At 47.3% G+C, this 288,358-nt stretch overlaps 2 protein-coding genes across 19 annotated transcripts; one reads left to right on the forward strand and one right to left on the reverse strand.

Annotated features, from left to right (window-relative positions):
- Positions 1–3,638: 3,638 nt before the first annotated feature.
- Positions 3,639–19,622, forward strand: LOC130155054 (cholesterol 7-desaturase nvd-like). The gene is made up of 7 exons (XM_056351982.1): positions 3,639–3,951; positions 8,128–8,316; positions 10,867–11,045; positions 12,520–12,645; positions 12,892–13,011; positions 14,422–14,598; positions 15,993–19,622. The coding sequence occupies exons 1-7, from the start codon at positions 3,639–3,641 to the stop codon at positions 16,152–16,154; spliced, it is 1,266 nt and encodes a 421-aa protein (XP_056207957.1). The 3' UTR covers positions 16,155–19,622.
- An 841-nt stretch (positions 19,623–20,463) lies between these two features.
- On the reverse strand, positions 20,464–182,643 carry ZNF618 (zinc finger protein 618). Of its 18 annotated transcripts, none has more exons than XM_056350957.1 (18): positions 182,148–182,643; positions 115,992–116,035; positions 99,115–99,371; positions 95,228–95,323; positions 92,363–92,440; positions 85,540–85,578; positions 71,006–71,089; positions 65,730–65,819; positions 64,312–64,347; positions 63,471–63,548; positions 62,352–62,441; positions 54,732–54,890; positions 51,111–51,194; positions 49,929–49,985; positions 42,915–42,959; positions 35,580–35,657; positions 30,424–30,525; positions 20,464–29,339 (listed from the first exon to the last, which is right to left on the reverse strand). In XM_056350957.1, the coding sequence occupies exons 1-18, from the start codon at positions 182,205–182,207 to the stop codon at positions 27,826–27,828; spliced, it is 2,991 nt and encodes a 996-aa protein (XP_056206932.1). In that variant the 5' UTR covers positions 182,208–182,643; the 3' UTR covers positions 20,464–27,825. The 18 variants fall into 18 exon arrangements, with proteins under 18 accessions (XP_056206932.1, XP_056206931.1, XP_056206929.1 ...); XM_056350956.1 differs by having other exon boundaries at positions 51,111–51,191; positions 54,732–54,920; positions 182,148–182,642; XM_056350954.1 differs by having other exon boundaries at positions 54,732–54,920; positions 182,148–182,642.
- Positions 182,644–288,358: the final 105,715 nt, after the last annotated feature.

Genomic DNA, 288,358 nt, shown 5'->3' on the forward strand with positions numbered 1-288,358 from the left:
TCCCCCACAGGTCATTGCCCAGTTTTGCCTGAAAAGTTAAGAAGAGAAGGAAATCCCTGCATCGGACTTGATTTTCCCTTCTCGCATGGGGTGTGCTTCACCCCAACACTGCCCATCCCCAGCACCCTGAGCCAGGCACCCCAGCAAACAGGAGGACACAAGGCAGAGCCACGCACCCTGTGTCTCTGCAGAGGTTCTGCATTACTCAACAAGTTCCCAGGTGCTCCTGCCATCACCTGACTCGGAAACTCCCAGCGCCCTGTCCTGGACCCATAACATCCATCTGTAAATGCCTCTTGCACCCAGTCTCTAACACCCAGGGCTTCTGGGCAGCCGTCGTACATCAAGGGCTGTTTCTCTTCTGTTCCCTGCCCCAGCCCATGCCCAGAGAAGCAGAGGTCCCCGCAGTGCCATGCCAGATGTGCCCTGAGTAACCCTTGATGCTTCATCAGTGGTGGTGAACGCTCCATCAGGGGATGCACCCCTGATGCTGGGGGTGTCCTCACCCTGTAGTTTGCACCTGTAAGATGTCTTGGAAGAAAGATGTTTAAGGTAGCAGCAGAAAAAGTGCAGAGCAATGGAGTGAGCATTCATAAAAGCTCTGGCCAACCAGTTCTTGGACTGAGCCCTTCCTCGCCGTTGAGGTAGTTATTGCTGCTGGGTTTATGTAACAAAGCTACATACAAGCTCCCGTTGTCCCCATTTGTCCTTTCATTTTCCCTCCTGCTTGACCGAGCTCTGCCCACCCATAAATTCCTTCAAACTCGGAAAGGGGGTCAAATATGAGCTTAAAAGGAAAGTGCTAGAACAAAGCCCCACCTAGTTCAGTGACTAGTAACAGAGGGGGAAATTCACCTTCTGATTTTTAAGACTTCAAGTCTATTCTGTTCACGCTACTCCCCGCGTCTGATCACTATCCTCCTTTCCCTGTTTCTTCTCCAGGTTTACTCCATGCAAGGTGAGGTGGCCACCATTACATGCACCTTGCAGTAGACCAAACTTGTGCAGATCATTTTTTGCTCTGGTCCCAGTTACATTCCTAATTATTTTCAAAGGAGAGCTATTACGCCTGAAAGCTTGTCAGCTTTTTTTCCAGCTGTATCAGCTCATCTAATAGAAAATATCATTGTCCTCTATGGACCTTGCTTCTTTTATACGCTTAGATCATCATGCCTACAACAGCATTAATACTAATTATTACTAACATTACAATTGTCTTTTTGAGCAGCGTGGACCAGTAAGCAGATGTATTCATGGACCAAGTCGAGGAACGCTCAGATGTCTTTCTGAGTGCCAATTAACAGCTAACAGTCTCCTGCGGGTCTTCGCCACATGCGTTACATTTCAGTGGCAGACACTGCTGTTTGCCTGCCAGTCACTGAGAGATTTGTAAGGATTCTTTTGCAGTAGTTCACAGTCAACTTTACATTTCACCATAGTGAATAATTTAGAATCACGTTAATCAGATGATTTGGACACCTGTTTATTCCATTTCCCAGGTTCTGCAGAAATAAATGCATACTACTCTCTGTTGTAACAGCTGAGCATCTATTGCTTTTCCTTGGCTCAGTTTTCTCCTCAAAGGAGTGAGGTCCCCCCTGTTACTTCAGGATGATTTAAGGACCTTTTGCAACTTACCTTAGAGGAAGTGTCTTGAAAAGCCAAGTGAACAAAGCATGAACTTGTTCACCTGTTTGCTGACTCCTCAGATCTGTTTGCGAGATGTGACTTCTCTGTGCAAACGGGGTGCTGACTTTTCCCCAACAGAGCACTTTCATTCCTGTGCCTCTCAACCCCTTCACTGCAGTGTCTAATGGATTTGCTGTGTGCAGTACTGAGACTTATTGGTCTGCCCGTCCCCGAACCACCCGTCAAGTCTGTGGTTTTGTGTGACGGATGTATTTGTTATGTGCTTTTATGCCCTTAGTAAGTCGCTTTTGAAAATCCCTTTGTCCTGCCTTATTTTGACTTGATACTTCACTTGCCAGAGTTGCTGCTTTCTCCCTTTCCCCCGCTCAGACAGGACTCGCAGCCTGTCCCTCTCTGAGGGATATCTGTTTGTCTCCAACTCTGGTGTTCAGTGTAACTATGCTGGCATTCTTCTCCTAGAACAGGTTTCCAATAGGTCATAGATATATTTACCTGAACCTTTCACATGAGGTCTTCAAGCAATTCCCCCTGAGTTCACCCTTTTAGCTGCTCCATTTGCTACAGCCAGATGCTCCATTTCTGTGTACTTTTCCCTTTCCAGTTCTTCAGTACTGTGGTGGGTATTTGGGGTTGCTGCTTCTCCTAGAAACCCCTGACTGTATCTACCTGACAGGCGGCTTCACTACTGTTACCTCCTCAACCTGGGCAATTCTTCTGACTAAATCAAGTGTTCCCTTTCTGCCTCATGTTCAAATAGCCCAGCGCTGGATTTGTCCTGATTTATCCTCTCTGTGTGGAGGGGATCCAAGTCCCTCATTACGCCTGTTTTCTGTGCTGGCGTCTCTCTGAGCTGCTCTTGAACTTTGAGAGACCTGTCAGGGTCCCAATGTCAAAGCCAGCCCCAGCACAAGGCTCCCCTTTCCAAAGCCCAGGATAGCAGCTCAGGAGGGTGCTGGGGTATTTATGGATCTAAGTAATGTACCTACTGGATTTAAGACTGCTCTTTCACGGAATCATTATTTCTGTCTAGGTGCAAGTGGAGTTCCCTTTGCTGCAGCTTGGGCTCGGTGCCTTTTTGCTGTGCATCTTGGAGAAGCCCCTGGCTCCCTCTGCTCCATAACCCCAAGCAGGCTGCAGTCCACCTCTCCCCAGTTTGCCTCCCTCTCCCCAGACAAAGCAACCCCCCCTCACCCCCTGACCCCCTCTGCTGAGCGTGGGGCTGTGCTGGGTTGCAGCTCCAGGGCCAAGCAGAGGGGACCCGCTGTGCTCTGGGGAGCAGCCAGGGATGCCCAGGGGGTCCCCGGGGTAGGGGTCCCACCCTCCCCAGCCTGTTATCCCAGCTCTGGGTTCGCCAGACAGTGCCCGAGAGCCAAGCCACACACAGAGCCCAGATATTTATTTACTGGGTCCTGCACAGAGGTGGGTGCGAGGTGGTAAATCCACAGAGCCAGCACAGCTTTCAACACATGGCAAAACACTTGATACACCTTGAACATTTGTTTGCAATTAGCATTAGCCGCACTTAATTTTCACTGGTTCTTACAAGCTTCGTCTCCATTTAAAGGCACAGCACCCCTTCTTATCACCTTATCTTATGGTAAAATCATCCTATCTTATAATTTCTTCCTTCTGTATCTATCACAGCATATTCTGTGGGGATGGGCTTTGGTAGCAGGGGCTTTACTTTACTCGAGGGTGGATCTTTTAGTGCGCTAATTAGGACTGTTCACACACAGGTCAAGTAATTTTGTTTGGTCTTATTAAGCATTTGGTTCTCCTTGAGCCTGTCATTTCTTAGCTTGCTGTATTTAATGTGTTTATTCCTTCTCCCAAGGCCATGTCTCGCTTACTGTTTGCAAGTGTTGATTAACACCCTCTGGTTTTCAAGTTCTTTCCTGTTTTAATTGCTGCATCCCTCCCGCCGGCACCTCCCCGGGCGGGGCCGCCGCGCTATAAGGGGCAGCGGCGGGGCCGGGGCCGGGCGCGCTATGGAGGGCGGCTGGTGCGGCGGGGCACTGCTGCTGGGGGGGCCGGGGCATGGGGCGCTGGGGTGTGGGGCGCCGCTCTTCATCTTCTTCCTCCTCGTCCTGCTGCTGCTGCTGGGCTGCTCCCGGCCGCTGGCGCTGCGGCGCGGCCCCGGGCAGGTGGGCTACCTGCCGGCCCCCCGGCTGAGCCGCGGCCGGGCTGCTCGCCCCCCCCGCCGGCCCGGGGCGCTGCCGCCGCCGTACCCCAACGGCTGGTACCGCCTGCTCGACTCCGCGCAGCTGCCCCGCGGCGCCGTCCGCAGCCTCGCACTGCTCGGTGAGTGCCAGCCGCCGCACCCCGACCCCCGCCGGGCATCCCTGCCTCCCCACGGGCATCCCTGCCCGGTCACCCCTGCTGAGGCATCAAGGTGTGCACCGGCACATCGCTGCCCGGGCATCCTTGCTGGGGCACAGGCACATCCCCGCCCAGACATCCCCATTGAGGCACTGGGACATTCACATGGATATCGTTGCCAGGGCGCTGAAGCACCTCAGCCTGGGTACCCTGCTGAGGCACTGGGGCATCCCGGCTGGCGCCCATGGGGGGGCCCAGCAGTATTCCTGTCTGGGCTCCCTGCCAGTGTGCATGGCACCCCTGCCTGGGGGCTCTGCTCCAGCACTGGGAAAACTCTGCCTGGGCATCCCTTTCAGGGCAGCTGAGCCAGCACCCACATAGGGGCACCAAGGGTGTCACAGGCTGGGCTTTTGCACAGGCATTTCTGGGGCACTGGGGACATCACGGCACAGGCTCTCCGGGAGTGGGCAGGGCACCCCTCTCTGGGCTTCTTGCTCGGGCACCGCAGCATCTCCCTGCCTGTGCTCTCCTCCCAGGCATTGCTGCCTGCAGCTCCCCATGCCCTGGGGAGATCGGGATGGGGCCTCACCACCACATCCAGAGGGGTGCTGTGCTTACCCAGGGTCCTTTTGCCTTGAAGATGGCTTTGGACTTGTGCTGGTGCCTTTCTCATCAGAAGTGCTGTTTCTGCATGGAAAACCCTCCGATTTAGTGGTGAAGGTGTGTGAGGGTTTCTGTTTTCCAGAGCCACCCTCTTCTGTTGAGTTGTTTGGGTTTGTTGGGGTTTTTTGGTTAATGGGACCTATGTAATCCAATATAGCTGTCCTGGAGAGTCCGTGTGTCCCCCCCCCCCGTCTGTTACAGCTCCCTTGGTTGCCTGCCTGAAGCCTGGTTCCTGGCACCCAGTCCTCTAGGTCTGGCTGAAATGAGCAGGTAAAATCACTTCTAGTGGCAGACTAACAGTAGTGCATAGGTGCCAAGAAGATTACCAGGAAAGAAGACAGTTAAACAACCTGCAGCCTCCAGGTTTGTGGGTGTCTAGTTTATTTTGGAGTCTGAGCATAGCCTGGAAATACAGCCCTATTCCAGAGGCAGCAAGCCAGAGGAGACGAAAGGATGAAAATTGCTTGGCTCAGTCCCTGCAAGACTCATCCTTTGGGGTAAGACACCTTCCAAAACACGGCACTGAGCACGCAGGAGCGCCACGTTCTGTCCCGCATTGCGGAAGTGGTGTGAGGCTGCTGTGGTCTGTGGGGCACCAGGCGGCACTGCTGTTTGGGTGCTTGCTGCAGGGAAGCCCCAGAGCAGGTCCTGTGAGCTGCTCTCTCCCAGACTCTGTGTTCCCAGACAAGTGCCCAGAATTGCACAGGGGCCTTGGGTCTCATGTCCCATGTGCTATTCTTGCTACAACTGCTGCTTGTTTTCCACAAAAGAAATAGGGTAATTTAATAGGAAAACATCAGTGTGTGGCTGTTAATGCTCCAGTATTCACCTGCAACAGTTTTTCAGCATGTCTTAGGGCAGGGTACTGTCCTCCCAGGTGGAGAGACATCAGATTTGATGTGCAAGCCAGAGCAAAGATCAGCTTTTCCTCTGGTTCTGCAGGCTCCAGAGTGCGAAGTCTGGAAGCAAAAGCAGAACTCACTCAAGAGTCCTCAGTGAGGTTTTTGGACAGTCCAGCAAGGGTCTGGCCATGGGCACTGCTTCAGATCATCAAGGCAGGATTGCTCCAGGCTGCCTGTGTGAAGGAAAACCCTAGTGGTGAGATCTTCTTGGAGTAAAACTCTCTTAAAACTTTGGTGGGCAAAGCACCAGGCTGCAGGGCTGCTCCCGGGGGCATGTGGCTGGGACCTCCTAGGCTCCAGACTCTGGTGTGACCCATCCGAGGTTGCTCCTCTGTGTTGCTACACTGAAGCTGCTCCTGGTGAGCTTGCAACACCTCCAGCAACAGGCAGAAACACTTTCCCTGCCTTCCCCCTTTTGCCCTGAGCCTCGGGTTGGGTAGAGAGGCAGGTTAGAGGCAGAAGAAAATGCTGATGTTTCAGAATGAATCCCTGTTACCTGGGGCAGGGGGAAGGACCTGCAACTCTGGTGCCTCTACTCCCCTGTACCTGCTGCCAGCAGCTGTGTGGGAGCCTTCCAGAAAGACTGCAGGGACAACACAGCCAGGTGTCCTGGGTGAGGAGGGATCTCCAGGTGCTGGAGTACAACTCATCTCTGCCAGACACCAGAAATAATCCTTCCTAGGCTCGAAGGCTGGGCAGGTTTGTAGGATTTTCTTTTCTTTGCTCAGACTGCAAGACTTTGATCAAGGAAAGTGGGTTTGGGTGGGATAACTCACGCTGTGTCACTTGTCATCAGCATGGCTGTCTGGGAAAATACAGACAGAACTTGGCTCTCAGAGTTTAGTTTGGTCTTCTTTCTCACTAGGTGAGCTTTAAGTTACAGCAACTGCATTAATGATCAGATTTCACAGGCTGATGAAATATGAATAGAGATACGCATAGCTGGAAGCACAGTATAGTAGAGAGGACCTGGCCTGTAACTCAGTGGCCACATTGGTGCTAACAGCACTCAAGTGCTTCTGCACTCCCTGACCAGCTGTGGCCCCTTCCAACCAGGACGAGGGGACACTGGAGCAGGTCTGGCTTCACTTCCAGCTCAGGCCAGCCGTGAGCAGCCCCTCTCCTCTGAGGTGCTGGCAGGGATGCAGGTGCTGGCAGGTCTGCAGTGCCACAGCACCCTTGGAGCAGTCTATGCCAGGCCAGGAAAGCACCTGGAACCTATTCAATCCCTCCAGGATGAGCATTTAGTTAAAAGAGCTGTGGCATGCCATCCAGCTGTGGTTGCCTTGCACAGCTGGGTGGAGCAGTGCCATGTGGCTATAGCCCAGATATTGTGCCTCTCTCCATCTTCATAAGTCTTTGCTCACCTAACCTGGTGTCACCCTGGGGGTGGAGAGGGAGAGGGCGATCCTAGAGCTGGGCAGGGACAGATCCCAGCAGGAAAAACCTCACATTGCTTCAGGGAGCACAAGGAATCGGGCCCAGGAGTGGGGGAAAGCAAGCCTGAGTGCCAGGGCAATGCAGCCCCAGCCACCCCAGCAGCGCCTCGGCTCCCTGCATGGAGCAGGGCAGAGTCAGGGGCTTCCCCTCGCTTCTCCAGAAAACTCCCTTTTCCCAAGGAGGTGTCCTGGTACCAGGCCATGCTGCCTGAGGAAGGGATTTGCTGCTGAGCTGCTGCGTGGAGGGTGCTCAGAGTTCAAGAGCAAACAGACAAAGGGCTTCTCCTTCCAGCTATCATTACCAGAGATTCCTGAAATGTTTGAGCCTGTGCGCTCTCCTCTACACCTCTTGGGCAAAGGGATGGAAATGGAGCTCCCCTTAAATGCAGCGGTTGCTGCTCTCTGTGTACCTCTCCCTAAGCAGGGGAAGCATCCTAAATCTTTAAACATTTTTGTGAAGGCACCTTTTATCCTGCGGCTGAAACGGCCTCTGAGAGCTTAAAAACCAGGGCTGAGGGTCAAAGCCATGAGGGTTTAGAGGTGGCCAGGAGAAACTATGCTCCTCCTGCCTGGAGCAAGGCAATGTCCTTCAGCATGGACCTTTCTGTGCTACAGCAGATCCCTTGGGACACTGGGCAGCTGCCCGGCTCTGCAGGGTGCCAACGTGCTGCCTGAAAAACACGAAACGCAGGGTGTGATGGACTGGCTTGCTGCTCTGGGGTGTCTTTTAAACCCGGGCAGCCAGCACACCCTGGACTCTTGCTCCAGCAGCTGCCAGGCCGATTTTGCATGGCCCTTTTGGCAGCCAGCAGATGCCTCCTGCCTGCAGCCTGCCTTGCCCCCCTGCCCGCAGCCTGGGCAGCAGCACCAGCTCTGGCAGCTGCCTGGTGCCATCTCGTGGTTAAACAACCTCTCCAGAGCAACCCTATTCCTGTCCTGCCACTGATACTCTGCTCGAAAGGGAAGAAACCCTCCAGTATTAATTTTTAGCAAGATCTTTTTGCATGTCTTGACACAGGCAGATGCCTGCCACGGTGGGTAAAAGCACCAGTCAGTGTCGCCTGTTTAGAAGGGGCCGAGCACTGTGTGTCTCGCCTGACCCCCATCACCTGGGGATGTTGTTTTTACAGCTCCATGAACTCCTATTTCTGCAGGAGAACATCTCGCTGTGTTTCGCACCCAGGATGGCCAAGCCTACGTGGTCGACACTTACTGCCCTCACCTCGGGGCCAGCCTCGCTGCCGGCGGGCGCGTCGTGGGCAATTGCATCGAATGCCCGTTCCACGGCTGGCGGTTTCAAGGAGAAGATGGAAAATGCATCAGCATCCCATATGCTGGAAAAGGTGAACATCCCCCACACCCGCAGAAAGCAGCTGCCAAAATGGTTGTGCCCCATGTGTCCTTGTTAAAAGCTACTTCGTTAAGGAAAAGTTGTCTTTACAATAACTCACCCTCCATCCTGCTCCCCTATTTCATGCAGCACCCTTATTTTCCTCCTGGGTTGTCAGTGTTGGGGTGTAACGCTGCAGTGCCCTTTCCTATGTGAGATGATAACTGGGATTTCAGCCTAATTAAAGAACCACCCTGTTTGGTTCTGTCAGTCCTACAGCTCCTGCATTCAGCAAGCAGGGTGTAAAAGAAGATACTTTTTTTTTTTTTTTTTAAGTCTGAGTCGTGTGTTGCACCAGCAGGGGTGGATCCTCAGAAGCTCTTGGGTTTCAGAAATGATCCTGTACTCCATAGTGACAGTTTATACCACATCAGTGCTTAAATCTGTCACATTAGCAGGATGAAATAGTCTCTCAATGGCAATTTTTTCTCCTTCTAAGGCTTGAAGGGAACTTTTGGTTGGAATCCAGGAAAGCTCTTCACATAACCTACCTTTTAGATATGGTTTGCGTTGACTGTGTAGGAAGAATATCCTACTTACAGTTCACATGTAACAATTACTTGATCTGGCTGCACTGATTAGTTTAAATCACCAATTCTAGATGTGGCTGAAACCAGCAAACAGACTTACCTCAAGTTTTGCTTTGGCTTGTGCTTCTTAGTTATTTTCCTGAGAAGTTCAGCTTTCTTTGATTGGGATTGATTGGGATAGCAATGAAACAGCTTTTGATTAGCAGCAAAAGTCAGTCTACTGAACAGACTATTCTTCCCAAAGTGACAGAAACATTCAATCTATACAGGTAAGGTAAACAACTTATAGATCTCACCAAAGAACAATGCCTTTTCTGTGTGTGTGCAATTTTCAGAAAAAAAGATTAATACTGGGGTTTTTTTTTCCCCCATGCATACCCAGTCAGGAACTGCATTCAGATGAAAATTTGGTTCCAAGTAATGAGCGATGATGCGTTTCATCACAAAATCAGAACGAATATTCTGGACATAGGCAAATGCTTGCCAAGATGCATTGTTTCATCTGAAATGGCTGTATTCAGAGGCATTGTTATCTGTAGTTACTAAAAAAACCGAAACTGCAGGCAGCTGCCCTGCTCCCATACAGCCCAAATGGGTCAGGTTGATTTAAACAGATTTAAAAGCCATCTGTGCTCGTGCAGGTCACTTTGACAGAGGGGGATTTTGGAGAGCTGGGATGAGCAGCTCCTCCAGCACTGGGCTTGTAGGGGACCAACACGGTGTGGTGCTCGATGCAGCTGGGGAGGGGGCTGGAGCACCAGGCTGATGGGGGGTGGCTGGGGGAACTGGGTGTGTTCAGCCTGGAGGGGAGGGGGCTCAGGGGGGACCTTCTGGCTCTCTGCAGCTCCCTGACAGGGGCTGTAGGCAGGGGGGGTTGGTCTCTTCCCCCAGGTAACAAGCGACAGGACAAGAGGGAACAGCCTCAAGTTGTACCAGGGGAGGTTTAGATCAGATATTAGGAAAAAATTCTGCACTGAAAGGGTTGTCGAGCATTGGAACAGGCTGTCTAGGGAGGTGGTGGAATCACCATCCCTGGAGGTGTTTAAAAGATGTGTAGATGTGGTGCTTAGGGGCATGGTTGAGTGGTGGGCTCGGCCGTCCTGGGTTAACAGTTGGACTCTATGATCTTAAAGGTCTTTTTCAGCCTAAAAGATTCTGTGATTCTCTGTGGGGGGTAGGTGAAACCCTCTTTAGAATTTGATGAGATGCATTCCACCCAAAGCACCAGATTTTTTCAATTGGGAATTGCAGTGATGGTTTCCTCCTGCCCCCTCTGATATTTGTTGACTGAAAGGGAACATAATTCCTCCTGTTATTTCACCTCCCATGTGACTGTGCAAGGCTGAATAATAAGGCAGTGCTATCCTCTGTACTTGTTTGCAAATTAGAAAAAAAGTAATGAAGAGAAAAGCCTTCCAGGCCAGTAGAAGCTATGTTTTCTGACAATTGGGTAAATATAAATGCCAAAATTAGTTTCACTGGAAAGAGTACAGATCTATTCTTAAAGCAACACACGATAGATAGTGCAGTATTGTAACAGACAATGATTTGAACTTGAGATGTAGAGATGGCTTCTACTCTCTGCACATCTGTAACTAAAAGCATCTCCTTTTAGCTCATTGAAACTTGAGGAGGGTCCATGGATACAGCACACGTTCACTTATTTGAGCAGCTTTAAGCCTAGTGAATGAGTCTGTAAAGCATCCAGCCATGTTTTTTTCCCTAAAAACTTCATGCAAAACACTCAAGTGAAATACAACTGATTTAAGAAAACTCTCTTCTGTGATCTTCAGAAGCTGTTGTCCTCCTTCAGCAGCCTGAAAGCTGGAAAAGTGTCACCGGAGAGTCTGTGCTACCAGAATCTCTATCCCATGAAGGCATCTCTGAGCCATGGTTCAGGAGGAGGTAACCCCTGGTGCCAGCGTCATCCTTGGAGGTGCCACTTTTAACAGATTCCTTTCTGCCCTCCGCAGTGCCAGATTTTGCGAGGGTCCGGACCTGGCCGTCCTGCGAGGTGAATGGGATGCTGATGGTCTGGTACCACTGTGAAGGAGTTGGTCCAACGTGGGCAGTGCCCGAGCAGCAGGAGATCACCACCAGAGAGTGGGTGTTCCGTGGGCAGACGGAGCACTTTGTTGATGCGCACATCCAGGTAGGGAGCCCAGTCCCTCCACAGCCACGCCTGGGTCCTCTCCTGTAGTCTAGTTCAGGGACATCCCCTCCCAGTTAACCCACCCAGGGACATCCCTTCCCAATGGACCAGGCCCTGCCTGTGCTCAGTGTCATCGCTGCTGCTGGCAGATCCCAGACCTAGAAATACCCCCCTGCACCATGTATCCAGAATGTGGCATATGTTCCCCAAACACTGATCATGAGCTTCTCCAGTAGAGAACAGATGTTCTGGGTACTTAAAAGGGACCTGTTAATTTGCTTTGACTCATAACTGGTGTAATTTAAAAAAAAAGGATTCTTTAAGAATTGCAGCACTTAGTGTCAGGAGGCTTTTCATCAATCACTGGAAGGGAAACACACAGTTATTTTGCTGTTCATCTTCACAATCACCATCATATGGTGACAGACTTGCCACAGAGAACAAAACGGCTGTTGCCTCCATCGCTTCCCAGTAGAAATGAGCCCAGAAAAGGGGAACAGTTTGTGGCGCTGTACAGAAGGGGCCACAGCCGTGGACCTTGAGGGGTGTGGGGCGGCCGCCGGTGGAGGGTCCTCCGGGAGAGTGATGGGAGGCAGCAGCAGTTTGGAGACTGGGCAGTCCCTGGAGGTCCTTGGGAGATATTTTCTAGGCTTGCCATTGAGCAGAACATTTCTGTTCATAAAAATCAGCGAACAAAAATGACCCTTAATCTAGAGTGCACCTCTCTCAGAAGGCAGCACCCGCCTACTGACAAAACCGCGATGGATGGGGCTAGAAAGGGTTGGAGAATTGGGAGAAGAAATGAAGAAGGTGCATGAGACATGGGAGATACAGCTCAGGGAGTGCGCAGAGGAGTTGTGAGCAGCGGGGAGAATGTGGGAGATTGATGACCTGACGGTAATATTTCATGTCTGCTTTTTAGTGCAAGCCACAGTACACAGGTTTATACTGGGGTCAGCCTGTGCTGCTTGCTGAGCTGGTGGAAAGCTGGTGTATTTGAGTAAGAACACAGTTAAAACTTCTCGAAAAGTGACATATTGTGGGCAAGCTGGTGGTGTTTACAGGTTTAAAGTATGTGAAAACTAGTCTAGGAGCACAAACAGGCTTTATTCCTTGCAATTATTACGGGGTCGAGGGGAATTATGTGGTGTCGCAGCTTGTGCAGCTGCAGGAGTTAACACGCATGGCCTTCTGCGAGCTTAAAATGAACTCTGAATTTTCCGAGCGCCATGTTTAAATTATTCCTGTGCATGAGTTAAGAGCTGGTCCCGGGTCGGTCTGTGCCGAGGCCTCTTCTCCCATGCACTTGGTTGCCTCTTGCTGTGTCAGGCCCCTGCGAGCATCACGGCTGTGCCCTGGCTGTGCTGCCGTCACTGCTGCAGTCACACCGGTGCCGTTGCGATGCTGCTGTTATGTACAGGCAGCTCACACCCCCATTAGCTCCCGCCGACGGCAAATTGTTCCCCCATGGCAGGAGATCCCCGAGAACGCGGCTGACGTGGCTCACCTGTTTTTTCTCCATGGACCAGCTGTTCTGGGTGGATCTGATCTGAGATACATACGGGCCAAGGTGTGGGCTTTTATGAAGCACATCTGGAAGGTAAGAGCCTGACTCCCCTCAGCCACCAGGCAGGGGTCGAAGCCTTTCAACCCAGGCCCCCTTTCTGCCCCAAAGCACCAGTCCCACCTCACCCCCTCTGCTGCATCCCCCCATCCTCAGGTCCGGTCTCTTCTGTATCTGTGAGGGTTTTAGCTGCGTTCCCTCATCTGTGCTCACCTATAGATGGTTGTCACAGCCAGCTCTTGTCACCACCCCAGTGCCACTGATCCTTCTCCACCCCTGCAGGCGGAGTGGCAGGCAGAGCCAGAGCCCAGCGAGCATTGCTCCCGGCTGCTGCTCCAGCACAAGGCAACCATCTTCGGGAAGCACATCTCCTTGCTGGATTTGACGGTTTCAGTCCGGCAGGTATGTCCCATGCTGGTGACCAGCACCCTGAGCTGAAGGGCTTTGCCAGCCAGAAGGCTGAGTCCTTGCCTTTCCTACCAAGGGCGTCAGACACACGGGCCAAAAACCACACAGTGGCACTGGGGCTGCTCCACAGCTGGGCAGCACAGGGGAAACTGGGGGTTCGTAAGGGCTGCTGTGCCCATGGAATAACTAGAAAAAAACAAGCTGGTACCTCAGAAGACACTGGTGACAATCCTGAGGGACCTTCCCACCACATGGTCACAGCTCTTTGCAATAAAGTGTGGACCTTTTCGGTCCACAGTGAAAATGCCTGGGAAAGGCAATTGGAAACAGAGTGTTTAGTAGCCCAAGATTGGTCCTGAATGAGATAATAAAATAGCTGACACAGACTCATAAAGAACTGTAGGAAAACAGAAATAATGCCACGCATCAGTGGGGACTAGATCGTCTCACTTTTATTTTTGGTTGTGGGTTTTTTTCTGATGAAATGCTAAGTTTGCCTGATAAAACTAGTAACCTCGTTCTAGTAGAGTTTTGAAGGCGTTTGACCTACTCCCGTATTACAAACCCAGAACAACAGCAAAAGTTGTTCTTTTCTTTTGACAAAAACAAACAAAACAAGTCCTGATACAAAACTTTCATTAAGGGATAGATCTCAGTGTAATTAGGGAATTATCACAAAGTGCTTGTTGATTGTATCTCTGTTCAGTTTTTAGATCTGTGCTACTTAGCACAGTTATCAATGAACAGGAGAAAAAAGACATTAAAATAACCTTACAAAGAGTTTGTACCCAACCAAATGTTAGAGGAGTAGTAAATAAAGCAGCTGAACAATCCAGCAGTACCTGCACTGCTTCAAAGAACCAAGTGTATGACCATGCATCTGCTTGACTGGATGCAGGTTAAAGGGCACAGAGCAAGTACTTTATGTCATGCAAGATAAAAAGCTGAACCTGATTTCAGCTAAAACCTGATGTGACTGTGGTAGCTGCAAAGGAGAAAGACAGAGCAGGAGTGGGGATGCTGTAGTACCTCCGTATTGTATTGCAATTGCTGCTGCTGAGGTCAGAGCCCTGGACTGGCATCAACAATCCGATAAGACTGTTCATGACCTGAAGGTAATTCAGTGATGAACAAGACCAAGTGCAAATTTGCAGCGTTTCCTACAAGATTAGCTTTTAAACTTTTGGGGAGCAGAAAAGCACTGTAAACCCTCATGAATTCCCATGGGGCCACAGCAAAGAGCCTGTGACTCATGGCCCCCAGGTGCAGCTTGACTTTGTGCCTATGATCTGGTGAAAAGACAGAGCAAAGGGGCGCTTAAGCATGGTCTAGGTGACATCTCAAGCTGTGGGAGTTACTGGACCATCTGGGGCTTTTCCCTGAGGCTGCTCTGTTGCTCTGCAGGTGGGGCCAGGGCTGGTTTTCCTGATCTTTGAACACGCTTTCCTGGGCCGTGGGGTCATCCTGCAGACGGTGACTCCCCTGGAGCCTCTCCTGCAGAATGTTGTTCACAAAATCTACTACCAGAAGAACATACCAGCCATAATCCCCAAGTTCATCCTGAGAGCAGAGTGCATACAGGTAAGGAGTGCGTACTGGTGAGGAGCAGCCCCAGGTCATTCCCTGGAGCCTGGTGGCTCGGAGATGTGAGCAGGAAAGGCAGTTGCCCACGTGGGCTCAGATATATGGGGGAGCAAAGCACTCGTGGGTGAGAGCCTTTCAGTGCTTGCTATGATCTTGCGTTTTCAGTAGCCCAGAGAACTAAACTGGAGGTTTAGTAAAGAGGGTCCCTTCAGTGGGTCATCTGTCGAGGGTAGCAGGGAGGTGCTACCCCTCTCCTGTGGATAGGGCACTAAGGCAGAAGGATTAGGCAGCCTCTCCCAAGCTGCAGGAAGTCTTCGAGGGAACTAATAGCTGCATCCAGATCTCCTGCATCCCAGGCTGGTGCTTTAAGATCATCGTATCTCCTTGGGTGACAACTGTGCCCAAGAAATGCTTCTGTTGTTAAACGATCATGACGTTTGGCAATTCTTACCCCTCCTGACAGAGGGTGTCCAGGCCCTTACCACAGGGATTCATGGAAGTGGTGACAGGTCCCTCTGGAGGTCTCCAGCAACCCAGCTGGGGCAAGCCTATTGCCAAACTTGGGTCAAGCACAGCCTTGAAGGCCTCCCCTGGAGAACACTCCCATCCCTCCAGCTCCTTTGGAGACCGATCCCACTATTGCTCTGCCCATATCAGGTTTTATTTGCAATGTCCATTTTAAACGCCTCAACCTGCCCTCTGTAGCTGTTGCTCCTTGTTACATCAGCTGGCACAGTCAGTCTGATTGTCATCCCTCTAACTCCCTTTCAAGCAGTCAGAAGGGTTCATGCCATTCCCTTCTGTCATGGGTCAAAGCTTGGAAACTGGTCTCGCCAGGGAGAATTTCACTGGTACCAAAGCAGAAATTGCCAAAAGGTGGTTTTCAGATGCCAGAAACCTACCCCAAACCAGCCCGAGCTGTGCTAGCTCACACTCCATAAATGCTGGCTTAGTGTTTTGCTTCTTACTGATGTGAACAAGCAGCACTTATTTCTGCAGAGACTTCTTCACAAAGGGAAACTCCGTCATCTTACTGCATGTGTGTCGGAGCGGAGTTTAAGATGTGGATGCTAAATTTATAAAGCCCTGGCTGGCTGGAGCTACCCAACAGATCAAAAATCTCAGGTGGAGCAGCTCCTACCTCCACAACATGCATTTCTTTTCCAGCATCTCCCGTGACAGGGGCAGACTAAGCTGAAAGTGGCTTCTTGTTTGGGAGCTACGATGGGCTAAACATCTGCCAGCTGTAGCACTACAGATTACGAATAGCACAAGCAGTCCCACAGTGGTCATTTGGGAGAAATGCTGAAAAACAGCTAGTGTGCGGGTAGCTGGCACAAAACTGCTGCCTCGGCTTCCTCACCTGAATGAGACCGTCCTCTTCCCCCTAGTTTGAGCGGGATATAACCATCTGGAATAACAAACAGTACCTCCCCAAGCCACTGCTGGTCAGAGAGGACTCCAGCATCCAGAAGCACCGGCGCTGGTACGCCCAGTTCTACAGCCAGAAGAGCACGAGGCTCCCGGTGCAGAAGGAGGGCCTGGACTGGTGAGGACCTTGCCACCCACTGCAGAAGGTGGTCACGGGGTCTCCAGGGGCTCCTGCCTACGCTGGCTGGTGGGCAGCGGTGCTGGGCAGGCGTGATCAATGTAACAACCATTGGCACTTGGTGGGGGGAGGAGAGCCTGAGCCCTGGTGATGCTCTTCTACCTTCTGTGCTCAGTCAGGGCATCAAAGCTCAAAGGGTGTAACGTGCTTGCTCTTGTACCCGTGCTGCAACATCTGAGCTGAGCATGAACTTCCGATTGCCAGAAGGGCCCTTCAAGTGCCCTTGTCCCTTGCTGTGGATGTTGTTTTGGGTAGTTATATGAAAAGCTTGCCGTGTGGTCTTTTATCGCCTGATGCGTCCTTCCCCAGCCAGGCCTGCTGTTGCTTCTGCACCATCACCTCGGCTGGGGCAGGCTTCAGCTCTCAGGGGAGCCTTGGCCAATGTCCACGTGCCATCAGAGGTGTGATTGCAAAGCCCACAGACATACGCTGTCTTCTTTCTCTCTGGCAGCAGGCAGGGCAGTGTGGGTTTTAGGTGCCCACCATGCCCTTACCATATCTGTGGGCTTCCTCAAGCCTACTGAGCTCTTTCTTGCATGAGTCAATTCCTTATGGAGCTATCGCACCTAGTTGGGAAGAAGAGGGACTATTCTGGTGACCAAATCACGTAGACCGACAACTCTATAGGTCAAAGATGTGGATAAGATCCTGCCTTGGTAGCCCCTGGATTCCAGCGGTACCTTGGGTATGTGGCTGGCTGTAAAAGCTTGCCTCATGGCAAGACCATAGGTATCGCTGTCACGGTGATCAGCAATGAAGCTAACACATGGAGACCAGGCAGAAAATCAGACAAAAACTAGTCTAGATCCTCCTGTGCTTTGTGCCTACGTGCTCTATGCTACAAGGGGCTAAATTCTGCCTTGCTGCACATCCTAGGGAAGCCTGAATCCCCACAGGCAGAGCTGCCTCGTGGTTAGCAGGACTCTGGCAGTTTATCTGTGCCAAGCGCCAGCAGGAGCGAAGGCTCAGCTCAGGGGCTCTCCTGGAAGTCTGGCAGCTCCTGTTCTCCTGCACTGCACACTTGCCTCAGTCTTTTGAATTCTGCACTTTGCTGAGGCTTCTGGTCCCTCCTTCACCATTAACCCAGAGCAGGACTCGGACCAGGAACGTGCCATTGTTGAGTCCATCACCCACCCTGTCAGCATTCCACATAACTGTGCAAACCGCCTCTGCCATTCACACCTGGCTATTGCACTGTCAATATTTCACCATTAAATTTTTTTACAAACTGATCTCATGTTCACAGTTTGGTTTTCATTGTTTTGTGGGGTGTTTTTGCATGGGAGAAGGGATTCTGTAGCTGGCCCATGCCGTCTTGCTTCAGGAGCCACAGGGACTCTCTAGCAAGGAACTTGTGGAGATAGCAGGAGCCTGGACAAGGAGCATTGCCCAACTCAACAGGCTGAGCTTCTCAAGGACCTGAGAACACTGTTCTAGTGGCCCTGACCCACCTCACCTGTGGTGTACATCCACTCCCTGCCCATAGCCCAGGAGCCCCATTTCAGCTCAGCTCTGGACCTTCCCTCCTGGTCCTGAGCTACGCTGTAGCAAGTCTCCAACTCAGCTGCAGACGTGCCATGCCTGGCTGATCTACACTGACCACAGACCAATTCCCACCTTGGCCTCCACCCTGTCCCATCACCATGGGCCAGCCCAGTGACTGCTGGCTGTGCCTGACCCTGGCCACCCTCAGCAGGTCCCAATCCCAAGCTGCAGACTGACTTCCCAGCTTGACCCCTGACCTGCCTCACCACCGTGAGCTTACCTGATGATCTGGACTCTCGGCTGAGCCTGGCCATGACCTCTGGGCCAACCCTGCCCACCCCACTTGGAGGTGGTGGGACCCCCCCTGCTCCCAGCACCCCGTTCCCTAGGGAGCAGCTGCCCTCATGGTGATGCGTGATGGAGCAGCAGCAAGAGGCAGAAACTGCAACTGGCAGGACAGAGACGTTACGTTACATGGCATGGGTCAAGGTGTAGCGTTCTCCCACACATTCAAGGGGGCATGTGGCCACACACCTCCCCCCCCAGAGGTCTTGCCACACTCCTGGGGCTGCTGCTCCCCACCCCTCACTGTGATCCCACATACAGGATCTCAGGATGAACAAAACTCCAAGGCACGCAAGTTGTTGAAGACCAGATTAGAGATGGTGACTTAAAATTAGCTTTGCTAGATTCACCAGTCCTCCTGAAATTAGAGGAAACTATGGGACACCTCCAGCATAGCCCGAATTCTGAGCTACCATTTCCTTTACTACTAAGGCTAAAGTAGTTGTGTCCTGTTAAGGCAGAAATTAGAGAATCGAGAAATAAACCAGGATTAGCTTAAGCTGCTTAAGTTTCCATTTGCAATCTTATTCACCCTTTTAAATGGGTCTAGCAAAAAAAGGACAATTTAGTGCCAGGAGACTTGCCAGCATGCCAAGGTGCATTGTCCTCCAGTCTTCTATGCCTTTTTGATGATACATTATCCACTTTAAATATATAGATTTTCAAATAAATCATAACTCCCATCTGGATAGGATGTGAGGGCATCTATCTGACCATTTACTGAAACCACTTTCACATCAGATCTACTGCAGAGCTACAGCCATTCGATTATATTCTGGTAGTTTATTACCGTGGTTTATCTTTACACTTGACCACTAGACAGGAATTTATTCGACTGCCAGACCTATCATCATCCCGTGTCTTTGGGCGTTGTTTTTTCCCAGCTAACAAATTCACTACAAACACTCCAATTCCCAAACAATTTTGTTTGGGATTTTTTTGTGGGGGTGGGTGCAGGGTTAGAAAACCCCAGAGGGTATCAAGACAGGTCAAAGAAAAGGATACATGAAGGGTGATGGACAATGTACCTTGGATTTTCCGGTGGTAGGTCTGGTCTTCTCCTTTGAACCCTGGTCCATGTATTTGTTCCGCTCGGGACAACTCCCCGGTTGCTCTGGTTCAGCTGGAGGTGGGTCCCGGAGCTCCGGACAGCATCAGCCAGTCTGCGGTCCTGCATGCAAACCCGCCGGTGGTCCTCACTCCCCATCGCATCCTTGCGACCCTGGGAGACACTTTGGATGTAAGTCAAGACTGGCAAAGCCTCCAAGCAAAGATTTCCGTGCCCTTTCATATCCTGGCTATCAACATAAATACAGGACCTGGTCTGGTGGAAAGGACCAAGCCCGCTCAATGCCCAAACGCCTTTCTCCTGTGGTGAAAGCAAGTTGACAGATGGATCTGCTGGTACAAGTGAGAATCTCTGGCCACACCGGGCAGAAACACGGCACCTGTGAGTTAAGACTATCTTGCCCAGCACCAGCTCGCACTGCTCTAGCAGCACAAAAGCCAGCCGAGCTGAACCTGTCCTGGTGGTGTGAATACATGGACCGCGTCACACCACAGCAAACCCCTCCAGCTGGCCCGGCAGTCTCGGTTCACTTTGATACGTACAAAAATCTCCCTGGCGAGAGAGGAGCAGGTTCACTGCACTGCCAACCAAGTGTGAGACAGAAAATGCTCTGGAAAATGCTTTAGGGAGCTCTGGGTGCACAAGGGATGCAGGGAGAAGCCCACTGTAGAGTTTCACGGCTGATGAGGTCCATCAGGGAGACCGCTGCTGAGCTTTAGGTCACTTTAGCGGATGCTTTCCTTCTTCACGAGACACTCGGCACTGGCTGATATCCCATTCATGTGCTTGAAAAATAGAAAACCCCAGACACTATTTTTGTTTTTTTCCTAAAGGTTGTTTTATTGTAAAACCATAAATACAACACTGACATGAAAATCCTCAAGCAACGGATGCTTTCTTACAGTTACAGTTTGTCTTCTGCCTTGGCATCAACTCTGAAAAGAATGTTGCAGAAACATGTCTCTAAGATATCTCCAAATAACCGAGCTCTGGCCTGGAGCGCTCAGCTGGTTTGGAAGCTAAGTGGAACTATTCCTCCTCTCTTGTGGAATATTTCCATTCAGACAGCAACAGACTTGTAAAAACAGCAACATTTAAACACCTTGATTTTTTTTTTTCTTTAATAATCCTTTTCATTTGACGTCAGTCTAAGTTTCAAACAGCACTGAATTTATTTAGCTGTAAAAACCAAACCAAACCAAACCAAACCAAAATCCTAAAAAGAAAAAAAAATCAGAACTTGAGTTGGCCTCAAGCGTTCATATATCACAATGAAAATCAGCAACTCAACCCCGTGCAATATTGCTCTCTATTGAGTCATTCGATCCACACCAACAATACATGAGACTTCAAACAGGTTTTGTTTTGTTTATTAACACAGCAAGTGTGACATTAGATAACCTTTTAAATACAGTACATGGTACAGTGCAGGGCCAGCTGCCCGCACTTTTCCCCATTATGAAGACAAAGCCAGCGGTGGCGGTTTATAAAAATATTGTGTTGCTACAAAAGTATAAATTAATGCTACCGGTATTAAGAAATATTAAACACATAAAACTTATAAGGATTAAGAAAAATATTCATTAATACCTGTAGAAAACTCTGGCCTAAAAAAGATATTTTTTGTATATTTTTTGTATATTTTTTTTTGTATTTTTTAAGATGACATGAGATTCTTGCACTCGCACGTAGAGACACACGCAGGTGCATCTGTGGTATTGCCTAGAACATCTGCATCTACAGAAAGGAAGGAAATGCACACAAGTTACTGAGGGGAGGGAGGGTGAGGAGGGAAAGGAGAACATTAATCATTTGCTTGATGAAACAACAAGAATTCCGCTCCCAGCAGAAGGTTTTGAAAAATGAACATACGAATGAGGAACAGCTTCTCTTTTCAGACTGGCTGCAAACAAGGATTTCCTGACGGTTTGGTTTGTCGGCAGGACACTTTCTAGCTACGGCGTGGACCAGAATCCTCATGGTCTGGATGATGTGCGTTCCTCCTGGACTTACAGCCTTGGCTAGTCACCTATGTTTCAGTTCATCCATTATCAGTTTTCCTTTTAAATAATTTAGAAAAAAAAATATTAAAGTCCCACTAAGTTTAAAGGGACCATGGAAAACAGCTCCTAAGACTGTTACTCCTTCCAGAATACATGCCTCCTTCCTTGAGTGGAAAGGTCCTTCTCCATAGATAGCAAGAAAAAAAAATAAAAAAAAAATCCCTCCTCCCACCCCTCAGCCCACCCAAAAAAACCCCAAACATCCTATCCACACACATTGCAGAGACCGCCACAAGAACCCCCAGAAGACTGAAAACAAGCATTCAAGGCTGATGAGGCTGGAAGTGTCTTTTTAAGGAACTTTGGTTGTAAAAAGCAAGGGTTTGACATGCCTGTACTCATCAACTCCACTGGAAAATATTCCTATTGTTAAGGCTGCGCTGCTCACCCGGGTACCAGGACAGGCTGACCACTGTCACCGACGCTGGAACGATGGGAAGGAAGAAAATCCTTTCAGTCAGTGGTTGATGTTGTGCAACAATGAGCCACTTACAGGACTCATTTCAGAAGCTATTCTAAAAAAATTCAAACTCAGCTGCCTACAGATCATTAAACCCTAAAGGGTCGACTGGATACACCGTTGTCTAACGTGAGCAAAACTCTTCTGTCAAGTTATAAAACAAAGGACTCTAACAGGAGTAGTAAAAAACTCAACTAACCAGCCAAACAAAACCCAAAATTCAACAGAAATCCCGCAAACATTCAATATATCAAATTAAATTTCAGGGCAATACACTCTCATTGGTTTACCATTTCTGGCCTAGCATAAACGAACGATCCCACAGCACTAACGAGGCATTCAACTTGGAGCTGCGCTTGGGTCCCCCCTCTCTGCATTTCCTCCTGTCGTTCAGCGCCATTTCCCGCAGCCCCAGGAAGATGACAACCCGCGGCACAGGGACAGGTCCCATGCACTGTGACAATTCTTATTGCTACGGAGCGACATCTTCAGAAATACCTGACACGGGAACACTGCATCTCAGCCAGCATTTCTGGGCATTCCCAGTGGGCGCCACAGATTCAAGATCGAGGTGTAGCACAGAAGATGCACAGCAGAAGCAGCAAAACGTTTAACGCTCTCCCCACCCTGATTCTTGCACCTCGGCAGTATAAGGGTTGACAAGACATTTGCTCCTCAACCGGTGTTTTCTCCTCTGTCCCTCCCGCAAGTCAGCTACCTCCCTCCTTTATGAAACCCGGTTAATGTACGTACTGGGGTGCTGGGAAGGGTTTGGTGCCAGTGGTGGGTGGGAGGATGCGGAGGAAGATGCCCTGTGAACCCTCCTGGACCCATCAGTTACAGGACTGGCATTTCCCACCCCTACATCCAGTCTCTTTTCTCGGCGAGGTCCAAAGCAGCCCTGTGCCTTACGGAGTGTGCTCCATGTAGCTGTACAGCCTTGTTTTAAACGACAGGGCTCAGAAAACATTCCCTTAACAGGCTCCTCCCAGACTTCTCCCCCTGAAAAAGTTTCCCAGAACCTGCCTTTAGTGTCTTTTTGCTAATTTTCATCCCGTCACTCCTAACTGTTCCATAGGGAACAACTTGTTCCTTGCTGCCTGTGCTCCCTCTGAATGCTCACGGGAATTCCTCTCCACCTCCTTTAGCCAGAGAGATGCAATTAGAGATCCGAGTCTTTCCTCAGTACCAAAGCAGCACCCCCAGCCTTTGAATAACCTTTTGGCTGCTCTTTTACTGTCTTTTTTATTTATCAGTAACTTGGTGCTATCTGGAAATGCACGCAGCATTCTCCCGAGTAGCACAAGGTCTCAGTCACCCTGCTCCTGTGCAAGACTACACCCTGGCTTGCCTACTGCGGGATCCAGAAAGTGGAAATGGTCCCTCAGACCGGGTAAGGCTGAGCAGACGCATCCGCCAGGATAAACATACGTGGTAATTTCTTCTCATGCTAAACCTTCCATGTTATTGCAAGCAGCTGGAAAAAAACAAAGCAACCAACCTGAGACATCTCACTGAATACTGTATTAAATCAAAAACCACAATTTAGAGCTCAAGCAATTTGCAGTCTCTATTTTCAGTCATTCCCGAGCTTTGAGAGTATCTGCCACAACTTCATTTGCAAAATGCACATAAGGGTCATGACTCCCTGAGCTGCTTCTGGACATATTCTCTGATCAGCAGGGGAGAACACCCAGCAAATGCAGTTAAACCAGTGCAGGGGGTTTATATGGGTGCTTTAACCAACTTAACTCAAAGTTAAACCGGTTTAACCAGCAACTAACAAACAACTGAATCTGATAAAACCTGAGCCCACAGTCAGTTTTCACAGAAAGTTTTCCAGATTGCACTAGTTCAAATACAAGCAAACCAGTTTTCTTAGAACAGACATAGCTTTGACAAAAAGGAAAGTTTACTTCTGTCTGAAACCGACCCAGGTGCAAGACACCAGCCCATCTTGCGAGCCAGGACACAACTGCCGTCTGCTGCCAGAGGCATGGGAGGAAGAGACAGACACAGGAGACAAATCTGGGCTCCGTGTCCTGCTCGGGCTCTCTGGCTGCCATACTCACACAGGAACAACCTTCTGTTTTGAAGAGCTCTGCCTTTGTATCCCACTTGCTCGGTTTTCTAGTAACAAGGATCTTCAGACAGCATTGGAAGGCCCTTTTTTCTTTAAAGTTCATCTTCTGTTGGTGCTTGCTCCCCACCTGAAGACCATAATCCTTCCCAAAGCAAATGTGTAGTCAGAAAACGAAGTCTGCAAGGTCAGGCACACAGTAAGCAGCAGAAACAAATGAATGCCTGGACAGCACACACCCCATTTTGGTGTCCCAACACATTTCTCAAGTGTGAGTAAAGGAAACAAACAAGCAGAAGGCAAATTCCCAGCGTGACCTACCAGAGGATGATCCCAATTCTGAGGACTTCTCCTCCCAGCTCAAAGGAGCAGAACCTCATGACTGCTCTGGCCAAACTAAGAGGCCCTCTCCTCTCCGGTCTCCCCCCACAGGACGGACAGTGCTTACAGCCCAAGTGCTGCTCCACACCACTGAGCCAAGCACAGAATAGTTAGCGTTGCGATAACCTGTTAAACTAAGAGCTTCCAAAATTCAGACCTTGGTAAGGTAACTATGCTCCCTCGAATGCAAATCCCAGTCTTGAACATGGAAGGAGAAATAGGAGCAAGAGCTTGGCATTTAGAGCACATCTGTGCACTCCAGATGTGCTTCTCTTTAATGAAGCATACCAGACAAAAATCAGCCTGTGAGCAGACACAGCATGAATAAATAGCTCCTCTGAGCTGAACACCTGTAACCACGCTTAAGACTCATGAAAAGCTGTGGCTTCTTTCACCGAGTCACTGGAGAAGGGGGCTGGCTAACCAGCTCCTCTTCTCACCAACCTTCCAAGCTGCTCCATTTTAGCGCTTTAGGTTTCATCTTGTTTTTTCAGCTGCCGAGTTGAGTTTTTAAGTCTTTGGGAGAATCTCATCTACCAGACATCACTGCATGGCTGCTTAACATCCATCGTTGGAGCAACTACAACCAAAGTTGCCTTGGAGGGGACACTTGCTTGAATGGGGGAGAGGGCCAGTCAGCCCCTCTCTTTGGTCGTCACAGCAAGAAAGCTCCAGATCTGAATGCCAAAATCACACTGTACAAAGGGGAGGGGGAGACGGGCTGGGAGTTAAGGGTGGCTGCGGCTTTTCTGTTTGCATGCCCTGGCCATGCAAACATGGTCCAGCTCACTGCTGAGCACAACCTGGCAGCAAATGGTTGTGCAATCTACTGCAATTTTACCTCATTCTCAATTCCAGGGATTTAAACCTGTGCTCGCTCTGCTTTGTCCACTTCCCCACCCTGAATGCCTTGCAGACAGACAACACAATGAGCCTGAGCTGGCAGATTCCACAGAAGTTATCAGCCTGTCCCTTAGCAAAGGAGTGCTGGGGCTTGGAGCTTTCTTTTCAAAGGAACGCAAGGGTTTTGCACATTCGCCTGAGCACTGAAGAGCCTGTGAGTGGCTCTCAGGGTCTCAGGTGGAGCAAGCACAAAGGTCTAAGTGCCATTAGTAAAAACAACTACAAATCCTGTCCCCAGTTCTGCCCACCAGCTGAGCTGCTGGTACACACTGTAGCCTCAAAAGCTAATCTTGCTTTGGATCCATCCTCCAGCCAAGTCTTCTTGCTGCAGGATACCTTGTGCTTTTCAGTGGGAACAGAGCACAGCACAACCACTTTGAAACTGGCACACATCTCACTTCGGTTTTTTGTTTGAGACTTAGTTCCTGTTTGTTACAGGTTTCTCCTGCATTGCAGTGCGTTACCACGGGCCCAGCTGATGGCTGGGCAGACAGCATTCGACTGGGAGCAAGTAAAACCAGCAAGAAGCAAGTTGGCCCTACAACCAACACCTCCATTTGCAAAAGCCACTGCCAGAAAAATAAGATGTCCAAGTGCCTCTGCCTTGGCAGCTCATTTTCAAGTGCTGCCACCCTTGCAGTTGTCAGCGGGGTCGCACACTGTATCGTTTAAGATAGCCATATGCAAAACTTACATTTAGGAGACAACTAGTTCGCCCTGATGCCAAACAGTGCCAAGCAGTCAACCCAAACGCTAGACTCAAGCTAATAGCACGGCCTGTTTCTAGGCTGAAAAAGGGCAAGACAGCTGGGTGCAAAGAACTATCCTCAGTGACCTTGACCTAGGGGAGGTCTCTAGCACGCCAGCTGTTCCCCTGTCCGAGCCCCACGGCAGTGAAGCTGTCAGGTAGTGCCTGTCAGGTTCAAGGCATCTGCACACAAAGCCTGAGAGACTGGGTTTGCCGTTTCTCACATCTTGGGACTTGCAACTCCTATTGCAACCAGAGACGGGCAGGTGCGATTTTGGCTTAACATCTGTTCAACAGCAGCACTTCAACGAGAGACCCCAGTCTCACCACCGCATTGTCAGCAACCAGAAAATACCAGGGTGCTGATAAAGGGTTTCAGCCTCCAGCCTGCCGGCTCAGAGCTGAGCGAGTCCATCCTCCCGAACCTCTGATGCTGCCCTGCTGCCACTGTGGCTGCAGCTCCAGAGCACGTTACTGGAAGCAGGATAGACTACTTCAAAAATAAGAATTTGCTTCAATTTGCCTCTGGGATACGAGTCCCAGTGATGAAAAATTAACCGTCTGGCACCAGAAGTTGGGAATTGTCCAAGAGGCAGCAAACCTTTCTGAAAGCCTGCAGAGATCCCATCCAGCAGCCCATGAACTGTGTGCCTACAGGCACTGGCCACAGCAGAGCACCGGCCTTGGTGGACAGCAGAGTGACTGAGATGTTTTTGTCTTACGCTGATCTCTAATTGCATTTGGGGTGAGCCAGTAAGTGTGAATGTTTCAGGGCCTGTGGCCTTCCTAGCCAGAACAATTCAGCAACATAACAAGTAGTGTAATGCACTGTAGGTATTAAAAAGACATTCGTGCTACTAGAGGAAACCATTCCAAATAAAATGGGAAGATATTCTTTGCACTCAATTGGGAGCACTTACATTCAGAAGGATCTTTGAGCCCATGCACTTCTCTAAGCTTCCTTCAAACCCCAGTCTGACAAAACTGATGATCTTTGTTCCCCTGAAAAATCATACACCTTGGTTTGTCCTTGGCCTTGCAAAGGTTATTTTGGGTGTGTGTGCCGAGAAACACTTTTACAAAAAGTTTAGGTACAAGGGTTCTCAATGGCAGCTGGCAGACCCCAGCAAGCTTGCCGATGGCCCACAGGCATCTGTGCTGTCGCCACTTGCTTGCTTTTCCTGGTTTCTAGTTTTTCCATAGAAGCAACTGCTGTTGTTCCCATAAGGATATTTAATCGCAAACGGGCTGCGCTAGAACAAGTTTGAGAACGCCTGATGTACAAAATTCACAGAGAAGCTAATTAACACCGGGAATTCAGAAAAGAAGTTATGCTGTAAAAAATAAATTCAAGAAGCGTAACAATTACATTTTCTGCTGTGAACCATTTCTCTTAGTTTTAAATCAAACTTATAATCACTAGCTAACGTGTTAAACTCAAAACTGGGAGAGAGAAGAAGAGTAACTTTTGTGTTTTGGAAAAAAACGTGTATGAAAAAGTTAAAAATAAAATAAAAAGACGCCTTAAAGTATCCCTTCCTGATTTCTAAAGATACTGGTGTTCGAAAAACACAGCTGCCCTGATAACATGCACCGTATGTCAAGAAGGCTGCAGACAAATGCCCTCAAGGTGTACAGTTATTCAAAGGAGCAAAGTCCAGTGCAGAACTGGTCTGTTCAATGTGGTCTGATTATCCATGGCAAGATGGCCCAGGGGACAAGAGGAAAGGTGGGGTGGAGGAGAAACAAAAGAAACTTCAAGTCACTTTAGATCTCAGCTGCCTGAAGACTTTAGAACATCAGCCTCCCATTCGTCTGCCCACTTGAAAACATTAGAAAGTCTGTCAAGTCCACACACTATCTATGGAAAGGAGCACGTTCCTGGCAGAGGGCTGTCTCTCTCACGTGCTCAGCTTTCCTTTCAAACTTAATTTTATATATATTTATATTTTTATATATATATAAAAAAGCACTTGGTTTCCAGGGGCATTCATAATGAGGTCCACAGTGTTTAGAACTTAAAATTCTTTTTCTTTGTTTGGAACAGTGTTTTAAAGTTTTGTTTTAATTAAAAGACAGTCTTAAAGCATGTTGGACTTCAAAAACATGAGTTTGTTCATGTCTTCTGGACTGAGTAGCCGTCTCCTTTTGATTAAGAGAGCCTGCTCACACATATTTACACATTCACTTCTGGCACCAACAGCAGGCACTGCTAAGAGCCAAAAGGCTAGCTTGGCTAGTTTTGTATGCTTTTGGGTAACACACGACCAGTACTGAAAGAGGTCAGGGGTGGCCTGGAAGAGAGGTTCTTGCAAATAATCATAGACTTCATTTTTCCCGAACCAATCTTCTTCCTGAGCTGCTGTGGCTTCCCCTGCTGCCCGAGGCTTCTTGGTTGAAGGTTCAAATTCTGTTTCTTCTGCCCAGGACTCTTTCACCTCATTGATCAACTCACAGACCTTGCCAATGATCTCTTCGTGCTGGTATGGTGGGACGGGCCGCAGCTTCTGCTGAGGGTCTAAGATCATGGCTACCTTGTGTGCCGAATGAACTTTGAAGTTCTCCTTCAGTGCCTCCAAGAAGAGGTGGCAGAGTTTGCTGACCACGCCAGCATCGTTAGCTTTGGAAGTGAACAGTTTCTCCAGTTTGACGTAGGTGGGCAGTACCAGCTGCAAGGTGGGCCGGCTCTCATTGCTCAGCTCAATCACTGCCTGTTTCACCGGAGCCAGAATGGCTGCCAGGTTGCTGAGCAGGTGTTTGTTCAGGTTTTGGATGAGGTTCATCTTCTTAGCCCTGCTGTAGAACTCGCAGATCTGCTCGTAGCGCTCGTGGACGAGCAGGAGGGAGTCGGTGACCGAGTTCCAGCAGGGTGGGGGAGAGGTCTCTTCCAGGGAGCCAAAGGTCTCCTTCGAGAGGCCCGTGGATCCTGCCAGATCTTCACAGACATTCAGGAGCTCGATCACTTCGTGCATATTGCGAGCCTGTAGTGTTCGCTTGTTCAGCACACTCTGCACTACCGAGTTCAAGGCACAGGCTGAACAACGCAAGCACATGCCTGCCTTGGAGAACGCAGAGGAATTGACTTTGCAGTCTGTGACGTACACCGTCCTGATCTCTGACATCACAAACTCCGAGAGCACGTTCTGTACCCAGTGGTGGATAAAATCACCATTATCTCGAATGTCTACGCCCTTAATTCCCAGGACGTAACTCTTGATGTGGTTGCCTTCCACCTGATAAGCTGTCAGGATGTAGCAAGAATCGGGACCAATACTCTGTGAGTGGCAAGTGACACCGATGCCAAGGCACGCGTTGCTGCCCAGGGCACAGGTGACTTTCACCTTCACTTGGTTGTACATCCGAGGCAAATGCTTCAAAGCCAGTGTGTTGAAATTGCCAAGGATTTCGGTGACAGAGAAGGCACCATAGCGAGCTCCGCTATCCACCAGGGTCTGTGCTAGCTTGATGAATTCCTTCCCGCTCACCACACTCAGAGCCCCAAGGTCAGTGCACATCACCCTCAGGAGCCTCTCAGCAATGTTCTGCCGCTCCTTCTCTGGGATCGCGCTGTTCCCTACTGAACCGCTTGCAGATGCTGCAGTGAAATACAAGGAGGGAGAGAAAGCACCGTATGAGCATTGGCCCTCTGCAACAGGAGAGAGGAGGAAGTCGCAAAACAGTTCTCAGAGAGACCCGAAGAGGTGGAACATGCCCAGATGATGGAAGAAACGTCTCCAACCCTGGATTCCTTCCCCCTTCTGGACAGAGGAACCTCCAGGGACAGGCCTTCTTTTGCTTAGAGCAGCAGGGAGCTTATCTGCATGCTTTCCCTCGGGTGGGGGCTGAGACAGAGCACACACTATCTACTCACAGTCCGGTGCCTTAAACCAATGGCCTATCTGTGGTGTTCAGTAATACCTAGTTAAGTTATAATAATCACGTGTGTTGTTTACTATCCATGTCTATGGGCTGGTGGTCATAGCTTAGCCTTTTCGTTTTTGTGATTTGACCTTTTTTTTTTTAAGACAGTTATTTTAAGAGGAGTTGCTCCAGTGAAGCACACAGCTTCCTCCACCATCTCAAACAGTGCCGAAGCCCCAATTTCCATTTCTTCCTCTGAACTCCACCAACCCCACTTTCTGTGGCAGATTTTGGGCAAAAAGTGTCAGTTTTGGCTACACCAGAACACAAAAGCACCACGATTTCGTATCATCCTTCCCCCAGGCTGCTCAGCTCAAGTGCTTTGGAACTGATTTTCTACAGGGCTGAATTTTACCTTTTCCCGTGGTGAAGCAAAAGCTCACAGGACGAGCTGGGGATAAAGCCTGACAGCGGCTGCCTGCCAGCACAGGGAGTGACAGGTTATGCCTATGTGTCACACTGTGACGACTGGATTAGTTTTTTAACTCCAGGCTGGGAACTCTGACCTTTGATTAAAAGTTATTTATTTCCAGGACTTCCCAAATGCATCCTCCTCACAAACCTTTCCAACCGTCTCCCCAGGATTCCCAGCACTTTCTGCATATAAGCACTCCCGTAATGGTAGGGATGAAATGAAATGCAGTCGGGCAAGGACACGGGCCTTGTGCAATGCCCATCGCTGCTGCACCCTCTCTGACAGTCACTTGTTCAAAGTGGACAGGTAAGCCCAGGACAGAAGAGCAAACACTGCTACGTACTATTGTTGGCGTTATTTCTTTGGAGCTGTGGTTTCCACTTTTCTTCAACAACAGCTAGAGGTGATCTGGGCTGGCTAGAGGCAATATTGTTCTCGTTGTCAGCTGTGGGACAAGAGACAGGGAGGTGTTAGAAGCACAAGATAATAATGCTTAAAGCACAAAGAAGGGGAAACAGCACCCATCTGCTTAGCACTTACTTATGGTTCCCTTAACCAAAGCGACAACAATCTACCATTCTCTGTAGCTTTTAAGCATTTTCAGTGAGATGGCACAGTACTGTCAGAAACCTTGGAACTGTCTTTGGACTTGCAACCTATCACCTCCCAAAATGTGGCTGAAATGACAATAGCTTTTCTGTGCACCAGCGACACTGATGCCATCAGCACACCTTGAGAAATGTTTCCCAATCAACTGAAACCACACACCAGGAAGAATAGATGTTCCTTGTGCAATCTGACTTGTGCAATCTACTTGCTTTCTAAATGACAGGAGGTGCAATATTTATCGTTCTTTTGCCTTACTGCATCCTTCTTCCCTGTTCTTCACTGTTAAGCACTTTGTCTTTCAAGCTACGCCCAAGTCCTCTGTATCCAGGGCTCTTATTATAATCTTCACATATGGTTTCCTCCCACCGTAGAGAGAGGGCCAACCTCCTCTCGGGCTGCTCACCGCTGCCTCAGACTGGAAATGAAAAGAGAAAAACCCCAAGTTTCTGGAGTGTGACCAAAAATTGTTCCTCACTCTGGCTGCAAAGACACCAACTGCCCTAGGGGTCTTCGTGTTCATGCTCCTGTTTCTGTGTATATAAGTGGGCTAAACACTTTGGCTGCCAATCTAATGAGATCTTTCAAGGAAATGCAGTCAAGGTCTGTAAATTCTGTATTGTTTCCATGTTCTTTCCTCTCCTGTGCCCCAATAAATTCTCCCCACCCTCTACAGGGAATTTTCTAGTTCCTAATACGCTTCACTGTGAAACTGTGCTTTGAAATAGGCTGTGAAGCATCATTAAAGCACAAAATGAAGAGAGGTGGAAAAGGAAGGAGAAAGATGGAGAGACTGATGATCACACTGAACAGAAGGATGGAATTAAAAACAAAGAAGACAAAACAGGTCCTTTATGCATCACAGCTGGACTCATCTCACCCAATTTTGGACACCCCTGTTAGACACACCTCTCTTCAAATTGGCCCCTTAGGGCTCCTTTTACACTCAGTGGCACAGAACAGGCTTAAGACTGCAATTCGTTCACCCAGGCAGAACTAGATGCCTCTTGTAGTATAAGATCCATGATGCTCTGAACTCACCTGGAGTCATGACTTCTTCTCCACTGATTATAAAGGGAGTCCAAGTTGACCAGTTCAGGTGGCAGTATCTACAGCCTAGGCACACCGGCATGCAGTGACATGAATCCTCCCCCAGCGCTCCAGACAGCAGAGCATGAATTAGATGAACACCTTATTAAGGCACACACAGGCATGCTGCTCTGCAGCCCAGGCTGATCTGGTGCTGTGCAGAGCAGGGGGCTGCCCATCAGAACAAACAGGAGAGGGCAAAGGTGCTCTCCTTCATGAGTGGCAATGACCTGGGAGAGAAGGGAGACCACCACGGATCTAGAGACAAGCAATGAAACTCCAGTGCCCTCTTAATTACAAGCAAGTCCTCTCAAATCTGAGCAGCTCTGCATGTTAACTGCTGGGGCACTCACAAACCTCGCTGATGAACAGCCACAGACTGCACAGGTATTCTTAGGCCTGGGCACTGCACCTAAGTATACCTAAGAGCAATCCAGGGTATGACAGAACCAGGGTAGACTCTGGGACTGCCTTGAGGACCATTCCCAGGGAATTCACTGGTCATGGCTGGCACCTGGGGAGGGCTGCCATGCTCAGAACTGCAGCCAGCGGCCAGTCTTTGCAGGAGTGGAAGAGACGTGAAGAGCAGGAGGTGCTCCAGTGAATGCCAGTGATCCATATGACATATCAATTTTCCCCCAGCATTTGCCTAGACTAACTGCTCTTGAGCTAATGCCACCAGTGTCCTCAACTGCAAACATCTGTGGGTAGGCAAAGGAAAATGCTCGATGTTGCCTACTAACTTTGTTCATGTTTCAGACCTTCCTTGTCTTGGTGAGGGGTGGATGGGGAGAGAAAACCTCTGTATTTCCTCCCCCCAACTCTTTATCTATTTCATAATAATAGAGGATTTATTATGTACAAATATCTGCTGGCATTCAATATGGTATTAATGAGATTTGTGCATTTCAGCCTCATCTTCCTTATCAGGCAGTCTGTGAACTACACAGATCATGGTTCTTTAATTTCTCTTCATGCCTCCAATCCTTTAATCCAGGTTCAGCCTAGTCGTCCTTTTATTTTTTTAGCTCTAGATTGCAGGAAAGGCATTATATGGTAGCACTCGACCTGAACAAAGTACTCTAAAGGGAGTAAAAGCTGTATATTGTACAGTGTAATTACAGAACAAATTCCTTTGCCTGGTGTTCTGCTGTTCTATTTCTGCCTTTCAGCATCCAATTTACATTCTAATTGCTTCTTCTCACTGTGTAGCTGCTTTACGGAGCTATAATCTCTCCTTATTACCTTCTAGCCTCCAGGCTCAGCCCTCTGAATGACTCAAGAGCCAGTATGTCCCTGCTTTTGCTCTTTGAGGCCAGCAGCATGTTGTTCCCTGTCTTCAGTCACTTGCGAGGGGGGCTCAGTGGATGCATCACATTTAGTTGGAAGAGATTAGCCCTTTGCATCAGACACAACAAGCCAAACTGGACTCCTGAACACATTAACTGAGGGAGTATTTGACCCATGTAAGCTTCTTGTATCTCTGCATCCCCATAATGAAACATTCCTTGAGCCAGGCACAGCGAGTGGTACAAACCGCTACTATGCCAGTGTCCCCAGTGTGTGGATCCCATGCCACCAGTGCTGACTACCGCAAGGTCTCTGCACTCCCAGACTTCAGAGATGTTGTGCCAATGGTGTTTCTTGGATATAGAAAACCCTGAGCTCTGACAGGCTGAAAGGCAACAAACTGCGACCAGAGTAACTGCAAGCCCTGTGTAATCGCTACCGTTGCTCTGCTTAAGTACAATACCCCAAACCGGACTTCCACCAAAGCTGTCTGTAGCTTTCACACCTCTTCATTTTGTTTTGCCCTGGTCCCGCAGGAGAAAACCCCGCGCTAATCGCCCCCAGCTGCACAGGTCTGGAGGAAAGGCTGGCGCTCCCTCCAGAGGAAGAGGCATGAGCACAGGACTGGCAAGCACCATGCACAGAGATGCCACAGCAAGGGATGGCTGCTTTCACAGGGGGCAGCCTCCGTGATGCTGGAGAAAGCACTTAAAGAAGACACAGACAAGCTTGCTGTCACTGTGCCACTGAGACATTTGGGAGGAAGCAGCCAAGCAGAAGACAGTGACTTACAAAAAGAGCAGGGAGAGATGAGAAAATACAGTTTCACAGGAGTAATCCTGAGTTGGGGAGAGGGATTTACCCATTAATGTATCTCTGCTGACATTACATGAGTCAGATCACAGGTACCTGCTCCCTCTAGCCCTGTTCTGTGTCCGAAGTAACCCAGGTTGAAAAAGCCCAGCATCCATGACTCATTTGCAAGGAAGAGAGGAGGAAGAAGCTGCAGACAGTATTAGCTTAAAATTTTCAACAGCTCACGCCTTGCCACGAATTGCCATTCTCCCTTTTGACACCTTAGCTTGGGCCCTCCTTTGCAGCTCCTTTACTCAGTGTCACCAAGAGCTGTAACTTAAAATGCTGCATTTCAGTACCAGAGACCAGAACAAGGAAAAGGATGCTCAGGATGCGGCTTGGAGGTAAGCAGAAAGTGCTCTTGACAAACAGCAAGAACAGTCCCCAGCACCGTGGAGGTGGCAGCCACTACCCTGTGCGGAGCTTCGCTGCTCCTCGGTGTAACAGGAAATCCAATCACTCCACATTAACCAGCTTATGTTCTAAACAGAAAGTAATGTCCAAAGAACTCACACCATCTTGTAACAAATCTAAATGTCTCTTCATAACCTTGAAAAGATGATAAATAAAGCAGACACTGAACAACACACAAAGCCTGCACTGAGATTTGCCAATGAGAACTGAACTGGCACCAAGGAACTGCTTGGATGAAGAACCCAAGGGGCACTATTAAAATTAGGACTAAAACTAAAATATAGAACAAGATAAGAACTTTGATTAGAATCATTCTTACAGAATGGAAAATATCTTTTCCTCAAGGCACTTGTCCTTCTGTGCCATTCTACTCAGGTCTTACCTGTAAAGTGAGGGCAAATGCAAGCACTGAATGTGTATCTCAACAGAGCAGCTGTCTGTTGGAAAACACCAGTCTGTCAAAGGTGAATTAATTTCTAAACCTGTGTTAATTCACTTGAATTTTCATTCAAGAGGGGGAAAAAAAGAAAAAATTATGCCAATATGTTAAAAAAATCCTTTGCTACATTTTAGAATATTCTGAACGCTGTCTTTGAAAGTGCTTTGGCTCTGAAATTTTACAATCGCCTCTATTGAGACACAAAACAAAAAAGGTGGCTTAGAAACAAAGTAGTGGAACCACTCCTTAGAATTTTCTTTTGTAGATAGCTGAAAAGGAAATGAACACAACTGCTGAAATGGCAAATTCTTCTGAGAACACATTTCAGTCCTTTGCAGAACTCCAGGAGACACAAGTACAGAAAAGGACTTGTGTGGGCAAAGGCTCTGCTGCCCTGCAAGTGTTTTTGCTTTATCTGCTTCCATGAGAACTACCCTTTTTGCAGGAGGAGGGATTTAATCTGCTGTAGGAGTGACCCATTAACGCTTATGCAATGAGTATTCCCTAGATACCTTTGGATAAAGGGGATGAGTAGTTGGATGTGCTCTGTGCGAGCATGGCAGCACGGCACGGTTCCTCTCTTCCTATGGAAAGGAGTAATATTTATGATATACCCTGAGCCTTGCACTGTTGCAGCCACTGCTACGTGCTCCAGTCTTTGAGTATCTTTTTTGCTGCAGGTGAAATTACTGGGGCTTTGGAAACCGTGAGCACAGAAAGCTCTATTGACACACAACGGGGTCAACATCAGGCATCAGCGCAGAATTTAATTCTCCGCTTTAAGCAAGTCGAAGTGCCCAGCTTACCTGCATGGGACTGCATGTGCTCCAGGAGATTGTTATAAAACTGGAACTGGATTCCACAAGCTCCACAGGTGTAAGGCTCTGTTTGGGAGAAATCAGTTCAGAAGAATTATACAGAGTATGCAGGGAAGCAGCACACGTGCATACTTCAGTTTGTACAGTAGCAGGGCAGTGCCTTAAGGCCCGGTCCTTGTCACCTCAGCCCACGTGAGCATGTCACAGCAGCTCCTTAGAACCGAACCCACAGGGCTCGGGCTGTGATTTGGGAAAGCACATGGGCACGTCACTGCTTCCTGGGCTGGGGTCAGGCGTTTTTCAATGTACTTCACTTTACTGCCACGAGAAGGCCCAGGATGGCAGAGGGACTGCTCGTGCACTAAAGTGATGCACCTGCCAGTGTGTGTGTGTGGGATCTCAGTGAATCTGCACAAAGATTTGAGAGGCTACACACTGACCGGGGTTTACTAGCTCATGCCTGCTGCAGGCTGTTTTAAGCATATCCTTGTTCTTTTTAAGCCTGAAAGCAAAGCATGGTGAATTCATTTTACATCCAATCTGTCAAATTCCAGCCTCTGCTGCCTTTCCTGAGTAAGACAAGGAGCACTGGGTTGTGAAAAATCCTGTTGCTCAGAAGTTGGGGCATGGAGAAGTGCCACAGGGGGACTCAGCTTAGGTTTTTTTGTGGCTGTCAACAAGTGCAGCGAGACTGGGGAATGGTGAGTGCCACTGGGCTCGGTGGCAGCAAGTCGCTGGGGTAAGCAGAGGCGGAGGGGAAGAAGCACAGAAATCAGAGCTGTGCCAGAAGGCTGAGAGCAGAGCAGGAGAGCCATGTTGCCAGAGTAATACGGATGAGCTGGAGTCAGGTAAGAGCTGAGCGCAGAGCTCCCTCATGAGCTGAAAGATACGTTTAGTTCTGTTCTAACAAGTATGTTGAAAGTGCAGTTTTTCCACTGAATTAACCTAACAGCAAATGTTTGCAGTTGCTCGTTTAAACAGTGTTAGTTGAGTGCATTAGTTGACAGACGTAATATCAAACTACAGTGGCTGAAATACATTAACATTGCAGTTTGCTTCTATACCTCCAAATACACCAGCACACTGCCACCACTTAGGCTGTGGCATTTTGTTTCGTAACAGAAGAATGGACAAATGCAAGCATTTGATATATAAACAACTCAGCATATAAACGCCTGGCACACGCACAGAGCAATGCCTATTGCTACAATATACCAGAAATCTGTACCTATGTTCAAAGGGAAAAACACATTCTGTATCAATGAATAAGCAAAAGCACCGGCATCTGGGACGGAAGAACCAAAATACAGGAAAGCACAAGCCTGACTTGGCTACAATCTGTAAGAAGTCTATCTCAGGTAGCAAAACCCAGAATTCATCAGATGGCTACAGGAAGCTGCGAGGGAAAACATAGAAGAGACCATGAGCAGTTCGTATAAGCTATACTTAAATGCCGTTAGGTTAAACACCCTGCTGTGACTTTCCCACAGAACCTACAGCCCTCTGAAACAATGGAGCCAGCTCCACCTGGAGAAGCTGTGCTCAGTGCTTTATTTAACTTACTGTATTTTCTTGTGATGCTACTCCTGTGTTTTGCTGTAGTGAGGAAGTTCATTAATACTGTACTTAAACGTGCTTGTGAAAAAAAGGGAAGACTTTGGCCCCTGGGTGGCACACTTTGGAATTTCAGGACTGGGCAATTAACACGGACTGGCTGTTTCTGCTGGAATCATCAGTAGTGAAATAGCCAGTTGTGGTGAAATGCCACAAGAGGTGCAATGTAATCTAAGTGTTCAGACCTTTTCTGTAATTATAGGAGAGGAGAAGACCCCACATGGGTGCAAACCATCCCTCTCAGATATACATTTCGATGTCGAATGGCCTGTTTGATAGATGCACCTATCTGACCCTGTTGCTTATGAAGCTTATACTGCTCAGATGGAAGTGTCTCAAAGTAAGTGGGTTGATTCCGCCTTCAAGTGTCAAAATTAACATTTGATTAATCTAATGAAAGAAGTCACATTTCAAAAAGCCTGCTGAATGTTGCTGGCAGGTTCCCGACAGGATCAGAAGAGCTGCAGTGCTGACACCACGGCAGCTTACAAGGCCACCACCCCTGTTCTTTGCCCCAGTGCTGTGCTGGAGACCCTTCCGCTACAAGAACTGGGAGAACAGAACATGCTGTACATCTCAGGTGCTTCAGAAACTCTGAAATTTAGAGGTGTCACACCATGGTTCCCTGGGACACTTTCAGGTCTCCATGTGCCATTTATAAACATCAGCAGGCACATGCATTTCCTTCTGTCATCTCTGCCTGTAGTAACCTTGGCCAGAGGAATTGGTGGCGGAGCAATCCATCCTTCACTGCTGCAGTCCAAGGACCCTTCTCTGCTCCCAGACAAGTACACAAACGCCACAATTCCCCTAGAAGCAGGTTTCCAAGTAGCCGCCAGAACAACTCTTCCTCTAAGCTCAGTTACAGGGCACCTCACTGGGAAGCAAATCACAGCCAGCACTCTCCAAGCAGCACGTTTCTCACATTCATTTTTCTCTCCTGTTTCTCTACATCCTCACATTTCCCTCTCATCTTATTTTGCCTGAGCTGCTTTACCTTCCTCCTGGTTACAGTCTCAGCTGTTTTATCACCATAAGTCTGTGCTTTCTTCTAGCCCTCCCTTTGCCTGACTCCTGACCAGTCTTTTCTGGGTTCTCCCCATCCCCATCTATCATGCAGTGACCATCGAGGTCTCCTCAGTTCTTTACCTCAAGCTCCTCCCTCTGTCACTACAACATACTGTGTACTCAGTATATTTGGTGCACTCAGCGCCTCTGAAAGGTCTCTCATTTGTAAATCTTCACAGAAAAATCCTGTTGATTTTCAGCCCATTTCCAAAGCCTCCCCTTCTATTCTACTACAGATGTGTCCACCTCTGTAAACAAAACCCCTGTCTGGTTTCAAAAAATCATTTCTTAATTCTGAAAATGCCAGAACATTTTCTAAATACTTTTGAGACAAAGAGTCTACAGTTTGCCACAAATGAAAATGATGGAAGTTAAAACTAGGGATAAATTTTAAATTCATCCAACAATTCAAAAGTCTTTCCCAGGGAGGAGGGAAGGGATACTTGGGAGGATGTGCAGAATCCCTGTGGAAGTGTATGGACTCGTTTTACTTCCCAGGGCTTTCTCAACACTCACACTTCTGAGATAACAGCTTCTAAGCCCCTTACGCTCCACAATGCAAAGAGCTGGCAATAGTCAGGCTGGCTGAAAGGAGGGTGGGATGTGTCAGTGCTAGAAGAGGGAGAGGGATCTGGAAGGGGGAGAGAAGAAATAGGCAATCTGTCTCTGAAACCAGGCAAAAGCCACTGCTGGAAAAGAACTGCCCACCTGGGCTGGTACACACAGCCAATAAATTCCCCCTCCCTTTGATTTCTGCTTGCAACCTAAAGGTAGAGTTAACTGGAACAGCCGTCAGAACTGCTCTGAACATCCCTGTGAGCCACACTTGTGCCCCATTCTCCTTCCTGGGAGCACAGCCCCCTTCGCACCACTGCAGGACCTGCTTAGCTCTGATCCCTTGGCATGGGTTGGGGAGAATGGTGCTCCGCTTTCTCCAAGCTCCCTCTATTTGCATTCCCCTGGGCAGATGCTAAACTCACGCTGGTGCCAGCTGGTCTCTTGCTGCGTACTTGGCTTGCTCAGGTTGTGAGTTGGGACTCCACACCTATTAACCACAGCTCCTGGAGGCCTGAGCACCCGCAGGCTGGTCCAGGATGTGGGCTACATCATCCCGAAACCCCACCAATTGCCAGTGTGCATGCAGGGTTGCCGCATTCACATAACCTTCCTTCACACAAGGGACTGGAGCATAAATTCACCAGGCTGCATGAGAAGCTCTCCCTTCCTCTCCTTGTTTCCACTACTCACTCCTAGTAACCACTGCTCCACCTAAAGCACCTGGGTGATGAGAGGGGAGGGTGAAAACAGCCCAAACAGCTTTGAAAGGTGGAAGGAGACAGGCAGAGAGCTCACTGAGGCTGCCTTCAGAGTACTCCTCCTTTACAGTCTGAAATCCCGAGCTTTGGTTGCTCTTGCTTTGTCAGCCAGGCTGTGACCTGGGCACAAGGTCCTGCAGTTTGCATGTATCCTCTCTACTACTGACTGCCACTAGTGCATCCTACAAAAACTGCAGAGTAACAAATGAGCCATTAAAAACCTGCAACATTCAACTCTAAACCTGTAGCCCAGCACTCTCACACTTCACTAAACGCCTCAGAAGATGGAATGCCAGGCTGCTATCGCTCCTCTACACACCTCCAGAAAGCAAGCTCTTCACAAAGCAAGCTCTTCACACAGCCAAGACCAGAGCCACGAAGTTGGGGAACCAGTCAGGGATGCTGCATTTTCTGCAAGCCCTGGGATACTTCTCGAGCTCTCCCATGGCTTCATATTCAGCCACAGCTAGGATGCACTTTCCTGCGGTAGTACGAAAAGCTGCAGAGCCTGTGCAGCAACATGGAAATGGCTCTGCCTGACGCCTGACACATGTGGCTGCGCAGGGAGCATGAGCATCTCTGAGCATCGCCTATTCTCCAGGTTCTGCCACCATGGCTGAGCTGCACATAAGAGGCTTTGTTGCAAAAAGGGTGGAAACAGGCTCCAAGTCTTCACAGAAGGGTAAGAAATCATGAACTGGATGCCCAGAGAGTTTACGCTACCACATTAACCCCTCTATCTTTCTGGCTCTGTGTTGTTGCTGCATGTCCAGAAGCCTTCTGCAATCCTGTAGACTTAATTTGGCAGCAGAAAGTCCGTGCATGAAATGGCATGTTGTGTGGGCCAGACCTGTCCGCACAGCATCAGAGAAGAACAGGAGAGGGTACAACGTTGAGTATGTGACAAGCGACTGGCTGCACAGCACCTACACTGCTCCCCTGCTATCTGCCACTCACCATCTTCTCCCATCTCCTCCCTCCTCTGATCCCTCCTTCGTTGCTGCCTGTCCCCTTCCACTCGGCGCCCGTGGCACAGAGCCAGCAGGTTTTCCTCAAGCCATGCTAGCTGTCGCTGTGCCCCCCGCTCCTTCCACCGCCTGCCATGCAAAGCAGCAGTCCCCGGTGCCTGGAGATGGCTGCCTCTGAAGCAGCAGTGCTATCCTCTCCCCAGCAACTTGAGGATCGCACTGGGCTGAGCCAGGATCCTGACTCTGAACAGCTCTTCTGAGGCAAAATATTTGAAAATTTGGGAGGAGGAGGAAATCGCTCTCTGAACATGTCCTGTCTGCCAGCAGAAAAGGGCTGCTCTACAGCCAACTGATCTCAGTAGAGTCTGACTTTCATTCCCAAGTTTTCCCACAACGTAGCAAGGGCTGCACAGTGGAAAGCACAAGAAAATCTGCTACAAGCAAGCAGTGCTGTGCTGTTAGAACTGCAAACACCCATCCCAGGGCGCTTCTAACAGCGTCTTGCAAGCTGTCTGAAACTCAAGCATTTGGCATCCCCAAGCAATGGCATTTCATTCTCCTATCAAGCACCAAAGAGCTTTCCTCCCCAAAAAGAAGAGACATTTGTCTGTGGTGTACTGGGATGTGGGCTGCTGAGCACAAAAAGTACTCCTTCTCCCCCAAAAGCGTCCTTCCCCAGAAAAACTGACCTCTGTTGTGAGCCAGGTCCCTCTCCACTCTGAACAAGACATGCTGTCACATCACCCTTACTGGTTGCCCAGGTACTCTCTGAAAACACCTTTACAGAAACCTGAAGCACCATCAGCTGCTGAAGCCTCTTCAGTCCCTTGAGCCACACAGAACTAACACTCACAGTTGGTTGCACAAGTTAAAACATCTTTCCCCAAGGCTATTATTAGACACTTTTATTAGTGCTTTTTATATATACCCAGTGAACAAGGCTCTAGAGTAAGGCAGCAGGCTATATAAGCCAAGACAGAGAAAAAACATCATTTGTGCTTAGGTTAAATAAATCACTCTAATTCCCATGTTAACTCTCATTGCCACATCTAAGCCAGAGAAAATAGCAGAGCCTGGTTTGAGGCCAGGACTGAACATGAGTCGAGAGCTTTTAACAGAAAATTTCAACACAAACCACCCTGAGCTGCTTGTGCACAAGTGAAACCCAGCAGCCAGCTCAATGACTGATGGCAGCACAGGGAGCAGACCCCCAGGCAGCTCTCTCAACAGAAAGGACCCACATTTCAACACTTCTGTCCACATTTTGACGAAAAACAAATGCAGAAGAACTGTAAGGGAAACTTCGCAGTGTTTTCACCCAATGTTTCCATTGGTTTTAACCTTCACAACAGTGTAACTGCATCTTCCCGTACCTTTGATACAAACTGATTAAACGCCACATGTGAATCAGCAGCAGTCTCCTAGAAAAACGCCATCACACACCAAAATAAGCAGAAGTTTCTTGAAAACAGAACTTCTATCGCTTCCACCCATCTCAGACAACAAACCAGGGGCTACATAAAAAGGTGCAATGACGTGTGCTTTAAAAACTGAAGTCCCGAATGCATCATGGTTGTTAAATTTGTTTGCACTGATTCGATTTCTCTTCCAATGTGAACTCTCATGTTCTAAATAAAACTCTCACTTCTTTAAGTGTCCACCACCACTGTGGCCACGGTCAGGGTGCAGCACACAGGGCTCTCCTGCACTAAGAGACAGCAGTCCCGGATACCAGGCTGGCACAGTATCACCCCTAATATCCAGATGCAAGCCAAGCAGTAACCAAACACACTGTAAGGCAAAGGACGAAGCTCCGCCTGTTGAAAGCATCAAGCACACAGGGCAGAACCTCAAGCAGAGACCACCTGCATCCACCCACCCCAAACCTGCTCTCCTTCCACTCCTGCATGCTCACCACTGCGCCCTGGGCTCCCATTTCTCACCTGTGCTCTCAGGCCAAAGGGAACTGTCTCTGCAAAGGTGTTTACTGAGCAGAGCCACAAAAAGAAGTTTTCCTGTGAGTAAATGTAACTTAAACATGGGTTCATTTTCAGTCTTCAACCCTTGGTCTCTCAGAATACGTATTATTGATGTATTTCACAAAACTTAACTCCCAAAGGTTGTAAATGAGTCTAAATGGTCTAGCAGCCACATACTGCACAGAAACACCTTGAAGGATTTCTGTTGCATTTAAATCTGAAACCAGAGCTACAGAAGTGAGGCATTTTGTTCTTTGACACCTAGACTCACAATAAAAAAACCCCATTTATTCATAAAAAATGCTAAGAGGGCAGGCCAGCATGGCTGCAGGGTGGAAGTCCCCGCCTTTGAGCACCACAGACATCCATTACACTTACTTTGTAAAAGCGGGAAAGGATTTGAAATCAGGGGACTTGCGGTTTCTGCAAAAAAGAAAGAGATTTAAATATTGAGACTGGCAGAGACCTTGCTGCATGCCACACAGGCTCTGCCTATCTGCTCACCGATCCTTATCCTCACTCCGCACTTCAGATTTAAATGTGGCAGGATGGGGGGTCTTAATTTACCGCAAATTACGACATGTCCAGCTGTGAATTTTCTCTCTTGGTGTCTTGCTAAGTTTCTCATGGTTAAGAATCTGTGCCTTTCCTTCCCATTTTGAAATCTCCAGAGATTTTAACATACACCCTATGCTACAGTAATGGAAACAGACAAGTGAGGAGGGGCAGCAGCAGAACAGCTAAGGGAGCAAGAAATCATTTACAAATGCTTTTTTGGGGGCCCCAGATGCAAATTCCCAGATTCACCATGCAGCTTCCTCAGACTGAAGCTGGGAGGAAAAAAAGGCGTTTTGGCCTCACTGGATGGTATGCTAAAGGAAAGAGTTCTAAGCAGTGCACACTACTTCAGGCTGAGAATACCCATTTTCTGCCCAGCACATCTTGCAGATTGCCTCTCTTTAAGGTGTGACTGAAAGAAATGGAAACCCTGGCTGCTCAACGAGCCCTTGGTCAACCAGGGGCTGTCTGCATCCACTCCATGGTGTGCTGGAGCAGAAGCAGTGACTCTCAGCACCTCAGACTCTGTGCAGTTTCCTACAGTTTGCAGGTGAGGTCCTTTAGTGTCAAACCCCTGCAGAGGGGAAGAAACCATTAGTGTTAAATATTCAATCATCCATTCAATGCATTTACAGAATGGTCCCAGGTCCAAAGTTACGAATTGCATCGATGAAGGAGGCTCTCAGGACTGACAGACTTGGACTGGTTTGCTTGGAAGGAAAACTTAACTCATTAACTGCACAGGTCAACAGTGAGCCTTCATGCTAAATATTTCAACATGGTAAGGACCTGGGCTGTTGAAGAGGGCTTCAGCTGGCAGGGCCAGCCAGTAACGAATGAAGATGAAGGCATGGATGATGCTTGGCAAAGACGTGAATAGACAGTGCTATGGGAAGGGTATGTATGGAAGGCACCAGCTAGATACAGAACACTGCTGATCACTCAACACATTTCTGTTACTCCATGTTGCACTAACAGTGCTATTTGCAGCTGATGAGGTCTGTATCTGGAGGAAGATCTTCAACAGAACAGGTTCCAATCCGGTTCAACACAGCAGCTGAACAGGGCAGGCTCCTCTAGGTACCGTTCTTTCACTACTTGTGCTCTCTGCCTCTGCTTTGGGATGTGTTGTATTCAGTGAACACACGGATGCTCGCTGACCGTCCCATGGCTTCAGGCTTTAAAGGGCTCTTTCAGCACCCCAGAGGCAAGTAAAGTTTTTGAGGGCCAAACCCCAACATTTTACCATTCCCCCAGAAGTGAACCTCATCTGGAAGAGGCACCCAGCACACAGCAGTGGCTACACCACGTAATACACTGCAATGAGTTCTCAACATACTCTTTAGCCACTTTCCAGCCAGAAGTGCCAACAGAGGCTCCTCGTTATGCTTGACTTCGTACGCACATGAAACTCGCTGTCAGTCTGCAGCAGGAGTTCCGGCCATTGCCAAGCATTGCTACTACGTATTTTAAGCGAAGAAAGACTGTTGGGATTTTTCTTGTCTTTGTGTTATGGGCCACTTTGTTACCCATGCACTGCAATGTCCCTGCCTCAGCACAGTCAGTTCAACTAAAGCCACCTGCTCAAAGAACAGTCGCAGAAGTATCAGTTTAAATGACTAATGATAATGTGGCTTGGTCTGGGGATATGCTAATATTAGATTCTCCAGGCAAAACTGAAACAGGAGCTCATGTTTTTCTGCCCATACATTGGTCTATCAGTGACTCTTTTTGCCATGTTCTGTCCAGCCCCAGCCCAGCATATCTGTGCTTGAAGACTGCAATCCACAGCTTGTACCACTGGCTGTTTGTTCCAATTTTGCTGACTGCTCACCTCTTGCCTCAATGTCTTTCATACATATTGTCTCAACGTCCCTCCTGGTGTCCCAGGGCTCTTGAGCAATTGGCAGGGTATCACCCACAGAGACTTGCTGCTGAGTGGTTATTTCAACCCAAGCATCCTTCTGCCTGTCTACATGTTGCCTGTTCAACGTAACAAGTCTGGAATAACTTAAATGAACGTGGCACCAGAAATTAACAGTTCGTTCCCAGAAACCTCAATTCCATGCAAAAGCCCAGTGGACACAGAGACTCTCATTTATGTGACTGAGCAAGCGACACTTGCTTAACTGAAGTCTCTCCCTATATTACTCTTTATTCTAATGGTGAGAACTGCACTCAGATAGTAATCCCTCTTCTGGGCACATCATTTTTATGCTGCTTTGAAAAATGCAGCTCTACGCATGTGCAATTGTGTTGCCCCATGATCAGCATCACCTGTGCTCTGCACAGCTTAGTTACAAAAATGTGGGTACTCACATAACTCCCCCCACTTTTCCTCACTCCTCAAACTGGATCATTAGCAGGCTTGGACTTCCCACCTCAATGGAAAGACAGCAGTAGAAGGCTTGTACCATTCGCAAACCAAGCAACAGATGAGAAAGATTTACCAACAGATGAACCACTTGAATGGGATTTGTACTTTGTGCTTCGGTCCAGCTGACACAACCTGTAAGACAGTTGGGTGCATCTCAGGAAGCAGAGGCGCAGGAGGCTGGCTGGGCTGTGCTACACATCAGATTGTAATCAATAATCAAGAATTATTATGCCCCAAGTATTAAAGCTGCACTCACCCACCAAAAATCCTAGTCATTTCTTCCCAGAAGAAATCCAACCAGGTGGGCTGTATGATCACTGGACTGCATAGAAAGAGCAGAGGAGGATGCATGGCCAACAACAGAGAAGGAGGAAGATCCCAGTGTTTGTAACACACCTAGCTGACTCCCCCCATATGTGCACCATGACCACCTGCACTTTCAGTGCAAAACAGCTTGGCAAAACAAAAAGTATGGCAGTAGCCACTGCTCTTAAGTCTGGCCTTCCATTTGGGTGCACATGGGGACCTGGCATTGTCAGGGCAAGAGTAACTCCTGTTACTGCAACAGAAGTTGCACGGGACACTCAAGCAGACATCATGTCTGCTCCCAGCACCACCAAAGCTTCAGAAGAGATTTAAATCATGAGTTTAACACTGATTTGCACTCTGCCTTTTTGCTGCTTTCCATAAAACTAAAGGTTAATTCTGGCTAGTTGCTAAGCAAGAAAGACATACAATCTATTTCTGTTTAAGAGACTACCCTGTTTAACATAAGCTAAAAATACTGGGTTTATGTGGCAAGTGGTGAACGAGACATTTCTAATTATCCTTCTGCTTGAGATAGTTATATTTAGCTAGTGAAAATGTACATAAGCCGCATCCTACAATATACTATGGTTCTTAATTCCCATCCAGTTGTAGCATGGAACTATCTCAAGCGTGCTGCATACATAGGAAAATAAAGTGCATTACTTAAAAATATTTTGCACTTAGAACTGATTCACTAAAAAGAATATAGCATATAAGATCAGGAAATGACAGACTAACAGATTTGTCATTTCTGAAAATCCCACTGAACTCATGTTTAAAGTTTGGTCCTATGCCCTACCGATTTTGAGAACTGGCACTTCTCAGCCTTTTCCAAACATTTTTACTTCTAAATCGAAAGGAGGAAGTTAACTGTTTTTTGGTCTCAGTCTCACCTCAGCTTGGCATGAACTGATTCAGAAAAGAAGATATTTCCCTTGCCCCTCTACGCAGTCTGAAATAAACACTGCTGGAAAGAAAAGCTTCCTTAGGTAAACATGAATGAAAAGCACTGACATTTTAAAAACTGTAAATGCTAAAATTTGTTCCACTGGAACTTACGACAGTAATAGTTACCTAATGCAGCAGATGAAATCGAGACATACTTACACAGCTTAAATCAACTTTGAAAGTTAAAAGTATTTCCCAATTCCCTACATAATTTTAAATGTTCTCTCTTTCGCATTGGTAATGTCTAGCAAGTTTAGACATCAACAAATATTGTCAATTTCAATTAGTTTTCTCCTTTTGACGGCTGTATTTTAAGGTATCTAAAGAGCTTTTTTTTTCCTTTATGTTTTGGGGTTTTTTTCTTCTTGAAGCCTCACAATTTCTTTCATTCCTCTTGGCCTACAGGTGGTGTAACCACAAATTCTTCGTTTTACTAAAGAGTCACCCATAGCGTCCAAAACAATAGATCACAGCTGGATTACGCTGTAAACACCAAGTCAGAGACGGTTGTTGCCCCTAAGGCTTTCTGATGTCTGATGAAAAGTGCAACAACAAAGAGATCCAAAAGCTTGGGAAGTATCAAGTGTAGTTGTGGTTACCACAACTACATCACGCCAGGGCCAAGCCCGCAGACTTCCACTCAAATGCTGCTCTACCCACTCCACCTGCACATGGTGGAAGAGGAAGGCAGCAAGCCTTTACTACTGAACACAATACATGTATTTGCCCCTTTCTGGGCCTTTTTCCTTCCCATGCTCAGGCTGACAATCACTAACTTTTGCAAGAAGAGTATTTCACAAGCTGGCCTTCAAATATTGTTTGGCCTCCTGCAAATTTAGTACAGAAAATCCCTGCATGTGTCAAGACTCAGCAGGATAACCACCACCAAGGAGTGCTTTCTTGAAAGCAGCTTTACAGCACCTTAGATGAGTAACATCTCACGCACTGCAATGAGCAACTCTATCTTTCAGGATCAGGTTATGTCATTGTTTTCTGGACTCTGCTTAGGTCAGCAGTGAATCATCACAAGTTTCACGCGACTTGGGACCACTGCATTGGCTGCCTGTTGCTCCAGAGGAAGAACAAGGAAGCAATCTGCGCATTTTAGCAGATAATATTTTTAAAGCACTGTGAAACTTCCAGGTTTCATCAAAAAGCAAGTTTAAGGGACTGTGGAGACTATCCCATTAATACAAAGGACACTCTCCCACTCACGAGGTGGATGGGCAGCTAAACAATCCTCCATCCACTCTGTGGCTCCATCATGCCCTGCTGGGAGACAGACCTTCTGCTAGTCAGTGAGACTCAAACACACCCACAAAGCAGTTTGTGATGCAGAACAGGAGCTGTTTTATAGGCAAGAAGATGCCAGCTTACTCAGATAAGGATACCAGGTACCTGCATTCACTATGGCAATGACTGGGGCTATGCCTAGGGAAGAGACATCTGAAATTCAACATTTTCCATGCTAGTTGTCTTACTCCCACTTACAGGACTCCTTACGGCAATGCATCCAAATCCATTTCAGGTGGCTTTTGTTGCTGATCTTCCCTCTCTGCTTGTCCTCCCCCTCACTCCAGACAACCAGACAACCACATTATCATCAGCTGCCTTCCTGCCTGTGCAAAATCCGCTGGCTGGAGCTCAAGAGAGGGCAAGCCAACAATGCCAGAATTACTCCCAAGAGTTCACATGACACATGTGAACACTAAGCCACAGAGAGTTTGTCCCACCTACTGAAACACAGCTATGGAAATAAGGAAAACGGGGAGGTAAGGACATGCCAGCTCTTTGAAAAGGAAGTTACTGAGAGCTCTGCTTGGTCACCCAAGCACGCAGATACCTGCAGGGCTCTCCATAGCCTTCTCTAATCACCAGTGCCATTCACAGTGTGACATGGTGATGTTCATCAGGCTGCTATCAATGAGAACGTTTAGACCGACTCCTGAGAACATGAAATAAAAGAGAAGAAATGGCTTGGTGCAGAGGCTGGAAGAGAGCACTGAATGGGACACACAGGAAGCAGCACAAAGATGGGGTCAAGGGGGGAACACAGGGCTGGGGAAGAAAAGAGGATGCAGGATAGACAAAGAAAGGGGGAAAAGGGAAGAAGTTTATACATCTCCATGCACCACTCTGGCTTTGAGGAGTGTGTCAGCTGCTTAATGCAGAAAAGTACTTCCAACCAGAGCCAAACTCCTCTCAAACCAGTCCTGAGCAACTCGCTCAAGTACCTCAGGTTTCCCAGCTCAAATAAAATTTCAGATGAGCACCTTGCAACTCCCCTGCAGCCTGCCAGGCCCTAGACTAAGCCATAAAATAAACTGCCAATACATGTGGTGCAGACAGAAACACTTCTTACAATGAAGTAAGACGAGGCAAATCGTATGAAACTCACTACTCAGTTTGTAAAAATTTCTGACTTTGAGTTTTACTGTGAGATTTTTATTCATGTGATTTAAATGTTGCAGTTCAGACAGAAACAGATTCGGAAGGATGGGTGTGATGTGAGCTGGTACAAGAAGATGGCAGGGAGAATCTGTGAGATGTGTCACAGCAACAACAGGTCAGTATTTAATAGTTCAGACAGAACTGAAGTCTTGGACTATTCAATACAGCCACTCTTTCTCTGTGTCTGCTTTTTGTCAGTGGTTCCTGGACCCCCCTCCCACGCTACAGTTTCATTTCTCCTCCTGCATAACTTAACAAAAGGAGGTTTGCAGCCAGAAGGTTTTACAAAGCAGCTTTCTTCACTTTAGGGACAAGCTGTTTGATATGAAGGAAGATAATTCTATCCTTCCTCTGTAGGCTATACAGGGTTTGACAGGAATAAAAAAGGAACAATCTAAGGCTGCTGCTTTCAAAGGGCCCCAGAGGAGTCAGGAACCCAACGATACATTGGCATGTAAAGCCAAGCACTTAAAGGCTTTGAAACCCTTCAGATAAACCACTCGTACTACCCACAGAAGACAAGATATGAGGAGCAGACCTGCTGAGAGGCAAGTGGCCACTTTCAGAGCAGCAAGTCAGGCTAGTAACTCTTGGCCATCGGTGAACTACGCTGTCGCGTGTCATGTCTACCAGCCTGGTGGGGCTGACTGAAGACAGACTTGGCCAGCCTCTAAGGACTCCTGACTGCTGCTGCTCATGCGGAACGGGACTACAGAGTACAAGGGCCTGAAACACAGAGACAAGCTCACCTGATGGGTTCTGCTTACACCTCTTTTCTTTAGGTTTTTCTGTCCCCGAATGAACAGCTGTAATTGTGGTGAATGCTTGGATTAGTACAGGATTGTTCCCCAACACATAACATGCAGTATTTTAGTAACACACAACTTTTCCCCCATTCACTAATATCCACTCTGCTATCACATGCGGGTTTGCAGCACCACTTCATTCCTTTTTTTCCAACGTGGTTCCAAAAAGCCCCTTATTTGCTTCAGAGGCAGACATAAAGCCCTACAACAGATCCTGTGTAACCTGCTCCAGAGACAAATCCCTCCCCTTACCTGTCCATTCCAGCTAGCAGCGTTGCGAACACCACATGTTTTGGTATTATTGAATGGGGAGAGGAGGGAGGCCAGCCTTTTCTGCTGGATTGTTATTTATCTCTGCACCAAGATGCCAAAATTAACATTTCATCTGGTCTGTCTGTTATGCTCCAATTAAGGAGCATAAAAGAATGGCAGTGTCCCACTTGAACGGAGGGAGGTACATTGGCAGGATAAAACTCTACTTGTAAAGAAAACTCCATAAACAGTGTACCTAAACAAAATTGTCTAGGCCCGTGGTTATGTTTAGTTACTACCACTTGGACTTAAAACTCAAAAGAAACTCCAGAAGTGGAGTAAATTTTAATTCCTTCTAGCACATGTATTTTGGTCCCACATCTACACATCTGGTATGCTGTAACCTTCAGGTAGCGAACTCACAAACACCTGGACTCTGGTTACAGTGATGTGCAAATAAACTGACACATTAGGCATCACTGCAATATGCAAACTGCTGTTCTATTTAGTCTTCAAATTTCTCTTGCTTGCTGCAAATGGCTTTGCTTCACAAGGACTTCACTGATACACAGACAAAGAACAAGTACACTTTATGTCCATCCATATTCCCCTTTCTCTAGATCTTTGCTCCCCACTGAAAAATCTATGCTAAAATATCTGGACCTTGGGAGCAGGATCTCCGCATCACCTTTTTTACAGGCTTGGAGTGCCAGGAACCTGGGAGGAGTGAGAAGAGGGCACTACCCCCGGAATGCTAGCTGCCTGCAAGCTTAAATATATACCCCAAATATATAAACAATCACCGATCACAGCTGAATCCTGCTCTCGAGAGGGACGTGGTAAGCAACAGCAGGAGGGAGTGAACACACTTACCGCTGGAGTTCTGAGAATTGCTGTTTGTTTCTTCAAAGTTGTTTTGCGCTTTGCCTTCCACTCTCCTGCTGAAAGCACTTTCTGCTGGGTGGAGAACAAAGCAGGGATGGTGACTGGTCAATACTGGTTGCAGAACCACACCGACAGGAGGCAAGACAACATGCTCCTGTGCCACATAATCGCATACCCTGAATACATCAGAAAGGTCAAATACCTCGTTTTGGAGGCAAATGGGCCAGATTCATTGAAGGGGTAACAGGTAGGTATTTTTCTTGAATGCCTTCTGGCTGAGGTGGCCTGGATTGGCTCTTAGGGAGCCCATGAACACCAGTCCTGACTGAACCAGAAGGGTCATGGCTTCCTCCCCTGCAAAAAAACCCAACTCTTATCTTACTCCTCCTTAAGGCAATAAGCAGCCCTTAAAGTCTCGGGCACAGGTGACCACCAGGTCTGCAGACTGAACTCCATGTCTTCACCACAACATGCAAGAGAGTCACCTACCAAAGCACTACGCCAGCTCTCCCCATGCTTCCCAGCAATCTGCATTTGCTTCCTAAGCACTCCCTCAGAAACATTCGAATGGAGGACTGACAGGCTGTCTGACAGCCTGCCCACAATGTCTGGAAAAGCTACGGCAGATCCCCTGGCCCTCTACTTTCCCACACTGAACTTGGTGCTTCACCCCTCCCCAAGACCAAGCAAGCAGGCCCTGCTCCTCTGCTGCATGCTGCCAGCCAGTGCTCTTAGCAGTTCACTCGCTTCGCACGCTTCAGCAGCAGTGCAGGGCTGTTTTCCAGGAACTGTAATGGGAGGACTCCTCCAGTGTGCAGAGGTGGTTCCTGACCCTGGCTGCCGTGTCCTGAAACATCACCGTACAGCACAGCTGAGGTGCATCCCATCCTTCTCAAGCTGATGTTCCTTAGCACAAGTTCAACAGTACAAATACTGTGAGGTCTCATCTCACTTCAACTAGGATCGCAATGTCTGGGAAAATGTCTTTACTGTACTGACTCAAAGGATAAACTACAAATAAATACAATAAAAGGTGAACTGGCCAAACTAATGTGTATGGTCTATGCTGTATAGACTCTTCTGTATGTGGACTCACCCATGGAGCTCACTGTCACCCAATGGGTTCATCTGAACATGGCTCTGCAAGGCTCTGCTGGGATCAGCAGCACACAAATTGTATAGGGAGGGAGCTGAGGGACAGAAGTCTCATTCAGGAATGACAGGGACTGTTGACAATTGATATCAGATCATCATTTCGCTACGTATTTCTGTAGATCGCTGGAGTGGTCAGAACTGCTGTTATTACTTCCGTAAAGAGGCCCCAGCTCCCCGCAGCCTCACAGCCTCCCTGTGCTGAAGCTGAAGTGTGGCTCAGACACATGGGCTTTATGTCTGATGCGGCTAGAAAAGACCTGAACTGCATCAAGCTCCCAGCTCATGAATTTTGGTCCAGCCAGTCCTTAGTGGACCCTTTGAGTCCTAAGCAGGCTTCTTAAATTCTCAATCTACTACAATCCTGACTCTTTCTAAAATGTAGAACAAGAAAACTGGGTAATCAAATCAGTTAAAACAGAATCACACAAAACAGGGCTGAAAACGAACTGGAGAGATTATCTAGTCCACCCCCCCGACAGATAAATAACAGGAATGAGAGGCCTGAAATAACTAGAAAATCAGATGGCACAGTGGGAAAAAGAGACCACGACAAAATGGATGAGGCCAACCCACCCCCCAAGAGACCCAGGTTCAAATCCCGGCTTATGTCACAAGTAGAAGTGAGTTGCAGGTCTCCAAAATTGTTCAGAAAAAAATTGCATGGTAGTTTTGTCCTCCTCTCCTTTTTTTTTCTCCAAATCTGGCATTAAGAAAAAGCTGGTTTAGTGCACCTCCTTGATCTTACTGTATCCCTCCCACACAGCAAAGGGCAGCTGACACAAGTTCTCTCTCTCTCCTCAAACTGAACCTTTGGCATGCAAAGCAAAATTATCTGTACAGACAAATTAAGTGCCACTCTACTAAGCGCCTGTGGAGATGCTGTCAGTGGAGTGGTACTCTATCATCTCTGGTATTATCCAGGCCCAGTGTAATGTCTCTAACCGCAGCGCTGGGAAGGCATCCCTTCTGGAGACTGTTTTCCTATAGGTGTTATGGTCAATGCATTCGTACCAGAAATTCAAGAAACTGCTCAGACTGCCTTTGTACAAGACACTGCCTTGAAAGACACCACAGAAATGACGCCACCAGATAAGATAGGGTAGGACCCCCAGACTAGTATTAGTTTCTTGAAGATTGATCTACTAGGCCCAAGCATCATGCGATTCCTTCCTCCATACAGGAAGAGAACAGCTCAAAAGTTTTTACCCAGTGTACTGATACACTTTTAGGTTAGAGAAGTGGGGGGGAAAAAGTGCCTTTACAAAAAACACCTCCCAGCTACTGCTCAGATGAATCTGGCCTCTGCCCCAGGAAGGCTCCCAGTTTTTCCATTTTTGTGAGAGACATGAAACTGGAAGACGTTGTTGCAGGTTTAAATAAATAATGAAAAAGGTTTCTCAGCTTTAACTCTGACATGGGTTGGATTGGATGGACATCAAATTAGTAATAAAATCATACAAATGTTTAAGAGGTGCAGTAACAATATGAAATCTCAGGACCCACAAGCTGTAAGAAGACAGGTCACTCACTGCAACATCTGGTACCTGTGGGAGTGTGTGCTATCTAACAAGCACCCGTGTTGAACATCCTGTGGTCTCTCCCACCACAGCCACCTCTGCTACTCAGCATCTGTCCATGCCAGACATTTCAGGGGCATTTAAACACCAGCTGATTAACCAGCCCTTCTTTTGTACCAAGATGGAATATGTATCTACCAACCTGACAGATTTAAGAGAGTGTTTCCCTGCTGCCTGGACATGTGAATGCTGTGTCTCACATCCTATTTATTAATAGTTATCTTTCTGTGCTCTTTGCTTTCTATTTTTTTTATCCCTTTTTTTTTTTTAAGTTTTGATATTGCTTGGAAGGAGGAAACAGGGACTATGGAAGGACCAATCTTAACTTGAGTGTCCTAACATCTCTGTAATGGTTCTGTACCATTAATTTTATTGCCAGAGCCCACCTTATTTCTTGGTGGTTCCTGTGGGGAGTGAAGCACTGTGAAAACACCTGTACTCCATTTCATTTCCTCAGGCACAGGCCTATCCCTGAAAATATCGCCTTGAGGGAAACAAACACTAAATGCCAAACAAAGCTGAAAACCAAACAAAAATCCCCACACCTGACAAGGCATTATGCCAGTCCCTTGTCAGGAAGCTCTCCTCAGTTTGTGACACCAGGATTTGAAACAGGGTCTTTTGTACCTTGTGGTTAGCATGATGCTTCAAAAACCCCACCTTGTCTCTGGGAAGAAGTTATAAAGACCTATGGCTCATGTAAATTTTTATATATAATGTGCCAAAGGATCTGATCCCCTCAACTGCTTCTGGGAGTAGCTTATCTGGGACAGTCATGGATGGATCAGACTGAGTCCAGGAAGGGTCAAAAGTCAACCCAGGGCTGGACTGGACACTAAGCAGTTAAGAAAGTTGATGGTAGAAAGGCAATTGGTACCTGTGATGGCCTTGCTTCCTGGGGATCCAGAATTTGGAGCGCGGAACATCTGGGATTGGGATGCCGGTGGGACACCGGAGGGGGTGCGGTGCAGGAGGGTAGAACATCGGTTTATTGAAGCCGGTGTTTTTTTGCTGGATTGGCTCGCCTGTGTCTTCACTGCCACGAAGAGTGGAGATCGAGAGAACTCTGGATATGAACACTCAGAACTAGTGCCTGGACAGTCAGTCAGCTCCCAGACCGTGTGCCTTCTGGGAGGGTTGCTTTCTAACAGCAATGCTCACAAAACCCTTGCGTGGGGACCTGCAGCAACTGTGGATCCACCGATCCCATGTAACAAAACTTTTCCCCGCTCACCCGAGGGGACAGATTATTGAAGCTTGTTAGTTCCCTTCCACACCTTTAACTGCCACGTGACCAACCCATTCCTCCTCCAGCAGGAATCACCCCATCCATCCAGGAGCACTATTTGATTGCCATGGCCTGGCTGGGTGTACCTGCATCATTGTCCTTCATCTCTATGTAAGTAAGAGTTTGATTTTTGAGAGCAGGTTTCTAATCTAATACCCAGAGCTCTGAATAGGGAGAAGTTTACAACTTTGTTAGCTGAGCTTTGCATAAATCCTAGAGATCTCCAGCTATTCCTTGTCTCATTAACCAAAAACAAAGGAAAGGGGGCTGCTGGTAATCGAATGCAATTAGGAGGCAGAGTTCTCATCCTGCAAGTCAGGAAAGGCCTTTTGGCCCTTATCTTCAGAAGAGTACTGGTGACATGTGGAGAAATTCTCAGTGTTACTGGGATATGCTCTTTGTATGTATCTATAGTTTGGTCTCTGCAATGCACAGTGAGGATCACCAGGAATTTTCAATGCCAAAAGTCATACGAAAAATCTTCAGGAGGACAGCCCTTTGTCTAGGCCATATGGACTAAAAAAAAATAATTACAAAAATAGAGAAGAAACCTAACCTTCTTTCATTCCTCAGTGGCTTCTTCCATGGAAATTTGGTGCAGTTCCTGAAGCCCAAGTCTCACTACAACCATCTGCCCTGAAGAATCACTAAGAAACAAGGTTCACATAACCCACATCCCAAGCTCACTGCCAGTAATTTTTATAGAGTGATATTTCAGGATGCCTAAAGCTGGGTGGGCAACACTAGGACTTGTTCATCTTATATGGAAATAGTTATCCATATTGAGCAGTTCTCTCATGGACTGCCATGGCAGCTCAACAGCCTGACTCTGAAACAGGTGAGGAGAAAAGTCACTTAGACTGGGACTAGATCCTTATTTCCCAAATCCCATGAGATGCAGACCTCAAATGCGAACTGTTCTTATCTTCCCTGTCAGCAGTCAGCAGCACTGGAGAGGGAGGATGTGTACATTCAAAGCGGCTTGCAAAAAGATACTCAAAGTAAACAGGTTTTTGTTTCAACTGATCTGATACACAGATCCAAAATGACACTTATTGTTAATGTTAGTGAACTTCTGCAGGAGATTATGTACTAGGTTTCCTCATAGTTTAGGTCAAGATACTTCTCTGCTTGGTCTCTGGCCAGCTGAATAGGCAGGAGGCTTGCTTTCGCTTCCTATACTTCCTTTCAATCTCCATGGACAATCCTCCTCCAGTTGCTGCCAAACCGCCAGCAAAAACGTAGTCAGATACGACAGTTTCCTGCTTATGTGTCATCTAGTTTCCCACCAGGCATATTCCCACCAACTGCGGCTTTATTCCCCCTCCATACCAAGAGAAGTTGCAACCAGCCAACTTGGTGTCAGAAACAAAGAGCATCATTGCAAATTCTCTGCAGTCCAGGCACTGCTCTCTTGAGAGCCAAATAAAAAAGCCCCAGTGCTATGAAGGCCTCCAAAATTATTTCTTTTCTCTTCCAACTTAAACAAGTATGTCTTCACACTCAGACCGCAGAGCGAAGGCTGCTCCATCTGACACTAGGCAGAGACAGAGTTTGGGCCAGCAATGCAAGACAGACAAAAGAGTATTCTAACAGTATGAAGGATGCTAATAATTCATTGGTAAAAAAAGTTTTAGTCTTTAGTTCATCAGATGACAAATTCCCTCTGAAGACTAAGCAACACAGGTAGAGACATTAATGTAGCTCCTCTGTTCTGCTCTTAAAAAGTCACCTTCACTGTGCAACTCACTGCCTCAGGCTGATGAAAAGGCAAGGTATTTCCAAAGTTCAAGGTATTTCCAAAAGTGAAAATACTGAGTTGCTGAATGTTTACAAAAACCTCCTGCCTCAAAATCTGCAGCTAGACAGCAAGACTGAAGACAGCACTGTGAACAGATGATCCCATAATTGCTGCTATGAAGTTTTTTAAACTTTCTCCGAAAGCATCTGAGAGATGTCCCAGTTGAAGCTGACATAGTGAGGAAGGGAGGGCAGGAGAGGAGTAGTGTGGAGAGTAACTCTCACTGAATGCCCCCTAGTCACTCGGTAAACTGTGTGCCCTGTGCTACAGCTGCACAGACTGGCACACAGTGTGCTAAAGAACACAGACAATACAGGTGATATGTGAAAGATGGGGGACTCTGCCTGGGCAGCAGGAAAAAGAACTTGCTCATCGCCGTGCTCAGTCATGATGGCTGCAGAGTTGCTCCCAGGGCAATGATGTAGCTAAAAAGTCTGAGGTACTCTTTGGGTATGCAATCAGGGCACTTTTAAAGGGGATCAGGAAGACTTGTTAGCTCTCAGTTCCCTCACTAGACCCAGTGCTGGTGCCTGCCCTTCATGAAGGTGGTTAACAGACTTGAGAATATTCAGATGAGAAGGCAAGAGAATAAACGAAGGACAAGAACAGCACACCTTACAATGGAAACACAAAGTCACTCCTTTAGCTTAACCGGGAGGTTAGTTACTACAAAGTGACCTGACAGCAGGCTATACAAAGGTCTAGAAAGGACAGAAACTTCGTAACTCAGTCCTCCTTCATCTAGCAGACAAAATTATAAATAGGATCCAGTGTCTGAAAGCTACAGCTCGATATTTTTAGTCTTAATTTGGTGAGGGTAATAATTCATCAAAATAATTACCTTAAGAGGTTGCTGTATTTTCTGTCGCTCTTAACAGCAAGATTAGATGTCTCTCTAAAACATATACATGACCAATTAAATCAAGGCAATCCTGTAGCATGTGTCATTCCGGTCAGTCCAGAGATCACAGTGGTGCTTCCTGGCTTGCCTGTCTTTGGTAAGACCTTCAAGCCCTAGAAAGCTGTAGCACTAAGTAGAAAATGTGGCAGGCATTTCAACAGGTCTCCTTGAAAAAAACATAAATCCACACACTACCACAATGCACCACCACAACAGAACAGAGATCAGATTATCCCAGTAACTTCGCTTTTTCCAGCTAAAAATTCTGGCTATTGATTTGTGTACCACATTTTGTCAGAAAGATAATTTTTTTCAGAAATTTTTGTCAGGATGGGTAAGGAACCATTTGGATGGTTCAGATGGAATTATGCCATCACCTCTGGAGAAAAACCTATCTTTAGTGAGTATGATGGGAACAGATTCCTTAACAATGGCCTGAAATTCAATAAGCTCAGCAGAAACCTCTGCTATTGGGAACAGGAAAAACCCTGTGCTCAAACATATCAAATTCTTAATGTGCTTCTTTATACATACAAAGAAATACTGCCAGGGGAACCTGTTGCTAAGGCACTGTGGGATCAGAGAGTAGGAAAAACATCTGAACTCACAGATTTCACTCACTGAGATGGAGAAAGCAAAGACACACCATCCAACTGAAATCTGGATCTGTTTTTTTCTTGGTTAGGCTGGACCTGTGTGGAAACTAGATGGGCTACCAAAAAGGATCCCTCTCCCTAAAAGAAAAAGCCACAGTGGCAGCTGCCTTTAAGAAACACTGCATTTAAGCATTTTTGATGAACAAATTGTATCCAGTGCCCTTCACAGTAAGAAGAGTAATTGAGCAGAGAGGCTTGATGAACTTCCTTGAGCATCTCAGGTGACAGGGTGGATGTAGGTCTGTCTGTCCCCTACGGAGCCAAGTATGACCATGGGGCTGGCAGGGCAGGGTCTTCAGCAGCTGGGACCCATCCTACAGCCCCTGAGAGAGGTGAGAGAAGTGAGCAAGGCAGGACCAGAGATGACAGCCAGGTTCAACCAAGAGTCCAGATCATCACGATTCAAGCTGAGAAGTTAATCCACAGGTCAGCAGCAGGATCAGCCCTGATGAAAACAACCAGGGCCAGACACATACCAGTTATCACGGAGATCCAGAGTGATGAGACATGGTTGACATCAAGTTGGGAAGTCAGTCTACAGGTTGGGGTACTGAGCAATGGGATCCATGGCATGGGCATGTCTACAACTGAGCTGGAGACCAACAGCCAACAGTGTGGCTCAGGCAGGGACTGGTGGCCCAAAGCTGGGCTGAAATAGGGATCTGAATGTGGGCAGAGGCCCTGTGTGAGGCTGGACAGGCTGAGTAAGAACTACTAGTGCACTCAGGGCCCTGCCATCACTTTAGATTTTCATCCTGGAAGGAACAAACATGGTTAGCTGTGCCGATTTGAGTGCTCTCACCACACACCTCCATGACCAGCAAATCTGTTGCTTTATCTGCAGTTACCAGAAAAGGATGTGGTGAGGGCACAGTCCTGAACCTGTATTTACCAAGCTAAAACCCACTCCTGATGACTTTTCTAGCCAGTCCACATCCCAATCAGACTAGGTTTTCTCTGTGCTGTAAATACATGATCTATAAGCAATCACAATATGCCAGCCACCTGCAAATACAGTTACATCAGTTCCATCTTACAGAGCAGACAGAGCCTGGAGGAGGACAGAGAAAAATCTCTGAACCCTCCCTCTGTGCACCTCCATTCAGAAACAATTCTAAAATGGGGACAACGAATGTGCCTACAATCCACTTTTTTTGGGAAGAGCCTCTGACACCCTTCTGAAAGAGCGAACAGGCTGACAGAAACAGTATAAAAATATGTATTTAAAAAGAGTAATAGCCCAGTTCTAAGCACATGAAAAAGCCCCTACTCCTCACCAACAAAAGGGAAAATTAAAAGGAGACATTTGGCATTAACAATTCCAGGGAACCCCACAGCAGAGCTCTTTTCCAGACAGCAGGTATCCAGCAGCGCTGACCAAAAATTATCCTGCAAGGTCCTATTGACCCTGCAGGGTATGAGTCCTTGTTTTAGCCCATTTTCGATGATTTTTATCCATTATCAAAGAAAACCAGAAAGACAGGCTCCGGAAGGGAAGCTTGCACTCAAGCAGAGAGACCCAGAAAGTTTGAACTGGTAATGCTGAAGTGTTTTCCTTACCCGGTCCCACTAAGGCTAGTTTCTCAGCATTTGCCTTATATAAAAAGATCAAGACCAGGGTAAAGACACAGTCTCAGCTTTACTTCTTCTGATTGCTAGGGCCCAAGAAAAGCTAGCTGTGCTTTTCAAAAGTCATGGGTTTACAGCTGCCTCACAGGACCTTGGTTTATAGAAAAAGCAGAGTCTGAGCAGTAGAAAGGTGGAAGGATGTACTGGCCAGCCCGCTTTGGGAGCTAATCATGCCCTCTCCAGTAAAGCTCATCAGGGTTAATATTTTGTCACTGAAAATTATAAACCTTGCTGGTCATGGGAACTAGGAAAGCAAAAAAAAAAAAAGGTTAAAAAAAAAAAAGGAAAAAGAAAAGTTTATGGGGAGGGTGTTAAACCTTGTGAAAACACCATCCTGATCTGATCTTAAGTGTCCTCACAGTTAAAAGATATTTGCTGAAAAGACTGGAAACCCATCTGCACACCTCTGTGACTGCTGGCCTAGTCTGCAGCAAGGGCAGCTTCTTTGGCTTTCACAAAGGTTACTGCAGAAACCATGGTGCAAGGATGGCTTCAACCCCAGCATTCAAATGAATGTGCCTCCTCCTCTGAAACTGGCTTCCAGGAGTCAAAACGCGAGCATCAGGACCCTGCAGCTGCACTCTGCACAGGGAAAAGGGCCGTGGGGACCATCTGTGTGGACCATTCCTATCTGCAGTCAGACCTGCAGGGCCCACTTCAAGCAAATACCTCTCAGAAAACCAGCTGTGTTTTTCTTTTATGCTGGAGAGCCTGGACTGGAACCAGCAGCTGCATCCTATTACTACAGATAGTTGGGAGGACGGAGAGATATCCATAGTGATAAAGCCCCTTGACATGGGAAGTACTGGGAAAATAAGAATCTGCTACTGTTGAGCAGAGACTCAGTGCACAGTCCTTACAGCACACTGCTCCTGAGCTATCTGTACAGGGGTGGACTAGAGACACCAAACCCTTGGTGTCTGAGGGCCCATTTATACTAGGAGATTGACCTACTGCTGATCACCACCAATGGCTTTTCTGAGGACCTAAAACTACCTCAATTAAGAGGTGGAGTTTGGGGATGCAGGGATGTTTAGGAATAACTGCTACATGTGCAATCATAAGCACCGCGTTAGTTTCTTCAGGCAGATGGGAGATAAAAAGACTAACTTTGTGATGATGGCAGCAGAGGTATTTTATGCCCTACACCTTCTACCACAATCTTGGTCCATCTCCGTGCCTCAGAGAACCTGCACGAGAGCTGTCAAGAGCCACCAAGCCTTGATCCACTTTAGAAGTCCTGGTCTGGTGGACTATGTTCCACATTTATTTTCTGTATGTCTAAAACCAAAGCTGCCTCATTATAATAACTTTAAACCCTAAGCTGAAGCTGAACTTGGTGAGGAAGGCATGTGCACTCCCTCTGCTGGCTGCACATCACAGCTGAAGAAATCCACTACACCCATCCTCATCATCAGCCAAAACACTGGCAGTGCACAGACATGGGCGAAGGGCAACCGTGCTGGCTCACAGCATTAAAATCGCAATAAAGCCCAGGGCAATGCTATGAAAGAAGCATGAAGTTCAGGTGTAAAGAACTTCTCTGCATACTTTTAAAGCATCCCAAACCAGCATGTATCAGGAATTTCTTTCAACTGTTAGACTAAAATTTTGCACTGAATTACACTTAATTGCTCATTAAAACCTCCCCTTTGTCTGGGGAGTGCAGACCGTAGTGTCCCTCCAGAGTGCAGATCGTAGTGTCGTGTAGTATGCTGAGAACTGCCTTTTCCCGAGCTCCCTGAAATAAATATTTTATTGCCTGTGATTTAGTAGCAAGCTGCCAAGGTAATTTACATGATTTTGAAAACCAGCTTTAACTCACTGTCTGAAATAATTTCTCAGAAGCTCGTAAGAAAGATGCTTCTTCCCTAGCATGTATGTCCAGTTATTATTTAGGGGAGTCTAGAAATTTTGTGCATCACTTCAGTTAAACAACAAAATAAAATATCAACCCCCCAAGGAACATACATAGATTTGCATGACTTTAGTAAAAGTTCAGTGACATTACAGACCTAACAGCAACAGTGTCCCTCTGAGAGGAGATTCCAGCTCAGCTTTACAGTGCCCTGGTCAGCACATGATCTATGTCCTGCCAGCTGCAATCCCACAGGCCCAGTGGAAGGATCCACAAGAATTATACTCTCTCCTGCAACCCTCGTGTTTACCACCAACCACTGTAAGTCACAGTCTGTAATGAAACAGATCTCCAGGATACTCACTAATAGGTGCATGCAGCGCCACATGTTCTTGGTAGGGAGTGTAGTATTTGTACTGCTTGCCGCAGAATTCACAGGTGTAATTGCCAGTTTCTGTGAAGATGAAACAAACACAAAGATCAGAAAGGAGTGCAGAACCCTCTCACACAATCACCAAGCTCCTGACTTTTTTACATAGAAACTAGCCAGGAGACAAAAACTAGAGCATAACCCTCATGCACGTGGAACTTATCTGCCCTGTAATTCACACATCCTTTTCCCCAGCAAAGGAAACATTTAAAGCCAGTGTCCAGTGATGGACCGTGCATAAAAAGTCCAGTAGAACTGAAAAAGCTGCAGAAGACTATCCCAAAATTACAGCAAGTAAGCTTGCAAAACAAAGGAGAGAATCCATTTCTAAAGTCTGTATTACAGTTGACACAGTTTTGTCTTCTGTTTACAGACTGTGATGTGTGGACAACAGGAACGGTCAAACTAAGAAACAAACTGTCAAGTTTAAGAAAGAACTTTCATATTGGGATTGTAGATTTCTCTTGCAGGAGGAGGGTTTTTTCTGTGATAACTGCTAATTCCTGCTTTGGAGGTACTTGAAATAATGAGGAAGTGTAACCACACACTGACACCTCCCGCTCTTGTCAGTGCCAGGAAGTACAGAACTGACAGCAAGCTGCAAGCCAAAGGAAAATCCAGGGTTAATCAACTTTTTCCAAAATGGAGAATTCAGAGAAATGCTTCAGCAAAGTCTGGTCCTCTGCTTGTTTAACTCTCATTTGTTTGATGAACCCATCACAAAGGCAGTAGGAATGTGATCACCTGCCAACTCTGTCAATACACCTTAAGATCTTCTGTAATCGCTACCAGCTTGCTTTTCTCCTCAACCTTTTTCCTCTTTTCTTTGCAGAACTCTTGAGCAGAAAACACCACAAAGCTGCATTTCATAGGGCCAGGGCTGTTGGTGTTCAATGTTTGTTTGAACCTAAATACATCTTTCAGCACCCCTAAGGTCCCAACACCTCTGTGTAATGTAGTGCTTTCTGGTTTTCCTAGAGGTACTCCAGCTAATGCCAGATTGAAGCCCTTGCGCTTTCTCTTTCACATGTGAAGCTGTATAATAACTCATACTTGGACCAATCTTCTGGAACGGTTCCGGCTCCTCCTCCTTCACTTCATCTGCTGCTATGACAGCCTGGTCATAGGGGTCTGCAAGAGAACAGAACCAGCAAGAGAGCTGACAACACCCTCAGGTTTTCCTTCTACAGCTGCATGGGCACCGAATGCTCCTGCATCTGTAATGACATTTTGATCTGTAACAAGATTTCAAGACAGGAATTATAAACCCAATGACCTCTCTGTCTGATTTGTCCCTCCTCCTCCCCCTCCTCAGGTACCCCAGGATCACCCTCACTTCCAGCCCAGTCACATGCCTTGTAGGTACGTAATGTTTAAAAAATACAGAGAAAGACTGAACAAACACACTGCAAAGCCTGATCCATATTTTCTGATTTTCTTCCAGTGCATCTCCTATCTAATGATGTTATACTGTCTGAAAGTGGGCATGATAATGCAGTCTGCAAGCAAGTCAGCTAACGAATATTGACCAGTGACTTTCTACCATCTAAGAGCACAGCTAGAAACAAATCAGAACCCAACCCATTTTATAAAATAATTTAATTTATGCCTTGAACAATTCACTAAATCACCAAAGACATGAAACACCTGCTTCTTTGATTTCCAGAAGCCTGATCAATTGTATGTACAACAAAAGCCTGGTAGCTACTAGGGCTGGGCATCAACCTAAAGGCTGTAGACACTGGGGGAGGGAGAGAGGATGCTCCCTCTCCCGCTGCAATCAGTGACAAAATTCCCTTGACTCTCACAAGTGTAGAATCAGACCTGCTGTGCCTGAACTACTGAATGCTTGAAAAGGTTTGTGAAATAAAGCACACGAAGGATCTCAGCTTACCTGCCCGGTTTTCTGGGGCCCCTTCCACACTAAAAACTAACACAGAATAGAAGAAGGAGGGGAAGAAACAAAACAGAAATTAAATCCTCTTAAATGGCCTTATATTCCTCCTGTATTTCACGCACCACTTCAGCATATTTCAGCCCCACAGAATAAACCAGGCTTTGTGCCCCAGTCCCTCCTCTTCCCAGTAGCATCCACACAGGAACTATTTGAGCATGCCCAGCCCTAATATGATTCTCAAGGCCTTTGTTCTGACACTGACACAGCCCCACCTGAAGTTCAGATGCACAGCTGCCTCACCCTTGTGTTTGCTACAACACAACCAGCCCTTTGGTGGAACTGAGACAAAGTGTCCTTGCAAAACACAAGTGGAAGCGGTTACCACAGCCCTCTTGTAACCCTAGGCAGAGCTCCCTGGTCCATAGCTAAGAAGATACATTTCTGACAGAAGCAGACACATCCGTCTCACAGTGACTTTGGTCCCAGTAATTTAATTTTGGCTCCCCATGGGAGGGAGTTTGCAGTGGTGCACTGCAAGAGAACACTGGCTGTTTGTAGAGCATATTCAGATGGTCACACGTTTCAGTTAAAACCAGAAATTTTTATGGACAGCACATATTGTGGAAAACCACTTGCTTCTCTAGAGACGGTTCAGCCACTTCTTCTTTCCAAGCAGCCTCTTTCAAAAACTCTCAGGGCTCCCTCCTTGGACAAGTGAGGAGCAGTACCGACAGGTTTTAGCATACACAGCGAGGACCTGGAGTATCTGTGGGCTCCGAGTCAAGGGGCTTTAGATGCTCAATAAGCAGGGGTAAGCCAAAGACATTATATTGTTGCTTCTGTTTCCCCCAGTAGAGAAAAAAGAAACACTGCTTCTGGAGAAGGATGTCTGCTTCTGCCTGAGTGTCACCAGCCTAGGCCGCATCTACACTCACAGAGGAGAAATTGGCCTGTGAGGTTCACTGACAACTGCATCAATTCACTACCACAGTGATTACCAAGGACAAAACATTTCTCAACTCTGAAATGTGGTTTCTCACAGCAGAGCATGTTGGGAACAAACCTGGGCAGTCAGAAACCAAAAGGCAACTCACTCTTGCCCAGCAAGTAGCCAGGCCGAAAATTTACCTTGAGGCACTCAGTTCTAGCATATCCATCCTAACCATAAACCTGCAGACAGGACTGCAAGGACCAGAGGTCCCACCAGAGGGTGTTACTCTGATGCACGCAAAAAGAATCAAGCAAAGTTCTTCCTGCAGTGCCTGTGGACTCTGCCTCCACTGACAAAGGCAAGCAAGCCATGCTGTACAATGCCCTGTACGTCATGGGCCACACGGTCCTGCAGAACCACGTTTTGCCTTCCCCAACGACTTCTCCTGCTAGTTTGGGTGTCTGAGTGCCAAAACAGTACTCACCATCCACGGCATGTAGATCTCTGTGCTCTTGGAAGCAGCTATAATATTTATATTTTTTCCCACAAATGTCACACGTGTACCTAAAATTGTCTGTAGGAAGAAGAAAACAGGCCACTTTAGAAACTTTGAGGTAAAAGGCAAACACTCCAGACAACGCTGCTCAATCAGACTCCCCCATGCAGAGACACTCATCCCACATGCTCTGTCAAATCTCTAAGGCACACAGACAGCCACTGCTTCATAATGTCCCCCCTGTGCCCCGTGCTATATGGCTTGGGGCGCACTCTGATCTGTTATTTCCTATTCAGGCAGCTCTGCTCTCCGGAAGATCTCACAGCAATGAAGATGCAGAGCAGCTTCAGCCCTGCTGAAATCTCCTTTGGAAGTTCAGGGCTACGGTAGGTAAGTACTGGTCAGAATGGGGACAAACTGGCAGAGCTAAATGCAGAGTCAACATACGAGCTGTCAGAAGTCAAAGTCTTAATATGCCAACCACAACATGGACTGGACGTGCCTACAAGCTCATGGTTCTCACTGTGGCTGCTAACTGATTACTAACTGCATTCAAGATCCTGTATGGGCACATTACAACAAACAAAACCAAAGAGAACCAACAATCCAAAACACACAGGACAGGAAGGTGCTCAATGAACAGGAGGACTGTTTCATATACATTTGTACCCTAGACCCCCTCCCATCATCCCAGCAACAACAGACCCCCTTCACCACAGCCGTGTGGGGAAGACAGACATGCAAAAAAGCTCAAGATGCGTATAAATTAATTTTGGTCTGACTGGTGACAATGAATGTGTTTGGCTCAGCTATCACATCAGTGTAAGAGGAAAACTTCACTCGTCACCTTGGTGAGGTTTTTCCATCTTCTGATGTCTGACATACCCCTTGGGGTACAGACTGACATCCTTAGTCACCCCACTGCAACTTGCAGCGCTGCTGTACTTGTCAGCCGACCACAGTAGCTGATGGGTTGCATGCTACTAGCCCACTGCAAATGAAGTAAAACACACCAGCTTGTGTAGCCACAAAGGGTCTTGAAACTGATGTGTTTTACTTCACAACAGAACCAAGCTAGGAGTGTACACACCAGCTACTGTGGCTCCACAGATGAGCTGCCACTCAGTAAGCTCCCCTGCGGTAGCTCAGTTGTTTGTTTTCATGAATCCATACAATTAGCAAAGGTAAAGCCTTGTTTTTACCTCTTCCATACAGTGTTCAAACACACCAGAGTATGCATATTAAGTAAGCTGTTCTTTTACTTCTTAATAATTTTATTTTTTAAATAAATATTTTAAGCTAGTATGCATTGGTACAGTCTAATCGCTCACTTGGGTTCACTACTGCAGTCCATCAGCACATGGGGTTTCAACACTAAATGAAGAATCACTTTCCGCCTTTTATTCTGTTTGGCAGAATGAAAGTAGAAGCTATGGTGATCTATAAGAGAAAAATGCCAAATATAAAAGATGTTAAACAGCTGGGCACTGGAAATTTATCCCTGCTACCAAAAAATATTTGTATCTTAATCAGAGCACAGTAATGCTAAGCTAGACCTAAAGGATTTTTAAAAGTCTAGGCTGAAAAAGTGAGACAGAGCTCAGGTATATATACAGAGATGAAAAGGATTCACTGCTTCAAACAGTGCACTGCTTAAGGAAGAGGAGGAGGAGAAGCAAAACAGGACTGCAAGAACATTCAAGTGATAAAAGTACTGGTAGGTCACATTTAGCTATGTCCCATTATATAATCTTATGCAGTCTCCTGTGGTCAGACAACAGCGCTGAGGATCTCAACCTACCCTAGACTCTTTCCAACAACAAAGAGAATCTAATGATTGCTATGAAATATCTCTGTATCTGTTGCAAAAAAAATAAGTCAATTATTGGCAGAAAAAAATCATAACATGTCATCAGTAATCAGTCCCACATTGCTGGAGTCCCCAAGACAAGAAATCAACCTCCTTTTTGAAGTGTAATGAGCCATGCAGTAGATGAACTGAAGACTAATTCTTCAAAGGAGTACCAAATGCCAAGCACTTCCAATACCTCCATTTGGAGGAAGAAAACTATTATGGCCTTAGTTGGGAAGAAAAGTGCAAAATAAGTAAGACTTGTTAGAACAGAATAAAACTAGATGCTAGAGGCACACCATTTCACAGACTCAATCAGCCACAGCTAGTTGTAGTCACTGTAACTTAGGAAAGATTGTGGGGATCTCACTGTCAACAGGAGACCTGAGTAGCACACGCTGGGTATAACCGCTTCCTTCCCTAGGTGGTGGTGGGAAAATAAAAACACGCTAAGAAGTACAACAGCACACCCCAAGAGAATAGGGGTTTGCTTGTTTTGTTAGGGGACTGCTTTCCCTAAGGAAGAATGACCTCCAGAGATTATAGCAAAACAAGCCATTATGAGAAGTAAGAATTTGTTCCAGCTAGTATTGGTACTAATCTCTTCCTCAACTCTTTAAATAACACCCAGCAAATGGTACTAGGTCTCAGAGACAAGGAGGTTTAGAGAGAATTCAGAAAGTTATCAGAAGACCGCCCATGTGCACCTAAGCTTCACCCTCTGTGAACAGCGGTCACTCTTCCACGGCTGCACCCGAGTGCCAGACTTCTTCCTTCTTACCCAATAAAGCTGTCTTTGCTGACAGCCACCAAATACTTGCAGTGCTGTTCCCAGCAGTGAAAGCTTTCTTAGCAAGAAGTTCACTGAGCAAAATTAGCCTGTAGACTACTACTTTTCCTGTTTGGGGTTGTAACTACTATACCAACGTAGACTCCAGCTGGGGCACTGCACCCAATATGCGTAACAGAGCTTTCAATGGGAAGAGCTACAAAAAGACTCCAAGTGCTCAGGTGTGCCTGCAAGCCCATACTGAAACCCCCACACCTAAACCTCTGAAGAGATGGTACCAGACATAGCCAAAGAAACGCTACTTAAGCAAGTTTGCTCAGATTCAAGCTCTCTCCTGTCACCAGGTAGACATCGATGCAGTGCAGCTCCACCAAAAGCAAAATCATACCAACAGGCACTATCAGGACTTTAGGAAAAATACAGGGAAAGATACTAATTAGCCCGCCAGCACAGAGGTACAGTGCTGACCCTTTCTGGTGTTCAGGCAACAGTCCTGCAGAAGGCATCCTTGCTGCAAGCTGAGCAATCACCATATTACACTGCTGCAAACCTAGAGTTTCATAGTTAACAACTGAACTCCAGCAACTATCATGCCTCCTTCATGCTCTTGAGTCTTTCCAAGGCAAGTAGTGATTCCAGAAAGGGGTCTAAGGAGTAATGGCTTTATATACTTTGTCAGCCCACATTTAACCTTGTGAAATACATGTACCACAATACAGCATCACATCTTACTAGAAAAACAGGCAAGCAACAGCCTTGTTACAAGGCAGTTCCTCAGGTATAAAGGACGGATATACTGAGATATGTCAAACAGGCAGGTTTTTCAAGTACCCCAAGCAATAACTCCATGGGACATGAAAGCATTTTTGACCACTCTTCTCGCAAGTGCACCTCTAGTAAAAGACAGGGAACGTGCTGCTCTTTTCTGCCTGTCTCCAGGGGCTGCTGCCAGCTGGCTCCTGTCGTGCGGCCTGTGTTCAGCAATGACTCGTGGCTGCTTAAATACCCTGCCCTAGGGATGATCAGCCAGGTCATCTTTCTTCCCAGATGTTGTATTAAATATGTTGAGAATTTTTTTTTTTGTTGCTTCGTTTCAAATATTCAGCAGAGAATAAATTAGGTATTTCATTTTGGCAGGAAAGAGGGAGGGCAGAGAGCACATGCCCAACAGTGGCAGGCAGAAGAAGAGGCTTCTCTCCTTAGGGCACTTGGCCCAGGGCCTCGGTGGATTTTGCTCTAGGAACACAGGAAGGGAATGACAGCAATCAGAAATTTGTTGAAAGGTCAGAACTTCTGTATCACAAGCTAAAAATACAGATCACTTAACCCACCCTCCTCAGTGCAGGAATCCAAGACCACAAAAACTGTGTGCAAACTCGTTTCCACTGGGCTCTAAGAGCTCTGCACAGCATCACAGAAACCCAAACTGGAAACAGTTACATACAACATCCAGATGACACCCCTGCAATGACGACAGCACATCCTGTTAAGGGTCCAGAATGATGGGGTCTCCACATAGCAGGCTGCAGGAGCTCCTTAAGGACTTCTGCAAGGCGAAGACTGATTTTCACCTGACCCAGAATTCATACTGACCTTTCAAATGGAAGAAGCTACAAAAGCTACTTGATAGAAGAGGAGCTCTCACGGCAACAAGGCACTTTGCAGATACTCTTGAATCCTAAGTGATCCTACTCTTACAGAGTACTGCAGAAACAGCTGTCTAGTAGGGACAGCTTCCATACCTGGAAGGGCAAAACTGCTGAATGTAAATAGATTGCAACAGCCTGAATTATTCTAAAATAAAGCAATGTTCCAGGTCCCAGTCAAGAAAAAAAGCAGCAAAATTAAAAAAGAAGAGAAGGCAGCCTGGACAGCGCTACTTGTCCTGCTCCATGGCAAGGGTGGCACCTTTACACCAGAAGGTTTGAAAATGGCAAAGGAAGCACCAAACTCCAGGAATCCCACATTCCTGGCTTACCTTGGGAAACAAGGTTTCTCAAACAGTTCATAAAGTCCAGCAGCATCTCTGAAAGGGGAGGGGGGCTGGATTTCTTACAGTTAAGCCCTCTGCAATACATTTATCTGTCATTGCACTATTTGAGGTTGTGATGTTTCTCCCCCTAAACAGGCTTTCTGGGTGAGGCTTATGTGACAACATATCAGCATTGTCCTTGCAGTCACAGCCAGTGGATCACAGGAGAGTCCACGAGATGCTCTGATGCTCAGTTTCACATTCCTTAACTGTTTCCTGAGAATCTGCTGGCAGATGCTGGATTCGTTCATTACAAGTCCTGCTGGTGATAAACACAGAGGGCCGGAGCTGGTGAATGGTTGGAAAAAGCATCGGCTTTCCTGGGATGTCTGCCTCACTGAAAGGAACCATGAGCAACTCAAATATTCTTCAGTAAGAGCCAAAGCCACCACGACTAAACCACCTGATGCAAAGAAACAGGAAAGGCTGGCATTTTCTGAGATCTGTGCTGCATGCTTGCCACCGGGAAAAACCTTCCCAGTTTGTGCCCTGAGCGCAGACTACCTGAGCAGCCTCCCCAGAAGAAGACCCAAAGTGCAGCTACTGCTTTTTACAACACAGCAGGGAGAAAAAACATCTGGAACCCTCACTTGTTTCTGTGGATTCCACCCAGGGCAGCACAAAGACAGCTCTGGAGAGAGGCTTCTTCTCCCTTTCCGCAGACAGAGGGGCACCTAGATGGAAAGGAACATATTTATGGCTTCCTAAGCTAGCAGGATATTCCCCGCGCAGGTTCACGGACAATTCCTTTGACCTAACCCTTTGGCATCTTTCAGCGCTTCCTTCTAGATTCTGGACTGACAGTGGGGAGAGGCAGAATGCAAGTTTGCAGACACAGAGCTCAGTGCCTGTAGACCTTCATCTACTCCTCACTCAAACTGTGTTCTTGCACAGAAGTTAGGAGCTTTACAACTGCATTTTACAGCCAAGTATAAAGTTGCCAGTAAAATCAGTTGCAATCTACTTCAGAGCTCAACTTCAAGGTGCCTAATAGCAAAATTCCTTGAAAAGGGAGCAGGACTGAGCCCAAAGTCAGCAGCAACCCCTTAAGAGGATTAAAGTATCCAGAGTTACATTAGCAAGGATTAAATAATAATAAAATCCAGAAATTTGGAAAGGACAGAAACCCTCACACACAAAGGCACAAGCCAGCTCCTAAGGAAAAAACTTTCCCTGTGGGCAAACTATTCCAAGATCACTCATTTCATGATCATTTACTTCCTTCCCACAAACATTTGGCCTTTGTCAGGAACACAGGAGACATCTAGGAACACGCTGGCTTAACCTAGCACGGTGCTTCCCATGCTCCGCAAAGGGGGGTCCCTCAGGCTGCAAACTACCAAGCCAAGAAAAAGGTAATCCAAAACCCTCACGCAGAAGGGCCAAATCCCTTGAAATTCCCCCAAAATGGTGCAAGATGTTAGCTCACCTTCAAGCTGCCAAGGGGCTAAACGACAGGTGAGAGGGCATGGAGCCACAGGCTTGTGTCTGGTTTCTTGCTGAAGCATTTCAAAGCTTAGTTCCAGCTCCTGAGAAGAGCTGTTACAGATGCATTCAGTAGCTACAGGACTGATTTCACCTTACTGCATTTTTTTAAGCTGCTTTCAAAGTAGGCAGCCAGTGAATTCTATGAATTCTGTGATACTTCATCCAAACCATGTGTCAGCTGAATGCATCAGCACAATGGAGATAGAAATGCAGACCATCCAGGGCTGTATGTAATCCCTCCAGGTTCAGAAACCTGATGCCAGACTAGCAGGAACTTCCATACAGAGGGGAATATCCTGAACTAATTTCTGAAAGACAGCCCCCTTGTTCGTAATAGACCGATGGTCTCATACTGTAAGGTTTTTTAAAAACATTTTCACGAAAAGGTGTTTTGGGTACTACTCACTGGATATTGAGAGAGAAAAGACTTCCCAGGCGTTCTCAGGATGTTACACATGAATGGATTTCCTTCTCCCACAGTTAAAAGTATGTCAAAGTTGAATCCAAACAGACAGCAAGTATCAGCAATTCAAAGCAAAAATATTATAGCGTTTTACAATTACCCCCAAAATCAGTATTATGAACCAGTCTATTCAGACTCCATGAGAGAATTCAGACGCACCAGACAATACAATTAACAACAGCAGATCTAGTTTCATACTTCTTCATTCTGGTGTCACTACAGGGCAGTGTTGGGTTTTTTTTTATTCAAATTGTAACTAAGTGTAAGATAGAGAATGTTGAGAAGAGTGTGTTAGGGTGCTACTACCAGCAATTTGCCAATGAACAGTCTTAACACTGCATAATGAAAAAAGCCCAGGTGTACTTGTACATACCTAACTTGCTGATGCAGGAAGATTTATCTATAGAATCAATAAGAATGCTGAATCTCCACCTTAAGTAAAAAATTCAATTCAGCCTACACTGTGGAGTTATGCACAACACACAATAAAGGCCGTTTTATTTTAACCTCCTTTTGGAATCAAAACGGTTTGGCTGGGAACAGACTACTTATCTACTTTACAACTGTTTAGATTAAATGATGTAGCACTAAGAGGTTCATAAAGGAAAAGCAAACCTCATCTTGACTTTTTCCTACTCATTTGTCCATGACTAGAAATTTTGTTCTTACTGTGATTTCCAGATGGGAATTCACATGGAGTATCACTGCCTCATTTCCAAAGTTGAAAGGAAAAGTGATAGTTAAATGGCTGAGCAGCACTGAAGAAGAGATCCTAGCTCCATAAAACGTTGTAAAGAATAAATCAAATTAAAATAAGCTAGGAAGAATGCAGAACCCTCCTCTCTACAGTCACCCAAGATAATCAAGAACTCCAACCTTTTCGCTTAGGTTGAAAGGAAGAGGTCTTAAGAAGGTAATCCTTGCATTGCTCTGCCTTTCCCGGTTATGAATATCCTTAGACGTGAAAATACTGAGAACTTAAATACTTAAAATGTTTTGGGTTTTTGCGTGCTGTTGAGGTTCAACATTGTTGAAATGCCAACAAGCAGCTCAACAGACAACAGTTTGGGCTGAAAGAAGAATTTGGAATAGTTAATGGCATTGCTGTTTGTACACCTTTTCTGTTGATGAATTTCAAACCGTGTTGCAAGATGGAAAGTGTACCCCTTCTTAATGAATGTCGGAGGGATGTATTTCTATCTTCAGTAAAGCTCTCCTGGCATTTTCACAACATACTGACAGATGATCAGAATAGTCTGGGGTTACTAACATTCTTATTCTTTTTTTATTAGAATAAATGTATTTCTCCATCAATTTTGCTGCCTAGGAACTCTGTAAGAGATTTGTTGTGAAGTATTAACATCCAGATTTCTGTAAATAGGGTCTATTTGGTCAGTATCTGGGAAAGGGGCAGAAATTTAATTTTTATGAGTGTATCAGCCATTTTCTGTACAAGGTCATGTGAAGATCATAGATTTCTAGACAACCTGAAAGCCTACTTTTCTAAAACCTTAGATTAAAACTACATACAGAGAAATTGGTTCTCTTCAGAGCTACGAACTGCAGGACTTGCACAAACATCAAAAACTCCAGCATGACTGCATGTGTGTCATGCTCCTGAGTTCATCTTATGTGGTTATAAGGCAAGATACCCAATAGGATACCCAAAGTGAGAACATCCAAAAAGAATCCTTAGTATGACAGTTATGCCAGAAGAGCAACTTCAAATTTACCCTGTTAAGAAACAGATCCAATTGCTACTTGTTTCATCCATCCTCAAAAAAGATGCTGGGTACTGTAATGTGAAGGCACTGGTTCAGAACTAGCAGACAGCAGCAGAGAAAGGCAAAGGGAAGTGAGCCTCCCATGTTACAGAAAACCTGAGAAACTGCAGTGATAAACTCTCTCCCATTTCAGTCCTGCAATGTACTCAGAAAAGGAGGACGTAGGAGCAAGACAGGAGTAACCTGTGCTAAGGTGCAATGGACAGTACTGCACCTTGCTGAAAAACTCTCGTTCCAGGGAGGAATGAATGATCCCAGCCCCAGAGCTGCGAAGAAATACGCTTTTGTGAAAGGCAACAACTACAGGACTGAACGAACACGTCTCAGGCTTTAAGGTCAAAATTTCTTCACACTGTAGATCCCAGAACTAAATTCCTTATTATTTTCTTAATGTCTTCTTCCTGCACTGAAATTTATCATTCTTGGTCTCAGCCCACTGGTCATTTAAATTTGAAGATGAACATATTCATCTCCTTGTTAGGCAAATGGGAATCTAAAGAGACTTTACCTACTTAAAATGCAAGCACATTAGAAAAATAAAATCCATTTTTATAGCTCTCCCCAAGGAGCAGGAGAATTATTAAATAAGAACATTGGAAAAATTAATCACAAAGTTGTAAATGACTAACTGTTCACTTTGGCATGTGTACGTGGGTGTGCACGCATACATGCATCATTTACATGAGGCTTTTAATTGTGCAAGGCATTAATAAGTTTTACCAAGCACAACAGTGGAACTTTCCATTTTTTGCTCTGGTACCCCCCAAGAAGTAAAAGGAAATCAAAAGCTAAAATTTACTTTAAGGAAACATTAAGGTTGCAAATTTGAATATTTAAAGTTAATCAAGAAATGGAGATGCTAACGGTTCTTCCTTAACCTTAAATTAACACCAGCAAACCACTTACGTATCTTCCCATCACTAGTCAGAACATTAAAATCACCATATCCTGTATGCGTAAGGTCTGGGCAAGAAAACCTTAATTTTGAACATATTAATTTCATGGTTTAAATTCACAACCCTCAAAATGTTTTTGCACATGCAAGACATTAGCACTATGCCTCCACAGTCAACGTTTGCAAGGCATATTCCAGCCCACATCCTTGCTTCTAACCTTTCACTGCTTTTTCAAATAAATTCCCTCTTAGGCTGAACTTTCTCATGCTTAGTCAGAGCCCAAAGGGAAATATGTTTTTAAAAGATCAGGCCAATCATTTTTTATTTATGGGGTTGTGAAATATTTACTATGTATTCCATTTTGGAAAAAAAATACTGCAATTTTATTTTTTTCTCCTTGGAACTAAATAATGTCACACAGTGGACACACACGCCTCATGGATGCTGTCCTGTACACAGGTGATGGGCTTGAATGCACGTGGCTAAGAAACTGGAAAAAAAGTAATTCTGTTTGCAGCCTGTAACATCCTCAGACCCAGATGAAAGTTAGTGCCCCCCCTACCACCAACTGTCCTGTCTTAGGCCAGCATGCACACGTAATCTAGCAAACAATAAGCAAGTATGATACTACTATGGATGAGGAAGGAGAAAATAAAGGCTCACAGATGACAGCACAGTTACATTTAATTTTTAAAAGATGTGCCTCTGATGAGAATTTCAAACAGCTACCAGAAGTCAGGGTGTAATCACAAACTAAAACATATCTTGCATTGACACATAAATGCTTTGCTACATTTAGGTACTTAGTAAGACAGACTGAAGATCTGGCAAAGAGAAATGTCTCAGACATCGTAAGGTCCCCACTAAAAAACTATGCCCCAATGTGAAAGCTTCATCATGAGAGAGCTGAACAGGTTGGCAATGTCACAGAATCACAGAAATGTCAGGGCTGGAAGGGACCTCTGGAGGCCACCTAGTCCAACCCCCCGCTGAAGCAGGTTCTCCTCGAGCAGGCTGCACAGAGTCACATCCAGGTGGGGTCTGAATGTCCCCAGAGAAGGAGACCCCACAGCCTCTGGGCAGCCTGTGCCAGTGCTCGGTCACCCTCAATATAAAGAATTTTTTCCTCAGATGGAAATCCCTGTGTTGCAGTTTGTGCCTGTTGCCCCCTGTCCTGTCGCTGGGCACCGCTGAAAAGAGCCTGGTCCCGTCCTCTGGACACTTGCCCTTAAGATGCTTGTAGACATGGATAAGATCCCTCTCAGCCTTCCCTCCTCCAGGCTAAACAGGCCAGCGCTCTCAGCCCTTCCTCGTCAGGGAGATGCTCCAGTCCCCTCATCATCCTCGTAGCCTCCGCTGGACCCCCCCAGTAGCTCCCTGTCTCTCTTGACCTGGGGAGCCCAGAACCGGACCCAGCACTCCAGATGCAGCCCCACCAGGGCTGAGCAGAGGGAGAGATCACCTCCCTCCACCTGCTGGCCGCGCTCCTCCTCATGCACCAGGATCCCACTGGCCTTCTCGGCCACGAGGGCACACTGCTGGCCCACGGGCAACATGCTGCACCGGCGCTCCCGGGTCCTTCCCCGCAGAGCTGCCCCCCAGCAGACCAGCCCCAGGCTGTGCTGGGGTGTGGGGCTGCCCCTCCCCAGGGGCAGGACCCTGCACTTGCCTTCGCTGAACCGCATTAGGTTCCCTGCGCCGACCCTCCAGCCTGTCCGGGTCTGGCTGAACGGCAGCGCAGCCTCGGGGGGACCAGCCGCTCCTCCCAGTTCTGTTTCATCAGCGAACTTGCCGAGGCCGCGCGCTGTCCCTTCACCCAGGTCACTGATGAATGAGCCGAACAGGACAGGACCCAGCACTGACCGCTGGGAACCCCGCGAGCTGCAGGCCTCCAGCCAGGCTCTGCGCCGCCGCTCACAGCCCTCCGAGCTCTGCCCTTCAGCCAGCTCTCAGCCCGCCTCGCTGCCGCTCACCTAACCCACTGCCCGAGCTTACCTGTGAGGGCGTTATGGGACAGAGCACCAAAAGCCTCCCAAGGTCAAGGTAGACAACATCCACTGGCAGCCAGCTCTGCTGTACCAGAGACATGTGCTTCCCCCCTAGGCTATGGCAAAGCCCAAGCCTGGAGTCAAGCTCTGAACCAGGGATGGTGATGACACTCAGCTAGTAACACAGAAGTTGGGACTGCAGCACCTCTTCTGAAGATCATTATGGTAACCCTTGTATTAGAAGAATATCTATCCTTAAAAGCAGATATTTTTAACTCTGTGACACTGCCTTCCTTGGTATTTGCTCCTGTGTGACAAAGCACAAGGAAAACATGCCAGCTGGTTTTTCCTTCCCTACACTGCAATGGTAGAACTGGTAGCCTCAGAGTTGAAACGCTTGTCAGCATTTTATAACTGTAATTTGCAGTATGATTTTTGTCTGTACTACAGCAATCTGTCACTCAAGAGGACAGCACAGTCCATCCATTTCTCAGTCTCTTCCTGAAGGCCAGTTTTGAGCCAGAGAGGATGCTAAAGCCTGGACTGTATTAAAAGAGCTCAAGAACTCTTTGTATCACCAGCTGCGCCCCATCTTTCCTGGAAGACATATCTGTGTAGGATACCAGTATCATAGAACCACAGAATGGTTTGGGTTGGAAGGGGCCTTAAAGATCATCTAGTTCCACCTCCCCTTCCATGGGCAGGGACACCTTCCACTACACCAGGTTAATCCAAGCTCCATCCAACCTGGCCCTGAACACTTCCAGGGATGGGGCATCCCCCTGTGCCAGTGTCTCACCACCTTCATAGTAAAGATTTTCTTCCTTGTATCTAACCTAAATCCGACCTCTTTCAGTTTAAAGCCATTCCCCCTTGTCCTATCACTACAGGCCCTTGTAAGAAGTAGCTATGTAAACCTTCAATGACACAAACTTTGTACACCCAATGCAGTAACACAACTCACTTCAACAAGGGGAAGCAACATATAATACATTAAAAAGTTGATATAAACTGGGAAGGGTGATCAAGCCTGGGCATAGAGGGAAAGAAAGGACTTCAGTTTAATTGCAGCAAAGAGGAATTAAGATTGGCTACAGGCAGAACGTCCCACCTGGGGCTAGCAGGGAAAGCACTAGGAAAGACCTCACGTCTGAGAGGCTGAGGAACAGTCTGCACAGTAAATTCCTGAAGGACGCATTAGAAAAACAACGTTGAGGATGTTCTATCTATGAAGCAATTTAACTTTTTGGAGCCCACATGTACTCTTAAAATTCTTGCAAGCTCACAGCTATCAATGCCAGCCCAAATTTTTGTCAGGGATAATCACCAATTTAATCCAGTAATTTTTACCTTGCCCTTGTGCAAGGGGAAGGAGTTCTCTTGAGATGACTAGAAGGGGAAGTGCATTCAAACCTCAGTTCGAAGTCATGAACTCTAGTTTCAGGGGCAATCTGCAGCTACTCCTTATGAACAGACACTTGCTACCCTCACATACAGTCTGATGAATTCCAGTTAACTCAGGGCAGCACCCCGCAGCAGGCTGTGAGCCACTCTCTTGCACAGTCCTTCCAACACTTCTCACAGCAGGGCCCCTAACTCAGGCAGCTCCTCCAGGAAGACCCACTCCTGACCCCAGCACACACCACATTTACCTGACCACAGGGAAGCAGTTTTTCTTCCCTCACTAAAGCACAGCTGAAAACCACCTCCTCTGTGGGAGACAAGAAGGAGGCTACAGGCTTGCCTTCTGCTGCCACCGCGCAGGGCAGGAGAGTCACTGTCCCTTGGCTCAATTCCACGGCTGCTCCTGCCACAGCTGTGCTCTGCCAGCAGCCGCTGACTCCTGCTCCATGGGGTGCTCCTGACTGGGGGGAGGCAGGGGGCTCCAGCCTGGGTAGGGCTATGATGCTGATGACCACAGCTTGGATGTAGCCTCACTCCCACCTGTACTGCTGCTGGCCTCAGGCACAGCGGGGCTGCTGCTTGTCCTTGGTTCTGCCAGTTCCCATGTACCTTACTCCCCAATGTCCTGTCACAAAACCATTAAGGTCTCTGGAAATCCATTTTTTCCCAGTAAATACTGTCACTAGTCTGTCCCCTTCAAAGGACAACATGGAGAGACTTCTGCCTCCTTCCAGAAGAGATTCAGGTAGGACACACTCTCTTTAGTACCAGAACTTCCCACCCACTCTGGAAAAACTTCACACTATGACAATCTGTGAAGAGCTGCTCATTGGAGTGTGTGTGGGTGACATAGCATTAATCGCACAATATCCAACGACCGCTTTTTGCCCCTCCTGCAACCTGATACACAACAGGGTGGTCTGAAATACCTGGTAAATATCATCACCCATGAGATGGTAATACTAAATTTCAAAAATTATTTGCAAACAGGAAAAACGGGTTGCGACACAACAGAAAGGCCAACAGACACAAAATAAAACCAGGTTGCAATTAATTGGGATCAGTCTTGGGATTTTTTAGGATCTGGCCTAGGAGCTCTCAATCTTTGGGGCTGGCCACAGCAAGCGTGAATGTATTATGAAAGCTGCTCCCATTTATGATAGAATTTAAGGCATGAGTGAAGGACGCTGTCAGGTGCTGCTGGGCAAAGGATGGACTGGGCTTACAAACTGGATTTGTGTGCTGGGCTCCCAAATAGTGGAGTCCGCTGAAGAGTTGTGTAGGAGTAACCTGCTGGTAGCAGGAGCACAGGGATCTGCTTTTGAGAAACAGCACAAAATCCAGCTTTGCCTCTTGAACAGAATTACGTATACCCAAAAGCATGAGATGGAGACAGAAAGAATGGGATCTACCAGAAAACAGCCACTAGTAATCTTCCAACCTCCAGCGAATGTCACTGAATTGCCATAGTAACAAACTGCAACACCGCTAGGAATGAAAGCAAGCGGAGCATTTGAACTGGCTTGTTTTATGGAACTGTTTTTCCATGTTGTCTTCCTGCACATCGCAGAATAACTGGCTGGTGGCAGGCTAACAGTCTAACAGAGTAAACTTCATTCATTCATGGCTAGTACTACCTGTGAGCACTACCTGCCTTTAAACTACAACTTGTTTGCCGTGGTCCTCAAAAAACCTGCTACCAGGGCAAAAGAACAGAGCAAACCACACTATCAGCAAGCTCCTCTGAACTCAGCCAACCTCACTGACACACTGGAGTAGAATTCAAGGCTCCCAAAACATCTTCTTCCTAATTCCTCCCACTTTTAACAGAATTTTATTTAAAGATTCTAGAAATGGTAAGACTCTTCCCCACAATATTTATTAGCACGGCTCCATCAGGCTCACGACTTGCCCCCTGAGAAGAGGAACACCTATTAAGTCTCAAATAGCTAACCAGACATATGTGACATTAACACCAGATATACTTTTAAGAAACCCTCAGCTTTTAGCAGTTCTTCCCTTCCCATTTCTCTGTGCATTTGTTTTCTGCTGTCTTTCACAGGGCACAGAAATGCAATCCAACAGCATTACGGCTGTGCCCTGCAGACAGCGACTGGGCTGCAAGCCCAGAGACTTGCGCTTTCTTCCTTTGCCACTCGCCCGCCGGTTGCCTCTGGCAAGTCACTTTCTTTCTGTCCTGCTGCTTCCCTGCCTGCCTGCAGAATACCAAACTCCCCTGTAAAATGATCCGAGGCTCATCCAGGCAAAAGGCTTACAAGTGCTCTAGACTCGTAGCACTATTGACTGTATTAGTTAACATTTGGTATTTTGAAAACAGGTATTAGAAGGCCACTGGTATGCTGAAATTAGGCAAGTGCCATATTAACAGTTGCCAGAGCAACCTTAATTTTGTCCTAGGTTGGTCCAAAGAGGTAGAGAGACACTGTTAGAAAAAGCAGTAGTGAGCATGTAGACAAAAGCTTAGGTGCTTATGCACTCCCAGATCAATTAAGATTTCATGGGCAACCATAAAACTCACAGTCTGACTTCGAGCTCTTCAAGTCAGTTACGGTTATTTTGGAGATGTTCTTGTACAGAAGATTCCCTTTCCCACAGAAAAGAATAATACTAAAATCCAACAGCCTGAATATTACAAGCCCTGATCTGTAGCAGAATTACAGACCTGGAAACCACAAAGGCTACCACGCTCTGGAGACCAGGGCTATGCTGCTGGAGCCTCATACCCTACCTCCCGGGGCTGAGCCCAGCAACAAGCTGTCAGCACCGAGACCATCCTGGGTTTTCGTCCTAACGCAACCATACCTCCGAAGTATAGGCACTTCCATGTGTAGTGCTGATCCGACACTGGTGCCAGCCTACCTCTTACAACTACTGTCCACAAACTGTGACATGTGCACTGAATGTAACCCACTGAATGCAACCTGCTTCGTGACCCAGCACAATACCTGTTCACATCAGAGGTGATGCTTCCCACAGCCGGGTCTCTGGCATGCTGTCCCTGCTGGTGCAGGGCTTGTGGGCCCCTGCTTGCCAGTGGTTTTATTTAGCTATCTGTCAGGCTGCCAAGAATTTCCTGTGGTATGTGAGCAGCAGGAGGGAGACTGTTTTGCAAAGTATTTAACTCCCCTAAACATGACTGGAATTTCCATGGAGAATGATGGTGCAGATCTAGCCCAAACACCTTCTTCCCGAGGACTTCCAAAAGTCTGGAGCAAACCACAGAGGCATACAAGCACCTCAGAAAAGACTGCCAGACTCTTCTATAGGAACAGTCAGTGACCTAGATGTCAAACTGGCCACCCCTGCCTAGGAAAAAATATCTAACAGAAAGTTTTTTTCAGAACCTCTCTCTCCCCCTTCCTCCTCCCTGCCAGTCAAAGTTGGTAGCAGTTAGACAAGCCTTTTTATTAACACATTAGCACTGTGGGTTGCATTGTTTTCTTCTCTCTACATGTGGGAATTCTGGTCTTGGACCCTGAGCCAAGGCTACGAAAGTAGCTCCCAAAGCCATGCAACTATGTCCCCATGAGTACATCCTCTTCTCAATACCACAGATGTGTCCCTTCAAGAATGGGTAAAAAAAAAAAAAGGGGGGGGGGGGAGTCCCAGGGATACAATCTATAGACTAAAAACCCCAAATGCTGAAAATAACTAAGTACAACAGTTTTTCCTCAAGGGAGTCTTCAAAGTGTCTTCCCAGCTGGAAAGTCTAAACACCACTGTCTCCTCTTTAAGCGGGCAGCAAACTGGCCTCAGCTGCATCCCAGCTTGCCCCATGGCTCCCTTCTTCCCAGGAAAAAAAACGCCAGGCCAGCTCTTCCCGCAGCAGCCTCTTCTTGCCACAGCCCTTCAGCCCCGAAGGCAAGGACACGTTATGACACAGCTTTACGCGCCATGTCAGTAACCCATCCTCCCAACAGGCCAAGCATGACTTGCTCTCAGACCCAGTACGGCAAGATGCAGGCTTTGCCTCCCAAGAATAAACACGACTCACTGCTCTCAGGGCAAGCCTTGGGAGCACAACCCAGCGAACTGCCACCAAAGCTCGATTACTCCTGGGACCGAGCCAAGGCGCCCTCACTGTGCTCTGCAGAGGCAGCACCTGAGATGTTTCCTCACTTGACATACAAGGTTGCTTTCACCAGAACTTCTTAGGTGACCGCTGGGGCCATGAGTAACAGCCGTCTCCAAAAAGTCACCATGGAGAAAACTTGAACAGGTTTTGTAAACCTGCAGTTCTAGTTATTTGAAATAATGCCAAGGACTCACTGCTGGTCAAGGGAGCTCCTCATCCACGTCAGTTTAGCATGGATGCAACCTATGCCCCAGAGGGAACACATGAGAGAAAAAAGATCTTGCTGTATCCCTCAAACACTGAGAAATTTTGGAAGAAGGCAGCAAACCATGCCTGCAGAGACCGCGAATCTAGAGGTTCCCAATGAGATAGAAATAGCAGAGGAAGATCTGAACAATACAGATGTCTGTAATAGAAAGGGTGTAAACAGCCAAATCGGGTCACAGAGGAATAGCAGTGGAGCAGCAAGCAAAACAAAAATAGCAGGAAAGGAAAGATAAATAAAAAATTCCTAAAATATATGAGGAGCAAACAGACTGACAGGGAAACAAGAGAGCCATTGAGTGGAAAAAGGACAAGAGCCACGCAGAGGCAAGCAGGGTAGGCTGGGGATGTAATCCAGCCCCAGAGGGGACGGCATAGGGAGGAAAGAAGACAGCTGAACTATTTCATTGCAGCAGCAAGGAGGAGAAGGGGACGATGACTTTGTGAGGAAATTACAACCATCTGCAATTAGAAACAGCAGCACCAGCCCAGCAGTTTCACATTCACTCTGTAAGACAGGTGACATGCCTGGCTTGTTCTTCCACCGGGGTGGATGGCTGCCGTGGGTCCTTCTTACCCATCCCCTAGCTCACCACTCACTGCTTCACTGCTCCATTGCTTTGGTGATTTGGTCTTGCCTCCAGCTCTTTCAGCTAAATGAGACTATTTCGGTATAGCAATGAGTGTAGCAGGTAAAAAAGGGGTTCCTGCGCTAGGGAGGGGGCCAGATTTGTACAGCCCTGCATGAAGATGGAAGGAGTCCCTGCCTCTCCTGCTGCTCCCTGCTCCATCTCCATTGTCGCCACCACAGCTCCTCTGAAGCCTGGTGCAGAGAGCAGCTGCTTGTTGCTGTTCTCTCCCAGACTTCTTCTGCCTGTGACTTTCCATTCTCCCCCACTCCCCAAGATCCAGCCACCAGAGAAGAGGCAGTTACATCCACAGAAATCCTGTGGCTCAAACCTCATGGGGTTTGCCTACATAGCAGAGGCATGAACCCTCATCCCCTCTTACTCTTCATACCTCACTCTGCCCTGTCCTTCTCAGCCAAAAAACCTCCCATGACAGGTAAGAAGGAGAAGCTGACTTACAGAAAAAAGTATTTTTTTTGCACAAGGTGGTTCCCAAGCTCTGGCAAAGAGGATACTATGTCCAATACCCCAATAACAAGCCCCAATACCCGAATAACAAGCCCAGGATGCTCGCCGCCCAGCCCAGAACCCAGCAGGGTCCAGTGTCAAAATTCAGAGCAAGAGGGCGAGATGAGCCTGGGAAGACTCAGGATAAGTGAAACACCGACGGGCAGCAGAGCCTGGGAAGCAGTCTGCATCCGCTGCATGGAGGTGGTTACCACATGTCACTGGGTCAACGGAATGCGAAAGTGCCCAGCTGCAGAGCCTGTCTCCCCTCTAGTGAGCACCAGGAGTGGGTATACACCGTGTGATGGCTGGTTGCTACTGAGATGTTTTGGCTCAGGGCTGAGGATCTTCATCCCCCACCTGCAGTGAAGTCAGTCCTGCTTCCTTCTACAGACAGAAAGCCAAGGCTCCCCCAGGCTAACCACAACTTTTTACCTATCACAGAATGGCACTGAAGAAACAGCAGTTTCAAAAGGTGGCATGATTGTACTTCATTATTACTTTTCTTTTCTATTTATCTAACATTTTTATACCCATCCAGGCTAAGTTTGGTGCTTCCAAGCTGCCCTCTGTAAACCACCATGGTATGTAACTTACCTTTCCAACAGAAACCGTGGCTCTCACCTAAAATGATCACAGCAAAAACCAGGTTGGCAGAGACCTGAGGAGGTCTCTGGTCTGACCTCCTTCTCAAAGCAGGGTCTGCTCTGAGCTCAGATCTGGTTCCTCAGGACTTTATCCAGGCCGGCGTTGCAAACCTCCAAGGATGCAAAGCCCACCTCTCTGGACAACCTGCTCTACAGCACAGGGAAAGGCTTTTCCTCCAACACAGCCTCAACCTCTCTTGCACTTTGTGCCCTATATCTCTCATTCTCACGCCACTGCCAACTGTCCAGCTCTGTCCTCCCAACCACCCCCTCACAGGGGCCGTTGGTGCCACCAAGTCCCCCTGTGGCCACCTCACCCCCTGTTGCACAGGCCCCGCGCCTTGGCCTCCTTGCCCTGGCAGCCCAGGGGCCTGTGCTGAACCAGCAGGTTACTCAGTGTCCCTGATCAGGGCAGAGCTCCCCCCCCGCCGATTGTATGTTTAAGGTTTAAAAATTTTCCTGAGACTTATCATGCTAGAGAAGCCGCCAGCAGCCAGCGCCTTCCCTGCGGGGCTGAGGCAGCAGGGCGGGCGAGCCCTGCTCATGGCCGCCCTCCGTCTCCTCAGGCCCCCGCGCCCGCCCAGCCCGGGCACCGCGCTCCCCTCCCGGGGGCCGACGGGCGCCTCTCCCCGCCGAGGCCGCGCTGTGCGGCGGCTCCCGCCCGCCACCGCCGCCATCTCCGCGGCTCGGGCCGCCCTCTGCCGGCCGCGCCGCCGCCCGGCCCGCGGGGAAAGGCCCCGGCGGCTCCTCGGCCTCCTGCCCGGCTCGGCAGCCGCCCGCCACCCGCCGCCTCCCCGGCGCTTCGGCCACCCAGCCCCCGCCGGGGGGCGAGGGATGCCGGGGGGCTGCGGTGGGCAAGCTGGCCGTGCCCCCGAGGGGAGCACCCTGCGCCCCGCTGCTCGCACACGCCACAGGCCCCAGGCCCCCCTTACGCCCCCCCAGCGCCATGAGTACTTACTGCCTTGTGAGGCTCCTTCACCTGAGGCAGCTTCAGTGTCTGCAAAGAGAAAGAGCTGCACTTAGATCCGACGGCCGACTCTGCCCCGTGTCCGCTGCGCTTGGCTGTCCCCGGCGCCTCGCTCCCTCGCTCTCCTCCATCCGCAGCTCTTCTCCACCATGGCACCCCACCATCGCCTCCCCGCAGCACCTCGGCTGGACGGCAGCTGCCCGGAGCGGGCTGCGAAAGGCCTGAGGCCCTTGATGGCGGTGGGGCCCAACACGGCACCTCCGAGGCTTGAAGAGCCTCCACAAGCGGGGCTGGTTCCCCAAGCTGTCACAGGGGCCTGGCTCCCAAACAGGCCGGCTGGAAGGGCCGGCCCTGCCCCTGCACACCGGGAGCCCAAGCTGAGGAGCTGCAGGGACCCCCGAGGGCTTCGGAGAGGCACGGGGGGCATGGGTCGGCCCACCAGCGGGGCTGGGAGCAGCCGCCTCCCCGCTGTCCCCCTGCAGCTCTGCCCGGGCCAAGCCCCGGCCTCCAGCCCTCTGGCCTCCAGCTGCCCCGTGTCCCCCCGGCTGCAGGGGCACGGGCTGGGCCGACACGTCCCAGCAGCTGCCACGCCAAGGAGTTCCATGATTTCTACGGAAGGCTGGTTGAAATCCCTCATGTGCTTCATTCTTTGGGCAAGTGCCGCCAAGCCAGGAATGCATGCAGCGAACAGCATGCCCGGCTCTGCCTCCCATGGGAGAGGGCACAGCCTGCCCCGCTGCCGTGCCTCCCCTCCGCAGGGTGAGCAAAGCCTCTCCAAGAGATGGGTCATGAGAATCCCCCCTCCCCAGGGGGCTGTTCTATCCTGGTCTTCCTGAAGGCACACATGAAAAGATGGGAGAAAAAGCTCCCTCCGCTGTGACACGTGGGACCACAAGAAGCACACGGCAAAGATCATGTTCAAGCCCTAAATGACTGCAATGGGCAAAGCTGCAAGCTGGAAAATAAAACCCAGTGTTACAAGTCAAGGATCATAAATGATTAGGATTTCCAAGCCGTTTTGAAGTGTTTCATATTCATCCTAAATTGCATACACTGTATGTCACATTATCTAATAACATAACTACGTTTCAAAATATTCCGTATGTCTCTTGGAATCATGCTTGCATTGCTCTGAAAACCACAGCTGCAGAATGTCACAGCGTTTCTGAATTTAAAATTTGCAACCTTAAGTAATGAACACTGTTTGCATTTAATTTCCTTATTTCTTAAAAATAATAAAAACAAATGATTGTGGGTTTGTGAATTTGTATATTTCTACTTGATTAACCTGCCTGATTAGATCACTTTTCTAGGCAACAATATTAATTTGGCACAACTTCATAAACTGAGGGGCCAGATCAGAAACCCTCAGTATCATATGCAAAAGCTCGACAGTCAAAGCCCTGTATTTTTCCACAGCTGCTACTTGTTTGAATTACCACCTATCACTCAACGAAAAAGCTAGCTATGGCACAATGGAGTTCTGCAGAATGCTGTCCTGGTGTTCACAGACAACGGCATAAATAAACCATAAAAGATACGTACTATGCATGCACCAGGTCCTTTCTGTCATTTAAACAGCTTTAAAAAGTACTTTAGACAAACTTAACAAGAATCAAGCAACACACAAGTGTTTAAGGAGCAGCCATTTTTCCAAATTGTGTTAAGAAATGTTGTTACTCTTAGTCGTAAGACAGACTAAAGTCTTTAGGAATTTAAAATAATTTAAAAAAAGCCACCTAAAAATCCCCTAACAGCCCACTTGAAATCACCTTTGGGCTGAGACCAAGTAATTACAGCTTTAAAACAAAAGACCAATTTCTGAGAAAGTTGCAAAAGTAAGTCAGAGTAGGGAGGTCGGCAGGAAGGCTGGGAAATAGGCAAGTTAACTCCTTGCCTTTCTCAAGTAACTTTCTGCATCTCCTATAAAAATCTGCTGCAGACTGGGAAATGTACACAGTAAAAAAAATGGGTGCTTGGGATGGAGCACAGAGGGCAAAGGACCCCCCCCAAATCTTATGATTTTTCGGTAGCAGATAATCATACAAATGAAACCCAACTTTTTTCAGCTCAGAAACACCATCTCTCCTCAGGAATGGTTATTTTGTGATTAATTTTCAAGTTCTCACCTCAAAATCGTTTCACTCACAGCACTGCTCTGACTCAGACTCCAAAAATGTGCACTTTGGAAAAATGCATTTTTCCATATTCACAATTTGAACAAGTCATCTTCCTTTTCGTATTTTTGGAATCGAGCAGAACCCATTCTTGGAAAGTATTGATCAGAAACTTTAAAAGCTTTGAAATGTTTTTTAACAATTGGTTAAACTAGAAACTTCGCCTGAAGAAAACCCCTCTGCTCTAGTGCCTCCAGCATCTATTCCGATGATGGCAGCTCAGCCCCTTGGCTGGCACACCCCTGCGGGAAGGTAACAGAGAGCTGATCAGTTCAGAGGGAGGCGATGCAGCAACCAAATAATGTAAATAAATAATAAAGAAAAAAACAACTTGAGCAAAATCATCATTCAGCCCAGAAAAGCTTATCTGGAAACAGAGAACTTCCACCAATTATTAGGACAGAGGTGATATATCCTGTGAGGGTTAAACTTGAACCTTGCTATTTTCTTTCATTTGCTTTCTGAAGAATTCTCCTTTGGGTAAAATTCTCCCTTGCTTGGCCTCAGCCCAGAGGTTTTTAAATTTACTGTTTGAAAGTCTAATACAGCAATTTCAGCCATTTTTTTTGAGTTATCTAAAAGTGAAATAATTTTCCTGATGCATCAGCATGCAGATGTTTTGCTGCTCATGTTGCTCAAATACGACCCATCGTACAAAACAAAACTTTCTAGCTGACTAACTCCTGAAGGCAATCCAAACCTTTTAATGACTTGAAAAACCCCACACAGCTAAACAAAAAGCACTGTAAGCAAAACATTTTTAAGGCCTGGGTTGCATGTAGGCGAAGCGGTAACGTTTGTCAGCGCCGATCACTGGGACAGAGCCTTCCATCGCCACCAGGAATGTGCAGCCTTTCTGCTCCAGCTGAACTCCAGCAGCTCTGCAGGAGGAAGGAGCCACGATCCTGCAGGGCTGCACAACAGCTCACAAAAGAGCCTTTCAGCTCAGCAACATAACGTTTTTTGTTGGGTTTCTTTTTTATTTTATTTGTGCCTTTCAGGGAGGCGAAGGGGAAGGAACGCAACCTTTTCATTTCTTCCTTGATAAAACGTAGTGAGTAAATTTCTTACCTACGTTGCTGACTCTTTGCAGAACCCTTTATGTGGGGTTTTCCATGCCTGCCTCTTGGCTTTCAGAGCAAAACAGAGAGGGAGCTTGCCCCTGTGAGCCAGCACGTCTTGAACAAGACCTGCCTCAACCCTTCGCTCTTACAGATCTTTCCAGATCAACCGCTCCTTGAAATTCTCCAGCCAATGCTGAGCACCACAGGGAAAGCTCAAGAAACTAAGAAAATGCCCTGTTTTCCAATAAAAAACCACCCATTCCTGAAGGCACACAAGGAAAGAACACAGGTCACTTCCAACACAGCTTCTCTACCATGGAGATCTAGAGAGGAGGCAGGTGCAGTTATAAAAAGAACCATCTAGGAAATTTCTCCCAGAAATGATCATTATAAAGAAAAACATGACGTCGTCAATACGGAACTGAACACCTCAAAGGGTAAGAAGAAAAATTTAAGTTTTGCACAGGGCAAACCAAGCCGCTGACAAGTAAGGACCGGCTGCAAGAGTGGAGAGGGTGACTGACCTCCTACCCCCGCTGGCCTCAAGCCACAAGCCCCAGGCTCCCCAGCTCTAAACTGGCCACCAAGATGTACAAAAACCAGCTTAGAAATAACCCAGTTCAAAGCAAGGACAGCTCGAGTCCTCCAAACCTCCCACCCTGGGGACTGAGACAGCGTCACTGAATGTAACAGTGGGGCTGGCTGGACACATGGGTTTGTTCAGTTGTTCTGCCCCAAAGGTCCAGACCAGATCAACACAATTACTACCTGCCCTGCCGTGGGCAGAACCTGCTGCATCACCAGCTCTGTCGATCCACAGGACCAACCCATCAGCTAGCCAAGGACCATGAGTGACACAGGAACTGCACAGGAATGCAAAAAACGGGGCTGTTCAAAGGGAAGGAGCACATCCTCCAGCAGATCACAAATAGCAGGTGTTTCTGCTCGAATGCCCCAAAAGCCCTGGAAGAAACACCTGAAGAGAACAAAAAGGGGCCTGAGTTTGCTCTAGCTCTACTCTGACACTGAGCTGTTGAGTTTACCCAGGATCAGCCAGACCTTCAGAGAAAGGCAGATGCAATGTGACTGATGGGTGGCCCAGAGCTTGGCGACACCACGGCTGATGCTCAGGCAAAGAGGGAATGCCAGGTCCTGCCACTGACATACGGCTCCTTCCTCACCCAGCCAAAAAGGAATGGCTTAAAAGATTCAGGATCTGAGTTTCTGGCAGCTGATAATTGTGCGTAATACGCCAAGGGAGCTCAATTTTCAGTACTTTGAGAACAAGCAGACCTAGGAGAGCTGGCCTGCCAGTGCCTTGGGGTTTTATCTGATACACGGACTGAAGATACACAGGGAGAACATACAAGTCCAGGATCACATCCTCGGTGTACGTGTAACCACCAAGTTATCTCACATTTCTTATGACAGTGCAGTACCAGCCACTCCTCTATGAAACCTCAGATACACGTGGCAATAAAAGCATCTTTCACAAAAATGTCTTTCAGTCCTAAGTGCTATTTCCAGCGTTGTTACTGGTACGGTTCCACGTACAGCTCTCACTGGATAACAGCACACAGGGCTTTCCCTCCATATAATCCTTTCTTCTTTTTTCCTGACTGTACATGACATGCACATTCAATGGCACGTTATTTCTCTGCAGAGAGGTACACCTCCTGACTGCTTTAACCCCCAGCTCAGGTTCTGTTTCTGAGGGAATCGCATTTAGAGCTGCATCAAGTTTTCAGTTTGATTTCTTGCTGAAGAGTGTACATGAATAAATATGTCACTTTGATTTTTACTGTCTTAAGGTAATTCAAATGCACTTTAAATATTACTACTACATGCACCTATTTACAGCAACATAAAACATTCTCTGTTTCATGTAGACAAACTGTTCTTCTCCACCACTGATGTGAAAATTACTTAAAAATTTCCACATTCAAAATTTTGAAATTTCCATCTTCTACAGCTACACTAAAAAGGCTTTGGAAGCAAAAGTCATGAGTTCATGACAAAACTACGGATATCAACTGTGCAGGAGTAAGTTGATGCATCCAGACCATTTAATATATAGCTTCATTCCATGATCAAAATGTAAGTAAATGTATAAATGTATAAATACAAATCAACTGGATCACACACAAGGACGTGTCCTCATACTAATATAGCTCTTAAAATTCCAGCTGAATTAAGGATCCCATAGTGCTTGGGGATGAAAAGTAAAATAAAAGCAATCTTTGTCCCAAACCTAAATACTGCAATTATTATTGCAAAATTATTGCAACGCTGTGATGCAACAGTAAAGCATTCTGCATGTCAGCAAATAACTGCTGCTGACTATTATTTTAGGGATTCTTTTTTTTCTTAAACTGGAGGGTGAAACTACTTTGTAATTACATTTAAAGAACTTTTAGGAACTTTGTTGGCATTTAGAAAGGAACACCAGCATTGAAAAACAATTCTGCATGTATCTAAGGATACAGAAGAAGCTCTGTGATGTTCAACAGCACACGGGAAATATGCAACTTTGCAATTAAACAATGTATTATGAGACTGTGAAAAACTCTGACGAGTTAAGGACGCACTTGTTCACTTTTTAGCTCTGCATTTGCTGAATTCTGAGAGTTGACACATTTGAAATTTAATATTGTATTAGCCTTCATTATTCCCGGATTTTCAAACTTTTCCCTGGGAGCTTCCTTTACGTTCCTTTAGACATTCCAGCCAATCGTTCCATTGACGACCATGCATGCAGATACTGCTGGTTGCAACTGACGAGCTAAAGCTGAGGCTCCGACAAGCCCAACGCACAGACTTCAGCACTCAGCTCAGGCGAAAGAAAATAAAACCACTCAAAGGCTCATCAGCTAGTTTCAAGTCCCTGTTGTTCTGTTATTTCAGATATGTATTTCTCCAAATAATACAAGCTATGCTAAGTACAGAACACGGAGCAAAACTTCCACATTTCTCCAATTAAGCAACATCACACCAGCCACTCTTACAGAAAATTCAAATGAAGTCACCCCTCAGCACAAGATATGTCACACAAACTATACATTTAGGAAGTGACCTCAGTTGACAGCAAGGGTAGAGGGGTGAGTTCAAGCATCATTTTGATTTTAACATAAAAATACATCAGTCTAGCAATGCCAGTGTCTGACTTTATATGCTCCCATCCTGACTTAATGGGGATGGACTAAAACACCCAGCTGGGCAGGAGGTAGAGCACCTCAGGGAGATGCCTACCCCTGTGGTGCTGGCATGGGGTATCTGCCGCGAGAAATGGTTTGATTTGCAGCTCTCCCAAGACACAGCGATGCCCCCAGACAGCCCTGTGCAGTAAATACTGCACTGAACGCAAGAGCTGCTCCTGACCTCAGAAGAAATATTGCTGGAGCAGAGCCACAAAGCTCAGGCAGCCCCAAAGTTTACCCCACGAATGGGCCGATCGAAAGAAGCATTACCGATGAAGAGAAAAGCAGCAGAGACTCTTGAAGACCTTCCTGAAAACAGTCCCTGAACCTGAATGTTACCCCAGGATTCCCCAAGATTTGAGCAGGAGTGAGATACCTCTGTGTGCTCGCACATGGGTCTGGAAACAGTTGTAATACTTGTATTTCTTCCCACATATTCCACATTCGTAAGACCCTGAAAAACAAGACAGAAAAGTATACGTCACCATCTTAGATCAGGAAAAACAGCCTTGCCACATACTTATCCATAAACTGGGGACAAAAGAATGCAGTTTGCAGCAAAGTAATTTTTGGAAGGTTCATGGAGATAAATGCAGGAAATCACTATCCCAGACTCAATTCTTTTTTCAGCCTTATTTAAGATTCCTTGGCATATTACCCTGAACTTACGTTTTCAGTATATCTTTTTAACTTTGCTAACATGAAAGGGCCACTCTCAAAATAGCCTGACTTATAACTGTATAATAACGACTAATATTTCCTATGGACAGAAATAACCTTGAATTACTTTTCAGTAAGTTCTTAGTATATGGGAAAAAAAGCTTTTTCAACTGAAAAAAGAAGGCAATCTGTTATCTTGAGGCAAGGAGTTTTCAAAATTTCTCAAGAAATGCACAATGTACAAATTTCTCAAGAAACCCACAGAGATTTGGTAAATATTCACCCAGAGGAAACCAAATAGATACAAATAGAACTTTTGACCTTTTTAAGGAAAAGCACATGACCACAGTAGTCTCTCTTCTCAATTTGCGTCTCTAATTCCAGAAAACACACATCTGCAAACAGTCATTTGAAATGAAACCAGAGAAACAAGAGCTGGGAGAATCATTTGTAATGATGAAATTATGCAATGAATTTAGCCTCTTATGTTTATTGGAGAAGCAGACAGAAATTTCCTTAGATTTGTTACTTAAGTTGATTCAACCTTTTTTCCCCCACTCCAACTTGGTGAACAGGCTATGAACTCACCTTTCAAGCTCTCACTTGTAAAATGCATTGCAGTTCTTAGCTGTTCACCAGCAGCTAAATAACTGCAGTCCTATCTGTGCTCTTCGGTAGGGTGAGAGCAGCACTTACTGGAAGGGGAAGTGGGAGAAAGAAGGGCTGGATATTATTCTGTGTGAACACAGCATTTCACTTCTATTAACGCTTCCTCACGCAACCGTGAAACAATCTCTTCCTGACCATGCAAAGCAGCAGAACTCAGGGATAAGCCACAAACAAGAACACAACATTCATATGCACATCCAAATACATATTCCAAAACATCATTTTACAGTGATACTCACCCAGTGCTACTCCAAGTGTGCTCTTTCCGGGAACAAAACCAACCAATTTTTTGAACACAACATACCCAGGTTATTTTTTTCCCTTTCCCATGCCCTATTGCTTACAGCTTGGGAAGAAAACAGCTCTCCTTCCAGCGCATAACAGTGCTGAATTCCCTGTCTGTCACTGTTAGCATCACTTGGGACTGCCTTTTGAGCTTGGGATGCTACTTTGTCATTGATGCTGAAAGAGGCAATTCGCTACAGTCCAAAACACAGGAGTACACATCTGAAAAAATACTCTAAAATACTGATATTGTAGTCAGTTGACTATGTCTGATCTGCTCCACAGACTTTTAATTATCATAGCTAGCTGTATTTTATATATATATATACACATACATGGGACAGTCATCAGCCGTGGTCACTCCACACAGGCTTTGCTAAGTAAAATCCTGGATATCAGCAAGTCGGCATCATCTGCCAGCCCTCATTTTCCATGCTCAAGGACTAATTATATTCATCACCAACTGCCAAAATTCTTTCCTGAAAACTATTCCAGCTGGAGCACCAAAAGCAGCACCACCAGAAGATGAGCGCACTCACCATCCCACCAGTGAGCACCCTACCAACCAGTAACCCTGTGCAACAGCTGCAGTTCAGCCGTACCAACAGCAAAACGTGACTGATGCCCACTCATCCCCCGAAACAGTGCTGTGCACACATGGAGCACAGGGAAAAACATAAAAAACGTGAGCAGATCTAGGTTGAATTTTCTTCCCCATTTTTCTTACAGTTCCCCCTTCCTCTGGAGACAGTCTATGGCACAAGCGGCACATAAATGCATTTGGTTGTGCAGAAATTCTTCAAGAAGAGTATAACCTGTACAATTAACAGTGTAACGCCTTCCCTCTTCCAATACAAAACGGAACTGGTGCTGCAGCCCTCAGGCAAGGGGCTGTGCCTGGAAAGCAAGGGCAGGAGCTGAAGGCAGGAGAGCGATTGTCACATCCCATGGCCAGTGCTTTCATGTGGATGTCCTGAAGCACGGGATATCTGCCAGGAGAAACTGATGTCCTGAAGCCCCCAAGTCTCAAGTGCAACCTGGGAAAGCCTGGAGTCATCTTCTTCGATGATGGTACCTCTACCCACCTCCTACACACAGACAGTAGAGCACTGCCCCAGGAGGACCGTGAGTTTGTGGAGGGTGTGAGGGGGGTGCATTATAGATCTGAAGTCCTGCACGCACTGAGGGACAACTCAACAGCCACAACTGTGTACTCAGTACACCACAGTTTGGGGGGGCAATGGCACAGATCCTCATATTAGAGAAAGGAGGGATGACTTGCCACAATAAATGTGTTACTAGAGTGGAAGAAAGATGAAGTGGAAAATAAAAAAGACATCGCTATGTGTTAAGACCTTACAAAGAACATGCCTGTGTTGCCTCGAACACTGCCACTGTGGTCATGGTTTATCTTGGGACTTTGTCCACATCTGGATGTGTCATGCAGGTTAAAGCTGTTTGTAGCAGGAGGGGAGATGGGGAAGGTTTTTGGTTAGTTGGTGCATTCAGTTTTGCCAGGCTTTTCCTGAGCCTCATAGCTGGAATTTGGGCAAGACACCCATTGCATCCAGAGCTTTCCCTTGCTCCCTGATCCCTGGTTAGACTTCCACACCCTTCCATCACATACCGGACGTGTATCTCAATGCATGGTCAAAAATCCAGGTCCCTGAATATCGATTTCGTGTATATCCAACGGGAGAGCCACGTTCCACTGCTTTTCCATCTAAATTGTGCAAAAAGAAATCAGAGAAAAGCCCTTAAAGTGGATGCATTTCCAAAGAATAATGATGGCTGAAGCCTATTAAAAATTTCTAAGACCCATCTGTCCCTGTGGCTTGCTAACAAGATGTCAGAGGTCACACAGTTTCTTAAGGCTTCTGCAGCACTATTTTACTTGGTGTAACTAGGGAGAATCCAAAGTGATCTTGAATTACATGTGCTGCTCAGCAACGTTGCAACAGCAGCATCACGGCAAGAATCAAGCATGTGCATGTAAGACTGACAGTCTCAAAGCAGAAGGATTCACTCTTCACTTTGTCTCAGAAACATTTCTGATTTAATGCATTACTTGAAAAATCCTCTGCAAAATGTTTCCTGTAAAGCACGGGCCAGACTGAGAGCTTAAATAGTCTTGTATAAAACTCCTCCTGATCGACTCACAGATAACTCAGTCCTCCAAAACACATATACTGACCTGACAGAATTCCAAACATTAGAAAACGATTCACATCAGCCAAACAGTCTCTCCTCTTTTCTCTTGATTTACAACACAAGTGCCATTCTCTCTTCCTCTCTTTCCTAGAACTTCTCTGCCTTCCTGCCCCCACACCCCTGCCCTGCGAAACGCTGATGTGGTGGAGCTCTTCAAATGCCCCTGGCCCAAGGCCAGCACATGAAACTAGTAAGAAAAAAAAGAAGAAACAAAGAGGAAATATTGCATCTCTAAGCTGTGCAGGGCAAGAAATGCACCACCTGTGAGGCAGGGAGACCCAGCGGTACCGCGGGGAGTACAGGTTGGTGGATGGGGGGGAGAGCCGGATCCGCAGCGGCAGTACCGGTCTGTTGCTGACTGGACCCAGCCTTAGAGCCAACCTCTCCGTTGGCTTTCTTTGCCTGGGATGCTCGAGGGGGTACCCCACGGGGCTTGCAAGACTTCTGTGGAAAAGCAGATGAAAGGGAAATGGTCCAAACCCACAAACACCAGCACCCGCTCTTCAGCTGGGGGACTGCAGCCACTGTCACCACCCATCCCGCCTCACTGCATCCTCTTCCAGCTACCGCAGCGTTTGGGCTGCTCCAAACAGATGGAAACAGAGCGTGGAGTAGTCCAAAGTGCAAGGAGAGAAACATGAACATGCAACCAAACAGGAGGCCTAATTTGATGAAAACACTACAAGTGAATAGCAGCAACTCAGCTGGGAAACCCTGTTATAAATTGCTGCAAGTAACAACTAAAAATATAAATATAGCACACTCCTGCAGGAGATGTGTGACTCAGAAAAGAAACATAAATCTTCTAATGCGTATTTCAGCCAAGTCCCGAAGCTGAGCCCCCTGGAAAGCTGTCTGTCACTTGGAGCCATGTATGCCCTGAAGCCTTCAGCAAGCACTGTGGCCCTGGCTCAAGGCAACACATCCCCCATTTAACTGACCAGCACCTGTGCCCTATGAAACGAGACAATCTCACAGTCTGCATTTCCACACGAAGGAGAAGAATTCTACTCCGGATTCACCATTTCAACCTGCATCATGAATTATTATAACCTTTTTCAACACCTCTGATCTCAGCTTCCTTGATGAAGGCAAATAAAATCCTACCAAAGCCTCGCCTTTCTGCACGGCCAAGGTGATTAAGAGACAGGGCTACCAGATCACATCACGAGAAAGCTTTCAGGAAGGAAAAACTCCAGGAGGTACCGGTGAGCAGCAGCAGAGAGCACAACACCTTTGCTCCAGAGGGAGGAGGCATCAGCATCCTCAGCTGTTCGCAATCTTTGGCTGTTCCAGAGCAGCAGCCGAAATCGCCAGCGAAGCAGCAGGCACGGGATGGTTCTTGTTTAAGTTACACAGATGTCTGCAGTGATGGAAACAGTGCCTGTCCGTGGTTTCTGCAGGGGGGACGGAGGGGACCAGAAGAATTGACTGGCAGCCAGTTCAAGAAACCACAAGGAACTGATATCTGGGCACCACGGTTGGTCCACACGGAGTACAGTATTCGGTTGACAAACAGAACAGTTATTCAGAGGCATCTCCCCAACAAACGCGAGTTATGTGAATGGGGGATAAAAGGGGGCGCTTAGAGGGCTCTTTTCACAAAAGAATCGGCCACCAACTGCCAATCACCTCAGGACCAAGTTGCCTTTAAAGAAACCCAGCGCACATCTATAAAATAACAAATACGATGCACATTTCATTGGAAAAGGCCCTTCCAGATAGAAGCTCTCCAGTTTACTTTTGACGGCTTTCAGCCACCGCTTGCTACCTAGTAAATAACTCTGCCCCTCTCCCCACAGCACCTATATGTTGAACCATGTCCTCCCTCACCCCTGCCTGTCCCCAGTGCTCTCCATAGGTACAACCTGTTGGTACCTGCTAACAATCCAGGTCAGCCGCCAGCAAAAGCCCACTCCCCACTTTGCACAACAACACGGTCAGCTTTAGCTAGAAACCACTGTTTTCAAGGGAGCTCACGCACACAGCAGCTGCTGCTCCCAGCCAGAAGCCCTGGGGAGAAGGGGGCCTTACATGGCAGACACCCAGTCTGCAGATGCTTACATCAAGGGCTGGTGACCATTGGCTGAAGAAGCTCCTACTGCTTCCCATCAGTGGTCAAATCTCCACCTTTCCCTCCCAGGGCATCAGGTACATCTCTGCATATCAGGGTTGCCCACGATCGACCTCTCAAGAAGCGTAGGGGCACAAAAACTCTGAATATACACAGAGTATTTCCTCTAAATTCTAAGATCTTTAAAGTCAGAAACAGTTACAGACTTCTTCGGCTTTCCCTAGATGTTCTGAGCCTGCAGAAACAGCAGTGACCTCCCACCCTGCTGTTCTTAGTGACTGTCCTACTGGGGAAAGAACAGGAAGGACAATGATGCTCTCACCAGCTCATGACACCTCCAGGGTTGCCTTCCAACAGCACGGACAATGATCAAGCAAAAACCAGGAGAAAATCTAACACCAATACCTCTTATCTCTCTCCCTGCAAGACAAACCAACCCCAACAGCAACACTGGGCAGCTCAAATTAGCTTTCTCCTGGGTTCCTTGAAGGAAACACGGTCCAGCTCTTCTTTCTTCTTTTTATCAGCATCTGCCTTTGGCTCTCAGAGTCACTGGCGGGGACCTGCTCCATGTCGGAGCCAACAGAAGAGTCCCTTTAGCCCCCGGAGCAGGAGAAGGCAGTCTGATGCTCACAGAAAAAAAAAAAAGCAAGCTTCATCTCGTCACCACGTGAGTTGGGGTGGGGATAGGAAGTACTGTTTTGGAAGTGGCACACCACAGCCAGCCAAAAGTCAAAATTATGCCCACAATGTTACCAGCGATCAGAAAAACAAACAAACAGCAACCTGTAAAACCTGTTTTTGAGCTAAATCTAATTATTTACAGAAAGCATCCACTTTCCTCAAAGCAACTTACCTCAAAACATCTCCACCGTTTCTCAGGCTTTCCTCCTGATTGCCTCATCTACACCCAACGTACCTACCACCAGCTCTGGGGTCACCATGAATTGTGCACCTGACTGATGGGCAACTCATTCAACACATCAAACGAAGATAACGAGCTTTTTCTGACAGTTACCCTCATCTTGGTTGAGTCTTTAGGGGTAACCAGATGCAAACGGATAGCAAAAGTCAAAGAAAGTCAATAATCCCTAAGACTGCTGTGCACCTTGGCTCTGGTCCCTCCAGCAGAGCTGAGCTTCCAGGAACAGCTCTCCAGAGCCTCCTTCCTCTCCCCACACCACAGACTCAGGGAACCGACTGATGTGGGGTGTTATCCCACAGCTTACCGAGTGTCTGCTGGTTGCGGACCCCACCTATGACCACGCAGATCTCCGCCGGCACATCTCCCGGCCCATCTTTTATGTTCTTCTTGGAATCTTTGGTGTCATCCTGCCAGATCACCTCTTCGATATAGTCATCTGGTACTTCTGTTTTCACTTTCACCTCAGTCATCATTCCAGCCTCTTCACTGGGTGAGGACTGAGATGTCACCGAGTCGGAGCCCTCCGCCTTTGGGCTGCGCGGGCTCCTCTTCACACACTCCCTGAATGGGGGGAGAAGAGGAGAAAACATGAATCTTCATTGTCAAGCGCTCGCTTTCTCATCACTAGGACCTAATTAAAGGTACTTTTGCTTAATGCAGTTTATTTAAAATAAGTATGGGTAGGCACGTGTCTGTCATATATGACAAGTAATTAAAATTTAACCAGACAAAAGTAATAAAGCCATTTGCTAGTACTGAAAATAACCTTCATCATCACAAATAAACAGACTGGATCACTCAACATGAGCACAAAATTTCCCCTGGATCCTAGCAGGCCAGGAGCGTAACTCCAGCAGTCCTGACAACAAGTATTATGCCAAGACTAGTCCATACATTCAAAGGAAAAGCCATACACTCCTGGCATTTTTAATTTGGAGCTATCTCCACCCTTCCGTACTCCTCCACGTGTTAATCTACCATCACATCCTCTACTATAACCCTCCAAGGCAATCTAACATCCCATGGTACTAGTATGGCCTTATTCGACATATATGGTGATGATGGAAAGGGACCATCTGTAGCATAATGGTATTTAGGGAGACTAATACATTATGGACAGATACAAGTATCAAAGATGACAAAGAAAGCACGATGGATGGGGAAAGGCAGAGGGAAGAAAGGAAAGCTCCAGTGTTATTTAGAAACTGATCAAGGAAACAGTAGGTATTTCCATCTTGTAAAGAGAAAGCTGGAAATTCATGGGAGAAATCAATCTAAATTAATAATTATTCAAAACCTCTTAAGAAAAGGAAGGGAACTAGACACCTCAAAGCTGTAAACCAACATCAACACGTGCTATGGTGGCAAAAGGCAGAGTTTGAGCACAACAGATGAGGACCAGGTAATAAGCCACTGTAGCTCCTTTTCCAAACACATCATCCCACCACTCCTTAGGGGCTCCCTGTTTTTAATACTGGTTATTAAGAAATTCCAACATGCAATGCAAAGATAAAATAATTGCTGGTTCAGTCTGTGCAGGAATCAGAAGAACTAAATACATAATAGCTTAAGATGACCCAGAAACAGACATTTTAGAGATTATGACATATTTAGACTCATGTAAATACCGGGAACAGCTAAAGTGTTTGAAAACATTTTAAGCAGAAGTAATAGGCAAAATAAAGTGAAAACCAGGCTGAACTTACGGATAAGCATCATTAGACCATGCAATAGCTAAAGTGAAGAAAATCCCATTGCTTGGAACATCACACAAAGTCAGAACAAAGCATGACTTAAAATGTTAGAAAACTAACACATGCAATGGTTTCTGATACTGGTTATGGAGCTGGTAAAGAAATCAAAATGCAACTGCAGGCAAAAGTGCCCAGTGGGTAATCCTGGGAGGATGGAGATGAGAGGAGCAGACAAACGAAGAGAACAATCTTCTGCAGTAATTACTGCACAGCCTCCTACATGGACACATAGTTGCTGTTTCAAAATGGGTCAGTCACATCGTATCACCAGATATTTTATTATTCATCCCTTCATTCTCATTATGGAATGAAATGTACAATTAATAGTCTCTAAACAGAGAAAATTAGCCTTGACCTGCCTCCCTACTCATTCCCATCCTCCTCACACATACTCCCCCCTGCCATGATCCCAAAACTGTACAAGGCTTTTACAAGTAGGAAAGATGAATTAAGACAGAGAAAATGTGGTTGAAAAGTGAACAATCTTAATGGTAATATTATTGGATGTCCAAAAGATCCATCAATCTCACCCAATAGTGCTGTGGCTCAGCACCCATTCTAAAGCCAAGGGAAAGGCAGTAGCCAGGAGTGCAAGTACAGAACGTCAGCAATCAGGAAAAGGTGGGATTAATAGCAAATCAATCAAACCAAGGTGGTGTGGAATGCAAAACACTGATAAAGGCAGCAAAAGCAATGGGAGTATGGAGGTGGGGGGAACATCTCTCCCTTGGTGGGGACTGTGGAGCAGGATCAAAATCAAAGCAGTACAATTCCCACCGGTAGGCAGAAAGCTGAAAGCAGCTAGCAAAAGCCAGCTTTGAACCTGAAGTGAAGGCAAAATGCCCGTTATAGACAGTACAGCAACCTGTACTTGCCTGGACAAAACAGAAAAATCAATGCAGGAGCCAAGTGATGTGGAATTAAAAGCTAATATAACTATCAGTGAGGCTAAGGATATGGCTTTCTGAGGAGATTTTATAAGACTAAGAATACAAGAGACCTTCTGATGGCACTCAGCTTTGCATCACGTCACCTTCAGACATGAAACAAATCTGCAGTACACGATGCAAAGGGCCACGTGCTACAAGGCAAAACGCTGTCCTTGCTGTGTACTGCTCCTGGGTGGACTTATTTCCACAGGGCTCCTGAAGTGGTTGATGTGGAATAGGTTTATTAATGCTCCGGAATTAAACTTTAACATCACAGTTGACAAAAAGTATGGGTGACCCATGAAGGGGTGGAGAGCAACGACTATGAAAGGGACACCAGCACCAGTGGATCCATCACTTCATACGCTGGCTCTGCCCAAGAGGAGCAGTTGCATATAGTCAGACACATCCAGGAACGTGGATGCACCCACGGCGCTCAGCCATGATGCCAGCAGGCAGGACGCTGCAGCCACACAGAGCCACACTCTGACCCAAAGGACCAATGCAATTTTGGGATACACGTGCCTGAGATCAAACAAGGAGGTAATTTTTTCCCTGTATGAAGCTGTGGTGAAGCCATTCCCAGCATGCTGAAGACAGATTGAGCACCTTCATTTTTAAAAGGTGATTAGAAAAGCTGGAGACTCAAAAAAAAAAAAAGGCTCGAAAAAGAGGCAACAAAATGGTTCAGGACTGGGAAAAACATGCTTTATGACTTTGCAAGACCGAACAACCTCAATCCGTTTCTCATGCCAAAAGGAAGACAGAGATGATTTGATTGCAGCCTATTATCGTCTTCATGGGGAGAAAATACTGTCTTTCCTTAATTTGGCAGGGAAGAGCAGAGTACGAGCTTATCGCTGGAAGCTGGAACCAGTTGAAATGAGGCATAAAATACTAGCACGGATGGTGGTCCACTGGAACATCCATGTTCCAAAGGATGTGCTCAGGGAGAACAAATCCCTCCAAGTCTTCAAACCCAGAGTATCCGTATCTGGCTGGCCCTGGGTTACAGAGCTCAGTACAGATGGGCACTGGCCTGACTGGTGGCCTGAAGCTGCAGGAATATATAAATTATTAGATCAGAGCAATGGACCCTCAAAAACTTTGCTCTTCACACACAATGACTTTCTGGATCCACCTCTGCCAAGAAAGTAACTTACCAGCTGGGCCGTCTGCTCCTGGGTGGCACCTAAACCTGCAAATATTAACTGACAGCAATACTATTCCTCTGATATTGCCCCATATGTTACAAGCCTGAGCAGGTACTTGCTGTACAGAAGGACACCAGCCCCACGTATTTTAGCAACTGTCTTCTGCATGACTTCATAGTACAGAAGCCCTGAAAGAAGCCTCTCAGGAAAAAAAAAAACAAACAGCAAAACTATAAAAAAACACAGCACACCTGGATTATTACAACAACCTTAGAACAATTTTATGACAGACAGAGACTTCTCTGTCTTTGGACGCTTTCTAGGAGAGAGGAAGGCAGCAGCCAGCAGGTATACCCAGGTCACAGAACGGGTACAGACTACCCACCACGTGTGTCAGGGAGGGGAACCCACAACACTCCCCATCGAGCCCCCCGGCATCGCACGCAAGGTCAGCCACCGCGGCAACCCAGCAGGGAGATCTGCACAGACCCGCGTCCCACTCACATCCCAGGGAAAGAGCTCCAAGGTGGGGAAAAAGGAAAAAATTACCAGCATCCAGCTTGTTTTTTCAGATGATACGTACCTATAAAAATACATCTATGTAAACCCGTGTGTTTGTATACCGACACACAGGTATATACACATGTATACATATGAGAAGGGCTGATACTTGCGTCTGAGGCGGCATCCCCTTGTCGCACCAGCTCATGCCCTCCTGCCACGGCAGCCCCAGGACACATTCTCTGCTGACACCCTGAGGTGCCGGCATTTTATTGCATGAGCTAGATCTTGTTTCACAGCACCGAGGGCCCCAGCGTCTGGGCTGTGCAAGCTGAAATGCAAGAATCACCATCCTGGAATGCAAGCTTTGCTGTTGACCTGCACCAGGCTGGAATCAGTCCCATGCCACCTGAGAGCAGTTTTAGCTACCTTCTTCATGGCTGCTGCTGTTTTACCTAAGAAAGAGCTGTGTTCTCACATTGCTCTTATTATTTAGTATCTCACAGAGATTTTCTAGCCACTGGCTGATGTTAAGCTTCAGCCGAACTTCAGCGGGAAACTCCCTCCAGCTCAATGTCCAGAGGAACACTATGGCTTTGCAGAATACCTTAAAATAAACATAATCAGAGCAACACAGTCCCAGCCCTCCGTCTCCTCTGGATGTGCTACACAGGGGACCATAACTCTCTGACTGCTTCACATGATGCACGAGGAGCATCACCAGCTGCTGATAACAGCAGGTGAAGGCAACGGACCCCTTCCACCCTCCCTGCACATGGAGAACATCTTCTTCACCCTCCACCCTTACAGCCTCCAATGGTCTGGTGGACAGACTACACAGAAGAACTTGTCTGAAGACCACAAAACCAGATCCTGACAGGCCATGGGATCGACTCTTATTGGCCTCTTGCTAGCAGTGACCGAGCAGTCCCCAACAGCACAACATCACGGGGATCATCACTCACATGGCAGCTGTCCGCTGTCCAGCTCGTTCTGCTTGGACTGCAATCAAGCTCCCCAAGTGTGAAGATGGGTCCCCTTCCAGGCCAGGAGGTGCAAGGCTGACGAAGAGCTGCTGCTGCAGATGGCCCCAACAGAACAGCACTGAAACCCCTGGGAGCATGTCTGAGCCTTCAAAACGCTCACTCGGTGCCTCTGCTGGGGGCTGCAGAGCTTTGGAGCGAAGAAGGCGGTGGCAATGATGGAAGACAGCTCTCCCAGCAAGAACTAGCATCAGTTTCTTCTGGTCCCACGTGAAACCCACTGAGTGCTCCTGTGGCTAGCACAAAACTAGGATCCATCCAGGCTTCTTGTGTCTGAAGCTCAGTTACACAATTTGCTGAGATGAGGCTGTGCTGACCTAGGTATAACTCTCCCCAGGGTGCCAGGGGAAGGCAGGCTGAAGGAACAATCCTCATGGGACAGGAGGGTTTGAAGCATCCTGGTTTGGCTGGGAAACACTATGAGCATCATGAAGCAGAACGGGAAAGAAATTCCTGACACCAGAGAACTTCAGACAGGGTGGAGAGGGGTACATGCACAGCCACAGCAGAACCAGGTTGCACTTGAAGACAGCACTGACCAGTCTCCATCAAGGATGGCATCAAACCAGGAGGGAACACCTGCTGACCCAAGAGAGATGACCCAGTAAAAAGCGTAATTTCTTTACCAGCTCTTTGGTCCTTGGATGTTGCATCCTTTGCAAGCCCATGAGGCTGCAGTTGTTTGGTGTTGTACCAAATTTTGCCTCCCCTGCTTCCTAGCAGCACAGAGAGCCTCCAATTAAAGATGAGGATAAAACAGCAGCAAATCCAGAATGTATTTCTTCTCCAGAAATTCCCTGAGAGCCCCAGTTACAGAGAACATGCTGCCTGGTGGAGAGAAGAAATCAGGCCCCAGTGCCATCGTATCCAGACCTGGTTCTGCCATTCCTCTCGCAGCACCGCCGGAGCTGATACACAACTGCCAGAAAGGCGTCCAAAAGACGAGTAAGAACAGGAATGAATTTTCAGTTCTGCAGATCCCAAGGCTGGAAGCAAGTCTTACTGGTTTGGGGCAGGGACACACAGAGGGAAGGGGACTACGCAGCTTCTGGGACATCAGCTAAGTCAAATATCAGTACTCGGACCTGGAAAAGCACTCCCCAACACAAACCAGGAGGTGACCACGTCTCCGAGCACTCGAGGCACAGAGCTCACATTGTGCTAACACAGGGATCAGCCAACTCCTGAATTCCTGCGGGGCACTGCTGGGTCACACACTGGTACCGGAGATGTGGTCACAGCCTCCACTTGGTGGAGACAGCAGCGCACATGAACTAAGGGAGAACCTACCACGAGTCAGCTCCCAGTCCCGGGTACCTGCAGCCATCCCTCTCATGGTGGCTCTGAACATGGTCCCCGGCCCATGCCACCGCTTTTCTGCATGAAACAACGCAATTTTACAGTTTTCAAGTGCCCTTCCAGGGATCAGCTGCAGTCCCCTCTGCAGGTCCAACCTGTGTTTAACATCCAACGCGTGATGTTCCATGGGAAGAGGACATTCTCCAATACAGGACAAAAACAACTCAAGAGAAATCAGACCAGAGATTAGCAGAGTGCCCAGGCACATCTGGCTTCAACCCTCCCTCCTTCCACAGAGTGCATCTAACTTCTCCATGCCTTTGAGCTTTCCTGGGGAATACCACCCTTCTTTACTGTTTTGTGTCTTGCCTTTACTAAATTGTGGGGCTTCACAACCCAAGAAGCTCTTCCTTGCCCAGGAGATGAGGCAGAACCCTTGGGATCACACACACCGCTCACACCGCCACTCCATGGTGTGCCTGGATGCTCCTGCAGGTGTGGTACTGTTTCACTTTCCAGAATAAGGCTCTATGGATTTTAAACATTAAAGAGGCAAACAAACATTGCACTTGCATGTATCACTCCTCCGACTAAGTAGGCCACATAGCCAATTACTGTATTACCAGCTCTGCCATCTCACAATGCTCATTTCAACATCGCTGCCCGCTTTGATCATCAGACTTTCATCTTCCGATGACGTTACAGCCACTTTCATGTCAAACACAAGCATGTGAAGGCAGAAGAGATTTAAGGAGGCCTTGATGAAGACTCATCATGGGGAACTGGAAAGGTAAGGGGGAAAAATGGGTTCCTGGGCCCATTTAGGTACAACTCTCCCTTGGTCCTGCACCCACGATAGTTCATCAATTGCCCAAGGCTTGAGCACAGACGGATGATGCAGCAAGATAATATGGACAAATGACCCTGCCAGAAGCACAATTTCGATTATAAAGCGGAGTAGCCCTGACGATGCCTCACCAGCATCAATGCAAGGGCAATGCAAGGAGCTCTTCCAGATGGAAGACAGGAAGGGAACGGCCGAGCGCCCACACCGGGCTCCTCTGCAGAGGAACACGCCACCCATGAAGGCAGTGGCCCCCTTCCAGCTGGTCTCCTGTGCAAGGAGAGGAGGAGAAGGGGGTGCAAACTGGAGAGCTGCAGTAGGGTGCCATTTTCGTCTTTGGAGAACATTTCTTTCTGGCTGTGATAAGCGGAACCGGCAATGACTGAAAGCAAATGGGGCCCGTCAGTTGCTGCAGCCAGAAGAAACTCGCATTTGCAGTTTGCTTTTTCTGATCTGGAGTAGCATTCTCATAAATAATGAAAGTGACTAAAAGCTACTTAAAAAACACACACTCCTCCCTTATGAAAGAATGAGAAAAAAAACCAATTATAAAGGGACATTTCTTCCAGCTAGGAATAATTTGTCATGTAATTCTCTGAAGACAGCAACAGAAACATGCATGCTCTGTGCTCCCTTTTGAGTGATCTGTGATTGCATATGTACTCAGATGGCTTCTAATGAGGCTATTTTTATAGCACACATCCTGCTGAGCTTTTGGGGAGGAGCAAAGTGAGATCAGTGGAGAACGAGTCTTCAACGTCAGCTCCTGTGTATTTTCTCCTCAAAAGGAGAGGAAAAGGAAGCAAACGTGGAGGAGGACATACCGCTCTGAATCAACACCTACAAACAAAACTCTTCTGCCCCGGCAGCAAACGTGGAGCATCTTCAGTTTTTTGCTGGACACCACTCAATCTGGAAGAACCAAAGACACATCACTGATGCCTCGATGATACTAATGATGGTGATACCCAACTCCCCCCTGGCACAGCATGCTGCGTGCCCATTTATGCTGCTGAAGCACTCTTGTACCATCCCTGGTACGCTCCTCTGGTCTGCAGGACCAAAGAGGTTCAGAAGAGCACAGTACCGAGGACTGTGTAGTGGGCACCTGAAGGAACATACTTTGCAGAGCCCACCAGGACAATATCATCAGTACAACGTTACAACTCATCTTCTTGAAACCCATGTGCAGTTGGCTCATCCCACGCCAAATCAAAAGCCCTCAGCTGTCAGAAAGGAAAGGAAGCAAAAAATGGGCAAAGCTGAAACTGGGCCCAATTTACAGATGTCTGCTACGGTTTTAAAAGAACCAGGAAGTTCCTGCCACGACTGGAGCTATGGGAAAGAAGGGACAGACCAGATATGAATGGGCTCCTGTTTTACATGGAGATGATGGAAGCCGAGACAGAAAAAGAAAGCTGTAAATTGAAAATCTGCTTGTCTGGTAACTTAGTTGTGGTGGCCTTCCCATCCCCTCCCCTCCCCACAGCTCTTACTTGCTCCCTGGGGCAGCCCAGCCCTGCCTTACACCAGGAGGAGGGAGGGAAAGCGGGTCAAGAAGCAGAGGAACAGCCTGGTGTCTTAATCAGGGACATCTCTTTTGCAGACATTACTAGGCAAAAAAAAAAAAAAAAAAAAACACTTTCAAATTCAGGGTTAAAAGAGAAAAATCTGGAGCTATTTTTCCCATGTTACAGCTGAGCACTTTACTCATGAAGACTTCATGCCTCCTGCTTCGGCTTTCAGATATTCCCTCGCAGACCTGAAAGCCAAAGAGACCAACCTCCAGATCCAACCCCCACCCCGTGCCACAGCTCGTGGAGCTGCTCCTCCATCAGAGCTGCATCTGCAGCTCCAGCCAGCACCCCTTCTAGAGAGAATGTCTTGATTTTGATGTGTAAAGTGCTGGAGTAACCATCACATTTCTGTATCCCTCCTCGGAGTAATCCTTTTCAAAAACAGGCACTCTACTTCCAGTGTGGATTGCTGCCTCTGGCCATTCTTTGCTGGAAAAGAGATCCTGCTACTGGGAATGCCCCTTCCACAGGAGAGAACAACCTCTTGTGCTGCCTCTTGAACGAAGCAAAGCAAACACACTTTTTCAATGTATACTGTACACACACTAAAATATGCCTTCTAATTCCTTACTCATTCCATGAACATTTGGGAACCTGTCTGCATTTCAAAGCGCGGATACCGGAGCAGGACAAAGTGTGCCACCAGCACTCGTAATAACACACGTGGTGGCAGCACGTGTCTGAAGCCCCAATCTTGGTCACAGAGCTGTACAAGGAGTTCACAGTCACTCATGTTCCACCAGGAGATTTCAGTTCTCTTCACAATCACCACCTTCTAAGATGCCATTGCGTATTCTCAAAGTGTGGGTTTAACCTCTGCGGACAAGTGTTGTAAGAAAAACCTGTTCACTCATCTTCTGAAGTTGTTTTAGGGAATGGGAATGTCTTCCTCCATCAGTGGTAGAGAAGTGAAAACTTGCTAAAGAACAGGAAAAAAGAAAATGCTGGTCGGAGCTTCAGGGCATCTTCCATGTGCAACATGCTCTTGTGAACCTCATGACTTAAGGACTTCAAGGCTACTGCTACATTGCAAGTGTTGCTTCAAACTTCTATACTGCTTTTGTCTGTGGTCCTACAGGCTGGACCCTTGGGTGGTTGGCTGGGTTTCTTCACAAGGCTGGTGCATCCACTCTTTGCCATACATGACTTTCTTGAACACACTGATCACTTACCAACTGACCAGAATAAACTGAAGCTAACCAGGATGAACGTGCAACTCTCAAAGGCCATGAGGCTCATGCTATAAATTAAGCTATCAAGACTTGAGGACATCACACTAATTGGGCATGCAAAAAAAAACCAACCTGAGGCAAGGGAAGCAGCCCAACACCCTGTCCTTATCTGGGACACTTAGGTTTTCTGCTTTCTGCCCCCAAAATAAACTGAAATCAGAGTATGAGACCACATCCTTCTGCAGGCAGAAGTGTAACAGTAACTGCCATTTAGGTTTTCCTGGAAAAAATGTGCTCAATAAATACCAGTATTATTATGGAGTTCATAAATTTAGAAGGGCCTAAATGCTTTTTAGAAGAGAGATGCCTCAAGTAGGATCACTACCTGCCTCTAAGGGCAGCCACCTCCTAAAACCAGAAGCCACAGCTTTCAAAAACCCCAAAATAACTAATGCAATAGTTGGTGGTATAGTGCGGGGTGGTGTCAGTGCTAAAATCCAGGGAAAACAAACAACGTAGCATACTTAATTTTTCCAACTATCTTGGTCTGCTAAAACACACAACCCTTCCCGACAACAAACACTGCTTCAGTAAGCATAAGAAGAATTTAATTGTGTGTTTGTTCCTCAAGGGATGCTCGGCAGCTCCAAATCCTTCAGAAAAGGTAAATTACAGGACCAAATCAGGCTGCCTCTCCTCTAAAAATTAAACATTAAAATACAAACCAGAACAATAGTCAAGAGCCACGAAGAATTCCTAAGATATTAGCAAAACAAATTCCCTCCAGTCCTTATTAGGAATATCTTGAGGATGGTTTGAAGAGGAAAGTCTAACCAAATATAAAAAAAATTTGGCTTATCCAACAAAAAACAAACGCGCACTGTTTGCCAAAAGCAAAAGAATTCAGTCAGATAAAAAACACAACATACAACTGATGCAGGTTAAAAACTAAATTTAAAGCTGATAATAGAATAGCTGCCAGCATCTTTAAAATTTCAAGCGTGGAAATGTCAACAGAGACAAAGAAATTCAGGGAAAAACAAAGAGAATAGATTAAGGGTTTATTTATATCAGTGAAAGCTCTATGTTGCTTGACTGAAAATTGACTGAGGGGGTGACAACTGCCTGCAAATGTCCACAGGCCCCCCAGCACGGCCACAGGCAGCCTGTGCCGGCCCATGCCACCGACGCGCCGGCGGCAGCGTGGCACGGCACCACCACAAGATGAATGGGATCAAATGAGCAAGGGGAAAAAGAGAGACAGAAAAGGGGCCAGGACCTTGGGACTGGGAAAACTCCCCAGCTGGAGAGCGATACAAATGAGGTGGCAGATGTCCTGCTGCTGGAGATAGACATGCATTTAACGTAAACAAGCTGTGAGGCTCTACGCCATTATCAGAACAACCCCAAGCTGCCCAGGAGAGGGGGTGACCCAAGGAAAACAATTTCCTGGTAACTCTGCTTTGCTGAAGACCCGATAGCTACGGCATCTTGGTACTTAGAGCTCCACAAAGGAACGTTTACCCACCTCACACCAACCGAAGCCCTCCGAAGCTCTGGCGTTTGGCAAACTGGTGCGGGTTACACAGAAAATGTACCTGTCCATGGGATGTGTCCGAGTGCCACTGCCTCTCCGTATGGGTACACCCGTCTGACTTTCGTCTTTCAAGGAAACCTGCCTGGTTTCCCACAGCTGCTGCGCTGGTCGCAGTACAGAACTGAACTACCTGCTTCTTTAAATTGGCCAGAGGGGGCTTGGGGGGGGCTTCAGCTGGCTGGTTTGTTTGGTTCTTTTTGAAGATGGCTGGTGAGAACCCTTCAGAGAGCACCAGGGCTTATTAAATACCTCGCCTAATGATTAATAGTTTTCTCTGTCTCTCTGATGCAGGATGAGTCTGAAGCTCTTCACGCTCTGGGACTGAAAATCCCACAGGTGGCCTTTTAAAGAAAAGAGGAAACAATTGAAGTAATTTTGCTTCTTGGAAACGCTCAGCCCATGGAGCCCTCTCCTGAAGTTGGGAGGACCACAGCTTTCAGCTGGGGCACACACAGAGGTTGTCTTCCCCAAACGCGGGGGACCTGGTGAGGATGGACGGCTGGAAAAGGAGCCCGCAGAGCTAGTGCCATCCCAGGGCAGACCCTCCCCTGGGTGACAGGAGTGCTAGGGACAACGTGTCTGCAGGGACAGAGCAAGCAACGTGGCGAGGAGAGGGAAAGATGCCACCAGCGAGGCTGAAGGGCGAACTGAGAAGAAGCAGAGTAGTGCAACCACTTCTCATTACCTTCTGCTCCAGCTGGAAAGTCACATCTCCTAAGACAAGAGACCGAAAGGACCAGACTACCTGAGCAGCACAGCTCGGTCTGGCGTACCGGGGGGAAACTGCACCGTGCCAGAGCTGGCAGAGCTCCACGCGCCAGCCTAGAGCACCCACTGGAAACCCTCCTGCCTGCATAGCACTTGACCTCCCTCCAGGCCAGCACCACGGAGCCCTTCTGCTGCACCTCCAGCCCCAAGAGACCTTCCCACCCCTTTCAGGACCTCTACCACGGTGCTGTTAACGCTGCAATAATGCCGGGAGCCACCCGTGCCCTCACAGTGAGCTCCTAACCCCAGAAGGTCTGGGATTTTCCCTCCGTTCGGAGCACAGCATGCTTTTCTGCACAGCTACATCTGTGCTGTGAGCGGGTTCCCTGGCTGGTGACAGCCCTGGTGCAGACGGGGGCTGAGCTTCCAGCTGGCTCCGTTCCCTCCGCAAACAGATGCAGCTCCTATATCAGGGTCTGATTTATTCAGCAGGAGTCTCGCACATTAAGTGTAGTTAAGTCTGAAAACAAATCTAATGATTTTAAAATAAATAGCCAACAGAGGACTTGAAACTAAAATTCTTCCTTCCTCTGACACCCACCATATAAACAATAATAATTATATAAAACCGTGTCTAACACATGACTACACAAGGCTCTGGTGACCAAGAAAAGCACACGCTGCTTGTCAGACATAATTGCACATTTGGTTTTTCAATTATTCCTTGTCAAGATCCAGAGCCCACCATCTGAATGCTGACATTAATTATTGGTAAGCAGTTAGTTTTACAATAGCGTTATGGAGACTCCCAATGATTCCCCGGAGGTCCGCAGCTCCCAGCGCTGTTCCCGCACCGCCCTCTGGTCCCTCCAAGCCCCCCAGAACTCTCACCCAGACTCACACCGAACCTGGTCCACCACGTGCAGAAGTGGCTCTAGAAGAAGCTTCAACAAACTTTCCAGTAGGCACCAGCAAGATAACTGATCCCCGGGCAACATGCCTCGTCCCCCAGAGCCCACGGCACCTACGGATGCCATCTTTCACCTGAGCCCCCTCTGAGCCCCGCTCGAGCCCCAGCTCTTGGCAACACGCTCCACCAGCTAACTGCCCATCACTGCAAGAAAAAAATCCTGGCTTTTATTGGCTTTTAATTTGCTGCCTTTTAATTTTGTCAACTGCTCTTTTTTCCTTGCAAAAGGAAGAAAGAAGCCTCTGATCTACCTTCTCCGGAGCGTTCAGAAACATGCACAGCTTTGTCACGTTGTCTCTTAGTTGTCATCTTCTCCAAGGCAAACAGCCATCTCTCTTCTAGCTCCCTTAAAGGAAGGGTTTTTTCTATGCTCCTAATAATTCTCTTCACTTTACCCCCCCCCATTAATAAGCATTCAGTGAGGTAGGGGAACCACACACAAGTTAATAAGGGAGGCGAGTAGTAAGCGCTTTCTGCTACCACCAATTCTTAGCTGCAAACAGCTGCACACGCTGAACCGTGTTATTTCAAAAGCAGCAGACAGGCCCAGTCAGAGCTGTGGGGGTGAGAAGATCATAAAAATCCTGCGCCTTCAGAGCTTTAAATGTTTACTTGAAACAGAATAAAGTCAATTCAATACAATAAATAAATAAAAATAGGATCAACCCAAGTCTACAGTCACCATGTTAAGATCAAGCGTGCTATAGTCAAAAAAAAAAAAAAAAGGAAAAAAAAAAGTTGCAGAAAGAGAAAGTTGTCCTGGCAACCTTATTTTGCTTATATTTTTTCTCATATAAATTAATCGTTAAAACTGTCCTCAATAGTTTGCAAGTAGTTAAGAGTTTCAAGCAGCAACAACTTTAAAAAACATCTGCCTTGTACCTCCAGCTGCTAAAGACCCGACGGATTTCATCAAAGCCCCATTTCAACCTTCGTCACTAATAAAGAGCTTTCTTGACATATTCATTTTTTCTTTTATTTTATTTTAAACCAGACTTGGCAATTTTCCTTTTTTTGACCATCTTTTGTTCAGTCAGGTAGATGCTGAAGGGGATTTTGTTTCTACTTCTCTAAAAGAAAAAAGTGACGGCCAGCCTTGCACTCCTTCTCTGTGCATGTAGAAAGTAACGGTGGTAACGGGAGGAAGTTCTGCGGGGCCGGTGGGAGCTCAGGGACCCACCTTTGGGAAGGCCATCGGTCCCCCACAGGAGGATGCTCAGGTGCTGGGCCCCGAGGGCACCTCCCGCACAGCCGGGAAGGGAGGATGCCCATAGGGGACACCCTGAAGGGTCACTTCCCACATGGCAAATGCACCCGCCCACCTGCTCTGCAAAACCCTCGGGCGAGAGCTACAAAACTGAGTGGAAAGTCAACACAAAGAATTTAGGGGAAGGAAGCGATGCCTGGCTCTTTTCCCTCGCTCTTCAGCCTACACCCAGTTTTCCTTCCAGTGCTTCATCCACGCTAATGCCCAGCATCCCAGGAGCGAGCACCGCTGGACCACACTGATGAGCCACCCCAACGCTGGGAGCAGAGCAGCCCTCCTCCACATACGACACCCGATGCTGGTGCTGCTCCCCGCTGCCGAGCCCAATCCAGCAGGCACCCAAGGCGTTCTGTGCCGGGCAGCGTCACCGCACCAAAAAGCTGCTGGTAACGAGGGTGTTTCATCCTGAAATGCCGAGCAGCGGAGCAGCCGGGGCACCAGGCAGGGACCAGGGCTGTCGTGGCAGGGAGCACTCGGTGCGTGTCCAGCAGCGGGAGGTGTGGGGGGGACCCACATCTCAGTGGTTTGGAGATCAGAAGAACAGACATTTTAACATGGAAGGATGATTTCAGCTGAGGGATAAAACTTCAGCAGTGCCTTCAAGTCTCCAGAGGGAACAGGAGGATGCTCTGGCACACAGCTAGTGGAGAGACGGTATCACTGGCAGTGCAGAGGGGAGGCCGTGGAGGGCAGCTCCCGCTGCGGAGCAGGAGGGCAGTGCTGAGGGGAGCGCTGGTGCTCCCTGCTTCGCTGCCAAGGGCTGTGGGTGCCTGCAGAAGAGCCTCGTGTCCCACCGGGGTTGGCTCCACGCAGCACCGGTGACCTGCCCCAGGCAGGGGAACAGTGCTGAGCCCTGCAGAGCGACCAGCAAACCTTGGCTGGGCACACCGATGGTGGCCTTGTTCCGCACCGGTCACGCCGATGCGTGATGCTACTGCCACACCATCACAGCTCCACTGTCTGGGTCACACTGGCATTTGGGGGCTGCCCTCGTTGCTGCGCCCCTTGCTGAGGAAGGGGCAGGTGATGCTGACGGAGATGATGCCAGGACGGGCTGCAGCCCTCCATACCTGTTGGCTTTTTCCCACAGCAGCCAAACTGGCTCTGGTTTTCTGCTGTCCGCCACCACCCATTCGCGCTGACGGAACCCACAAACACACCTCAGGTGCTCGGCAGTTCCCCCAACAAGCTGTGCATTGTCCCACCATGTGATGGCACCTTCCTCACTTTCCCATCATCTTCTCCAGCTGTCATGGATGTCTCCATGCTCTGCTGCAGCCTGTTCCCCTTCCCAGGCCACATACTCCCCTCCCCGGTGCACCTTCAGCATCGCTCCTGTTTCCACTCTGGCATTTCTAATCTCCTACACCTCCACCTATTTTTTCCACAAAACCTTTTAAACCTGGGAGGTGAGTTTGCCACTTTGCTTGTGGATGGCAGACATCCAGGAATCAGCTTCCAGTGTGCACAGGACCAGGTAAACCCTACTGTCACCAAAGCCACGTGTTGCTCTCGGCTCCCACCACCTCCCCAGCGCTGCCTGGCACATCAGAGGACACCCAGCTGGAGAGAACGTGTGTCTGGCCAAGGAAGGAAAGCTGCCCCTTCCCCCATGCTTTCACAGCTCCAGACTGACTCCACTGGACAAGAGATGGAGAGGGACCAAGAAGCACATCCTTGAGTGCATCCCAGCAAGCCCAGCCAGCCTACAGCATCAGCAGGAGGTAGAAAGGCTAAAGTACAGGGCAGCCCCAACCTCAGCACATCCCTCTCCTTTGGGCTGGGCTTGCACGCCTCCGTCCCACACCGCGCAAGGCTGCTGCAACATGCCGGCTGGGGACATGCCACACGCCCGGGCGCCCTGCTCGCCATCACACACACCGGGGTGGCAGCAAACCAGAGTCCCCGAGGTGGGACCTGACAGGTCCTGCACCCACCTGGGTGGGAGCGGCGAAGACATTCCTCAGCAGGATCAGAGGGGGCTTGGGTGGTGGACACCCCTCCTCTCCTCCTGCGTGAGAGCAGCACCCAACCACCACAGCATGGCCCAAGGTCTCCATCCAAGAGCCTCACCCTGGTGTCTGCACCCCAGCATGAGCAGGGGGCTGGGGGGGCTCAGCTGTACCACCCCTTACCACATGCAAACCGTGCCTTCCTGCAGCCCCCAAGCCTGTAACGATCCTTCCCGCATCCCTCCTTTTAGCAAAATCCAAAAGTGGGCGTATGGATGCTGTGCTGTAAGATCTCCCAGCTCACCCCTCTCATGCGGTCACGCTTTGTCACCCATCCCCGAGATGGAGTGCCACATCCCAGCAGAGCCCCATCTGCCCACCACATCCCACCCAGCACAGAAACCATCTACCTACCTGCTGGAAGAGCTCCTCCGCCCACTGCTGTTGCTCTCGTTGGCCTAAGGGGACAAAAGACATCAAAAAAATAAAAGGCTGTTTAGGTTAAGAAAGGCAAGACTGCCCGCCAAACTCTTCCTGCTAGCACACTGCACCCAAAATACCTGGGGTTTTTCCATTCCGAGCTACGCACCCGCCCCGCGCCCAGCACCGGCAGGACACGGCGTGCACCAAACCCAGCTCTGCAGAAGCCCAGGACGGGTTTCGGACACGGTCCCACCACGGAGGCAAGGTCCCCAGTCGGTCCTCCCGGCTGCTCCCATGCAGTTACTTATTGCGCTTTACCCAAGTTTCAAGGAACTATCCCTCCTATGCAAAAATAAGCAATCTGCAGGAGGGAAATAAGGCAGGTATCGCCAAATCCAGTGCTCTGTCCGAGCGGAGATGGCCCCACTCCTGAATTAGAGGGGCAGGTCCGGCGCACCTCCCTTCATTAATGATGAATTTCCTAATTGAGACCCTCTGGGCCCCTAGAAAGGGCTGAGCAAGGAGTAACCAGTGTCTCCTCCTTTTCGCCTCCTTCCCCCGGCTCGCTGATGAGGGGCTTCTTTGGAAAGACAATATTATTCCAAACCCAGAAATTTTATTTCTGAATTTGTGCAAATACAAGTTAAAAGATATTAGCTGCATTTCACATTTTGTGCAAATGGCAGAAACAGGCAATTCATGTGCAGCAGGATGGGGGCTAGCCAACGATTTCGATAAAATAAACCCTTTTTTAATTTAAATGCTAATGCACTGAATTAAAATTTAATAACTGAGGAAATTGAAAAGCTGAGCAGGAATATTGGAAATAAATCCAAGCAGAAACAGCTGAAATTAAAAATTCTAGAGAGTGGGAGGATAGCAGCTAAGCTGTCTTATATGATTACTTTTTTTTTTTTTTTTTTTTTTTTTTCAGAATGAAGGGGGGAAGGAAAAAAATCCTATCTTTGGCTGGCTGTAGGGCAGTAAATCGAGAGTGCTGTGATTTATTGCTCAATTTTCCTGAGGGAAAAAGGCTTTCTTTCATGCTGAAATATTTCATAAATTTCAAGCCAGCATAAATTCTTAATTTAAAAGTTATGGAGGTCACATTTAGTGCACTGGTGCAATTCTGAAATCTTAAAGGAATAGCAACCAAAAATTGCAATTTGATTTTATTTTTTTAATTCTTCATGTGAAATTTTCTTCAAAGGGATTCTCCAAGTTACACAAAGCAGAAACACATCCTGGCTTCTGAAGGTTTAAGAAATCCACTGGAAATGAAGAGATAAAAATCTAACTCAATTACAAAAAGGTATTTTTTAAATTATTATTATTATTATTGTTAGCCACTTGAGGAATTTCTGTTAAAAAATTTCCTCCCTCCATTGCCTGGGAAAAGCCAGAAGGGAGGAGCTGACAATGTAATTGCTTCTGTTAGATCTCCAATCTTTTGTGAGCACTGATATGTTCATTTGTTATACAGCTGTTCAGCTACAGAAAGGATGTCAGAGCACCCATAATTCAAAGCAATCAATCAAAAATTAATGATTTGTCATGCTTACACAATGGGGGAAAAAAAAAAAAAAGGCTTTATGGGTTCCTGCAACTGGTAGATTGCTCAAGCCTTCGGGGCATTTTCTAGAAGATTAGATCTGTATGCGCAACCAAAAAAAAAAATAAAATTAAAAAAAATAGGGAAAAGGGAGGCTTAACATACAGCCAGGGCACAAACCCTGTGGGGTGCTGGGGCATCGGCGCAATCCAAAATCCCCTAGAGATGGAGCACGCTACAATTCCCATCCATTGACAGGGCTTTCTGCACATCCCAACCTCGCCAGCCGCCCTGCAAGCCATGCTCCCCAGAAATTGCCCAGGCTCCTGCAATATAATTCCACATGAAAAACACCCGCTGAGCATAAAGGTCGCCTGGACAAGTGCTCCTGAAAGCCACAAAATACAGACACCAAAGCTAAAGGCACAACCTCGGCTCCACCGTCACATCACCTGCGTCCAGCCGTAACACCAAGTGTTACCGAAATGTTACCAAAATTGAAAATACTTCGGTTTGGGAAGCACGTAGCCAACTGGAAAACTCTCTCAGATTGCAAAGTTATTCATCCTCCATGTAATCAAGAATTTCTTTACGTAAAATTCATTTTGAGAACACGTTGTGCAGGGATCGTGCTCCCAACACAAAGCGTATCAATGTCCCGACGCCGTATTTTATTCCTGGTTATACACAAGTGTTAGCTGGTGCCTCCGGTGTGATTTACCGCCCAACCTAATGCAAGTATTACTCTGTGAAGGATCATGCATGTAATTCATTTTACGTTCCTTTTCGTATCTGTATTTGGAGTTGAGCGAATGAATTCCTGGAAATAACTGACGTGGTGACTGCAGCCGCTGCGATTCCCAACCATCACTGACCAACTGCACGGCACCTTCTGGGGCCAATACGCAATTTTATTATTTAATTCTGGGTTTTCTTACCTTCCTCATTCTCTGTGTGTCTGCCCTGCCTGATTTCCCTTTTCTCTCTCTCTTTTTTTTTTTTCTTAAAAATGTCTTTTTTTGCTTTTTGACCTCTTTCCACGAGCAATTCACGGACTCTCCTCTCTCCGGACACAGCACATACCAGTACAGATGGCAAGACATGCACAAAGAGCACAGACAGGGCGGTGTAATGGTGTGACCCCACCAGTGCTAGGGAGTTTGTTTATTTTAAAAGAAAAAAAGACCAAAAATAAAGGAACCACCAGAGGTGAGAGCTCTCAATCTAGATGGTTTCACGCAGCCAAGATGCTCTTGGAGAGGAGGCATCTCCTTGGCACCTCCCGTGGGGGAACCAAAACCCACGTATGGACACGGGCAGAACTGGCACGGGTATTTCTGGGCTGCCACAAGTCCACAGCTGACTGTTAGCTTGGATCCACTAGACTTAAACAGCAAGTCAAGTCTGAAAAAAATCAGATCTAGCTGATTTCTGGATGCTTAAATAAGCCCACTCTCGCCAAAGGTGCCACCGGGAGACACCTTCACACACTGCTCCAGCTTCCAAACATGCAATTAACTGGAAATTTTTCTGTGCCAGTAATTTGCCCTGCTTACAAACTCTTTCCAGCCCTTGTGCAGCACCAAGCATGCTGACCCCCAGGCCATCCTGGGGCTGCAGGATGATTCAGTCGTCAGTCACCGGCACCTGCGCTGCAGCGTGGCCAGCCAAGGCGCAGGAAAGTAATTTCCTCTAATCACACACAGCATGCGAAGGTGAAAAAGCATAATAAAGCAGTACCACCGTTTTCTCCTCAAACTTGGCCAAATAAACATGATTACAAGCTTAATAAAAAAAGGAGATACACCAGCAAAGTTTATGGAAGTTGGCCTAGGTGCAGCATGGATGCCCCTCAGCAGGGCGATAGGCAGGGCGACGCGGCACAGTGCTCTGAACCCTGGTCGGCAGCTCCAACCCTCAGCAAGCACAGCACAAATCTCAAAAATAACCTCCACGCCACAGACCTACGGGCTCCCATCGGTGGAGGCGCCCCCAGCGCGGGGCTGGGTGGCAGCACCCACTGTGCTGCCCAAAGAACACCCGCAGGTCCACAGGCACATCACCCCTTGGGGGGGCTCCAGCCCACCACCCACCTGAATGGTGACACCCTCCTCTCTGCCTTGCTTGGGGCTCACCTTTGGCACAGGGAAAAAAACGGCAGATTTTTACCTACCTATTTTGAAAATTTGGGAAGACCTATTTTTAAAAATTGGGCTGAAATAAGCTTTTTTTCCTTTTATTTTGCAGTAAGCCCATTTGGAATCAAATGTGAAGGGATGCTGCCTTTTGCAGGCCACGCTATTAATCCATTTAAAATATAACATTTGAATTCTAAAAAACGGTATTTAAAAAGTACAAATATTGTAAGGAAATCAAAGCGGTGAACTGCTGGAAATCACCATTTAACTGCCAGCAACCAGAACGTGCCGAAATGGGTCAGAGCAGCTTTCAACAAAGGAGCGTCTTTGGGAAGGGCAAAGCGAAATCTCCTGCACACCAGTTTACCCAGGTAATTTAATTTGGTGACTTCTTCATTTATGATTGAAAAAGCAGAGGAGCAGAGTTTGCATCTGCCTGCCGGTCGGCGAGCAGGGGAGGACGGACACGGAGCTCTGAAACACAGGTTGGATAATTAGTCATACAATCTCTCACATAAAATAATTTACAATGCAAAATATGATTCCCTAAAGCTGCTTTTCTACGTATCGGGTACGTTTAAGGTAGTTTTGTTTAACTAATGCTAATAAATATCTTTTAAATTAAAATGCATGAAAGCAGAATGTGGTTTCTGGCCATATGTTCCTCAACTCAAGTTGTAAGTGAAAAGTAAATCATGTGATAAATAAGAAATGTATCAGTAAACATCTCCTAACAGGATAAAGTGTCAAAAATTAGAAGTCCAAGCAGATGTATAACTGACCTGAGAAATCCATGTTTATAGAAAGGGCTACACTATATTGAGAAAAAAACCCAACGTTTTAACAATTACTGCAAAACACACACAAAAAACCCTAAAAACCCTAAAAATGTTAAATGAGATTTTCAGAAGAATTAAGCACGGGCTTTCTGCCTGATCACTTAAATTATGATTAAAAACAATTATTCAAATCACTTCGATTTGCATCCACATACACCACGCTCAGATCTGTTCCCATGAGCGTGAGTGACGCCCACTGTGGGACAGGGGTGCCAAGACCCCCCCCATCCGCCACTGCCAGAGCCTTCCCCAGGGGCTAAAAGGTTTTAAATCCATTTATTTACTTGTACACAGCCACTCTCCATGATTTACTGCTGAACTTCACCCTGGCTCTCCCGAGGTGAGATGCCCCTAATTCTGCCCAGGAGGAGCAGAAGCTGCTCACCCCAGCTCCTCTCCCAGGGCAGGACAAGCCAGCTTTCCTCTCCAGATCCCTTATAAAAGGGCAGTTTTTAGTTTTACTTAAGAAAAAAAAAGCAACCCACAACCCAAACCCACCACCTCCTTTCCCCAACGCCTTCCCAAAGACAGCTGAACAATTTTCGGTTAAACACAAAACACACGTACAGTTCAGAAACAAGGCAGCAGCACCCAGCGCAGAGAATTTCACCCCAAACAATTAAAATTTGGCAATGGGAGAAGCAACTGAAAACAGGTCTCACAAAGGAATGCGCCATAAAAATAACTGCAGGCCTGCCTACCTGCACTGTCTGTTATTATTAACTTCAGAGCAACAGAAAATGCAGGAAGTGCCTTTTTTTTTTCCCCTTTTTTTTTTCCCCACAAAGGGCAAGACATTGGCAGTTTCCTATTTAATTTTCATTAAATAGCAAAGGCAACAAAAAAACCCTGCATCACACTGAAACATCTGCAGAGCACAAGGACCCATAAACACACCCATGTCGTCCGTCCCCCCCCCTTTTTTTTTTTGATCTTTGCTTCCTCCTGCCAAAGCAGCGGATGCTAAGGGAACCCCCTGGTTTTGCATGGCACTGCACCTCCTACGTAAACCCCTATGTTGTCCTTCTCACCCCGCCACCCCCAGCTCAGCCACGTCCCCCAAAGTTTATTAAGAACAGGGAGCAATGCTCAGCTGATGCAGGAGCTGAGCAGGTCCCGTGCCCAGGTGCTTCCCAGAGCCTGAGCATCCTCTGCACAAAGGAAAACAATCTGGGCTGCTCCAGGCTGCTCTGCCCCACCCTGTCTGCACCTTTTGCAGATCCGCAAGAGCAGCCTCCAAAAGGGATGGAATTTCCACCAGGGAACGACTAAGTTCCTTGGGCCAGAGGAATGCGCTGCCTATTTCCTCAGCTGCAGGTTCCCCTCAAGAAACAACCAAAATAATAATAATAATAATGATAATAAAAAATATCTGCAAGGAGGAAATCTGAGCTCTACCCAAGGCATCTTCTCTGAGAAGTCCAGAGTCCCTGGAGCGAGGGTCCCCCGTCCTCCCATGCCCATCACAGGGTCTGCAAACATCCCTCGTCCTGACCGTGAGGCAACACTGCCAAGACATGAGTCACAGATGCCAGCAGCAGCTTTAAAAAATAGTAGTGTCAAAATTATTCATGAGCATCCGGGGGAATTTTGCCCTTTTACTCAGCTGTAGCCTGGCCGCGGGGAAAAAACAGCGCGCGGATGGGCTGAGGTCAGTGCTTCTTCCTGCGGTAAGGGGGAAAACCCGACAGCAGAAAAAAAAAATAATATCTGAGATTTTTGAACCCTCGGAGAACAGCGGGAGTGTTTTTGACTTGAGGTCATCAGAAGAAAAAGGCAGCGACTCCCATGCTGGCCGCAGAAGCATGTGCAGCTCCTGCCAAGGCAGGGATGAGCTTTCCAGCAGGCGAGGGGGATGACAGATGCTGACAATGGGTGGAACCCAAACCTGGTGGGGACATGCACTGGTGATGCTCCACACCGCTGGTGATGCTCCACACTGCTGCTGCTGGAGCAGGACATCCGAGATGCAGTAGTACCAAACACCCATGGACCACCCAGGGGTGTGAAGACCGATGAGCCCATTTGGGCTCAAAGGCAGCACGCAGAAACGCCTCCAGCGTGTGCCAGCAGGGTACTCCTCACTCCCGGCCATATGCGTTAGGCAAACCAAGCTTTAGAAAGATGTATTTTAACACCATGATTTCCCAGGCTGGCTCATGGGAAGGTGCCAAGGTGACTGTGACCTGCAGGGACACAACGTGTCCCCAGTGCTCCCATGTTGGGCAGATGGAGCATCCCGATGCTTGAGGCTGGGGGACATCACTCCCCACGCAGCTGCCCCATGTCTGGAGCGTGTTTTAGCGTACCCAAATTGATGAGATTTATTGAGCAACCACCTCACCCACATGAGCACATCTGCTGGAGATGGTTGCTTAGCCTAAGAAGAAATCGGAAGGGATGCCATATGGGAATACAGAATCACCCAAGCTTGGCTGGGCCCCTGGCTACATCCCCTTCTTGGTCGTGGCCAACATCCCAGAAGACACGTCAAGAAGACCTTAAGCCAGCAAACACCATCACTGGGGGCAATGGTACCACAGGATCAGAGTGCTCAGTCAAAAACCCCCAGGACCACCCCCCCGAGAGCATTGCAGTTGCAGAGAGGATGCTCTCCCCCCATCTCAGGTGAAACCAGGGGGCTCCCCCAGTCCCCACGGAGGGGTGCAGTGACCCCCCCCTTTGCTGGTGCCCATCCCCGCAGTACCAGGGACAATTAACAGCTGACGGTATTTCTCACCACTCACCTTCCCACAGGTTCCCAGTCGCCGGGAATTCACTAGGTGCTTCCCAAATACTAATTAGTAACAAACACTAATGACAAAACCAGCTAGGAGGTTGATCAGCACAACACAAAGACCTGGTGTGAGCACAGGTTTTCACTGGAAAAGCCCAGTCGGGAATGATCCCCTCTGCTCACAAGTTTCACTTCTGACTTACCCGGGGGCCCTCTCTACGCTGATTTCAATTCTCTTTGTATTGGCAGGAGAATTATTTTTCTTGTAACTTCTTTTTTTTTTTTTTCCTTGGGTTTGTTGGGGTTTTTTTGCTTAGTCTTGCAAACAGTGGGACTGGGTTTGCTCGAAATTCTGCCCAAACTCTTACCTGGGCAGAAAAAGTTGCAGCAGGGAGGTAAAAACTGTCAGTAGGCAAAAAATAATAATAAAAAATCATGATTGAAGCCTAGAAATTATTCTCACAGTTTCATTGTATTTACCTCTTGCCTACCATTTATTATCTTCCCATGTTGTGATCCTAATGTAGTAACTTGGGTGCGTTGCCTGCATCCACCCAATTTCTGAGTTGCCTCAGTAACTCCTAAGTTCTACAAAAGTTGCAAACCGAAAAGGTCAAATTCCTGCTGGAAAAGGTGCACATGCAGTTTTGCTAACCAGGAGAGCTGTGCAAACACCAAAACCAGCAAGACAATGAAAAACCCCATCACAACCTCACCACCAGCCTGGCCAGGGGCTGAACCACGTCTTGAAATGGAAAAAAAAATTGCCTCTGAGGGACCCCGGGTCTGCGACCCACCGACCACACGCTCCGGCTCCCAATACTTCAGACGGCCGCAGACATGTTTAAGGGCTGTAAGCAGTTGCCTGAGTCAAGGGAATATTCATATGAGTAATTTTATTAACTTGCTGAAAGTACTGGCAGAATCTGTGCTTTGAATTTCAAATTTTTCTCCCGTGACAGTCCAGGGAAATTCAAGAAGCACATGCTAGCAGAAGCAGACCGAAGAAAGGGAACATTAGATAAATTTTAACCTAAAACTGCAAATGTTCAAACAAGTATTAAAAAGCTTCAACCTGACATACCTTTTCTTTTTTTTTTTTTTCCTCAAAGCATCATGAAATTAAAATTATGAATTAAATCAGTGCAGCAAATTGGTCTGGATTTAAAGAGTTACTGGTTGATTATAAGCAACTGAAAAGTAATCAAAATATTTTTTCCATCTCCTGTTGCTCAGTGCTCTCCTTACTCCCCTCTTTAGGAGAAAAATAACCAAATTGAGGGTGAAGAGAAGAAAAGGCATTACTGATTACTTCTGAACTCTCATATTATAAAACCTGGAAAAAAAGAGTGACCGGGCAAAACAACAGAATTATCTGCATCAAGCAGTTGTTTACAGATGGTATGAGTTTCCCAGCAAAAGAAACAGCTGGAAATATTTTTAAAGAATAAATGTATATGGAATGAAACCTTGGGGGAGAGAAGGGATTATTATTTTTTACTTGGGGGGGGGGGTGGGGGTGGGGGGTGAAAGCAGGGAGAAGCAGCCATGCGATAGCATTTCAGAAATCCACCCATCTTTCCAGGTTTCCAGTTTCACAGGAAACTCTCAGGAAATCGATTTTTAAAAAAATCCTATTACAGGCATTTTTCCAAGTTGATAAAACAAACATATCTAACAAGCTATGAGTGCACGCAGGGAAAAAGAATTTACAATAGGACTGATTTATACATGGAATCCCACCCGTTTTACTACAGAAGTGCCGTCAGACACGTTTTGTTTGGGTGTTTGTGAGCCGGCACATCTCCTGGCTGGCGTAGGCAGGCTTGGCTTTGATGGCTGCGTCGGATGCTGGGACGGCATCCCACCACACGGGTCCCCCCCAGCAGGAACCGCCAGGAACCATCCACCTGCAGAGGTCCAGCCCTGCCCGGCTGCTGCAATGTGGTGGGAAAGACCTGAAAGTTGAGTTGAAGCTGAAGCAGGTCCCAAGCGGAGCAGGATGGGAGCGCCTGGGGCTCTCACCGCCACTCCACTGATGGGAGGCAGCCGGAGGAACCGTTCCATCTCCACCACACGTGGAGGAGCTCAGCAGCAGCTGAAGGGGAACAGAGTTTCGTCTACCCCAAAATAAGCCTGTGCGATGACAGTGAGAGGGGGGGTCGCAGTGCCTGGAGCCGCGGCGGGGAGCACAGCCTCCCAGGTGGTCCCGGTCATGGAGCTCGGCACGGTTTGGCCAACACAAAGACCAGCCAGGAGACACTCCAAGGTGTTGGATAGCAGGATGGCCCATCAGCCATGGGCTCACCTCCATCACAAGCTGTTGGAGATGCTCAAATCCTGCTCTCTGAGCATTAAAAAGGATGTTGGGAAAGAGATACCAAGCCTGTATCCAGAGGACAAACCAGGTACTTCCCATCTGCCCATGAAACCACAAAGTCCCGTTGCTGCTTCCCAGCACACAAAGGACGGAGGCTCCCATGGATCACCCTGCTGGTCTCTTACAAGAGTCTGTGACCTTCCAGAAGCCCTGACCCAACACATGAAGAAAAATGAAAGAGAAAACCAAAACTGACTCAGGTCAAGAAAATTCTCAGAGGACCGCTCGCTCTGCTGGGGCACCCACCGGCCACAGCACCATGGGTCGCGGCGCTGAGCAGGAGCCCTGCGATGAAGCACTTCTTGGAAGCAGCTTTTCCTAAGACTGAAACTCTGCCCTTCAAACCTGCCGAGGCTGTGAAGCATGTCCCAGAGGAGCTGCTCCAGCTCATGGTTAAGTCAGCTGTGTTTCAGTGGGAGTAATGCAATATCCCTGGGCAGAACTGTACGTTTTGGAGTTGGTTTTACTTCTTTTTTCTTTTTTTTGTAAATCCTGGAGAATGCTTTGGGTCCCTCCATCATTAACAGCACTGCCCAGATGCAAGGTACTGATAATGTTCAGCTTCAATCTGAGAGATGTAATGAAAAATGAAATGTTTGTCAAATACACAACAACGCAGAAAATTACTATCTAGAATTAAAAAAATGCATAATTGGATAGATATCACAGTGAGATAGTGTTAGGAACACAACCATAGGGCAGTCCAGTGTTGGCCAAGGGTCCCCTGCAAGGCTGGCACCCGAGACCCCTTCCCAGTGCTAGTGGGGAAGGCTGTCCCATTTACAAAATACATATTTTATCCTTATAAACAAAATCCTTTGTAGCATTCAGAGGCTGTGAGGTTGAAACTAAAACATTTACCATTGGAAGGTTAACTACGGGACATCACCTTCTCTCCCAGTTTTGCATGATTGGCTTTTTTTAATAGCATGAAATGGTGGTAATTTTACTTTGGAAAGGGAGGAAAAAAAGTCAAACCACATCCATCTAAAAGTAAGAAGGGGGGAAGGCACACAAAGCTGAGTAATTTTTTCAAACTTAAAAAAGAGCAGTAATTACAGGGGGGAATTCAGAAAGGATTTAGTCTGCCTGGCTCCCTCAAAAATAAAAAAAAAAAAGAAAGAAAAAATAGTGAAAAGAGAAAAAAGTGAAAAGAGGAGGAAGGGGTGGAAATGAAGGAAGCTGGAGAAGAAGCAGGCTTAAAGTAGAAATCTTAGAAATTCTGCTTGCAAAATAACTCCCATTAGCCAACCACAAATCCTATAAATATCATCAGATCGACTCCCCGAGCAGATATAAATCAATAAACAAACAAACAAACCTCCAAGATTAAAAAAAAAAAAAATGGAGAAAAAGAAAAGAAACCAAAATAAAAAAGGACCAAAAAGCAAAACAGCCTAGCTGCTCTCAGCAAGGGTGGGAGGGTTTGCCAGCTTCCCGAGAACGATGGCAATTTGGAAAATAAGGGAAGAGGAAAAACAACTTTTCCTGGGTACATTTAAGCCTGTTAAGGCTGCAGCAGCGATCCTGCTGAGACACTGCTTCTCTCCTCGAGATAACCCAAACATTGCCCAAGGGCAGAGGGAATGGTGACCCCACAACCCTCACCCAGAAGTCCTCAAACCCGGCACAGCGTTGGGAAGAGCAGGACTGTCACCCCGTACCACTGACCTTCACTTCCATCACTCCCACATCGACATCTCCAAGCCGTCGGTTGGGCTAAAGAAACTGTTTTTCAAGTGGTTTACATGGGACAAACATCACCGGGACCTGACCCGTGTGACCTTCAATTCTCTATAGTTCACGCAGCTGAAAAAATGAGGCCATAGAGCTGCAGGGAAATTATTTTCAGCCAAAAGCGTAGCTATAGCAAGACTGGCCACTGCATGGATTAGTGTCATTTTTGCTGAACCATTCATACAGTACAGTATAACACTCATTTTCAAAAAGTGGAAGTGACACAGCCTGACATTTAAAATTTTATGATTAGTACAGGCAAAATATTTTTTAAAGCAAGAACTGGAAGATACGCTCAAAATCTAAACGAAGCACATGGAAGCCCCAGATTCTGCTCAGCTCGAAACCATGCAACCTTAAAAGATAGTCTTTATTTTCTGGTCAACAACAAAAATTAAAATCAATATATTTTTATTCTGGCTCAACCTGAAAAGGAATTTCTCAATCTGTCAGAGCTTCAAGAAAACAACAAAATTTTTTTGCATAGCCCTGCCACCAGACAGATTTGTCAGGGGACAGTGGGAGAACTGCCACCGTCATGTGAAAAAGGTACAAATGTTCTTACAGGATCCATTTTGGGGTGAATTTTGCAGGCAGCATCATTAGTGCTCTGCCCGTCTGCAGGCCAGCAGCTGCTGCAAAGCCTTGTGAAAGGCAAGCCAGCAGGTGTGATCGCCTGCCCCGAATTCAGACACAGCCCCGGGTCGTGTGGAAGAGCTGGAGAGCAATCCCCGAGCCCAAGCATCAAAACCGAATTTCCAAAGGCAGCCTGGGCTTCCCTGCCACACGGGCTGCTGCTGCCAGAGCCAGAGAGGGCTGGTTCTGCCTCCACGTGCAGAAAGGAGCAATGAACCCACTGAAATGAGTCTGTGCTCCTCTGCACGAGAAAAACATTAGGCCAAGGGCTGTCTGCTCCTCCAGATGTGTCACCAGAGATCCTCCGGCCACCAGCCTGCTCCAGTCCCCCGTGAGTAACCACTGCAGAAGATGCTGGGCTCACGTGCACCAGCTTCCCCAAGCTCTTCCTTCAAAATAGAAAAGATTATGCTCACCTACACTTCACGTTAAGGCAGCCCCAGAGACAATTATTTACCTTGGGCGCCTTGTCTTCCACTCAGCTCATATATAATCTCAGCAGCAGCCATGGATATTTTCTATATGAACTGTTCTGTACCCAAGGAACATGGTATACCATGAATTGTGGGATTGTCTTAAAGCATGTCATCACTAATAAGTTATTCTACTCAACATCTGGAAAATTTCTTCAGCCCGAGAATTGTTTACTGCACATAACACTCCAAGTGTGGGATTAAAAGTATGGGCAGCTGTGAGAATTCAGGGCAGCTGTACAAAAGCCCAGTGAATACTGGGGACTGTCCTGGAATCCCCAAACTCCACCCTAGGTGAGGGACCTCTGCCTTGAGGCACTTTGCCTCCACGCTGTCCTAAATACAAAGGAGGACACAGGCAATTCTTGAGTCCAGGAGAAGGTTGGCTGGGGAGAATCGCACACAGGAGATGCATGCCGCTGGGCACAGGCAGGACAGGGTGCAGAGCGCCTTGCAGAGAGCTTCACCATGACAAATATTCATTCCAGCCTTTTCCTGCTTTGTGAAGTTGGCAACTTCATTGGGGGGGTCTCCAATTCTTCAAAAATACCATGCATCTCCTCACCCACTGCAAGGCACCCCGAAGGGCTGAGCAGACCCCCCAGGCCGGAGCTACAGACAATGTTTGCTAAAGCTACAGCAGGTCACAGATCTGTTCTGGGCTGGCAGCCACCTGGCAACCAGCCGTGATAGCGTGTTCTCCGTGAAGAGGAAAGAGACAGATAACCCATGCCCAGGCTCAGAGAAAAACCAAGGTCAGATCGCTCCAGCCTGTTAGGGCACAAGCTCAAGAGCCCAGCATCCCACAGCCAAGCTCCGTCCTGCCCAGGGAAGCTGAACACCTGCCAGGATGGTGGCTGAACTGGGACTGGAGATGACCTAGGAGGTGACACTGAAAACACTCCCTCCTCTCACATCAGCAAGTCATGAGGTAGTTGTTATCAAACCAGAGGAACACCCATCCTTCCATCCAATTCCTCCAAGTCTTTATCCAGCATTTATTTTAAAGACAAAGGGCCAATATCCAGTTAATTAACTGTACTCCTTTGCCAGCCACAACCCCAAAAGAACCCTCTGCCCAAGGGAGACCATCTCCCTCCACCCTGCGGATGATACAGACAGCTTCTAATTCCAGCGTTGGTGGTTTCAAACCAGACCACCTTAGCAAAAATGGAGAATTCTTGTTAACTAATGGTTGTTTGTTGTTGTAAAGAAAAATTAACTATAAGCCGCCTTCCCCTCTAAGCTAACAGAAGCTCCAGTCTGTGAAGCCACAGCTCCAAGAGATGCTCACTTGCATTCCTGGTCGGCAATGGTTGCAGAGAAGCCAGAGAGTGGGCTGTCCAGGGGAATATCTGCTGAAAAACCCCTCAACGTTCCCCAGTGACCAGTGAACATGTGAGCCAGCATATTGTAAGTCTAATCAAAGCTCCCAAATAAGTGATTGTCTGAGCTCCCTGCCCCCAGAAACCCAGGTGCCTACACATCAGGGCCAACATGAGCAGACATGCAACACAACCATGCACACAGCTCTGCTCAAGGATCCCACCTGCTTTAGCTCAGGTTATCCCTAGCTCTTTTTTCTTAAGAAAGATGAGTATTAATTGGCTTATGTCCACCTGAATGATCCAGAAAAGATGATCAAGCTGGTGCCTCTCACCAGATCTAGATGATCACTGCCACTCGCACACTGAGACAGGAACAGCAGCTCTGAGATGCTCGGCCCAGGATGCACAAACACAGGCCAAAGTGCTCGAACGTTGGCACCTCCACCGGGAGTGGGCAAAGGAGAGTGAAGAGGAACACACACTTCTGCAAAGGACAGCAGTACCTACAGTTAACCATGCCTGGACTGCAACGTTGTCTTCCAGAGTCACCAGCTACCTCCGAAAGTCAGGCTCCAGCCAAGCACTTGGGTTCCCCAGCAAGATCTGAGACACCAAAGCAGCCTCTGGCTCTGAGCTCCGACAGCCTTCACAAAACTCTGTGCCTCACCAACAGGGTTTTGCGGACATTGTGTGCTCTGCAGAAAACCACAGAAGTTATTCTGCTTGCTACCCCGAGGGCACGGCTACCCTTCAGGTCTGCCTCTGCACAGGCAAAGGAGCTTCACGACGTCGGCACAGGTCCCCTACAATAATTCTCCATCAGTGTTCCTTTGCAGCGCTCCATTTTCCGCTCATACATATGGTAAGACGGCAGCTTGCACACACAGTGTATTGGTCTCTGGTGACTAATTGCCTAGGTAATAAAAAAAAAATAATAAAAAAAAAAAAGAAAAACCTATCACGCCACAGCTATGCAGCCACTATATTGCAATATGAAGTGGACATACTCTCAAGTCTCCTGGGATTCCCTGAAATTTGCAGCCAGGAGAGGGTTCAGAAAAAGGACATTCAGAAGGTAAAACCCCACAGTGCTCTAAGGCTCTTAAATGTGACTTCCAGGCTTCCCTGCAGCCACTAACGGGCAAACTCTGCACTTCGCACAAATTATCGCGAGTATCAAAAATATCTTTACAACTGAGCTTTTATTTCCATATATTTGAAGCTGCTTTCCCCTTTTGTTTCTTCTCTAAACCGGTTAAAATGAGCATTAAGGGATATAATTATGTTGTTAGCTTAATTGCCTACTTAAAGCAGAATCTACAGGGGTTTAATGCAAGATTTGAAAGGGAGGGGGGGAAGGAAATTGGGATATTAATGGATACAATTTTAAAAATGAACCTCTTCTGGGGAAAAGAGAGTTTAGGGCATGGGACAGAGCGGGCCAGGGGAGGAGGTAGAATCAGCCCCCATCCGTTTCTGTCGCAAGGTTTTTGTCAAAACGCAAATTGTTGGCCCATTCCTTCTCCGGCAGTCTAATTTTGGAGAATTTGACCTAATTAATCGTTAACCACCACACATACACACACAAAAAAAATTTATCCCTCCCACAGTTTGAAACCTTAATGCTATTATTGGCGTGACACACTTAAGCTCAGGATAGGGGCTGGTATCTGGTACGCGCCTGATGCTGCAAGGACCAGTCCGGCTGGGAAAACTCTTGCTCCCAAACCACCCAGTGGACAAACAATCGCAGACAGAGGAGCACAAACAGGACAAGGGGAGAAAAAACTGGCACCCAGCCCTTATTCTCATAGCTGCAGTCCAAAATACAAAAGTCACCTGCGACAATATGCAAAGGGAGAAGGATGTTCATCATCCCTATGAGCCAACCCACCCTCTCCCACACACGCGCACACATCGGCCGGCTTTTGTATTTATTTAGAAACGCCAAACTAAATCGTCAAAGCTTTCCATGTTTACACTGCCTCCTTCAACTAATTTTATGCCAGACCCCAAAATAAGTACAGGGCAAAGCCTGCTGAGGAGCAGAGCAGAGCGTGGTGCTTTGGGAAGCGGGAGCAGCTCACCCCTCGGGAAGCTGCGCCCACCGAGGGTCCCACTCTCCCCAGCATCCCCAACGGCACCGTGCGGCTCCGGATGGGAGAGACTTCGAAAGCAGCAGCAAGAACAGTTGGGTTTTCTCTTTTCATTCATGGTCCTAAGTGCCTCCAATATCTACATTTCTCCTCTCTTCCCATGGAGAGTCACCACGGCTGGTGGTGTCTCCACCGTCTCGGCAACTGAGAAGCTGCTTCTTGAGCACTTCTGGGCTCCTCTAACTCAACCCTACAGATTTAGCTCCTCTGCCACCGGAGAAGAGTCAGACCTAGAATTAAGCTCAGCACTCCTCCGTGCCGCCTCCCCTGCCTCGGCTGGACTACTTTATTTAAAATACGGCTAAATCCCCCGCTCTGCACTTCCAGTTTTGACTCAGAAACTCGGTTTCTGCAGGTTTTGATGACCTTCCCCCTGTCCAGCATTCACCACGGAGCTGGGGCACGCATGGGACACAAAATTTGGGGGAAAACCCCTCCGCCACCTTTACGAGGTTTCACTGCCCGTACGACCCAGCAAGGGAAAACGTTCATGAAAATGCAGTAATACACATGGGAAACACCATTCTACTCTTGCAGAGACAGAGCAAATGCTCATCCACAGCGTTTGCTCAGAAACACACGCTGAGCAAAACCCAGCGCCACCATCTTCTTGTTTTCCCCAAAACAGAAACAAAATGGTGATTGCAAAAGAGATGCTTTCTACCCAAAAAGAGATCCAAAATCCCAGGGTCCACTCCCTCGCCTAGGCTGTCCTTCCTAAAAGCTTATTTAAATACAATTTTGAAAACTTTCAGGAAACATCTTATTTATTATGTTATTCAAATATTAAATACTTAATATGTTATTTCAAATATTATTATATTTGAAACCTTTAAGAAAACAATTTTATGTTATAAGCAGCTGTTTCCCTACAGCCTTTTGCAGGTCCCGCAAAGGCACCGAGGCTGATGGCGTTAGATGTGTTCCGTGCCAGGGAACATCACACTCCTGGATGAATTATCGATGTACTCCAAAAAATTCACAGAATTAATGTATTTCAGTGTCTCCTTGGGAACACAGAGGAAACCTGCATTGTTATAAAGTTTGATATCATTAGCAGGAATATGTATAGCACAAATTAAGGACTTCAGAGAAGAAGCCACCTTGGATCGTTTGATTAATGTGGTAAGTACTTCCTATACCAACACAAGTGGATTTCAAACAACTTGAACTCAACGTAATTAGATAGATTAATAAAGCACCAGAATTAAGACATTAGGTTGAAAGGAAAAATGTGAAAGAATTTGGAAATAGCAGATCAAGTGAACAAAAGTAAATAAGAGGACGCATCAACCAACAGGCTTGTAAATCCAGGGGGGTCCAACGGCAAATCTGACCCACCACAGTCACCAAGCAGCAAACAACGGTACCATCAAAAAAAATCCAGGTTTAAAAGCCCATACTGAAAACTTAACCCCATGCAGGGATTCTATTGAAACCACATTGAAAAACAACACCGTTGCAAAATCGCAAGTCAGAAAATGCCAAAATTTTGGTGGAATCCCCGCTGTGCGATGTGCCGCCAGCCCACCCTGCGCTGACACAGCCCTGAGCTGCGTGAACACATGCTGCTTCTTCCACAGAACCCGCAACTCCTCCAGCGCTCAGTCTGATTTAGAAAAAAATAAAAATAAAGGGAGAAAAATAAAATTTCTAGCAGCCAGACTGACCTGACCAGGGCTGCTGCTGGATGATCAGGTCATTGATTCTACAGCGTTTGTGCAAAGTATTTTTTATTTAATTTTTTTTTTCCTAAAAATAATTAGAATTTTGTTGTTGTTGCTTTTCCCTCCTGTGTTTGTGCTTTCCTCCATGCTCGGGTTTGGGCAACACAGGGACACCAAGGATGCAGCAGGGATGCTCTGCTCAGCCCCGCTGCGTGCCACCCCCACTGCCCCTTCCTCTCAAGGCTTGGCTGAGCATTTGCACCCCGAGTCCTTTCCAAGGTTAATAATCCAGCTGGATCAGGGCATTTTCCACCGTGCCACATCCCTGAAATACCAAAAGTTCTCTCCCCTTTCCACTCAATGCTCAATGGCGGTTTCTGCCTCCTTCCCCAGAGCAAAGAGCTCGGTGACTGCGCCAGCCCCAGCCCAGCAGGTCACTTAACCACATTTAGGAGAGAAGGTCTCAAAAAACCCCAAAATTCCTCAAGATCGGCAAAAAACAGAAGACCCCGCGAGGGGCAAGGACCCGGCCACCGCGACGCGCTCTGCCCCACACCAACAGCAATTTTTTGGGCTCACCGTGGGCAAACCTGTCTCCCTCTGAACCCCATTCATCAGCCAGGGCAGATTTGCTGCAACTTCTCCAAGCAAATTCCCCCTTAGGCAGACACCTGGCTTGGAAAATTTCAGCTCAAACACTTAAAAAGTTTTGGCAGAGTTATAAAGAGTCCAAGGCAGGGGCTCGTCGGAGTTGGGCAATCTTCACCGGCGGCACCGCTGCCAGCCCTGCCTGTAACGCAGCCACCCAAGAGAAGCAAAGGCCAAAATGAAAAATTAAAAAAAAAAAAAAAAAAAAAAAAAAAAGCAAAGCTGAATGAGTCATTGTTCGTTAAAGAAGAGGAGGAATTGGGGGGGTTTTTTTGTTTGTATGGGAGGGGGGTGTGTGTTAGAGATACTGCGGGAAGAAAGGTTGTTTTGTTTTGCTTTGTTTTACAGATATATCACAGGAAAAGTCTTGTTTCGAGATTAAGTAGAGCTATTAATGACGAGCAAAATGGCTGTCAGTCACGACCTATATTCCCCGGGTAACGAACAAAGTAGTATTTTTATTATACACAAAAATAGAGGGGCCTTCCCAGCAGCAGCCCAGGGCTCCGGGCAGCCCACGGTGGCAGCACCCCGCGCTGGGACAGACCCTCCAGCACACCCAGCACACGCCACCCCCTGGCCTTGACTTCAGCCGGGGACATAAAGCTAAAGCCAAAATGGGGCTGCGCACGTCGACGGTTCCTTCAAATCGCTTTAACTATCTGCAGCAGCACGGGCAACACCAGGGTGAGAGGATGAAACTGCTGGTGGCACGGATCCTGCAAACCAAGTCCAAACGGGACATTTCAGGGCTGTTTTGGTTTTGGGTTTTGGGGGTTTTTTTTTCCTTTTTTGATGAAGTCAAGAAGAAATAACACTAATGAATCATGAACACATCACGTGCTCGGTGACCTTGCGGAGTCACCAGTAACTCCCGCTCATTTATTTTTCAAACAGAACTAAGAAATAAATATAAAAGCATCACCAGCCCATGTCCTTCTATATGCTGCTGTGAGAACAAGAAAGAAAAAAAAAAAAAAGAAAAAAAAGAAAAAGAAGGAAGAAAAAAAAGAAAGGAAAAAAAGTAAATAAAAAAAAAAAAAAAAAAGACATTTGGGCGATAAGGAAGTTGGGAAGAATTTAAACCAACAGCCCCAGTGCAAACCCACGCCCTCGTAGGCGCCCGCCCCACCGTGCCGTGCCCAGAGGCACTGGCTCTGCTTGCAGGCAGCCGCCACACAGGTGCTTTGCAAATCCCATCCCACATGCCAGCACATTTGAATTTTGTGAAAGCCTTTAATACCTCAAGCTCATAAAGTCTTGCACTCAAAAAAAAAAAAAAAAAATTTAAAAAAACACTGAGGGTTTTATAGGGGAGTTTTTTTTGTAGTTCCTATGAAATTTGTAGCAAATTTATTAAAAGAAGTGACCGGGAGCTTCACCCCCACGGTACACCCATCTGTGGAGCCAACCCAGATTTTGGTGTACTGGCTGACACCAGAGGTGAAAGTGCTGGGCTCTTTGGGGGAGAAAAGCATGCTCTGCCCGATGGGGAGAGGAGAGGTCCCAGTCCCGGTCAGTTTTGGAGACCCCCAAATGTGCCAAGAGTGAAGCTTTTTAAAACAGCTCTTGCTGGCAGCATGGGAATGCCAATATCATGAATCGTGCCCTTCCTTGTAATGAGAGAAGAATTGAACATAAAACATTAACAGTGAATTTCTTGACCTACACAAGGAGAATTTCCCGTGGCCAACGATGCTGTAAAAAAGGCACTGAAGATAGCACCCAGCAATCAGTGATATTATTTTAAATTTCCTCTTGCAGTGGCACCAATAACCTGAATTTTAAGGTCACCTTACAAACAGCATTTGAAACATCTTGATTCAAAATGGCTTTTTTTTCTTTTTCTTTTTTTTTTTTTTGTAAGAAATGTTTCTGTAGTAGCATCATGGGCTTGCTTTTGGTTTTGGGGTTTTTTTTGGTTTTAAGGGGGAACTAATCTATCAAGTCTTCTTCTGAAGGCAGTAATAGTTAAGCACACATTAATAGAAGTGCAAATCAAGACCAGGCCAAGCGACATAATTACTTTCCAGACGGGTGAACGTGCCGGCAATGGAGTAGCCCATCTGCTGAGAAAACAAGTGGAACAACTGCTCCAATTTATTTTTTTTTTTCAAGCAAAGGTGCAGCAACAAACCCACAAAATAGGTTTCGCTTCCAGCAGTCAGCGCCTCAGAGCCATTTTTATAATCCTTGTTTTTCTTAGATTATCCCAGTGTGGTTTTTCTCCTGTTTCCTTGTTGAGCACTATTTAACCAGCACAAAGTATGCAATCATTAAACCATGCGACACAGAGCCAACTGGTCATCCCAAAATGACCAACGGCAGCAGCCAGTCATTTCTGAAATAACCGGTTTGTTGGTAAATCGATAAAAATAAAACGGCCTTTGGTGACTGTAATTGGAAGGCAGTGCTGGGTGCTCTCGGGTTTGGGTTCAGCCCTGCCATGCGCCGGGTCCCAGCACGGGAGGGGGGCTGAGCTGCACCCGGTCCCCACCGCACGCCTTTGCACCCTCCGAGAGCCTTCAAGACAGATGCAGATACATCAAATGCAATTACAAGCACATCTTTAGCGATAACCATTCTATTTAGAAAATAAAATTTATTTATTTAACCAATTTGGAGGCCTGGCCCTCCAAGCTGGAGTTCCTCCCTCTTGCAAGAAACAAGGCCTGCAACAAGTAAAATCTGTCTTTAAATTAAATATTGCAAGGTAAAACATACATGCACCTTCCTCCATCCGTCTGCCGATGCACCAGGGGCCAGGATGGCATCACGGGTGCCACCACCCGAGACTCAGCTCTGCGAAGTGGGTAACGTTTCCCTAATTCCTTTCACGTTCAGACTCTCTGAATGTGAGCAGAGCACTGGAGCCTGCGACACCAATTTGGGAAGGAAGCCGGCTACAACCCAAACGTGCCAGTCCTGCCCGAGCGGGCTCAGTGCCAGGATGCAGGATGAGCACCAGGACGTGGTCCCCTTGCCCAGGTTCAGCTCTGTGCTCACTCCAGGTTCAGCTCTGTGCTCGCTCCAGGCAGTTACCAAGTCACGGTCTGAGCAGTCACAGGGCAATCATTAACCAGGGAGACCAGCAGCGCCAAGTCCACACACCTGCCTTGCAGTGGAAAATCAGGTGAAATAACACCCTTAAGGGCCAGCACCGCTCGCCATCCCAGGGAGGCTCTGGTTTAGTGATAAAGTGCCCGTTCCCATGGAAAAACACCAATTGGCACATGCAAAACACAAATCCATTGCCTTTTCCTGAACTTGAAAGACACTGGAAGCAAGAAGCGAGAAGTGCCGTGACCAAGACGTCCCTGCCTCAGCAGCCACATCCCCTGTGTCATGTCCTGCCTGTGGGTACTAGAGTTTCCCCCGCTCCCCAGCCGGGCTCACCGCACCAGCTGCATCTCCCCTTCCATTAGGGGTTCAATTCATCAGCTCGCTGCTCCCCCACGCTGGTACTTGCACCCTGCAGCTCCGGGGTGCTCCAAGGCTGGCAAGTCGGAAACCCCAAGTCTTTTACTGGGGAAAAAAAAAAAAAAATCTTAAAAAGTCTGAATGAGGTTTCGGGAGCAGGTGGAGCCCCACTTTCAGCAGCGTCTGCACAGCAGCAGGCAAGCCCGGGGTGAAGCACACAGCCTGTGCAAATACTGCCTGAATTATGCTGGGTGCAAATGCAGGGGTAATGGGGAAGGTCCAGGCCCCCCACCTGGCGTGGGGACCCCCTGCCTCATCCACTGCTAGTGGCACAGGTACATTCATCCTCTCGTTTTCAAGTTTCCCAAATGCCTTGAACCAGTTTTTCCTGTTTTCTTTCAAATTAATGGTCACCACAGAAGGGAAAGCAGCATGCCAGCCACATGGTGTAGCATCTCCTGGGTGCTGGCGCCAGGAATTGCTGCCGGAATAGCCCTTTGGGAGCACTGGATGCCAAATGGCAACACCTGCACCAGCACCTCCACCCCTCTCCACGCAGCGGGCACACTGAACCGGCCACTGGCACCGGCCACCGGCACCAGCCACCGCCACCCCTCAAGTCCCTGCGCCAACGTGGGTGGCTTCCAGGAGCCCCAGTGTCCCACCTCCCTGAGGAAGTGCTTGTGGTCCCCACACACCGGGGTCTGCAGCCCCCCCAGGGTTCCCCTGGACAGGAGGTCGGTGCTGTTCCCTGGCAGTGCTGCAAGTAGCTGCAAGGAGGAGGAGGAAGAGGACAAGGAGGAGGAGGAGGAGGAGGGGGGTGGTGGGTGGTGGTGGTCTGGTCCAGCCCAGTGAGCTGTTATGCCAGGTTTCCATGTGCACAAGTCTGCTCCTGTTCAAGCAGCATCACATTAAACACAATTACAGCAGCACAGACCCCCCCCTTGCTCCTGCTTCAGGAGTCACCACCCAGCAGGTTCAAGGTCTCCGCTAGGAAAGAAACTCTTCCATGGTCATTATTCCTGTTCAGGTACCAGTCATTTCCATGCAAAAATCCAATGTTCCTGCCAAAACGAAGGGAGGAATTCCTGCCCAGCCAATGGCACCATCCTCATCCTCCTCCAAACACATCTCAACAGCCCTGATCCATGCAGGGAGCGAGCCCGGGACATCACAGCTGCGTGGAGAGACGAGCCCTATGCCCTACCTCATGGGTCCTGCGACAGCAGCAATCCTCCAAGCACGCTCAGCAAGATTTTTAAATAATTCCAAGGCAAACAAATGGTGCTGAGCACCTTCAGTTCTAGGGGCTCAGCATGTCAACGGCTACCTAATAACCAGCCCACTGCTTCAACCTGTCACAGGTCAAAACACAAAGGCATCGGATTTTTAACACCCTTCTGTCCCCGTATGCCTACATGAAAACTAGTTTTGAAATGCATTAGAGAACACAACTACCATGAAATCACCGATTTTGTTGCCGTGCTTTCAGTGGAAGAAAGCCCAAAATGGAGGCTTTGTGATTTCTCAAATACAGAATTTCAGTTCCCAAGGGATTATTAATTTTTGTTTTGTTTTTTAAAAAAAGCAACGCAGAAGAGTTATTTTGTAATGAAAATATTGAATGTCCAAACTAAGTCAAAAGTTAAAACATGCCACTGCCAAACTTCTGCAAGGCCCAATTGCTATATTAAGAAAAGAGATCATAAAACAAACAAAACTCCAAACAACCTACGGGCCACGATAACCAACATCCAACAGCAATACTTCTTTTGCTATGTGTAAATTTCTAATTATAACCACACCAAAAAAAAAACCTCTCTCCAAATCCAATCAGAATCTTTCCCACCTTGTCCCCAGGGACCAAATTTACCCAATCAGAGTTTTAAAAATTATTTCCATATGTTAATTATTTCCTGTAAAAGATTAGCTCACTTCTCTTTTGTGTTACAGTAAAATCCATGCAAAGGCCTCGAATTCTCAGCTAAGCACCAAATTACGGGACTTTTCCACATTTCAGACCCAAAATAGATGCTTGCAAAGCAAAACGTGAACCCAAGCAAACTTCTATCCAGCCAGGTCTGTTCTGAACAGCAATTACACGACTGGGCCAATGTCTGCTTAAATGTTCAACTGGGACAAGGAGGAACATGAAAGTACTTACTGATGCCCACCAAGGAGAGCATGTGAGAACCTTCCTATGGAAAGATCTCTTTAATTCAAGTCCAATGGCTCCTCTGCGCTGATGAAGATGAAGACCCGGGCAATCCAGACAGCGTCTGGGGATCCATCTCATCTCATTCTCCAGCTCCTCCTTGTCCTTCAGCCCTTGCAACCTGCTCTCTGCTCTCACAAATCCAAGCACTCCCTCCACGCTGCTGCTGCTCCTGAAACATGTCCTCCAGCAGCCTGACCGAGTTGGTACCCAGGAAGAAAAGCACCCACCCAACAGGAATTTTATTACTTTTTTCATCCTTTTTTTTTTTTTTTTTTGGTGGCCATTCATCTCCGTTTTGAAGAGCCAAAATGATCCCCAACCCTCCTGCCTACTCAGAGACAGCTCAGGACCGGAGATAAGGACTGCTGCTTCCAATGGTGGGGAAGGGCTCAGCCGCCTCCAGTCCCATAAACTTAAACCGATCCATAAGACTGTTTGCTTTGTCAATACGAAAGTACAGCATAAAGCCTTCAGGCACCAGTTAAATCTTGACATCATTGTATTTATAGTTATGAATAATAAGAGCTTTTCCACAGCACTACAGCGGCAAGGCATAATTCAACAGAAATTCAATTTTTAAAGGATGATGAATTGTGATACACTGAGATTTTTATGCTCCTATGACTATTAAGAAGCCCATGATATTCATTTTAGTAAAGTAAAAATTGAATAGGGCAAAGTGTTGTTCGTGACTCAGATAAGAGTACCACTGCTGGCATCCGCACAGATCTCCATCGCGCCTGGGTAGGAGTTGGGACAGTTCAGATGACTCCCGGGCTCTGTCATCACTGATGTCAACTGTAAGTTTGGAAACCACTGAGCATCGGCACCTTCCCAAGCACCTCCCACAAGAGGCCACTGTCCCTCGCCTGTGTCACACCACGCCATGCTGATTTTGCAACTCCCCCTTTCCTAAATTATTTTGCATTTCTCCCTCTGATTCATCGAAAAAATGCTCAAAGACTGGTTTTAAAGCCTTCTCCAGCCTTTCTCCCAGCTTCTCATCGTCTAGAGACGATGTCGTCATCGTCTCTCTGGCAATGCCCCAAGGAGTACCACAATAACTCCTACGCTGACAGTGCGCTGCTCTGCGTGGATCTGCTCTCTGATCTGTTGGTCCTTCTTGAGAATCACACAAAAGTTTTGTCTAATTAGGGTTTTGTATTAGCTCGTTCAGGGTGCCTAGAGCACCTCTTCATAAACCACGCATCGCTTTTGTCTTCGCAGACCCAAACTTCCCTCTTTTGTCATGTCTCTCCAGCCCACGAGGCAATTACCTTCTCCTTTAAAGCATCACCAGAATTCACCTCCCAAGGCTTTGTCCCCTTAGCACAAACCGACCGTTGGGATGAATCGCAGCAGCGGAAGCAATGCCCTGACTGTGGCAGTGCCATCATCAGCTGAAAGGCAGAATGAGGCGAAGAAAAGTGAGCAATTATAGACCATCCCGTGCATGAGGATGCTATGCTTCTGCTTAATTTGATCAGCCGGTGGCTGGCTTTTACCCTAAACTACAGGGGTTTCTCTCTCCAATAAAACCTTTTATAACCCAAGCTGTATTAACCAGAGGCTTTCAGCATCCAAATAAAGATGTTTCAAAATTCTGAAGCTCTCACCATCACTGATTTCTAGCAGTTGGCTCCGTATCTACGGCACTATCTGTCATTTTAAAGGGACTGATTCACCACCAGGCTTCACTTTACCCATAAAGGCAACAAAACATTTCAGCCCAGTGCATGAAAAACAAATGCTTATTCAAAGGCCTTCACACAAACTGGCTTGTGCTTGGGCTTGGCACCCTGCTGCCAAGCTCCTTCTTGCCTTAGGGTCCTACTTAAATCTAGAAATCAGGTCCTAAGGCTGATTCTTGGCACTGTATGGTGTGTTTGCGGTGCAGTCAGGATCAGCTGCTCACTGTGGGACCTACAAGGACACAGACATGTGGCAGGACCCGGACCCCTGGTTCAGCACATGAAACTCACATCTCACTTTGCAAACACCCAGCAGACCAAAGTGCTCCATCCCTTCTACAGTTGCGTACTTGCCAAGGGCAGGAACAAGACAGCACCTGCTCGTAACACCACTGGAGAAACACTTGAAACAGGTTAAATAAGGATCCTGATGCAGAAGAGGCAGTGTAGATATGGTCCTTCCACTCTCCAGCTTCCCATCTTCCTCTCAAGCACATCTGTGGGATCCTCACTGCCCGCCCTTTCCCCCTCTGTGTTCACAGCCCCCTGCCCCAGAGCTCGGGGAAGTCTCTAACTCCTGCACTCCCCAACCCACAAACCCACAGGGACACGCTCAAAAACGCTGACTCCCCCCAAAAAGTCTCATCTCAAGGCTCTTCAGCTTATCAAGTCTTTCATTTGACTTCAATGGCCTTTGGAAGGGTGTGCAGAGCCTTGGAATGATGCTCCACAGCACACGTAGCTCCCACCTAACACCAGTTCTGTGGGCAGCACGCTGGTGTGACAGCAGGGCAGCTCTGCCCAAAGCCTGCTCCGCTGCAGGCTCGCACAGGGGACCCAACACCCTGCCTGCACAGGTCAGGTGTCACCCAACAACACCCACCACGTCCTTCCCCAGGAAGACACCACAAAGTCCGTCTAGAGATGCAACTGAATCCTAAACACCTGCACCAACAGGGGAAAGTTCATTAGAGAGGGAGATTTAATGACTTTCACAGTCATCTAACCAAAGGGTGCTGCCAGCACGGCTGGAGGGAGGTAGCTCATTCCCGGCCAGCGACCACCCCGGTCGCAGCTGGGGGATGCACAGAGCTGACCCCTACGCGATGCTGGCAGCAGTGTTTTGGATGAGTTATAAACAGAGGTCTTTAAACCACGGATCTAGGCAGGAGCTATAAAGACACCTAAAACTTGCCACACCACTTTCAACCCAACCCAAATCAGGAGCTGTAGATGACTGCCCTGGTTGTCCCTGCTGCCATGAGCCCTGGGGACAGCCATGCCACCCCCATGCCCAGGCATTTCATGGGCATGAAACAGCTGGGGCTGATCCACCTGTGAAAGCACAGCCAAGACCATGAGCAGATGGAGGGACATCCATCCCTTCATTCCTCTTGGACTATTCCTAGGTTCAGGTCCTCCTCCTCAGACTCCTCTGAGACCCCCAAGCAAGGAGTGGGTTTTTGATGGACACCCCTACCACGTCCTACCACACTAAATGTCACCAGGGCAGGTCACAAAGGCACAGCAACATGGACTTTTAACACAGATGGAGCTTCCCACACCTCACAGTTCCGTCTGTTTCTATAAGTATCACACAACACCATCCTCCCTAAAAATAAAGGTGGAAAAAATATAATTGTGAATGAATGGTAGTTACTGTGTGATGTTGGCAGGCCAAAGAGAGTCCCATACCCACAGCAGATACAACGAACCACCTCAGACAGAAAAACATAGAGAAATGATTTGAAATAATTTTTCTGCAGGTGTGAACACCCTGTGCCAACCTAGCTAAAAACGTCTTAGCAAGACACTCAGCCTGTATGTCTTCATATGGGAAAGGGGAAAGAAAACCAGCCTTGCCAAACAGACTTGGCATTACTTCCCAATAAGATCTGGTTGAAAAAGACAACTATTTTAGCATAAGAGACTTAAGATTTTTGCAGAGCTTACTACTGCACAAGATGTTGATTAAAGTGAAAAAAAAATCAGCCCTAGAATAGAAATCAATGTAAACACATACTAAGTGGATTAAAAAATAGCTATTTGATAAATTCTGAAAACTAACTGTAATGAGGGAATCCTCATTTCTTCCAAGAGAAAGCAATCCCTGAAAGGATTCAATATCTATCGGTGATTTACAATCAGCCAGAAAATCACTCCCAGTCATGTTTGCAGAGAACATAAAATTAAAAATTAGTTGCACGTAATTAAAGAGGACAGGTCACTAATACAATGCCATCTGGATCGATGGGTGTGCTGGACTCATTTAAACAAGACGCATTTTTAAGCTGCCAAACACAAGATTGTACAAGTAGGAAAAAAACCCCAGCAACCAACAGACCAACATGCAGCAGATGGACGGTGTCCTGGAGGAACGGCTGGAAACCACTTAGTTGTCGTGGCAGAGACCAGAGGGAGCCCTGCTGCCCGCGTCAGGCCGTGGAGAAGGAGGTCAGGGGTGTTCAGAGAGGGTGATGTACAGACACCACCAGCGACACCGTTATTTTGTGCTGCTCCCAATTCCCGTGCAATGATCACAAACGAAATGGGAGAGAAGGAGGTACATCCACCACCCAGCTCCTCCTATCCTACAGCAGGTATCTGAAACGGGCCCATCCCTCCTTCTTGACTAAGGACACGGACATCTAGGAGAGATCAATACCATTTCCAGAGCCTTGAAATGCACGTTACAGACCCTTTTCTAAAGATAAAGCCTCACGCCAAACAAAACCCCTGGGTTTGACCCTGGAGTTGCTGCCCTGGGCAGTGCAGGAGCTTGCGGCTGGATGACCATGAGCCTTTCCAGCCCCGAAAGCCACAAGTCCACAGAAGGTGGAGAGAGGACAGAGCATCGTCTGGCCTCATGCTAGTGCTGTTCAGACGTTAAAGCCAGCCCCGTTTCCCTCAATCTTTCCTGGACTGGGTGACTGCAGTCCAAGAGCCTGTTTATTTTTGCTGAATTAGTCAGATGGGTTCCTGTCAAAAACAAAGCTAATTCTCCAGCAAATTTGATCGCGTCTAACAAAAATCTGCATAGCCTGGACTCAGAGATCCTGACTTGCACTTGCAGAATCCAAGGAAAGAAACAAGGAATGAGGTAGCAATTATTTTCTCCCCACTTTATGTTTTATAAACCCCTTTCCCTCCTTGGCTGTCCAATTTATTTTTTATTACTGCCCTAGACGGCAGCTCCAGAAATGAAACACTTAACCTCTGCAAGTTGCTTCTCTTAATGAATACGCAGCAGTTTGCTATTCATTACGTCCAAAAGGAAAAGCCAAATCTGTTTCTGCTGCATTAGCCAGCACGGCTGTTAAACGCAGCACGGAGAGTAGCCATGGCGACCTTCTCAGAAAGGAAAACCGGACTTTTCCAAAGGCTATTGTCAGCACTGAAAAAAAAAAAAAAAAAAAAAAAGGCCAAAAAAAGCAACTTTATTATTATTATTATTATTGATTGCTACTTTAGAAGAAAATTCAACGCCACTGAAAGACGGCACACTGGCAGCAATAAAGAAGTAGTTTATCCACAGACTCAGCATAATATACTCAAGGTGCTGAGAGTTTATTGTTGGGGTACCTCACCTGTGACCTAGAAATAACCACGTTTATTAGAACACAGAAACTGATCTCCTTGTATACCAAAATCTCCAGCACATCTGCTCAGTCTGACTGATGCTCAACTGGTTGTTTAGCTACAGCCCACAAAAAATTTGGCCAAGTCTACCAGGAAAAAGCCACCTTGAAGCTAGGAGATGGTATTTTTTTTCTACCTCTAAAGAAGACACGGAGAAAGCAAATGAAGATAGCTTCTATGGAAAGAGGGCTCCAGTAAACCTCACTCAATCCCTCTAACCATTCAAAGCTATGAGAAACACCAACTAAAATATCTTTAACAGCCTGATGTCTCCCAACACAAGGTAATATCGACAATTTCGATGTGGGCTGATGAAGTAATTGCTCTTCAGTTGTTGTGCTCTGAAACCTAAGATTACACAGCTTGCTCAGAGCCACAGAAAAAGAACTTGTGAGAACCAGACACTTATCTCTTGAATTTCAGTGCTGCATTTTATTCACAAAATCATTCCTTCGTTTTGGAGAGGTTATCTAAGCACCCAGGGTCATCCTCAGACTTTTTGGGTAGTTAAAACATCAAAAAGCCAACAGACACAACCTGGCCAGTAAAAAGGAAAAATATTAAGAGCACTCCAAACAGCTTGTGGCTACTGCAATTATTATTAAACGAAAACAAGGTCATCTGACTGCTTTCCAAAGCTAAGAAGTGTGTTCCAGGATGGAGGGATCCAGGTGGTGAACTCCATGACGGGGAAACACTCTCCAAAGAGCGTTTATGCAGACTGACACACAAGCAACTGTGATACCTAGCTGGGTACTGCTCTTCAGGGTGTTCATTGCTTTCTCTCAGAAACAAAAAAAAAAAGAAAAAAAAAAAAGGGGGGGGGGGGGGTTCCTGAAGTGTTCCCCTGTGGCAGTAACACAGTCAGAGACTGTGTTCAGCTGCTGAGCAGAAACACAAACTCAGCAAACAGAAACTGGTATCAGAGTTGCCACAGCTTCTTGCTTCTACCAAACATGACATTTGGATGGGGCAAAAATACGTGACTGCCTGAGACCCAAAAGCCTGTCTTGGCCTCCCCTTGTTAACCATCACACAAGAGCCCAGACCTCAGGCTGCCCCCCCAACCCACCCACCGAGCAGTCTCTGGCTCTCCACTGAGCTCCACTCTTCAAACAGCCAGAGCCCGGGCTCCAAGTCAACCCCTGGCACTTTCTTGGGACAGAATGACACCTCCCATCCCATTCTGAAGTCAATCAAGTGGATTTGCTCTTCAGGCAGCTGGAGGTATCCTCAATTCCTGCTGAGCCACACAATGCAGCTGCAGAGCTTTGATGCCCAGCAGTGATGGTCCTCCTACAAGAGCAGCAGGCAGTGACACCTGCAGAGGTGGTTGGGCTTCCAAACGTGTTGGCCAGGCATCAAACAGTGTTGGCCAACACATGTGGCTTGGCACGCAACTGCCAGCTCAACTACTCCTGCTCTTAAGGCTCTAATCCACGCCCTTGCAAAGCCAATGCAACTACTGCCTTCCTCCAGCGACGTGTATGAAAACATAAAATCTGAGCACAGAGCATAAATGTGGAGGAAAAGTGGATTATCGGGAATAGTCATCATGGATTCACCTGCCTGGATGCGACCCTGTGTGACCCACTCTAGGAGAACCTGCTTCAGCAGGGGGCTGGACTGGGGGACCTCCAGAGGTCCCTTCCAACCCCCCACCGCTGGGTGATTCTGTGAAATCCCAACCCACTTGTGTTTGGTGGATACAAGATTTATTTTTCTCTGACCACCTTCCATAGCTTTGAGGTAACCGGCAAACACTGCTGAAGACCATAAACAGTTCCCGCTTTGAGGGCCTACAGCTCTCGGTGTCGCTTCTTCATGTCAGGCTGAACAAGCACTAACTCATTTTTTAATGACCTGTGGAACTTATCAACCAAAGTAAGCTGATGGAAAGGGCAATTACACATGCCACACAGACCTGCACTCTTCAACATCTTACTTATTTTCAGAGCCAAATACTTATTCTATGTTTTATTTCTCTGTATTTAACTTGAAGCACTACACAGCTGCTATCTTTAAAGCTTCTGAATACCAGATGAGAAAATCCTTCTTCTGATGGCACGTTAGCCGTGTAGCTGAGAAACGATCCGTCCCAGCAGACAGATGAAGACTGCCAGGAACTCTACGAGGAGGTTCCCTACAAACACCAACCTAGCCTCTGTAGCCAGAAGGTGTTTTCAGAATTACACACTTCGGTTCAAAGGTCTTTTGCCTTTATTGGCTCTGACATTCAAATGACTATGACCCTGCAGCCACCATCAGGAACCCGGACTGCTGGGCAATGGTGGTCCTTGCTCTCCTGCCAGGAACCCTGCCGCTGCTCAGACATCCCTTGCACGGGCACGCAGGTGAGCTGCACAGCTAACAGAAAGAGCCCTCATCCAGCCAAAGTTCTTTGCCTTCTTGAAAACTGGATGCTGCCTATGTCAGAGCAGTTATGCACAAGTGCTGGAGAGCAAAAGCTTTTAATCATATGAGGAGATACATTTGGAAGCACCAAATAATGGCATTTTACTTTTCTTTCATTTATGGAACAGACAATACAAGTGTGATGTGGGGGCACCTTCACCTTACACAGTGCTTAGAGGAAAGTCCTACTCTCACATGGACCCATGCTTTCCCAGACACGGTCCCTCCTTTGCAGAAAAGGAAAGCCTCCAAGCAAAGCGCAGCACTGTCTGATTGCACCAAGTAATCCCATGGGAAGAGCTTCAGTGCCAGGTCTCCAGGTACCCCTGGAAGGTGCTCCTCATCACTCTCGGGCACAGCTGAGAAGTTCAAGACACACAGGTTGCATCTTACACTAGAGGTGAGGCAGAGGGGAGGGAAGAGAGCTTTTAGCAACTCCAATTCTGCAGAAACAGACTGTAATATAGCAAGGGGGTCCGTCTGGACCGTCCCCACTGAAACCAACAGAGAGCTCCCGATGCACGGGAGAGACCTACACCAACAGAAGTGCCGAAAGAGGCAGGTGCAGAAAGCTGCTGGGTGGCAGGGGAGGAGATGCTGAATCAAGACTGCTTCTTCCCACAGAGCATCTCCCAGAACCACCACGGGCTGCTCTGCTCAACCTCAACGCTTTGCTCCAACTGACCAAGTTTTAACCTTTGGGTTTTTTCAGTCTTCTCAAACATTTTGGAAGTGTGTGCCCTCCTACAAGCTTGCTTTTCCAGCAGCGTTCTTCCAGCCATGTACAGCCCACAGGGGTGCTTACACCCATCCCAGTGACAACCAGTGCTGCCACTACACCTCCTCCCCATCGGATGCAGGTGGACTCAGAGCACAAGTATCACTGTTTAAAGCAGGATGATCCAGGCTGCTGGGCTACAAACTGAGAAACAGCCAAAGGTCCATCCATACCACTGCTGGCTCAGACGGACCAGTTACCCATTAAGACCAGTAAGACTCTTAGGACTTTTTGCCCTTAACTCAGCCCTGGAAGCTGGGAACCAGAGCCCAGAGCTCATCCTGCATTTTCATGCTCATTGCCATGGGCTCAGATGCTTTCAGCGCCTGGTGAAACCTGAGAGCGACATCCCAGAGAGGGTCATGGCTCGGAATAACGTTTCTGTGCAAACCCATGCCGAGCCTGCAGAAGTAGGGGTGGTAACAGAATATTTTCCCTTTGCAAAGTTACGCTATCGGTCTGAAAGCTGCCAGCAACAGCAGCTTCCTGACATGTGCTTCCCAGTGCCCGACAAGGCGCAGGAAAAAGGAAACACAAATTCTGAATCTATGAATAAACGTGACATCCAATACTGAACGAAAAAATAAAGGCAACTTCAAACCATTTTCAAAACTCCTACTTGTGTAGCAGGCAGGATCTCGGGGAAGGGGAATGCCACACTGCATCCCAAACGTGCACGGAGGCCACCGCCTCTGCTCAGAGCTCCATCCACCTGCACAGCACCCACCTCCTCAGCTCTGAGCACATCTCACCCCCTATACCACACCTACACTTCCAGGAAGATACAACCTTCCAGCCAGCCAACACCAAAGTGTTTTGCATATGGATTGAAGCCATAACCAACCTTCATCTCATGACTGCAATGAACAGGGACATCCTGCACCACCAAAATGAAAGCTGCTGGGCACCGCTGAGGCTGTGGACACAACATCAGTCCCACCATTACACTCTCCTGGATACAGATGAAGGCTCAGGCTCTTCACCTTGTTCCACCAATGCTCTCCAAGTGCTGTGAACAGAGCAAGTGAAAGCAACCGGAGCTGCACATCCCAGCACACCTGAATGGAAAACACTCTCAGGCTGTTCTCGCCTTTCTTCGAAGAAAAGAGCCCTTCTCAGAAAGGAAAGCATCATTACGGTGCTTACACCGTGCAGGTAGACACCCTGGTTCAGGGGGTGACTGTGCAAGATGCCTGCAGTCCTGGCCTTGCTCCAGACCTGCCAGTCTTCACGTGCCAAGTGTGAAACCTGCTCTGGCTCCTGTATCCTCTGTTTCTCACTTGGCTTTGCGCAGGATCAAGCTCTTGGAAAAATGTCTGAAAAGCAGCTGAACCACTCTTGTGTCAGAGTCCCTATGTGAGGAAGACTAAGCAGCCTCAGACCATGGGTGCACACAAGACACTATTTCTGTCCCCAGCAGTGGCTGGGTTAGGAAAGCATATAAAATCAGGAGAAGTCTAAACGGGACATCTCCAGAATAACCTGCCATCCTCCAGCGAGCTGCAGCTCAGGGCTTCATAGGCAAGAGGTGTTACTTTTGTGTTTGGCCGCTGTTGGCAGTAATTTCTTTCATTAATTTATCCAGTTGCTGCTTTTTACTATTTTATAAATATAAAACATAACACCAGGCTCTCAGAAACAGGATGGAAGAAGCTTGAAGCATTCCCATAAAAACCATTTAAAACTCCTTGCTTGTTGAAGCGTCAACATATCACATGCATAAAAGAAACAGAGAAGGAGCTACTGAAAGGTGACTTGGAGAGAGCAGAACCATCAAGATCCACTTTTTGACTCAACAAATCCCACTCCAACACATGAACCCTTCACCCCTGGCTGGGAGAATAATTAGACACAATAACTAATTTTTAAGCAGTAGCACAGTGGGTGCAGGGTGAGCAGCCACAGCAGCGAGTCCAGCCGGGTACCAGTGGTGCTGCTCTGCGGGCACACAGAACCGCCTGGCAGTGATGCTGTGGGGTGGATGCTCGACCTGCGCCAGTTACATTCACACTCAGCACCAGAATCAGGCTCCAGCCACATCCTTGTGTGCTTATTTATTCTCCTCCCAAGCCGCAGACTGCGCTGCCAGATCGCTGCATGGGGGGGGGGGGGGGGGGGGGACATGTTTGAGTCTGGGGGTTGGGTTTTGTGGCTGCGTAAGAGGGGCACATATTTTGAAAAACAAAAAGGAAAACTTTGTGGCACGCTTGATTCTTACCAGCCGCTTCCGATGTGTGAGAAGGTGGGCTAAGCAACATTTCTGAACCAAATGTTCAGATCCGAGAGACTATTACAAACTGGCTGGCAGCCCTTAGTGCAAGCGAAGGCGCTGAGCAGTCCCAGTCCCATCCGCATGCTATTAGTACCTGCAATTTCCAAGAGGCTCAAAAAAATTTAAAAAAATTAAAAATCAGGACTTACTTTTGTTATTTTTAATTTTAAAATGAACTATACCAACTTAAGGACATCAAACCTTCTGATCTTTTTTTTTACGATTATTTTTGAAGGCCCATTGTGACAGCATTTCACTGAGCAAAAGATTTTGCTGAACAGCTCATGGCCTTGATTATCTGAGAGAAGGGCTGCAAATGCCAACAGAAGCCCAGGTTTTAAACCGTCATCCAGCATTTGGACACTTCAGAAACAGTGCCAAATAATTTAGCACTTGACATTTATTCTTTTAAAGCTGCTGGCAGTACAATTTACAAAATCTATTTCAAAATCTATTTCTACTAGAAATATTTTCATGATTTAATAAAATTAAAATGAAAACCGGGCATTAAGTTTAAATATTGCTTTCACATCACTGCCTCCAAAATTTTACTGGGCTGTAGTTGTGGAGGAGAACCAGAAAATGAAAAGCAAAAGTGATTTCAGCCTGCTTTCGTCTCTGAAAGCGATACCAGAGTTTTCTAGGATGGATGTGTTGATTCATTCGGTTCTAGGAACTTTTGCCTCTCCCAGCAACGTAAGGAAGGACTTATCCAGAGCACTTTAGCACTGACTTTCTCCCAGACAACATTGGATCCCTGTGTTTTCAGTGCTGAGTGATGCCCCACTGCAACAGCCCCAGCTCCCCACTGCCTGCTGCCCCCCGCATCCCGCGGGAAGGGCTCCGAGCCCCCGGGAAGGGACCAGGACCAGGCAGCACGGCCACGCCAACGCGGTGCCGGGGGGTGATGAAACGCTGCGGCAGGGCTGCCGCCACAGGGACAATGCCAGCGAAGCCAGCCAGCTCCTCCAGCCCCGCATGGCTCAGCGTTTCACAACACGGCTGAGTTTTATGAAACTTCTGCTCTCCGTAGATTAAACTCAGTTGTTTTCTATTGCAAAACACATTTCTGTAGCTAAAGGGAAGCAGTGGGAACAACTACGAAGGCAAAGCACATGTGATTCCTCTTCTACCCATCATCCATAAACCTGACGGGCACCCAGAAGCCAGAAAGTCCAGTAACTAACCTCAACCGGGAGCGCATGCAGGTACCACACACAGGACATACTACAGATGGACACAATTTATCACCCAGCTCCAGGGATGTTTCCTACCTAATGCCCAAAAGGAAAAATCCCTCTGGCAAGAAGCATCCAAATGCACGCTCTCCAGCACACGGTCCTGCTAGTACATGATGTTACCAGCAGATAAATGCGTTTTCCCAACACACAACTCTCTCCAGCAGTTTCTGAGCAAAAGCAGATCTACGGCCACTGGCAGTATCTTGTGGGGAACGCAGATTTATCACTCCTTGTAGACCTCAAAGTCTTGTTACATGAAGCAAGAGAAAACTGAAAGACCCTCCGGCATGGACCCAGCATCACTAAAACCTGCAGTAAGGAGTGGGAGCAGACAGGGAAAACGCAATCATTGTGTCCAGCGCAGGGGTTGACAAATAATCAATTCTTCATGAGGTAGGAGGGGAATCATTTATTTCACAGTTGCTTTGTACCTAGAGAGAAATCTTGGCACCAAGTCTTACCTACGCCTTGAATGCTCCTACGAGGCTCTGAAGGCACTTTGGGGGACCAGTGCAACTATAAATATATTAAGAAAAGAAATGGGGAGCTGCTCCTGCCTGAGCTACAGTAGCATCTTGTGCAGTCCATTACATACTGCTAAGTTTGGGGAAAATCTTGAATTTTCATCAGACACAACGAAAAGGTCAGCCTTTCTTATGGGATTTCAGCCATTTGAGTGCCCTTTTGAGCTACAATCTTGAAATTAGGAATAATTCATTCATTACAGACTGCTGATTACAGGGGGGGGGGGGCGGGGAACAGAAATCTGACATTTCTTTCCAGTTCACCAAAAGGTCAGTCTACTGATTTACAAAATTTATATTAATTTTAACTCTGAGGCTGTCACATTGGGCATGAGGCATCCAATTTGGAGAAATTAAGGTCACTTAAGGTCTCTAGTTGCATTTATCATTTTGAATGCAAAAACTTCTCAAAGGTAATGGCAAAGCTGAGGGAGCCAACAGCCAAAGTCACCGAAATTGGGGACGGCTGCCAATTCTAACACACTAAATGCATTTCTGTTTAAAAGAACTCAGGCTTCAAGTATCTTCTTGTTGCATGTTGCCAGACATCAACTGCTGTTGTTTCACGATACAGAGACAAACTAAAATTTGGGGCTGAACCATCTCCCATGGCAGACCCAACCAAGAGTCCTCAAGTCATGCTGCTACTCATATAGACTCATGCTGACACCGGGCACTAACACCGCCAGCTCCGCCTACCTCCACCAGCCGGCTCAACGCCTGGAAATCCTCCACTCGGAGCTTAAAAACACCGAGAGATGAGGAGGAGGAAGAGGAGGCGGCAGCAGCATGGAAGTCATCCTCTTGAGCAGCTGGAGCAGAGGAAGGCATGTTTTGGAATTGACTCAAAGGCCACCAGCAGGAGGGTGGGATGCATCTCCCACAAACATGGAAAATATTGCAAAGCCGCAAAGCACGAACCAGCCCTCAAAGGCACGGCTGGAGCCCCAATGGCCAGCGCGATGGCCCAGCCACCAAGCTCAGCCGCCTCACCTTGCCACACAGCAGAGGGAACATGAGCAAAGTTCAAGCCATCCCTCCCGAAAAAACACAAAACCCAGTGACCAACTTGATTTACAAGTCCTGTTATTTGCAAGTCAGTCACCTGCGGAGATTTACAGCACTGTAAAGCCCACCTCGTGCAACTGCAGGATCCCTACGTAAAGCTTGAAGCTCCTCCTGTCCCTCCCAAGGAAGCTCTGCTCAGCAGCTCTTCATCAAAACGTATAGAAAAGCATCTTCACGTTTATAAAGAGCAGCAAGCAAGAGGAGCAATCCCAACACCCGCTTTCCTGCCGTCGTCACCAGCCCAGGCCACTTCCCACATGGGGATGGCTCCCAATTCGGGAATAAAGCTACAGCCAAGGCCAAACCCTCAGCTGGTCTAAACCAGACCCATTCACGCCAGCCAGAGCTGCTGCCCTCGATTCTTTTTTTAATGGAAGCATCACTATTTTTATTTTTTTTTTTTTAATAAAGACACACTCATAAAGAGATTGAATGGAGGTCTGTTCAGGCTTACAAGGCAGAAGGCTGCTCCGGCTGTCGCAGCCCATCCTTGCAAACAGGACCCGTGTGCACTCCGTGCTCTGATGCTTTACACTGACTTTTTATGCAGCATGCCTGACATGATTTTCTTCTTCAAACAGGAAAAATTAAGGAAACCATCTTGACATCATGGTAATTTTACGCACCACCTATAACCTCTGCCCATCAAACCTTCACCCAGTCTACCCGTGTTTATGCTGTAAGCAGATTTACATTTTCTAACTTCTTAAATTTAGAAAGATGGATTTTACTACTTTCCCTCTAGAAAACAGTTCAATGCTTAGTTCTGTATTAAAAATTGGCCTTAGTACAACTAAGTTTTAAAATAAATTGCTATTTTTTAAACGATTTGAAAATACTAGTCCCTCTTTGTATTTCATTTCTTCCGGGGGAAAAAAAATACAAACCCAATCCACAATCAGACATTTGCCTTTTTTTCTACTTTTTAATTTAGTAACTTGTGAATTCATGCATTGACCCAGCTGAACAAAGGGCAAAGACTGTTAAATTCCAGAGCCCAGGAGATACTCAGTTACTCATTCAAGGCCTTCTGCAGAGTATAAAAATAAATAAATAATAAAAATGAGCCTTAGTGAGGAAGAGCAGCAGATTTGGAAACTATACTTTTAAATTAACAACCAAAAAGGGGGAAAAGGTAAATGAGGAAGAGATTAGCTGCTTGCTGTGCCACGATGGGAAGATGGAGAGTGGGTTGGAACTCATTAGCCCAATTACATAATAAATTGTTTTGGCCAAATTTGAAGGCAATACAAGCAGCGAGAGAAGCGAACATTAGTTAACAGCAGAGATGGAAGAAGTGGGGGGCAGGAGAAAAAGGAAAGGTTTTTCATGATTTTAAAGCTTCTTCCAAAGGTTTCCCTTCAGCAGGGAAGCACCGAGCAGAGGCAGGAATTCGGCAAAGGACCAAAATTGGGCTACGGGTGCCCATCACCGCGGGAGACGGAGATGACCACAGCGGGCACTGTGGGTCCGTGGGCTGCAGCGATGCCAGGGAGGGAGCGCTGGCACACCAACCAAAGGGAAAAAAAAATATAACTTGAAATTTCCCTGCCTTCCCTTGCTCCCATCCCCGAAAAATCACATTTCATTGAATTCAAAGGCATTCTGAAAATTGTACTAGTTTAGGAAAGATTGAATAAGCATGTAATTAAATTAATTACAGAATCACTGCTCTGCATCCTACTGCAGGAATAGCAGTGTATCAACCAAATGGATTCAAAATCACTTCCTAAATGCTTTCCAGTCATATAAAACTTCAACAGTTTCAAACCACTTGCAGCGCAATCCAGAAAAATCCAACCTTTCAACCAGTTTCCTTCACCCGTACAGGGATGCACTCTGAAAAGGTCTAACCAGATTTGGAGCATTTCCCTTCCTAGATAAGCAGCAGCCACTCGAAGCCAGATGCCTCCTCTCCCTGCCTGCATCCCCTGCACATTCGTTGCTGTTCAGACGCTATCCAAGCCGGTTCCTATGGGCAGCCACCACACAATTCTGATTAATCACCCCTCCATGCAAGGAGGAGATAGGAAAAAGCCCTCCGTGAGCTCACGGCTGAAGGGTGTGTTGCAAAGTCCATGCACAACTGAAGATGGGTGCCTGGTTCCTACCAGGAAAGATGCCAGCATCCCCTTGCCTGCACCGGCACCAGGGCTGAGACTCCGAAGTCTCAGGTGAGGGTTGTGTGTGGTCCCACACGGAGACGGCTGCAGCCAGGTGTCCAGCCCTGGCGAATGGGACAGAGCATCACTCCCTTTAGCTGGGGGATGTCTATGACCAAAGGAGCCTCCTTCTCCATTACAGGAGAGTGCAACCAGAGGTGGATTCAGCTACAAACAGCACAAGCTGCATCCTAGCCTTGGCAAACATGAGACCACAAGCAGCAACACGACCACGGGCAGCACGGGGGAGCGGGCACAGGCATCCGCTCTTCCAAGAAAAGAGAAATAACCTCACGCTGCCTCACCCCTGTAGTTGGGAGCAAGGCTGCCTTTCTGTTAATGAATGCTTAATGTGAAGGCAGTTTTGCATACCACCATGTCCGCCGAGCACGCCTGGACAGCTGCCGGCAGCTCTGGATGCAGTGGGACCATCACGGTGCAAACAAGCCCCTTCTGGGTCGGGGATGCAGCCGGGCTCACTCGCTGCCTCCTCCCGGAGCTCAGCACCCAGCAGAAGCGCCCGGGGAAGAGGACAGGGGGGCTTCTGGGGGAAGCAGTTTGATGACCTGGTGTGAGGTCTCTCTCCTTTGGATGCTCACCCCATTTCACACAGGAGAAGCTGTCAGCTCCTGCTCCGCTGTGCTCTGCCAACACCGATCCTGCCAGCTCAGCCCCACAAGGCTGCAACATGACACAAGCAACATATCCCCCTCCAGCAGTGCCTTCCCAAGGTCCTCAAGGCACGCACAGGCAGGGGGTGACTGTCACACCGAACCCCAAGCATGGCCACAGCAGCACACACAACTGCTCAGACCAGAAAGCAAACATAAATGTGAACCCAGGTGACTTTGCTCAAATCAAGTGAAGGAAGCTCTTCCACCAGCACTGCTGCTTCCAGAAAGCTCTCCATCCACAGCTTCAGTGGCTTCAGCTAGCCATGAAGGCAGCAGACAAAGCCAGCTTTCAGCCCCTGCCTTACGTGAGATGCTGCTTCAAAACCCACTCCAAAGGTGCTGAAGGTGGGAAAAGTCCAACAGGCAACACCTGCAGGACACCCCACCGAGCACCCCCAAGCAGCAGGACACCGACATCACCTCTGGCTTGCTCAAAGAGAAACAATTAAAAAACCCAAGTAAGAACTCCAGGACTCACATCGTTTTCAATAAGCTGATGATCTACACCAATCCCCCAACAGGCATGGAAACCACCATGTCCATGTCCTTACCCGTGACCTTGTCTGCAACCGGAGCAAGGCCAGCACGTTACTGGAGAGCAACCAGCTTTGAAGGCTGCAGCTAGAGCTTGTTGACCCATGCTGGGATGAGCACAAACAGCAACAGAGGGTTTTCTCTAGTCTCCCAGTACTGCAGAAAAGGCCCATCTTGTCCCCCCCAAAAAAGTTTTTCAGCTGATGAAGTAGCTGTCACCATGTGCAGCCATGTGTGCTGCCTGATCAACAAGATCTTGTCACAACCAGCCCAGAAGCCAGCGATGGGACAGGCTCCAACACACCACACAGGTCCCCTGCAGCCCCCACACAGCCGCAGCGAGCAGCAGGACCTCCAGCAGCACCCAGGACACGCACCCAGCTGCTCCTCTCCTGGCTGGCAGTGACAAGGGGCACCCAGTGGGTACTGAGCATCTCCCACGCCACTGCCACTGTGGATGGAGACCAGGTTCATGACGCAGACTTCAACCCCTGAAAGGCATTTCTAATTACTGCATTAAAAGGTGTGAAATGCTTCCTCCCCACACCGGCATGGCCATCTTCACAGTCTGAACACCAAACCTCTCCTTGGCATAACCAAACCAGCCTCCCAACCACCCCATGAAGTGATGGTCTGTGCCTCTTTGGGGCTTATGCTCCCCTGGCTCACTCCTCATCCACCCCCTCAACCCCACATACAATTAACCACATTTGCCCATGAAAATACCAGCAAAGATCTTCACGACATGGCCAAGAAGGTTTCAAGCACAAACTGGAAAAAACAAGCGGTAAGAAATTGCCAAATCCAGATGGACTGAACAAAAGCTCTTGGGAAAAGCGAAGATGAACTAGCTGAAGCAGCCCCTGCACTAACCATGCTCTGACGGGGGGGTGGGAGGTGCAAACCCCACGCAAGGACCTCCTCACCACTCTGCACGTGGAGATGCAGGGGAATGAAGACTGCCAGTGGAAGAACATGCAGAAAGCACTAAAATCAAGCAAACTGCTCCAATCAGAGTAGAATTACAAAAAAACCAATAGATCTGTGCTTTATGTCAGGGAAGTGTCGAACCTGATCTCAGTTGGCCTTTATGTCTTAGATGCGCAGGGAAAACATCAGCTCAGTGCTCGTTAGCAGTCAAAGAGAAGAAGAGAAGGTAAGGAATTGTTAAATAAGGTAAAATAAACAGAAAAGGCACTTGTGCGGACATGTCCCTACCACACCTGCATTTTGAACACAGCCTACAGGTTTGGCCATCCTGTCCCAAAAGAAACTACCTCTGGGGAAGGCAGAGAACAAGACAATCAGCAGCAGAACCAAAATGAACAAAAATCTTTCAGCTGAGAGGCGGCAATGGGGGAAAGGATAAGGGACCCCTCAAATGGGGGAAAGATGCTTGAATGCATCCTCCAGCACTGCAGGTGTGAGCACGGGAGGGTCAGGGTTTGCACTGCTCTCGTGCTCCAGCCTGGACACCAAGATAGCAAAATCTGAACTGGTGTGCACGACGATGCCCACAGCAGCCTCCTGCCAAGGCGGGGAAGAGCAGAGCCCATGGCAGCACCGGCACCGCGGCGCTGGTGCAGACCGCACCACACAGCCGTCCCCTCCCCGTGCAGCACGCAGCCGTTTCACTTGGAGAGAGGTGCAGTATTTTGTACCACTCGGTCCCATTACGGCTCACTGGGGAACGTCTTTTGCATTAGAGGGAAAGGAAGCGGGGAATGAATTATGCGTTGTTTGACCTCAGGAACGGAAATCCATCGAGTTTCACTACTTCATCACTCCGGTGCTGCTGGCCGCGGTGCCAAGATTTCTGCCGGGACTGGTGCAGAGGCAGGGGAGGACACAGCAATGCATTTCAGGCAGAAGCTTTAAGTATTTGTTACTTGGGAAATGGAATAAAGAAGTACAAAACACATTCTCATAAATATTCAAAATACATTTTCTTGAATATTCCTAAATATTCAATGAACTTCTAAAAAAGACAATTCTTTACATACTAGCACTTTAAACCTGTAATACCTATTCTCACATTCTTCAGCTTAGCTCAGAAGAATCCCAATAACAGGGTGGAATCTTAATGTAAATTTAAGCAGCATATGCCTAGATAAACCATCAGACACAATACTTAAGGAACCATATGCTTAGGGTAGTGACATGCAGCTCCGGCCACCCGCATTTTATGGGGAAAAAAACCCATGAAATATAAAAGTAGAGTGTTATTTTAAAATTCAGAAGGCAAAAGGCCCTTTACCTCCATCATCTCTAGCACTTGGGGACCAGCACTCCCCAACCTCACAGCCCAGCCAGAATTACAGGGAAAGGGAAGGCAGATACTGATGCTGCAAGCGAGGCCAAGTACAACACCATAATATATTCTCACCGTAACAGAAAAACCCAGCTGGTTTATTCACGTCCATCCCTGCGGTATCACTAGCAAACAGAGCAGAGTTTGTTCAGAAATGAGTTTGGTCCCTGATGAAATTAGGTGCTGCCCTCCGTTGACACTCTCCTGATAAAGAGGTTTTGCATAAAGAGAAACAGCTTCTCAGGAAAACTGCCAGATTTCCCTGATTCTAGGATTTTATCACATTTTCCTGAGATATGGTGCTGACCAAAAGCAGGCTCCAGCACACCAACTGCCTCCGAAGTCGGGAACAGAAGGTGCTTTTAATCTCATTTCTTGCCATCAATGTTTTATACACCCTGGCGAGCTACAGTTTGGGAAGTCACTGCAAATTTTGGAAGAAAGAGCTGTCCAGAGCACACCTTGTTTCCCAGCCCCTTGGGGGAGGGCACATCAGACCACAGGACATGAAGGTCCCCCTCATCCCACAGGCTCCGAATTAGTGGGTGGCAGCCCTGCAGAAGAAGCACCCACTGCCAGAGGACAAGGGTGCTGGGTTCCTGCTCACAGGGGCGAGCTGCCTGGCCGGAGTCACCACCCTTATCCCCGAACCCAACAGCTCTGCTCTGTGAGCCCAACTGGCTGGTGCATCTGAAGGAACCTGCTCAAGAACCGCTTCTGTGAGCGAGTGCCATTGCTCAAAGCCGAGGTCTGAAGGGTGCAGTAGGGCTGCAAAATTCCTGGAGAGGGCAGAGGGCTGGGAAGGGCGATGGGAAGCGAGCCCAAGGGTTTCCATGTGTCTTCTCAGAGTCTTCTAGTACTGCCCTGGGGCTTCAAAGGAGCTCAGGGCAAGACCTGGCACATCAATGACAGCAGGGAGAAGGAAGATACTGAGACACGTATATTTTTATATAGCACAAGCTAAAACAAAATTCTTCGTTCGACTTCCGCCATCTTCTTGGAAAACAAGGACTCCAACCACCACGGCATGGTTACAGCTGGCTGACTGCAACACAGCAGCTTACCAGACTCTGCAGTGAAGCCTGCGGGCATAAAATACAGTGAATGCAGTAAAATTCCAGTGGAAGCCTAGCAGCAGCTGGAAGGGTGACTGTGTTGCTTGGAGGTGTTTTTGCCCCTGGACCCTGTGGCGTGACGGGAACTTGCACGGAGCCTGGTCCAAGCCCCGTGGAGGCGGGGTCCAGCAGGGTGGCACCGCGACCCAGGGATGTGGCACTGCTCCAGGGCTCATAAACCAGGTCCTGCTCCTGCCCGTCGCTCTGGCAACCTTGGGAATGGCTTATTTTTCAACCATTTGTAACCAGACTAGACACTGTGTGACTCTACAGCGCTCGGCTCCAGGAGACCTAACCTAAGCCAGCGATGCTGAGGAGCTGATGCCACACAAGCCAAAGACCCACGGCTATCGAGTTGTGCCAGAAAACAGTGTCAGACACTGATGTTGTGACCATGGAGGGATGACAACTCCAGAGCCAGTGCCAAGCCTGAACCATGCCATGCCTTAAAGCACGTGGCAGGGATGGAGCTGAGCCCTCTGCTCTGCACCATGGCCGTGGTGGCTGGGACAGGCTGCAGGCAGGGCAGCCATCCCCTAATGGCAGCAGGCACCAGCAGCTCCACACCTAGAGAGACAGCGAGTCCAAGGACAGCAGAAGCAGCCAAAAAAGTAGGTAATTAAGACACAAACCATTGGCTTTTGGCTGAACAACGCTGCGGTGACATCTCCACCCAGGTCACTGCAAGCCCGCCAGCTGCGTTACAGCAGGTTCACCCACGTCCACGTGAGCTGCTGAAAGGGAGCTGCTGAAGGGGACTTCTCCCTTCACATCCACACCACTGCTGAACTTCAGTCCTCTCCTTATTTTTAATGTCACAGTCCTCAGCCCCTTAACACCACACCAGAGGCGAGACCTTCTGTAGCTGGTCTAATGGTACAGTGTGGTGCCTTTCTCCTCCCACCCATCCTCCTCCTCCCCCTGTGCATGCTCCCCATTCCCTGATCCACTCCATAAGCCAGTTTACTCACCAACCTGGCAGAAAGCCTTGCCTTTCTCCCCCCTCCATAGCTTTTTTTTTTTTTTTTTAATGTGCTTTTCCTGCATTAGGGAGATAAATCAACTCACAGAAGGCTCCAGCAAACACTAGCCCACGAGACAGGCAGCAGAAGAGCGTGGACAGAAGGCAGCGGACCAGCACCTCCGTCTTTTGGCAACAGCATGCTCTTGGCCAGGCTCCCTTCCCCATCCTGCAGGCTCCGCTTGCTACCCACTCCTCCCCTCCACAGGATGACTAGCGGTGTCATTAACATCCGACAAACGAGGGCTAAGGGAGCTCACACTTCGAGTTGTTCAGCAACGCTGCCGGCAAACTTCAGGAGACTACAACGTGCTGCTCTGCCTTCAGACTGCACTTGGAAAACACTCCTCATAAAAAGTGCATAGCTATTTTTAAAGGAAATCCTGGCTGCTTCTGAACATGCATGCAGCAGGCAGCCACAAAGGTACGTCAAGCCAACGAGTCAAGGGGTTGGAGCTGGGAGTCCGACACCATGTCATCGCACTGCTCCGGCAGCAGCGGCCAAGCAGGGAACGAGGCTGAAGCACCGGCCAAAGCCACGGTCCTGCCGATGGATGCCAAAAGACACAAGAGCGTAGCCAGAGGCATGGCAGGAGGATCTCCAGAGGACGCATCAGCTGTTCGCTGGAGGTCAGAAATCGCGAACGCAGCACAGCGCGGTGCTGATGGCTGCTACCACGCGGTGCTTGCCGCACCGAGCAATGCATGAGACTGTGGGCAGTTAGTCTGGCACTTGGGTTTGTCGGAGTTGATGTGAACAGGTCAATTAGTGAAAGCTCACTGGAGTAAAAATTTTACTGAAAATTACATTATCCAGCCTTTAAAGGCTCCCAACAATCCTTTCATGGAAGAACTGGTGAAAGAAAAAAAAAAAAAAAGGATTACTCTCTAGAAATGGAAAGAACAGAATTTCTTATTTTTATGACTAAGATATCACTACAAATCCAGTAACTGAGGTGGATCAAAACCAGCAAGACCTCAAAATGCAAATGTCTCTGAAGGACAGGACTGTTGGAAAATCTCTCACCAACAAAAGAGACGGAACAATTCATGGAGGGCACCTTAGGCAACATCTTGGACTCAGCCACCGTGACTACTCCTACAGGCAGAAGGTCTACGCAACTACCTCTGCTCAGCCAGGACCTGAGCTCCAGGGATGCATCTTCTGGTTTGCTCTTGTACCAGCCTAAGCCAGTGCGTAAATTATAACCATCACCTCCTGGCCACTCTTTCTGTTCTCAGAAAATAATGTGATGACTGGGCACCATCAGTTTGATAGCTGCAGGAGTCAGCCCTGGGTGGAGACAGCAAGCTATCCCCAGGATCACTGCAGGGCCAACAAGGAATTCAAGACCAGGTCTGCCAAAATTGCAAGTTTTCAGTACTCACAGGATGTATTTCCGATTTTCCTGCAGCGCAACCTAGGTCTAACAACCTACATGAGACACTGGAACTTGAGGTTGGGTACTTGCATGTCCTCTCACATCTGAACCCTAACCGCAAGGTCTTCTCTTCCTCCATCCACACAAGTTACCGATACTGAGTTTGCACCACGTGAACACACTCAAAGAAGCTGGAACCAGAGCAGGTCCTCCGCTGCAGGCACGCTCACAAGCAATATATTCACTTTACTCTCCAAAGTGGGCTGGGATTTGAAAACAGCAGCGGTGCCAGCACCAGCTCCAGCACAAGAAAAGCTTGGTGCCGAAATCACGTCTCATTATCAAACCATTCCCTCCACCAGGATCTCTTGCTTTCATCTCTTTGTCTGGGCTGGTGGCTCCAGGATTCTGTAGCATTCCTTTTCTTTTCCAGTACAACACACAACTTCCTTCACCACTGATTACATCTGCTGATTTACAAAAGCTTTTCCTCAAGATCTACATTACTTTTGCACAAATATCTCCCACATATTGGTTTTTGACTTTAATTTAACTTTTCTCCCCTTGAATCAAATTACCATTTTCCTCTGATCATAATTTGGTCGAATGAAATATAAATTTGAAGGATATCAGATTTAAGGAAAAGAGGAAAGCAGAGCAGAACCACAGATGTGGCGCGCTCCTGCCTTGCTTTATTTCCCATTCAGCCCAGAAGACACCCTGCTCTCATTAGCACTTAATGCAGGTGAAAATAAAGGGGTTTAATATTAAATCCGTGTGGGCACATGGAAAACATCCACTCCGGGACCTGTTGGAACTTGCCCAATATGAATGCCAAGCTCCTGCCCTATACCAGGAATTCTTTCACTCAGAAGACTATAATTCCTTATCTGGGCTAATAACGTTCAATATGAAACCTCTCAAATCCTATTTGAAAACTTAAATATTCAAAATTTAGGACATTTCTCCACTCCATTAGAAACTTAACAGTGTAAAGGATACCGTCCTGCTGCCGTCACAAAACGCACTAACTATTTATCTGCTGGTTACACCCGAGCGAATCCAGGGTGCTGCTGCCGCTCTCCCACCCCACCAGCTCATTTATGCCGAGGAAGGGTCTTGCTACTCCATGCCTGCAACAAAAGGAAGGGTTGTGCAAGGGAACAGCAACCAGGAGGCCCGAGGGCCTCTCTGGGACAAGGACACGGAGCATGAGCTGTGCAGAGAGCAGCATCAACGCCGTGCACAGCTGGACACCTCATTGAAGCAGATGGAGTTGGCAACCCCAAGCTAAACAGACATAGGCAAGGCTGCGAGTCTGCAATGCTCTGCGTAAATGTTGTAATGTTTTAAGGGACAAGCCATAATCTACAAACAATAGATCTGGTCACATTCCCGACAAGGCGAATTCCACCCTCCAGTCAAGATGTGACACCAGGCATCCGGCACTCGCTGACATGGAAACTCAAGTCTATTGGCGAGGCACTGCCCGTGCAACCACAGCACCCCAGGAATATAACCGAAGAGCCACACGCTGCAGCTGCTTGAAACATCACTAATTTCCTCCCAAATTTGTTGAAATTCAGATTATGGTGGCAGCTGGGTGAAAAGCAGGAATTCCAACCCTGGACACCATAAATGTCTTTGACCAGCTAGTGATGGGACATGTTGGTGGACCGAACAGGAGGTGTCCACCGCTGGGACAGCCTCCCTACCACAGGCTGTGACAACTTATCTAGCATTATAACACATGGAATCCACCTTCATAAACACACAACCCAGAACAACACAGGATCTTCTGGCATTGCTAATCCTACTCAGGGTACGCAGGTGATGAGGAGCCCACAGACCCATCTGCCCCTGCATCAGCCACCAGAAGAATCATTGACTTTCCCAGCCTGTTAAACTCTACGCATTCTCCTAAATGAAACATTAACCAGTGTGATACCAAGATAGAAGATGGCTTTTAATTACATATACAAAGGAGTTCGTAACACTCCAGCTCCACTGCAAGGGCAGCGTGCTGAGAAAAGCAACTCTGATCAAAGCTAGAAAATCTAAGTCTAGTGAGCTAACCGAGTAAGTGCATAAATTGTCCCCAGGTTTTTATGCACAAGACCCATGAATTTCTAGCCAGAATTTGTAGCATTACCTTCTTTTCCGATTTACATGCCTGTTGAACTTACGGGGAGGGGGATTTTTGAGGAGAAGCACACAGCAAACACCCATACACCAAAACACTCATTTTTACCAGTAAAATCCGCTTCCAGATGACAAGCTTTGTGTTTCCGTGCAAAATACTTCTACGTACACACTCACACAACATTATACAAATATATGCATACACACACACATATGTGTATATGTATGTACCTGACAGTCTTGAAGGCTGTAAGAAGAAGCTAATCCTTCACGACTGTCTGCAGCATGAGGTCACCTCTGCACTTAGCAGGTGAGTGCAGCAAGAAGGCATTTTCACTGTGTGACGAGAAGACTTCAAGCTTCTTGGCAAGCTGCACATACCTCTTACTTTAAAAACAATAGCCGCACAAAATGAACGTGCCCAAGTGTTTTGCAACTCCCTCTGCTGATCATGGAGCTCCCCAGCACATGACGCAAACTGGGTCCTGGACGCAGGTATGCCTAGCACCTACCAGAGGCATAAAACACCTACAAGAGGCATTAAATAACTCATTTCCAAATCTGCTATTCCCGTATCTCCTGCCTCCAATTGCTATCATCATCTTCAGTGGACAAGCTTCCTCTGCTAGCTTCTGTCTGCTCAGAATGTATCTAAAGAACCCTTTGAAGTCAAAATATTCTTAGCAATTAGATCTTCTCTATTTCTTTTTGCCTTCCTAATTATCCTTTTAACTGCCTTCTGCTTATTTTAATAGATCTTCCTATCCTCCTCCTTACCAGACTGTTTATACTTTTTAAAAGCCTGCTGCTTACTGCTTCTAATACTGTTTACATCTTCACTTAGCCACCTCAGCTCAGTTGCTGCTTTTTGCCTGATTTCAGAGTTAACCAGGGGAAATTTCCTCTCTGATCTCTACAGCAGCCTGTAAATACCTCCCATTTTTTCTACAATATGTTTCCCTTGCATCTGTGAGAGGGAACAAAGTCTCCTCTAGACCACGAAGCACCCCGAGAAAACTCCATATTCCTATATATTGCTTTAAGGACACTCCTCTCCACTGCTTTGCCTGTCGCTTTTGCATTAGGAATATTAAGCAGATTATTAATGACTGCGTCCCATGTGTTCCCTAACTACCTTATTCGTTATCATTTCCTGCCTGAAAAAGTAAACAAATAGCCTTTTGTGCTCAATGTTACAGGAGATTACCTATGAATTTCATTAGTTATATCTCTACTAGGGGGAGAAAAAAACCAGTTGCAAGTACTTTGGCTTCATAGAAGGGCTTATGCCGGGGTGTGTGCACATGTGCAATGGTCCGATGTTGGCGGAGGACGTTTTGGAGCATCCCTTAGGGTTTGGAAGTGAGAGTAATTTAGGGTCCATTCGGCAGGAGGGGGAGAGTATATTAAAGGGAGGCTCACTCAATATTTCCTCTGTTCCTTATAATCCTTCCCCAACCATCTGCTACTGGACACTGGGAAACAGGATACCAAAAGAGACAGACAGAAAGTGAGATCTTTTGTTTAGACCACAGAATAGCCATTCTTTATAACATAACAGCAATTCTCCCATCTAATGGCTAAGCTGTGCCAGAAAACTCTGAAACACATATTCCATAGATGCAGAGAATAAGAAACAGCATCAAGATATGCAGCGTCCACAGTTTCCCTTGGTAGCTTGTTCTAATAGCTAATCTCCCCTGCTGTTCAAAATTTCCACCTCCTACTCTTAAAAATATTTTTGTGTCTTCATTTTGTCATCTGAATGTTTGGATCCAGCTTCCAGGTATTGTTTCTTGCTATGCAGTTTGCTAAAATGAAGGGCTCTGGTACCTGCTCTTTTTTTTTTTAAACTTCTTTCTTTTAAACCCATGGAGAATTGGCTCCATGAAGATAAAAACCAACAAGTTAGTGGGGGTTTTTTTCCTCCCCCAGACTTATTGTCAGGGAGAGCTTCCCAAAATACGGTGCACGTCCCCAGATGCTCAGGAACAAACAGCAATGAGTATTTCCTTTGACTCCTCAAACCGCTTCATTCCGCTCACATGGCCTGTGTCTTCTCCAACTTTTCAAAATCTCTTAAAAAAATGAGAGAACTGAAAATGGGGATATTGCAGTAAAGCATAAGCAACAGGAGAAGACAGAATAGCTGTTCTCACACAGCCCTCTTGCTCTGCACACCAACAGTTTGCACTGCCCCATTCCCACAGGCCCAGCACCACCGCTGATGCTGCAGCAGCCATCCCTTTCTCACCCCAAAGCCTGGCCTGCTACCTCTGCTCCTCCTCTGGTCTCCCCATCCCAAAAGCACTCCCACCTCCGGATGCATGAATCCTATGATTCACCATATCAAATAAAGTTCATCCGATGGAGATTAACCAATAATATAAACCCCTTCGAACAGCTACACTCCCCCATTTCCCCATTCCCACCAACCTTTTGGCCACCTGCAAGCACAACCATGAGCCCCCAGCACTGCGAAGCTAGACCCCAGGTACCACTGCCAATGCAGGTGGCCACCCAAGACCCCATTCACAACCTGTTTCACACCAGCTTGATGCTACCAGAAGGCGCACGACACCAAAAGAGCCATTTTGCCAGCTCAGCAAACAGCACATCCTCTAGCACTTCTGCTAAAGACCAAATTCTGTTTGATATTCCCATCACCTCCTCCCCTAGGTTTTGTGCACCGGTTTGCAGCCAGACTGATGTCAGGCTCCAACAGTACAACAGCAGCACTCGCCAATTTTTCTGGAATATTCTCACTATATCCAAGTCTTCCAGGAGAGAAAAAAAAAAAAAAAAAAGATGGAAACCCAATAGGGAGACCTTGTGGGCGTCCCCAGTGAACATCATCCGCACGTGCTGGCTGGAAAACCAGCTCAGCCTCTGCTCAACACCCACCCCAGCAACTGCTGGACCGGGAAGCCTGTCGGCACATGGGCTGTAAGTGTATCGCACCTCTTCCTTTCAAACAGGGAACAGCAATATTTATTAAACATGTCTAGTTTTTCTGCTTTATTATGCATTTTACCTCTCCTCAGTCGTGATAAGTCTACACAAACCATTATTAGAATTTCTTTTGTTCCTAATACAAATACTTTCTTACTGTTCCTTGCACTGACAGCCAGAGATTTTTTCCCTTGTGTTTTTAACTTCCTTTATCAATTTTCTGCACTTGATAACTTTAACTCAAGGATAACTGTCATCTCTTCCTTCTATTATTCCCCTCCCCTTTTTTTTTTTTTTTCTCCTTTTCTTCTTTTTTAATTCTCCCCAGCACAGCGCTGCCCGCGCAGGAGGATACCAGCAGAAGAGGAGGCAGGAGAGGGCAGCTCAGGGTCCTAGCACAAGGTGATTTTAAACCCAGACAATGGTTCTCATTTCATGGCAGAGACCATCCTTTCCTAAAAAGCACCTGTGAATGACATAGAGAACAGCGGATGATGAAAAAGTAAAACTCAAAGGCCAGATGACGCCCTTTTGTGAAATCCCACGAGGACCGGGCAGGTTCAGAGGGGCTGCAAGGTGTAAGCTGAGGGGGGCTTCCACCAAAGCAGGCAGAGCCCCTAGAAGAAAGCCAGACGCCGCCAAAACCAAAATGAAAACAGATGTCAGTGTATACAGGCCAGTTGAAACTAAAGCCCAAGAAAAATAAAACAAGGGTAGGAGAACATTCAGTTTAAGTGAAGCATTTTTTATTGCCGCGGTCACAAATGTACTGTATCCCTGAAAAACTCTGTAAAAATACAGGTAGGAAACAAAAGACTCAAGGCATTACAGTCCACTCCAAATTACACAGGACTGATGGAGCTGTGTTGACAGAGAACCAAAGTGCAGCCCAACAAATTGGAGGTGATTTTAGGTCAGTAGGTAGCAGAGAACCTTCATGGACTGGAAGCCCATCTGAGAAAGGCAGAGTAAGAGCTACAGCATCGGTGAGCACAGAAGGATGCTTGAAACGTCAAGGAATACCAGAGAGGCTGCATATCTCTGCCAAGGCTGAAAACACAACTCCAGTGACAGGAGAATTCAATTAATCCCAGACAGACTTGCAAATGAGAAAGTTCAGTGCAGACATGATGCTCTAGGTCCCCCCAGGAGCCCTCCCTGCACCCTGTCCCCAGCCAAGGCACATCGGGTTGTGCAGCTGTCCCAGTGTCCTGCTCCGCTCCCCGTGGACACCCAGCCTTGGCACAAGCAGGAGCAAACCCAGCGCTGCCAGCGATGGAGCCCCTCAACCCACCTCAGCCCTGCTGCTCCTCCAGCTTCTGGGGCTGGACCCATCTGAGGCCCCTCACCACGCAGCTAAACCCAAAAGTCTCCAGAACACAAAAAGCCACACAGGAAAGACTCATTACAATAACACTTAACTGAAGAACAGGGCACTTAAATGGGAAAATGTGCTGAAAGAGAGTGTTAATGGAGCAGCTAAAAGGGCTTGCAGGTGAGGAGCAGAACTTGGAGAAGATGGTTATCACCTACCAAAGGGGACTTGTTAAACAAATAAGCACAGTTTAACAGCAGAGTGAAAAAGGCCATTAGAAAGAAAAAGACATCCTCAGAAAGAAATCAAAATTACAAGAATGTAAACCCAAGGAAGCTAGGCTTAAGCCGTAAAAAGCCAATCCAGAAAAGGATTTTGAGACACAAGTCTGCCAGACTGTAGTATAAATCAAGCACTGAAGAAAAATAAAACCACAGGATAAAAATCCAACTTCTTTGCACCAGCGTTCACTTGTGACAGGGCTCAGCAATTCCCCTCCTGGAGTCTTCCTTCATCAGGAATGAGCTGAGCATCTGCCTCAAACTGCAGGGTCACCAGAAAAAGATGTGTATCAGCCTAGCAAAATTAACAGGAAAAAAAACCAACAACCCAACCAACTACAGGGCCAGACAGTATCCATCCAAAACTGAAAGGCATTAAGCTATTAGAATTACCTAGCTGCCACAAAAACACCAGGATCCACCTCTGTACCTGAGAACCAGAAAGTAACACATGGGATCCTACTGTTTCAGAAGAGCTACAGAAAAGACCCAAAGAACTACGAACTGCAGAACTTCATTTTCCTAGCAGAAAAAAAAATAGTATAAACAGTAATTAAAGCCACAAAAATAAAATCAGGGTTCACACAGATAAAAGAACCACAAAAGGAATCAATACAGCTTCTGTAGACGGTCCCAACTCACCAAGCCCCGAGGACCATCGGCCAGAGCCAAGGTGCAAGCAGAAGAGGGTGTCACACACCCACACTCCCAAAATCCCATAGCCAAGTTTCCTCTGCGAAGGCTCTTACAGCAAGTACACTCACAATACTTTCATATGCACAGGATGAACCAAGAAGTCATCTCATTGATTAACAACTGATTAAAAGATGGAAAATAAAGGGCAGAAATAGTTCGTTATCACAGTGGGGTCCCGCAGACATCTGCTCTGTGCACCAAGTTAAGATTTGGAGAAAGTAATACACCGGAGGAAAAATGACGGCATAACACAAAATCAAGGTATCTAAATTAGACATTAGCATTCACAAAAGCAATCGAGGAGACACTGAGGGCACTTCTCCAGCAGCGCAAGCGCGTGTTCGATGGTAGCCAGCAAGGCAACAACTAATTATGAGTAAAGAAACAGAAAATATGCCAGTGCATAAAGCTGCATCCATAGCTCCATGCATTGTTCTGGTGATCCCACCTTGAAAGCGACTGCAGAAATAAAATGGGAAGAAAGGCAGCAAGGGAGGGCAGCCAGGGCAATCCAGCGAGAGACATTCCTGTGGCGTGTACAGGGTGTCCACAAACAGCCCCAAGGAGCAGCACCCCAAGGATGGGCAGGGAGAAGGGGCACGCAGGACGGCGGGTCGCTGCCTCCCAAAGCACAAAGCTAAACCCCAAATATAAACCCAACAAGCAAGGCAAAGCAAATATTTTTTCACACTATTTGCCTAAATAAATTGCAGACGCTGCAATTATCCGAATCATTGCCTCGACGGTCCGCAACGCCAGGCTACTGAAAACCCACACCACGAGGCGCTGCAGCACGTCCTGGGGACAAGATACGAGGAGCCTCCAAAGGGTGGGCACAGCACTGTGAAGCAGAGGTGAGAAATAAACAGCTGGATGCTATACCTGCCAGAGTGGCAAATAAAGCTATTATTAGTAAATTGTCTGTCCCATACCTGGAATTATAGAGGACAGGGGGGATAAGGCAGTTCTTGCCCTGCAGAGCTTGCCGTAAAGGCTGCAGGCTCGCAAGGAAACCCAGAAAAAGCATCTGCAACACCGTTTTCTTTTCATTTATGTAGCTGGTCACCACTCAACACGTGGTGACGGAGAACTGGGAATCCAAGCTGCTGACGGCTTGAGCACCTCATGTAAAAAGGTGTTTCCCATAAGGAAGAGGGCACAGAGGCATCCAGGGAGGGTAGGAGAAGCCAAGGACTCACCCCGAGACAGCACAGAGCTCGTGCAAAGGGACAGGCTGGGAGAAGTGGCTTAGAGCAAAATTTCCTCTGCCCTGGAATACAGAGATGGGGAAACACAGCAATGCAGAAAGTCAAAGGAAAATACTGGAAGATGGATTTGCAGAGGTGTCCAAGAGGGGAAAAATGGTTACCATCCAACATCTCGCCTTCCCCACACAGAATTATTAATAGTTCTTATGCAGAAATTAGTAACGGAGCCAGCGTGTTTGCTGGGTCCTCAGCTTCGCTGGGGGATGCTCTTTGAGTCAGCCTTGGGCCACCTCTGAAAGCCCTGAACTATCTCCAGAAAGAAAAAGCAGCCCCAAATTCTTCAAATTTACAGCTCGCCGTGGCATCTACTCGGAAAAAATCTAACAAAAATAATTAGATCAAAAGTTTAAAAGTTATGACATCCCAAAAAAAAATGTTTCTGCAGTTTGCTTTTGAAAAATTTCCTACTGCTTTTTTGGGTTTGTGGGATCATTAAAATAGCTGAGCTGGGAACGTCATTTATTTCATTGGTTTTGCTAAGAAAGTACCTTCTGGGATGGAACAGTGGGGATGTTTATGGGGGGAAAAAAGGCTTTTTGTGAATAAAATGGGTTCAACTATTGATATGCAAAACAGGCCAAATAATTATTTATGTAACAAACTATGACAACGTGATCAAACTTTAAATATTAGGGGGAAAAAAAACCCAACACTTTGGCAGAAATGAAACTAAAACGTGTTATTCCTGGTGCCAGAATATTTCTAAATGAAAGCAAGTACTACAAGGAATATATTCCTTTATTTGTTGCGCAAGGGCTCTCTTGCCATAGAGAGAGTTAAAGGTAGAGGAAGGTGTGTTTTGGAAACAACATTGGCCAAACACTTGAAAATACATAAATCCAGAGGACAGACAGATAATTTTTTTTTGCTATTTTTGGGTGAGAGGAAGGAAGAGGCTTGAAAAATGTAAATATTCTAATGCCATTTTTGCTCCAGAATGATATTTTGCTCATGATGATATTCTCTTAACAAAATTAAATCCTCCTGTCCTGCAGAGTCGGAGGGATAGGCTGAAGCACAGGAATTAGGTACCAATTTACTGACTTCAGTCAAAGCTACTCGTGGGGAAATTCAACCACAAGCCTAAATCCCTGCAGGACTGGTCCCTAAGTGAATTCCTAAGCAGAACAAAAATTAAAGCACTGAAGATAGAAAAAAAAAATAAAATAAACCAAACCACACATCCTATGAGGAAAAGTCAAGATACAAATGGAAAATTCCTTCCTGGTTTCATGGATGCTAATTGCATACCTTATGCTAGGAGCTGAGTATCATGAATTTCTACATATATATTTAATTAGGTTAATTTGTAAAATGTAGACATATGTCTGCTTGGAGTAGACAGGAACATTTCATTTTATACATTTAAAATATCACATAATGAACTACAATCACAAACGCTGTTTATACTGGAGTAGGAAGGCCAAAGAACTCTCCAAGAAATGAGGGAAGCACAAACATGTACGCATCAGGCAAACACTCACAACGTGACTGCCATCTCCTCCACGTTATCAGAAACCAAAAGCAAATGGAGTATTCAGCCAATCTACTTTTTAGCAACTAAACCAATTAAAGAGTACAGGTGTAAAAAAAAAATAAAAAATAAAAAATTAAAGACATGCAAGGTTCCAGAAAAGGGCCTCTTATTTTTCTCGGGTTTGGGGTGTTTGCTCTCATTTATGAATGGCATCCCTGTTTCCACGGAGGATGCTCCAGTGGGCTCACGCCTACGTCCCTCTGACGCCTGTGAGCTGCTTCCACAAGCCAGAACTGCATCACTGCTGTCAGACCACATGCGAGGCAACCTGGACCTTGCAAACTTGCTTCCGGATATATTCATTCTCTCTCCACCTACTGCAATTTATTTGGATACATTTACATTTTTTATTTCTTGCGCAGTGTCCTCCCCAGCTCGTGGCAGAGCGGGTCCCCCTCCAAGGCTGTCTCGCTGGCAGCATCCTAACAAACCTGATTAAGGACAAACGCTAATTCGAACTGCTGTTATCACCAACCAGCCAAATTTATAGGCCTCTAAAACAAGACAGATAAGAAGGTAAAAATATCCCTCCCTCGGAGTTAGTATGTAGTATGCCTCAGCGGTATTACCCATAACCAGATAGCCGAAGCCACATGCCCCGAAGCAGCCGAAGCATGACAGAGCCAAAACACACCCAAGAACCGTCCATCCTGGTGTTCAGTTATTAATTCCTTCGCTGGCAAAGTTCATCTCCAGCCCTGCCAGCCCACACCAGTCCCACCAGCTCCAGCCCACCACCAACCTGGCAACCCCAGGGCCACTGACTGGGGGTCCCACCCCGTCCCCCCGTGTTGCTGCCACCGCTGTCGTCCCAAGGATGCACCTGAGCATCTCGAGATCCCTGTCGACAGCATCACCTGACTGCAAAGAGAAATCCTGCTGATTCCCAGGGGGATTTTCAGATGCCATCTGCTACCAGACCGATCCAAATCTAGCTGTGTCTCCCTGCACAGGTTTCAAAAATGCATAGAGAAATCCAAAAATGTATTTTGTTTCCAGCAAATAATTACCTTGTGCCCTTACAGCCTTCCCTTCCCACCTTAAAAATTACCAATATGACAAATGCAGGTAAAGGCTCAGGATCTGCAGCCCATGGACTAAAGCACATCAGACCTCAAGTGACAAATTTACACCCAGAAAGCAGTAGCTGTTCTTGAGTTTCAAGCTAGGGACCTACTGCCACCTGCACGCTGTCCACCAGGATGCTCTCAGCTGTTTCCAAACTAGATCCAACACTCTGCAGGCTTAATACATGGACCTGTACAGATCTGCTGAAAGAGGGTTTCATTCATTCTCCCCCCATGTAGCCACGTCATTAGAACAGCAATAAAAACTCACCACCGTGCAGACAGCTCACCTCCAAGCGTGGACCCCAAGGGGTACGCAGCCCCCCGAGCCCTGACCAGGGACCACGACCACGCTCTGCTCCCACTGGGGTCAACCCACGTCACATTGGGTTTTCCTCCAGGTTCCCCTCCCGGCTCTCCCGCACTGGCAGAGCTGTCAGCTTTGGTCACAATTTTGAAAACTGAGGTTTAATACTTCTAAATACTTCTAAAAATAGGTCTAAAGCAATTAAATACTTGTACTAAAATTGTTCTCGGCATACTGGAAGCAGAACCTAAATGACGGGCCTTCAACACAAGCACACCCAACTTCTGAAAACTCACTCCTGCTGCTATTTCCAGGCAGGGAAGGATACCTACACCCACTCAAAGTAAAAAATTAACTTTCAAAATTGTTGCCTAAGTGTATCTAGTAAAATGAAATGATAACGAGTATTAAAACCTGAAGACCCTGGAGACACGGTGGTGCCGGGGCGTGACCACACGTGGCCGCTGATGGACCGCTCTGACAAACACGGCGCTTTCCACTTCTATCAGCTGCGGAGATGTTGAACCATGCATGATAACATCCCTGATTTCTAAACCAGTACCAAGGATACTGGTGGCTCAGTGAGCCCCATGTTCCCTGACCTAAGTGCTGCCAAGCGCCTTGCCGGCGCGGCCCCAACAGCCCAGGCAGCATCCCAGACTCGCCAGAGATCCACGCTCTCCATCGATGAGTCTCTCAGGCACATCCATATGCATAAATACATACACATATGTTGATCCCTCACATGTAACAGCAGCCCCAGCAGCCCCCAGCCTCCCCACATCAGCCCATTACCAGCGCAGGCAGCATCTCCAGTCGCCACTTTTCCACTTCCAGCCTTGTTCTCCACATTATGCCAGCCAAATATAGAGGCGAAACGGACAGCAGTGCTGCAAATTACAAGCAAGGAAGGCCTTGCCTATATAATTAGATCTTTGCAGGTACAGAGTACGCCAGCTACACCTTTCCAAGTGCACGCTGGAGAGTGCCTTGGCAATACAGGTGAGAGAAACAAAGGCAGAGGAGAAGGACTCCCAAGAAAAGCCATCCCAGCAGAGGAATTGGTATGGTGATGCCGGTCCCACCACCAAAAAGCATCACGCACAGCCATGTCACTGGCCCTTGGCATGGGGACAGCCCTGCCAGGCTGACCCAGAGCTCTGTAATTTCACCCCAAACCAGCCGCAGGGTCTCCAGCCCCCCCGGAGGCAGCACCACTCCATCAGCCCCAAGCCTCACCACCTGGCACGAGCCTGCAGCTCTGCCCTGAGCTCGTCCAAGAGTCACCTGGGCCCATCCACACCCACCGCGGCACAAACACGGGGGGCTACACTGGTTCCAGCTCCCCAGAGGGGGCACAACGCGCCCTGTGCCCCCCCTACACCGCCTCCGCTCCCCAAGCTGCCTCACGCAGCAGCATCCCAGCCTGAGCAAAGGCTGCCAGCGTGCTGGCACAGGCACCCACAGACCAGGCAATGACCCTGAGCTAACTGCCATCCAACTGTCAAAAAAAAAAAAAAAAAAAAAAAAAAAGTAGGGCACAAAAACTCTTCTACAGGAGTACTGAGGTGGCTTGAGGAAAGGTACACAGTCTCATCTGCTAACATCTCTTCTACACAACGTGCACCCTCTGTGCTGTGTCCTTCCCCAAATTCACCTCCCTGGACAAGAAACCTCTTCACAGTTGCACTTTGAAAGAGTACGGAGGAGGACTTTTTCTACTTAACCTCTCTTTTCTGCTACATCTTGCATTGCTCACTTTGGGAGCAACAAACACTCAAATAAATAAAACCCAAGCAACTCTGAAAAGCCATCATGCAGCTTGCCCAGCACCTCCATGTGCAATTTACACACTCAGTAGCTTTGGTGTACAAAACCCACCTTACAGGAGACCACCCGTGTCCATCGCTTTAGCCAGCAAAGCCCTTTCTGTGTGGGAAGAGCCCCGACTGCTAACCCCAGCCCCAAAGGAAGACCAACAGTCACGCTCAACTTCACCTGCCACCAAAGTCCTGCCAACAGCAATGAGAGCACTCAGCAGAGGACAGCAAATAAGGCCCTGGCCGATGGGGACATAGATTCAAGGTCTAAAATACCCAATGTCAACCAAAGGAAATCAACCCTGTCTTTGCAAGCACCGTGTCCAAGGGTTGAAGCATGGCAGCTTTGATGTCTCCAGCAGGCACATGGCTTGGGAAGGGACCTGCTCCACTGAAAGAGCATCTCCGCCAGCCTCTCCCTTCCTCCAAAGACGTAAGCACGTGGCAATTTCTGCATCCCATGACCCACCTGAATATGCAGCATCTGCTTGTGCAGCCCCCTAAGACCAGGCGGGGACAGGAGGCACCAGACCCTGCTCCATCCAGAGCCGACCGTGCCACTGCACGTTGCCGAGGCCACCCAGCAACTCATCCTGCTACTTACTATTTACAAGTATCAGATTTTGCATCCTCTTAGGTTCCCAAGTGAAAAGCTCTCTCTCCATATATATTACATGTGTTGTGTATTACATATTTGTTATATATATTACAGATATTAATTTCTTTCCACTCTCTTTCTCAGCCACAAGCTTTACTCCGCTCCCAGTGCCACCAGAGCTAACCAAGATAACTGGGAGCCGCGTGCCATGCCTCTCCCACGCCAGGCACGCAGTCAACCCCTTCAACGTACACCACATGCCGCTGCCTTCCCGGGTGCCTCTTCCCGCTGCCGCAGCTCAAAATTTCAGCTCTCACACAACCACCAACAAGGCAGAGCTGCTGTGACAAGTCGCACCAGAGCCATGTGCCACTGATGAAAGACACATCGCAAATGGTTATTTTTCATATACTATCCATGGTAAACAGCATCATTCATTTCTATTCCCTTGCTCCAGACAAATCAATGATTGTTAATGCAAAGTCAACACGTCCAGATGTAGTTTGCATACTAGTTAACCACTAAATTGGCATCACACAGTACAAAATAATCAAGAGACATTCAAGGAACCAAACAAAAGCAGAAAGGAGGTAGATGACTAGCAATTAATCCATAAAGAAACCTTTAAAAATTAGAAACTTCTTCCCCAGAAAACACGGTATAGCCAAATTGAAGCCACAAATGCAAAATTCTAAATATACATAACGCTAGATGCTCATAAACTTAGAAATGACAAGAAATAATTACCTCCTGGTGCCATGGACTCCTGTCCCTTCCCAAACAGCAACCGCAACCTCCGGCCACGCTCGCAACCCCTGCCCAGGCACCTCTTCCCCCTGCCCTCCCCTTCCAGCCTCCACTTGGCACATTATGCACAAATAGGGCCTAATCCTGCCAAACAGCACCTCAGACAAAATTTACATCCGTGGGCTGCTCCCCACGGCTGTGGGACTAACCCTGTCCGTTTTCCAGCCTGCAGCGTGATCAGCTCGTGACTAATCGCCCAGGTGGCTCTGAGCACAAACGGGAGCAACCCACAGCGCCCTGCGCAGCACCAGCAGCTCCGCACGCCCTTCTGCACGTGCAACGCGCTTTGTGCACATGTGTGATCCCACCGACACTGCCGGGCAGGGCGACCACGCGCTGCCCTATGTGGGTAACGGGGTAACACCTGCTCCACACCGGTCCCAAAATCCCACTGATGCCCATGACGCTCAAGATGAGACCACTGGTGGCTTGACTTGCAACGCCGGGCACCACGGAAGGTGTGACTGCCCACACCGCTCACCCACCCGGAGCCAGCGTGGCCCCCGGGGGGCTGTGCTGTGGGGAGCTGTGCCGTGGGGAGCCACCAGGACCAGCACCAGGCACTGAGCCCCACCTCATCACGGTGGGGAAGGTCTGAATCCTTCAACAAGCTCAGCATCCAAAGTGGGCACAAATCCGTATCACCATGAGCCTTACAGCAGGTTTCAAACCCCACCCCCATAAAATAAAATAAAAAAAAATAATCTAATGTTTAGAACACCAATTTCACTACCGCACTTGCATAATTGCAAACTTGACTGTGCATCACCAGGGCCACGTGACCGCACCCGTGAACTGAACTATTCACGGCATTGCATTATGGCAGTGATATATATTTAAATTATTCCAGAGTTATGCGAATAGCATCGTACGGTTTTATATGGCGCTTGTGTAAATATTATCTACTACTTTAATAATATTATGTCTATTTTCATCCAGGGATGAAAACAGACATATTTTCATCCTCACTGAGAATGAGGTACTCAAAATTTTTCTTTTTTTAAAAATACATTTCAGTTATGTCACAAGAAATCTGTTGGTATTGCTCTGCTGGGCTCCCTTCCTCCCCCTCCCCCTTCCAGGCTGCCAAACAGCAATTTTAAAAATGATAAATATTGATCAACTTTCCAGAGGAAGGAAAAAAAAATAAAAAATAAAAAATCCTCCCTGAAAGCAGACCGCAATGAAAAATTACAAAAAATTTTTCAAGCAGGAGGAGGTTTCTGCTGGAAGGACACCAGCACACAGAAAGGTTAGATTCAGAAATCCATTATAACCTCAAGCGTAGCTTTTCATCACCGGCGGAACGTATAATGGAAGCCGTTGTTTAAAAGAAACTGATATACACAGAGTTAAAAGATTGTAAAGGTTGCGGTACGCGCACACCTACGGTATGACAGCATCCCCACAAGTTGCAGCCCAGTACTATGGCATTGCATTTTCCTCTCTGCAGAGGAGATGTGCAACACACAAACCCGTTTCAAATGCCGACAGAAAATCCACTTATTCCCACAACAGCTGAAAAGAGGTTAAAAAAAGATATATAACTAGGTGCCTTTCAAGTTACAATTCCTCTGTTTCAGGATAGCGTGATAAACTTTAAAGATATAACTGTAAAAATGTTGTCATCGTGACCCAAAATGGAATATATGCCATTATTCGTAATTAAAATGCAGCACCCACCAATGTTAAACCCCCACCCCAAATCCCAAAGCACAGACTCAGCGCTGCTCCCCAGATCCCGAGGTGAGGGTGTGGGGCTGGGCAGAGAAAAAACAGCATCAAAAGATCTCCTTTTGGAAAAAAATGAATGGAACCTTAAAAAAAAAAAAAATTGCAGCTAAACAGTTTCTTTGGGTATAATCACAGAGTAAGTGAAAGTTATGGGGTGCAGCTCAAGGAAGGGAATTCTTGGAGTCTAAGAATATGGAAAAGCCACCACGTTAAAGCTTCCTGGATGAAACCATGAATAAAATATTCTCCGGGATTGTTTAATCCAATTTAGAGCATTGTGCATAATTTTTACCCATATGTGCCACCCCGCTCTAGCTGCACCACTGCTGCTCTGTCCCCCGGGTACTTGCTTCATTATTTGCTAAAAAAGAGATTCAGGAAGAGGGTGGGTCCTTTTTGGGGAGGGGGGGGGAATAAATGCAAAAATAAAATATACGAAGTTGACATTTCGGAGGATTTTTTCCTCCACCAAGAGTTGTCCTGCTTTGCAAATTTTTTCCATCGCCCCCCCCCCCCCCCCCCCCCCCCCCGAACAACCCGAAATGTGAAACAAATAAAGGGGAAGACAGCAAAAAATAGCCCAAATTCACCAGCCCCTCCTGCCTAATTGCCAGCAAATATCAAGTTACAGTGAAATAAAAATTAAAATAGGGAAAGGAAAAAAAAAAAAAAAAGAAAGAAAAAAAACTTTTCAGGGGGTTTGAGATTCAGATTTAAAAATTCATTCTGGATTGAAATTTTTTTATTATTTTTTTTTAAAGCGCTTGGATTTCACCATTTGCGGCTGGGTGCCCAGCAGCACCAGAAAAGTCACTTCTGAGTTCAAAATTTAAAAATGCCTTTTTTTTTTTAAAAAAAAAAAAAAAAAAAAAAACCTGCTGCAGCTGTGGAGCCAGCCATCTTGCTATTTTGTCCCCATTTTAGAGAGACTGTGTCAAGGTTGGTAAAACTCAATGTTGACCTAATCTTTCCCTTCCTCTCCCTCCCCCATTTTGGGTGGAAAGGCCACGCATCCCTCCTATATTGCTTTTTTCTTGAAACAATGCATGTTTCAGTGCTCTTTTGTTATTTATTTTTTTAAAAGATCAATACCAAGCCCCCAGTATTCAAGGGCAACCCTACAATAATAAACCAGTGTGTGCACAGTCCAGAACTCCCAGGCACCCCGTAACAGCAAAATAATAGGCATGTCACAGCATAGTTAAAAATAAAAATTTAAAAAATTAGGAAAAATAAGATTTTCAATTCCAACTCCAGGAAGGCTTTCGAGCAAGAGTCAAGGAGAAAAAGGATTTTGAAATTGTGAAAAAGATCATGGCTGAGCCCTTTAAAGGCACTTTAGGTTTACTGGTTACCAAAAAAATAAAAATCAAAATCACTAAATTTGCAATTATTTTTCCCAATATTGTTAATTATGCACATTCATAATATCATGGCGGACCTTATAATAAACCTGTGTAAATACTAGATTTACATGATCCACAGTAGCTGGAGTTGCTACAGCCTGTGTGTGTTTAAAAAAAGAAGGAGAAGAAAAAAAAAAAAAACTAACAGCCCTACTATGGAAATTTTTCTCTTTACAAAAGAAGTAGGAAATTAAATGCTGGAAACTATGTTTTAACTATGCCAGGAGAAACCATCAGAAAAGCCAAGAAATTCAAAAATAAAACTGACATTCGACTGAATTTTGCTTGTCCTCGTGTTTTCCTGGACCGTGTTTAGAACCTCATTGTTTAAGAGCAGTTTTGCATGAAATCCAAAAATCACCAAAAAAAAAAAAAATTTGGGTGTGTCCACAGCAAATTTTCTTGCGCTCTAATTTTTCCTGCAAAACTCCTCATTGGAAACAAATAACTTTAAGCACTGCAGCATTAATAAAAAAAAAAAAAAATCAGTTTTGGCACGGCGTGCTGCACAAGTTCAAAATTACAATGAAGTACAATTCCTAATTGCTCCGGAACAGCAATTCTCCCACTTTCCCCAACTAATCACTTATTGCGGCTCATCCCGCGGTGCCCACCTCAAACTTGCGTTACTTTCATCCCCCAGCACTCGGCGGCTCCCAGGCTCCTGCTCCTCCAGAAAAAGGGGGGCGGGGGGGGGGGGGAACCTGAATTCATTCAAATTCCAGCTTAATTTTCATTTACATATCAGCCAGGATTTGCCTCCACAGGGATAAAAATGAGATTTAAGGGGCGAGCCGGGCGCGCCCGAGGGGGGGGGGGGGGACGGGGGGGGGGACGGACCCGGCCCGGCCCGCCCCAACTTTGTGGAAAAAATAAGAAATAGCAGAATATTTCCTCTTTTTTTTTTTTTCCCCTCAATTTTAATTTTTTTTTTTTATTTACGAAATAGTCTCCTCTAGGTGGCGTCGTTTTAATGGAAAAAAAAAAAAAAAAAAAAACACCCTACCGTTCGGGAGGAAAATTAAGAGAAGGGAAGAGGAAAAAAAATTAAGGGGAAAAAAAAAAAAAAAGGGAAAAGCCCCGAGGAGGGGCGCGGGCGGGAGGCAGCGCGGCGGGCCCGCGCGGCCGGGCCGGGGGCAGCGGGCGGGCCGGGGTGCGGGCGCCGGGCCGGGCCGGGCCGCGGGCGGCAGCTCGTCCCCGCCGACATGGCTGCTGGGGCGCCGCTTTGTTTTCCGCCCCGGTGCGCGGGCGGGCGGCGGGGCCGGAGCGGGCCGCGGCGGGCCGGGCCGGGGGGGGGTGGGGGGGGAAGAGCCGCGTCCCGGCGGCGCCCCCCGCGCACTGCGCCAAAGCGCCGCCGGCGGGGCTCCGCGACGGGGCGGCTGCGGCTGCCGCCCTCCCCTCCTGCCCTCCCCGCTCCCTCCGCCTCCCCCCCGGGGGACACGCCGCCCGGCCGCCGCGTACCTGCGCTCCCGTCGCCGCCGCCGCCGCCGCCGCCGGAGCGGAGCCGTCCGGCTGGTTCATGAGGCTGGGGCAGGAGGCAGGCGAGCCCCGCGCCGCCGGGGCCTGCGATCCGCCGCGCACAATGCCGGCGCCGCCGCCGCCGCCGCTGCCTCCTTTCCGCCCTCCCAGGAGCGGCGAGTGGGGGCGATGCCCCCGCTGCGCGGGTGGGCGGCTCGCCGGGCTGCTGCAGCCCCCCTTCCCCCCGGGGGCATGGGGCCGGGGCGGCCGCCGCGGGCACGGGCGCTGCCGCTAGCGGCGCGGCGCGCAGGGCTGGGCGGGCGCCTCCCGCTGCCGAGCCCGCGCCCGCCGCCGCCCGCCATCACGAGCCGCTCTGGGGGCAGCTCCAGCCGCAGCGCGCTCGCAGCCAGCGGCGGCGGGAGAAAGGGGCTGAGTCTGGCCCAGCGCGGGAGCCGCGCCGGCCCCGCTGCCCCTCCGCCCCCGCCCGGCCCGGCCCGGCCCGGCCCCGCGCCGGCCACCGCCGCCCGCCGGCCGCGGGGCCGCTGCTCCGCGCCGTGGGGCCGCCGCGCCCCCCCGTGGGGGTGGCCCTGCGCGGGCGGCGCGGAGCTGAGGGGGGGGGGGGCGCGCCCCCCGCCTGCCCCCCGCGGTGTGTGGGGGGGGGTGCGTCCCCCCCCGAGTGCCCCCAGCCCCGCGCTGGGGGGGCGGCCGGCACCGGGGCACCGGTAGAAGGGCCTGGCCGTGTCGCCGCTGCCCGTCGCCCCCGCAGCTGCCGGTGTTGGGGTCCCGAGTGCGCCCCCCCCCCCCCCCCCCCCCCCCCCCCCGTGTCTGGGGCCGTTTCAGCACCGTGCAAAACGCGGGGGACCCCTACACCGACCCCCTCCGCAAAGGGCTGCACCTCGGCCGCCCTGCTCGCTGCCACCCGGCAAACTTTTTCCTTCCAAAAAGAATTAAAAAAAAAAAACAACCGTCAAAAAGCAGCACTTTTCTTCCCCTGGAAAACACACAGCGTTAACTATAAACATAATTACATCTCGTGCGTACCTGGTGCTCCTCTCCCTTGTGAAGCGCTGCCAAAAGTAGTTATTAATAGTATTAATAAAATCATCTGAACTCGTGGATTTCCCTGCCCCGGCCCATGAAAATCCTCTTTCCCAAGAGCTCCACGAAGGTAGAAATTCGCCCAGAGTCAGTCAAGTGCTGATTTTGTTCTCCTTGCCCAGACGAAAGATAGCTTCAAAGATAGCACAAATTTATTTTTCTCTATATCTTTCGTGCAGATTTCATTGCAAAATGCTGTACAGCCAGATAACGTAATTACGGAGCTAAATAAAAACAAAGGGGCAGGGGAATCGCTGGAGATGTTGGGCAAGGGAAGACATTTTCCCAATGGGCTTGGGAGGGACATGGGATGTCAGGAGGCAAAAACCACCCCGGAGGCTTTTCTCCCACCCAGTGTCGGCGTCAAGGAGGAATCCCTGTGGAGCAGCCTAAAGCAAAGCAGCGTGGTTAACAAACCGTACAGGTTGAGGAAGGGTTTTGGGGAAAAAAAACCCCATTATTTTGACATGGAGTTTGCAGGTTGAGGAGGTGTGTGGAGATCTCCTCAGCAGCCCTCGGGAAGCCTGCTGCCTGCCCTCCGTCCTCAGGGAAGAGCTCACCATGCCGTGTGCCGCGCTGTCTTGGGGCCCGTCTCGAGCATCATGGCGTACTTCTAAGCGTCTTCATCCATCGCAGCTCATGGTGGCTTGGCCAACCCTTCGTCACCTCCACTGCTGGGAAGTGAAACCGGGACTGGCTTCCAGCCTAACCCGACTTTGGTCCCGGTCGGAATGCCCGTACTGTGGGAGAGCCTCCTGCCATCCCACATCCACATTCGCGTGGGCAAACATCCCTCTGCCCTCCTCTGGGGTCTTCAGATTTGAGCTCTCCAAGCTTCCTCAGCCCAAACCTCCCATTTCTCCTGACCATGGGCCCAGAATGGATGCAAGAATCAAGCAGCCGCCGAGAAACTGCCAAGGAACCCCAACTTGGGGCTTCTTTTCCACATGTATTTTGAAACCAGCCCTGCCATCTACTCCAGCTGTGCGGCTGCCAGAGCCGTTGTGCTGGGTGGTGGGCTGGGCGCCCTGGGGAGAAACTCGCCAGTTTGCAGTCAGACCCACCTCCTGGGGGATTTGGCTGCTGGTGAGTCTCGGCTTTGGGAAACCAGCCCTCCAAAACCAGCGTGTGTTTCTGCTGAATGGGCTTCATGCCGTTGATGCAGAACAAATTCCATCGTGTGGTGGTCCCTTCTGCCTGAAGGACAGCCAGCTCTCCTCGTCAGGGCAAGGTGTAATGCCACATTTCTACAAGTCATTTGGGGTTAGGACATCTCTGTTGATTAGGTCTAAGGAATTCCAAGGATGTTTTAATCCTGGCAGGATGAGGTCTCTGTCGCATCACTTGGGTGAAGCCCCTCCTGATGAGGTGGCCTTTTCTTGAGTGCGTTAGGCACAGTTTCGGCCGTGCCAGCCCACCACTCCGGTAGCATTCCATGGGCTCTCCTGTCCTGACCAGCACCCAGTTTTAGCTTTGTTTCACTAAGACTTCCCCACAATCGGTGACCAGAGCCTGAAAACCCACACCCTTACCTTCTTAGTGCCCTCAGACCTGCATTGAGTGACAACTACTGACGGGCCCGTTCGAGCCAGGAGCTCTCCCCGCTGCATTTCAAAACTGACTTCCCAGAAAAAGATCGATCTCTTTTCTTAGCCTGGTTCCCAGTGCCTGCGGGCAGAGGGCACGGTGGTGCTGTGAATTCTTCCCGGGACCTCGACGTCTGCGTGGCACTGGCCTTGCCGCAGGTGACGCCGTGACTTCTCTCTTTTTCCCTACGTGTATAAAGGGGCAGCAGCGATGCCTCCCCGTTCCCAGGGAAGAAGCGCTGCAATCATTGCAGACCGGGAACGCTATCCCAGTAGGAACCAGGAGTAGTTTCCTGGTAGGAACCCACCTCCCGTGGGCTGCAGGAGGTAGGGTCCCAGCTGCAACAGAACGATGTCATAATATGATGAAAGGTTGTCATAACGCACATAGACACAAGGGCTGGTTCTGCCAGCTTGATCTTCTGGTGTGTTTGCAGGAGTTAGTGTGTTTTTCAGGCAGGCGGCACAGTTTCTATTCTGTACAAGTGTCACAGCCCGCACAGCATCTCTCGTGAAGCAATGGAGCACCCACCCTGGGAGCTCGCATGCTGCGGCGTGGACTTGGGTGTGAGCTATTGCGTTAAGGGTATCGGTAACAGGAGCAGGCTGTGGGGTGAACATGCTGGAGGAGATGCCACTTAGCCCCTGGAAGAGGTGTTACAGCCCATAACTGCAACTCCATTTCACAAAAGTGCAGCAGAATTGCTGGAGACGAAGTCCGGCGGGGTGATGAGGGCTGTGTGTAAGGCACTTGCGCTGTTTCCAGCGAGGAGCCTCTTTGCGGGGTACGTGCTCGATAGTCTGCTGGAGGAAATTATTGATAGTGGTCTGCTCAAGTCAATCTAGAGCTCACGACCCCCTTAATCCCATCACAGTGCTCGCTCATCTGCGCCAAAGGTTATCCTGATGGGGTGTGGGGGATCCCCCTGTTTCAGTGCCTGCTCTGCAGTTTGGACTCTGGGTCCGAGCCGCGGAAGCTGAGCCCCGTGCCGGGGTGAAGTGCTGCACGCTTCTCATGCACTGCCATAAATAAGGCAGGCAGCAAACCACAGTCAGGAAATGGCAAAAGGACTATTTGTAATCACCACGATCTGCAAAGATAGAGATATTTGTGAAACCATGGCGGGGAAAAAAATATCCCCACTTCACTTTTCCTGACCCTGGCACTGTCTATTTGCTTCTCTCTGAGGCATTAAAGCTCATCAGAAATGTTTGCCCACAGTTACATCAAAGGAAGCATTGGGCTGTGTTTGTCCTTGTCACCACTGAACTGCTCCTTCCTTTCCTAGCTGCGATCCCATTTTGTCCCTGCGCTCTGAGCGCTCGCTGGCAGTGCCTACAGGTCCCACCAAAGGATCTACAGTGATTTTGTGTCTGACGCACGCTGGTGCTGCTGACATTGATACCGACAATGCAAGGAATAACCACCTGTGTGGAACAGGAGCGCCCAAACCGTACGGGTTTAGGTACAATACTTTTCCCTGCAGGATGTTTAACAAGTTCTTCCTTTGCATCTAAGCTTCTTCAGAATCTGTAGCGGATGGGTCGTTAGGGTGAGCTCTGCTGGGGGATGATGATAAACCCTTCTTCTGGGGAAACGCTGCTGAAAGCCACAGCCTGTGAGTGCAGAGCCGCCAGCGTGATTTTGGCTGCGTGCGGTGCTTTGCTGCCCCTGTTCTGGCTGGTTTTGTGAAGAGGTCAGAGCCGTGCGCGTCTCAGGATGCGGCAGAATTTCAGGAGCAAATGCAAGGGTGTGGGAGCATTTATAAGCATATGAGCGCGTATTTTACCTATATAAAGACAAACCTTTGGATTGAATAGCATTAAGATTGTATAAGCACGACACTCTCCAGAGCAAAATGCAAAGCAGTAAAATCCCAAGCCATGGAACACCTCTTACCCACTCTTTAATGACCATCCAACATGTTTCTGCTGACGGTGAGAGGTTTATTGCTACAACGAAGAGCTTTCTTCTGCCTCCAACAAATAACACAACAGTCTCCTCCCAGTGTGGGAATCTGCCCTGCCTTGGTCGCTAGAGCAGAGGTGCCACTTGTGGGTCCATCAGATGAGGTGGCAGCTGAACGCGCTTGGCCACCTGCCTTCGTGGGAGGAAGAGGAGGATGCTTGAAGCCCCCCCTGCCCCCCCGGTGGCTGCACCGGAGGCAACATCTGGGTGCTCAGGCTGCGAGCACAGCTTGGGCAACTCTGCCTGGTCCGGGAAGTAGATGCTGGGCTGGAGGAGAGCGTTGCATGGATGCAGCCCCTAGATGCTGTCAGCCTGGCTGATAACCCCAGGAGATGCTCGGGGTTGGCACGTGCATGCCGACCACACGCCCAGCAGGGCTTGGGATGGGGGGGATATTGGCTCAGGGTGTGCGTTATGCCAAGGATTGCATTTGGCAGGAAAAAGGTGTCCAAGAAAATTCAGACACTGAGGCAAAGACCCTTAATAAATGGGATTTAAATAATAGATTTAGCTGAAAATCCCCAGAAGACGGATTTTTTATCCACACATCAGGTGCTGTAAGCTTAGAAAAAGATAACAAAACGTTCCTCAGACAGAAAAGGTTGAGTTTCTGCTTTAATTGAAAAATCGTATGTGGTATTGATATTCCTAGAGAGATGTTATGTTAAGAAGGAGTTTATACTGAGAGATGTATCATCACTATTTTGGGGTAAATTAGATTAAAGTGATTTGTAGTTATCCCCATGCTAAGTAGTATAAATGGAAGAAATAGAAAGTTAAAGTTGCACTTAAGAGGAGCGCAGGCGGTTCACGGAGGAAATCCTAACTCTGCGCTGCCATAGCACGCAACACTCGTCTGCGTATTAGAGAGGAATTGTAGCTTGCTGGGCCCATAATCAGATTCGTCTGTCTCTTCCTTACAGTGCCACGGCAGAGCGGAATTAAGAATATTTGCATGCCTTAAACTGAGCCTTTCTGCTTTAATTGTGTAATTATGGAAATCACTATTTAGGGATCCATGGTTATGGCTATGTTGAATTTTGCACTTCAGGCAGGCGCACAATCTCCTTGTTAGAGAGTATGCCCTGCAAAATCCCAGCGTCTACTTTTTGAGTATGGAATATATGTCCTGGGTATGTATTTGCAAATACATTAATTAACTTATCAGTTAAAACTAATTAAAAATCGGTCCTCTAACAAATCTAATGCATTGTGTCAGACCTGTCTTTTTTTTTTTTTTTCTGAAGATCCTATTAACAGAATAATGCAAACCCTGCAACCTTCCTGCATAATTAATACTCACTGAAATCTTATATATAAATTTCACTTGGACAATCTATTTTACAATGAATGGTCTCTTACGAGATTGTGCTTCTTAACTGAAAGTTTATTAAGCGAGGTTGGTTTGCAAGGTTTTCCTTCCATTTCCCATAAGGATTCACCTCCCTTCCAGCTCCCGTGGTCCCCGATAGCAGGGTCACAAGTGCCAGCCCAACCCTGGGGTGTTTGCTGGGGTGCTTGTGCTGCTCCACCGGCGTGAAGCTCCGTGGAGCAGTGAGCTCTGGAGCTTTGCAGCTGCTCTGGAGCAACATGAAGCAGCCAGACACATGGGAGAGTCAGGCCATAAGTGTTCATTTGAATAACAAACATAAGCTGTCCTTTAAAGTCATCACAACACCTTCAGTACATTGCACATGGTCCATGGGATGAGAGGCCGAAGAAGTGGAAGATTTTCTGACTTATTTTTTACCCTCATAAATAGACTATGCTAAATACATGACTGAACTGGTATAATTAGTTTTATTAGCACTCACTGGGGGTGCTTCAAACCATCCACTCACAGCTTCACCACGTGTGAGTAATGTGTCCATCCCAGACGCACGCCAGTAAAACCCTTTGTACTGCACCGCTGCAGACAGCATCACTTCCAAAAACCGCCCGTAAACTTCCATGGGCTTAGTTAAGACAAAAAGCCTGACCCAAATGTAACACACTGTCATTCATAATCCTGCCACAGCTGCTGACCCACCTGGGCTAAGTCAGGGCTGTGCCCAGTCCTGTTGTGCAACTGGCAGAAAATTGCAGATCCTCGCCGGGTGGCACTCAGTAAAACTTGAGATTTCTTTAATGGTAATTATCACTAATGTCGCTCAGTTCTCGCTGAAGTTTTCTACCCCTCAGAGGTGAATGAGGAACAAAAAATGGTAAAATCGACTGAGTCAGAAAAGGACACATTTAAAAATGCTTTTTAGAAACACAGCAGTGCCGTGCCGTGTGTTTCACCACACCGCGCTGGGTGCCCCAGCAGCATCGGTGTCAATAAAGCAAGTCCCATCCCTTCCCTGAGCGCCTGCGCTCTGGCACTCTGTCGCAGTTAGGGATTGTCGTCCCTCCCCATGCAGCAGGGCTGGCAGCCCCATCCTCGGGATGTCCTCGGCCATAAGGGACCCCCCAGTCCCCCCGCCGAGCCAGGAGCCCCTCTCCGCCAGCCCCTCTCCCAGCCCTCGGCACTCGCCCTCCTGCTGCACCGCTGAGCCTCTGCTCGTAAATTAACAAATTGCAAATACGCCATTAAATAATGGCAAATGCATACTAACAAACAAACAAATAAATATTTCCAGTGCTTTATTAATAGAATTTTGACAGCTTCATTAGGTTGGTGAAATTTCAAGATACTTAATGAAATAATGCTTCATCCCTTGGCTTGTGATATAAATTCTAATGAAATGCGCAATTCCGATTCATCACCAACAAACTGTGATGCTCTGCTCAGAAGGCACTATCACACTGCCAAGGTTTTTATTTCCCTGACATTATGATCTTAACAATTTTATTTTAACAGTTAGAATGGTGGTGCCTAATAAGTTAAACAGCCGAATAAAAGATCCCTCCAGAAGGGAAAAAGTATATGTTTAGGTGGAAGAGGCCTCAGAACAGATTATGGGTTGTTTTATATTCTAAATATGACACATTAATACCTACTCATTTAATACTATAATTTTTTTTAAGTTCCTTTCACTGAAAGATGATCTTTATTTCTCTGAAAATTGCCTAGTGGAATCCCCACTTGTGCAAATGATAAGTGACTGCCGCACACCAAGAGCTAAATGCTCCAGAGCTCAATGGAGCTGCCCTTAAATGAACAAAGTAAATGGAAAAAAAATTAAGTAGAATTAATATTATTAAAGATAATAATATAAATTATTAGCAGTATTCTATTAAGGTCAGATTAATCCCACTACAATTCAAATGGAATAATACATGCAATTTATGCAATCACAAATGTTTTAACATTTAAATTACCTTTCTGGCATTCTGGAAACCTGTACTTTCCATCGCAGAGCCAGGCAGGCGCTGCCCAGGGGAGGGTGCTGGGGGTTGGCAGCCGCAGGTGGGGTGGTGGGCAGTGGCTCTGGGCCCTCCGTAGGGGCTGCGGTACGAATCGAGGGCTGGCACCCAGCTGCAGCCTCCCAGCCGAAGCGGGACCTTGGCCTTGGGATGCTGAGTTTGCATCCCTTAAGGGTCTGCGGGTCTGCGGTACCCAAGGGGTGTGGGCTCTCCTATGAACCCTAGTTCCGAAACTCTATTTTTAAATATTTATATATTTTCATATATATTTTTTTTTCTACTTATATATACATATATTTATATTTTTAAAATATATCTATATATATTTACAAGCCTCCATGCCTGGCTTAGCCCGCCGAGGATGACATGCCAGCATAGCGTGTTTGCAGGGAGCATGCTGGCTCGTGGCCAGGAAGCTTCGGTCTCAGCATCTCTGCCCCCCCACCTGTACTGGGTCCCCTGCCAGGGGTCTGTAAAAGACTGACTAAGGCTTTTAGGGACATGTATTAGTGGTGGGCTCGGCAGTGGAGGGTGCTACAGTTGGACTTGAAGGTCTTAACATTTTTTTCCAACTTAAATGATTCCATGATTCTGTGAAAGGTCCGACTCCACATGGCGAGCATCAGATCCGTGTGCTCAAGTGGGAACCAGCATGTCTCGGTGCTTGCTGAAAAGCCAGGGCCATATCTGATGTCTTTGGGGAAGCACCAAGAGCATGAAGGTCCCAAAGGTGATGGTTTGAAAAACCTCCTTCCAAGCAGGAGCAGGAGCCCCATCTGCAGCATTGCTACCAGCTCCACCTGCAGCAAGTGGAATTGGAACGTGCTCTGAAATGCTTTGGATTAATTTGGATTATCCAGAGCGCTGAACAGCTCGGCAAAAATGAGCAACTTTAGATTTTACTAAATGCAACTGCTTTCTGAAGCAGTTTTCTTTTCTCCTTTGCCACTTGCTGGAGAGACTGGGGGTCTTAGAGACAGGGAGCATCTTATCTGACATTTGCAAAAGGCTGGCAAGGAAGCCTTGCTCCCAAGGGGGACCTCCTGATCCTGCAGAAATGCAAATAATAAATAAGACAGTAGTAAAATTTTAAATCCAAAGGAGTTTTGCGGCTCTCTGTTGATGCAGGATCCACCTTCTCTGCACTCATTTTGCAGCAGGACAAGGGTACCATCAACATCAGGGAACAGCAACATGTTTGCTAATGGATTGGATCCAGTTCCAACCAGTTTGCAAGCTCCCTGTGTGCCATGGGGCTGCTGTCTCATGCTGGGTCTGTGTAGGAACACCATTACAAGCACCTGTAAAGGCCCTGTACCCCACCTCCCTCCATCCCTACCTGTAGTACTGGGGCGTGGGAGCTGGTGTAGCTCAGGGACGCAGCTGTCCATGGCTGTAGTAGCACAGGGGGGTGAGTACAGGGTGGAAAACCTGCTTACACGCTCAGGTTGATGCTTCAGCACGGGCAAAGTGCTGGTGGTGACACGGTGGTGGCTTCCCTGGGAGTGGGACCCACCCTGCTCGTGGGGAAACCCACGGTTTGTGCGTGTAACTGTAGCAGAGCCCTACACTAATCGTGTTCTCTACTTCATTGCTCCTTGCAAGGATAAATATATCAGAGACTGCCAGGGGTTCAGCTAGTCTGATAGTGGTGGTTATACAAATAACCTCGGGTTTAGATTAAAAATAATCACGATTTTGTCTGCTTTTTAGAAAACGTTCTGCAACAGCAGGCCACAAGCCAGCAGCTGTCCCCAGATAAAATTTATACAAAGTAAGAGGGGGCAATTTGCCATGATTTTTTAAAGACGCGGTTTTTAAATACTGGAAGTACAATGGCAGAGGACAAGCTCAGGAAAAACGGGAATCTGTGGCATGGTTCACAACCATGACCAAAGGGTGGGAAATACCACATTTCAGACGGTCCGTGCAGGATGCTATGTACCATTTACAACGCTGCCCTAAAGCCCTCCGAGGAAAAGGTCTTTTACAGACTCTCTAAATTTAAGCCTCTTCCAATGCCCGGAGGAGCTTATGAGCTGCTTGACCAAGATAATGACACTCTGACATTTTTTGGATCTTCTCAGTGTCACTGTTATTAATTTTATCATCTAATTTTATCATTTTATCATCTTTTTTACAATTAAGGGTCTTTTTCTTGTTGATAATAACAGTTCCTATTATCTATAACTCATCAGCTAGATTTTTCTTTAATGCATTTGGCTTCCCTTGCCAATTTTCTACCACTCAGAAATGTTGAATTATCTTGATTACTAGTTTTTCCTTTTTCCCCATTCTTCATATTCTGTTTCTTTTTCTAATTGCTGCTTTCATTTTCACATAGAAAAACGTAAAATTCAAACACCGTTCTTTTAAAATTATAGTGGAAATATAACTTTTTAGCCAGGTTGTGAACTCTTAGTGGGAACTTTTAATTTTTCACTCATTTACTTACACTTGTATTTTTCTTCCCAGCGAGTTTCACTCGTCTCTTTATTCAGCTTCACAGATCCAGGGAGAAGCACCAGGTATATATTACTGGTTGGGACTGTCTTTTATTATCCCATAATTAATGTAATCAGGTCATGATCACCGGTCTCTAGGCAACCACCGATTTCTAGTTCAGTGATCAATTCATCTTTATCCATCATAATAAGATCTAAAATAGAATTACCTCATGTTAGGTGCCATCCCTTTTGTGTTAGAAAATTATCATATATAATTTTTAGAGATGCCACTGTTGTTTTATTACTGCCTGCAGGAGGTCTCCAGCATTCACCTCCCACAGTAACATCCTGCAGGAAAGGGCAAGTTTTCTTTTGATACCCTCCAGATAGGTGCACCTGGGATGGGGTAGGATGGCACGTACCAGCCCACAACCAGCCTTTTCCCGGGATGTTAGCTAAGACATCGCACCGCGCACATGGTACTGCTTATCAAAAGGGTCAGAATTGCCATTTTCTCCAATTTATGGCCAGTGAAGATACCATAACTAATTCTTCTGTTTATATTTTTTCCTATCTTCCTTCAATACACTCATGACCCCTGGAATTTCTTCTTATGGAGAAGATCCTCCATCCCTTCACAAAAACCTCCAACACATCCATCCGCCTCGTCATGCAATGCCGGGCAAGCACAGATATGTGGGCATGAATGGAAGAGCTTCAAAACTGTGTTCCCACCTGAATAATCCCATCCAGCCCACCCATAATGTATTAAGTCATAAAAATGTCTTGAAACAATTTTGATCAATTAAGGTAATTGAAAATTTTGAGAAGTGTAGTGAAAACTGGCGATTTAAAAAATTAAGCTTATTGAATACAACTGACTTTTAAATCAACATTGTCATTGTATTCCCATCCATTATTATTTCCTCTTGGTTAGTTTTAGATGGAAAAAAGACTGGCTGTCTTTAGTCTTGCATCTTATATCTGATATAGATATAGATACAGATATAGATATAGATACAGATATAGACTTGCATCTTATATCTGTGTACATCTTGGGAAAGAAGCCCTGTTCCCATTTGGTGTATTTAATGGTGTTGTAAGTGAAATGGTAAATAAATCTGTAAGAGTAATACTCAGTTTCACAGGGAGTCCTTTGTTACCAGCAGAACCAGGGCTGGAGCAGAGCTGGCATCTCCTGCAGTCTGGAAGGCTGGGGTGAATCTGTTGAAGTTTTCCATGCTGCTGTGGACAGGGACACACGCAGGAAAATTGGTGAGGAGCAGCCGAGCTCATCCAGGCTCTCCAGCTCCCAGAAGGTGCCTCCTCCCCAGGCCAGTGGAAACCAACACACAGAGTATCAGTCCTGGGCACCCAAAGAGCTGGTGTGAGCATGTCACCCACTTCCACTCATGGCAAACGCCGTGTTTTGCCTCAGCAGCCCTGTGGCAGGGGGTGTGGGGTCATCCCCCGCTCCGTTGCTGGTAGACATCACGGTGTGTCCCATGTCCCTTCCCGGGGCACAGTAAGCAGCGAGTGTCTCCTCCAGCCTTGCTCTCGGTGTCTCGCTGTCGAATGGAAACACTAAAGATCAGCCTCTTGTGTGGGAGTCTGCAAGGAAATATTTTCAAGACGGTGTCAAACTGCCTGAGCAGAGGGACAGAAAGATAGCTAGATGAAAAAAGAATTAGAATAATTATATGAAAATCAATAACTGTCTGAAACAGCAATCAATTAACCTGGAGACAGTTCAAAATGAGATCTATACTGAGTGGGCAACTGAGGTACAAATAATGTCCTAAAATTTGCCCTGGATAACCTTAACTTGTCTTTCACCTTAGGTCCACCTCCACCAGCAGCCAACCCTGAATCCCCAGGTGCCCTGGTTTCAGAGGTGGCCAGCTCTGGGAAGAAGGGGGTTCCTCTTGTAGGGGGCTGCCCCAGGGCTGTCGTTGCAGAGGATGGATTGAAGGCACCCCTGCAAAGAAATCAAGAGATATATGGAGAGAAGCACATCGTGCAGGGTGAGGACTTGACTCTTTGTTCAACAGAAGAAACCCTTGGAGGAAATCTTAGGGCATTTGGATTTGTAGCCCCAAAACAGGGGCAAGCTGGATCATGTCTACTGCAAAACAGAGTTGGTTTTTGGGACTCCTGGAGGCATACCACTTCTCACAGAGCCCTGGAAGATCAGCTAGTTTATTTTTGAACTGCAGCATGTTTCTAGGAAGGGCTGAATAAAGCTGAGGGCTGCTCTCTGATTAAAAAAAAAATAGATATATATTTCACAAATGTGACCTTCTGTAGGACTGACTACATGAAAACTGCAAAACCAGCCTTTAAAATGCTCAGCTAACCTTTTCTAGTCCCTGCTGCATAGCATACTGGGCATCAAAAGCAGTAAAAATATGGAAAAGGCCCAACGGTTGATGTAAGGTAGAGGCTGTGTTGTGGCATCCCTTTTGCTGCTGCAAATTGTTAGCCCACTTTCTGCTGTGGGTTTTTCTGCCTGGGTGAAGGGGAAGCTCATCTGCAGGTTCAGCAGTGGACATGCTGTCATGTGTGACCACCCCTCTGCTTCAGGTCCCACCCGGTATAACACGCTGCCCCTGGTGCCCGCCGAAGCCTCCTTTGAGCTCTGCCTGGTTGCCCTGGCAGGCGAAGCCATCCGTGTTCATACTTGGTGCTAAGTTTGTAAAGTGCTTTAGGATCCACTGACAGGTGTTGAATATTTAAAGCAGGGAAGGGGGAAAAATGAGCAGGTAGCTGCCAGCTGCCAGCTGCTCTCCCCTCGAGGAGCCCTGACGGTCCTCCCTCCCATTGCACATTAAGCTGGGCTTTTTTTTTTTTTTTTTTTGAGTTTGACTTCTCTGCAAAGAAGACATGGGGATGGACAGAAAGGAACGTTGCAAAGAGCATAATTTTTCCTTTTAATCCAGCAACCCAAATAAAATTATTAGATTTAAACCTTTTTTTTTCTTCTTCATATTGATAGTCTCTGGCTAGTCCCTTATTGTTTCCTCAGGGCTTGAATTATGGTGCAATAATTCACGCTGAGTTGCATGGATGGCACTCAGCTTTCAGCCTTGTGCCTGACAATGCTCCAGGCATGAATTATTGTACTATAATTCACACCTTGTCATATCTTATTGCCGGAACATCCCCTAAATGACAAAGCTGGATTCATTAAGTAGAAATTCAGTCAAAACTTGGAAAAGGCAATTGATGGGAGGAAGGACCATGTACTTAAGTCTTATGAGGAGCAGCTGAGGGAACTGGTGTTGTTTAGTCTGGAATAAAGGATGCTCAAGGGAGACCTTCTGGCTCTCTGCAGCTCCCTGACAGGGGCTGTAGGCAGGGGGGGTCGGTCTCTTCCCCCAGGTAACAAGCGACAGGACAAGAGGGAACAGCCTCAAGTTGTACCAGGGGAGGTTTAGATCGGGTATTAGGAAAAAATTCTTCACTGAAAGGGTTGCCAAGCATTGCAATAGGCTGTCCAGGGAGGTGATGGAGTCACCATCCCTGGAGGTGTTTAAAAGATACATAGATGCGGTGCTTTAGTGGTGGGCTGAGCAGTGCTGGGTTAACAGTTGGGCGTGGTGATCTTAAAGGTCTTTTCCAACCTAAATATTTCTATGACTCTATGACTCTGTGATTCATCTGTTTCATTTCAGTCTAGAAAGGAAGAACCCCAGACAATTGAGATAGGGGAAGAAGTTTAAACATCCATGTTTCAGTGCCCATGTATGTAACTACATTGGGTGGAATTTCTCCAAGTAGATAGAGGTGACTTTTCCAAACTAGATGCCTGTTTGTGGTCCAGATGTATCGACCAGCTGCTCCACAAAAGGCTTTCAGATGCCTAGGTTCCCATGTAGACCAAACAGGGCTTCATGGGGGCATCAGCAGCCATTTACATGTAAAAGATGCCCACAGGGTGGTCAAAAGTCAGTAAATCTCTTCACAGACACAAGAAAATGCAGTCTCCTGTTGTGTATGCACTCCTCCTCCTCCCTTGTGCCTGCCATAAGCCATTCCTGCCAGAAGACCTTTGATGCATCTTCCAGGGCTCCCGCACAAGACAAGCCCCAGGCCAGCAGCAGCAGGTACCATGGCAGGAAGGTGGCCTCATCATCAGAGCGTGCCAAAATCAAACGTCCAGCTTTGCTGTCACTGTGAGCCGAGCATACCTCCTTGCCACAGCCCAGCTCCGTGCCACAGCTGGGGCTGGATGGGGGTGATCGGCTGGTGTCTCACACCGCAGAGGGCACAAGCATGGCTCCTGCCTTCTTGGTGAGCTGGGCATCCTTGGGAAGACACAAGCCTGCCTGGTCCAGGGAGCAGATCGCTTTTTGGCAGCCTGAGCTCATAGAAAGGCACCCCTTAAGTTGAAAAACAGATCCGGGGAGAAACAGCTATTTTGACAAATAGCTGTAGGTGGCTGGAAAGTCAGCAGGGACTGGAAAACATCTTGAGGAGGTGAATCTCAGCCAGTCTCACCCTGGGCTGTATGCGGTGAGCCAGCCCGTGGCAGACGGCGTAGACATCTTTCTGCGCAGAGTGTGCTAAACGCAGTCACTCACAGAAGCAACATCTTGCTGGTGTTTGGGGTAGCCGAGAGGAATCACTGCCAAACATCTAGGTGCTTAAAACAGCACCAGGCATCTGCTGCGAGTCAGATAATTCACACCCTTCATGCCCACTGCAGTTTAAAACATTGCAGTCGAAATATTGCTTTCTGCTGAGCCAACTCACGCGGGAAGCAGCTTGTGCTCAGATGGCTTGTGTAGTCGTACTCCCCCCCTGCTCCTCCAGCTCTCCCTGTCCTCCTTGCAAGGTACGAGCTCACTTCCAAACGGCTGAAGTGGTGAAAGATGTGGCCACTTCCCCAGCTACTTCTCCTGCCCATGGAGAGGATGCAGGGGCAGTGGGAGCGCTCCCAAATCCACTGGGAGGAACAAACAGGGAACAACAAGTGGCTGGAGGTGGCAGGGTCTGCACTTGGAGTAGCTCAGTTTCTTCTGCAGAAATAAAGGCACGTACTACTCAAAAGCTCTCACAACAACCAGCGCTTGAAATTTATCACCTGGGCTTCAGAGCGGATTTCGCGATGCTGTGGTAGGTGCCCACTCCACAGAACGCCGGGGCTGTGAGTGGCAGGAGCACCCTGACTGCCTCATTCAACGGGAATGTCAAAGAGCAGGATATACCTTGGAATTAACTACCTTCCTCAGGGCTGCAGGCAGGCACTTGGGTGGGACAGGCTCCAGATGGTGCTGAGACCCAAATATCACATTGTTTCATCTTAAAACCAAAGGAGCAGTGACAGTGCCCACGTGCTGGCTTCAAGCTTTAGAGGTAAAACACTGTACATAGCACAGGTGAAAATCCACCAGATTCCCCAGGTTCTCATTTGTCAGGACATTTTTCTGCCCTGTATTAAAAGCGCAGCTGGAGAAAGCGCAGGGCAGCCTGCCCTGGCTGGCATCCCGGCACAGCACAGTAGTAGGGAGGTGTTTGAAAAAGTGCATCACGAACAGGTGACATTGCAAAAGCAACAGCTCTTTGGCTGACTCCACCCAAGGGACCACTTTCAACTTGCACATGGTTGTCATGGGGCATGGCTCACCTCGGGATGTCTCAGGAGGCCGAGTGATGACAGCCTGGACCACAGTGAACCTCCGAGCCAGCTCTCTGTTGACTGTTAACGCAGCAGAAGACAAGTTTAGGTGGAGGCACATCTCAGAGAAGTTAGAAATCCCACCAGCTGGTACACGTGCTGTATCCAGCTGGCAGAGGCAAGAGCACAGAGCCCTGAAGAGGTAAAGACAGGCGGGGAAAGCCAGGCACCATGTCCCCTGGCAGGTCTGGCAGTGTTTGTGCTGGCACATGAATTCAGCTCAATGCTTTCCTGGTGGATGGAAGCACCTCCAAAGCATCAGCTGCAGAAGTGTAAGTAGTGTTTACTGATGACTGGGAATAAACATGTATTACCATGAGTTATCCATTAATTCATAGACTAATAACAAGTTAAGCCAGCTTGTTATTTAGTGGTTGAGTCTTACCTGTCATCCTGGATTGTTGCAATAATAACACTTACTCTGTGTGTTCCTGCACAGCACCACCGGTCACAGCATCACCCAGAAGAGAGCATCGTACAGCCTGCAGCCATCCTGCCGCTTCTTTCACTCCTCGCTGACACCCCGGACCTGCCAAGCATGGTGGCAAAATACCAGAAACGGAACCAACTGATAGTGCAGATGTCAAGTCCCAAAATCTTCTGGGACAGTTGTCTCTCCCAGTCTCGGGCCAGACCTTCACCCCACCTTGCAGCCGGAGCGAATCTAGCTGCGAGACGTGGCAGAGACAGGCAGCAAAGAGCTTGGAGCAGGTGAAACAAACCCTGCCAAACAACCCTAACCGTGGCATGCAGCCAACTGATTTTTCTGACCACAAGGAGCACTTTAGCCTGTTAAAATCCCCTTCGGGATATTCTATGGGCTTGTCACTGCACGAAAACGGTCTCTTTCCTCCAAGATTGTTGACGTAGCTTATTACTGAATGCTCGTCTGTTTGCAGATGTTCTATATTTTCCTGACATGAAGTTTCTTAACATCCCTTTTAAATTGTCTTTATGCTCACAATGTTGATGCATAATCTCTTTTTTCCTTGAGAAGTTACTGTAAGTGCCTCGTGCAATGATGAGATGAAAGCCTTCTTTGTGTTCCTGCCAATCCAGTTTGTATGCCTCTGTTTGTCACCTGCAGATAAAAGCTCAGGGATGTTGTTTAGAGCTAGTCTATGAAGTAGAGGCTCAACTGGAGGCAAGGACAGGAGGAAAATATTAGCAAAGCAACCACCTAATTCTTGACAATTCCGGCACCAGCCATTGTGAAGCTTTGCCCAAACAAGAATCCCCACCTAAAGCCTCTGAGGGTGGCTTACGTGAGTACATTACACTTCAAAGCAGGTACACACGAGGCCAGCTCCCGTAGCTCGGCTGATGAGCAGTAACACATTAAGCTGCAGTAATTTGGCAGGTCTGTGTTTACTTATATCTCAGCTGGAGCACCACATTTCATGAACCATTTATTTTTTTCCAAACAGAGCACATACCAAAAGGTTTTGAACTGTGCCAGGCTGATGAAACCCAGTCACATAGACCGTTGCGTGGTTTAGAGACGACATCTTTAAATGGTAAAAGTCTGCCTGCAGATACTTTCTTTAAATACGGACCAAGTTTCCTCTGTTTATTTTTAGCCAATTAGAAACTGGTCCAAGCAAAATCAAAATCGTACCTTTTTGTGACAAAGATGAGCTAGACAGACACTGCCGTGTGGGCACACCGATGTTAGCTTGTATCCCAAGTCACCGGTCTCGTGATTTGGGACAGCTGAAGCTTTGTCCCCTTGGTGGTTCCCCTGAATCCCTCTCCACCTCCACACACCACAGCACCCTTTCCATCATCATCTGCGCTTGCTTGCAGGAAACCACATCAGTGCTTACCCACAGACCCGGACAGTCCCTCAGTCCCTTCTGTAGCAACCTCTCCCATGGCTGCTGATGGGGTGGCCAGGAAACACCTGACGAAGAAGATGATGCCTATAGGAACACACCATTTGAAAAGGGAAAAGACCAGAGGAAGACTGTTTTTCCAGAAGTCTTACAATCTTGTCATGGCCACATAGACAGGACCTTCACCCTCTCCAGAAGGTAAAACTTGAAAAAGCCACTTGAAGACACTGCCATTTTCAGCCATCTATCCACCAGCCAGAAAGTCCTACCTAGAGGTTTTCCATCTCCTCTCTCCCTGTGGCACACTCCATGTTTGCCAACCTTTTAAACCATTCTGTAAGAGACTCTGCCCGAACAAACTGGAGCTATTTTCTCTCTGTCTGGAGAGTGGTGCACTGTGACACCAACAACTTGTGCAGCTCAGTGTGAGCAGGTGTGTAGAGTGAAATGGTGGCACGGAGCAGCCAGCATCCATGCTGGGTGTGTTCGGTGGGGGTGGTTCAGACTGTCTCTAGCATGGTCCTGTGCACGTCAGTGGCTGGAGAGCACCAAGTGTTTCTGGGGCACGTCTTCTGGTTTAATTTCATTTAACAGGGCACCATTTGGTGTGCTCTAAGTCTGTTCTGTGAGGTAAGTCAAGTATTTGACCTTGGTTGTAGCCATTTGGGATTTATCAAAAGGAAAATTGAGCTGCGTCATTTATAGTGTGTCCAGACCTTCTGTATCGGTGTGTGCATGTGGGTAATATCAGGTGTTAAAGAGATGTTCAGTTTAATAGAGATGTGCATGAAAAGAACCATCACCAACAGCTGAAGTCAGTTAAATTTGCATTAGAAACTGGGCACAAATTTTAGCAATGAGGGCAATGAATCACTGGAACAAACTGTTTAAGAAAGGGGTTGAGCTCTCTCTTTCTTGGTCCTTTTTGCTCAAGACGGGCTCATTTCTGGAAATGTTAGTCCAACAGCTCACTGGTACCAGCCCAATGGAAACAGGGAGAAACTAGGATGTGTAGGATCTAAGGCAGAAACTCTTTTCTGGTTTTGATTCTGGTGTAGATCACAGCCTCCTTTCCCAGCGGAAGATCTCATGCAAGGGATTGTCAACCAGATTGATCCCATCTGAGAGGGGATGATCCCATGGCTCCCAGGGTACGATGGTGTGGCGGGGCAGCTCGCCGTGACCACATCCACCTTGCCTTTGGTTTGCACAATCTGTGCTGCAGGGGAGGCCTCCACTCAGCTCTCCAAGCCCTGAGTCACACCAAGAATCAGCTCGTAGTTTGGACAAACCTCGTGGCCAGAGACATAATTGTGCCCCTTTGCATCCCTTGACAGGTTGCCCTTGTTCCGCCTGGTTGAAATGGAGCGTTTAGCAGACACGGGAGAGGTGAGGGATTTTTGCAGGACTTCACACAACACACTATAAAGTGTTGGGTTGGCCTGATTAGGGTGGGAAAATTTGTGAAGTCTTGAAGTCTTCCTTCATTTCCTACTCAGATCTAATTGTGTTGGCAAAACACCACCAGCATCCTGGAGGCAGTGAGAGGAGAATAGCTGTATTTAATAACCACGGGAAAACAGAACAGAAAATATGGAGGGAGTGAGTCTTCATCTTAAACCATCAAGAAAAATGTTGTTCCCCGTGACTTCAGTGGATATTATTAAGTTGGAATAAAACATCTCTTCAGAGAAGCACCTTCTTGAAGAAAGCTTGATGTTGGCTTGTCACAAGCTTGTCTCTGCTGCAATAAGTCACGAGGATACATGGGTTTTGTGGGACGCCTGGAATACGAGACTGCTGGTTGCAGTGAAAACACGTGGGAAAAGCACACAAAGAGCAAGGAAGTGAGAAAGACCCTTGCGCAGATCTTCCATCTCCTCCCAGTCCTGGTCTGCTGGTCCAGCCAGATGTTGTACAACAAGAGCTTCCCTGGCATGCCTCCGAATGGTCGTACCCCAGGGGAGCCTTCTCCGAATCCCTCCCTGCTTTCTTCCCTCTGACACTGGAGAAGGGACTGGGAGTATCGTATTTTTATTTGGTTTGCTGGGAGAAGGCTTACTTGCATCCAGGTAGAACAACCAATCCGTTAAACCATTTGGAATAAAGGTAGATAGGGATGTACATGGATGAATTAACTGTAGAAACTATGGAACTGGAAGGAAAGTGGAACCTGTAAAGGTTTCTTTGTCTGTTCAACAGTGTCTTCTTTTCTTTTTGTGATTTATCACATCAACGGCCAACAAATGATGTCAAAACAACTCAGCCTCATGTTTCTTCTTCCTCCTGTAGATCTCTGCTCCTTTGCTGTCCTGCGCTGGCTGGCACCCCCTGCTGCGGTGAGTTAGGCAGAATGCAGACTTTCAGGATTTTAGAGCTGTTTGCGTCGTGCGAAAAATTTAGTTTGGGGGGTTTTTTGGTTGGGTTGGTTTTTTTTTTTCCCCAAGGTAGGAAAACAGTATGCTTTTCCCCTTCTCTCCTGATGCAAATGTGGCCAGATTGATTTCCCTCCAACTTTCCATAAAACAGATTCATTCCAAGAGGAGAAGTTTGTGAAGACGGAATGTTCTCATGGAGGCTGAAATAGTTGCTTTAGCTAGAACATTTGTGGCACATGGCCTGTGAAAGGCAGGGATTAAAACTAAGGCAGGGAGTAGCTCTGAATGGGATCACAGAGTAGAGGGCAGTGATCAGATCAGAGGGTTTACTGGGCAGATCAGCACCTTATAAAGCAGCGCGAGGCAGAAATCTCAGCAGTGCAATGACAACCAGAAAGGTAAGTGTGGGCTGACATGTCAGAGCAAGCCGGTATTCCAGCAGAGTTTCCACCTGGGTGCTTTTCCAAGCCTGTTTTTGTGTCCCTTGAAAGCCCAAGTGATGTATTTTCTGGGCATGACGCTCCGCAGACTGGGCTTCACTGGGGGCAGTGGTGTGTGGTGTCTGCACCCACAGAGCTGACGGGGCTTCTGCGACAATGAACATGAGTGAAATGAGAATATGAGTTAGATGCAAACCCAGGCTGAAGTTTTCTCCAGGTGGTAGGACGGATAATGCTCACAGTTTGGCTGATGCTTGTTTTGGATCTTCTAAAGAGAGTCTAACATGTTTATTTTCTTTGAGCTTCTTTATGCAGTGAAGTCAACAAAGCACCATTGCAAATCAATTTAAACAAAGGTGCAGGAGCAGGCAACTCTGAACTCCCAGGCACTTAAAATAGCTGCCACATCCATAGTGAAGAACAGTGACAGAGTTATTCAGCTCATCTTTGTCAACTAATGAAACAGCCTCCGTATGGAAATGTGCTTTTTGCATACATTTTTGCTGAGAACTAGTTGAGATTAATATAGGCCAACTCTCTCTCATTTCAGTTTTCTTTTGAATTACCCTGAAGATTTGTTTATTTACAACTGTCTGAGCATTTGAAGATTGTCACTCAATTGATACCGCTGCAAACTAGGTGGAGTCAGACCCTGCACTGACAAACCTTGGAGTAAGAGTGAGGAGTGCAGTTGGCTGGGGCAGCAAGAGGGGACTGCAAGGATGAGATGCCCAAGCTGGATGGAGATGAGATGCCCAAGGGATGCGAGCAAGCCCTAGCTGGGCAAGCAGGAGATATTACAGATCTCAAAGGTCTACCTGAGTGCAGCAGGACATGTTTGTGGGTGGCAGAAAGTATTTAGTCCTGAAGCTCATGTGGCAGCAGAGGCTGTGGGACCGATCATGGAGTGGTATTGGCTGGGCACCATCTCTTGTCTCCTTCCTACTGGGAAAACGGAGCTAGCCAGGACTTCAGCCATGTCACAGGGAGCAGGCAGCAGCTCAGGAGGCTGCACTGGCAGAGGGTGAGCGTGGAAATGCCGTGGCTGTGTGCGGGCAGGAGGCTGCCCTGCGGTGGGCAGGGTGCCCGCTGGGCCAGGGAGCAGAGCGGACTCTCCACCGTGCCATTGCACGGGCAGATCCACAAGCTTTTTTTGCAGATAACCTGTTATATGGGACTTCCCAATGTGTGTTGGGATTTTCCAGTGGGGTGGGGTTCGCTTCTGCTGCTAAATTGTTCCCCCAAGGCAGAAGGTGCCTCTGAAACCCTGGTGTTTTAAAGCTGTCGAATGTTCAGCTTCTCCCTCGAAGGGAACAGCACGCTCAGAGCAACCTGGCCAGAAGCAGGAGCGCTGTGCCGGTGCACAGAGTGCTAGCTGGAGAGCTGGTGTTTGCCTCCAGACCAGCCACAAACCCTCTGTGCCTTGAATCTAGACAAGCTGAGGTTGTTCCCACACTGGTTTTGGGAGCCCTCCTTGGGTCTGAGGTCAAGTGTCCTGTGCTGTGAGGCATGTCAATCATGGCCGTGCCATCCATGGGTAAGGAGCTTAATAGACGGTCGTTCTCCACGCTTGCAAGGTCAGCTGGGACCAGGGCATCAGACATCATTCAGCCAGTGTAGGGTCCAGCCCTGTACTGGGCTGTGAGCTCGTGTAGACACGGGCTGAGTGTTTGGCTCCTTTTCCAGGCTACTCTCAGGCAACGTACACAGCTGCAGCCCACTGGCACGGTCCTTCCCCAGGAGTTTGTCCTTTGCACTGGGCTGGGAGGTGCAGACCTTCCTGTGAGACAAAATTCTTATTGGGACTTGCTGGAGACACTGATGCGGGGATGTGTCCTGCGGCTGGCTTCGCTGTTGCTGTTTTGTATTTTGTCCTAATGCTCTCCCTGACCATCTAACGAGGAATAAAAAAATCCTTGGTAATGAATGGTACAATGAGCATCACCAGCTCCTCTTCTGTTCAGCTCTGGCATAGTGAAATGGCATTGAAATCTGGGGTGGTATGTTGGCACAGGGCTGGGATGATGTGGCACACATCCCCTGTGCCTGCCCCAGCCCCCCTGGACCACCTCGGGGGGTGTGTGTGTGTGTGTCACACTGCAAAAAAGATACACCGGGGGGTGAGCCAGGTCTGATGGGGAGCTCAGAGGCTTTGCAATTCCTACCAATGCCAGTCATGCCGGAGCAGCAAGAATTGGTTGCTGTCACTGGAAGAATTGATGCCAAGATTTTGACCCTCAGAGCGGAAAAGTGGTCCCAGACCAGCTGGGGGCAGGACGTACAGACCTGATGGAAGGCTGCTCCATGCAGAAACCCCAACAGCTCGCAGGTGGCCCCGGGAGGGACGTGGCTACACTGGTTCACAAGCATCAGGTGAGAGCTCCTAGCAGTGCTCAGGTGCAGAGCAAATCATTGCATTTCCTCTCTTAAATAAAATTTAAGAAATTTTATTTCTTAAAATTGAAGCATACCATCTAAGATGAAATGTGAGTGCTTCAGTGTATGGGGAAGCATGGTAACTAGAACAGGACAGAAAAATAAATCTCCCCTGCAGTGTGCCTTTCAATATTTTAAAAGTACAAAAATGTCTGGCAAAAAGAAATTTAGCACATTTCTTGAGTATTGTTACTTTAGCTTTTTATTTAGTCAATGCTCTGTTTCATAAGGTGTATTTTATGAATGAATGCTGCATTGCATCTTGTATAAAATAAACCCGTAAACGAGTAGTCCTTCTAAAAAGAAAATGAAGAAAGAACTTTCCAATGGATGAAAAAATCTTGTGCAGGGATTCTTAGTAGTAAATTTGTACAGAAAAATAAGTTATGCCTTTCTTCAAGTATTTCAGCAAATTAAACCTCAAATATCTATTGAAATTATACATCTCTATGACACTTTTGGATCTTGGTAAATGTGCTTTTAAGGACACAAATTTAAACCAGTTCTAACATTAACAAGAGAGGTCATCACTCTGGGTAAGGGTACTTTTCGGGGAAGCACCTTTGCTAGCCTGAGTACGGGGAATTCCAGGCTCTGCACATGCAAGATGTGGTTTCACCGTTGGTGCTTGCAGACATCCTCATAGTGTTGCTGGGTCTGAGCAACAGCTCGGCTGAGCCGGTGTGTTAGACGTGGCAGAGGAGCCAGCGCACCTCTTGTAGCTGCAGCTCCTGCAAAATACGCAACCTCTGCAGCAAAGCAGTCAGAGACCCGAGAAACGGCTCTGCTGGGCTGCAAGACCTGTGTGTGACCATGACCGTGTGATGCTGCTTGGCTCAGATCCCTGCTCAATTCTCCTGAAAGCTGTCACCAAGATGCCATGGGCAGAGACTGAGGGGAAAGACTCAACCTGGAGCAGGTGATGTGTAAGTGCCGGGCAGAACCTGGCACACAGGAGCTGGTAGTGCCTGTGCAGAGGTCAGGATGTTACAGATGTCAAGAAGACCCTGCTATGGGGCAGAAGGGCCTTTCTGGGGTGGGTGTCAGCATGATTCCCCTCTGCTGCCGCATGCTCAGGGCATGTGGGACTGGAAACCTGGTGCAGACCCTTTGGGAGTAAAGTCCAGCTTGGCCAGCTCTGGAAACCAGAGCCACTGAGGTGCTGGTGGAACCTGTGGCAGCCAGGGCATCTCCTGCCCCTCTGGAGCAGCCAGCCCCCCCAGCCAGGCGGCCAACTGCCTCCCCACCATGCCTTCCCCTGAGGCTGTGCATACCAGCACAACAGACGCATCCCTTGGTGGCCAGGATATTCTACGTGGCTCAGTACTGCAGGTGACCATGACACCAAGGAGAAGTTGTGAAGTGCAGCTTTACAGAGCCCTTCTGGTACCCTGACCCCCACCCACAGTGGCATGCCCTCGCCCATCTGTGAGCTGAAATCCCAGCAGAATGACCAGCTTCTACACTTTCTCTTGCCAAATTTGTCTCATCTGTGTGGGGTGCGGTGCACTGGGCTCACTGCGATGTGCCACGGCCCCTTCCTGTCTTTGCAACATAAATTGGCTGCCGAGTGTGGCATGTGATGGAGAAGAGAGGAGACATCCACCAGGCAAGAAGAGATATTACCTGAAACACCCCCAGCTCGGCAAAGGTTCTCATGGCACCAGGACAGCTGCGGCTCAGCTGTGCTGCTGGTGGAGCGACACACCGGACCACAGGAGATGCCTTTTCATCCTGGTGGGGACAAAACCAGGTCTCCCTGCAGACCTGGAGAGTATCCTTAGTCACAAAACCACAAGGCATGAACCTTGATAGCGCAGCTTCTACACCGTGAGCCTGCTCTGAAGGGATGAACTTGCTGAGATTTTCTGTGTGTTTTACTGTGCCGGGCAGCTCCCACCCAGTGTGAAGGGGCACGAGCCAAAGCATTTTTCTTTGCTGCAAGCAGGGAAATAAAGACAGAAGCGTGAAATGTGAAAGATTTTGATTGCAAAGTGCTGCCAGTCTAAATAAAACTGTTTTTCAAGCTTCATGCCTTTACGTCTGGGTTTGTGGCTGGCAATAACAGGAGCTACTGCCAAACAGTCGGCACTCTGCAGATCTACCCAGGTGGGCTTTATGCATCTCCGTTTGTAATTCACCGAGGGAGGCTCAGTGCACCGTATCAATCCTCTGCCCATCAGATAAGAGTGTAAAGTACTCAGCTAATGCAAATGTATAGTAAATCAATAACATGCCACTACTAATACACTTTAATTAAAGCACAACAGACTGCAGCTCCTCTGCAATTACAAGGAAGGAGGATTGGCTGATGTGGCATCAGGAAAGGTGGCTCAGAGGTTTGAGGGTAAAAGAAAACATGTCCTAGAAGGGGACTGGGGAGGGATCTGAGCAAGGGATGGTGGAGTTCTGAGGGAGAAGGTAGGGACTGGGAGGAAAAACCCAGCCAACTGCGCTGCCATCACATGTATGGGGAATAGCAATGTCCCATGAGCCGATGGGGCAGGAGAAGGGCACCAGGGAAAGCAGCCCCCACGGAACAAAGGTGAAAGGGATGGTGACTCACAGCTGCTGGAGCTGAGACCCTGAACGACTTCATAAAATCTCTCTTCCCACAGGGAGTTTCAGTAAAACAAAGACAAATGATGAGTGAGGCACTCACAAGGCGAAACCAAAGGGAAGTCAGGAGCTAAACGGATGTATTGGAAAATGCGGACCACGGCTCGCCGTCCACACAGGGCTCTGCAACAGCCGTGCTGTGCATCATGGGCAGCATCACCCAACACAGTGGCCCAGGACTTCTGCAGGCCAGGAGGTCCCTGGTGGGATGGTGGCTCCTTTTGGATCCCACCAGCTCTGCCCTCCCAGCCATGGCACTGGCCGCCCTGGGGAACAGCCACGTCTTTTAGAGTTAAAGTGAGACTGTCGTATGGCCACACAGTCCCAGGAGCGGATGCCTCAGGGGTGAGATGCTCGTGTTTGTACTTTAATCCAGACCTCCTGGCAACTTCATAGCGTATAACGTTTTGCTCAGATATGTTAATTGAAATTTAATTGAAACTGGTTGGCTGGGAGCTCTCAGAAGGCTTAAGTGCTGGAGAAATGACAGTCAGCTGAGGAGAGCGTTGCACTGCAAGGCAACAACCTGGGCTTATTATGGTCTGGCCTTGGTCTTAAAATAGTTATCAATTCTCTGAAAGCAAGCATGGCAAGAATGTTAGTGGATTGCGCTTCATTTGCAAGAGAAACAAGCAACATGATCGGAAAGGGCCTAGAGAGGGAGAGAGAGAGGGGTTCATCTTGCTTTTTTCTCAGTGCTTTGGTGGGAACAATGTGAGAGCAACGTGCTGCCCGGGTGAGAAACCAGGAGTCAGAGTTGTGGAAAGGTCCGAAAGCATGGAGAGACCTGATGGGTGAAGATGGGTTTGCAGGAAAGGCTGGAACTATTTGGGGATGCATCCTAAAGAGCCAGAATGGAGAAATAACCATCTAGGGAATCAGCTCCACTAGAAATATCCCAGCAGTTGGGAATTCTTGGGAACTGACTCTGATCCTGACTGGCAGCACTGGAGCCATCAGACCTCAAGCCTACGAGAAGCTTTTTGTGGTCTTCATGGGCTGTCTATTCAGACTTGGAGGTGATGTCTTTCACTATCCAGCCCTGGCTGCATCCCTCCCCACAAGCATCTTCCCTTCCCTTGTGTGGGACTTGCTTCTCAGAACGTATCAGGCCTCTGGAAATCCCCAGGAGATAGCAGCTGGCTAAACGCACCGGGAAGGTTACCTGTTATGGATACGTTATTCCTGGCATGTTTGAATGAAGTAGCCTTGTCCCTGGCTGCTTGCATAAATGATACACAGTATTACACCCACTGCATGAAATTTGAAGTAAATAACTAAAGCAGTTATGGAGCAGGATTACCCTGAAATTTGTTTCCATCCTATCGTTGTGATTTGGTTGTCTATGGGCATTAGCTCCACAATGTAATAAGCAAAGCTTCTGAAATACCTTCGTGAGAATTAGGGTTCTATAAATTAACTGATTACTGATAAAGCCTAATTATAAATTAGGTCTTATTATCAGACGCTTCTGAACTACACTGAATGAATTAAAGCGGTAGGAGCAGAAATATTTCAGTTAACCATGTGAACTCTGATAAGGGCCTGAAGGGAGACTGTGGTCCTCACCGCTCCCCATCCGAACCCAGGGCACTGGTGGGAGCTGTTACAGAACCAGGCGGGACTGTACCCTGAGACAGCCCCCCGGCACCCACGAGTCCCCTGCGTTCCACTACAAACCCTTCTTTCTCTGCTCTTTGCCCAGGGAACAAGGGGGTCCCTTCCCAAGGGGGGAGATGTGTTCCCACCTGGTTGCAATAGCACCCAGCTGGCCCCCAGCTGAGAGCAAAGGTGCCCAAGGGGGGAGTGTGGGGCCATGGCAGGCAGTGGGGCAGGGGGCTCAGGAATAGCTTTCCCTTCACTTTCTTCGGAAAAAATCCTAATTCCCTCAAGCTACTTGCTAACCCTTGTCCTGCAAATCCTTGCTGTGACCTCAGTGGCACAAACACGGGGGCTGTAGAATGGGAGGTGAAAAGAAGATTTGTTCAGTGATTTCATCCCAGCCTAACGCATTTTTTTCTTACTCACTGGCAAAACAGCATTTCTCTCCCTGCTTCCAGCTGATCTCTGTCAATAAACTGCTTCATTTTTCAGGAAGTGCTCTATCTTGAAGACATGTCAAAATATTCTAAGCTTTTCTTGGTGAAACAAGTAAAACTGGCTATTCTAAAGATGTCGGAATGCATGTCCTGTCATCATCTCCCTTACATTTCCCATGTGCCCGTATAGGTGTGTATGAGAAACAGAGACAGAGCTGGGATGGTGGCATCAAACAAATGAGTAGCATTGACAGCAGGTCCCTAGGTTCAGGTTGCAAGGGGAGCATTGCTGCAGGGTGACCACCCTGGAAGGGCAGGTTGGTGGCAGCTCTGTCAGGAGCAGGTACCTCCTGGACCTGGCTCTGACGGTGCGTACCAGTTGTTTTTTTGGCAGAAGTGTGAAAATAGCTGGCTTCAGGTACAGTTTCCTCTTTTTTCTTCCCACCCCCCACCCAACTCTTAACACCATTAGGTTTTGAAGAGCTGTGTCTCTTGATTCTCCCTTGCTGGTAGACCTGTTCTGCTGTTGTGCTGTATTGAAGTTGGAAATCCTTTGCTTTGTGGGGTATTTCTCTCTGTGGATGGGGACTGGGAAATTTAGGAATGAAGAATACAAAATAGAATGATCTTAAGCATGTGTCCCTCAGCGTGAGTGCTGTATCATGTTCATGACAGTCCTGCTCATAAATGTTTTCCTTCCCATCTGGAAATCAGTTGGGTTTTGCTTCTTGCCTGTCCCACCCAAACCCCAGTTCTCTGGGGACTTGAACCCTTCTGGGTTACAGCCTCCACTAACCTGTGGCCAATGCATCTGTTCTTGTGCCACCGTGGACTCACAGTTCAAAAGACTCCTCTCCCTCCCTGATGTTTCCCAGGCAGATTTACCAACACTAAAAGCCTCCTTGGACCCAGGTTTTCAGCTCATTCCTGTATGAAAGGCTCCCCGTTCCTTGGAGGCTGTGGGTGCAGGTTCTTGAACATGGGCAAGGAGAACTCATCGTCCAGTTCAACAAACTACAGCCCAGATCCGACACCACTCAAACCTTTTTTTCTGTCACTTTCTCTCGTGTTCCTCATTCCCTATCCATGATTTTTAAGCCATCTCCACTACCCTGAGTGTTGGCCCCACTGCAGCAGGAGGATGAGGGCAGCTCACATTCCATCCCTTCCCCAGGGAGCACCCGGGAGCGTGTATTCTCTGTTGTAGGTGGGGACTGGAGCTTGCTGTAGCACATTCAGGGACATTTTTCTGAAGAAACCCATGCTGCAGTGCTCTCGTGAACTGGATCTGTGCCTACAAATCCTTCAGTTCAGCTACTTCCATCCCTAATTATTAGCAGAGCCATGCAGGACAGTGCCTAAGAAGTTTAGCTTCTCTCAGATGTCTGATTTGAAAGATGTGACTATTCTCATCATGGGACTGAAAAAGCTGCTGAAAGGCAGGGATTCATGAACTTCAGGCCATAAAGGCTCATTGCAACTGCTGGTTGGACCTTTTGCTTAGCAGAGGCCAAAGATTTGTACTTCAAACCCATAACTTCTATTTAATGCCTCTGAAAAGACGGCAAGACTTGATTTAAGGGCTCCAAGTGATGAAAAATCCAGTGTCCCCAGGAATGCTGTTTCCATGATCAGTTACCTCATTATTAAAAATCGCACTTTATTTCTGGCCTGAACACGTCTTACCTTCAGTTTCTACTGTCAGTCTGCCTTTCCTACTCTGCCCAAGAATCACCCACCATTTGAGCTCCTCTCCTTGTGGAAGAACTTGAAATCTGAGTTGCATCTTTCGGACTGATAAAAAAGGTTGAGTGGTTATCTCTAATTGTAACACTATTTTCCAGCCTTTGAATCATTCTCATTGTCTCTCACCTGTCCAACATGAGAACAACTTTTGGACAGAGGAGCACCCCAGTGGGATATCATTTCCACTTGTGGGCTCACCAGTCGCAGGTGGGTGACCATGTTGCAGGACCTGTATCTCTGGGAACAGTCCACTTTTCTCACTCTGGAGTGGTGGTTTCCTAAAGGAAAGTTGTGACTATGAGTGCAGGTAGGATCATACATCTAAGAGAAGCTAAACTTCTTGAGCACTGTTCCGAATTGGCCTGCAGCCATGCACCTGAGCCATGATCCCAGTGGGAATCCTCCAAAAGGTAACGAGTAATGACTGTGAACCAAACCCTTCTCAATGTATTTTGTGGTCACTTGGGCAGCTTTCTTGCCTAGAGAAGGTGGTCACCTGCCTGTGGGAAGGGTGGTGTGTGTGTGGTGGCTCATACACACTTCCCATGTGAAGCAGAAGATTTTGTGTGCCCTGGTTCCCCTGTGTGGCTGTAAAGAGCAGGACACTGCTTGACCCCCATGACCACCACTCTGTTGCTCACCCACCACCTCCTTACAGCTGTTTTAACTTCTTAAAACTGCAGTGTCCTGGCAGTGTTTGGCCACTCTCGGTGCTGGAGTAGAACTCTATCCAGCAGTGCAGGGAAATGTGCGATTACCTTGGAAAGTGCTCGTTCTCAAGCAGGTGATCTCTGGAGACCAGGTGGGGAACAGGATCCAGTGCCTTTGACTACACTGAGAAAATAACGCCCTCTGGTATGGAAAAATCATCATTTGGCTTTTTAAGGAGAAGTTCCATGTAAAGCCATTTTCATTCCTCCCCAGCAGAGCATGCAGATGGAATAGGATTGTTTTCATGATGACAAGGATTTGCTTCCTCTATTTGCCAATGCAACCAAACATTTAATTATAAAAGCTCCTGAAATTAAGTAGATGCGAAAATTAAGATGAATATGCTCATTTTTGCCAATACTGTGAAATGCTTTTACTCTGAAAGACTCATTTCATTACAATATACTGTAATGGAACGTTAACACTCACATAATGACCTTAAAACCTGCTTAGAATGCAGAAACAGGTCATTGCTGTTCACTCTCTTAAGAAAAGTTATAAACCCCTAAAAATTGAGTTTACAATGGAAACACTTTAATTATAGGGGCACAACATGTGACACCATAATTCTATGGCTCAGTATACAGTCTCTTCTGGACTACAGACTACTTACAGGGTATACATCTGCCTGAAGGTCACCGAGATGTGTTGCTTTCCTCATTTTTCTCTGCTTTGGAACATTTGGAGAAAAAAATTCTCACTTAGGAGGTTTTAGGTGGCTGCCACCATGTACAGTTAAACCAGTCCAGTTACACGTATTCAAGCAATGCGAAGGCATGGTTAGTGTGATTGCAGTGATCTGTTTCAAATGAGCTTAAGCTCCTTCCTCATTATCTTAGGCAAGCTGAAAGAGACCTGGCTGATCCAGAAAAGAGAGTGCATGCTGCACCCTTCCTTGGGTTGACTGAGTCACTTTGACATGACACCTCATGCTAGATGGGCACAAGTCCAAGCACAGACAAGCCCCAAAGGGGACATTCACCCGACGACCCGTGGAGAGGAGGATGGAGCAGCCAAGAGCATCGCCGGCGCTGAAGCCTGGGTGGGAGGAAATGTGCTCCTCAGATTTGTGTGTTCAGGATCCCCAAATTCCACAGGGAGACTTGGGGGTGAGGGGCTGACCTCAGAAGGCTGTGCACCTCCATTGACTTCCCCCTCCACAAAGGCACCAAGCAGTTAGACCGAATATGGGCCAATTAACACCCATGCCAGCAGTCTAGGGCTAGGGAAAACGTAGCCTGGAACAGCTCAGCTGCAATTGCCTCAGCTTTCTGGAGGGAAAAGTTGCAAGGAAACATGGAGGGAAGCATCAAAGAGCTGTCATTCTGAACCAGATGTTAATTTGAGTTGGGGTCTCCTTGGCCACGCAGAACTATGGTGCCACGGCTTGGCAGGGAGAAATGAGATGCTGCGTTGACGATGATTAGGGGGAGCCATGAAACAGCTGGGGGACATCAAGCTTGCAAGAGCTGCTAGGACACATCTGGAATGGGTCAGGATGGCCCAGGGGTGCTTGGCCACCTTCATAACTCGTACACCCACATGTGCTGGGAACATGCTGGTTTCACCTGCACTGCACGCTGATGTGGCACACGTGCAGACCTGATCTCCCTCAGCCTGGCAAAGTGAGTCAGTGGGTGCATCCTTCAAAAGACACCAGAGTTTCCAACAGCAAGGGGTGACACTGGTGGGCAAGGTCTGTGGGACATCCCCCAAATGTGCGAGTCCATCGTCTGATGGCGATAGCAATAGAAAATCTGTTTGTTGTGTCATGTCCCCCCCTCCTGCCCTGGTACCTAGAACAGTGTCAAGCAGCTCTAGACCACTGAGTAGGTACATCTGAGCCTTCTTTGCTTAATGTTTACCCTTAACATATGCAGAGGTCACCAGGCTCCGGCTGAAAGAAGTAGTGAAGGAACTGCGGTGCTCTTCTGTGTCACTGTGAAGGATGGACACCTGCAAGGCCAGCGTGGAGCACCTCCATTTCTCCATTTCTTCAGTCCTCCCCAAATCTTTAAACCTGGAGCAGGTTGTGGTGGTTCAGGCAGCCCACGCCAGGAAAGCTGCCTGGTATTTTTCCCTTTGCAGCTCTCCTGAGCCGAGCTGCAGGAGCTGCAGGAGGAAAATGTCACCAGCTGGCTGGAAAATCTGTCGGAGGCCATGGTGCAGGGAACCCCGGACCTTGCTTTGAAACTCCCTTGTTAAATAATGAATTTCCTGGCAGCTGTGTCTCAGGAAGGCTTAGCACGAGGGTGCCAAAGAAGTGACCCTGTGTGACAAAGCAGCTGGAAAATGCCAGAACTTGATCAATCAATCTTCTTAATTTGCCGCTGAAAAATGCAGTGCTTACAATGGGATGGTGAGGATGCCAAGCCACCTTATTTTACCTAGATCTTAAAAAGGCATCCTCACGTGCTCCTCGGGGAAGGAAAACTCGTGTGAAAAAGCAATTCAGAGGAGCTTATGGTGCACCTTGCAGGTGAGGTGCAGAGAGATGATCCTGGCTCGGAGGGAACAGGAGGACAGAGTTCACCTAATCTCAAAGAGCCATATAATTTACAAATGTCTTGTGCTCCCTTCCTTTGCTGTAGCCAATGGCCCATGGAGCTGTCAGGCAGCTGGAGGTACCAGGCAAGGCTGAAGGGAAATGCACAGTCAGCAGAGTGAAGACCCAAGTGTCATCAGTGATGCTTATGTGAGGTTTTTCTTAGAGGCATCAGAGACTGAGTAAAAGCTGGCCAGAGCAGCTGTCTGACATTTCTTCAACTCTTTCTGCTCTTCTTAGACATGCTGTAGCTTTTGTGTCACCCTACATCAGCAAAACATAGGTATTAGAGTCCATGGAGTACAGAGAAAGCAAGACCATCGCCGAGTGCAACCAGGCCACCGACACCTTGCATTTCCAACCTCCTCTTACCAAGCCTTGTAGCTGGACACAGCCGAAAACCTCTTGGACTGATATTTTCTGGGCTCTGTCTCTGCTCCCAGGTGGGTTTCCTCTGGGAGTGTTACAAAAATAGTGCCAATGGCATCAAGTGTCAGGAGAAAATAGTGATTCCCTGCCCATGAAACAAGTCCTGGTGACCTTGCCTGCAGCTGAAAGTGTAGAAATAGGCTGAAGGAGGTGGAAAGTTGAACGCTAGGCTGAAGATCCAGGTCTGTGTGCTACAGAAAATTTGTGTCAGATACAGCTGAACCTCCCTGTAAGTCTCTAGAAACTGTTGTAAAAACATGTGGTTGGTGTTTCTCAGTTACTTGGCAGAACGGGCGGATGGGGCATGGCAGCCACAGCCTTGCAAATGTCTGGATGGATCCAGGTAGGCATGAGGAGTTTCCTCAGGACTGTTGGGATTTTACCTGGTTGCTAACAGAAGCAAGGAAAGCCTGGGAAAATGCAAACTGAGGTTCCTTTGCCGGCTGTTCATGTCAGGGTTCTGCCTCCTGAGCTGCTCCAGGGGGTAACTCGTTAGCAATGCTCTTGCAGGTGCTTGCCCAGCCTGGGGCTGGGGACCAGTGAGCGATGCTGAGCCATGCTGGGGCTTGCTCTTTCCAGCAGCCCCTGTTTTCCAGCAGCCATGTTCCCACTTTGCAAGGGGTCAGTCTTTTGATTCTCTCCTTCAGCCCGTGATTGCTGTCAGTCCTGAGGATGCAGGTGGTAAGACAGCATGGTATATCCAGCACTGCTGCAAGATAAGGCGCTGCCCGTGGGCTCTCCTGTTGTCTGGTGGGCACAGCAGGTAACTCATTAGAGTTGTATTATTGCAGCCTTACACACATTCGTGTGGAGCTGCTTTGCCTTCAGTATAGGCCATTTCAGTAAAAGCAGGAGTTAAGGCAGACGCTTTGCACAGATGGTGCTGTCACCAGCCTGTAAAGACCTCAGAGCCTGTTTAAAGGTAAGCACTGGGATGGGAACTCAGCATCCCAAACTGGCTGCCCTGGAAGATCCCTGAAGGCTCCTTTCTGAGCCTGGGAAGCTCCCAGGCTGGCAGCGGGGTCCTCTCCACTTTCTGATGGATGACCCAGCAACAGCAACTGCAGAAGGACAGGCAGAGGCAGAGAAGCACGGAGAGGGTCCAGTGAAGGGCAGAGCAGAGGGAAAAGGGAACCTGGGGTGTCTTCACACCCTCCCAACCCAAGAGGAGCTCAGAGCCGGTGGGGTCTGCTTGGCACCTGGGGCTGAGATTTTGTCAGTCTGGGTTTATTCTCCTTCCCCACAGTGACAGTCCTTTCTCCTGTCCAGCCACCTCCATGGGTCTTTCATGTCAGCACTGCCGCACGACACACATTTATTTTGTGATTTGAGTGCACAGTCAATACAGACCTCACCCTGCTGTGTAATTCTGCAGTAACTGGGATCTGTAATACATGAAATATTCACTTTACTTCCCCCAGCCTTACTTGTGGCATGAGGAAGGGCTATGTTGTGCTCTAATCCAACAGTGTACATTGTACATGCCATAAATCTGTTGTATTTACCCCCATACTTGTAGTAAAATAATGCTGTGTCTTTGCATCTGGGCTGCCAAGCGTTAGTGTTCCTTCAGTGCTGTCACTGTAGGAGAAACACAATACCAACAATATACTATTATCACTACAAAGTGACAGGACTGTAGCTATATCTGTGCTAATGTGCTGCACTGTATGATAATTACAAATGCTTTTCATACATACACCTTTTTTTTTTTTCTTTTGAAGAGAGAGAGAAGCCTGAAGAGACTCCGAGCAGGTAGCGCTGCATGAAAACCCTGTTCTCCTGGAGCTGCTCAGCTGAGAACCAGCAACTCATTTCATAGTCTCAGCCCCACCATCATCACCTTCATGTGAGCCTCTGACACACTCTATCATGCACTTGGTCACGTCAGCCTTGTTTTATAATTAAGAATTACTAAATGAAATACAGAAAGATTCCAGTTGGCAGTTTTCCTTCCCAGACACCCAAACTGAATCTGCATTTGAATGGCAAAATGGCACTTAGATGGCATGAGTGGGCACGGAATCCCCCTGCACAAGTGCACGTTAAGGCACACAGATGGGTTTTTCTGTCCCTTAGTGTGTCAGGGTAGTATTAAGCAGCATTAATACTATTAATTAATAATTAATTAATATAAGCAACCTCTTAGATCTGAACATTTTAACATTGGTGTATCTCTCACTTTATACTTCAGCATCCTAAAATAGCAGCTTGAATGAGATTTCTTTTGCTCTGATGCTGATTTTTAATCGCTGTTGCAGTAGTGATGTGCTGATATTCAAGCTGGGGCAGCAGGCTAACGAGTTATTTCAAAGCAAGTGAGCCTGGCAGGGGTCCTGGGCAAAATATTGTTTCCACTACAGACTGAACACCTAGAAAATCGACAAATGTTGGTCCACATGGGTTTATAGCAATTAGATCCCATCAAACAAGCCCGATTTCCTCTTTTGCTGGAACTGGAAGCTGGTTTGAGAGGCACTTTGCCTGGATGCAGCAGATGTTTGCAATGCTCCTGACAAGGCTGCTAATTGAGTGATTGGGATCCCCTGGGCCCATTCACAGGTATTAATGTGAAGCCAAGTGCAGGGTGATCTATCTAAAGGTAAAATAGGTCCTTCTGGAAAAGAGTGGCTCTAGAAACGGATTGAAGGCTCCTGTGGGCAAGTCAGCAAAGGTAAGTTGCTAGTGCTTGAAGATTTAATGTAGCCTGGTGTGTGTTAACACAGGGGTGAGTAAGAGCAGGGAGAGATTCCTCCCTCCCCCCCCCCCCCCCCCCCCACGTGCAAGTGCTTGCATCAAACCTGGATTATGAGGCACCGATCTGATGTGCGTGCTTGTAAAAGGATACAGGAACTGGAGAAGGTTCAGAAAAGAGCCATAAAAATAATTTGAGGATGGGAGAATGTGCCCTACAGTGAATGATTTTTAAAAAGCACATTCTGTTTAGATTGTAGAAAGGAAGAGCGAGAGGTGACTTGATTAGCGTGTAAGTACCTTCATGGGGAGAAAATACCAGGTACTAAAGGGCTCTTTAATTTAATGGAGAAAGGGATAATAAGAGCTAATGGCTGAGAGCTGAAGCTGGAGAAATTCAGACTAAATAAGCCACCAGGTTTTAACAATGGAGGTGATTAAACACTGGCACAAAGTCCTGAGAGGGGTGAGTGTTCTGTGTCTCCTGAGAGCTTCTGTTCAGGCTCGGGCTTCTTTTTTTTGGAAGGTGTGCTCTACCCAAGCATCAAGGATTTGCCTTTTTGCAGGGGTGAAGCCCTTTCCCATAGTGGAAGATGGGTCTCCACAAGGCCATGGGACCTCCTGGCCAAAAACTGCTGTGGAAAATTGCTTTGCCACCTGGATGTGCCAAGGGTAAAGGGACTGCTTCTAATGAAGGATGTCTTAATATCACATTTGAGTCCACAGGGCTTATGGGGGTGGCTGAAGAGCTGCCAGCCCAGGGTCTCACTTGGAGTAATGCAGTTCAGCATCTGAGACAAATTGTGTAGCATGGATGCTCTCCCTGCCGCTGGTACCTCATTTTTCGTTCTTTCTCTGGATCAGACCTTCCCTCTGCACTGACAGATGTTGCTGTCAGGCCTGCAGGGGCTCATCCTCTTCCACCCAGAAGCATTTGGTGGTCCTCTGATGTTGAATGTCTCCCTGAACTCTGCAGGAAGATGAAATGTCCCCTCCCAAGGCCAAGTCCCAGGTACATAAACCATCCTCCATCCAGTGGTGCAGCCACGGACTGAACCATGCTTATTCACACAAACTGGAGATCCAGCCTCAATCCCATTCATATTTCCCTTTGGTGACCCCTTTGAATTCCACACTAGTTAATGTTAAAATTGTCTGCTATTAAAAAAAAAAAAAAAAAAAAAAGGCTTTTATTGCTGAAGCTGTATGCAGGATGCTCTCTTTGTTGTTGTGCTGCGAGATATTCAGTGTATTTCCAATTTCTTTAGCAACAAGCAGCAATGCTGTTGTGACTCCCTTTGCAGTACACATGTGCTGGTATTTATTCTGCACGTGGTGGCTTGGCCAGCTTGAAAATACTCTGCTATCCCTCAACGTACCTATAAACATCTCAGTTGCCCTCTCACAGAGCCAAAAAAATACCAGGTGACTTAACGTGATGGCTTATTCACCATAAATAATGAGCAGAAGAAAAATACCACTGTGGATAGTTCAAAAGCCATCAATGGGTAGAGATGCATTCCTGTGATTGGTACGTTTGTAACAACAGAGCACATTATACAAAACAAACTGTTCAGAGTTAATTTCTGAGAGAGAAAGAAACCCAGCAGTAATGGAATAAGTGGCTAATCGTGTGTCGCTCCAGCTGCTTTAGGGAGCTACCACAAGCTTTGCCCATTTCTGTGGCAAGCCTGTAATGCATCATGGTGTTTAACCACCAGACCCAGCTATTGCGATGGACCGCGGGTGGCAGCAGGAAGGTCAGGGCAGCACGTGTATTAGATTGCTTTAACCAAGCCAGACATTTTCAGAGGCAACCTCCCACCTGCTCAGGTTTTTGACCATTTACATTCCTGACGGCATGCTCGAGCAAGCATTTTGTATGTATATATCCTCACTCATGAAAATTTTCTCTTTAAATCTTAGTGTTTTATCACATGAGGGCATAATTTCCTACTTTTCCACCTCCCTGGGAATCTAATTCCTCCACCATCACCATTGCATCCGATTCTCCTGTGGTCCCAGTATCAGGAGTCAGTCAGCTGTTGTATACAGACCAGTTTCTGGTACTTGGTCTCCAGACTTGATTTCTTCCACTCCTTGGTGGTTTGGTACAGGTAACCCAATAGTTCACTTCCTAATATTGAAAATGGAGATACAAGAAAAGGATATTTTCCCTAGTGAGACTGGCTAGGGTTCTGATCTTCACAAAACTGTTAGAAATAGCAGTTTTCTGTAGTGGTTAGGCTCAGTTTCTAAATGATCTTTTGCTGGAAGAAAACATTGGCAGGACACCCAAATTGTCAAGCAATCTCACCCAGTGCTTTGGAGAAAGCTGCAGCTAGTGGTTCAGGGGGGTTAGCTTTGGTTTGTCACATTCCTTCCGGATAACTTTTAACAAATCCAGCCCAAGCAGACCACACATTTTCCCTTTTCCAGTTAGATTTGGATTTCTGTCCTGTCTGGGAGACCGTATTGTGTTCTGCCTGTGAGAGGCTGTTCTGTACTATCTGAGAGACATGCACATCCAAAAGATGAGGGACATCTGCCCAATGGATGCCACAAAACGTTGGCTGTAGGATGTCATGTCCCAGAAGGAGGATGCAGTGGGGAAGATACCAGTGTTGGATGTTTGGATGGCTGCTCTGGGAGAACCACAGGGCGAGCCACGAAGGTGTGGACCTCATAAAGTGTCTAGTTCGGCTCCAGGTGCTGACTGAAGTCTGGTCTGTGTGAGCACCATCATCCCAAGGGGGAACGGGAGATAAGTTTTAGACACAAACCTTAATTTGCTAATGAGTATATTATGTACCAAGATCTCAACAGTATAATTTCCGGGATGCTCTCAGAACCAAGTATGCAGCAGATGGAGTAGAAGTCTCAAGGCATATATGAAAAAAATGTGTATGGTATCAGGACCTGGACCTGCTAGAAAGTGGATACATTTTTGGTATTTTTTTTTTTATATATGTTTTATATTAATGGAACATGCCCAGGAGAAGCATGTTCCCACACAGCCAAAACAGACCTTGGTTGGAGATGGTGTTTAAGACTATGGTTAAAAAAAACCATCATCTGAACCAATACCAAATAATTACATGTATCTATTTGAATACTAGAATTTTAAAAATTAAGATAGGTGAACTGAGGAGTCAATTCTAAAGGAAGGTATTGACTTAACAGGCCTTCTAGCTACCTGGCAGAGTGATAGTAATCGGTGGGATGTTCATACTAGGGTGTAATTTATGTAGTAACAACAGAGTAACTGGCATCGGTGGAGAAGAGACACTAGGGAGATCTTAAAGGTTGATAAGGTAAAGAAGTTCACTGTATCAATAAGTAGCACGCAATTCCCATGGTCTGAAACTTCAAGCGTACATGGGAAGGAACGGCACGGTGCCGTACGCTTTACTCTAAGGGTAGGCAACAACTCCACCGTGGTGCCTGGGGTCATCAGGCACTGAGTAGTGTTGGTCTCTGAGGGCTGAAAACACAAAAATGAGAGTAGAGTTCCATCACCCCCGTGGTGATCAGTGACTGCTACAAAGAGGTGTGGTGCTGAGACTACATTTTCAGGCAGCGTAAGGGACTGTTTCTTTGGAGAATAGGAAAGAGGAGAAGCAACATTTGATTTAGTGTGGAGCAGTCCAGGAGACCTGGTTCAAGGTCTCACCATCAAACGGTGGCTCCGTGCGACGGGCCATAATAGACTGAAGCTCAATGCTCTACAGGAGGCGGGGGGACACGACCAGAAATCACTCTGATAACGTTTAAAGGGAAACTACAAAAAAAATGAGGAGACTAGTTAAAAGGGAATTTAAAGGGAATGGCTACAAGGGGAAAATGATTGAAAGTTGTGGGGATACTTTCAAAGGGCATTGTATTAGAAGCTCTGGAACATTATTAGAAATCTTTAAATGGCCAGAAATAATTCTGGCCGTGGTTATCCAGCAGCATAAAAGAAGCAACTAGAACTAAAAGGATATCTTTCAAATGAGGAAAATAAACTCTGGCTAGTTAAAGTAAAACCATATTAACATGGGCCAAAAATGTGTTTAGGAAAGAACTTGCTAAAGACAAAGAAATTAATGATAATTATTTTTTTCCAAGCATTAGAAGGTAAGTATATACTACAGAGCTAGTACAGCTCATGGAAGGTCAGAAATCAGTGGGAAAACCGTGGAAGAAAGGGCACAGCAGGAAAGTTAAATAAACAGAGGAATTTAGTAATGTTCATACATGGGAAATTTTCATTACAAGGGATGAGTATAAAGAACTAGTTTATATTTGAGGCTTGAAATTTAGAATTGAATAATAAAAATTCATTAAGACCAGATGCTGTTTTCCAAAGAGCTGTGAAGGAATGAAAAAAATGAAATTCTGGTCTAATATCTGTGCTGGGAAATCTGTCACTTCTGTCTACCTAGGCACCAGAAATTAGAAGGTGGATAATTTCTTGCCAATTTATTCAAAAGAGTTGAAGGAGAAATATGGAAAGCTGTGAAATGGGAAGCCTGATTTTTCACAAGGAAAGCTGGAAGACACTGAATAAAGAGCAAAATAAGCAGGCATATGATGCAGAACAAAACGTATTCCAAAACTGACCAACAGAGCGCTTCTAGATCCTGGAGGCGAGAACAGATGTAGCCTTGGATTTCCAAAAAGCTTTTCAATAAAGTTTCCCCAGTCATGAGATAAAAGGAAAGGTCCTTATGTGTATAATGGCCACTTCAATGACATGGAAAAAATGCAGGAATAAAACTTTTATGTCTCAAGAGAGTAACGCTGGAGCTGGGGGAATCTGCCTACAACAGTAGATGAAACAGCGCCAGGGAACCTTCCTGGGTTGTGGTAGTCACTAATTAACAGCATTATACAGCTAAGCTTTTAGCCTGGCCTCTGGCTTGGTTTTTCCCAGCCAACTCACGCCGTACGGAGCAATTTGCAGAGGCACTACAGGGCGTTTGGGGCAGCCCAGGATAATTTGCAACGGTCAGTGTGGGTATGACCAGCCTTTTCGGGAGGGTAGGGAAATAGTAATACAAGGTATGTGCACGTGTCATGCCAAGAAAGATGCATAAAAATGCAGTACAAAGATGTATAAAGATTTAATCTTTATAGAGAGTTCTTGAGAACATCAGCACAATCCCTGGTAGTGCTCATAAAGGAAATGTTAGGAAACAAAGAAAACATTGGGAATAAGCAGAAAACGACTTACTGCATATATAAATCCATGGAATGATCATGTTTTTAATGTGATGTATATTCCTATTGCAACTGCCCCGAAATTTTTTTGGCAAACTAGAAGAGCTTTAGAGATGGGCAAGAAGGATAACTAGAGATTTAGAATAACTCTCGTAGCAGAAGATTTTAGAAGACTGGTGCACCTCAGCTTGGATGGTAGCATAGGGAAGAGAGAGACTGTGGGGGACAAAGCCCTACAAAATCATGAAGGACATAGCAACAGTGAGTAAAGAACAGTTATTGCCTATTTTCCCAAACACAAAGCACTGCAATCAGCATCTCAAGTTATCAGGAAAGAAGTTTAAAACCAGCAAAGGCAAGATCCCCTGACAATGCATAACACTTCATAACATGATGGCTTATGTACAAATAGGGTCAGGAAACAGGGAACCCGATTTATGGACGAGAAGGATGTTGGCTGAAACAGTGATGCAGAACAAGGTTCAGCAAAAAATCCCTGAGCTACGCTTGGCTGGAAGCTGGGATGCTCACCAGGGAAGCGCAGCTCCGTGTTTGTCCTGTTTTTTCTGAGCATCCTGTGGTGGCCATTGGCAGGGATGGGTAATGAGGGGGATGGATCTGTCCCAGGATGTCCCTTCTTCCGTCTTTGTTACATCCTGATGGGAGTTTGGTGACTTCCACAGCGTGGGGGTTCTCAACCAGGTATTTTAACAGAAGCACTAATTACAGTAGTGGACAGCGGTGAACTAGAATTTCTGACAACAAAGGAAAAAGCTGATATTTATTCTGTTTAGAGAACTAAAGAGACGATCAGTCTTTTGAAAAACTGGGACACGTATTTGTCAACAATTTTTTAAAATTAAAAAATGCACTTTTTAAAATGTATATGTGGTGTCACATCAAATTCAACGGTGACATGAGCGTACTTCTTGGTGTGGAGGTTTTTTTTTTTCCAGTAACTCCACGTTCTAATGAGCTTATCATGAATCGCTAAACAAGCGTCACTGACACGTGCTTTGAGGATAGGACCAGCCCTTGGCAGTGCCTGCACAGTCACTTGGCTTTCTTCTCCATCCCTCACGCTGTTTGTTGCATTGGAAACTCCTTCTACTGGGCTGTTTCACCCTGGTGAGCACAAAGTCAGGTCCGCTCAGGAAAGCGGTGTGTCTTGCACAAGCATATTGTGTCTTATAAGAGCTTGTCACAACGAATTGGAAAAAATGTGATGTGTTAGGACACCAGAAACCTGCCAAACTGAAACCCACTTGAAATAATAAATAAATGGTCAGATTCTTGCATGGTGAATTAGTCATCTGTGGCTCTTGGCAGCATCTAAATGGCACCCAGTGAACAGTCTCTGACATTCCCAGCAGTCTGTTAGAACTGGATCTCAGCTCCATTAGGACCAGACCTGGGCCAGGAGGGTGGAGAGGCAACAGCCTGGTGAGCTGGGCTGAAGGAAGAAGTGGAGAGGGGAGATGAAGTGGGATGACCAGCACACCCCAAGCAGGGAGGTGCTGCGGCATCCAGGGACTTGACGCCCCGAGTCTGGGCTGGACAGCCTGTCAAGGTCCCTGTGGGGGTGATGTGAAATTTTGGCTGCCCTCTGCCTAAAAATATGCGCTTCTGGGCCGCATATATATACTTTTTCTTTGCCTCAGAACAGGGAAATCATCAGTCAGTGTCCAGCCTCTAAAAGACATGAGCCACCGGGAGAAACATGGAACCTGCCTGGTTGAAAGCTGGTCTCAGCACCTTGCAGGGGAAAACCTTCCTCAGGGAACAAGGGTCTTGAATTCTGGCAAAAAAGGGGAAAAGAAGAGGGCTGGGACTCTCCCCCAGAGGGTCAGTGCCATTCCTCCTAAGAGTTTACTCCTGTCTCTGGTAGAGCTGGCTCAGCATCTCCGGGCTGGGGAAAATCTCCGTTCCTGGAGCAAGGGGAGCATCATGCTGAGAGCCCCCGCTGCGCCCTCCCCGCTGCAGCCCGGCTCTGCACGCCTGCTCGGGAGCAGCAGTGCTAAATTAAACCGGATTGCACTTTTCCCACTTTAGTAATTTAGATAAAAGTAACATTTTGTTTGAGAGCAGCAGCAATTATACCCTGGGGTTTGGGATTAACATAATTAATACTTTCTCCATCTCCAAATGTCGCCCCCCCTCCCCGCCCTCACTTCTGCTGCAATCAGAGTCTTGTCTTTCAGTGATGCTACAGTGGATAGCACTCCCCCAAAAGGTACATAAGTCCTTATTAGGGAGTGTTGCATGTGTTTAGGAAGAAGCATCTTGGAAAAAAAACCCCAAAAAACGAACTGTATCGCAATGCATTAGTGTCTGTATCACATGAAAAGCCTGTCACTTCACCACCCAGGGAACTAATGAAGATCCCAATTATATAGCAATAAAATATACATACGCAGTACAGAGGGGCTTATACATTTTTAATTTTTTTTTCCAAAGCCAAATGCAGAAAGAAAATTCTAATTAGTGGTTTTGTCGGTTTTAAATAAAAATGAACGCCGTTGCAGGAAACACGTGGGAGTTGCATTTCACCCCCAAGCAAAGCCATCAAGGGCAGCCTTCATGCCCTGCCACAGCCCCGGCACTGTCCCCGCTCCCTGCCCGGCCAGCAGCTCCCTGCTCGCCTGCAGGATCCTGGGAAGAGGAATCCACACTTTTTGGCAGTGACCCCAGCAATTCCCACAACTTCCACAGCACACCACTCTCCAGCCCAGCCATCCCCCCCCTGTACCCCCTCTCCTCACCCTAAGGAAGCCCTTCACTGTTTCAATCAGCTTTGCCTTGCTAAGGAAGGTTTCCCCCTTCGCAGGGAGGTCAGTGAGGACCCAGCAGGTGGTCTCTGAGGGTCTCTGTGCCCACCCTGCAAGGTGGCAGCACGGTGGCAGCAAGCACCCGAGCCACCGGCTGCACCCTCCAGCTTGTGTCTGCTCCTGCCTCCTGGCTCGAGGAGCTGGGGGGGCACCTGTGATTGCCCAGCCCAACTGGCCTCAACCAGGGAAGGCCAAGCCATCACTGCATGACAACAAGAAAAGAATAGGATGGAGCTTTAGCAGCAAAACCAGCAGCTTCCAGCAAAAAATCCTCTCCTTTATTCCTGGACCAGAGCCCTGGAGGTACTGGGGATTGGTGAATAGTGCTCCCATTCAAAAATCCCTAGCAAAGAGTATTTTGGGGCAACAGGAGTGAAAACCTGCTGGTCTTCCCCATCCATTTGCAGGAGACCCCTATTATGTGATCATTCACTTTTATTTTTCAGGGCACTCCTGTCCTGTGTACCCTGGGAACACAGTGAGCCTCATGGAGGAGCCACATGCGTTTGTCCTCCCTGCGGGTTCACATCCCGGCTGTGTCCCCGCTGCCTCAAGCCTCTGCATCCCTGTGGTCCCACCCTCTGATGGGGACCACAGGGATGCAGGGGGGGGATGTCTGTGCTCACCACTGCACCTGGAGACAAGATTTGCAGCCACAGACCTCCACCGCAGCTCTGCAGACAGCACGTACGGTGCAGGTGGACTTGCAGTTTAGCAGCACCTTCATCAGCTTATTAAAAATAAGATTTTTTTTCTTTCCGGTGGTCCATAATACATATAAATCTGGCTCTTGTCCACAGGAACAATGAAACACATACCTAGCCAGACTGCCATCCCTCCCAACCTCCAAACATTGCTCCAGACCAGGAAGGTATTAGAGCTATTCAACAAAACAACTTTAAGAGCTTTTAAACATTAGCCTAGCAATATATTTCCCTTAATTGCATCCAAAGAAATAATTGACCTGTTTGAGATCCAGTTTCCAGAAAAGTATATATAAAAGCATCAGTCTGAGACAGGAACTCAACTTGGAACTTTTCAGACAAAAAGCTCAAGATCTGGCAAGGTTTGAAGCAATTCAAAACGTTGTTTTAAAACTGAGCTGTCAGGCAACCCAAAGGGTAAAGCAGCTCTGCCAGCTCCTCTTGTAGTAAAAATAAATGCTCATTTGTTGCTTTCTGAATTCTAAAATGCAGATGAGTGAATACATTATACAGTGTCCGATGTGCTTAACTCCATCTTCATTTCAATTTTAAAGTCACTATAATATGTTGCATAAATATAAAGGTAAAAAAAATAATTACTGATGATAGCATTCTGGAAAGTTTTCAAGCATGCGAAAAGCACAGAAATGGATATTTTGACATTAGTCAGCGAGTAGGCTCTGAGCATATCAGAGTTGTGACAGACGTAAGATCATTATCACCAGACATGGCAGGAACTTTCACCTACCATGGAACTGTTGGGGGGGGCAGGGAAGAATCCTTCATTGCTCCAGCTATAGAGACATCAACAATGTTTAAAATGCACATGGCAGCAACAGTCATTGAAATTTGTTTATGGAACCCATTAGGTGTCAAAGAAAAATGTTGAGGGTAAAATTCAGCCTCATGTAGCCCAGCTGAGACTGACAGGACACTGAGAGGGTGCGGGTGATGCACGGGTCTGCTGCTGGGATGCTCTGGGTACCCGCTGCGGGGGGGACAAGCGGCTGGGGGGTCTTTAGCTGCCCACTGGGTTAAACCAGGCAGGAATACAGACGTGTCTATCAGCTGTATCAGATGTTTTCCTGACCATCCATGCTCTGCCGAGCCTCTCTGCAGAGGGGTAGCTACGGTCCCCGCTCTGTTCTGCCTCCTCCAGCGAGCCAGGTACTTCCGTGCTGCTTAAGCCATAAGAAGAATGAAACGGCTCAGATAAAGTTTTCATTTTTTTCCCTAAGTCACAAAGTTCATCTGGAAATCCCAGTATATACCTGACTGCCTTCCTAATTACTGTTATCTTAGCTACTATGCCAGTTTTGAATTGCAAGTTGAACTGGAATAAAAGCAAAGAAAGTTTAATTAATTGGTTAATTAATTATTTCTCCCTCTTTTAATAAGAAGAGAATATTCACAGAGACAAAACAGGGGCAAAGATAGGTACTGCGGCCAGTTCACCGCTGCGGTGCCAGTCCTCATTGCTGGTGGCTGCCCTGCCGTCTGTGCCCTTGACATCAGAGGCTTTTTTCCAGGTGCCCTCTCCTTAATCCTGCCACTGCATGAAGGAGCTGGTACCTGAGCAATGGGAGCTGCTCCTGGATTGGGCAAAGGTTTTCAGAGGGCCAGCACTAACAGAAAGTTTGGGATATAACGATCCTAGGGTAAAACAGAATGACATTTTTATTATTTTTTTTTTCTCAAAAACCTGCAAGCAGCCAGGATTCCTGGTGAAAATGTTGAAGTAAAGAAACCAGTGATGCCCAGGGAGAGATCTACCCCTGGTAGGCAGTAAGTGCCCTGGGTGACCCCCCCCTCCAAGGGATGCAGCAACAGCTACCAAGGGCAGTGCTGAATTTGGCCCCTGTACTGGGCACAAGGATGTCCAGGGATTTGATTAACTCACCCCTTTGCAGAAATTAATGCTCCAGCAGCCAGAGCGGGTGAGCTAGAGAGGTGTTCATAAGAAATTCCACCACCAGGACTCTGCCATAACATCAGGGCCATGAAACCAAGCAATGAGCAATGAATGTGGGATGGATTCTGCCCAGCTTGAAAAAACCCAGCACCCTTGATATATCAAGGGAGGCGGTTGTTTAACTGCACTGCAGCTGGCTGAGCTATCAAGGGAGATATTTAGAAGTCAAAATATTTGCAACTGATATCCAGAGGCTGAACATGACAGACTCGGAAATAGAACTGGCCAACTTTATTTTTCCATCCAGGTGAATTTTCAGTGAGAAGGCAACTTCTGCAGCAATGTGATTTTTCACACGGAGACAAGCACTAAAAGGTGTGCTCAACTTTTTCTCATGGTACTATTAATAAATACTGCATTTGGTTTGCTAAACAAATGCATCAGCCTCACGTAAGGAGATTCACAAAACGCAGCTGCTGTGATGACTGTGTCAAGGTGGTCTCAAAACGAGTGTATGGAAGACTGCCCAGGCGGGATACGTATGTAAAGGCTTTGGATCTTTTTGAAGAGGTCCTACCATGACTCTTCAGGGAAGAGCTGAAGACAACACAGAAAGAGCAGGATCTGGCCTAGGAACGTGCTGAATAGTCTAGTAAGGATGTACAAAGCATTTTTTATGAGAAAGAACAGAAAAACAGAGTTAGTGCAAGCAAAAACATTATCCTCCAGTGAAAAAATTAGATAAACCAGCTGGCTTCTCTTGGAACCATCCCACCCTCACATTTGCCTTTAGCACAGTCACATCAATGCCGGTTCTTGTGCTATTTGTTAACAAAGATAATAAATACATTTTAATTGGAAATAATTTCCCTAGTGGCTTCCTTCCAGCCAGCCCTTGCAGCTTTGCCCTAACGTGTCTCCCAAGTACCTCTTCAGACTGGTCCTGGTTGTCCCTTACTGCAGTTTAGATTATCTTTTCCGATACGGTGTAGGATCAAAAGCTTTCCTCTGGTGTGAGTGGTCAGAGGTACCACATCTCTTTACTGAGAAACCCACTTTTTTATTCAAAGTTATCAGGTTAGTCTTGCACCATCTAGCTTAATAAAACCATGTTGAGCTCTAACCTCTTTTCATTTATCCCACATCTTTAATTCTTCTCTGTCCAAATTGGCTCTAACAGCTGAGATACCGCAGGGATCAAACGAGCCGGCTGGTAGGTGCCAGGTCTCTCTTTCCCTTTGCCCTGGGAACTCCCCTGCCTCCTCTTTGTTCCTCCAGTGCCACTCTCAACTTAGTAGATTTATTTGAAATAATCATTACTGGACCTGCAATTTGACGTTCTGGTTATTTTTAGATGTCTGAGGCTGAGGTTATCAGGCCCCCTGTCCCTGATGCATTGAGTCGCTCCTCCGTGGATGCGCTGGGCTCCGTCTCCAAACCCGGGTTCTCTGCAGCATCCCGCTGCTGCGGCTGCATTCAGCGCCTTCTTCATTAGTGAGGACTGACACAAAATGTAGATGTAGCTTTGGGGCTATATCCAGAAGGTCTTTAATCTTCACTGTTACTGATCAGCAACCCCCCATCTTTTTTCTCTTTTCATTCATAACACGAATGGGTCCTTTACAATGTGCTTCAATTCAGTTTTAACTCAGCTTGACTTTTACCAATTCTCACTTCTTTTCTACACTTTCTGAGATGCAAGACGTGGGTTTATTTGCTGCTCAGTTCTTTCTTCCTGCCCTTGTGGCCTCTCTGTTTGGTCCTAACAGACTTTTGGATGAAGTTATTAATTGTGTTAAACCTGAAGCCCAGTCCTCCAGGGTTTTTCCAATTGCTTTGGAAGCTCATGCCAGACACTTTTGCATATTTGATTTCAACACATTCCCACTGCTTCCTCATTTGTGTCCCTGAGCTGCTCAGGACAGTCATCTTAGTTCATTTGGCTTATTATCCTCTGTCCTGTGAAATCAAAAGCTTTATTTGCAGATAATAAAGTGAGCTCCCCATTTGTTTGAACTAAAATAATTCAAAATAAAGTGATTTATTAGTGACTGTCACTGCTAGTAAAATCGAAATGCAAGGCTGTATCAGTCCCTGTTGATAAAAGAGTTGTGGAGAAGTTGTGTTGCCTGTCATGGGCAGGAACCCCTGGGGTGCTCCAGCCTGAAGCAGTGTGTTGTAAGCTGCACCTCACCTGCCAGAGAGCGACGCGGGCTCTGATAGAGGGTGCCCAACCTCTCTGCTTGTACTGGAACAGCTCCAGCACCAGGAGCAAGAAACATCATTTCCCTTCGGTGCTTTCCAAGAAGAACCTGATTTAAGAAGCAGAAAAAGGACAGTCACTCGGAAGGACCACAGAGGTGTACCTAACTTTTCTCAGAAGTGCATTTGACGCCATTTCAAGGGGCTCGCTGTTTTTCTGCAAATAACAAAGAGTGAGAATAAGACCTAAATTATGAGATGCTCGTGATTAGGACCCAGTGTTAGTTACTTCTGTTTGCTGGGAGAATGATCCAGGACAGGGTTGGACACCGGTGGAGTATTTTAGCAATGACAACAGAGCAGAAAAGCTCCTCTGTTTCTCAACTTGCTTAAAAATCGCAGCAAAGTATCACAGTCAAACCCTGTCTCATAAGAATTTGATTCTTCTGTGTGCCACCCCTGCATCTCCACAGCTGGTACCTATCGGTGCCACCACACTACTTGCCTAGAGCCAGCTTGAACTATTCCACCTTAATCAATTCATCTCAGCAATTCAGGAATACAGAACATCATTAGCCTTTTATCTCAAAATACACTCGTCTCAGGAATTTACCCGTGCTTCTTCTCTGTTTCTCCGGTGAGAAATTAATGTGTCTGTCAACAAGTGCCCTTCCATTAAACCTGCACTTGTTTATTTTAAAATAAAAGTAAGCTGCCACATTGAGCGTAAAAACATGCAGCATTTTATGTGGGAATCTGAAAGAATATTATATTAAAATGCACATTTCTTTGCTTCTCTTCTGAATCTCAAGAGACACTCTTCCAGGGAATTTCAGCTGGCAACTGTTCTCCTCTGCATTAATGTGAATCAAGCCTTTTCAGCTATAAAAGTTTCTTCATGTAATACACAACGCTTTAGTGAAGTTTGCCTTAAAATAAACAATCCAGCAGTTATTTGGCCCACCATCTCCTGTGTTGCTGTGGTAAAACCTTCAGCTGCATACCCTGGTCCACCAAGGCAGGTCTGGAGAAATGTGGCCAAGCACAGCATCCCAGCCCTGCGCTGATGGAGATCCCTGAACCCAGACAGAGCCCAAAGGAGGGTGGGCATTCCTGGGGGAGGGCAAAGAGGAGGATCCCACCAACCCCAGTGCCTCTTTGCATCCCCACTGTGGGGTGAGCTGGCCATGGGACAAGTCCCAGACTCTTAGCAAAATCCACCTGTCTGGGGCAGTGTCATGAAATTTGGAAGGTGTCATCCTCCACTATTGTCCCCCACTCAGGTGACCCCACACGGGAGTCTCCAGAGCTCTGGTTTCAGCCCCACTGCACATGGAGCTGGACCGGGGACATCCTGTGCTAAAGGTGGAAATCTTGCCCACAAGATGACCCTCTGCATGGTTCTGCTGGGGGTCTGCAGGGAAAAGACCTGCAGCTCCTCAAGGGCTCTTGCACATAGGATAGCTGAAAAGTCTGCCTGAGCCTCTGTTTTCTGCATTTTTATTTCATTTTTCTCTGCAGAGTAAAATATCAGCTTTATACTGATACATGCTCTGCCCTGTGCCCCCCTATCCAGGTCACGGCCTCCACATCCTTCTCCTGTGCCCATCAAACTCAAGCTGAAGAAAGGATGGGGGGAGCTTGGATGAGCAGTGGGTCTCCTCAGAGCACGAAACGTGGGCACTAGCTTGTCAGAAAATCGCTGTGATACAATGTGTGTGTTCAGCCCGTGAGGCTGCTGTAATTAAAAGTCCTTGCTGGGATTCTGGCTGACCCTTAGCTTTATACACACACGGATGTCAAATGTCAAACTGTCTCCCCAGCTCCAACAGAACTGGCCTGATGAGACAGCCGCCAGTGAAAGTCGAGCAGTCTACTGGGACATCTGGCATTCAGTGTAATTGTTTATGAGACAAAACTTGCCAGAAGCAGCAGCAGGCCAAATTGGAAAGAACTAATGGCTAAATATTGGGGAATTATCTGACTGGAGCAGTACGGCCCAGCCTGGTTAATTAGGAGCTTGCGACGAATATAGAATCACTGTTAATTTTAACCCACCGTACCTTTCCTGAGGCGAAATAGTGAGAGTATCAGTATTATGTGATTTGGTAAATGGTGGAAGGGAATGTTTAATAATGGTGGATTTTCTTCTTTATCTTAAGTGCTTCACCTTTCATCTGGCAGACATGCACCCACCCCAGTCAGGCAGCTGAGCCGGTGGCAGCAAACACGGCAGGATTTGGCCCTGAGTGCCTTTTTGGTGCCTTCTGCAGAACTTTTTCTATGGTAGCAGTGCTGCAATGCCTGCCCATTGCAGATGGAGCATCCCTGCCTGGGGATGCAGGCTCCCAGCCCCATCATGGTTTCCCTCAGTCCCTGTGGTGCAGCCCACTGCTGGGTGCACACACACCCACAGACACACACCCACACACCCCGCAGAGCAGGAGCCAGGGCATTGCTGCAGTGGGGAGGGCTGCGGCAGGGGGACGTGGAGTGGGAGAAGGGTGATGCATATGCAGGTGCTGCTGCAAGGCTGGCAGGGTGGGCAGGACAGGCAGGGGGCATCTCTGTGGGGGTCTGGGGCACGAGGCATGCACTAGAGATGAGGGGAGAGAGGAAGGCCAGGAGCACTGATCGGGGGGGTGGGGGGTGGTGTCCATAGGTGGAGGTGGTTTGGGGCAGGGGAGAGGTGTAGTGAAGGGGCATAAGCTAAGGTGCAGGATGGGGCTCTTCAGTGGGGCCAGAGCCATTGGTCACAGGGCTGAGGGTACAGAGGGCTGGGTGGCCGGGTGCTGATGTTACTGGGGGACACTCCTTGGCACTGGAGCAATCCGCTTCAGGGACTGGGACATGGACGGTGCCTCCATGTCCAAGGGGAATGGTAGTTCTGTGTGGTGTCACGCGGGAGCTAAGCTTCTTCAGTGGTACCAAGGGAGTTAGTATCATATGCCGTCCCTCTGCTTACAAAGCACTCACTAAAATATTGTAGGAAGGGCTGTTTTGTGTGGTGTCCTCAGAGTATGTCCTCAAAGAGCACAGCTGGATGCTCCTCCAGAGCAGTGCTGACCGAGGATGCTCTCCCCTGACCAGTGTAACAGCTTTGGGGTTTGCCTTCCTCAGTTTAGACCTTAACAAAACAGCCGTGGAGGCAATGCTAGCTGGTGAAGGAATCTACTTGATCCTAAATCCATAGTTTCCTTCAAACATGAGTGCTCCAGTGCCGGGGAACACAAAGGACACAGTGACAAATACACTAAAAAGCATCCTATTTGTGTCAGGACTGAGATAGACGAGAGTTGTGACACTGCAGCTATCAACCTATGAGCAGATGAACTCGATTCACTCCAATAGCCAGAAAAAGACTGGCCTGATGAGCGACAGAGAGCCCACCAAGCCTCAGCAATCCCTTCTGAGGCATCTTCAACTTTTGTATGATCTGTTCAGCCTCACCATCATATGGAGGGGAATATTCGTAAGGCACCTTGATGACGATTCATGTCAGGTTGCTTCGAGTGAAACCTTCCAACTCATTACAGGTGATGACATTTCTACCCTCAGATACTGTGTTATGCATTAATCCACAAATGGAACTGATTCCCAAAGAGCAGAGGCGATTGTGGCAAATGACTGTAATAAGACTAAAACCATCTCCAGCTATTGCAAGTAGGAAACCACCGCAGCCTGGAAGTCCATTCCCTCAACAAGCCAAATGAAATCAGTCTGGGTTTTGGACCATTGCCTCTGGATATTTTCCATGGAAACATTCGAGTTTGCAGCCGGCTCTGGGGCATAGTTTGGCAAGAGAAACCTGCACTTAGAAATCTCTAGATATGTATTAGCACTGATTTGGGCAATCAGGCTTACATCTTGGCTAATGCTCCCCTGTCATAGTTTCATATCTTGAATTTCAGTGTTCCCAAACTTCACCCAGTGTTCCTGAGCTGTAGTTTTGATCTCCTGTAGAAATGCCTGGAGGACAGTGACTTCAACATTAGAGAGTGATGTACATTGATGCAGTACCACAGGAGCGTGACACTAGATGCTCACTTTCTCAACTCAGGCATACGACTTTCCAAGTGCTCATGAAAATTCCCTAAGTCACTCAGCAAATTCATCCTCCATTGAAGTCATAATCAAGATGTTGTTCAAGTATGGTGTGATGCATGAAATTTGGAACGCGGAGCTACCATGAAGAGTTGAAAATTTCCCCTTAATGGAAAGTTCGGACAAGAGCTTGGGAGTGGTACAGGGACCTGAGACAGGATGGGCTCTAAGGACAGGACCAGGTCTGCTGCTCCATCATGCATCTTCCATCTGCTAACGTGTATCCTCCAGCAAAGGCATCTTTTACTTTCCTCTGGTGTGTCTGGTCCTGGTTGGTCTCAAAACCAAGAACTTATTTTGAACCACTCGAGTGATTTTTACTATTCATCTAAGAAAATATAGAATAATGATATCTATTGTTGCAGCAGAAAACAAGCCGTACCTCAGTGCAACTTCCCGGTCCCTCAGCCTAACCCTGCACTTCCTTCCTCACATTCTCCACTTCTCCAAGGACCTTCTTCCCATAACCCAGGGAACCTGACCTGCCTTTTTTAGGAAGACTTTTCCTGAAACAGGTTCCAAGTAACCTTTCTTACTTAATTTAAACTTAAATTTATTTCATTTTTCAAAATCTGAATGCACCTGACTGTAGAACATTTATAAGGAAAAGAGAAGACAGAGTGAGTGTTGTAATGAACTGCACTTTCCATATCGTTTGTGGCAAAGCATTTTTACTGGGAATTTCAAAACATGTCTGGTAGGACATCACTTGGCTCTTGTATCTGCTGAAGTGAAATAAAGTACAGTGTTTTTACTAATAACTGTGAAAATTCTTAGCAGGCGTTAATAAGTAGCAGGAAAATATTTTCTCTTTTTTTTTTTTTTTTTTTTCTCCAAGGAAATAAGTGATTATGTCAGAATTTAAAGGAATTTAGGAACTAAAAATGCAAAAAGATATTAGGTGGCATTTATGAAAACACCTAGGCAAGAAATAAACCTTTTTTCCCCTTGAAATGCATTCCTTGCTGGTGCAGTGGTACAGCCGCATACATTTTACACAATCTGTACAATGTTATCTTTCTTCTCAACTATTTAAAAACCTGTTATGCTGTTTGGAAAGCTCACTCAGGGGTATGTCATTTTAGCTTTTCATCAGGCTCTACCGTATATATTTGTTAGGCTGTGTTTTAAAACAAGCAAGCATTCCTCATTCGCCTGGCATCAGTTAGAGATGCAGAATTTTTAGCTCTCCCTTGTGAGCAGAGCAGTCGCGGAGAGCCACCACCTTGGAGTTACTGGATGACTGGGATCAGGGTGAGATGCACTGGCAGCATTTTCTGCTCCAGACTCTCCTACCTTGCAAGCAGCAAAGGGAGGAGCTGAGGAGAGGAGCAATGCCTGCTGGGTGAAGGGCTTGGAGCTGAAACACGAAGACTTTCACAGAAACTTGTTTGCACCCTCAAAAGCCAGAGGTGCCAGCAATTTGCAAGAAGACTCACCAGCCAGGTCAGGATTGACCAGGCTGCTTTCAACAGTGGGACACACAAGTTCTTTTGGCGGTTCGGGCTGAGAAAGGCTCAACGTGCCCCACCAGCGTGCCTCAAGGGTAGGTCAACACCTGACCTGTGCACGCTTGCTCTTACCGATACATCCTCAGCCTCTCGTGAAGTGGACCAGGAGCGCTGACACTGGTAAATGACCAGCAATGACCAACTTACAGAGAAAAGGTGGTGAAGGAAACTGCCTGTGACCTGCAGGAGACACGGGGTCCAAGCCCCTGAGAACCCGCTGCCTGCCTGCCCAGCCCACCCCACCTCCAGGACTCTCCAGTTTCTGACAATGATGGACAGGGGGAATCTGGCTAAGGTGCAGGAGGGTGGGTTTGGGTGTCCCTGGGGAGGGCAGGCCATGGGGACAGCTCACCTGCATCATGGCAAACTCCTCCCAAATTAACTAAATGCATAACATACACAGAAAATGGGAAGATGACATAAAAGAAAAGCAAAGGGTACTGGGGTAGGTGGAGCTGAGTGCTGCAGGATCTGAACGTGCCTAGTGTGTGCTATGAAGATCACCAAGGTCTTTGAAGTCCTAATATCAAAACCAGGTGTTTCCGTCTAAAAAGGTGCATCCTGGTTAAGCAGATGCACGGGTGGCAGGAGCCCTGGCTGTAAATCCCGCACTGGGTTTTGCAGAGAGGAGCCCTCCTCACCCGCCTGTGCCCAGCTCAGCATGCTTCTTCCCCAAAATGTTGCCTTTTCCAACAACCTCCCAGCCAGAAACCCTCCTCTGCAGAGCAGACATGGGTCTTGCTGGAGGTCTCGGTGATCCCCGGTGCTTGGGAATGATTGCGGGGTCTTGCTCCATGTGCGATGGGGTAGCAGTGGAGGTAAAGCAGGAGGCAGGGGTTCAGAAGGGATCGTGAGCCCGATCCGCTGTGCGTCCCCCAGATACAGCCCTTGCCCCCCATGCTGAGCGCTGCCGCATGCAGATTTCATAATAACTGGGTTTGGGGGCAATTTGTAAATGGCCTTCAGCTCTGTGAAAACGGTAATATCCCACCAGCAGGTATGTGCATCACCAGTGCGCACCTGTGCAAGGGGGGTGGCTGTCCCGGCACGCTGTGGCGAGCGCGCTGCCTGCTCTTTTCCCACAGCATGGGTGTCGGGAGCCTGGCGTGGTTCAAATAACTGTGATTACAGCCTTACATTTCCAGTGATTCAGTTAACAGCCTGATTAGTAAGATACTATTCCATTTTATAATTAGATTAATGAGAGCATTCATTCAGAAGTTGTTATCTCACTTAATAATGACCTCACTGATTATTCTCTCCTTTAAGTGAGTGACTGATTTTGATTAAAATAAATATAGCTCACAGCACCTGGAAATTCATTCTTCTATTTAGAAGAAATCTGATAGAAAGAGATTCCCTTTTAAGAATTTCTGGAGTGTTATTAAATATTTTGGTCTTCCTGAGGCTGAATTTTCATGTTTTTAAAGATGGCATTTTTGAAATACTCGATCATAAAATATTTATTGAGCCCTGTATTTATATTTTCAATACATCTGTTTCTACTTTGACAGAACATAATTTCAGCAGAAATATATATTTGCATGCCAAGCTGATTTAAAAAAACACCCGCAAGTGCTTATATACACAGACGCACACACGTATGTACGTTTGCACTCACGCATAGCCAACATACCATTGAATGCCAGTACTCATTTAATCCTGTACCATACATAATGATTTCCGATTTAGGAACAAATGCTGCCATCAGTCATTTAGCCAATTGAGTTTATCAGATCCCTGCTGCTTATGATGTTGTTTTGTATATTAATCTATTTTCTGAAAGTGGCAAGAATTAGAAAGCACAACGCTAAACACTTTAATATGAAAAAGGCAAACAGGCAGGCAAATAGAGATAGCAGGTTTGTAGGAAAGGCAAAACACGTCTGATTACCACAATGCAATTAGTGATCATGAAGTCTGTGTTAGTTTGGACAATTCAGTTGTGCCCACAGCAGAGTGAAGGTGAAGATGACCACAGACAGCACGTGGCGTGGAAGGCACTGCCGGTCCTTCACAGTGCCAAAACTGCACTTTATCAAAATAGATCTAGCTTGCTTTTTTTTTGCCTGATCTGGGGACAAGCAGCACCCAAAGGAAGATCAGCCGGGGTGATCTGCTCCTTGTGCTCCCATGGGAAGGACTGGCAGTAACCAGATTTTGCCCCTGACCCACAGGGATGTGGTGCCCCCCATTCACAGTCAGGGTGATGGGATGCTCATGGGGGGATGGCACCCTGCTCATTCCGTGCTTCCCTCCCAGATGCCCAGGCCTCGCTGTGCCTCAGCATCTGCTCTTTTGTGTTCCAATTCACATGCACAACATCGCAGGGTGAGTCACTGGGCTTCTGCGCTCTCCCTCCGAAATAAGTCATTTTCCAAGAGCTGCCCGGTTTTGCTCTGGTTAAGGAGAAATCGCGCTGGTGCTCAGCTGTGCCGGCTGGCTCTGCCTGCAGAGGGGACAGGGGGACACACAGACCTTTGCCAGAGTGGGGCACACGCTTGCAAAGATACAGGAATAACAAACAGCCAAATTCCAGCTGGGTTAGTCTTTAATGACTTGATGCAGCCAGTTTTCTCTGAAGGCAGCTATCACGTTGCTGTCAGCCTGATGCTGACACGACAGCAGCATCAAAACTCGCTGCTGGTTGCGGAAGGGAAAGCTATCGCTGGTGCGGTGCAGCGAACAGCCAGGTCTGGGCTAGCACAGCCAGTGAAACGGGAAACTTTGGGAATTGCTCAACTTCTCAGGCATCGGATCACCTGATGAACAGAACTGACACCCTGTGCTGCAAGGAGCAGGTCAGCTCCCATCATGGGGGTTTCCAGCTAGTAGTCTGTGTTTGCACATCTTCTACAGCGCAGTCTGGAAACAGTGACGCTGCCACCCCCCTGGCACCTCCGAGAGATCCTTCATTCTGCCTCCCACCCTCCTCTCTCTTGCCAGAGTAAACACCGCATTGCACCCTCATCTCAAACTGCATCATCAAGTGTCCAGGGTATGGAATACCATTCTGCCTGACACTGCACATACTTCACATTCCTGGCTTCTAATTTCTTGAATTTCCCTTTGTATCTGAGGTCTCAAAAAGCTTTGGTACCCATCTAAAACAGACACACACTTTAACTAGAATTGACTGTGTTTCTAATTCACTCTTAATACTTCCAACCCATCCAACCCATCTGCATCCCTGAATCCTACTTATGCTGTTTGCCCTGGGCTGCCAAAATGTCCTTCTGTAGCCCAGAAGCAGAAGGGAGAAGATGCTGCCAGAGCTGCAGAGGGGCATTGGGGTTTGGAGCTGCTGGGGTCACTTCCCTGCTACTTCTAGCAAGCCAAAAAAAACCCAGAGGAGCAGAGCAGCCACCAAAGACATAACCCTTAGGTTTGATCAGAAGCACCCATGCCAATGAAGAGGGGAGCAGGGTAGAAACTTCAAGGCAAAAGTCAGGATCAGCAGGATCTGAATTTGCTTTGAGACCTTTTTATTTGCCATGTTAATGCTTCTCCCTCTTGATTTCTTCCTTCCTGGGCTTCCCGGCACGTTTAGTCTGGCTGCCAAGTGATGGTCTCAGAGGAAAGTTTCACTTTCTGGAAAGCCTGGTGGCAAAATCTGCTTAGCACGCTCCTCTTCCCACTCTGCGCCCTCGATTCTGCTTCAAAAGTCATTTCCCTCCCTACCTTTTTTCTTCATATATAGAAAAATGTTTACTTAAAGGTTAAAAAACCCATTACCTGTGAGTCAGGAGAGGATTCTGAAGTGCATGGTGCTAAGGTGCTGTCTGGACAAAGACACTGTAATGAGGACCTAATTAAGTGAAAGCTGCCAAAGCAAATCAGGGTAGACAGGAATCATCTGCCCATCGTCAAACTCCAGCATCTCTCTGAGTGAACAGGGCAGACGGGCAGAGCTCAAGGGAAAGGTGGCACTCCAGAAACACCCAAAGTTGTGATCACCCATAAGCAGAAATTCTGAGAAACCTGCAGAGCAGAGGGACGATGGAGAGGACCCTTCTCCTGACATGAGGCAAACACCTTGCTACAGCCCAGAAGTCCTAAATCTGAAGCCATACAGCCCACACCAAAACTGGCCCTGGCTTGGACAGCTTTTCCCAGACTTTGGTGTTTCTTTGCTTGACACTATGTGCTTGCACTCCACATCTGTTCCTTCCCTGGGGGATATTACCCTCCCTGATCCTTGGAGATCAGCCTAACAAGGTGGGGTCGCGGGCTTCAGTACCGGAGGAGATCTGTCTGGTGCAGCCCAGGTTTCTGTGGCACTGATCCATATGTGAGGACACCTCCACTGGAGCTCATGCACAGCTTAGGGCCATTATCCAACCCATCTCCTCACCTTTCATTTTCAAAAGCTGCCCAGGGACCAGTCATGGCCATTGCGGAAGCAACGGGCTGGTGCTTGTGGGGTGGAGGGGCTCTGGGCACCCTCAGGTCTCACGGCACAAAGCAAATGATCCAAGGGGACAAGGTGACGTGCCAGAGCATCTACACACGGACAGCACCCTACAGACTCGTGGGACTCACCACACCACCTACACCTGCGGGATGGTGGTGCCCCATCACAGCACACCAAGGTGCACAACCAGGCAGCCCCAGCATCTAGAACCGAGAAAGAGCCGAGTGCAACATTCTGCTTGTTGTTTGACAGCATTTTAACATTCAGCTCCTCGCACCAGATGTGAAACCTGTCTTCTTATTTTTCATTTTATTTTTGGTATATTTCTTCAGGAGAAATCATTATAGATTTTTTTCTTTTTTCTTTTTTTTTTTCTCCTAGCATTTCAGGCTGGAGGTCCTGAAATGGATCTGACTGAAATAGCTCCAGCCACGTTTGACTCAGATTAGAAGCACAGCCTTCAGGTCCTTCACCCCCAGTGTGCAGTCGCAGGTGCTCAGGTCTATAGGTTTGTTGGGAAAATTAAGCAAAACAAAGAAGTGACAGCGGCAGGCTATGTCTGATTCTGAACTATGGTTTTGAATTCCGCAGTCTTTTTTAAAGACAGTGGTTTTGCAGAAAATCTGTTACCAGGGAAGGATTGCAGTCCTTCATAGTGTAATTTGGGGAGCACATGAGGGAGCAACCTGTTCTGCACTGCTTGCAGGCTGATTCTCCCTCCTCCCAGACCATCACAAGGTCCTCTCCAGCCCGGACTGTGAAAGGGGTTGTCTCTGCCTTTTAATCTGGAAGGACCACTTAGCCTGAGAAAAAAAGAAAATAAAATAGCCACAGAATAATTTCTGCAGTGCCTCCACATGATTTTCATTTGCAGCCAAACAAAACCATTAAATTCTAAAAGTTCACTTCCAGTTTTTATTTTCGGGAAGGCTTTTGTCCTCCACTTACTGACTCTGGAATTCATAAGTGTGTTTCCTGCACCCTCTTCACAATGGCTTTGCAGAATATTGTCCAATCTGATATTCACAGAGCCATGAAATCACAGTCATTTGCAAAGCCAAGAATTGTATTGGCCACTTTTGACCCACACGAAGAAGCAATATTTAGTCACAGAGAAACAAATTATGGGGAGGGGGAAAGGGGGAAATGCCATTTTTTTAATTTATTTTTTTTTAATTAATACTTTTACCAAAATGTAATGTTTCCTCTTGTTTGATCTCCAGATTTAGTGCACAGTTCAGTTTATTTTTACCCATAGAAAAACATTTTCAGCATCGTTTTCTCTTTGTGACCACTCAACCTCCGTGCTCTAGGCTGTTACACCTATTAAGCTATTTCCGAGCGCCCCAGAGGTTTTTGTGGACTAAACAGGACTTGACCTTTCAATAGAAAATTGCAACAGAGGCATCAGAAGGAGCAAAACCAAAGCAGTACCAACCCCCCCCCCCCCCGCCCCCCAAACAGATTTATTTCCCTTTACAGGTCTGCTTTGAACAGCCAAGGAGCTGTTGTGTGTACGCTACCCTGCAGTAGATATCCCCAGTTTCCACTGTGGCTTTTAGGAGTATGACCATGAAAATACCCCCAGAGCCAGACTGTGCCTCAGAAACAGGAAAATTATTTTTTTTTCTTCTCTCCTGACTGGATAAGAGCAATTCTGAACGTTTTGAATTGAAGTGACGCAGTGACTTGGCAGAGCCTGTCAGCTTCCCCAAAAGAACATGAGTATTTCTAAAGGAGCACAAGAGCTTCTAAAGGAGGTTGCAGAATGTTAATTGCCTATGGATACTGTAAAATGAGAACTAAAATACCAAAGGTTGCTAGGTCCCCATCAGTCATTTTTTGCCAGAATTCACGCTGCAGCTCAGACTTGTTGTAAAGGTAAAAGGGTTTTTCTTACGTACCTGCAGATGCAGGATGGGACTTGTCCCTGTCTTTCCCTCCCAGACTCAGGTCAGAAAACACTATCTCCATCTACAGAATCTGTGCAAGATTGACATTCTCCTACATGCTTTTCTGACATGCAACCTTTAGAGGCTTTATCAGGGCAAGAAATTAGAATGATCACATTAAAAACCTGTAAAATAAGAAACATGGGCTAAAACAACTAGCTCTACATGGAAACCTCAGTGTCCCCCTCTATCTGCTTTCCAGACACATGAGAGACCAATTTCTGCCCCATTTAAACCATTATAACCCCCTGAAACCCTGAGGTGCATCCAGCGGCAGGATTCATCCCTGCCTGTTGAGCTTTTGCTGCAGAAAATTTGGAGGCTGACGGGTGAATATTTGCTTTCAGCATGTGCGATGATTACGGTAACCATGGCACAATAACGTCTCCAGCTGAGCTCGGTCCCTCCTGAGCAGGCACTGGGCGATGTGTTGTCACTGCGGTAGGTACCATCTCCAAGTGGCCGGCAGCGTCAGACCCTCTGTCTGATGACACCACGCTGTGCAAGCATACCCAGCCTGGCAAGAGCAAACGGAGGTAGGAAAAACAAGTTAGCCTGTGTGCTGGACTGAGGAACCGAGCTGGTTAATTTGAAGTGCAGCATCTTACGCTTCCACTGTGCTCCTCTGCCCATTCCCGGTTTAGCTCCTCCAGAGCTAGGCTGGCTCTTCGCATGGTCTGGCCTGACCTTCTCCGGGAGGTGGGGCCGTGTGTTAGTCTTGGGGTGCTCACCCAGGAACAACATGCCATTAATTAGAGCTGGTCTTGCTTTATCAAAAATAGCTGAGTGTTAGATGAGGTCCACAGGGGAAGAGAGGGGTGGATTCTGAGGAGCTATAAGGCACTGATGGTACAAAGAGATAAGCCTGATACACATGACCAAGTGAGGCAGAGATATAACTTGTATTACATCAATTTATCAATGATAGGAAAGGCTGTAGACTCTGTACCCTTCAGAACAGCATGAGAACTCTGGATTTGTCTTCCCATATTTCAGTGTTCGTGTGAGCAGGAGAAACAGAGGTCAACTCAACTTAAATACAAGGTGAAAAGCTTCCAGCTCAGCATCAGTACATGTCTTTAAGAATAAGGAGAAATAGTCAGGTTTCTGAAACAGTCAGTCCTAAATAATGTATGTGAGTAAAGAATGGGTCATTAAAAATTCTTCAAATTCTGCATCTGAAATACTTCAGTGTCCTTGTTCTGTGAAGGACATTCAACTTGGCCTATTTGCACACTGCAAGAAATGCAACTTTTCCTAGAAATGTGCAGGGTGCCTAAAAAAAATCTCCGTGCTTCTGCTGAATTGCAGCTCAACATCTCCTGGACCCACAAAGATGCATATTCATAGTGGGGCAACAGCTCTGCTCTTGCTGCCTGCCCCATCCGTGCCAAAATCCAAAAATCCATGCCCACCCTTCCCACTGCTGCCAAACAGATCTTTGGTGGCCAATCTCCCAGGCTTGTCTGCTGGCAGAGACTGTGTGGAGCCAAAGACTGAAGCCATACAGCAAGTGTGTCCGTCTATGGTTATGACCGTGCACAGACCCCACATTCAAGTGCTGTGGCAAACAACCGCGTGCTTCACAGTCACTGTCAGGAGGTCACTGTGTCCTTGTGGACTTGCCTGTTCTGTCCTCTGCTCTAAGGCCAGACAAGCTTGGGCTGTGTGAAGCTCAGGAGAAGCTTGTCTCTCTGTAAGGCTAACGAAGACACACACTTCACAGGCTTCAACGCAAGCAGCTGGTGTTCTTAGTTAGGAAGGCTTTCCCGGGAGCTAACTCAAACCATCCCTGGAGCATCCCCAGCCCCCATTTCTCATCCTGCCTGTCCTGGAGACTGGACAAGACCTCTTTAAAGATGCTCTCAGCCCTACTGGCTCTGTCCCTATCCCTCCTTCCCTAACTGTAGCTTAAACAACCCTCAGCTTTCCACACTCCGAGTCACCTTCATCACTCTATGCCAACTGTCCCACGTTTTTCTTAAAGTGCAGAGCCTGAGCCTGGATCCCAGCTCTGACTGAGGCTCCCCCAGCACTAAGAACATCAGGTTGTGGATTTATATATATCATATATAAATGGATATAAACATCCATTTATAGACTCCTCTATGTAGCTTGGTCTTTTTGTAGCAGCAGAATATCATCACTGCTCATGTATTCCTACATCTCTTCCCAGTCCTTGCTTTCCAGCCAGCTGTTCCATTTGGCACCGCTGGTACCAAAGCACCACTGAGTAGTACCCTTTCAGTTTGATTTGTTTTGGGTTTTTTCCTTAGATAATTTCTCAAGTTTACGAAGAAATTTTGAAATTTAGCCTTGTTCATTGACATGTTAACAGACTCTTTGGACTTGCTGTCTCCCACAGCTATAAAATGCACTCTCTTACCCCATCACCCAGTGCCTGGAGCAGTGCAGCCGCTGATGACAACTTACGTGGTGCTCAGCTGTGCACCCACTTGCTGTGGATTTACTCAGACTTTGTTTTTTCCCACTTGCTTACTGGAATGGGAGCACTTGAAAGTCATGTCCTTAAAGCACAGGTATACAATTCCTTTTGTGTCCGCCCAACTCCTTTCCTAGTTTTAGAATGAAATTAAATAAACAGCATAAGATTTGCCCTTGTTGAATGCAAATACAGATTTTCTTCTTTTGCAAGCCTTTGCAAATATTCAAGGCTAAGGACTTCCCATTTAACGCCAGTTTTAATTGTGATCTCTGTCTGACTGCATTTGACTTTTTGAGTGAATGTCAAAGAGGCATTACATGTTTTGGTCACCTTCCTGTCACCTATTGTTCTCTCTTACTCTACTCAAACCTTTCCTTGATCTTTCTTGTGACTAATGTACAAAGAAAATGTCTTTCTGTTGCATACTGACTGTCTCATCTGTCCTCCACCAGCCTACCCATGTTCTCTAGTGGAGTTATTCCTAATAGCACAGCATTCAGAGCAGCTATCAAAAGCAAACCAAAATTTTGCCACAGAGTGTTTCTTTATATATATATATATATATATATATTTATGCTCTGACTTCTCTTTACAGCATGGCTGGTTTCTCGGGAAAACATTACAAATTGCTGAATTAGTGTAAGATTTAGATTCCAACCCCTCACTCTCTGTCAAAGCCATTAATAAATGGGGTCTCCAATAGGAAATCAACCTCAGCATCAACAGTGTAAGTCTCTGTTTGCCACAATTTCAGACTTTGGTCCACCAGATCTGATGACAATTGAAATGAGACGTATTTGTAAGAGGAGATGAGCCAGGTGAAAAGGATGCTTGCACCCATAAGGACATTAGGGAGGTTCCACCAGCCTCTAAATGGGCCCAGAAACATAAATGCTTATTGCAATCATATTTACTTCCCTAAGAATCACTGATAGTCTTTATGATGTTTGGGGTAGTTTCTAATTCTTTTTCAGCCTTCTGTTCCCATGGCCTCAGTGATGCTTTGGGGCAGGGGGCTGCACAGGAGAACTGGCCCTTCACTGTCACTGTGCACACCCTGATTTTCATATTATTTTGAGAGCTGGCAAACAGAAGTTCTCTTCTGGCTTTCCTTGGGATATTCATCCCTAAACATTTTTTGCAAGTCCCCCAGCTGCATTGCTGTACTACGTAACAAACACTGCAATAGGCTTCCTGGAGAGGTAGTGGATGCCCCATGCCTGTTGGTGTTTAAGAGGCATTTGGATAATGGCCTTAATAATATGTTCTAATTTTTGGTCAGCCCTGAACTGGTCAAGTAGTTGAAATAGATGATCATTGCAGGTCCCTTCCAACTGAAATTATTCTATTCTATTCTATTCTATTCTATTCTATTCTGTTCTGTTCTGTTCTGTTCTACTCTATTCTATTCTATTCTATTCTATTCTGTTCTGTTCTGTTCTGTTCCGTTCCGTTCCGTTCCGTTCTGTTCTGTTCTGTTCCGTTCTATTTATTCTATTCTATGGCAGCAGCACAGCTGCAGAGCTGCTATCACCTTTCTGCTATGGCACAAGACCAACATGCCAGCAGTTACAGACAGGTTCATGGGAAAGCCGTAATTTATCATCCATTTAAAATCGCACGTCTCCTTTGAGATTTCCATACATCTGCTTTAGTTGGCCAAGACTCTCGCCTCAAAAGTTAGGGAGTTTGCCTCGAGACACACAAGCCCCGCTTTGCACAATGTTTGATATAGTACAGCGTAGCCTGGAGCCTTGTCAATAAGATTAAGCTTGCAAGAAAAGCAGTGAAGGCGGCCCAATGATCCATCTCGTCCTAATGGTACCTCCTGCACATGAGCGTGAGGAACACCAGCAGCCCTGGGGAGGGATGCAGGCAGCAGCTATGGACCAAATTCAGATCCCAAGCTCCTCCCTTTCCTCAAGTGGCACCTTTCCCTACAAATTAGTGCTGCTCCAAGTGTGAGCGTGGGTGCAAGAACGGATCCCTCCAGGCAGGGTGATGGAGCTGTGGGGTGACATTGCTGCTGAAGCAGGACTCACCACCCCTCTGACACTGTTTCTTGTGCTCTTTCTCCTCTCTGACACTTTTCTGGAGCAAAATGCTGGTAACAGAATTGAAATCAGATCCTTTGTAGGGGTAGGGCCGGTCCTTTAATGCTGAAACAGCTAAATACAGGGAGATTTTTTAGCAAATCACTTTCACTCAAATCAGCCATAAACACTTCAGGTTTTAGAAAGAGTCTCACCCCCTGAGGGCAGCATTATCCAACACAGTTGTGAGTGAAGGACTTGACATCCATTCACTTTCTGCCGCCGCACAATCGAGCACCAGCATCTTTTATACATTTAAATGGTATTCACCTAGCAAATGGCAAATGTACCACAGCTACTATTATATCCTACTGCTAATGAGGAGGCAATGCTGGTTCCTGATTTCTGGGGGGCTAAATCCTGCAGGTTTTCTGCAGTTTTCTGGGAAGAAATTTGCTGGGGTGAAAACTGGGGGCTGTCAGCCTGGCCATTACAGTAGGGTGCTGCACAGCACCTTGCTATGCAGAATCACACCGTAGCAAACTGCCATTTTTTTCTTAGCAGAAGTGCTGGCAGTTGTGCCGAGGCTGCTATTTAATTCAATCACTAGTTACACTGCCCAAATTAACTTCTAGGATCAAATGGTAAATATTGAAAATAACCATAATTCTGCTTCCCAGAATGGTCCATGGCTTGCAAAGGACCCAACCTTCAGCTGGTAAGTATAAGAGGATCTCAGCTGAGGTCGGTCAAGATGTGCTGATTTATACCAAGGGACCTTAGCAGCTCATTAATTTTGCAAATCAAGCATTTGGACATTGGGAAATGCCTTTAGGAAATGTAACCAGGTTTCTGGTGCACCTTAATTGCCTATGTTCATTATGTTGATCGGTGAACAGAGATGCCACTAGAGTAAAGGCTGAGGCTTACATAGTTTAACAAATGAGTTCTTCTGAAGTCTGTTTTATATGGAAAATTGATCAGGATAATTATACGACCATTACAATTTTACCAGTACTGCTCCCACTCACGTCTCTTCCTACAGATGCTTTTTACAGTTGTGGCTTTGCTTTGCTTTGAATGCAATGCAAGATAAAACAGAAAACTGTGCTGCATGAAAGTGCCCATGTGAGGAGTTGTACTTGTAGGAGTATAATTACCCTGGCAGAGTTAAGTTGCTGAATTTTCCTTTGCAAGCAGACTAAATCTGTGTGCCTACACCCATGTGTATCCTTGGATTCCTTTGAAATTTTCAGCAGCGGTGCTGAGATTTCTTCTGACTTCACAGTGATAACAGCAGGCATCCCTTGGATCGATCAGCCTTTAACAACTCATTTAACCACTCTTGTTTGTTACCGGGCAAGCTGCTTTGGACCACACCTCGATCATCAAGTACCAGCTTGTGCTTCTTTAATGGACGTGACCACCTGGGACGTGCCTCAGCTACATTTAGAGGTCAGCAGCCTCCCAAAGAGCAGATTAGAACGTTTGTCTAAGGAAAAGGGGGATCTGCATTTAAGAACATGTGCCAGATAAAGGTAATATCCACATAAGCAGCAGGTCTGGAGATCTTCTGCAGATGAGAGCACTGGCAGGCAGCTTAACATGATTCTAAAGGGCCACATCCTGCCACTATTCACCCAAAAAATGCCCACGTACAGAACAAAGTGATGGAAATAAAAGCCTGTCATGTTATCTCCACCCACATCTGCGCTACGGGACTGTGTGCAAAGAGAAGCAAGAAGCCGAAAATCTCAGCAAGGTCAGCCTATGATTTAATAGCTTTCCAAGCAACACAAAGTTCTGTTCCAGGGACTAACCTAAAATCACATTTGGCTCATATTATCCCGGAATCCTATCATCTAACGGTAGCATAAGCTTTTCATAAAAACATCAAATTTGAGAATTCATCTGCTCTATGTAAAATAAAGGCTCTCATCGTTTCACTCCTCAGCAGGATGTCGGTCTTCAGGAGGCAAGTCTGAGATAACTGGGAAGTATCACAATCACTGAGGTTGAGAGGAGCTCTGGGCATCACCTAGTCCTGATGGAGCAGGTCTCTCAGGACCAAGCGCTGGATCTCAAACCTCACCAAAAACGGAGACTCCACATCCTGCCTGGGCAACCTGCTCCGGTGCTGGACCAGCAAAGGAGGGTCCCAGCCCAGCTAGCCTCAATTCCTGGCCAAAGCCCTTGAGCTGCAGCAGGAGCATCTCAGGCTTTATCCTTCTAGACCAGTGAGTATCTTGACCAGTGTGGGAGACCAAAAAAGCCTGTTCACATGGGTCTGTCCCGCTAGGGCACCCTTCCAGATACAGTTCAGTCTCCCTCTGGTCATCTCTTGGCAGAGCTGGGAAAGCTCTGAACGTGGCTCTGGATCAGACACAGGGTTTAACCCAGACTTTGCCCAGGAGCCGCCTCCTGTCAGGGATGGTACTGCCAGGACTCGGGGGGGTTACCGGTAAAGCAAAGGTCTGGGTCTCTCCAAGAGAAGATGACTGCTAAGCAGAGCGTTAGGGAATGTCCAGGGAGCCAGTGGGTTGGATTTAGACAGCTGAAGAGATATTTAGGCACCAAAACCCATTTGTGGCTATAACTGATGATCCTCAATGAAACATTTATAACAATCCTGAAATGGGAGATTCTGTCCACTGCTGAAGCTATGCACAAACAGCAATAAATATTTCAAATTAAGTTGGATGAAAAGTCGTATTTTCACAGCTCTTTTCTCTACAGGCTAAAATGGAAAATCTGGTATTATATGGCATTATAATCTCTTTTCTCGCAGTGATATTGCACGCCCGCCCTGCCTGGCAGGCGAGCTTGGGCCCTTTGGCCATATGGCCAACAGACCAGGGCAACCTCCATGCTGCCGCTTGCAAATTCTTTGGTGCTTCCCTTTAAATATAACATTTGGATGAATTTCCTGATTTTTAAACCATTTCGTAGGAAAAGAATGTGGAGTCATTCTTGCATGCGCTGCTGTCAGAGTCAGGGCTAATAAATTCATAAAGACCTTACCCCTAGCACCGATCCATAGGAGCAATTTTTCAACCCCAGTCTGAAGCAGACCGTGGTTGGGAGAGCTGCAGCCCAAGTGAATTAAAGTAGCAAAGTTATAAAAAAGTGAAAACCGAGTCTCATAATGGGAAGTGTCAGCACATTTAGGCACTGCAGCCTGCAGTTATTGTTGGTTTCTACCTCAAACCTGTTCACCTGGATTACATTTATTGCTAAGCCACTCTCTTTTCTTTGTTTACTGAATTTTTCTTTAGCTGTCTGCCAAGAGGGAAACACTTATCTGTACTATATTATTTTTTTTCAATGAAATATATTTCTAAAACACTCTGCTGCAACTCGCTGTCTGATACACCAAGCATTTAAAGAGTAGATTGAATTATTTTTAAGGCTATTTCCTTGTTGCATGGAATCCCATTTTCCACCATACCTTTAATATTTCTTTCTTTCTAGTTTGTTCTAAAGCCTCTATGCTTCTGAGCTAGGAATAACAGCCTCCAGCTGCCTCCACTGTTTCCCCCCACTGCATACATAAATTTAATATTTACCTGCCTGTGTGCACTAACATCCTTAGTGGTTTCTGGTTTCCTAGGACAGTTTTCCTGGAGCTGTGCACTAGAAAGTGCCTCAACATCTCAGGTCTCTGCAATGGGTGGTTGGGCCAAGCCCATCAAGCCTATCCCTGTTCCCCAAATATTTCAGTAGGACTTTGCAAGCTTGAGCAGGTGTCTGGAGCCCAAGTGCTTTTGCAGCCCTGGCCTCTCACGCTTGGGCTGGCTGTTGGGACACACTGTGGAGCTGCAAGAGCTGTGAGCTCACCCCCCCTTTCAGGCTGAGAGAGGGACTGACCTTCTCTCTCCAGTTGTGCAAGCACTCTTTTCTCTGGGGCATCACTCCAGAGATGGCCACGGCTCTCCTCTAGCCATTATACATGTCTACTAGCCGCCTTCTTTGGGGCAGGTCACACCATCCATGCATCCCACATGCTCCCACAAGGGGAATTGGGATAGTATTTGGCTCATCCAGGACAACCACTCCTTTTGCTTTGAGCAACTGTGAGCTACATACATTAGGCAGCCTCCATCCCAGCACGCGTTGCACAGGCATACTTGGGGAAACTTCTAAAGGCTCTTAATTCAGCCCGTGAGGGTGTCAGGAAACTGTACAGGAATAGAAACTGCAACACAGCTCACAAGAAGGCAGAAGTCTGATTTTCCTAGCATAATGAACACGGAGTGGAAAAAAGCCCTGCCACCATTTCATTGAAGAAACCTGATCAAGCAATATACTTGAAGACATCCTGAACCACTCACAGATGTTGCAAGAGAAAAGAAGAGACCAAAACTGTGGAATAAATCATTTGCCCATTTCTGCTGGCAATATGACACCAGATTACTTGGAAGTCCTGGGATGTTTCCAGACAGGAAAAACTAGTTCATTTTATTTGAGATTCCAGCCTGGGTTTGAGCTGACAGCGCTTCACAGGAGAAGCAAAGCGTTCAGCCATCCTTCCAGCCACAACTGCTGCTGCTGGCACTGCGACCTGCTTTTTATTTTGCACACTTCAGTTCTCTTCAGGATGTTAGCAAATTTCCTTGTGTGCTAAAGGGGCACTTTGGGAAGGTGAGCTTCTATCTTGTTCACAGAGACCAGGGTGATGGATCTGCCCGCACGTGACTCGCTTCTTTGCAACTCCCAGGGCACCACACACAGGTGCCCCATGGAGTGATCAGATTTTCTGCTGACAGCGTTTGCAGAGGACCTTGGCCCTAAGATGATGGAGGTTTGAAGGTAATAGGAGGTGGCTGCAGGACATTTAGTCTCTGTTATTGCAGCTGAGGTTTAATGTAATGTTTGGGCGTTTTCCTGATGTTACTATTTTAGTAAAACAATAGGTTTACTCTTAACTGAATTTTGAGGTGCGTAACGTTTCCTAGGCTGTATCTGGTATGCAAGTTGCAAAGACCGAGTTCCCCTGTAAACAATCTCAAAGAAATTTGAACCAGCAAAGTGTTTTGTGCCAACTCAGTGCTTCGCATGAACTGTTACTAAACATTTTGGTATAAAGGCAGACAATTTACCATCTCTTGGATACCGTTGGAATGAACCAACCTTCTCCTGCCATGTAGAAGACTGTTACCATGCTCATTTTACAAGCCAGGGATGGGTCTTACAGCAGCCTGATGGCTTGATCTCAGCATGGCGTCTTGTTTGTGCCAGGAGTTAGGGTAGGAAGAGAAAGGCATGGGATGAAGAGAAGAGAGAGCGAGTGTACAAGATAATAGAACCACAGAGCCACTGAGGTTGTAAGGATCTCTGCAGGTCGGCTAGGGCAAATCACCTGCCTAAAGCAGGGTCAGCTAGGGCAGATTCCTGAGATCTGCTGGGCTTAAAGCACAGGAAGAGTTCATATGGACAGAAGATGCTCCAAAAGCCCTTCTGGTGCCTCTGCTCCATTTCAAAGCCACTTTAACCAACAGGATGGCAGCAAGGAAAAGCAAAGGTTTGGAGACTTACAACACAAATGGATTGGGCCAAGGTCCATCCGAAATAACTGCCTGGAAGATCGCAGCTCATCAAGTGCAATGCATAGGTACACGTCTATAAGCTGTTGGCACATAGCAATGGTGGAAACACATGGTAGAAACACTGTATTTGAGCAAGTTCCTAATCTGGCTTTGGTGCTGATCACTGGCACTAATCACTGTACATTTTCTGTGTATTTTAAAGGAACAGCAGGTAAATACACTCCCAAGAGCAGTAATTTCCTTTTTGCTCTTTCCCACCGCTCTCCATCAGAGGGCAGCTGGGGAAGGGAAGGTTGAAACTGGGCTGGATTCAGCTCTTTGGATGTGGTAACGTTGCGAGTAGCACTTTCAGCCTCTCCCCACAGCAGAATAGGGACTGAAGTACAAAACTGGTTTGAATTAAAAGGTGAGGTACAGAGCTGCTCACAGGTCAAGGTAGGAATTTCCCTTTTCTGACTTGCTAAGCCTTGGAGACAGACATTGTCATTACAGCTGTGTTATTTTATGGCAGACGTCCTCACCATCCCACATGCAGCAGGGGGACATCCTCAGTCTCACCAGAAGGTGAAATACCACTCACTAATTGTGTCTTTTTCTTGGCACCAGGTCTGTGGCTCTGCTTGCAGGCTGGGCTGAACCAGCAGGAGCTCCCCCTCACAGCTGGCCAAAATCTCCAGTTCATTTGATGTTTCAACATTTTGTCCGTGTTCTGAATTGGAATGAAACCAAATGCTCAAATTTCTTCTGTGAGCTGGTAACATCACATCGGTTTTTTGTTTATAACACTGACTCTGAAACAAAACCAAACAGGTTTTGTCCTCACCTCTGTCACACCAGGATGGCGGTATCAGAGGACACGTGTTGCTTGTTCAAGGAGAATGAAGCTCCCAAATGCCATCTCCGAGGTAACACACCATATCCTTGCCCCAGCACGGTTTAGCCTCTGTTATCAGTGGGTTTTGTTGCTTCTGAGTTGTCCCTTCCAATGAAAGGCACCATTTTATATGGTTTTGATTAAATTGATGCCATTTTTATAGACTCTCGAATGGGTTTCAGCCTTCCTCAAGATAATTTGGGTGTCTGTTACTCCTCTCAAAGTGACAGAGAGAGGTTAAAACTGGTGATGACATCCACACAAATGTGCAAAACTCTTCAGTTTCACCTGCTGGAGCCTCTGACTGCACATACCATATGCTCTTAGGCCAAGACACTGGGAGATATGCACATAACTCTAGAGGGTGCCTGCTTGTCCTGAGGGGCTGCTGCCCAAAGAAGGACTGTTTAAATCCCTTTCTAGACAGGACCAGGGCTGGAAGATCTGCAGGTTAGGTGACAGTTTGCGCCTTTATTCATCTGCAGAGTGGACATCTTCAGTCACCACAGTGCAACGTGGCACTTGAATGCACTTTTGCTAGAGGTGTTGCAGCAAAACCACCATTAGCATTAGGGCAGCATCCTGACTGTGCAATGGGAAGAAAGGAGTCATAAATTCAACATCCAGAGCACCTCCTATCAGTATTGTCTGGTACCTCTTGTGCATCCTCACTCTTGCACCAAATAGACAAAAGACCGTCTCATCCAGCTGGCTTTTCAAGCTGGGAAAACCCATTGTATCGTGCTGTCATTGATGTCAAATCCAAGTTCTGGCCTGCTGCCAAAATGTCAGCAGAGAATTTTGCAGCAGATCATTTAAACCATATTTTAGGAGAGCGGTACTCAATCCCATTCTCTCGTATCTGAGGGAGGCTGATGGTGCAGATCTATAAAACTGATTCTGTAACTTATTTCACTACTTGTGTTGGGAGTCACATATTGAGGACAGAATCTACACTGTGATGCTACCACATTTGTTTAAGTATTTCATTGCCGTTAGTGCTTTCCTTCTTCCCCCAAGACAAAATCCGTCCAAAGTTGTTGGGTTTTTTTCTCCCACAATTTCTTGTTTCTCTTCCCTGAGTTTATCAGGTCATTCCAGTATGGAGGAGCCTTGTCCTGAAAATTTTGTGATTTGACCTTCACGATAAAAAGCTTGAAAATATACATTCAAAAATAAAAAAGGCCACAGAACTGGAACAATTCAGCCATACAGCAAAATAAAAGCCATCAGGTTTGCCTGGCGTGATGTGTTTTTTAGCAGCCCTGCTGTTTATTCTTTATTGATGTTAGATGCTGCATTTTGGTGTCCTCCTCTGTCTCCAGCAATCAGTGCTACAGACAATAACCTCTGGCAGGGTGGTATTGTGGTGATACCACACTGGAGAGTATTTCTACCACTGTGTGTGGCTGTGGGATAGACTTAGGATACAGCTTTGTATTCTCTGCAAAGGATGCCTCAGCAATCTGGACATCTCAAAAAAGAAGAGGAGCTAATTGCATCCACACTGCCTGGAGACAACCACACACATGCTTATTTTCCAGCAGATTGCTCAGCAGTGGTACTTTAAAAATACTTAGTACTTTGGTAGTTATTTGCTGTCAAGAGGATATTTAAAAATGGGAATGACTATGTGCAATAAGTATTTGTTATATGCTTGGAAAGAAGGAGGTTGATGTATTTTTCCCACAAAAAGTCAATGAAGTATTTACAAGATCATCCGTAACCAAAGATAAAACAGTCCATCTGCTGTGCAAGAACATTTTAAGATCAGCAGTCTTGGATAGCTTGTACCAAAAGCCCTAAGAGAGCTGACTGAGGTCTCTGTCTTACAGATGTTAATTTTTCACTCTTCCAGGAGTTCAAGGCAAAAATCTAGAAAACAGGAGTGGTAATTGTATGCCAAGAGGGCAGGGAGGATACCTGAGGAAACTGCAAACCAGCATCAGTCCTGGCAAAATAATGGAACAGGCATAATCAGCTCCAGCTGCTAATGAAAGCAGAGCTAGCAATATGGCAAATGTCAATCAACAGGTTTTTCTGTAAAAATAGACCATTTCAAATAAACCTGATTTCCTCCTTTTCTCACATGGCAGATGTGATTGCAGCTGACAGAATGGATGGAGTGTAGTGTGCCAGGGTGTCTGCACCACAGCCCATGGGAGCGACAGAGCTGGGGTAGTCAAAGCTAAGCTAATTTGAATTAAGCAGATGAAGAATTGGTAGTGAAGCTCAGCTTGGAAGACTTTTGAGTCTTGATTTCCTCAAGTTCCCAAGCAGATTTCACAGCTTAGGTTCTGTTTTGATTACACTGCTGTCTCTTCAGGTGAGGTTACAACTGCTCTGGGTGCAGCTACTCAAACCGTACTCACTCTTTCCAGTGCTGCGTAGCATTGAGGGAAAAAAGCACTGCACTCAGGGATATCAGGATGTATTAAAAGGATCACTAACGCCAAGCGATGATGAAAGAGAACAGCGATACAGCGACCATGGTAGCCTGGCAATGGCAGAAGGTTCCTGGTGAGTGGTTAAAGGTGGCAACAGCCAAAGGTCCAAACAACAGTTTCCTGTTCTGAACATTTACAGTGTTAGAGCTTTGACTCTAGCAAGTTTTTGTTTCAGCTTTGGGCTTTCTTTTGCAAGGTTATCAGTTCCTTTAATAAAAGATGAGGTGCAGTAGGTGCTAGTGAGGAATGACATCTAAGACAAATGTGTCCAGTGGGATTTGTGGTCTCAGTTTATAAAAGATGGTGAAGTGGCTTAACTGTGCTGTCCTCAGGGAGATGCGCTGTGTAACAAGAGCAAGGGGCTGCAGACCTGGAAGACACAGCTTGAGCCAGTGGCTGGAAGATGAAACCAGTCTTAACTGAAATGAGAAATAAAGTTCCAGTTTCTAACTGTGTGCACATAAGCTCCTGAAGCTCCACGGGGGAGTGCAGGGCTTCTCTCATCTCCTAATGTCTACAACCCAGGGCTGCCTCCCTGGAAAACCACCTTTGGCCAATGACAGGCTGCTGGGGCTGGTGCACATGTACTTGTTCCCAGTTTGCTGAAGCGGAGTGCAAGTTGGGACACCCTGCTTCAACTCCTGAGAGCCAGGAGCCTGCAAATGTGACCTCAGCCGACACGTTCTGACCAAGCGTGCTCTGTGCTGCTCTGGGAGGTACTGCGGGCTGCTCCTCTGCGCCCCAATATTTCAACAAAAGATGTTCTACAACTCTTCTAGATAATCTAGTCCAACACAAAACTGTCCTAATGTCTTACCTTAAAGACAGCATAATGTTTTTTCCCACAAATTATTGCAAAGCAGCCACGAGAAACGACTGTTCTACTTTTCTAGACTAGAGAAATGCAATTTTTTTAACCTGTCTTCAGAGGTGGTGATTTCCAATCTCTCATCATTTTTACTGCTCTTTTCTGAATTCTCTCCGAGATGCTGACACTCCTCCTCCAACGTCTCACGATCACTCGTGCTGTCTCATGCAGCGCTCACAACCTCTCCCAGCCTCACGCACAGAAGTGGATTTCACAGGTTTACTTTGAATGCCACTGTGTGCATGGTGAAAGAAATATGGATGAGAGTCAACCCTGGCTCTTATCCTGGTGAAACCTGTTGGGAATGCCATCCATATAAGAGGAAGCCAATTGCAGGTGGTCTTGAATAAGGTCTTCCCAGCCAGAAGTGTGCTCTCTGTGTTTGACGATAGCTTTTCATGTGGTTGAAGAAAATAACTTTCACAGGCGTGAAGATTAATTAACAGAGATTGCAAGCAGAAAACGAGGATCCATCCAGGTAAGTCTGGGTGCCTGGTAGGGTTTAAGTTTACTCCCTGTCAGGACAACTGGGGGATTTTGGCTGGGAATGAGTCAGTGAGTGGATATGTGGTGGATGAGTGTGTACTCACACGTGTGTGCTTGTGCAAATAGGTGTGTTGGGAATATATTTCACTATTCTGTGTCTGAAATACGCAGTGATGGTGTCTGAGACAATGCACGCTGGACATGTATGTGCACCCATGGCGTACACCAGAGCCACACGCTTGCCCCTCAGCTCATACATGCGGTGGAGGGGATGCTGGGCAGGAGAGCTGGAGGAGAGCTGGGGGAGGGCTGAGCAGGGTCTGTGTGGAGGAACCACTCAGGGTGATGCGGTGGAGGGGATGCATTGCTTTTAACATCCTGCTCAAGCCCTCCTGACACTAAGAAAAGGCCCTTGCTGCCCGCTCTCCAGAGCGGAGCCATGAAGCCAGCCCTAGGCACACCAGTGAGCAGGGAAAGCCTCAAGCTGCCTTGAAACACACGACTTGCGTGATGCTGTGTGAAGGACAGGGACGGCCCTTACCCAGGTAATCTAACAGGGACACCAGTGCGGATTTGTCTGGGCACCTTTTGGCACAACATTACCACCGTCAACATTTATGCTGGCCAAAAAGAGCTTCCCCTGCATCTCAGCAGGGCATTGCCGAGTTTGCATCGTCTGTCAGCCCTGCGGCTGAGGATCCCCGATGAGCTTTCTGGTACGCTTGGTGTAAGGGAGGGAAGAGTCCATCACTGCTCACAGTCCATGACAAGACCCGGCTTCCTAATGCTCAGTGTTTTCATTAGCAGTGCCAGGAATTTCCCTCTGGCTGCGCGTGGTCTGGAGTCACCGTGCAAGACACAAGCCACCCACCTCAGCTGAAGCTGCTGAGCATGAGTTATCCGTACTATTATTTTGCAAACAGGCTCTTCTTTTAGGCTGAGCACCCATTCCTGCCACCCCCCATGGAAGACAGCATCTCACGACTCTCACTTGGCTCTCCAACTTGTGCTACCATCCGAAAAGTGCCGCCTGGACACAGGAGAGCCAGAGATCCTGCAGCCATGCACAGCCCCTGCCAGCCTGGGCATCAGAACCTGGCAGGATGGTACCTGCTCCGCACCTCCACGGTTACACTCAACAGCAAAACTCCCGGGGCTCTGGGGTTTTACAACCTTCAAGAAACTCTTCAATGAATTTGGAGGCATTTGTATCAGAGGGGATGACGGCAAAATTTCTGAAGGGTTAAACTAAACCTTTATCAATAGGCATTAAATGGATAGATTAAATCTTAGGGAACTCGCTTCTTCGGTGGGTCTGGTACTCTGTATTCCTTCTTGCTTGCAGTATTGCAAATAAGAACAATTCAGCTCCTTGAATACATGGAAGTATGCCAACAAACGGCAGAAGAATATCAGAGTACATTAAAATCAAAATAAGTAAACATCAGAATGAGTTAAAATCCAAGTGAGTTATTGCTAATGGCTTTCAACCTTCAGTTTAGTTTTTCTTTAAAAATAACTATAAACGCAGAAGCTTTACAGGAAACTAAGTGAATATGAAACTAATCCCCTGAGATTGGCTTCACATTTCAGCTCTATCAATCTCTTTTTGCTTTTCATATGGAAAAAAAAAAAAAAGGAAAAGGAGTAAGAAACAGTGGATATACTATGTGTGAATTTTTTCCCCATGAACACAGAAATACTAAGAGTGGATGCAACTTGACAGAGCTTTGTTTAACATCAAAGTACCTGGTAAGCAGACTGAGATATTTCCAAATTTGGAGGTTTCCAATTTTTGTTTCATTTTGGCACTAAAATACTTCAAGCTTTAACGCGATTTTTCCTTTGAATGGCTCGTGGCTTGCTATGTAAAATCTTTATGGCCTTATCACCTGCTTATCTGTCAGCTACACGTTGAGAAAGCGTTTGCTGTCTAACACACTGATGTGGACAGTACAGATCCCAGAACAACAGAAACTGGACTCTGGCTGAATTTTCCTGGAACCAGCTGCTGCTGTGACTTTTAGACCCAAAGCAATGCTTACAAGCATAATCGATTGTTCTCAGGACTTTTTCATGGTTCAAAGCAATGATTTTGTGATAGCTGGTGGTCCTGACTGGCCTCTTGGGTCAGAAAGACCAGAAAGTATGGCTGGTGAGATATAGACTCTTAGATAGTAGCTTTTAATATATATTTATGAGTAAATATCTACCACCTGAATGCATAAGCATCTCTCAAATGCAGATGCAAAGTAGTTTGTAAACTTACGGACTTTTGAAATGTTATTCTTGATAACTTCTAGGTATGGGATTATTCAAAGTCATACCATACTGCTGCTATGGAGTACACATTTTTTTATCTAGGGAAAAATATGGAACTAAACCAAACTTTAACTAACTAAGAACAAACTGGGTTAAACCATGCCAAGCCATTCACTTTTGAAAATGACTCTGCAGAACTACACACAGCTCTGACCCTGCTGTACACCCTCCTGTATACACCCTTTGAATACACTGCGTGTAGGAAAATAAGATGCTGTTACTCCTTGTGAAATAATTAGGACTTTGCAAATAACTGAGTCTTTATTTCAGTTCCAAGTTGAAGGATTTTATATTTTTATTGCACCCTACCTAAAATGAACTCTGTCTAAAATATATTTCCTGCATCCTTTCTGTGCCCTAAACAACAAAGCTCCCCAAATGCAAAATTGCCAAAAAGTTTCACCCAAACCAGGTTGTTTTGGCTTGATTGATGAGATTTTCTTCCCTTTAGTAAAAATTCCCGTACAACTAAATCTCTAACTGAACCACATGACAAAGAAAAGTCAGAAACACTCTGAGTTTTCCATACATTTTCACCCATTCCTCTTTTGACATGAAGTCACCACCAGCCTGGAGCATCCTAAACCTGGATATTTTGACTAATAAAACCCAGATGCAATTGTCACCCTGTATTTCAAGAGGGAGTTCTAGGTCCTAGTTTTCTTGTTACTTCCTCCACTACCTGCTTCATGCAAGGAAGCACTGTTTGTGTAGAAACAGAAGCTGAAGTTTATTTTTCAAGTAATTATAGGACACATCCTCAAAACTGTCGAGAAAAATATGCCTGCTCACAGCCAGCCCAATTTCTCCAAGGGTTTTAGACTTCAGAATAAATATAAGAATCACCATCAAAAGCAGCGCAGATATTTTTAAGATCTTGGCTTATCAAAACTGCACTTTTCTTTGAATTCTGCAGCTCTAGGTTTATATTTGGCTTGTCATGTTGGGTAACATCAGTTGCAGTGGTTTATTATTGGATGTAACACAGTTTGACTGATGCAATGTGATGTGATAGGTCACAGTCTGATGTTTCATCTCAGTTATTAAAAATGGTTTGTAAAGCTGCAGCAAAGGAAAGCCCAGTTTGAAAACGAGGAATGATGCCTGAAATTAGCCTGTGCTGTTTTTATTTTTAAAACCCATAGCACAATACAGATTCGAGTCAGGTTTTGCCTTCCATTAAAAACTGCAAGCCCAGCAGAAGGACATGACATGTTTCAACCCACTCAGTGGCTGAAGACACTAAATCGGGGTAATAACACGTCCAAAATTCAGAACACTTCCCGCTCCTTTCTGAACACGGCTGCTTAGTTATAGCTCTTGGTACCAGTAGTGGGCATTTCACAAAATCATCTTTCCCTGCATGATTCCCTTCCTCCGCATCCCCTTGCCTGGGGGACACAGGTGGGGAGTGCGTAACGTGCAGAAGGTCCACCAGCACGTCTCCTCCCCTCCTTCTGAGAAAGGGCCGCTTTGTCAGCCCTGTGTTGGGCAGCGAGGGGTTGATGAGTTATTTTCTCCACTCACCCTGCCCTGAGCACAGGCTCCTGGTCCCTCCCCCTGGAGGCATCCTCAGCCCCCAACTCACCACATATGTACAGAGCTCCTGCAGGAGGGTGGCTTTGCTGGGGAGAGATTTTGCCACTTGCCAGCAAAGCAAAAGCCACAGAAACTAATGCAAAAAGAAGAGGAGGCAGTTTTGATTCAAGAAAGAAATATTCCTTTATTTGACTGCACCTCCCCATCCTCTTTTTTTTTTTTTTTTTTTGGATGTGATTTCCAACTTTAGGCTCCTGTCTCTGAATCAGGGATTTACCACAGCATTCAGAAATTGGTATGTTTTGCCTAGGTTTCCTAGGACCAAGTCACAAGGGAACCAGGATTCCTACATAATTAAGAAGACCCGCTGTTTCCTGCGCAGATAAAGAAACTCCAGGCTTCCTTCCTTATGCAGGTGATGTTCACTCCCAAACGCTGCACCTCTGGCTTTGTTTAAACATATTCTTACAGCAGCACTGTCAATGTGCTTTTATTTTGCTGTGGTTTTGACTGCCTGTGTTGGTTTAATTGGGGGTTTGCTTACCACTGGCTGGGACACACAGTAAGTCGGTTCTCCTTGAGCTGGGAAATGTATGTGAAAAAACACATTTGTTTTTTATATATATATAAAAATATAAAAACAGGCTGATATATATATTGTTTTATATATATATATGTATTTATTTATTTATATATATATCAGCCCAATCCAGTTCTTGCTGGTACTGTACTGCCACTGACCTTAATAGAGCCCAAGTTTTAAAAGTAATTTCAACTTCCCTTTCTCAGACATATTAAAAGTCAAATCAGATGAGTGGAATGGTCCAAACAAGAAAGGGGAGATTTGGGAGATGGAAAACTTATTTAAGGAGAATAAGAAATTCCAGCATGGATAACTGGGTCCATAGGTCAGTGTCGTACCAAGGCAACCGGCAGCAGTGCTCACGGTTGCTCACAAGTGCTTACTTGCTCGACAGCAAATGCCTTGTTTGCCTGGCGAGGATCATCTATCATTTTGAGTGCAATTTCTCTGGTGTTGATCAACTTCTGATTTTTAAGTGAAGGAATATTTCAAAGAATTTTTCACACACCGTTGTTAGAATGAAATTACAGATTCACTTTGAAGGCATGTCAAAATGGACTCAACAATTTTCTATAAATGCTTTTTGACTAATTATTTTGGAACAAGTGGGGGAAAAAAAAATCCAAAGGACATCCTAAAACCATTGCCCAGATTGTCTGCAGTGCTGTCCCTGCGGCTGCATTCAGTTCTGCTCAGAGCTGGGCTTTCAGATGCATCTAATGTAGAAGTACAAGCCCCAGCCTTTCGAAAGCATTTAGAAAGCTCATTCCCTTCAATTTCTGTGGAATTTAGATGTTTAAACATCTTTGAGGATCACCCTTAGGCATCTGTGAATAGCAGAACTCCATCTCAGAACAGGTATTACAGACAAAGAAGGGCGCTCCGGTGAAGACAGACTTCAAAGATGAGGAATATTAAGTTTTGAAGGAGACAAAAAAAGTGGGGGACTAGGTAAGGTAATGGGAAATAACGAATGGTCTAGAGGAAAGGAGCTATTTTCCTGTTCGTTATTTTCATATTTGGCACACCAAAGAATATTCTATGAAGCTTGGTGACATGAAATTTTAAAATACTGAAAGAAAATGCAATAAATGATCACTTTGAGAGACTGAATGTCAATTTAGCCTTGAGGCCAGAATTTTAACAGAGTCTACTGTGCATGAGGTAGAAAAAACTTTTTTTCTTTCTTTTTGTCTTTTTCCCCAAGGAAGAAGAAAAGCCTCAAGAAATTAACTGAAATAAGGTAGTGGGAAACTTTTTACTTCATTCTACCCCAAAAATATCTAAAATTTTCTCTTGAATTGTCTTGAATATTGCTAGCACAGGAGCAGAAACACCGGCAGAATATCTGGATTCCTCCTGACGTTTCTAAGTGCAAACCGTGACGTTGGTGCAGGCACCCACCCCCCTCCATCCCCTCTGCGCACCCAAAGGGCACGAGGGAGATCCCAGGGGAGCCTGTGGGGTTGACCTGACCTCCCCATAGGTGTTTCCAGGAGCTCTGCTCCCATTCCATGCCCAAAAGTGACTCTGTTCTTGCTGGAATATTTCCATCTATCAGCCACAGCTGGCAGTTCTGGAAGGAAATGCAGTCAGAGAGCAAAAGGGAGTTCTCTGCCAGGGTATTCCTAACCCGAGAGACACCGGTAGAGTTGTTATCCCTTGTATTTTAAAAGAAAGGGGGGCGGGGGGAGGGGAAAGGAGTAAAAATTGCCTGACTGTGAACATACAGATGCGGATTCCCCTTCCAGGCAGGGATGCTGGAGCATGACCTAGCACTTGGAAAGAAGCAGGGAACACAGAGCATGAGCCGGCACATTCAGCAACTTTCCAAGAAAAGTTGATTTATTCTGAAATCTGTCCACCCGCCACTTTAATTCCCAGGCACCCAACTCAACACCATGCCACCTGGCTCAGAATTTCATGTTTCCCCTGTGACCATCCATGCACCCTGGGCACCGCCCTGCAAACAGACCCATGCCCATCTGCTCCTCATCATCTCGTGAAGCAAGCACTCGTTTCCCTGCAGCCATCGTCCTTCATGAGGGTGACGAGCCCTGGGCTGCACCTCACCTACCTGAAATGCTCAGATGTGCTGCTGGCTTAGGGCTCATCCACGAGCTGTTCCCAGCCTCTGCATCCCAGCCTAGCCCTCCTTTCAAAGTATGTGTATGTTTTCTGGTGGGACCTCAGCCTCAGGTGGGTGGACCTGAGGTGGAACTTCAGGAATGACTCCCAGACGTTGCTACCTGAGCTTCTTCATGCTGTAACTAGAGCATCTGGCTCCAACAGGGCTTTTGTATAGAGTGAACACCAAGGCCATCCATCAGCTGGTGGAAATAGCCCTGCTGATGTTGATAGATGCTAGACTGATCTCCCTTAATGTTAACACCCAAGATGCTCATAACCAGCTCCAGTCCACATAGAGAGAAAAGCTTCCTGGAGAAGGTTCAGCCACCCCCTCCAGATGAGGTTTGTTCCCCTCTGAGGGTGCCCAAGTCTCCCCGTTGACCACAGAGGCCACCAATGCCAACTTCTGAAGCAAGAGGAGATGCATCCTACCATGACACTACGCATGCCCTGCCAGGGGACTGGAGTACTATGTGCATTGTATGGCTCAACACATCTCTGTAAGTAACAGCGAAAGGAATAACCCTGGAGCTCAGGTGAGACTCAAGCTCACCAAGCTTCAGCAAGGTGCACCCAGATCCTTTGAGCACCACTTGCTCCTTTGAGCACCACTGCAGCAAACTGACACCAGTATTTTCAGAGGCACTTTTGTGATAGCAGAATGGGGTTTCACACAGCATGTCCCAATATGCTGGACTATGGAAATAATTGGCTTTTACATGGCAATCAGGAAATCGTGTCATTTAGACATATCCTAAAAACATGTAAAAGAAATGCTAGCGTCCCAAATTCAGCTGCTACAGTATGTTAGTACGTTTGCTACACACATTTTTCACAAGTAATAATGAGTGACAAAAATAACTGACCTACTTATAACTCCACAAATACCTGTACCTCACATTTGGAGGCAGTGAAATCAGCATGGAGACATTTAGAACAAGTCTATTCTTGAATACCCTTTTTTAACTCTCTTTAAATTATTCCAATTTGGACAATTTTTAATGTAATTTTTTTTTTTTTTTACACCTTGCAACTCCCTGCAGCTGTTTCTGTACTTCCAGGCACGTCTGTACCGAGTAAAAAACCCTGAGGATCATTAATATTAAAAGATTTGGGTTCTCCCAGTAGAGGAGAGTCTGTTCTTGCCATCATACCTTGCTCAGTGGAGCCTGTGGACCTGTGCCATGCCTCAAGTCAAGCCTACCCATTTTGTTAAAGGCAGATTTTGCCCCCCAAGCTTCTCCCAGCCATGAGAAGATGGCCTTTGAACCCCTCCGGTGTTGAGCTGCTGCTGCATTTTGAGGACTTTCAAGGTCTGAACCATTGCTGGCCACCTTCATCAAGTTGGCTTTCACTCTGCAGGTGGTGGGAAGCAGGTGCAAGCCCTCCTGCATGGAAACTAAAGGTCAGGCAACATCCTTTTACACGGGGATAATCCAACAGGTCAGGAAGCACTTCCAGTTTGGTCAGTGCAGGACCCACCAAGCGGATCAAAAACCAAACCTGTGGTGCCCACCAGGTAGTACAATACACAGAGAACTCCTCATCAGTTGCCCCACCTCCTCTGCCTTCTTCCACAGAATCCTTTGAAACTTCCCCACATTTCTTCTTGGACTTATTACTATTTTCCATCAGAAAAGCAAACATAGATTTTTATTGGGTTTTATTTTGTTTTCTTTAGGACAGCTTTTCCTCCTCCTTGGTTCTTGTGTGGATGTAATGACACCGAGCATCTATTGCTAGAGATGTTTCAGGCATTTTAACAGAATTATCCCAAGCCTGCAGACTGCTACAGACAGAGCTGAAATCCTTTAACTTTGTTATTGTTTTCTCACACAGATGAGTCCCAGCTCCCACATTAATTATCATTGCCAGGTCCTTCCAGTCTCCATCCTACTTAAAATTCCTACACAGCTGCAAAGCAACTGTAATAAAATGCATCTGGACAAGTAGTAGATACAAAACGGATCTCCCTCAAAAACCCCAGAGGTCTGCTGCTCCCAAACCTGCCTGGCAGCACCAGCCGGTCGGTCTGCCAACCGCTGTGGAAATGGCTCCCTACAGGTCTGAATCTCTGTGGAATGGCAAAAAAAAAAAAAAAAAAAAAAAAATCTCAGTCTTGCATCTCAGTCCATCCCACACGGCATGATTTGATCCACGTTGAAATAATGATTCCTTCGGGACAGACCAAAGCAAAGCCCTGTGGATGTTTCTAGAACCGGTTTGTAGGGACTGACTCATTGCATTTCTCCGTACCTGCACCGAAGGGTCAGTTCTTCCCGGGGGAGGTTTTGGGGACACAGCGAGTCCCCCAGACCTGAATGGATTAACCAAAATCTTAGCGAGAATAGACAAACCCACTCCTCTGCTTCGATAAAACACTGATACCACTAAAATCATTAATTAATATATCAGCGCTTCCCATCCTAAGGATGGCTGGAAGAGGAAAATACCACCAGTATTATTATGGAAGGAAAATACTTCAGTGAGGGTGTTTTTGTTCTGTTCTGATCAAATTACAGATTGTACAGGAGGGTCATTTGCAGCAATTTGGTGCTTCTGAAGAAGCAGACAAGTTATCCAACCCTGACTTCCCATTCCTTGTCTAAAATAGGCTGAAATTTGGCATTTCATTCTTCTGACAGAAGCAATAATTGCCCCATACATATGTTTCTTCCTCAACGTTTTTATACCAGCTCTTCATTTCTCTGACAATCTTCGTTTAAACAACAGCACACCGATGCTTGGGCCATAAGCGGCTTTTAAAGGAATACTGAATATGTCTAGCACTGAAGGCAAGCCCTTCAAAGTTCATGTAGCATGTTTCAAAAATTTAAGAGCAAGATTTTTTTAATACAATTGTGGACAGCTCAGCTCTTGAGTCCCTATTCTCACAAGAGCTCAGCACTTGCAACTGCAGGTGAAATAAATGCCAGGTGAAACAGAACAAGGTCTTAAAAAAAAAAAAAAAAGTCAGGATGAGTTTGGTAAAATGCTCTGGGTGCTGCTCTATTTGTGTTGAGAAAGGAATGTACTCTGAATAATTAGAAAAGGTTCCACTGACCATGTTAAAGGAATGTACTCTGAATAAGGAAAGGTTCCACTAAGGATGTTAAAGTGAAGGGATGTACTCTGGATAATCAGAAAAGATAAGGTGGGCACCTGAAGGAGATAAGGAGATCACCAAGTCAGGAAATCGTTGAACAAACAACATTGAAAGGTCTATTCCACCTAGATCCTACCTATTATGAATGGAATGATTGGGTGTCAAAATCAAATGAATATGTATATCAAGATGTTGTGTAGCCTCTCACAAAAACTGTATGAAATACCTAACTTTTCACTGAAAACTTGGGAGCTAGTTTGTCCGGTGCGAACCAGCTAGCTCCCCAATGTTGCACGAAATAAATACCTTTGCTGCTTAAAGACAAAATTCGTCTCTGAGCAGTTACTCTGTGTTGTTTTAGCATCACAGGTCCTGTGTTCAAATGACTTTATTGATGTGTGAACTGAATTTAAAATCACTGTTCAAATGCTGAAAGGCAGACAACTTTTTTAGATATTGCATTTTTAAATCACTGCCTGACAGTTTTCAAGTAAAAGTTATAGTGGAGTCTATGCCATAAATATTCCTTCCAATATCATCCTAGCTTTGGCTGTTGAGTTTGGAAATGGTGCTTCTCAGCCACGCTGGCTGGACATGCTGCCTGTCCGGTCGACCTTCTCCAGGAAATATTTCTCCCCAGCACCTCACAGAGGCTCATTTCAGATGTTCATGGAAGTGCACGTTCACATGGAGGTTTTGGAAAATGCTAGTGGGCGAGTTAGCATAAGATACTTTTTTTTAATTTTTTTTTTATTATTATCCATTTTTGTCAATAGATCCTTCAGGAATAGGTAAAAGAATTTTGCAGAAGTAAGAAGCACCTACTTAGAAACAACTAACAAATTCATTTAATGCCACAAAAGATAGAGCTCAGTCGTTTGTATTTTGGGTGTCCAAAGCTCTGGCGTTTTGCATTACAAGGGGCCTTTTAGGACACATACCTTGCAGAAAGTACAGCAAAAAAATCTTCATCATCTAAAATCATTCAAGCCTCAATCTTCCTCAACATCTCTGAGGGTGACCTGGCCTGGGGTGGGAAGGAGCCAGGCACAGAGCAGGTTAGGAGCATCCTCCAGGACCTGTTTTTTGCTGGGAGTGATGAACACCCTGGCAGCAATGCAGTTTGGTTCACAGGTCCCACCCCTCTCTTCCTGGCTCATCAATTCCAATTTCACACACAAAATTGCTCAAGCAAACACTAGCATAAAAAATCCAAGATGTCACCACCATCAAGCATTTCAAGCCCAATGCTCTCTTCACAGCTCAAAGCAGGAAGACTTGCAAACATCTAATACAAGTAGGGAAAATGAATAATATATGAAAGAAAAAGCAAAAACCAGGAAACAGTCAGAAGTCTGAGGCGCTAATTGCTGTACATTCCCCATAACAAACTGACAGACAAAGACAGGCTGGGCTGCTTGGATGGATGTGGCAGGCAGTACCTGCCAGCAGCACCGTGGTCCTCTCCTGCACCTGGCACATGTGGGGCATGCACAGTGACACTGTCCCATGCACAGGAACTGGTGGATTCACATGACTATGTGTAGTTTGATAAAACTGGGGGCAGGGGGACAGGTGTGCCACAACAGGCAAAATTCATTCCCCATAGCAGGCTCATCCTCCATAGGAACAGGCTCTCCCTGGCCCATCTCGCTGCAGCCCCCCGTGTTCTTCCTCAACTTGAGCCTGGGAGAAATGCAATTGCCCAAATAATTTTCCTGCACATGCTGCTGGGTGAGGTTCCTCCTCCATCCCAAACTGGGAATAAGCTACACCTGGGCCAGCAACCCATTGGCTCACATTGCAACACAAGCTGACACAGCCCTGTAGCCACCTCATAGCCCATGAGCCCTCCCTGCTGCCTTGGGGGGTGGGGGAGCAGCTTTGCTGCTATGTCTTTGGGGTGCAGGGAGGAAAAACCTGCTGTTTGGAGGATTCTCAATACTCAAAACCAGACACCTGACAGAGTGGAATTTGAAGAGTAGTTTCTGGGGATTTGACATCTTTTCTGCTTAACATTCATCTCCCTTCCCGTCCGCTTCTGTGGCTCGCTCACCCCCAGCCCCTTCCCCACCATCACCAGCAGCATTCCCCTCCAGCATGATTCCTTCAATAGCTCTCCATACCCTCAGCAGCACATTTGTTAGTTGACAGCTTTTATTTTATATTTCATTTGCCATTTGTCAGCTCAGTAACACGGATTCAAGTTCCTTTTTGATGTTTTCATGTTATCTACAAACGCTTTAAAGTCGCAGCGCTTGCTGGGCTCCGGAGCTCCATCAGCACAGGCACCTCCCTCTAGTGGTCCAAAGGCAATCAGAGTTTTTCCAGAAGTGGAGCATTTTCCATGTGTTGCGGGTTTGTCCAGCTGCCTGTGTGCTCGGATGATGGGTGGGCAGCACCCCCCCCGAAAATGCCCACAGCTCCATCCCTTGGGTGCAACCCCAACCCACCCGGCTGTGGAGCCTTTGCAGGGAGACTGTCAGACCCTCTGCCTCAAATATTGTTTCTTTCCTGGGAAAATATGGAAACAGGCAGGTGAGGCCCTGTGACCAAACTGGATTTGGTCCCTGTTCCGTGGTTCTGAAACGCTTGCTCAGTAAAGATGGAATAACGAGCTCATTCCATTTTGCACTCTGTGGTTGTAGAGATCACTTGGCTGTAAATGTAAAGTGGGACGTAAAATACTGTTAGGCTAGGGAAACTGAAGTTAAGAGTCTGTTAAAATGACACAGTCATGGTCACTGTACCTGAACGTCCAGCTCAGAACTCTCATTCATCACCCTTTTCCGAAGCTGATCTATTAGTGTGCAGCTGTTACATCTCACTATTTTAACCTGTGATCCAACCGTACTGTCTGGTAGCCTCACATCTTTTCCCATCCTTCTGCTATTCATAAACCTAACACCACCTTTTCTGTTAGATCCCATCACACCACAGCATGCTGCCAGGTGCTAATTTCCAGGGGCTAATTGCCACCCAGCCGCCCCACCACCCCGGCACTAACACCATGCGTGCTCCGGGGGGCTGAGTCCAGCACAAGACCCTATGGGCGAGTGACTTAAGCACAGGTATGTCATATAAACATATAACATATGTAAGTTTAAGTGCAGCACTGGAAAATCACTGCACATTTCAGAGCCTAAAATGAGTTTCTAATTTTTCAGGGCTACTGATGAATCAATTTTCTTTACAGATAAGCTCATCTGTAACCATCTATCTCCTTGCAAAGCTGCAACAGGGAGACAGATTATTTTATTATTATTAAAAACATACTTTTCAGTAGTTTTCTAGTATGATTTCTAGCAAATGTAGATGTTCTTTTAGATCTCCTTAAACCCGTCTTCCCACATAGCTAGAGTCAACATAAAATCCTTTCAAGGTTCTCTGTAAAGAGAATTGCGGAGCTCAATCTGAGCACAGAAAAGTCTGGTAACAAGAACAAAGCAGTAAGCATCGTCTTATAAGCTATAGATCGGGGGATAAATGGTTCTATTAATAGAAGAAGCCAGGTATTCCTGGATGGAACAGTGGCTACCTTCTTCATTAATTAGTCATGGAAACAATAAGAGGTGGATGCTATTTTTGACATGGTTTTGGCAAGGGATGAAGACTCTGTAGAAGAGCTGGTTATAGAAAATAACCTTGAATTGCATGATCAGGGGTTGATTCTGTTTGAATTAAATAGCAGGGGAAAAAAACCTCAAACAACTAAGCCTGTAAGTGGGGTTTTGGTTTCAAAAAGGGCAAGGTAGGAGAAAACAGGAAAATTATTTAAGGAAGTCAACTGGACAAAGGCTCAAGGAGCTAAATGTGAAGGAGATGTGGGATTTCTTTAAGTCAAAGGTCCAAAACCACAGAATTACCAACTCAGTGGCGGGGGGAGGAAGTGATAGGTAGGGCAGACTCCCAGATGACCCCACAAATAACAGTGTCAGGAAGGAGGAGCAGCGAGTGGTGGTGTCTGAGGATGGAAGCAAAGGGCTGAGCAGCAAAGGTGGCTCTCAAGAGAGCTGAGGAGAGCAGACAGCAGATTGCAGCATGCTGTGGTGTGATGGGATCTAACAGAAAAGGTGGTGTTAGGTTTATGAATAGCAGAAGGATGGGGAAAGATGTGAGGCTAACCAGACAGTACGGTTGGATCACAGCTTAAAATAATGAGATGTAACAGCTGCACACTAATAGATCAGCTTCAGGAAAGGGTGATGAATGAGAGTTCTGAGCTGGACATTCCCATGCCTGAGGCAAAAGCCTGAATCAGAGCACTTAATACACTGAATTTCTGTGCTGAACTGAAAAAGGTATCATGGAAGCTAGAGGAACAATGCCATTTGGCCCCCATGGTACATGGCAGTTTAAAACAAATTTCAAAAGATGAGAGACATGAAGGTAGAAACTAGGAGGAAAATTGACACCTCTGTATCCAAAACAGCTCAAGACAGACTAGACCCAGCTCCCTCTTTCAATTAGATACCATAAACCCTAGGCAAAGGACATGCAGATCCCATCTGCATGGGCTTCAATGAAGTATTTGATACAGTGCCTCCTGGGAAATTATTATTTAAGCTGGAAAAGATGAGGATTAGTGCAAAAATTGTAAGGAGCTAAAGACTTAGCTAGAAAAAACACATGAGCATTGTGCTGAACAGGGAGCTGCTGGGATTCGGGAGGGACTGGGGAGGTTTCAGGACTCAGCCTTGGAGCAGATCAAACTGATCTACTCTGACTTCAGCAGAAGCAGCAGGAATGGGGTCATGAAATTACTGCTGACACAGAACTGAAAGGTGAAGGTGGTTCAGTAGAGTATCTGAAGAATTTGGAGACATTGAGGACTGGAGCAGTAGAAATAATGAAATTCCCAAGTAAGACTTTAGATCATGCATTTGTGGGCTCAGTACCAGAGTTTTGCTGTCTTACAGGACTTCCAGCTGGAACCAAAAGAGGTAGAGGAATGCTCGGATACAGTCATTGTATTGCCACTATTGTGATGTAACTGAGAACTCTGAAAGGTTTGAGGTATAGAGTGTTTCCACAGAAGTTTTGCATGTTAGTATTGCCGCACAAGCTGTTGATAAACCTCATCTGAAGTATCTGAAACACCATGTACAGCTGCACTTCCAAAAGGTGAGTAGGAATTAGAGCAAGTGCAACAAAGGGGCATGAAGAGTCTGTTCCTGAGGAGGAGATGAAAAGCTTGGTTTGTGAAGCCAGGCTGGAAGGGGGGTGATTAATCTTTATAAATTAAACAGCAGAGTAAATGCTGGGGATGAAGGGCTCCTTAAAGAGCAACGATAGCCCAGGAACAGAGCTGTATAGACAACTGTGAGCAGATTTGGCTTGGGGTTAGAATGTCCTGAACAGCAGGAGTCAAGTCACATAAACCTGTCAATGGGAGCCCTGGTGAGAGGACACAGTATTGTTTTCAAACATTTATTAAAGGGATAGAGGTGATGTCTGGAGACAGGGCAGGTGGGACAAGGTGAGCTGTACCTTCCTCTTCTAAAGAGTGCTGTGAAAAGTACATGCATGCATTCCAAAAAAAACCAAATCAAAGATTTGTCATAACTCAGATGTTTAACTTTTGTACAAGAGATAACCAATTTTAGATGGATGTTTGTTGATGTCAAGAAATACCGGGTTTTTTCCTCCTTGAGGAGGCCACAATCCAAATGGTCTCTGTACATTGGGACTTAGAGAACAGCTGTAGCTGACTCCAAAGATCATTTTATTGGCTCTTGCAGGCTTTTATCTGATCTTCTGCTTCAATTGTTACATTAACATTATTACCATATCATAAAAGATGCAAAATGGCCCGTGCAGGCGGTGCCCTGTGGGCCCAGTGCCTGGAGCCCAGCAGTTTGCCTCGGGGCTGATGGGCAGCAGCACCAGACCTTCTCCCACAGGTCACCTCCTTTTCCTATTAATCCTTCCAAAACCTTCACTGGGATCAGTGTTGGCTCAGGGATGTTCATGCAGCTCTGCCACATGAACACATGTCCACAAACAGACACTCCATCAGCCACTTCTCTTCCTTTCCCAAGAAGATCAGCCACCCTTTGTGTAAGGAACTTGCTATTTCTGTGCCCAGCTCCCTGCCTCTTGGGAGAATCAGCCTTTAACTGCTATCACATATCCTGCAAATGCTCCTTGCTCTAATTAAGCAATAATTAATGGCTCCAAAGTACTAGGTGGATTCCCAATTTCTCTGCACTATACAATAAGTATCAAGTCTGGTTTTTTGCTTTTCAATTTCAATTAAAAAAAGCTAATATTCCCTTTTAGTGTCCTTGTGTCTACAGCCATAGCACTCATCAGACACTACTGTTACAGCAGCATTTCACTTATTCCTCACATGAAAAAACAGTTACAAAAATCTCTCCTTCATTTATTTTCTTCTTTTCCCCCTATTACAAGCTCCATGCCTAAACTTGAATAAGAAAACTGTTTTCAGAGATACTGCAACCACAGGCGACAACCCTATCTGAAGCCCACTGCACACACCTTGCTCCATCACGCTGTACTCACTCGGTCCTCTGCTCAGTTCTTCCAGCAAGGTCAAATTAAGGTGGTTTTTGTGTTGCATAGAAAATACTATTTTTAATCACACTTTGCATTTTCTTAATGATTCCTAAAAATACAAGGCTTCCGATTGAGGGAACAGCTCATTATTTCAGGGGGTCTGTAGTGTATGGGCTGTACTTTATTGCAATCCCAACACTTTGTTTTTGGCAGGGACAACATGTAGAGCCTTTAAATGAGCATTCTTTCCTTGGTCAATTTTTTACATCTGTTTAGGACAAGGCAGGAGGAAGGGGAAGCCCGACCAGCTGACAGCACCTTTAACACTACCCAACAAGTCTACCACAGGAGTGAAAACCCACAATGTTGTCCTGCCCTGGGGCACGTGACACTTCCTGTTGGTCTCCCTGCTCCTCTTCTCCCTCCAGCCCAGGATCTCCGTGAACACTGATGGAGTAGCACTGGCTGTCAGTAGTAAAGACTACCCCTGCTCCCAGGCAAATCTTTACAAATTATGTTCTCCAGGTCACCCCTGCAGAGCTTAGGGCAGCCCTGTTGAGAGAAACATCCATCGGGACTGACCCAGAGGCACCAACTGTGGCTCAGCCACACACCCCTGGGCAGAAACCAGAGCTCCCTGGAAAAATACAGGCTCCACGCTCAGTTTTGTTGGCCCTTCCAAGTGGCCATTACAAATTGCAAACCACTGAGGGGCAATGCAGCTCCCAGGACATTCTCTTCCCCGAAGAGCAAGGTCTAAAGCTGTTCTGGTCTTCACACTCTGCAGGGCTTGGCATGGATAGTTCCAACTGGTGACTCTCCTTGGGTTGCTGGAACACATGGCTTTCACTGTAGCCCCATTACTCTTTGTGTCTCAAGTGCATCTACTTCTAGGCAATTCGAGGCAGGTCTATTTCTAGAAACTATTGTCCAAGTGGGTTGGAAAAATCTCCGCTCATGTGGGCTGGTGGGAACCCTGCAATAGGTTGATACAGTCCATATGTTTCTGCTGAGCTGGTAAGCACTAATATGTTATTTCAGAAAATGGTAGTTATTAGCTTTTACCATAGAAAACTTGCCTTTGTGGGACTCTATTTTTATCACTTCACATTACCACTACTTCTACCACTAATTTATTGACTAGGCTAGGAAAAATGTTGTTCCCCGAATTGTAACTGTTATGATGCCAACACTGAGTTCATCATGGCTCCAGCAGTCTCTTAACATGGAATTACTGTGCCCCATTCTGACTGGATATTGCCTATAAAACAGCACAGGCAGCTGAACTAAGTAAACAGTGAAGGTGACTGGCTAGTCAATGGTTTTCAAAGAAAACAAAAGGGCTCAGTTTGCCTGAGGCTTTCATTTGGGCAATTGTGAGAGTTCACCATATTTACTAAAAACATCCCAGCAATGGCTGAGGCTTTAATGGAAGTGACAATGAATTCTAAAAATTCCCCAAAATTTTGGCTCTAAAGATTACTCTGACTTAAAAGTCCCTTAATTACTATTTTCTACTCAGTCATTTGAAAACATTTCATTCACTGATGTCAGGAAGCAGACCATGAGCTGCCAGTCTCCCACCGTCCCCAGCTCAGTCCCTGGCCACAGGCACTGCCCAGGCTGGAAATCCTCCAAGCAAACTGGTAGCTGCTGGCAGGTATCAAGCAGGGAGATGATCTTTTTGAAAAGTGCACAACAGAAAACTGGAAACACATCTTAACTAAAGCTAAAACTTGACTTACTTGTTTGCAAAGAAGACATCAGTGTTACTCATGATGACACAGGGTATCAGTCTCCTTCGCCTTCTCAAAGTCTGATCTCTAGTCATCTGTATAAGAAAGACAGCTGTACCTGCAGAGAGCTGTTAGTCCATCCTGACAGAGTCACAGGGTCTGAATGACCAGCAGAAGGAGCTACTCTCGTGGCTGATTTAAAGGGTCTCTGGGCAGCCAAACACAGCTGGTGCTAATCCTGCACTTAACATCATCACTACCAGGTGCTCATACTTTCTGCTCGCTACAGCAAAGGAGTTAGGAATGATGTGGATACAGCTCACGCTCACTGGACCCGGGTCTGTGTGTGCAGGAGGTGAGTGGTAGCCCATCACGCTCTGAGCTGGTCCCACATGCCTGTGCGATGCTCCGCAGGATGCCCGTGGCTCAGGCAGCGTGTGCCTGTGCTAGAAGCGAACCCCAGCTGCGGGCTGCAGCAGCTCCTCAGCCCCAGGGTGGCATCACCCATGCCAGGGTCAGGGGAGGTGGTTGAGCTGGGCACAGCATGTCCGACCCACACGTACTGCGGGGGGGGAACGGCAGCATGGCCAAAGGCCAATGGGAGAGCTCGGTGATATGGGTTTGGACTCCTGCATGGGCTGGGGGCTGCAGTCAATGTCTGTGAGTCCCCAGGGAAGCCTGGCAAGCCAGCCTGCTGCCTCTTCCCAAGCTTTCCAGTGGAGATCAGCACAGATCTGATGCATAGGGTGGGAAAGAAGTTGTTTCTCTCTCGCTTTGATGTCCCCCCAGGAGCTGTGAGCTCTTTGCCCAAGGTCAGAGAGGACAACGGTGGGAGTTGGGAGTTGTGTACATCACTACTTTCCTATTCCGCTCTTCTCAAGGCTTTGTACTGCGTTCCCAAATGGAATGACACTACTTCACGTGTGGTGTGAGCCACTGCTGGCTCCCGTTCAAGGAACAGCCTGTTGCCTCCTTCTGCTGGCTTCACAGCATACGCCTGATGCATGGAGAGCCTAAATGGGGAACAACCACCAGCAATCATGCTCAGCACAGCACTGTGTTGGGTCTTTTGTCTTCCGGTTGCTCTCCTGTAGAGCATTAGATCAAATTCTCATGGACAATTAGAACCGGGAGAATATTAACAAAGGAGAAAATTATGCATTGAACATTTTGCTTGCAAAATTCACTGAATAAATTATTCAGATTTAATGTAGAAGAATAATGGAGGAAATAATTGAATAATGAAATATCATAAAATTAATGGACTATTCTATTAATAATTTTACATCTTGGTCTAATACAATAGAATGGGAACAAGAAAAAAAGAAAGAAAATTTGGGTGTGTTTTGATGAAAACAGCAATAGGTCTGTTTACGAAACTGCATGCAGCTTCGTAAACATTCATTAATTTATCATGACTCCTGTGATGCATGGTGCCTTCGCTGAGTGCTGAGCGTCCACGTGCAAATCTCAAAATTCCACCCCTGTAATGACACCAAAAAAATTGAAACAATCACCCAAATTTGGCCTGACACCCACACACACACACACCTCCATCCCTACATGTTACCCAGTGATTTTTTAGGGCAATCTTGTGACCCTTCAAAGTCAGCTTGCCATGGGATTTGGGATTGCACCAGTAAACCCTCAGGAAGGTGTGAAGCTGCCAGAGCTGCTGCCTGCCCTTGGGTGGCAGGGATATGGAAACCACCCGCAGCAGGCGCTGGGGAAGCCAACAGGGAATTTGGATTATTTGCAAAGATCCACAGGTGAGATGAACCCCACCTTAGGAAGACTCAAGGTCTTAGGAAGACCCTTCAGGAACTGCAGCAACTCGAGGGTGGGAGTGTGACCACCCAACTGCTTGTCCCTTTGATGGGTCCTGGGCACCCACATCGTTTTATTTTGCCCAGTAAGGGAGCACAGACGCTTCGTTTCACATCTTTTACCCCAGAGCACACAGGGCTGAGGGGGTCTTGTCCCTGCATGCAGTGGAGGGCAGTCTTGCTGCAGACCCATGTAGCAAGGCTTACATTTCTTTTCATTAGTTACCATAACTGATGAACCCACAGAGGGTCAGTATGTTCTTTAGCAATTAACTGAGCTCCAGAGACTGTAATTTGTCTTGTTCCTGTTACAGCACCAAATGAATTTTGCTGTGTTTAATAATCATTCTAAAAGCAGATCACAGAGCCAGGAGGGAGGGAGAGAGATTGTATCAATCATTTGTTTCCTAACTCTTTCAAGGAATTTCCTACTGTGTTTAATTTCTTGCTGGTAAGTCCTACACGAGCCTCGGGAAGGCGGGCACTGCTATTATTATTCATTTTTTAATCATCAGAGGAAACTATTTAGCTGGTCTAGAAAATTAACATGCTCCCAAATTCAGGAGGAGCCAACAATTGGGAAAATGCAATTTTCACGGACACTGTCATATTAATCTAAATAGTATCATTCAGGGCAGCTTCATTTATGGATTTTTGGAGGAAATTTAGCTAAAGCCCTTGGATCCCGGCTGCAGAGAATCACTTTTGGGCTATGGGACTGGGCCATTATCCCACTTTGCAAATGAGGTGGCGAGAGGGGAATGGGCTTGCCCAGACTACACAAGAGATCCTGTAGCCTCCCTAATTCTGGTCTAGGACCCAACGGCTCCCAGGGTGAGAGCACAAGCTCTGCTGGTGCGGTACTGCACCTCTGTCCTGTCTGAGCTGGGCGAGGAGGGATATTAGAAAGAGCCATGGAGAAGCAGCTTGCTAAATGGAAAGCAGACTAGAATTTGCTCCGATTAAAGAGGAAAAAAAAAAAAACCCAAAAAAACCAAAAGAAAAGAAAATTATCATTTGCCCTCAAAACCGACTCAGCCTGAAGGAAGAGTCAAAAATCAGTGTAGTGCAGATTTAAGATTAGTGCAGCAAATCTTCCATATTCTCTGGGAAAAGGCTGCTTGTACCTCATCCTCCTGAACTCATCTGCTGGTACCGCTCTGAGGTCCTGGGCTCAGAGGAAAACAGCTTCAGACAGGTCCTCTGGAAGAAAAGTACCTGCCTTCAGCCTTGCCCATGCTTTTCAGTCTTCCCTTTCCAGTAACTAGGCGATGCCCTCTCGCAGCACCACACCTTGGAACTGGCATGGCAAAGAAAACCAACACACACACCCCAACCTCTGGATGCCCATTGGTACTTGCCCTCCAAACACCCTGGAGGACACTGCCCTGCCAAATGGGGTATCAGTATCGGCAGAGGGTCATGAATGACTCAAAGCATTGCTCCTGAGGACTTCTACCCTGAGCCAGGTGCCTTCAGGACTGGCAATATACCCACCTTCCAACCCAAACCATTTGATGATGATGATGATGATCTCAGTAAAACTCTGAGCAGATCCTGGTGCAGTGCGCTCTGGTTCAGCGACTGCCACCCCAGAGGGCGATGCCTGCTCACAGCCATGCCCTCCCCTGTGCCTAAATGTTTTCTCTGAGGGTACATCCTGGGATCTCAGCCCTGTGCACGGAGCTGCCGCAGCAGTGCGGTGCCTCGGACAGTGGGACTGGCAGGGAAGGCACCCAGAGCTGCCCTGCAGCCACTGCCATCAGCGCACAAGCCACCTTTCCCTTTAGGAAAGCCTTCCCAAACGAGCTGGGCTCTTCTCGGTGCGGGTTTCTCCCCCAGGAGATGATCCGAGTTCCTGCTGCGACACCCTGCAGATGTGACATCCTCTGGTATTGTGTAACCGCCCGGTGACACCCAGTGGGAGACATTGCTCACCTGGTTTTCTTCCCAGGCATCAAGCGTGTGACATAGGAAACAAACAATCCAAAAGGAAGTTTTCCATAAAAGTGCCGAGATCTCAGACCTATTGCAAAAGTTTTAAAAGAACCAGAGTTTTTTGAAAGCATTGGACAACTTTTAAACCTATCCCCTCCCTGTGCCTTCTTGCCATTGGGGTGGCGCAGGCGTCACCAGCTCACACCGTGCGGCTGCCCCATGGCGGGCTGCACTGCCCTGAAGGGCTGGGGGTCAGGGTTGGGGTCTCTTTTTCGGAGGTGCACCAGGGCGGGGGTGCAGGCGAGCCAGCCCTGGCGCTGCACTAGAGGGCACTCGTGCCCTGCGGAACCTGGGCTGATGCTTTGCAGAAAGACCGAGGCTCTTCCCAAGGCTGCAGCAGCAGCAGAGCGCCAGGGGGGGATCCAATGCGGGCAACGGGGAACCCCCCCCGCACCCCCCTCCTGCCACTGCCAACATCTCCTGCAGTCTGCAGGTGGATGAAGTGCAGGCGTCCTTGACCTTGAAGGGACAGTCATCTTCAGGAGGGGGTTCCAACAGGGTTAAGAGATTGCTATTGCTTCAGCTGTTCCAAGCTCCCAAATCTGGGGGGGGGGGGGGGGGCAGGCAAGCGCGGGGGGTGTGTGTGGGGGTGTGTGTCAAACCGCCGTGTTAACCCTGTTCAGATAGAAATGAGTGGTCACCATGGTCTGCTCAAGAAGAGTTAACGTGGCTGCCCTAAGTGGAAAAGCTGCTTCATCGGCCTTCTGGAGACCTTGGAATGGCCAACAAGCACGTGGGTTGAGGGTGATCCAGTTGATGAAGTCTATTTGGATTTCTAAAGGCTTTTACAAAGTCCTTATCAAAAGTTTTAAGGCAATTGAGAGACCAGAGGAGAAAGGAAGGTCCTGGTGTGGACTGGTGGTTGATAGCAGGTGGAGAGGAGGAGGCAGAGGTGACTGGTCAGCTCTTATGGCAGGGAGGTCTCCAGCAGCCCCTGCTGGCTCTCTGCTGGGACCTGGGATGTTCAACACATCGGTGGCCTGGAGAAGGCACTGAGCAGCAAAGTGCCAACATCTGCTGGTGGTAACAATTTTCTCAAAGTAGTAAGGAGAAGAGCAAAACTTGGCTAGCTAGCTTTAGGAGGACATCACTGTGTGAACCGGCAATGAAATGGGAGAGGAGAGCTGGTGCAGGCAACTGTAAACTGGTACAACTGGTGACAAATCTAATGGGCTCCAGGCTCTCCACTACCACTTGGGAAGAAGGCAATTTCATGAAAGTACGAAAATCTCTTCCACTGGAGCAGAAGTTCACCCACCATTTCCAGCAGCAGCCAGCACCACATCAAGCCTCTGTGGCAGGAACCAGCACACCTCCCCCGCAACACGCCGTTCTTGCCACACACGTGGTGCCTGATCTTGCATTTACTGCCGAAATCCAGGCCCATGGGGATCAGGTTCTTCGGTGTTATTTCTACTCGCCGTCAGGGTTTAGTTCAGATGATGTGAAATATGCATGGCAAACACGCTCCCGTATCACATCTACCGTACAGCACTGCTCAGCCTTAGACAACAACTTTCCTGTCTGCAGCCAGTTTATTTATTGAGGCGGCTGATCCGTCTGGGATGCTGCTCGGAGCCTGGTGCTGCTGCCTGAAAATTCAGCTTCAATCACCTCTGCCCTGCTCTTCCTTTAGGGATAGAATAACAAATCCTTGTGCTGCCTTAATAAAGAAGAAAAAAGGATCACATATTCATTTTCCCAAGAAGCTGGCAACTATGTTGACTGAATGGCTTCATTATTAACACTTCTGCATTAACTGAGAAAATTTGAGCTTCCCCAGCTGGGCTGCGCTGGCTCCAGGGAGAGGGTTTGGTGCCTGCTTGAATAAGCAACGGGGGTTTGTGTGTACAACAGGCAGGCAGGTCATTTTGGTAGACTAATACATGCAAATTCCTATAGCTGAAGTCAAAACTTTAGGTTTTGACAAAACAAAAGGTCCTGGGCTGGTGTGTGAAGTAGTAGGTAAATATTGAGTTCATGGGCTCAAGTGTTTATCGCTGCTGGGATTTGTAGGGCTGTGGTGGACCTGTTGTTCTTCCACTTCTAAGTCAGAGTGTGATGGAGTCTGGGCATCAGCGAGGTCCAGGGGGGCTGCAAACCAACTTTCTGGGCTTCTCATTAAACCCGCCTGCAGACCTCATTTCCCACGGCTTGGGTGTTTGGAAACACCGGTCTCCTGAGGAGCTCTGCCTGCCCAGGCTGCACGGACATGCATTGTGCTGCGCTGGCACAAACCTACCAATAAGAGATTTAATATGAAAGCCTGCTCAGAGAGGAGAAAAATAAGATTGCTTCAGCTGATAGTTCCAAGAACAGGCCCCCATAGCCGAGCACAGGCTCTGTTTCTCCCTGATATGACGGTTCCTTTCTTCTGATCATTATTTTTCCTTGCTGAAAGCTTAGCTGCCTTACTAAGAGGTCAGTGGCTTCCACCCATCCCCCAAGTCCTGCTCCCTACTTGCTGCCTGCTTTCACAAACCAGCGATTTCTGGGCTTTCTTATCCTTTCAGGCCATTGCAGAAGAGCTCCAAGGACCTTCCTCCAGCCAGCCAGGTGCCTGGTTCTGGTCTTTCTGTAATGGGATGCACGTGCATGGGCTGGAGCTGAACCCCTACAGCATGAGCCAGCCTCCTGCCCACATCACTGGCTGTTTCCTGGGACATTTCAGAGTCTATTTTAAGGTGGCAGAAGTTGGGATGGGAAAGGCTGGAGATGAGGTGGGGATCGGAGATGCAGAGACACCACCACCACCATCAGGACTTCCTTTGCTCTGCAGCCACCTTGCAGACTGCACACCTATGTGGGCTTCAGCCTGTGCTTGTGACCTCTCCATTTCCCACCGTGTGCAAAGGGGATGTGTGGAGGTGAGGGGCTGGCTCCATCATGCTCAAAAGGATGCAGGCAGCTGTCAGCAGACTGGTGGTACACCACCGACAACCCAACACCCAAGGCTTCCTTGTTAAGAAGTGCCAGGAGACAGTGTGCCTACCACCCAACTTTGCCCAGCACCACCAGAGCCTTGGCCACCTTTGACCTGATGGGAAGGGAGAAATATTCAGGAGTTTAGCACTTCAGGAGAGTAGACAAGAGTTGCTCCAGCTCCATCACGCCAGTTCTCAGGCCAGCAGCAATGTACAGCAGCGAAGACGGGCCGTTACAGAGGACATGTGAGACAATCCCAGGGGAAGCAGCAGGGTCTCTCAGCTCAGATGGTGCCTGCTGAGTCAGGACGTGACCTAGATGTCCAGGTTCCCTTGGTCTGGCCAACCCACCACTGCTCATGGCTGGGTGCCTCTGTCCCTCGCAGTCAGGGCTTCTTTCACCAGGAACAGCAAGACATAGCTCCTTCACAAGAAGGACCAGTTCTCCATCTAGTCACCTGGGTAGGAGGAAGGGAGTCCTTGGAGAGAAGAAAGGCACAGGACTAAGCCAAGGGGGGGTGACAGTCCCTGGGGCCAGGCTGGCAGAGGACCACTGATGGCACTGCTGCTATGTCAGCATGGAGAGCTCTGACATCTCTGAATGACACCGGAGAAGTGCGAAATGGCATCTCCTTCACAGAGGGGGTCAGCACAAAGGGAGAGGTTGGAGATCCAGCTGTATTTTAATGAACCTGCAAAGCCAGGGTCTGCTGTGTCTGGGCAGGAGTTCTCTCTGCCCCAGCAGCACCAGGACCTCCTGGCTGGCAGGATCCAGCTCACCCAACAAGAAAAGGGGGAGCTTCTAACTTATTTGCATTTAATGAGCAAAGCACACGTACAGCTGCCATCCGTGCAAGACAGACTCCAGCTGCTGGAGCTCAGAGGACTGGAAGAGCAAAACATGCTCCCTTGGCTTTTTTAAACCCGTAAGAGGGAAACTGGATTCAGTGTCTTTCTTCCTTTGAAGCCTTATTTCACAGGACAGAAAATGAGAAAATATCTGGAATAAAATAAAGGATTGAGGCACCTGAAACTCAAATGGAAATATTTTAATTACTGTTCAAACAAGTGATTCTATTAAATTAATATAGTACTGGATGCAGTTAGAAGGTGACTGTCCCCCTCTGCCTCATTACAACTCAGAGACAAGCTGCTTTGGCCAAGATGAGCCTGCAGATCTGCCCTCAACCCATATTCCTCCGAGTACATAAAGCAGTGTGCTGTAATGAGGCTGCAGCAGCTGGATGGGGCTCCCCAGCCAGGCAGAGCACCCCAATAACAGCACAAGGGCACGGAGATGGGGACCTGCACAGCACCGTTCCTGGGGGGTCCATCTGTGGCCCCTCTTTGCCTGACCACACAGCCTGACTCACTCAGCTGGAGGTGCCTTCACCTCCTGCTCTTCTGGGACCTGGCTGTGTCCTCTGAGCTGTCCCCAGCTCGTTGTGTCCTGCTGTAGCATCCAGAAGCTCCTTTGCAGAGCTGAGCTCACCACAGCTTGCTGTGTCCTGCTGTAGCATCCAGAAGCTCCTTTGCAGAGCAAGGCTGGCCTCAGTCTGTGGAAGAGGGGCTGCTGCACGCACAGACTGTCACACTGGAACTTTTAGGCCTTTGGTATGAACACACACCTCCCAGATTCTGCTTTTCCTTAATCACACCACGACAGCATGCTGCAGAAGGAAGCGTGTATGTCCCAACATGCAGCTGACGTATAAAGCCACCCTAGCAGGCAACCCAACAGAAAAGTATCCCTGAGGAAGCTGGAATGGGAACCTGATGATATGATCCCTAAAGCTCCAGCACTTCCCAACTACATGCACCCTCCCAGCCTTTCCAAAGCACGAGAAGCCAAATGCAAAGCCTGGCATGCCAAGCCCCTGTGCTGACTGTAAGGCTTGTGATACCCTCTCCACACTCCTCTGCCCCTGCAGGGGGGCCTTTGGTTCACGCAGCCACCTGGGAGACCTTCTGGAAGGGCTCATCGCCACGTGTGGGTCACGGCTCACCTTGCATAAGCCAACATATGGAATCCCAGCTGTTAGCATGGCCAGCATTTCAGAGCTCTGTCTAAACAGAGATATTAAGATCCCTGCAATTCTATCGCCTTGCCCTTCAAATGGTGGGCAAACACCTCTAAGTACATTGTAATTGATTTAGACACCATCTGTTCTTTGCTTATGTGAAGAGTTATCGATTTCAGGTTAGTCCCTGGAGTGTTTATTTTGTAGATGGCTTGTTGTGAGCTTGGTCGTTCATTCTGCAGTTACTCCGTCCGTTTGCCGATATCTGCACCCACACAGAGAGACATCACAGATCCCCAGGCTGCACCTGCTTCAGAGGAAAACCCTTGCTCTTGGCTTGCGCTGGATAATCCTACCCAAATCGGAAGGACTGCAAGGGCACATCCCAGAGAGCGACATCTGGTCCTCGCCTTTTCACATGAAAAATGCACTGTCTCTTCCCCATAATTTAAGCCTGATGACTTTGAGCAAGACCCATTTAATTTGCTGTCATGCTTTGCTCATTAAATCCCCTGAATTACTTTATTTGCTAACATACTTCTTCTAAATTACTTTATTACTTAACTAAATCTATTTATTTACAACGGATGGCAGAAAAGAAAGACAGCTGCGGCGGTCGTTCCCTTGCTGACAGTCACCCAAACCACAGCGTGATAGTGGCAATGAAAAAGCACTGGATTTTGGGTGCTGCCAGCTCATTGCATAAGCTCTGGACAAAGCAGCTAATGTGTCTCTCAGAAGTACATTTCCCCAAACTTGGGGGCAGATTTTCAGATTACTTAACTATCTCCAGATGCTGCTTGTCCAAAGGAATATAAGCCAGACCCCCTCAAGCACAGATTTAATGGTGTGAACAGCTCAGAGTAAGCTATGGAAAGTCTGGGGTGACTCTTGCAGTACCTTATCTGCTAATTGATGAGATTAACAATGGATTCTGTTTGGAAAACACTGAACCAGAGTTTCAGCTAAACTGAGTTTAGCAATCAGCTAAACAAATGGGGACAAAACAAACACACTTCTAGCTTCTTCATTCCTACCAGTCATTCAGATGTGCTGAAGGTATTTTTTTAGGTCTTTTGTTTTTTAATAGTTTCATTAGAATGGCACAGACCAAGAAGAGAAAACACGCTAGTGGTTCTTTGCAATGCCCTAAAGATAATGAACTTTAATGTGTCTCTAAGAGACACAGAGGGACTTTTGCTCAGTGCAAGACCGGGAGGGAAGCTGTATGCTGTTAGAGGGTCTGGTGGGAAACAGATTTTAGGGACAGCTTCCTGAGGACACTCAGAAGATGGTCCTCTAACTAACCCAGGTCATTCTGGATGAACAATGGTATGCTTAATCCTAGAAAAGCGCCTGCTGCTGGCTTGAGGAAAGATGGTATCTCCAGCAATTGCAACAAGCCAGAGTGGAAGTATTTTTTCAGCAATCAATGGTTCCAGATCTGCTTGGTGTCCAGGAAGGAGCTAAGGGTCCATAATGGGGCTTAGTGAATTATACCCTCAGCCACGGTATATATGAGTCCTGGACCCTTTCTTTTCTATTCAGCCCTGGCAGACCCACTGTTGACGCAAGCTCAGCACACTCAGCTCATGCATCTTTTCCGCTGCAGGTAAGAAGTTGTCTCTTACCCTCCTGATCGGCACCAGCATTGCTCAGGCAGGAATCTACATGCAGCAGTGAGTGAACCCTCACCAGGCCACAACAAAGAATGGTGTTTTTTCTGGTGGTCTCATGACGTAGTTTGGGTCAAACAAATTCCTGTTGTCATGTCCACCTATTTTGTCTCTGAAGTGTGTGCTCCTGCTGCCCACCATCAGCTGGGTCTGAGCCCTTGCACTCCAGACAATAGCACTGGCATTCCAATGAGATTTTTACGGCACACATTTTTAAATCTCCTCTTGAAATTGCATTCATTTTGCAAATTTACCATGCAGGGCTGTTACAGCTACAGTGCTTACAGTCTGGAGTGAATGTCCTGGAAATTAAATGGTGGGAGAGATCCTTATCGTCGGGCAGCTGGACGTGTACAGCATCACTCCTAGCACACCTAGTGTAAATCTCACAGCACCTTACAATATGTGGCTCTGTGTTAGACCATCTGTGCTGGTTTCCTCCTTTATATTAGGTATTGTAGAGCAGCAACATGAAGGTCATCAGTGCAAGTGGGAGACTTTGCTGCTGCCTTCAGCTTCACCCCTCTGGGTTTTACAGGAGCAGGTCTCCAGTCACAGGGCCAAGAATTTTCTGCAGTACCCCAGGATTGCTGAGCTCTTCACCCCCTTCTTGCTCTCATTTCTTACTAGCTTATATCCAGCCAAACCCAGGGCAATTTGCAGGAAAACAGGCAGTTTGTCAGATCCAGCCAGACGAGGCTCTAGCACCGAGCATGCCTTCCTGCCCTTTAGTGATTTGCATTTGTTGCATTACCAGTATTTACAGTTTTTCCGCAGAGCTGTGATGAGTATTTGAACTGTCAGTGGTGCTGTGCCTTCCCAAACCTCTCACCTGAGCCTTTGCAAGCCGAGCTTTTGGAGAAGAGTTAAATGAGGAGCAAGCACCAATGCTGCCAGGGCCAGCCTGGGGGGTTTACCAGGCTCTGTTTTGTATGGTTTGCACTGCTGGGTCTGATTTGTGACACAGCAAAAAGGCAGTGGAAATATTTGCTTTTTTGCTGACTGAAATACTGTGATTTATGGTGCTGAAGCAGTACAGCCTGTGCCTCTGCTTCTGCGGGAGTAGTGACTTACAGCAGAACAGAATTGTTTATCCCTATTTTTATGCATTTAGATTATTAACCTACCCCAGCAATTACTGCGTGAGGACCCGTGATACACTGCATCCCTTATCCTGGGGATGGGAAATTACTTTTATTTCTTCTATTATGGTTAACATGTCGATCAGCACGGAGATTTACTCAGTGAACTGAAGTAATTCCTTTTCTGCAGCCAACACGAGTGCTGGGGGTTTCGCCATGGCTCAGAAATGGTTAAACTCCTGCAGCTTAGCAGCTCATCTGTAATTAAGGGTCTCTATCTATAAAACTTCCTCCTCTATTATGGGCTGTTCTGCTGACAGGTGCTAATGGCTGCCATTAGCTGAGGGTTTGTTCCCAGACAATGACAGAGCTGGTGGCTCTGCCAACCCCTCCAGGGACCAGGGGACCATCAGGCCCCTTGTGTGATGGGCACCAGCCACCCCCACACCCCCCCCCCCAGGAGCTGTGGCCCTGGGCTAGTGGCAGGGCTTGGGGTGCCCATGGCAGAGTAGGTTGGTGGCTTGCACCGATGAAATACAGATTGTGAGCTAGAGCACAAACCCCCATGCCTCTGGGGGACTGGAAGTGACCAAGACGAAACCAAGAAAAAACAATCCCTCCATGTTTCACAACTGTTCTGGAAAATTCTTGGAAAGGCACTTTGACTTGTGCCTGCAATCCTCCTTAGGCCTGCACAGCACTAGCAGCTACACTTTGTTCTCTGAACAAGCTGGATTTTGCTCTTTGCTGGTCAGAAGGGGGTCAAGGGTAAAATTTCGACCAACTTTATACTCCAAGGGGGACTCCAGGGAGAAGTTACAGCAGCCTAAAGAGGGACAGCTGCATTCCAGAAATAATTCTTGTTCTCCCAACACAGGGAACAAAATGGGCACCCTCAAAGCAAGATGTTTATTCCAAACATCATTTAATTTTTTTCCAGAGCATGAAGCAATTCTTACTGGTTTCCAAGAAAACTTTACAAGGGTACTTTAAAGGAAGCCAGCAACTTTAAGGTAATGGTTATCCCTGGGCTGCTTACAAGCACAAGTAGGCAAGGAGAGCCTGAGAGAGTCAATCCAGACTTCACGGTTCATTTTAAGGCCAGAAGGAACCCCACGCTATGCAACACTGTATTAACCTTTTAAGCTTTCACTTATCTAGCTTCATCTTCCCACTGTTAGAATGATTTTTAAAAAGAAATAATCTTTCAAGTATGGCTA

The sequence above is a fragment of the Falco biarmicus genome, chromosome 9, assembly GCF_023638135.1.
Source record: "Falco biarmicus isolate bFalBia1 chromosome 9, bFalBia1.pri, whole genome shotgun sequence".
NCBI lineage: Eukaryota > Metazoa > Chordata > Aves > Falconiformes > Falconidae > Falco > Falco biarmicus.

What these genes read in the sequence shown, in the direction of transcription:
- LOC130155054 (XM_056351982.1), top strand. Translation starts at nt 3,639, where the DNA reads ATGGAGGGCGGCTGGTGCGGCGGGGCACTGCTGCTGGGGGGGCCGGGG. An exon ending in TTGTTGATGCGCACATCCAG is followed by an intron (nt 11,046 to 12,519) that starts GTAGGGAGCCCA and finishes CCCCCATGGCAG; the next exon opens with GAGATCCCCGAGAACGCGGC. An exon ending in TGACGGTTTCAGTCCGGCAG is followed by an intron (nt 13,012 to 14,421) that starts GTATGTCCCATG and finishes GTTGCTCTGCAG; the next exon opens with GTGGGGCCAGGGCTGGTTTT.
- ZNF618 (XM_056350954.1), bottom strand. Translation starts at nt 182,207, where the DNA reads ATGAACCAGCCGGACGGCTCCGCTCCGGCGGCGGCGGCGGCGGCGGCG. An exon ending in GGTGGAATCCACAGAAACAA is followed by an intron (nt 65,820 to 71,005) that starts GTGAGGGTTCCA and finishes TTCTTCCTACAG; the next exon opens with ACAATTTTAGGTACACGTGT. An exon ending in TCCTTTCCCGCTTTTACAAA is followed by an intron (nt 35,658 to 42,914) that starts GTAAGTGTAATG and finishes TCTCCCAAACAG; the next exon opens with AGCCTTACACCTGTGGAGCT.